Source organism: Trichosurus vulpecula, chromosome 1 (assembly GCF_011100635.1).
Source record: "Trichosurus vulpecula isolate mTriVul1 chromosome 1, mTriVul1.pri, whole genome shotgun sequence".
Taxonomy (NCBI): Eukaryota; Metazoa; Chordata; class Mammalia; order Diprotodontia; family Phalangeridae; genus Trichosurus; species Trichosurus vulpecula.
Genome location: NC_050573.1, coordinates 445,399,702 through 445,685,784, shown reverse-complemented (window position 1 = coordinate 445,685,784; position 286,083 = coordinate 445,399,702). Strand labels below are relative to the sequence as shown.

Sequence of the window (286,083 nt, the reverse complement as noted above, 5' to 3'; positions counted from 1 at the left end):
AAATCCCTTACTACTGGAGCAGCTAAGTGTCTCAGCCTATAGAACACTGGCCCTGGAGTCAGGAGGACCTAAGTTCAAATCCAGCCTCAGACCCTTATTAGCTGTGTGGCCCTGGGCAAGTCACTTAACCCCAGCTGCCTCTCCCCCCAAATACCTTACTACACTCAGCTACCTATTATCCTATATCTCTTCACCCTCTTTTTGCATAAAAGTTGTTTATACTCAGTGTCTCCAATTCCTCTCATCTCATTTCTCTGGTTTCTAATTTTGTCATTCCACCAACACTCCTCCCTCCTCAGTTATCAGTGATCAGTTAATTATTCAATCTAATAGTCTTTTCTCAGTCCTTATCCTTTTTTTTTTTTTGAGGGGGAAAAGGCAGGGCAATTGGGGTTAAGCAACTTGCCCAAGGTCATACAGCTAGTAAGTGTGTCAAGTATCTGAGGCCAGATTTGAACTTAGGTCCTCCTGACACCAGGGCCAGTGCTCTACTCACTGTGCCACCTAACTGCCTCAGTCCTTATCTTTCTCAATTTTTCTGAGCCATTAGATGCCTCTAATCACCTTCTCCTCCTCTATACTCTTCTCCTCTTCAGGTTTGGGAGATATTGCTCCCTTGTGATTTTCCTATGTCTCTGACTGCTTCTCCGGCTCCTTTGCTGGTTCTTCCATCTATGCCATACCCACCAACTGAAAGTGTCCCCTGAGGTTCTGTCCTTGACCCTCTTCCCTTTTCACTCTAAACATTCTCATTTGGGTGATCTCACCAGCTTTCATAAGTTTAGTTATCATCTCTGTGCAGATGATTCTCAGATTTTTCAGATTTTTATATTTACCTCAGATCTCTCTCCTGAGCACCATTCTGCCTTTCGGATATCTTGTACTCGATGTCCCATAACCATCTCAAATTCAGCATGACCAAAAGAGAACTCATTATCTTTCCTTCCACATCCTGTCCTCTTCTAAATTTCCCTATTACACTTGAAGGGCAGTGGGGTGGTGACGTGGTTAGACACTGGGTCTGGCATCAGGAAGACTCCCCATCCTGAGTCCAAATCCAGCCGTAGACACTTACTAGCTGTGTGACCCTGGATAAGTCACTTAATCCTGTTTGCCTCAGTTTCCTCATCTGTAAAACGAGCTGGAGGAGGAAATGGCAAACCACTCCAATATCTTTGCCAAGAAAACCCCAAGTGGCGTCACAGGCAGACATGACTGAAAATGACTGAACACCACTACTACCAACATTACAGTTGAGGATATCACTGTCATCTGAGATGGTAATGACTCCTCTCTCCCTTCCTCCCTATCTGTGTGTGTGTGTGTGTGTGTGTGTGTGTGTGTGTCTCTTTCTCCCCCATACCCAATCTGTTGTCAGGTTGATTCTATTTTAATAACCATTTTCTTTTATATGGCCCCTTTTTACCCACTCATATAGCCAGCACCCTAGTTCAGGCCCTCGTTACCTTTCAACTGAACTATTACAATAACCTAATTAATCTCCCTGCCTTTAGTCTTTCCTAACTCCATCCCTGCCAGTCAACTGCCAAAGTGATTTTTCTAAAGTATAGGTCTGACATTGTCATTACCTACTCATTAAACTCCAGAGGCCCCTTTAACTGCCAGGATCACATATAGAGTCCTCTGTTTGGCATTTAAGACTTTTCATAACTGACTCCTTCCTGCCTTTCCAATTTTGTATACTTTATTCCAGAAATGCTATGGTCCAGCTACCTTGGTTACTTCATCTCCCATCTCTGTGACCTTTCACAGTTGGGAACACCATACCTATGAATGAGAAGGATAATTTGTGAAGACTTTGCAGGGTAAGAATACAAGGGCTTCTCTCTTCTCATATTTCTGGAATAAGGAATGTCTGAGGGAGTAGGAGAGGCTTGGGATTTAACCTTGTAGTGACTTAGCTAACTTCTAAAACTGTAGGTGCCCCTCCCTTCCCCCTCTCTCAGTGCTAGCACAAGAATTTTACCAAACAGGGAATAGGGAGGTAATGGACTACCTGTGAGCTGTTTGTTCTCTGCTCTAAGAAGGTCCCCCTCTCCCTCCTCATTCCTTCTCTCTAGCCATATCATTGCCACATTAGTAGGCAAATAAAGGAAAGTATGTATGGATTGGCTCTGTATTTTCATGCTTAGATTGTAAGCCTGCCTCCCAGCCAATGGGGAGAAGAGATAGGCAGGTGGGCAGGAATCTTTGCATTAAGAGTATATCTAGTGCTGCATTTCCTTTGTACTTTGCCTCCCTCCACTAGTTTCCTAGTGGAGGCTACCGCCCAAATCTCAGGAGGTTTGTAAAATAAATTCGCTTTGTTTCTCCTAAAGATGTCTCTCCCATTATTTTAATTTTCTGTCCCATACATTTGGAATGCTCTCCCTCCTCTCCTCTGCCTCATCACTCCCACGACTTCCTTCAAGATAGCTCAGATCCCACTTTCTATAGGAGGGATTCCCTGGTGCTTCTCCCTTTCCTAAAACCACTGCTTTCCCCTCTGAGATTACCTTCCATTTACTCTGAAGATGGCTTGTACTACCTAGTTATTTACATGTTGTCTCCCTCATTACAATGTGAGCTTCTGGAGGGTAGTCAATATTTTGATCTCCAGCGGTTTCTATAGTTGTTAGCATACAATAAACACTTAATAAGTGCTAATCGACTGAGAGACTGATTGATGTAGTGGGTGCTTAATAAATGCTTCTTAATTTATTGATTGTTAAGAGAAGGGGCTGGATTGCCTTTGTAAAATTGCAGAGATCCATTAATAACTCTAAACTTTTCCCAGAACCAAAAGCCTATCTTTTTAATACCAATATGCTCTACTATTGTATGTCTGCAAGTCAAAGAACTGCAGTCTCCAAAAAAAATTACAATTGAGTATTCCTCAGAGCTTGGTGAAGAGGTACATGGTAGTTGTGATCAGAATCCAGCACATAACAAATATGGCCCTAGAAGAAGAATCCTATCCCTACAACTAGAAAAGACATCAAACTTGTGGCCCACTGACTCTTTTTGTGTTATGTACAAAGGAAAATATTGTTGAGGTTTAGAGTTGGGAGAGCTGGTTCAGGTGTGAAAGAATTCACTTTGACCTTCTCTTTTAGCCAATGGGAACTTTTTATTTTATGTGATAAAGCATCACCGGGCCTCCTTAGCAAGAAAGCTAAGTGAGACTCTGATATTTGGGGGAGCTATGCTTACAAAGAGGTTTCAGAACAGTGATGTAGTTTTAGAGGTTTTTATGGAGGTTAAAAATTAAAGACAGGGCAGGATGACATAGGATGAGGGGGACTAAGGGAATTCTTTATGGTTTAAGGATTTAAGGACAGGGCAGGAGGATACAGTTTAAAAATTAAAGAACCCAAGGAACATAGGATAAGGGAGACAAAAGCAATTCTTTTGGTACAGGTTCAAGATAAGGGAGAAAGGACTGTAGGGTGCCTTCAAGTTACAGAATAAACTACAGGGATTCACAAAGTATTGGAAAAGCAACCCTTAATATTATTTTAACCCTTAGGGTACTCTTTGTATATGCATCATTTCCCCACTCAACCACTAGGCAGGAGAAATCTTTCAGAAAGGGGGCAAAGGTCATTGTCTTCTTTGATCACTCTTCTGGCTGGTCACCTCCTGGTCTTGTCTCCTATCTCGCTTGCTCCAGCTGCCTCAAGCACTCTTTTCTACCTCATCAATATGATCTCAGAGACCCTATACTACAGTAGTTCCGAAGTTATTCGTAATAAATTTGTCTAGAGAGGAAATTTCAAAGAGATGCAGGATGAGAAGTAGTTGTTTATTCTAAATGGGTAGGATGGCATGAAGGAAAAGAATTAAGAAATGGTTTTGACTGGAATATGGTGACTCTGTTGACAAATGGGAAGCTAGAAAAGGAATGTCTGCTGCTCCAGAGGAGGAAAATGAGAGCATAAAAACTGGTCTCCTGGCAGTGAAGTGAGGGGAGAGGATGACAACTACCTCTGTCTCTCTGGAGATCCAGAGCCTGGGGGAAAGAAGTCACGAAGCTGGAAAACACCTGTTTGGGATTTAGCAATATGTTCCCACATTGATCAAGGAAAACAAATTCCTTCTAAGTAAAGCTGACAGATTGATTAGATGAAAATTAAATCTCTGTTGAAGCCTGAGACTACAAGAGTTGGGAAACCCAGGAAAGTGCCTTGAGTTTAAAAATAAAACAGTTCAGACTGTTGCCTAGGGAGGAAGATTGGGGGCTGATGATGATTGCCTCCAGCAGGAGATTGCCTGGGAAGGCTGCCTGTTAATGATGATGACTACATCTTCTAGCTCAATGTTAACAGGCATGTGCAGCAGGAGGAACATGACTTTCAAAGCAGCAGGTGCAGCTGGGATACTTGAGTCTCACCAAGTATAGAAATTGGTGTTTTTCTAGGTCCTTGTCAAAAGTTAACTTTCCCTGTGATACTATATTGGGGAGGCAGGGAAGGGGTAGGGAAGAACAATTTACCAGTCTGGTAAGGGTGCTTACAGTGTCTGGGGAATATTTTGCTCCCTAGAAATTTTAGAGGCATTTTCCTATTCCTCTATTCCATAGCACTGAGGGCAAGAAAGGAGAAGAAAATGTTTATCAAGAAAATGCTATCCCAAGTGGCAAGGGCAAGGAAGGGAGGAGGTGTAACCTGAGCTTCCCACAGGCATGTTTCACAACTCCTAGAGAACCTCTCCAGTATTAAAGGTCAGGCAATTTGAACTACAGGTAATAAAGTTAAGGAGAAGACTGCCTCCAGTATCACTATATGCTAAGCCCTTTCATGTGAAACAAGGTAGATTTAGTCTGGGAACTTTGATTCTGGACTCTGAATGCAAAAATTATTTTCAGTCATTTGGTTTTTGGTGGTGACATGTACCAGCTGCCTCTGATCCATTTATAATCTCACAACGGGTTTAGCTGAAGCTGCTCCTTTTTGAGGTACCTATTTTAGTTCCGCATGTAAGTCAGACAAACTACTTTTGTCCTTGGTGTTGTCACTGGCCCATGCCAAGATTTTGGCACATCTAGTATATGCATCAGGCATCCTCTCAATATCTGATTGACTTTAACAAAAGTATAGTGTATATTGGTTCGCATGAAGGCGCTCAATTATCGCTCCCCACCCCCCCCCCCTTTTCCATATTGGGTCTCTCTGTCTTGCCCAGGTTGGAAGTTTGTTGGCCACTCATGGCCCCAATCATACTACCGATCAACATGGGAGCTTTGACCAATTCTATTTCCTACTTGGGCTAGTTCACCCCGCCATGGGCAACTTGGTGGCATTTTTTTTATTGGGCTTTGAATGATGGGTAGGATTTTTATGGGTAGAAATAGGAGAAGGGCATTTCAGGGAGAAGAAATAAGGTGAACAAAGGCAAGAAGATTGGAACATAATGCAAATTTGGAGAAATAATAAAAATGAAGTTGGAAAAGCACGTGGGAGACAGAACAGGAAGAGCCTGGAATATTACACTAAGGAGTTAAGACTTTCTTCAATAAGCAATGGGCAGCCATTGAAGGTTTTTGAATAGTCCGTATTGTTGGAGAGTACACTTCAGAAAGACTACTGGTCATATTATATAGGATCAATGGGAGAAAGGACAGATTAAAAGAGGAAGCTATTGCAATAGTCTAGGTAGGAAGTAATGAGACAATAACCAAGGGTGATCAAGAAATTAGAGAATTTAGAAGTCATTTAGTGTGACCCCCTTATTTTATGAACAAGGAAATTACGATGCCGACAATTAGTCATACAATTAATAGCTGAAAAATCTGGGATTTGAACCCGAGTCTTCTGACTCCAAATCTAGTGTTCTTTCTACTATACAATGTAACAGGAATGGAAAAGAAAAGATACAACCAAGGAGAATTATTGAGATGATTGATATTACATTGGATTGGTGTCTCATATCATGTCATTTTCTTCTACTAATAATGAATGGAGAAAAAGGAAAGTACAGACCCAAGGTTGTCCATTTCATCTCTAGGATTTGAGTTTTGGCTGCCTGGGATACTTGGTCCTCCATTACTGTAAAAAACCTAGAGAAAGATACAGCTTAGGAACCAAATGAATGCTATGCATGCTCTACCTTTTAGTCTATGGGGGTTAGTAAAATGTGCCCTAAATAGGGCCCATTTAATGAGGCCGGCCAGCAGCACAACAATTCAAAAGATGAACTCTTGAGAAATTGCCTCATTTTTTCAGCCAAACAAAATTATCTTTGGTAGTGCATCCTTGTTTGCTTGAAGGCTCTTGCTTCTAAGCCCTGAACTGGGGAACCAAGCCCTGTGATTATGTCCAGCTTTCCTGTACCTGTCACTTAGCAGTTCCAAAATAAAACAATCCATTAACACGTTCAGGATTCAGATCGTAAGACAATATCCCATTAAGTAAATAAAAGCTCACAGGACACTGGAGAAAGGAAACTGAGGAAGTGGTTTGCTTATACTCATTTACACACAATTCAGGACAGAGGTAGGACTCTCAGTCCAGTGGCCTGGCGCTCTGGGCACAGCATCTCTGCTCCTCATGTCGGTGAAAAGCATAAACCCACCTTCAAGCTCCTCACCATCGGCCTCCAGCTGGACATTATTTCGCCATGTTTTGTAAGGGATGATTGAAAGAGGCCTTCATCTAAGGGGTCTGAAATGGTCTGGAACTTAGTTAAGGGTAGAGGTGAATGGAAGAATTTTCAGCTACTTGATTTTTATGGAGAAGCTAGGACTAGGAGCCCCTGATGCTTTTATTACCTTTCTGTCACAGTGAGATGAGTTTGCAACCTTCCAAGGGGAGAGAGGTATAAGGGATGTTCTTTGGTGTCATGCCTAAATTAGGCAGGCTAATGGGGGTCCTCGCCCCTAATCTTTGAAAAGCAGAACAGATGCTGTGGCTTGCTGTTCTTATGGGGACCAGCTTTCTTATCCCCATCACTAAGAAGTTTGAAAATAAAGTAATCTACTACACATTCATGGTTCAGACTGAAAGACAACAGCACATTAAGTAAATAAAAGCACATGGGACACAGGCCGGCACCCTTATTTCTAAAGCACAGGTTCCACCATGTCCCTCTTGTTCAAGATGCTTCAGTAAATCTCTTTTTTTCATAGGATAAAATATAGACTCCTCTGATATTTTAAGACCTTCACAGCCTGGATTCATCATGCAGGTGATATATACTACAGTTGAACTGGACTACTATATGTTACTGGTACATACTCATGTTCATGCCTTTGCATAGACACTTGCCTGCAATGATCCATCTACTTCTCTGCCCCTTGGAATCCCTCACTCCTTTCAAGGCTCAGATCAAACGCTACCATCTACAAGAGGCATTTCCAGATTTCCCCCTACTCGTTTGGGTTCCCTTCCCTGAAATCACTTTTAATTTGTAATTATTTATTTGCATACAATGTTGTTTCTCTCACCCCAATAAAATGGGAGCTCCTCGAAAACAGGTTATGTTTTTCATTGCAGTCTTTGTATCTGTATAGCATAGCTCAGTGCCATGCACATAGTAGGTGCTTCATGAGTGGTTGTTGAATTCACTTGGGAGTGGTTTAAGTGCTGCTAAGCTGATAAAGGTGAGAAGAGAAAGAAAAACTAGGATGTATTCATGGCAGTTCCTCGATTTTTATTAATAGTGTCCAGGCAAAGGTTTTCCTGGAACTGAAGTTCATCGTCCTGTTGACAGTGTTTTTTAATCCCCTAGTTTCAGTGTAAGTAGAAAAGACCCAGGGTTCCCAACCAATAGAACTTAAAGCCTTACCTGGTATCTCTCCAAGCTGGTTGCTGCTGTCACGTTGCCAACTCCCTCCCTCCCCCTACTTCCCCTCTTTGTGGCCATGGATTTCTGAAATTCCCAGCAGGAAGAGAACACAGCTGGCAATGGTACCCTCTTCCCTGTTCTATTCAGGGCTTATTCACTCTCCAGACTTCTTCTGACATGTCCCTCTTTGAAAAGCAGCATGGCAGGGTGGATAGAGTGCTAGAGTTGGAAGCAGGAAAATCTGGGTTCAAATCCATCCTCAGACACTTACCAGCCAGGTGACCCTGAGCAAATCACCGAAATTCTCTGAGTTTCTGCTTCATCATCTGTAAAGTGATAAGGTTGTTCTTGATCGCCTCTGATGTCCAGCTGTAAATCTATGATCCTATTATCTCTGATAATCTCAAAGCTTCCAAAATGAAAAGTTATCCCTCCTTACCCAAATCTGATCACCCCGGTTCAGGTAATAGTATTCTAGTGTTTTCTAGTGAAGAATAAGAAACAATTGCTTAATGAACAGCAGAATTCAGATCACTATGTAAGGAAAAATCATAGTTAATAATTAGGGCCGCCCCAAAATGGAATTGGCTCACACTCCCTGGAGGCTGGATCACCATTTGTTAGCAATGTGCTAAATTGAATTCTTAGGTGCAAGTTGGGCCAATTGTCCTCTGAGGTCCCTTCCAGTTCTCAGATTCTGTAATTTCTTCCCTCCCTAAGAATATTGATAATAGCATGGTGACATGTATGTGATAGCCACCAAAGGGTTAACATCTCTCTTTAGTGTCTGCAGTCTCTAGAGGAAATAGGTCTTTGAGGATTTTTTTTTTCCCATCTAGACTTCATAACTGAGGGAAACTACATCAAAGCAAGCAACAGGCTCTGAAACTTATAGTCTTAGAGAGTTAAGGGGTGGGGGGAGATGACAATGAAGTACTAAAAGGTTAAATGACTTTCCCAGGGTCATGCAGCTAATAAATGCTAGAGGTGAGACCTGAACTCAGGTTTTCTTGACTTGAAGCAAAGTTACTATCCACTATACCATACTCCTCTACGGCTATAAGCCAGCTAATATTCCAGCCAAATTAGTATCTCAAAGCTTGAGTTTCCCCAGGAGGGAACTCTGTAGATCAATCAACAGCTTAGTACTATAACCCATTCATTTTTAGTATGATCTGGTCATCACCAGAGCAGTTCTAGCTTCTTACTATTCATGAGAGGAGTACTTAGCACCATTTGTGTGTGTGGGGGGGTGATTATTGAATGACCACTTTGGGCAGATCACTCTAAGTAACTAAAGAAATAAAAGACATAGTCCTGAGGCTACCAGAGCAAATGTTTGTGAAAGGTAGACAAAGGATTACAGAAAATGTATGAAAATGTGCAAATTATGATAGTACAGATCTGCACAACTTGGCAGTAGGTTTGGGCCACAGATGGTTTAGACTAGTCACAGATTGATAATGACTGGTTGTCTCAGGTCACAGGACAAACAAGAGAGTGTGAAGTGGTAACCCTACATTTTGTGGGATGCCCAAAATCCTTTGGTGGCCATATGTTGTGCAGGCCTGTGATAGTATGACCTTCCTATATGAGTGGGGAATCCTGTGGAATACCTTGGACTAGGCAAAGCTACTTTGGGAAGACTTGTAACCTTCATGAGGCTAGGGACAATACCACATTTAAATTGCATGTCTTCCTCCATCTAGTCCCAGGGCTCTGCATATGGTAGGCATTTAGATGTTGTTTTTGTTGTTTGTCCTTCGTTCTTGAAGAGGACCGATGGCATCACTGGTGACATCTTGACTTGCTCTTGAATTGGATTTAAGTGAGGCAGAGTTCCGACAGGTTGTCAGCCTCACTCTCTCCTCCAGAGTCATCGAAGTCCAGTGGCAAAACCAAAGTCAAGATGACTGGCAGTGGGTGGGCCTTTCTAAATTGAGGCATTTAGTAAATGCTTATTAAATGAATAAATGATGAATGAATTGGGAATGCTTCGTAGAGGAAAGATAAGTCAGGTAATATTTAGAAATGACAGAAAAGAAAGTGAATTATAAAAGATGAGAGGAAAGGGTGTTTATAACAATGAGAATGGAATGAATAGAAGAATCAGGAACACTGAATATGTTCATAGATCAAGAATAACTAAGTTTTGAAGACATCCAGTCCAACCTCCTTCCAGTGAAATACTCCTTCTTCAATATCCCTGATAGAAGGTTATTCGACCTCTGCTTGAACACTTCCAGTGACAAAGTACACTGAATTGCAAGAGAGCCTATGCTTATTCATATTAGGCTAAGATGTGACTGCATGAGAGGCAATGCAATTAGTGGCAAATGTGTTGGACTTGGAGTCCAGAAGACCTTGGTTCAGATCCTAACTCTGACTCTTAGCAGCAGTGTGACTGGGTTAATTACTTAACTTCCTTGAGCCTTTTTCTTCATCTCTAAAATGAAGAAACTAAAACCTGTCATGCCTACCTCATGGGGCTGTTATGAGGCTCAAATTTGATCATGCGCGTATAACACTTTGCAAACTTTATTAAATGCCTTAATGAATAATAAGAAATTACATAGCAAGTTATTCTGCAATTTCCACTTATCAGTCTTCTCAAGTAACACAGAATAAGTTTAATGCCTCTATCATGTGATACCCCTTCAAATTTTTGAAGACAACTTGTGTATATGTATGTACCTATATATACAGACATACATACACACACATATACCCTTTAGGGTAGGGGTTAGCAAACTATGACCCAAGGATAAAATCTGGCCCTTGGCATAGGAGGTGGGCTGGATTTGGCCCTCAGGCTATAGTTCGAGGACCCTTACCCTAGGTCATTTTTCCTCTTGGCTTCATATTGCTAATTCCTTCCACCATTCTTTGATTGACATAGTTTCAAGATCCTCTGGCCACACTGGTTTGTCCATGTCCATGTCCATGTCTGTGTCCGTGTCCGTGTCAGTTGCATGTAATTTTCCTTGGTGGAAAAGCCACCAAGGAAGATGAAAACTCTTCATCCTGCTTTGTTTGTTAAAACATCTTTACTTAAGGCTAGCAAGGAGACCTTCTCTGTTAACGAAGTCAGACTTGAAATGTAGATTATATTGGACTTTTTTTCTTCCAGCCCTGACATTTAAATATGATAGACAAGTGGCAGAGTTATTCCAATAACCCAGGGAAGCCTCACCTCCCAAAAAGTCATCAAGCTACCATTCATTCAGCAAGAATGATCTCAAGCATGAGTTACTTCTTGTCTATCAATGGTCGCTCTATAAAAATACTTATCTTTTAGAAAGCTGTCACACATAGGAGAAGGTCAAATCTTTTTAGGGAAAACAAAGAAACAAAAAAAGCATTAAAACTCAGAAATTGTTGCTTCAATTACCCCAGAAATACTGTTTTAGAAAGTCTGTCCTTTCCATGGTTTAGCTCTTGTCTTAGAATTTCAGGAGCTATTTTTAACCCCTTGGGAATCTGAGGACAAGCCAAGAGATTCCTACCACAGCCACATAAGGAGGCGTGACTGATTTGGGTATGGCAACTCTCCTCTTCCCTCTTCCAGGTAAGGCCTTGGCTCATACATAACATTCAATGAATGCACTTCTTAAAAGCCAATGAGAATTCAATATGGAGAATGAAGTACTCACCCAAAGGATATGTGGCCAATGCCAAGTGCTATATGTAGGGTCAGTTAATCCAGCAAAGACCTTTGGCATATTCAGTGGAAAGGTTGGTGGTAACACTAAGAAGCAGCAGCTGCCAAGATGAATTTAGGGATATCTTCAGGATGTCAGAGGAGAAGTCCACTTTGACACTGTCCTTTCTGCCGGGGTAGACACTAATCAAGACACCAGAGCCTTACTCATTCTTATTTACGTTTTGTTGTAACCTAAAAACCTAAAGGTCCCCTTATATCACATAAAATGATAAGCTCAAAATGAGCGAGTGACCTGAATCTTAGAGGTTATACCACAAACAAATGAGGAGGAAAGCAGATCATATACCTTTCATAGCCATGGCCAGAGGAAACATGGTTAACTAAATAAGAGGAAGGAAATTACAGAAGAAATTACAAAAAGAAATAATTTTTATTACATGAAATTGAAACATTTTTACATGATCAAAATTATTACAAATGGTATAAAAAGAGAAGTGATGAACTGGGGGAAAAATCTTCTTATTAAATAGTTTTTGATAAACATCTGATATCTGAAATATATAGACAACTAACAAATAGATGACCAAAAGCTATTCAGTTGGTCAGTCAATAAACATTTATTAAATGCCTACTTTGTTATATATAGGCACTAAGCACTGAGCATGCAAAGAAAGTTAAAAGACAGTTCCTGCCCTCAAGGAGCTCACAATCTAATAGAGGAGACACAAATAAAAAGGAGCTGAAAGGTGGTTGAGGGGAGGGAAAGGCATGATGAAGTGCTGCAGCTGAGTGAGAAATTATGAGATGGCAGCCATGGATGCCCTCCTTACATGGAGGATCTGAGAGGAAATCTCCACATCTATGAGGCAGTTGGGGGTGCAGTGATGGAGTGCTGGGTCTAGAGTCAGGAAGAACTGAGTCCAAATCAGGCCCCAGACACTTACTGGCTATGTGCCCTTGGGCAAGTCACTTAACCCTGTCTGCTTCTGTTTCCTCCTCTGTAAAATGGAGGATAACAATAGAACCTACCTCCCAGGGCTGTTGTGAGGCTCAGATGAGATAATGATGGTAAAGCTCTTAGCATAGAGCCTAGCCCATGATAAGTGTGACATAAATGTGATAGACACAGCCGCTCACACCCACACATACGTAGAGACATATATGTGTTTGTGTATGTAAATGTATATTTGTATGTGTATGTATACATGTATATGTGTATAGGATATATATCTGTATCTGCATATATTATCTATACAATATACTATATATAGCATGTATAGTATATACTATCTATTAGTACATACATACATACATACAGCATACCATATATAGCATACATAGTCTCTGTATTGTATATATACATATATACATGTGTATATATGATATATACATATTATATGTATATATGCATATATATATATACATATATAGACACACACACACACATATATATATACAGATATATACATACATATGTACATGTTTACGTGTGTGTGTATGTATCTACCCTCTACCCTCAAAATCTGAGGGAGGGTGGGGCTCCTGGGGCAGGGGTACTAAGAAGTTTTCCCAGTAGATAAGTAGTCAAAGTATGCTCCGGGGTTTCCCTCATACCAAGGAAATTGGCAAAGATGAAAAAAGATAGGAATAGTCAATGTCAGGTGGAAAGACACTCATACACTGTTGGTGGAGCATTGAAAGACAAAAGCTTAGGGGGACTGACTAAAAGCAATGAGGTTATTTAACCTCACAAAGGAAAAGAAAGTAGAAAGGGTTAATGTATGGCTCCATATATACAGAGGAATACTATCTAGAGAAATGTAAGCACCTATTTAAATGTTCATGGAAAACTGAACAAAAGGAAAGTGCTTAAACCACCGCAGGCGAAGGGCTATTTAGTGCTAGAATCAAGTGGCCAGGGACAATATGGGAAACGGGGTCATGAAGTGTCAGACACCACTGGAAAATGTCTGGAAGGCTTCAAAAGCAGGATGGATATTACCCATTGCTGTTCAGAGGATGGATGTTGGTTGTCCTCCAACGGCTAGGCTCCAGGTTAGCCTGTATTCAGAATGTCCCGTCTATCCCCACACCTCCATTCGAAAGAGTAAATCAGCCCAGTCCAACACTTTTTTATACACATCTTGTGCTTGCTTATTCTTCTGCTGACTTTGAAATTGTCTGTGACCTAAATCTTTCAGGCCTATTACACTTGGCAAATCTAATGGAGCCTTAGCTGGGAATTCAGAGGAGGAGGGTGGGGACTTTGGGTTCATTGCATGGCCTCAGAGGTCTTTGGATCGATCGGTAGTCTCCATGAATGCAGATGTCAGATTTTCTCACGAATGGCTCTGTTTTCCTTCCTTTTGTCCTTTGTTCAGTCAATTGGTCTCACTTCTCTCCACCTGCAAGCCCCGGATAGCAGGCTTCGGAGCTCCATTTCTGAAAAAACTCCTAAAGTGAAGGAAAGCATTTTTTTTAGAATTGCAAACTCCTTTATGTTACTGCTTCTGTTAACCCCCTGCCTGTTTGGTGCCCACTTTCTTGGCCCTGGGTTCTGCTCCCTGCTGCCATCCTGTCCTAGTCTTCAAACTGGAAGACCTGCCAGGTCCTTTCATCTTTTCCTGCCTAGAGCTCGCCTATATGCCTGTGACCTCCAGTACTGATACATAATCCACTCTGTTTTCTATGCTCTCAGAACTTCAACTCCATTGTAACTGCTGGCCTGACCTATTCTTCTTAGTCATTCTCTGGGAAGTCTCTTGTCCCACCTGGAATCTTGTGCATGCAACCTTGGGCGAAAGTTCTAAGTAAGTGTCATGTTCTTTATTTTATTGGAAAATCCAACACCTTCTCTCTCTCGGCTCTACAATACTATGTATTATATAGGTCGTAGTTTATATGGACACTCACTTAAAGGAGTCTATAAATAGATTTCAGGGGGCCCATACATTCTTGGTTTTGTTTTCAGTATTTTGATAACTGTATTTCGATATAATTGAAATGGTTTCTTTTGTGATTCTATGCATTTTAAAACATTATTCTAAGAAGGGGACCATATGCTTCATCATACTGCCAGAGCAGTCCAGGAAACAACAAAGGGTAAGAGTCCTTGATCTAGGGGTATGTGACTTTGTGGATCTGCCAATCAAAATTAGCTCTCAGTCACTGTCCTCTGGCTAATCTGGCCTCCTTTTGAAAAATACTGTATTTCAGCCATCGATAACCACATGATCTCAGCATAATGAGTTGGTTCCTCCCAGGAGCATACACACACGCTAGAATGCTACACATATTGGTTTTCCTGAGTATAGAATCAATAAGTAGTAATGATAGCATTTATATAATGCTTTAAGAATTGTAAAACACTTTACATATATTATCTCATTTGATTCTCACAAGAACCCTGTAATATATCCAGGAGCTGCATAATAATAAACAATATAAACATTTACCAAAAGGGGTCTCAAGTCTGCCACACTCCTAGACCTCAAAAGACTCTGCCAGGAATAGAATCGATCTGCACCCAAGAGTTCTAGGAAATGCGCAGTCTGAGTCCTTGCCTGAGCAGATAAAGGACACAGCTTTACCGCACAGCTTCTTCAGGGGGATTCGGCTCACATTTCTCATAGGACTGGTCACCAGTAGAAAACATAGAACTTCTGGAGTGAGGATCTCCACTCGTTTGTGGTGCAGGAGAGTGAAACATGAGATCTGGTTGAAATTGGGATTAGGGAAAGTTGGTATTTCCCACATTCAGGCTGTCTAGTCACTCTGCCAGTGACAGTGAACTGGGTCTAGAACAGAACTGAAGGAAGGTGATGGGATCATTGATTTAGAGCTGTAAAGGACCTTAGAGGTTACTGAGTCCAACTCCCTCATTTTATAGATGAGGAAAGTAAAGCAAACTTAAAACACTTGCTCAAAGTCACAGAACTCAGGTTTTCCTGACCTAAACACCACACTGTGCCAACTGTCTGTCTCACTGGGCCTCAGGCAAAAACAGACTGTATTGCATTTAGGGAATCAAATGTTTTCAACCATCTTAAGCAGTTCCCTGACATGTAACCATATCTTTTTTAAGACCAATATTCTTTTTATAATCCCATCTGGCTAATAATCATGGAACAGCACATTCTCCAAAGAATCAAAATGGCAAGCAACCAAAAGAGAAACGTACCAGACTATGGTAGGCAAAAGCAGGCCAAAGCATATGACCATAAATGAATTTAGCACGGAAGTGGTATAAGAGATATCATTCAGAAGACATGAGATTTGAAAAGAATCCCATGATTGGTCATGTAGTGAGACCTTGGGTCTAGCAGATGGTGTAATGGCAAGTAAAGTGGGACTTTTTCGTTGTCTTTTATTTTGGAGTGCTTTTCAGCACTAAGGCAACCAGGTGCCTTTGAGTCTTGCCTTTGTTTCAATCAAGAGTCTTTGATTGAATCGGGAGTCTTTGATGACCTGCTTAAGTCATGGGAAGACCTAGGTCACGTGGGTTTGAGTCACATGGTTGTGATGCCCTCTGACCCTGAAGAAGTGTATATATTCTCTGAGGTTAGCATTTTTGCTTGGGGATCACTCACTGGAAGAGTGTCGTGTGATTTGACCAGACAAGACTCTGGGTAGCCATTGTTAAGGAGCCCCTTGGCTTTCAAAACCCAGACATTGGTGCTTCTCTCTCTGGTAACTGTATGTATTGCTACAGTCAGACAGTTTGAAGCCTGTCTGTTGATTTGTGTTATTTCTCTCTGCTTGTAATTTCCATTTGTATTTTCTCTGAAGTTCAGGGTGCTGGCTTTTCCCCCTGAACAAATGAATATATGTATGTTTAATTAAAGTGAGATTGTAAACCCCTTAAAGTTACCTTCCTTAGAAAAGCAGATCAAAGAACCTGTGCTAGCAGCCCTCCTGTGTGCTGGTGTTAATTGGCCTTACACAGCCATAGTAGCATTGTTGTTACAGATGGATGGCCTAGATATTGTACTGGTGCCTATAGCAGAGGCTTAGCTTACACTGACTTAATTAGCTGTAGAGGTTTTATGGGAGGAACTTGGACTTAAAGCTTAGAAGGGACCTTTGTGGTCATCTAGTCCAACAGTTGAGGAAACTGAGGCCCAGAGGTCAAGTGTCTTGCTTGGTGTCACACTAGTAAGTAGCGGAGTCTGGATTTGAACCTGAGTCCTTTTCTGCAAATCCAGCACACTTTCAATCGCATCAAATCACCTGCTGTAACAATGACATCACCAAGAACCAAAGAGTCTGAGAAGGTGTGGAAGGGTTGCCACCTGTATTTCTGGAAGGAGTACCTATGTTGATGATGAGATTGAAGTTCCTTTGAGATGTTAAGGGACAGAAGACAATTCTTGTACTTCAGTATGTAGTTTCCACATCATGACTTTCCCCATCATTGTTTTGATATACCACAGGTTGGCATAAGAAATTAAATGGGAATTTTGGGGGAGTTTTGTGTAAGCTGAAGATGATATGTGAAGGCCAGCAGATGATATAGAAGAAGTTTAGAAACTCAGAAATGCATAAAAATATGTATAAATTGTATAATATCAAGAAAAATGAGAGAGAAATTTGTGAAGTTAGAAGACTTCTTCTCTGGTATGAAGGGAGGGCCAAAAATGTTTATGCAGATTTTCCAGATCATGGGGATGCCACACCCCTCACCCCCACGATGTGGAAGGAATAATTGTACTTTGCTGCCTCCATTAGTCAGAGGCTAGGGACATTGCCCCCAAATAAGTCTCCTTCACTGTTACAGCCCAAAATACCAGTGGAGTAAGAAACAAGCTTGTATTCCTTGATCTCATCAATGGATGGGAAGCAGCCCTGTGATGTCTAAATGATTTCCTTTGACTTCTTGTAAAAAATTGAATACTTAGTGCAAAAGTAGAACTATCCTGATGTATGCCCAAGGTAACTGATTGGATGCCATTTCCACATTATTTCCATGTGACCTGGTAACTGGGAGTCCATTGGGTCTTCCCCGCAGTTATCTTTTTTTTTTTAATCCTCTGCCTGTGTATGTACATGTACGTATAGACTTTAGGATATAATTATACTTTCTGTTTAGAGTTTTGATATTTCCTAGAAAGCATCAAATAAGAGGGACTTTGAGAGAGAGACTAATGATGAAGCATTCTGCCTACCTTTTGACAGAGATGTAATGGATTAGAGATGGAGAATGAGACAGATATTGTCAGACAAGACCAATGTGTTGATTTGTTTTACTGGACCATTTGAAGGGTTTTTACTCCTGTGGGGATCTGGGTTGGTAGGTTAGTGAGCAGTGTTAAATTTTCTACCTCTATCTACCTATCTATCTATCTATCTATCTATCTGTCTGTCTGTCTGTCTGTCTGTCTGTCTGTCTGTCTATCTATCTATCTATCTATCTATCTGTCTGTCTATCTACCTATCTGTCTGTCTGTCTGTCTATCTATCTATCTACCTATCAAGAGATCCCAATTAGTATGAATAATGAATCCCCTGAAGTGATTGCATGCTTTTGAATGAGCACTATTCAAAGTTATAGTTATATAAAATATGATAATCCATCATAGCACAGTGCAAATAATTCAGTGTGAACTCAAATAACTCAGCCACATCAGGTTCAGGGGATTCATTATTTGCACTAATTGGGGCAACTGTATGTAACAATTTTCTGTAGGTAACAGAAGTTAATTGTTTCTTACACAATCCTCTTGCTTGTTCTTTGAATGTTGAAATATTAGCGCGTGTTGACAATTGTTAAATTCAGAATAAATGTTTTTAAAAACTAGAGAGCCTGAGCCTCTAAGACATTCTTTCTTTAACCTGGTTAGTCCAAGGTACTACTCTGAATATCCTGGAGGCATGCTAAATCTTCCTCAGACGTCGGACTAAATGTGCTATAATTTGGGGAAGCACAGGGAGCATCAGTAAGTGTCATTCTACCTGATTACACATCACAGTCAGAGAAGTACTTTTTCCTTCAGTTTCATTCAATGTAATTCACATGAGGCGGTTATCTCCAGTCATCCTGATCGACATTTTGCCACTGGACCCAGATGGCTCTGGAGGAGAAAGCGAGGCTGGTGACTTTGCACAGCCTTGCCTCACTTAAATCCATTTCATTTTCAAGTCATGACATCCCCTTCCTGATGTCATGGTCCTCTTCAAGACGGGAAGAACAAACAACAACAATTCACATGAAGGAAATGTAAATACTAATATGCAGAATAGGTGAGAATAGGTAGTTAGAGTCCTCTGCATTGCAGAGAGCATGCCTTTTAAGTGGTGAAGGCTGGGAAAGTGAGGTGGGAATGCAAAATAGAGAAAAAGCATCTAGAGAAGGGAGAAAATGTTCCTTTTCTTTTGCCCACTAGTCTAAAACCAACACCACATGATTTGCCTGGCATATTCAGTCAACTAGCATTTATTAAGTGCCTGCTGTATGCCAGGCACTGTGCTAAGCACTAGGGATACAAAAAAGGCAAAATCCAGTTCCTTGTCTCAAGGAGCTTACAGTCTAAGGGGGGAAATAATATGTGCACAATTGTGTGTGAACAAGGTGTCTGTAGGATAAATTAGGGATAGTCTCAGAAGGAAGAACTAAGATTAAGGAAGATGGGGAAAGGTTTCTTGTAGAAGGCAGGACTTCAGCTGAACTTTAAAAGAAATCAGGAGGTGGAGATGAAGAGGGAGAGTGTTCTAAGCATGGGGGACAGCCAGTGTCCTGAGTGGGGAGATGGAGTGCCATGTGTTAGAACAGCAAAGACACACTGTCACTGGCATCAGAGAATACGTGGAGGAGAACAGGGTTTAAGAAGAATGAAAAGATGTGAAGGAGCCAGGTTATGAAGTGCTTTAAATACAGAGGCTTTTATATTTCATCCTGCAGTTATACAGAGTCATTTGAATGTATTGAGTGGGTGGGGTGATGTGGCATATGTGTTTCGGACACTTTAGAAGGAAGGAGAAACTATTCGAGGAGTTATCATTAAAAAAAAAATAGATGTGGACCTTCCAAACATATAGAATTAAATATCAAAAGGGGGCAGGCTAGCTTAGTGGATAGGGCATTGGACTTGGAGTCAGGAAGATCTGGGTTCAAAGCCAGTCTCCCACAGTTGCTTTGTGACCTTAGACAAGTCAGTCTATCTCTGTTGTGCCCCTGCCTGCACTCTTGAAGGCAGATCCTACTTGGTCCTATCATTTCTGCAATGTGGATAAAATGCCTGAGGACAGGCTTTACCTTCTGCAGCAATTTCTGACTCCTTCCTCCATTTCCTAGTCCATATGGGTGCTAGCCTTGGTCCTGTCTCTGTCTTCTTCTGCTTAAGCAATCATAAACCAGGAGTTGGTTCCATCCCCTGCTGCGGTCCTGATGGGTCCCAGCTTGATACTGAAGATCACAATAGTATTAGGCCTCCTGGATTCCGGTTGATCCTCCCTCTTCCACAAAAGGCTAAGCTCTTCCTGTCTCCTGTGGCTTTCACCTACTGAGGATAACTCCATTCCCTGGTGCTACCAGGGCTGAGATCCCACCAGTTTGGGGGCCTGTTTATTGGGCTAGCCCCCCAATCCCTCAATTCCCATCAGAGCTCTCACAGGCTTTAGTCCCCCCTTTAATGTTATACGATCGTCATTTCTGAAACATTCCTGATCAAAGAAAATGCAAGGTTTTGGACATTTTCTTGTATAGTCCTAAGATGAATGAAGGAGTTTATTGGTATTTCCCTTTGCTTTTATTAATAATTATCTCCTCTGGTTCCCTTTTAAATTTTAAAGTTAAATTTTAAATTTCTTCTGAGATTTTTTTGGGAGGAGAACTAGGTTGGCTAGGACCACCTTAACTGGAGGCATATGTAGCTTCATGCACACAAGTCAATCTTGGTAACATCCTGAAGCTTACTTGTCTGAGTACAGTCAGATCTTGACTACTTATCACAGAGGTCAAAATAAATATCAAATTAGAAAAAAAGGGATAAACATGAAAAGACATGGCATTTGAATGCCCCAGCTTTAACATGATCTTTAAGTGAACTACCAATTCTGAAAAATGGGAAACAAACAGAATTAAAGACATTAGTTTTATCATGATTTCTTAGAGGGGTTTTCTTTTTTTTCTATCAGTTAAATATGGTGATGAAACCAAAAGAGCCCAGTAAATATTTAATCTCCTCACCAGTCAGAAGATATGAAAGCCAAGAGCACCACAAAACTGTAACAAATAGCTGAAAATACCATACGGCACAGTGCTTAGCACAAGATTCTCTCAACCAGATTATCCTGAGAGCATTTATGGATGAAATCAGAAAGAGAAAAACAAAGAGATTCTAAATGAGGCAGATCTGCCTGTGTTTTTACAATGTTGTTTTTTTTTTTTGCTAATTACTGTCAATGTTTAAATGACCACATTTGGACTCAATTGCCAATGTACTGTGCGAAGAAATAGCCGTGTCTTTTAAGAAGATTAAATTGAGAAGAACATACAGGGCTGACCAGTAACAAAAGCGAGAGACCTGTGCTGCAAGCAGTACATTTTCGTAGCTAACATTAAAAGAGAAAGGAAAAAAAAGTGATGTCAACAACTATTGATTCCCGTTTCTGATTTCTTATTTGTATAAAATCTTTATGAGAATGGCTCATGTATGCACAAAGGGGTCCTGAATGAAAATATGAAAAGGTAACAGGCTGGCTTCCAAGTATGACTTTCTATAGTGGAACCACATCTCTGTTGTCGCACAACTGAGAGGTATATAGTACATGATGTTCTGCTGTCCTGTTTGTTGATTTTTGGGGAGAAAGCATTTGATTTTCAAAAACTAAGAAAATTCATTTTATGAGACACATAAATTAACCTTTGGGGGAAGACAAAGCAAAGAAAAAGAACTACAAACCAATATTAACCAAGAATATTAATTTTAAATTTTAAATAAAAGACTAGAAAAAGACAATAGCAATCTGTTTTTAAATTATTCACTATGATCAAGTTAGATTTATTCTAGGAACTCAAAGATGCTTCAACATTAGGGAAACAATAGACATAATCATATTAAAACCAAAAACATCTTAAGCCGCATGATTATATCAATAGATGCAAAAAATTAAAAAACCTTTAACAAAGTATAATACTCATCTGCAAAGTACAGGCATGGGACAATCTTCATTTAATATGGCAAAATGTAGCTAAAACCCAAAGCTGCTATTATACACCATTAGATGTTTTTCTAGTCCATAGAGGAATAAAACAAGGATGTCTCCTTTCCCTACTGTTATTTGATGTAATATTTCCCTTTGGTTTTCTTAATAGTTATTTCATCTAATATGGATACCTAGAAACGCTATTCATAGCAATAAGACAAGACAAAAAAATCAAAGGCATAAAGATAGGCCAGGGATTTACAAAATTATCCCAGTTAGCTTATGACATGATGTAGTTTATTTATAAAATCCTAGAGAATCAGTAAAGAAACTAATTGATTTAATTACTAGTTTTAGTAAGATTGCAGACTTTAAGCCCATAAAAATCAACTGCATTTCTATATAGTAATAACAAACTATAAGAGGCAGTAATAGAAAGGCAAGTCCTTTTTAAAATAACTATAAAGTGCATAGAATATCTGGGAGTCAATCTACCAAAGCAACCCTAATACCTATATAGATAACATTTTAAAATATTCCTTTATTTACTTATTTTTAATATTCATTAAAATTTTTTTGAGTTCTGAATTCTCTCCCTCCCACCTTTCCCAAACTATTGAAAAGACAAGCAATAAGGTATCAATTATACATGTGAAGTAATGCAAAACATATTTCCATATTAGCCATATTGCAAAAAATAAAAGCAAGAAACATAAAGAAAGTGAAAAAAGCACGGTTTGCTCCGCACTCAGACTTTGTCAGTTCTCTCTCTAGAGGCGGATAGCATTTTCCATCATGAGTTCTTTGAAATTGTCTTGGATTGTTGTATTGATCAGAGCTGCTGTCTTTCACAGTTAAGAGATACATAAATTAACCCTGTTACAATATTGTCATTGCGTACAATGTTCTCCTAGTTCTATGCACTTTACTTTGCATTGCTCATGTAATACTTTCCAGGTTTTTCTGAAGTCATCCTGCTGGTCATTTCTTATAGTACAATGGTATTCCATCACAATCATATACCACAACTTGTTCAGCCATTCCCCACTTGATGGACATTCCCTCATGCTAACAGAAAAAGAGCTACTATAAATATTTTTGTACATATGGGTCATTTTCCCTTCTCTTTGCGTTACAGACCTGTACTGGTATTGTTGGGAAAAGGGTATGCACAGTTTTATAGCCCTTAAGGCAAAGTTACAGGTTTTTCTCCAAATTGGTTGGACCAGGTCACAACATCACCAACAATGTATTAGTGTCCCTATTTTTCTACACTCCCTCCAACATTTATCATTTTCCTTTTCTGTCATGTTAGCTGATCGGATAGATGTGAGGTGGTACCTCAGAGTTGTTTTAATTTGCATTTCTCTAATGAATAGTGATTTTGAGCATTTTTTCATGTGACAATAGCTTTGATTTCTTCTTCAGGAAACTGTTCATATACTCTGACCATTTATCATTTGGGATGGCTCTTATTTTTATAAATTTTATTCAGTTCTCTATATATTTGAGAAATTAGACCTTTATCAGAGAAATTTGCTGTAATTTTCCCCCCAGGTTCCTGCTTTCCTTCTAGTTTGGGCTACATTGGTTTTGTTTGTGCAAAATCTTTTTAATGTCATGTCACCAAAATTCTCTATTTTACTTCCCACAATTCTTCCGATCTCTCATTTGTTTATAAGCTCTTTCCTTATCCATATATCTGACAGGTAAACTTTTCTACACTCCTCTGATTTGCTTTCGATAATCACCTTTTGCATCTAAATCATTTACCCATTTTGACCTTATTTTGGCGTATGATATGAAATCAAAGAGATATTTTAAAGAACTGACATAACAAAACTCATTTAAGAGATCTGATATGGAAACTTTTAACCTGGGTCCATGAATTTTTTAAAAAATATTTTGATAACTATTTCATTATAATTAGCTTCCTTTGTAATCCTATGCATTTTATTCTATTTAAAAGAATTCTAAGAAAGGATATGTAGGTGTCACCAGATTGCCAAAGGGGTCCATGACACAAAAATGGTTAAGGACTCCTGATCCAGAATGTCAAGGGAAATAATCTTAATAGGTAGGACCAAAGGGGGAATAGTACTTTTATACTTCAGACTATATAATATAGCAATATTCAGCAAAACTATTTAGTACTGGTTGAAAAACAGAAAAATAGAAAAGATTATACAAGAAAGAATTGGAAACCAGAAAAAATAAGTGATCTAGGAAAGAACTTTCTTTTTGGCAAGAAATGATGGAAAACAGAAAAGTAGGTAGGAGTTAGGTTTAGATCTACATCTTATGCTTGTACTACAATCAGTTCAAAATAGATATGTGACCTGATATTAAAGATCATTCCATTAAAAAAAAGAGGACTAGATCTTTTACCTTTGTACAGGAGGTAAATACTTAACTAAATAAAGGATAGAGGCAATTACAAAGGACAAAAGAAATGATATTGACTATGAGAAATTGAGAAACCTCTATATAAACAAAATAAATGCAACTAGTATAAAAATGGAAGTAGTCAATTGGGAAAACAATCTTTGTATCAAATGTCTTTGATAAGTGTCTAATATCCAAAATATATAGACAATTAACAGAAATGTGTAAGATCAGAAGCCATTCTTTAATAGATAAGTGCTCAAGGAATATGAATAGTTCTCAAAACAAGAATTGCAAACTATTAATAATTGTGTGAAAGAATGCTTCAAATCACTAATACAAAGAAGTATGAATCAAAACAACTCTGAGATTTTACCTCACACCTAGAAAATTAGCAACCAATGTTAAAAGATGGAAATAGTCAATGTTGGAGGAGTATGGAGAGATGGGCACACCAATTAATGATTTATTGGTAGAGCTATGAATTGGTGTAATCATTCTGGAAAGCAAACTGGAATTATTCTAAGAGTGACTGAAATGTCCATAATTTTTGACCAATAGATTCCACTGGTAGGTATATATCCTAAGGGAGAATAATGACAAAAAGAAAGGCCTTACATACTGCATATCAAAATATGCATGGCAGTACTTTTGGTAGTAACAAAGAACCAGGAAAAAAAGTTGAAGCCCATTTACTGTGGAATGGCTAAACAGGTTGTACATTAGTTTAATGGAATATTATTCTGCTGTAAGACATGATGAATACGATGCAAAGTGAAATAAGTAGAATTGAGAAAACTATATACACAATGACTACAACAATGTACATGGAAAGGACCACAATAAAAATAAAAAAAATGGAAACTGAATATGAAATTATAAAGATCAAGCTTGATCTCCAAGAAGAGATATGAGAAGATTTGCTTCTTTATTTTTTTATTTGCTTCTTTATACATGTGTACGTATATGTGTGAGAAGTTTGTGGAATACTACACCTAATGTCAGATCTTTTTCTACATTTTTATTAATTTGACTTATCTTTTATCAATAGTCACCTAAAAATGCTCTGAATTACTATTCATTAGAGAAATGTAAATGCAAACAACTCTGGGATACTACCCACCTCACATCTATCAGACTGGCTAAAGGAAAGAAAAGGAAAATGAAAAGTGTTGGAGGGGATGTGGAAAAATAGGGACACTAATATACTGTTGGTAGAGTTAAGAACTGGTCTAACCATTCAGGAGAACAATTTGGAACTATACTCAAAATCCTATAAAGCTGTGCATACCCTTTGACCCAGTAACATCACTATTAGGTTTGTATCCCAAAGAGATCAAAGAAAGAGGAAAAGGACCTATATGTACAAAAATATTTATAGCAGTTCTTTTTGTGGTGGCAAAAAACTGGAAACTGAGGGGATAGCCTATCATTTAGGAAATGGCTGAACAAGTTGTGGTATATGATTGTGATGGAATACTATTGCGCTACAAGAAATGACAAGCAGGATGGTTTCAGAAAAAAAGAGGGGGAGAAAAGGGAAATCTTTTTTGAACTGATGCAAAGTGAAGTGAGCAGAACCAGGAGGATATTGTCCACAGTAACAGTAATATTGTAACAATTATCAACTTAGTTATTCTGATCAACACAATGATCTAAGATAATTCCAAAGAACTCATGAAGAAAAACGCTATCTACTCCCTGAGAGAGAACTGATGAACTGAGTGCAGATTAAATCACACTTTTTTCACTTTATTTTTTCTTGTTTGTGTGTGTTTTTTCTTTTGCAACATGGCTAAAATGAAAATCTATTTTGCATGACTTCACATGTATAATTGATATATTGCTTGCTTTCTCAAGGGATTGGGGAGAGGCAGGAGGAGGGAGAGAATTTGGAACTCAAAATTCTAAAAAAATGAATGCTAAAAATTTTTTAAATGTAATTGGGAAATATTTAATAAAATAAATAAAAATATATTTTAAACAATTTACTTAGCTTTATTTCTCCCTACATTTTTTTACATTCTTACATAAAGCCTAATCAAAAAAATTTCCTGTTGATGCTAAGGCTCTACAAATGTTAGCAGAAGTCTTTCAGTACCAGTCTTACTGAACATCAAAATACTGAAAAGCCTCTTCAGTGAAAGCACAACTTGGAGGAGATTGTTCTAACAATACATGTCTGGAAAATAAGGGAGATGAGGAACTTATATTGCCAAGTAGCCTATCAATATGTATATAGTGAGAAAGTGTTTTCTAAATGTCAGTTATTATTTCTCTATCTCTCACTTCCTCTCTCCCATTTCTTCTCTTTCTCCCTTTCTCTCCTCCCTCCCTTCCTGTCCCTCTAATTCTCTATTTCCCCCTCTTTCTCCTTCCTCTTCTCTCTCTCTCTCTCTCTCTCTCTCTCTCTCTGTCCCCTCTTTCCCTCCCCAGCCCCTTCAAAAACAATAAAGCCCCACAAGATGTTGGGTTGACCCAGTTGAAGTAACAATCATCTAGTTGTTTTTTTTTTTGGAGGCAATGAGAGTTAAGTGACTTGTCCAGGGTCACATAGCTAGTAAATGTCTGAGTCTGAATTTGAACTCAAGTCCTTCTGACTCTAGTGCTGGTGTTTTAACCACTACATCACCTAGCTACCCCAAAACCATCCATTTCAACTCCTTTTATAGGTAGGGACACTGCATTCAAGTTAGTGATTTTCCCAAAGGCTGCATTGCTACTTACTGGCAGACTGGATCCCAGACCAGGGCTCTTTCCTCATCGCCGTGTTTCCTCCCAGAATGAAGAATCTAAACAAGGTAAAAATCACATTACAGACATAGCATGCTATAGAAAAGCTTGATGAAAATGACAAGTCATTGGCATGCCTGGGGATTTCTAACAAGTCCATGTTGGAGCAGGAAACAGCTGATTCAGGGGGAAGGATCTATGATTGCCTTGATAAAATGAACTCCTGGTGAAGAAATTTTCTTTACCAATACAGGTCTTCTTCACAGTCACATCAATTTCTGGTCTTCTAGAGTTTCCTGGGGTCCTAAGAGGTTAACTGTATTTATTGTTTAGGGTCACAGAGCCAGGATGTATCAGAAGAGAATCTTGAACTGAGGTCTTCTTCCTGATTCTGAAAGGGACTTTCTGTACACTAGGAAATGCTGCCTCTCCAGCTGGTATTACCATAATCATTATTCTTATTGGTGTCTCATTCTAATACCAGGCCCCTTATTGTCACCGCCCCCCCACAGTGTGCCCCCCCAGGCTCCTTCCACAGGCTCTTGCTATACCCTGCCTCGCCTCCCCCACCCCCAGGCCACCCATACCACAGCACAGCAAAACTTGCTTGGCCTGGCTTCTAGTCTGGTACAAGATCAGAGATTTCTGTCATCATCTATTTAAGAGGGGAGCCAATAAAGATCTTTGATTCAAAGGATGTGACTCCATCACTTTCTCTGACATAGAAATGGTATTCATCCAACACTTCCTACAGCAAATCACATTGGGGCAACCTGACAAGGCTACAGATGGACAGACGCTTTCCCCGCATTGTTCTACAAACACAGCCAGGTCCCTGGGGGAAAGAAGAGAAATCTTTTTGCTTCCACTTCCCCTTTGTTTGTTTGAAGGATCAAGAGAACACAGTTCCATTTTCAACAAAATTTAAAAAGGAAAATCATGAAAAGAGCCAACCATCTCCTTATTTTTTTTCTTAATATATTGTTGCATTTAGCGAAGCGGAAGTGGTGAGAGCTACTGATACTGAAGCCGCCTGGGACTCGAGTAGGTCACTCCCCAGCTATCAAGCAGGCATGTCTTCCTCCATATGCACAACGCGTTTGTCATGTGTCTGGTAGTCGCTTTGGACTCTGCTCTGTTTCGTAAGATAAAACGCCAGAGCTTTGGCCTGGACTTTTCACCTGGGTGCCTCATGTGCATGGGGGCTTTGGAGAAGGCAAGAGGGGTCCTGTGTACTGAAATTAAAGCACCTCATTCCAATTCTGGCTTTCCTGTTTCCTAGCACATTGGATAAACCAATGAACTACTCTGAGCCTCAGTTTCCTCATCTGTAAATTGATCTCTGAGATGGCTAACAGCTTGCTAAAATGCAGAGACAGGAAGTTATTAACAATGTTCCTGGAGCCTTGGCCTACTTAAGGTGAACTTTGACCCACTCAAGGACAGAACCCTTTCCTTTAATATTGCTTTGGGAGCAGCTCAGCGGATAGAGTACTGGCCCCGATGTCAGCAAGACCTGAGTTCAAATCCAGCTCAGACCCTTCTCAATTATGTGACTCTGGGCAAGTCTCTCAACCCTTATTGCCTCTCTAAAACAAACAAAAAAACCCATTTCTTTGTTCTTTTCTTTTCTCTTACATTGTGCGACACACTGAGAACCCAGAAGCTTAGAATCGTGACAGACCTGAGGTCAAATCCTGCCTTAGTAGCCATGTGACCACAGACAAGTTATGTAAGAGCTTGGTAGTTTCTTTATCTGTAAAATGGGAATGATTAAAGTCATGAGGATGAGAAGAGATGATCTTTATAAACCTTAACTTAGTGTTACATGAATGTCAACTTTTACTGGTCAGTTTAGCAAACCCGCTCCATTTATTCATTAGGTATATCATTATTGTTATTTTCATCATCACCGTGTTCTCACTGACTGTAGGGAGCTCTGATGTTACCGCAGGGACGTCTCATTTATATCCTCCTCTTTGTACCCAGGGAGGTTGTCCCCTCTTCCTGGAATGTGTTCTCTCTCAGCCTCTGCCTGGTGAAATCCTTCCGTTTCTTCGAGGCTCAGCTCAGGCGCCCTGTGGCATCCTTCCTGAATCACCCGGCTAAAAATGATCCCTCTCTCTTCGACTGTTCCCAGAACCCTTCGTCTGGCCCTCTCCACTGTCTTTATCATATCCTACCTTCAGCCAGAGCTGATTGTTAAATTTTCAGTATGAGCAATTGCATCTAGGAAATAGACAAACTACAGATAAAGGATTGATTTGTCATTTTGTCGATTGTCTAGACTCCCAAAAGTCTCAGAGAAAATGTTAATAATGCAGATTAAAATTAAAAGTGTGTCATTCATATATTCCCCACTGCCTAGAGCCAGATGTTAAATATTTACCAGCCCACCCTTGCCTATCTTGTATCATAATTAATATTCGTTCATGGGAGTTAGCATGGCTTAGTGAAAAGTGCATTGGATTTGAGTCCAAGGACATAGGTTCTAATCCCACTTCTACCTATGTGACCTGGGCAAGTCTGAGTCTCCATTTCTTCATGTGTAAAATTAGAGATTGGACTAGAAGATTTCTGAATTCCAACTCTAAATACTATGATAATATGTTGTATCCCTACCTGTTAGACTAGGGAATCTTCAACTTTTTTTGGGGTCATGGGCACATGAACACATGGCAAACTGGTGAAACCCATGGATCTTTTCAAAGAATAATGTTTTTAAATTCATAAAATAGAATATGTAACTATATAATGTATTATAAATAATATACAGAGGAAACCAATTATATTGAAATACAGTTATAAAAATTCTTTTTGAAGTTTATGGGCCCCAGGTTAAGAATCCCTGACCAAGTTAGACCAAGCTATTTGGGGGAAACAAGTTTGGTATTTATACATTTTTTATCTCTAGGATTGGTTAACACAGTTCCTCATATATAGCAGGCAATTAAATGTTGAATTGAACTGAGTAATCTGATAACACTGGAAAATCTGAAAACACTGGAAAACACAGGCATTCTACGTAAGAAAAATTCCAAATAATTAAAGCTTCATCCTTTAAGTGATGAAACTTTTTTTTTAAATGAGGCAAGTGCTAGTGGGTGAATCTGATTCCTTTCCTTAGAGGCTATTTCTTTTCTTCATTGTCATTTTTTTTTTTGCTCTTTTTCACTTTTTCATTGTGAAATTAATCATAAATACAAGTTGCTTAACCTGTTTGCTTCAGTTTCCTCAACTGTAAAATGGGGATAATGATAGCCCCTACCTTGAGGATCAAGTGAGATATATGTAAAAAAAGCACTTAGCACAGTGTCTGGAATTAGAGAAATGCTTATTGCTTCCCTTCCCCCATTATGTTGCCTTCCCCCATTACAATATAAAAAAAGAATTAAAATAAGCTTAAATAAGAGGCAGTGAATGACTATATTGTTTATCTTTTAAGAAATAAGCATATATTACATGTAACAGGGCAGTAACAAAAGCGCTCCACGTATTTATATCTCCACCTCTACCTTTTGGTTTTCTTCTGTGAATTTAGAAAAAAAATAAGTTTTCTGAGTGCCTTTTTTTGGTTGCATATCTGTTACTACCCACCAACCTCCACCTCCCTTCTCCAGGGAGAAGCCTTCCTTCATAACAAATCCCAGTCAACATGTCGTCCCACTCTGAGGCTAGGCGTCTCACTTCAGCCTCTCTGGTGCATCGCCTCTCTGCCAAGAAGTGGGAGAAATGCTTCATCATCAGTCTTTTGATGCCATTATTATTTGCCGCTTTGATCAGAGTTCTAAGGTTTTTCAAAATTGCTTTTCTTCCTATGATTTTTGTTATTATTGCATAAATTGTTTTCCTGGTGCTGCTTGCTTTAACCTCCATCAGCTCATACAAGTCTTTTCATGTTTCTCTGAATCAGTTATATGCATCATTTCTTATGGCACAACACAATTCCATTACGTTCATATACTCCAACTTATTTGTTGTTTGTTGAGTTGTTTGTTGTTGAGTTGTTGTTGAGTAATTTTTCAGTCATGTCTGACTCTTCATCACCCCACTTGGAGTTTTCTTGGCAAAGTTACTGGAGTGGTTTGCCATTTCCTTCTCCAGCTCATTTACAGATGAGAAAACCGAGACAAACAGGGGTAAGTGACTTGCCCAGGGTCACACAGCTAGTAAATGTCTAAGGTCAGATTTGAACTCAAGAAGAAGATGAATCTTCCTGACTCCAGGTCTGGTGTTCTATCGACTGGCCCACCTCACTGCCCCCACGAAACTAAGCTCTGGAGGAGCCAGTGATTCTAAAAGGGAGTGGCATGGAGGGCATGAGAGAAAAACGAGGGGTGATAGAAAATGTGAGGTATATCAATAATCCAGTTTGGCTTAACTATAGAGTCAACACTGGAGAGCCCAGACAGGTAAGTCATGAAGGGCTTTAAATGCTAAATGGGGGCGTTTCTATTTGACTCTCCAAGTAATAAGAAGCCACTGGAATTTATTGAGTAGGAGTTGTGTTTTGTGAATATCACTTTGATAGCTTTGTAGAAGAATTGGAGAGGTGAGCTTCAGAAAGAGAGGTAATTAGAAGGCAATTCCAAGAGTCCAGGGAGAGGTTCTGAGGGCCAGAAGGAAAGTGGTGGCCATTGGAATAGACAGAAGAAGAGAGAAGGGAGAAACCATTCGGAATCACAGTGGAAACAGCATTGGAGTCAGAAGACCTCGGTTCTAGATCTGGCTTTTCTTTAATACTAAAAGACTAAAGATTTTTATTAAGCATTGTAAGTCACATTCAATACCCTTCAAACACACCACACCACAATCCAGCTGTAGTCAATCAAACCCAACAGCAGTTCATTCTTGCACAATCCATGAGTTAGGGCAGAACTCCCTTCTACTTACATTAAGATACCTACTTAGCTCTTGCAGGCAGGGAATGGGGAATTACATCTCATTTCTGATCACTAACATGTGATGAAGAGCATCAGGAGAATTATATGAAAATGAATATAAAGAAATGATTCTGATTTGAAGTACATTAAGTTTGGAAACACTAACAAAAACATTAAAATGATAATACAGGGATATTTGCTTGTACTAAATTTTTGATGGGAAAGTTCTCAAGAACAAGCAATTTGTTTCCTGCTATAGAAGGGGGCTAGTTTTTGAAGATCAAAGCTTTCTGTTTGTTTGTTTTTCACAGAATTTCATATTTTTTAATATGAAGGCAAAAAACAGCAACAGAGAACAATAACACCTGCAGTGACAAGTACATCAGGGTAACGTTGATATTCAAAATGGGTAGATAATTTTTTTAAGTTTTAGAATAAATACAACAGATAGACCTGGCTTTTCTATCAACAAGCTGTGCCGCCTCAGGCAAGTTGCATCCCCTCTCCAAACACATTTCTTCTTCCATATAACAAGGGGGCAGGAGAAGATGATCTCTAAAGTTCCTTTCTGCTCTAACACTTCTAACATTGTAACCCTGTGTGGTTAGGGAAAATCAGATTACTACTGTGTTCAAAATTAAGTGAAATATGCCCTGTATCTATAGGTAAAGTTGGATAAACTTTGTGACACTCATTTTTGTTGGACCAGAGGTAATTTTTATGTATGCCTGGGTTCCTACGTGTTGCAGTAGAATGAGCTTGCTAAAAATATAGTTTCAGATATTTAAGGTTTTATTATATGTGGAATGATAAGACTAAAAAGATTTTAAGAAAACATTTAGTTAACCTCTGCTGTCTTTGAGAGAGAACACCTACATGAAAGGTAGAGAAAGGGGGCAGCTAGATAGAGTACTGAGACGAGAGGACCTGAGCTCAAATCTAGCCTCAGATACTTACTAGCTGTGTGACCCTGGGCAAGTCACTTAACCTCAATTGCCTCAAAAAAAAAAGGTAGTAGAAAGAATGCTGAATCCTATTAAATTGTAAACTCCTTGAGGGCAGGGACTTTTTGCCTCTAGTGATGTCCCCAGGGCTTAGCATGATGCTTATAACTTTTCAGCGCCTCAATGACCAAATTTATAGAATGGAAGTGATAATACTTATCCCACTCACCTCACAGGGTTATTGTGAAGGAAAGTGATGGGCAAACCTTGGGATGTTAGGTAAATATGGGTTGTTAGTGCTTTAGGTTTTTCTTCTGTACATTCGGATAACAGGGACAATGAACCAAGGAAGGTAAAGACTAAAAGTGACTTCAAAGACTGCTTATTCCAACCCTTCCCATTTTCCACAAAAGAATGAGGCTCAGTGAGCTTGAGTGACCTGTCCAAGGTTGCATAGCTATCATATGGTAGAATCGGAATTAGCACCTAGATCTTTTAACTCAATCCGGTATGTTTCCCCTCCCCCCTAGCTGTATACTATCCTATCATTAGGGTCCAGGCTTGGAGTCAGAAACACCTGAGTTCAAATCCAGCTTTACACACTTATTAGTTGTGTGACCTTGGACAAATCACTTAACCCTCTTTGCCTCAACTGTACAATGAGCTGGAAAAGGAAAAGGCCAACCCTTCCAGTATCTTTGCCAAGGAAATCCCGAAAAGAAGTCACAAAGAGTCAGACATGACTGAAAAATTACTAAACAACAACAAAAATCCTATTATTAGCAATTTGCACCTGCTTAGGTGGAAGAAATGGCAATACAAGAAAAGAACACTCCACTGGATAGATGTTTGCATGCTACACTAAGACACATTTCCAGCATCCTTGGGACAGGTTTGCATAGCATGCATCCAGCACTGATGGGAGCCTCAACCTCTCCTCGATTTTGCTTCCTCATCTTCTTTCCAAGTCCTTAAGTGAAATCAATAAGCCATTATTAACTGTTTTCTGTATGCCAAGTATTGTGCAAAGCGATGGGGATTCAAAGAAAGGCAAAAATGGTCCCTGACCTGAAGAATGCCTTGTCTGATGGGGAAGACTGCATACAAACAACCATGGACATATGGGAAATACAGAGAATAGAGTAGAGATCATACCAGGGGAAAGGCACTAAGATCGAGGAGGCTTGGGAAAGGATTCCTGCAGAAGGAGATTTTAGCTGGGGCTTGAAGGAAGTCAGGTGAGCCGAGAGGTAGAGATGAGGAAGGAGAGACTTTCAGACATGGGAGATAGCCGGTGCAAATGCCCTAAGGTTACCCTCTGGGACCTTAGGCTGTCTTGAAATTCTGCCCAGTAGCTTCCCTTAACCCCAAGAGTCTTGACCTAGGCTTTGATTCCTGGGGTGATGAATAACGTTATCTATCTGTCCCCAAAAGTTTCTTCCCTAGGCTTCAGGAAGCCTGCACTGACCTCCTGGAAATCTTCATACCTCCAAGTGCTTGGATGTCTTTCTCTTGACCTTGGCCAGTTTTCCTCTGATGTGTTGCGTTTGCCTGAATATACTTTTTGTTCTACCTTTTGGGGAAACTGGGGCTCTTTACCTCTGGCTCTGAGCTGTGACCTCTACAACAAATACTTGGTGCTGGTAGAGTCCTTGTTTTGATCCCATGTACTCTTTTGGGATACCCACCTAGTAATGTTTCCACCCTGAAATATCCCTCCATCTCTCAGCTTGTGTACAAAGCACAAGTGACTGACCTATCCTAGGCTGAGGGAGTACTCATTTCTGCCCTAGCTCAAATTACAAGCTCTATCTACTTCCTTAGTATCAATTTGATAACTCAGTTACTATCAGAGGAAAAGTGAAATTCTTCCTGAGATTTCTAGGTGGCACCGTGTTGGACATAGAGTTAGGAAGAGCTGAGTTCAAATGTTGCCCCAGATGTGTACCAGCTGTGTGACCCTGGGTAAGTCACTTAACCTGTGAATGCTTCAGTTTCCTCAACTATAAAATAGGGATGATAAGAATAGCACCTGCCTCACAGGGTTGTTGTGAGGCTCAAATGAGACAACACATGTAAAATAGTTGGCAAAATGTAAAGCTCTCCATAAATGCTAGCTATTTTTTAAGGAATATTAAGGTACTTTTTTAAGGACATATGCCTGTAAGGAAAAAGGAGTAGTAGGAAAAGACTTACTTTTCCCATAACGTCATGAGAACAAGACGCTGATACAAAAAGACACATGTCCTCATAATGGCTAGGGCCCATAGCATGGGCTCTGAGAGGAGGAGAGCAGGGATTTCTGGGAGGAAGAAGGGAAGTTATGGGTAAGGACAGGAGGGCGTGCTGCAGAACCATGCACTGTAACATTAAAAATAAAAGCAGAGGCAACAGCTGCTGGGTATCATGGTCAAGCAGATCCTAGGCCAAGCAGACAGGCCAGTGCCGCCATTTAAAACCCAAGAAGCTGCTGGACTGGTTGCTGACAGAGACAGGAGGCAGACTGGCTGCTTGGATACCAGATGGAGTGAGGGAGCAAGTCTAGACCCCAAGTAAGCATACTATGAGGATGTGGATGCTGACTTCGCCGAAGCTCCCAGTTCTACTCCTGCTTTTGAGACTTCCCCTATCAGTATTGTGAGTTTGTTTAGGGAGGAAGGAGTATTGTTATTGTTGTTCAGTCATTCCTTTGTGATCCCATTTGGGGGTTTTCTTGGCAGAGATACAGGAGTGGCTTGCCATTTCCTTCTCCAGCTCATTTTACAGATGAGGAAACTGAGGCAAACAGGGTGAAGTGACTTGCCCAGGGTCACAGAGCTAGTAAGTGTCTGAGGCCATGAAGATGAATCTTGCTGACTCTTGTCTAACACTCCACCTAGCAGAGGATGGAGACTGACCCTCTAAGAAGGGAGAAGGAAAATTATTCTCATCATTTTAAAAAAATGTATGGAATGAAACAAACATTTCCATAACATGTTATCATAAAAAAGATGATTGCACACGAAACCACAAATCTACTATGCACAATTTGCTATTCTTTTCAAACATACAACAAAATTATCATGCAAATTTTTTTTAAAATTTTTCTTCCTTCCCCTTTCCCCCCTCACCTCACCCTAGAGATGGCGACCATTAGACACCAATAGGTACACACACGCGCACACACACACACACACACACACACACACACACACATGTAAAATTGCTCTCTTGCTATCTTAACTGCGACTTGGAGGTAAGAGCCACATCTGTTATTCCTGTGCTTTGTAATCAATGTGCTTTATGTTCCAATGTTTATTGGCAGCCTTGGCTGCTGACAGGTGAGCTGAGTATAGCAGAAATGGGACCAATGCAGATGTTCTTGCAGAGAGAACATCTGGGGAGGGGTGAATATGAGCCATGGGGATTCTCAATATTAACTCATCTCTCAAATTTAACCCAGTCCATATGTCCTTAATCTGCACATGGATTACATAAACATTAAAACTATGTAACACCTAATTACCAACAAGAAAAAGCAGGGTGTAATTTTGTCACTGTAGGATTGAATGTCTTCAGCCCAGAAAGCCAGGCCAATTCTGAGTGTTTTAGGTTGCTGAGCAGAGCTTCCAGAAGGTGTTACTGGAAAGGAGCAAGAGCAATTTTTTTTAAAAAAGCTTCCCACAAAAGAGAAGTATCTTTGTAGTGGATAAAGATCAGATCTTGAAGGCAGCAAGAACTGGGTTTGAGTCTTGCCTCTGACATATACTGGCTGTGTGACCCTGGCCAAGTCACTTTACAAGTTACAGAGAAGGTGCCAACCTATATTGAAGGAACTTTCTCCCCTGAGGCAGGGATATCCTGGAACCTGTTTAGACAGGTTCATGAGATAGTTAAATTTTCAGAGTGAGCACTTATACCTTGGAAATTGGCAAATGCTACAAATCAGGGTTAGATTTTTTTGTTTGATTGTCTAGACTTAAGAAGATGATGGAGAAAATGTTTTTAAAAATGTAGATTAAACTCAAAAGTGTGTCATATATAGGGCAGCTAGGTGGTGCAGTGGATAGAGTACCACCTCTGGAGTCCGAAGGAGCTGACTTCAAATCCTGGCCTCAAGCATTTACTAGCTGTGTGACCCTGGGTGAGTCACTTAACCCCAACTGACTTTAAAAAAAAAGTTTGTCATATGTACATTTTTCCCCCTCAAGAAGCCAGTTGCTAAAACATTTATCAGCATACTCTTGTCTGAGAGCTCCTTATATATCAATGAAATCATAGCTCTAATGAAATCCTTTCTTCTAAAAAGGGAGTCTCTAGTCTGGACTGGATTAGGAGACATCGAGAGACATACATTGCAGGGGAAATCACAAGAACTCCAGATATGAAAAATCCTTCATTTTCTCCCCCTGTGCTAAAATAGAATACTGGTATCTTTTTCCCTTGCCTTGCCTGAGGGGACTATGCCAAAAAGATGCTGTGCTCTGCTGCTGAGCTAGAGAACAGACAGGGGCGAGGGACCAGCTGAGAGCCCCCCTACCCTCCGGAGCAACTAGCAGAAAGCAGCAGGAGATGAGGAGATTCATGAGCTGTTTCAGCTACAGGAACTTTCATGTTCGAAAATGGAAAAGACTCAGTATCTGTTCTGTGTGATTGTTGGGGACAAATGGTTGCCTGCTCTAGAGTTTCCGTGGGCGTTTTCAAATCCTTTCAACAAAATTTTCACCTCCAGAATCGTGAATTGTGTGCTCATAAGTGGGGATATAGTATCAGTTGATGAAGGGCAGAGATACCACCAGTTCTTGTGGGTTGAGACATACACACAGAAAGCCAAGAGAAGGGAGAAAATCCCCCCAAAGGTACTTGGACCATTTTCCCCATTCATTTCTGATAAACTCTGTGTAAATGTCCCTTCTTTCACTGGAATGTGAGCAAGCACTTTGAGGACAAGGGATGTTCTATTTCTGTCTTTGTATCTCTAGCACCTAGCCCAGTACCGAAGGTCATTAGATAAGAGGTTACATGGCTGACTCTTCCTATATGACTTTTTTTTTGCTTATTATGGAAACTCTTATGAGTTTCAGGGTCCCTAATCTCACTTCTTTTCAAGACAATGTAACCCACCCGATTCAGGGCAACAGGCATAGAGCCCCATACTGAAAAACTGTTGAGAGAAAATAAGGTGTCCATCTAAAAATGGCTATCAATAAACTCATTTTACATAGACTGTGAGGTTCATAGAAACCTAATTACAAGGCTCACTTCAATGACAGCAAACAGGCTTTGTTGCATGTGTGGGTTTTTTTTTTTTAACAATGTTGAGACAAGTAGATCAAACATGTAGGAAAGTCATTCTTTAGGCATAATGATGATAGGTGACTAGGAAAACACTAAATATTTGTATTTTGTATCTATTTTCTTTTCCGATGAACATGATCTTTGGACTAGGAATAATAGAATAAAAAAGGGCAAGCAGGGAAGAAGAATGTGAAATAAATATCAGACTGCATCTAGCTGCCTTCAGTGAATTCTTGTCAGAAGGCCCGCACATGCATTCCAGGGTATTAACGGAATTGGCAAGTATTGATTGCTAAGCTGTTATTGATATTTTTGGAAGGCTGTAGAACCCCCTGATAGAGAACTGATAGATTTTGGTGCAGATTGAAGCATATTTTCTCTTTCTTTTATTTATCTATCTATTTATTTGTTTTCTTTTTTCCCTCTGTAGAACATAGTTAATATAGAAATATGTTTTGCATGACTTCATATGTTTAATAGGTTTCATATGTTTTGCCTTGGCAAGAGGTGGAGGAAGGGCTAAAAAAAAAGAGAGATGATTTGGCACTGAAAATAAAAATAAACTATATTTAAAAAAAGAAATATCGTGGCAAATGAAGGTACTGCAGGACTGAAGTAGGGCAAATGTCCTAATTTTTTTTTAAAAAAAAGGGAAGTGTGTAGAGCCTGCAAACTACAGACCAGTGAACTTGTCTTCTATACTTAGCAAAATGCTAGAACAAACATTTAAAGAAATTTAATGGCAAAATTAAAAGGATGGATTGTGAACAGTTAGAAAGTGAAGTCATAATCACCAAAAGTCAGTATAATTTCTTCAAGTCAGATTATGCCAGACTAACCTTATTTCCATTTTTTTTTGACAAAGTGATGAGACTGTCAGATAAGGTGAATGTTAGTTTACTCCTATTTCAGATAATCACTTTACAAAGTCTCTCATGTTATACTTGAGGATAAAGTGGAGAACTGTTTCTATTTTCCTTTATACTTCCTCCTTATACCTCTGCCTTGGGGGAGAAACAAATGCAGGATGCATTTGTTTGCCTATAGTTTTCTTGCCCGCTTGACCCAAGAAGAAAGCTCCGAAGAGTGGCCTTTCTGAGACTAAAATGTTAGGTCTCGTCCACTAAGGGTTATTCCATTCATTGTATTTGTAGCCCCATTGCCTAGCACAGTGTCTGGCATATATTATAGACTTAATAAATATTTGTTGGTTGACTGATTGGTCGACCAAAAATGGTAGCAGCCAGGGCAGTGTTGGAGCAGGTTGTATTACAGAGGAATACATGGAAGAAATTTCACCTTGCATCCATCATATTGACAAAGATGACAAAAGATGAAAATGCCAAATGATGGGGTCTGTGGGAAATTAGACACACTAATGCACCGTTGGTGGAGCTTTGGATTAGTGCAGCTATTATGGAAAACAATTTGTGTTACACTAGAAAAATCTCTAAACTATACATATCCTTTAACCAAGTGATAGCACTACTAAGCTTATAACCCAAGGAGGTCAAAGACAGTCAAAAAATAGAGGTCATATATAGGAAAATATTTATAGCAGCACTTTTCTGTCCTAGCAAAGAATTGTAAATAGTAAAGAGATGTCAAATATACAAAAATATTTATAGCAGTACTTTTGTGGTAGCAAAAAATTAGAAACATAGAGTATGTCCATCAGTTGGAAAATGACTGAAACAAATTGTGGTGCATGAAAGTAAGAAAACATGATTGGACCATAAGACATGATGACCGTGAAGAATTTGGGGAAATTTATTAGGATTTATATGATGTTATGCTGAGCAAGAATTAAGAAAACAATTTACATGATGATCACAATAAAGATAACAATATTGGAAGACATCAGAACTTGGATTAATTCAGTGATTAATTTATGATTTCCATAAACTAGCTTTCATGAAACATGGCTCCCTCTCCTAGTGGAGTGATGGTGGACTATAGAGCTGGAATGAGACAAATAATGTCAGACCTGGCCAATGTGTTCACTGATTTTCCTCAGCTGTACTTTATTGGGAGGGATGTATCTCTTGTAGGTGTCTCTTGTAGGTGTGTTGTGTGGTAGGGGGAAATATTGGGAATTGATAATCCTTTAAAGGACATCAATGAAGCATTTGAATTTGTGGTGATTTTTTTTTAACACATGCTACATGTGCTTTGTCCATGAGACCTAGGGTAGGGAGTGTCTATAAAGAATGTTTCTTAACTTTAGCCTCCTGTGTGGACAAAGTGCGATTTAAAATTTTATTTGTCAATGTGACCTCAAAACCTGACCTACTAGCCAGAGAAGGGAAATTTGGGGAGCAACATCAGCATTTGGCATTGTCTAAAAAGTTAACCCCGTATTAGGAAGTCCAGAGATCTGTTTTTCTAGAAGCAGCTAAGTGTCATGGCAGATAGAGTGCTGCGCCTGGATTCAGGAAGAGCTGAGTTCAAATCTGACCTCAGATACTTACCAGCTATGTGACTCTGGGCAAACCATTCAACCTCCATCTGTCTCAGCTTCCTCAACTGTGAAATGAGGATAATAATAGCACCTATCTCCCGGGGTTGTTTTGAGGATAAAATGAGGTAATAGTTGCACTTGTACAGTGCCTGGCACATAGTAGGTACTTAATAAATCCTTCTTTCCTTCTAGAGAGATAAGTAGAGAGTTCTTGAGCATATACCTCTTGGAGAGAGAAGAGCATTGCCTCTAGCAGTAGTGTCAAAATCAAGTAGGAGGAGCCTTGCAGGCTACAAATTGACTTGGACAACCACAAAATGACATTTTCTAGGTTGCATGGTATTTTTATTTGTTTGGTTAAATATTTCCCAATTAAGTTTGAAACCTCTGGCCTACAGGACCCATCAAGTTAGAGGAGAAACAACAGATTATGGCATGGACTAAGAATAGCTGTATTTTGCTCTATACTATTGCTTGGAGTTATTCAGACAATGCAGGTCCAATAGGAAGGATGTTTCTTGTCCAGAAACTTCTAGAGAAAGCTCAAACCATAAGGCATAGGGGATGTATACATAAAAGGGATTACACATCTGGGAGGGATGGTACAGGACCCACTAGGGATTGGTTGTACTGGCAGGGAGTTGCTCTCCTGGCAAACTTAATTTTAGTTCCCTTCAGAGGGGAGTCCAAAGGACTCTGAGATCTTAGTAGAAAACTGAGACCCAACAGAGGAGGTTCCTATTGATTGAATAGGGAAGAAATCTTATTGATTACTCATGAGCTGTTCTGAGTGTTCTATGTATCTATGGTCTCCTATGAGTCCTTTGCACCCTCTGAATTGTCTTTGTGGAAAAAGAATAGCTATAATGGTAAAGGTGTAAGGTAAATATAAATATTATATATGTGTATATATACATATACATACATACATATATGTGTGTATAAATGTGTAAACACTAAACGGAAGGCAAATGTAAGGATCTCATTACCCACATTTGCAGAAACCTATATATGAATCATATATAAGCTATATTTGAAGATTTCCCAAAGTAAACTCTTGAGTAGAAGCAAAATAAGCCAAGAAGACGTCAGTCTTTTGGAACCACCCTTGAGTTGAGACCCGGTTCATGTGAGACAAGAATTTTAGGGGATGGAGGGAATAACTGGGCCAACGTTTAAATATAGCAAGCATGCTTTTCAAATTTATAAATGATAAAAAGCTTAAAGGATAGCAAATATACTGGGTGACAAGTATGAATCCAAAAAAACCTTGACACATTAGAGTAAAGGACCAAATCTAATCATGTGAAATGTAATAAGCACAAATGTAAAGTTCTATGCTTGGGTTCAAAAAATCAACTTCACAAGTTCAAGATGGGCAGGGCTTGATGAGAAAATATTTACTTCCATGTGAGAAAGATCTAGAGGAGGAGGGGACAGGAAGGTTTAGTAGATGAAATTCTCAATAAGAGTCCGTACTCGGGGGCAGCTAGGTGGCAAAGTGAGTAGAGCACCAGCCCCAGAATCAGGAGGACCTGAGTTCAAATCTGACCCCAGACACTTGAAACACTAGCTGTGTGACCTCGGGCAAGTCACTTAACCCCAACTGCCCTGCCTTCCCCCCTCCAAAAATAAACCAAAACAAAAAAAAATAAGAGTCCATATTTGGTCATGCATCCCCAGAAGCTGGTGTTATCCTACTTTGCTTTAAGAGAACATAGTGCCACTCTACAGGTGGGTGGTGTTGTAGATAAGAGAAATGGACTCGGAGTTAGTAAGACCTGAGTTCAAACATGGCCTCAGACACTTTATTAGCTGTGTGACCCTGGGAAAACAAATTAATCCCTCTCAGTCTCATGTTTGCTCATCTGTAAAGTGGGGATAATAGTTGCACCTAACCTCCAGGATTGCTGTGAGAATCAGTAAGGTGACGCACCTACAATGCTTTGTAAACACTATGCAGATCCTGACTGGTGGTGTTACTCTCTCTGGACCAGTCTAGATGGCTTAAATCCGTGATCCTTTCTTTTACCAGGAAGAGCTGCCTCCGTGTCTTTACCTCCTCAAGTCTTTCTTTTCAGTCTTTCTTTCCTAGATAGTACTTTTTAGTGAAGAGAACAAAGAGACTTTCTTCTCTCCCCAGCTCAGCTGAAGCACTGTTGTCCATGAAGAGCTGAGGGTAAAAACGTGATACCCCAAAACATCTCATGAAACTTCAAAGCCATTGCCATACCTCCTTAATATTACTATTGTTGTTCATCCTTTGTTTTCAAAGAGGACCAGGGTCATCATGGTGTGGGGTCAGGGTACGGTGTCTTTGGCATGGCTGCTCAGTCTGATACTAGTTCAGGAGGCTCTACCACAGGTTGGGCACAAGTATTCCATTAGAACATTTGGAATGGAGATGTCTCTGTCTGCATCTCCTGTTTCCTTTGTGAGACTCCAATTCTGCTTTGCTCACCGGGCACAGTGCCTTCTTTGATGCAGCCAAGCCATGCTGGGCTGTCCTGTGGTAGCATCTCCCATGTCTCCCAATCAATACTAAAGTTCTTGACAGTGCTAGAATTGTAAGCTGAGTAGATACACAAAGGGATATGAACAGGATTCTTCTGAGAAACCTGTCCATACTGAGACTGCAGTTGATCAGCTGGATAGACAAATGCACCACAAGCTGGGCACTCCAACCTTCCTCTTTGCACAGAGAGTTGACAGTGAGTTCGGAGGAGTCAGATCCAAGATGGTGTAGTAGAGGCAGCAACCCTATCAAGCTCCCCAACATTCCCCTCTGAGCATCATCAAAATAATGCCTCAAATAAAATTCTAGAGGAGCAGAGTCAACAAAAGGTTGGGGCAAGACATTTTCCCAGCCTAAGAAAACTTAGGAGGTTGGCAGGAGAGGTCCTGTGGTGCTGGGTTGGGGGCTGGCATGGCTACAGCACCAGTAGCAGCACCAGCAGCTTTGGGAGCTCTCAGCCCAGAGACAGTAAAGAGATAAGACAACTGATCAGAAAGAGATTACAGGGGACCCTTTGCTGGCACTGTGTGCAGAGTCTGGCACTGTTTGGCAACTTTGTGGCCCATATGCAGTTTTTGGTCTCAGTTCTAGGTCTCAGTTCTGAGAGAGAAGAGTACTAATACTGCAGGAGCGCAAACCTTCCCTCCCACCTGTGCCCGCCCCTACAAGACCAGAGCACAGACTAGGAGAGCAGTAATCACACCTCTCCCCAGATCACATCACACCTTAGAAGCACCATAAACTTGCAGACCCTCACAACTAGTTCTGAAAACAGTTGCACAAAAAAGCCTGAAGCTTAGAACAGTACCTCCCCATCCCTGGGTGAGCAGATCCCAATTTAAACATAAAGTTCAAAGTCAAGAAATAGGCTGAAAAAACAGCAAATAATAACAAAAAAGAACTTGACCACAAAAAGCTACTAATATGGTAGGGAAGACTAAGACACAAACTCAGAAGAAGATAATAACATGAACACAGCTACAAACAAATCTCGAAGAAAAAAATGGTATTGAACCCAAGCCCAATAAAAACTCCTGGAAGTGTTAAAGAAAGAGATAGCAGTGGTAGGGGAAAAATTGAGAAAAGAAATGAGAGTGACACAAGAACATTATGAAAAAAGACTTAATAGCTTGGTAAAAGAGGCACAAAAATTCACTCCTTAAAAGACAGAATAGGCCAAATGGAAAAAGTAATTCCTTAAAAATTGAAATTGGGGAAGTAGAAGCTAATGACTCCATGAAACATCAAGAAACAATAAAACAAAGTCAAAAGGATGAAAAAATAGAAGAAAATGGGAAATACCTTATCAGAAAAACAAATAATCCATAAAATAGTTTAAAGAATTGGATTACCTGAAAGCTGTGACAAAAAAGAGCCCAGACGTCATATTTCAAAATATTATGAAGGAAAACTTCCCTGATATCTTAGATCTAGAGGGTAAAATAGAAATGGTAAGAATCTACTGATCACCTCCTGAAAGAGATCCCAAATGAAAACTCCCAGGAATATTATAGCCAAATTCCAGAGCTCCCAGGTCAAGGAGAAAATATTGCAAGCATCTAGAAAGAAACAATTCAAATATCATGGAGCCATGGTCAGGATAGCCCAAGGTTTGGCAGCTTCCACATTAAAGGAGTGGAGGATTTGGAATATGATATTCCAGAAGGCAAAGGAGCTAGGATTACAATCAAGAATAATCTACTCAATAAAATTGAGTGTAATCCTTTGGGACATGGGGCTGGAGGTGGGATGGGGATGGATATTTGATCAAATAAGGGACTTGCAAGCATTTCTGATGAAAAGACCAGAGCTAAATAGAAAACTTGACATTGACTCAAGAGAAGCATAAAAAGTAAACATGAAAGAGAAATCATAAGGGACTCAATAAAGTTAAACTGTTTACATTGCTATATTGGAAGATGATATATGTAACTCCTAAGGACTTTATCATTAGTCGGGCAGTTAAGAGTCTACATAGATAGAAAGCAGGATATGAATTGGCTATGATGAGATGATCTCAAACAAATAAAGTTAAGAGATGAGAAAAAGTGATGCACTGGGAAAAGGGGGAAGGGAGAAGCAGAAGGAGGAAAACTGTCTCACAAAAAAAGAGGTGCCCAAGGAAGAGAGGAAAATGAAGGGGGTGGACAATGCTTGAACCTCACTCTCATCAGAATTGCTTCAAAGAGAATACACACACACACACACACTCAGTTGGGTATAGAAATCTAGCTTACCCAACAGGGAAGTAGGAGGGGAAGGGGAAAACAGAAGGGGAAGGTGATGAAAGGAAGGGCAGATCAAAGGAGGCAGTGCTCTGAAGCAAAACAGACCTTTGAGGAAGGACAGAGTAAAAAGAGAGAAGGATAAAGAGAGGAAAACAGGATGGAGGGAAATTTACAGTTAGTAATCAAAAACTGTGAATGTGAATGGAATGAAGTCACTCATAAAATGGAAGCAGATAGCAGAATGGATCAGAAACCAGAATCCAATAAGATATTGTTCACAAGAGAACTACTTGAAACAGAAAGACATACAAAACATAGAGTTAAAGTAATGGTCTGGAGCAGAATCTATTATGCTTCGGTGGAAGTAAAAAAGGCAGAGGTAGCAATTATGATCTCAGATAAAGCAAAGGTTAAAATAGACTTAATTGTAAGAGATCGTAAGGGAAACTGTATTTTCATAAAAGGTACCATAGATAATGAAATAGTAGCAAAAATTCTACAGCAAGTTTCTCAGAAAAAGGCTTCATTTGTCAAATATATAGGGAACAGAGCCAAATTTTTAAAAATAAGAGCCATTGACCAAGTGATAAATAGTCTGGAGATATGAACAGGCACTTTTCTAAAGAAGAAATCAAAGCTATCAACAGTCACATGAAAAAATGCTCTAAATCACTGTTGATTAGAGAAATGCAAATTAAAACTACTCTTAGGTACCACCTCACATCTATCAGATGACATGACAGAACAGGAAAACAACAGACGCTGGAGAGGATATGGGAAAATAGGTAAACTAATGAACTGTCAGTGGAGTGATGAACCGGTCTAACCATTCAGGAAAACAATTTGGAACTATGCCCAAAGGGTTATAAAATTGTGCATACCTTTTGACTCAGCAATACTACTACTAGGTCTGTATTCCAAAGAAATGAAAGGGAAAAGTACCTACTTGTATAAATATATTTATAACAGCTCTTTTTTTGTGGTGGCAAAGAATTGGAAATTGAGGGGATGCCCACCAATTGGGAAATTGCTGAACAAGTTGTGGTATATGACTGTGATGGAATTATATTGTACTATGAGAAATGGTGAGGGGAGTGGTTTTAGAAAAAACATGGTAAGACTTATATGAACTGATGCAGAGTGAAGTGAGAAGAACCAGGAGATCTCTGTGTACAGTAACAGCAATGATGTAATGAAGATCAACTGTGAAAGACTTGGCTACTCCAATACAATGAATGATCCAAGACAATTCAAAAGGATTCCTGATGAAAAATGCTATTCACCTCCAGAGAGACGACAACTAATGTGCAAATTGAAGTATAATTTTTTCACTTTACTTTTCTTGCTTTTTTGTGACATGGCTAATATGGAAATGTTTTAGATTATTTCACATGTATAATGGGTATTATATTGTTTGCCTTCTCAGGGAGGGAGAGAATTTGGAACTCAAAAAAAATTTTAAATGATGAAAATAATACATTTTTAAAAGAACCCTAAACTAGGGGAAAATAACAGATCCTTAAATACAAAATATAAGCCAAAAAAAAGTAAGCTTGGAAATGGATGGCACCTGAGGGTAGGAGTGAGATACTTATACATGTTTTTTTATTGCAGAAGTTTACATATTTAAGACCAAACTGGGTTTTTGAACAAGTCTTTATTCGCTTAAATTAACAAAATACAGGCTGTGTGTTATTTTCAGGTAAAACTGCTTTAGCAGTGAAGCAGAAAGTTAAGTATCCACAACTTGGGTTACTATACACTTGGCCTCTTTCTTTTAAATAGCAAACTGGCATTCTGTACATCAATATTTGGTGCTGCATTTTCCAAATGTGTTATGAATGTTAGCTCTGTTATGTCCTATTCTCGCTTAGCAAAGGTTGTCATTCCAAACATCAGGTTAATATCATATTAAATACCTGCTTAGCTTAATACAGTATGTGCATAGTGCTTTCTCCCATCTGTAGATATACACACTTAGACCTCCTACACCTGAGGGTCAGTGCCACTGTAGAGGATGCAGTTGACGAAATATTGAGCTTCAGTTTCATGGCTGGGGGAGAGGAAGAGAGGAGTTGAAAGGGAGAAGTAGAAATAATAAAAGGGATGAATGACAGATATGTCATTCATTCAATTCATTGATTTGATTCATTCCAACTATGCAACAGGGATGGAAGGTTTATACTAATGATCTACCTTCAGAATGTTATTTGGGAATGTTAATATGTTGGCATGCTCCTTGAAGCCCAAACTGGAAATTCTAGAGCAGCAGCATCAAACTCAGGGGCTACTAGGAGGCATAGTAGATAGAGTGCTGGTCTTGGGGTCAGGAAGACCCGAGTTCAAATCCAGTCTCAGACTGGAAATATTTAACAAAACATTTACTTACTAGTTGTGTGACCCTGGGCAAGTCACTTAACTTTTGTTTGTCTCAGTTTCCTCATCTGTAAAATGGGGATGATAATAGCACCTATTTCCCAGGGTTGTTGTGAGGAGCAAATGAGATAATGTATGTAAAGCACTCAACACAATGCCTGGCATGTAGTTAGTGCCACATTATTATTATTAAATAGGAACAGAGCTACCAAACTGCACATAAACTGTACGTAAGGTGACATATTGATTTAGAAAACCACATATAAACGTTATCTATGTCCTACTGTGTTTTTATTCATTTTGTTAAGTGTTTCCCAATTGCATCTTAATCTGGTTCCTGCTGCCCAGGCTTCACGTTTGACATCTCTGCTCTAGAGCATTTATTATCTAAAATGATTTCTGAGGATTGATGTCAAATTCTCTAAATTGGGAACTCTGATTAGATTTCTTTGGTTCCTAAAAAATGGTTTTCTTGATGAACTCTCTTAAATTTTCATTCTGATGTTGGGTGGCCCATTGGAGGGAGATGACTAAAACAGACATATGGCATACTGAGTGTCAGGGGAGAAGCATTATATTCCAGGACACTCTGAGGCACCTATATCATGACATGACTTAATGGGCAGCCTGTGGTGGTCCAAAATCTAACCTTATTCTTATTCAAATTCAATTAATCCTTTTGTCACCACATTAAAGCCTTAGATCAGACACCAAATCATTGGCAAAAATGAACACAGCCCACAATTTACTTGATTTCCTGTTCCAAGTTTCAACAAGTACTTCTAGACCATTCTCTGTTCATATAAACATGAGTCTAACCATCAATGATCACTTCCAATAACCACCGTGTTGATTGGAAACATCTACTAGGCCCTTATTACTCACACTTCTGGCAAGGATTTTTCAAAGATAATATTTTTAAAAGTAACCACTAAGTTTGTTGTCCTACTTCTAAACCCTAAAGCATTTCAAATGAAAGCATGGGGAGGGGTAGGTATTCACATGGAAGTTGGATGTTCACTTAAGCTTATGACTGTTGTCAGTTTTTAGGTCCAACTTGATAATTAGTGCCATGGAGACCACGCTAGGGATATGCTTGTGGGTCAAGTTTACAACATCTTTCCACTGAAGCCATTTAGCCTATGCCCACTGCCCGTATATTCCAGATTTCTATAGCTGGTGTTCTCCAGCAGGATGGAAATCATGGAAAGGCATTTTTGTTCTGACACCAATACCAGTGAATTGGTTGATATCGTCAACAAACTGTGACCCAAAGGAAGGAGAGGGAAGAAAATATTACCTGGATTAGTAAGACCAATTAGAGCCAGGCTCTGCTTTGTAGCTAATGGGAAAATTTGCCTTTTTGGGGGCTGGGCTTTTGTTACAAAGTGGTTTATTATGCTCTGTATCTCTACCAGATTTCTATTTTCTACGACTGTGGGATTTGCCTCTGGAATTACAGAGGAGGAAGGTGTGGCCTACAGGGATGATCTTATGGCTGTATACTATGGCTGGCTCCCGGCATGGTGATGAGCAGAAGGTAGCCTGGTTCACTGAATTTGACAAATCTGCCACAGGAAATCCTACCCAAAGGTATGTTGCCATCAGGAGAAGAACACACCGCTAGTCAAATTGCTTTGATCCTTCCTTTTTGTGAGGAGTTCATAACAATGTGCCAACTCCATAAATTACCATTTATTCCTATGTTTTAGAAACATCCCCTCTCCACTTAGAAATAGTCAGTGGAATGAGCTATTGAGCAACAGGAATCCCAAAGACGATGATGAGGAAGACAGAAGGATGCTGGGTGGTAATTGACCCCTTACCTTAGTATCTGAATGTAGAAGGCACTTGTTTAGATGTGAAAAATGCCCTGGCATCACAGAACCCTGAGCCAATCTCTTGGGAGATCAGCAAAGAAGAAATAGATTTTTCAAGTATTTGGCATTAACTTACAAAGTTAACTGCAAGGAAGGTGACTTAAGACCATCATATTTACCTAGAGGCTTCTAGTAGAATTGCAGGCATGGCGTTCAGTTAGAAATCATCAGCCTTATTATGGTGGATCTTGCATTTTTTTCAAAACAATCAAATAAAACAGACACCACAAGCATCCTCTTATACGAAAGATGTGTATGTAATGCACACACCTCTACATGTATATCAGTATATAGATGTGTTATGTATATACATATTTTATCAAGGATTAAAGCAAAGTGGAGACATAAGTTGGAAATTTGTGACTTTCTTGATGAGTGTGACCCAAATCAGTCATACTGATGACTTGGCTCTTTGGAAGTCGGGGGTAAGTGTTTGTTATCCTACAAGGTGAGAGTTCCAAAGGTGGGGGATAATGCTACAATATTTCATTTATGTTAGGCTTCCAGTCATCACTGTAAAATCTCTTAAAAGCCACAGCTTGAATTTCAAGGGAGGACATCTTTCCCAGCCTGAGATGACTGAGGAGTGAATAAATCACTGGTCCTTTAGCAAAATGCAGCCCTGCCCCCCTCCAGCGCCCATGCCCCACCCCTTGCCACTGCTTTTGTTGACATAAAACTTAGGTGTGGTGGTTGGCAACTTCCTCAAGATCTTTGATCATAGGATTGAATGCTAGAAGGGGCCTTTCATCCAGTACACCAGCCTTAATTTTATAGATGAGAAAAGTAAGACCCAGAGAGAAAAATGGACTTTTCTAGGGTTACCCAGGTACCAAGTGACCAAGGCTGAGACTAGAACCTAGGATTGCTGGATTTCATAGCTGGTACTCTTTCCTGTTACTCATATTGCATGTTTGGCTGGAGATCTAGAACACATGGCCTATTATCCGATGACCATGAAGATTCTGTCTCCTGTCTTTCCCCAACAAAATGGAGCTGGGGCAGGACATTAGTATATATGGTTAGTGACTTAGTTTCTTTGTTTTTGTTTTTTCTGAATCCAATTTCTCAGACACTTGATAACATAGAAAGTCTTATCTTAGACTTCACCTCTCTTTTCCAGCTACATCTTGGGAACTTCCAGGTCCCATGACTAACTCTTGAGTCACTGGAGTCATTTCTGGTATGTATGGAAAGTTTCTTTTAAAAAAATCATCAAATGCTATTGTCATATATGTACCTAATGATATTTTAGTCTATTTGGAAAAAAATATTTTCTTGAGATCTACCGTGTCTATTTGTTACTAACTCATCATTAGTAAGTTAATACCTGAAGAACCTTTGCTATTTGGCAACTAGAAAGAAAAGGTATGGGTGTGATGCATATGGGCGGTATAGGAAAACAAAATCCCCGTAACCAGCTGAGAGTCCACTTTCACTTAAATATCCAAGGGAATATTACATACATTAGGGACTATAACAACACTGAAGAAAAGACTTCAAACTGTGCTATTGACATTAAAGGGCCAACAGAACACCTGCATGGCATTTACTTTGCCTTAAATCATTCCTACTGATTTGGTCCAATCATCTTTAAGATGCTGCCCAAATGGGTAGTTTCCAGCAAATTATAGCTTCTACTGAAAGCTGCATCTGAGCCACCGGGTTCTCATTTTCCAAAGGTAATTTCAAAGCTGTCCATTTAGATACCTAAAAGCATCGCTTGTTTTTCCATTTTCCTCTCCAGTAATTCTTTTAAACTCTCATTCCTGTGCTTAAAGTAAAGATAATCAGAAAAAGAAGGCTCCAGCCTGCCACTCTGAAAAGCCCGGAAGCCGCGGAGCTCATCTTTGCATGCCAAGTCTCTCTCATGGCCTCCTCTTGCACTGACGCCGTCTCTCCCTTTCTCCTCCAAGGCTTCATTCAGCGTGCCTTCCTTCTCCTCACCATAGGACTCCTGCAGAGTTTTCATCACTTGCTCAGTTTTTCTAGACAGGTCCTGGGGCGTGTACAGCGGCTTGTCCTGCTGGTACGGACCAGGGCTGTACTGCTCAGGCTCATAGCATGTGTCTTCCTCCTCCTCTTCAGGGCACGAGCTGCCCTTGGCACTCTCTCCATCAGAGTGAAAGGGGGTACCCTTCTCCCGAGGTTTCTGTGAAAGGTCAAAAGGTTCTTCTTGTTCCAAGCTCCTCAACACCCCTACTGTCTGGGAGAGGGCCATCCTTCCTCTTCCAAAACCTAGCGAAAACAAGAAAGAATTGAAGTGTAATATAATTCACCTGGCAGAAAGAGCAATTGAAAATAGGGCATTCTGAAGAGTAATTATAATGACTGAACTGGGTCTCATTTAGAAGTGAAGGGATAAATAAGCATGTCTTCCATTCTTTCAGAGGTGGGAGGTCTATGGGTGTGGAATATTGCATATACTGTCAGACTCTTGATTAATTTTCCTGAACTGAGCTTTATTTTTTCTTTCTTTATTACAAGGGATGTAGGGCAGGGAAGAAGGATATATTTGAAAATTTGAGGATTAAAAGACAAAAGATAGTAAATAAAAATTTAAAAAAGAAATTGGGGCGTTCTTTCTGATGCCAAGTTTGCTTGGGAATTATTTTGGCTTTTTGAAAATGTTAAAAAGAAAAAAAATCTGCTCTGACCTTCTGTCAGAGAGGCTGAACCAAGGCAGAGAATAATCAGCCTCTCCCAGGGTTGTAGATTGAGCGCTAGACAGGAATTCAAAGTTCATCCAATCCGAACCCTCTCTAAGAGGTGAAGGAAATGATGTCCACTTAAGAGACCAGCCCAAGGTCACATGGGTAAAGTAGCAAAGCCAGGACTCTACTCAGGCCTCAGAGTCACCTAAGGAGAAATGCATCACCTGACCAAATGATTTCCCTTACCAGTCTGCCCCAATGCCTCAAGGTAAGAGTCTTTCGGAGACCTGTGCTTTTTAATTAGGGGTAAGACATCAGCTAGCTAAAACGTTATAGCAAGGGTGCTATTTAGCCAAGAGCATAATGCAGAGAGAATGGAACACAGGGTCAAGTAGAGTCGCTGGGGAAGAGATAATACAGAATGTTGTTTAGACCCGATAGAATGCCACGAGAAGTGAAGGAGTTATTTACTGGAGTTTTAGGTGGAGCAAGTAGAGAGTGTTAAAGGGGAAGTGGAGAAATGTTGCCCATGTTTCAATTCTGTCAAAGTCCCATCAGACCTCCCTGGTCATACCCTGCTCTGTCAGAGCTACAATGAGGGGCATTTTCATCTGAATTTTAATTTAGGCTGCTTTGGAAAGAAGAGGGGGGACATGAATCACCTTTTACAGACCAGAGCACTGAAATTACTGAAATCCCTTTAGAATACATGGACAAAATCAGTGCAAAACTGACATTCCTTATTTCTCTAGGAGTAAGGGCAAGACAAGCTATTTCATGCCACTTTATGTTGGAACATAAACTTTGAGTGAATTTTTATTATTAGATTATATTTTCAGAGGGTGGGCAGTAAATCCACTCCCAGTTACAATAGTCGGCTCTATCATGGCCTGTCTCTATCTCTGGATGCCTTTTTGAAATCTTAGTGTCGTTTAGAAAATAGCTGCTGTGACTAGAAATATAAACTTTCTGAAAACACCAAAGTTATGGGGCAAAACAAGTTTTTGTTGTTTTTTTTAATTAAATACCTGTTTCAAAAGCCTCTCATGTTGAGGCTATAGGCTTATTATATCATATAATATTATTTTAGGCTCTTATTGTAATTTTAAGAGACAAATGGAATGTTTAGGATCTAGCAATTGAGGCCAGCAGTTTTTGAGAAGCTGAGAAGAAAAAAGTCAGTGTAGATGACTGAAAAGAAGCTATGGAGAAGACAAACAGAAAGAGGATGTGGAAAACTTCTTCCTTGGGAGAATCGTTAACTTATTTTATGAAGAAGCACTATAACAATGATATGAGAAGTGAATCTGGACAGAAATAAGAATGATAGCTTGAGAGAAGCTTAAGCTTTCTGTCAGGGCTGGAGATAAACTGGAGAAGACCGAAAGAAGATTGTTTATGAAACTGCTGTAACCTTTACCTTGTAAAGAGGATGAAGAAGAATTGTATGTAAAGACTATTTGTTATATTGGAGGAACTAAATGGTGTGGTACTGTGTTTTTAGAAGTGAAGCCGTCTGTAGTTATAGGGATGGTTTGAAGTGATGCTGGCTGTGATCTTTCTCAGAGTTAAACTATTATAAACAATAATTTATATTGTGATTGCTGAATTGATTGTAAATAAATTGAACACTGTATTCAGTAACTTTAATATGTATTTAATCCTAGGAAACTAGTAGTTTTATTATATAGAGAAATATAAGCAACTACATACAAAAAAGAAAGTATTTCTGGTTTATTAAATAAATATTACTTGATGGACTGAGGTGGGGGCTCAGAGCATAAATGATTGAGAGACATGCTGAAATTTTACTAATTAATAAAGAAATATCCAAATATGTACACAAGAGCTCAAGATGACGAAATTAAATATGAGACTAAGTCAAATAATAGACTAAAGGGTAACCTGCAGGTGAGGTTAGAGATTTATGTTAGATCAAATATTTAAAGTTGGAATGGATTTAGTGCTGTTAGCATGGAGAGGACCAGGGTCCTTCCTGGCACCTCTATTATCTTAAAAATTGAAATTTGGAGAATAATTAAAATGTTACACATTTTTCCCTCTTGAATTTTTCCAGTTGTTTTTCTATGGGCCTTTAGACTTATGCCAGAAGTTATTCCTTACATTTCTAAAAGCCTATTTAATGATGACAGAAATTCCCAGTCCTGACGATCTTTCTGTCAGGGAGTCAAGTTTGACATCAATTGATCCATAATGTGTTTGAACAACTATGACTTGACAAAATTATTTGGTGTGACTGTGAGGGTTATATAACAGGAAAAGAAAGCCCTAGGTGAAGTTTGCCTTTCACTAATAAAAAAGATTCCTGGAGCTTATCCAAAGAACAGATAGGTTTCTTGCAGTCCTGTGGATTTATTAGAATCATGAAAATAAGCACTTCTGAATCATAGCCATGAACCTAAGGATTTGTGAAGTAAGAGAGTCAAGAACTTTCCACTAGATGTGCTGTTAAGATTTAACCATGGGGAAGTGCTCATTCTATGAATGGGTAAGATTCATCTTGCCCAAGAATGGGGATAAATCTCCTCTTGGGTGTGTTTATTTACAAAAATGGGCCAAGGAGACCCATCCAAAAATGGGAATCACCTCTTTCCTGGCCCAGGTGGTAGAGGATGGAAGAAGTAAACTTTAAAGACTTTTTTCTTTTCATAAAATTTTATATTTCATTTTAGCATTGGTAGGGGAAAGGATGAGGGTAGAAGAGAATATTGGTATTGTATGTTCATTTTTTTTTCCTTTTGTAGGCATAGGGGTTTTTTTTTTGTTTGTTTATTTGGTTGCGTGGGGTTTCAGGAGAATGACAGAGGGGAATGAAGAGGAAGTCCAAGCCCTATGACCATAGGATTCCCACAAAATTAAGGTGGTCCAGTTGTTACTGTTCTGGTTGTTATCGATTCATTTGGTAAGGGAGGTTAGTTTGCGAGGATTATTTTTGAATCAATATTCATTAGTGATACTCATCTACAATGTTCTTTCTTTCCTTTACCCTTCTTCATTGGTTCAGGGATTAGGGCTATACTTGTCTTATAAAAGGAGTTTGGTAGAATGTTTTATTTTTCATGAGGGATAATTTGAATCTAATTTTAAAAAGGAGAGAGTTTATTTTTATTCCAATGGCCTGCAAGTGCCCTAACTCAAAACCACCCCCTCTCTACTCTCTGGCGCTCTTAAATTCCTAGCTGGAGATGTGACAGGAAAAAAAAAAGTTTCTGTGTTTTGTTCCCTCACTTTATATCAGGAAAGTAATAGAGAAGTGGTGATATAGTGGAGACCAAATGGAGATAAAATCTACCCAGAAATGTGGTTTAGTGCAGGATGTTTATATCAAAGGCCCTGGGCTCCAATCCCAACTTTGCTACTTACTATCTATATGACCTTGTGCAAGGTCTTTTAAACCTTTCTGGGCTTCATTTCTTCATTGTTAAATGAAGGAGTTGACTTAGATGATATCCAAAGTTTCTACAGTTTTAAATCCTATAAAACCAAGTCAGTATCTATCTCATTCTTCCTCCTTTTCCCTTCCACTCCTGTCCCCCTTTCCCCTGTCAAATATAGTTTAGCTGTAATTAGAATTGTACTGGTATTTGAGCAAACACTAAACCGTGGCACTTTGACAATCAGATTCAATAGGCAATTCTTGAGCAGGTTTAATAAACTTATTGAAGTGCCAGGGCCCTCCTTCAAGGGAGATTGCAGAAAACTCCAAAGTTTTACTGACAAAGCTCAGTAGAGTATCTTTTCAGCTCAGCCCTTAAACCATTGGCCCTTGTCTTTTCCCCTAGCTCTTAAAGCAATTAAAGCCCTGTTTTTTGTGTCCTGTGAGGCATATTCCTTATTTTCATTTCAGACCCCATTTTCATTTATCATTTTCTGATGCTGACATATAAGCTTCCTCACTTTGCTCTTTCTGCAAAATAAAACCCCATTCTTGACCTAGGGTCATAAGGTGATAGATCTCAAGAACCTTAAAGCTCACCTAGTTCAACCTCCTTATTTTATAAAGAAGGACATCAATTTAACCTGGACAGGGCAGGTTACGTGCCAAGGTTACAAGGCAGATCGGGAAATTTGAATTGAGATCCTGTGACTCCAGGTTCAATGTCCTTTTTACTACCTCCCCATGGAGAAAGTCTCTTAAAAGAAATCCTCAAGTGAAAAAAAATAACGAATAATGGCATGCATCTGTTATCTTTCCATGCTCTGGATTCCAGCTCAGCCATGGGAACCAGAAGAGCCTCCAAGCAGCAGTGATGGCTCACCTTGGGAGTGAAATCCTCTCTCCATGACTCCATGTTTGACCTTCATGTGGCGGGTCAGATTTCCTTTCAAGGTGAACTTGCTGGGGCAGTAGAGACACTTGAAGGGTTTGCTGTCTGAGTGCAGATGCATATGGCCCATGAGATTATGCATTCGGTTAAACTCCTTCCCACACAGCTGTCAGAAACAAGAAGAGATAGAGTGCGCCCAAGTTATTCACGAGGGCCCCAGACTAGGAAAAAATCACAAGCTGAATGTATGCAGTGTTTGGGGCCCCATAGAAGGATGTCTCTCAGCCCCTGTTGCTCCTCACTTGTTTTGAATCTTTCAACTCTGAACTGCTTCCAAGGAAAACGATGTTGTGGAAGTCCAGGGTGGGGTCAGATTCTGCCCACCTTCAGAGATGGAGCAGATGGGGGCACCGGGGTCATATGCTCTTGGATCATTAGGTTTTGTTTTGTTTTGTTTTGTTTGGAGGTGGGGAGGGGGAGTCAACCATATGGTAAAAATCAAAAGACAGTTAAATATCTTTCTGAATCAACAGCAATCTTTGGGAAAGAAGTAATTATGACTCAGGAAGCTCCAACTTGGGCTGTGTTTCACTTTCAAAACTTGCAGGTGTTACAGGCAAGCAGAGCCAGTCTTCTGGATTTTTCAGTCCACTACTTAATCAGGATCAGTACTAAATTTTTTTTAAAAATTAATTTTAAATTTAAATTTAAATAAAATTTTAAAAATTAAATTAAATTTAAATAAAACTTTTTAAAATTTAAAAGAAAGACCAAGGAATGCCTGAACAAATAGGTGAATCTTTTCTTTGATAATAGATTGGAAATGCAATGAATGTCACCTCAAAGTTGCCAAACATCCACACATACCACTATCAGGAGTTTTATCTTCCTTTCTCATCTTTTTCTTTTGCTCCAACTCATCAGTGGATTTGAACACAGAAGATATCGGTTCCAATCCTAGTAACCCTGAAACCTAGGACATATCATTTCATCTCTCTGGCCTTTGGTTTCCTCATTTGTAGGATGATGGGATTGGATTAGATCAGGGATGTCAAACTCAAATAGAAATGGGGGCCACTGTACATGAGGATCCCTGACACCTCATATTGACTTAGAAAACCACATAATAACATCATCTACATTCTATTGTACTTTTATTTATTTTGTTAACTGTTTAACAATTACATTTTAAATTGATTCAGGCATACCTAGGTGGTTAGGGGGCTGACTGTAAGTTTAACACTTCTGGACTAAATGACCTCCGAGGTCTATTTCAGGTGTAAATCCTAAGATAGTCTAATTGAGTATAAGTGGGCAATAATTTGGAAAGACTTCTTGAAGGCACTGTTTCCTAGCTATAGACCCCCATGTCCAACAAATTTGGCTACGTGGTGGCTGCCCAATAAAAACTTGCTGAATTGACTTCTACCAGACTCCATCAATGATATAACAAGATTTCTCTTAACTTAGAATTCAATTTTCATTTTTGCTTCTGGACCCACATATCCTGAAAGATAGAGAGGGGTTGTACAATATCATGGAGCTTTCCAGTGACCAATCCTAACTTGGAGAACAGACACATATGCCTCCTGGGGTTAAAAACAATGAAAACATTCATGAATTATCTTCAGTTTCTACTTCAAACAAAAAGCTTTGTTGTTTTTTCTTTAGTTAAAAGGCTGTCCCTTGACTTCAGACTACAATGGTAATTAGTAAATAAAAGTATAATCTTGTTTTTTGTACCAGGAAGTCAAGTTCTGTCAACACTTTCTTATGGGAATGCCTGGAACCAAGGGATAAAACTCCATTTAAGGAATGAATGACTTAGCTTTTGGAATTAAAGTAGAAACAAAAAGCTATCACAAATTTGCTCATTTTTATCTACACCTACAAAGTTTGATTCAGCCTGTCTTTGGATGCAACACCAGTACTGTAATTGCCTTTCCTGGATATTTACACACTAGTCGCCCTCATGTTAAAGGGGCCAATCAAACTGGCCAACTTGCCATCGTCCACACAGGACATTCCATCTCCCACTGCATCTCTGTACAAGCTGTCCATTATGCCTGCAGTGCACTCTCTTGTCACTTCTGCCTCCTCGGATCCCTATCTCCCTTCAAGATTACCGAGGCTCAAGAACCATTTTTAACATGAAACCTCTCCTGACTGCCCCAATTACTATGCATATATTTTGTATTCATTGATCAGTGTACGTGTTGTATTTCTCCTTCCTCTGACCCATGGAAGAGATTTTTGTTTCTGTCTTTGAATACCCGGTGCCTTGCACAAGGCCTGGCACAGAGTAGGCGATTAATGTTTATTGAATGAATGGATGTCGCAACCTAGATATGAAAGTTGGCCTGTTTGCAGACCAGCATGCCTATCTGTTTGCTGGCACTGTCAGTCCTGCCAAAATGAGGGAAAAGTATTAAAGCTATTCAAAACTTGGAGGATAATGGGATCATCAATTTACAACTAAAAAGGACCTCAAAAGCCAGATAGTCCAGCCCCCAAGGAAGGGATAGTTTTGGGGCCCAAAATGGTCGTGGCAGACTAGAATGATGGACTTAATTTGATAAAATGAAATTTAATGGGGACAAATATAAAATCTTACACTTGGTTTCAAAAACTCAAATGTATAAGGGCAGGATGAGAGAATGTGGGTAGGCAGAGTCCACATTACAAAGAAGTATGGGGTTAATTGGACTGCAACATTGAAATGAGCCCAAAGCGTGACAGATGCTATTTTTAAAAAGCTAATTTGATCTTAGGCTCCATTAATAGAAATGCAGCAAGAGAAAGGAAAACCCCCGCTCTACTTTGTCCTGGTCAGAACATAGCGGGAGTACTAAATTCAATTCCAGGTGCCACATTTTAGGTAAGACTTGGGGAGCAAGAACCCATGGAGAGAATGATGACTAGAATGACAAAGGGTCATAATCACATATTATACAAGGATCATCTAAGTCAGACCCTCTTCGCTTTTTTTGTATCATGGAGCCCTTGGACAGTCTGGGGAAGCTGATACCCTCCTTCACAGAATAATGTTTTTAAATATTTTAAGGAAATGTTCAGTTTTTAGTTAAAGGCTAATGAAAATAAAGATGTGATTTTTTTTTCCAAGTTCATGGTAAAGATCTAACCAGGGACTCAAGGTGAAAAATTTGTGACATTAAGGACAGGGAGATGGGGAGATTTGGCCTAGAGAAGATTTGTAACGGGGTGAGGAGGAAATTGTAGCTATCATGTGGAAAAGATTATATTTTTGTTGCTGTTTAGTCATCTTTGGTACCGTCTGACTCTTTGTGACCTCATTTGAGGTTTTCTTGGCAAAGATACTGGACGGGTTTGCCATTTCTTTCTCCAGCTCATTTTGCAGGTGAGGAAACTGAGGCAGACAGGGTTAAGTGACTTATCTAGCATCACACACCTAGTGTTTGAGGCCAGATCTGAACTCCTAAAGATTAGTGTTCCTGATTCCAAGCCCAGCACTCTACCCACTGTGCCATCTAGCTGCCCCTGATCGTGGTATGTTTGTCCTTTGTTCTCCAAGAGGACCGTGACATCAGGGAATGATGACGTGACTTGCGGTTGACTTGGATTTGAGTGAGGGAGGAGCTGTGCAAGGTCACCAACCTCACTTTCTCCTCCAGAGCCATCTGGATCCAGTGGCCAGACATTCATCAGGACAACTAGAGGTGGCCCAGAATGCAATGGGAGACCCTGGACCTTTGAGGTTAAAGTCTTTTCATGTATTCAGAGTGAGGTAACACCCGTTCAGTGAATAGGCTTCTTTAAGAAGTGAGTCAAGGGATGGCCCCATGAATCCAAAAAAATTACATTTTTGCTAGAGGCGGCTAGATGGTAGGACCAGGAGTCAGGAAGATTTGAGTTCAAACTCAGCAGAAGATGCTTTAAAAAAAAAAAATCACATTATCCACCTCAGTTTCCTCATCTGCAAAATGAGCGTGATAATCATAGCCCATACCTCCCAGGGTTGTTGTGAAGATAAAATGACATGTTTTAAAAGTGCTTTGCAAACATGAAAGCTCTATATAAATGCATATAAATGCTGCTCCTTCCTTAACATTCTCCCTTCCCAAAGAATCAGGAGTAATTAAAGAGTAGAGGGAAAGGATGGCAGAAAGGCCCATTTCAGTTCAATAAAAGGAAAAAGAAAAAGCCTTCCCTAACGAGGAAAATTACCAAAGAGCAGGCCAGGCTGCCTCAGAGGGGGCTGAGCTTCCCCAGCGGAGGGGCGGGATCCTTGTAGAGGGCCATGGAGGTGGGGGTTAGACTCAATGGCCTTTGAGACCCCTCCTAGATCCAAAATTCTCATTCGGATTCTGATTGATTTTTACTCCGACCAGGGGAAGTGTCAATTCACTTAGAAAAGGGTAAATTCGTGATCCAAACCTGAAGTTAACTGTGTGGGTGGGCACGGAAACAGGAAATACAATGAACAAAGGACTCTGGGAGATGGTCATTCTCTGAGAACATGATTTGGATGAGCTGGAGGAGCTGAGAGATTAGAAAACTAGTTTCTGTTTGGGGCAGGGGGCGGGAGGGGGAGGAGAGAGGGAAGGGGAGGGGGAGGGGGGGAGTAGGATATTCTGATGTTCTCTTATCTGAGTCAAAAATCTTAGTGGTTTTAAAATGGCTACAAGTTTTCCTACACATTGGCTCTATTGGCGTGTTTTCAAATAGGCATATATAATATTTGTAAGAAAATGACCAATTTCAGACATGCCAATGTAGAAAGAAGGGGAAAAAATACAATGTATTTTGCAAGTAGATACCCTTGCAACCAAATACAGAACATTTGGCTGCATTGCAGCTTAAGAAAGGAGTAAGTTAATAAACTATCATAGATAATCTATATCTTTCCACCTCAAACTTAGTATGTGACTAGTAAGTCAGGGGAATGGAAAAAAGCATTTTATTGATTAGGAGTATCATTCTAGACTTAAATTCCGAATATAGACTTCAGGATCAGGAAGACTCTTCTTCCTGAGTTCAAATCCAGCCTCAGACACTTACTAGCTGTGTGACCCTGGGCAAGTCACTTAACCTGTTTGTCTCAATTCCTCATTTGTAAAATGAGCTGAAGAAGGAAATGGCAAAGCACTCCTGGATCTCTGCCATGAAGAGTCAGAATCTACCGAAATATGACTGAACAACAACAAAGCCTGAAACTCTTAGCATACCCATTTTCTTCTTGATAAAGGAAAGGCATCAATACTCTTTGTGATGTCTCAGACCCTTCTAGCCCTGGTGTCCTATGCTTCTGCTAGTACACGAAATTTGGCTGCTTATCAGAACGCCATCATGCAGAAGTTTTCTGCTATTCCTTTAAAAAAGTCTAATGCACAAAACAAATAGCTATTAGTACAGAGACACCTTAACTTGGATACATAGTTCACAGCATAAATTATAATTGATTCCAGACAGATCAAAGAGGTAGACATTTTAAAAAGTACATATTTAAAAAAAAACAAACAAACCTCAAAGAATAGTATATCTGTGTTGGGAAGAGGAGATAGATTCATAGTGATGGAGAAATAGAGGATGATATCAAAGACAAGATAGATGAATTAATTTAAATTATTCAATTATATATGCATATGTATAAAATAATTTTTAAAAAAATCCTCTATACACAATGAAATGCAATAAAACTAATATTAAAAGGAAAGTAATGGAATGGGGAAAAATGTAGAAACATAACTGATAAAAGCTCAGTATCCAAAATACACAAAGATCTGATGCAAATGAGGTCAATACCCAGAGGACATTTGTAATATAGTAGAAGGAAATGAAGATTTTATATACAAGGAAATACAGTAATTTATCACATGGAAAAATACATGATCTCCCTAGCAATGAGAGGTAAATACCTTAAAACAAACTCATACAAACTTTTAATTTTTCCTGGCCTTGTGATTTCATTGGTGTAAGAAGAACTATTTCCAACACCAGATATTATGTGACTTGTGCAGGGTCCTATAGCCACTAAGTACCTGGAGTAGTAATTGAATTCAGATTTTCCTGACTGCAAGCCTGACTCTTTATTCACCATGAACATGCCGCCTCTCATCTCTATAAAATTAGCAAAAAGAAACAAAAAGTCATATCCCAATATTGCTAGGACATGGGGAGACATGTTCATTTCCACTAGCATTTTTGTGAGGAGATTATACAATATAAACCAATATAACTGCCCGTTCTTTAACCCAATAATTCTACTTTGAGGAATAAACTTGAAGGCAATAACCCCCAAGTTGAGAGGAGGGGGAGCAATTTACACAAAGGTGTTCAATGTGACACTATCTGTAATCATGAAAAAAATGAAACAACTCTAATGTCCACCCATAGGATTAGAACGAAGAAAACTCTGGGTTATTAACCATATTGGATTATAGGACGCTACTTAAAATAGTAAGAGATTGACACCTGAAAAGGCATGTGGTGAATAATGTTAAGTGAAAGAACAGAACAGAAAGATAGCATTTAAACAATAACTGTGACTGTATAAAAACATATGCACTGTACCATCGGTGATCACAAGGAAAATTGGAATGCTACAAATAGCTAGAATTGGGTGTTCAGTAGACCTCACAGTGGGATACTCACTCCTCAATCCCATGCAAACTAGGCTAGGCCTTTTTCCTTAAGGAATTACTGACAACATCATAATTGGACTAAAGGCTCTGGCTATTTACATTGCTTCCTGAGTAGTCTGAGTCAAAACAACCACTAGGAGCCTCAGTGTCTCTCTCTGATGCTTGGCTGGCAGACAACCACAGACAACTCAGAGGCAGGGGAGTTTCAGTCCACAGAAATGAACGCTGTTTCCTTGCTGCACATTAATATTGGATAGTCTTCCCTTGCTTACGGCTAAGTGTATCCTATTTTGTTGACCGTTGAATGATGTAACCAATTTCTCATTTTGTTCTAATATCAGATTTAAACTGTCAGGGAGCTGGTTTGAATTAAGCAACAGATCTTTTCTTTTCTTTCCTTTTTTAAAAAAAAAAAACATTATTTATTAGAAATATTACTTTAAACAAGTCATGGTTAAATTAGCTAAATGCTAATAGTGTATCTATCATTAACCAAAAATTCCCGTAGAACTTGCGAAATAAATACTGAAAAAAAAAATCCAACAAAAATATTATTCTATTGGTGCTGGCAGAAGGATAGACATTTTTAAAATTCATCTTGTATCTCATTTTTTTTTCCAGCAGGACTCTTCCCTCCCTCCCTTTTATGATAGGAGGTAAAATGCTCATGTTCACTCAATCGCTTAGGCTCCCCTGCTGGACCACCCTAAGTATTGTAATAGTGTGTTAACATCCAGTATATTCAGGCCCAATTTTGGGTCTGTTGATGGACAGATTTTATAACTCACTGGGCACTTCTAGTTTTCTCAGTGTACCTGAAATGAATGTGCAAATGACTTGGAATAAATGATAGCTGACCAAAGGGACTCAGAAACCTAGGGAAGGCTTTACTATTGCCATCAGTATTGTAGGGAGACGGTTGGTGCTTAGAACAGAGAGCCCAGTACAATTTGGGATCCTTTTCTAGCTGGATTGCTAAGGGAGACATCTAGACATCTAGACATCAAGTGCTTGGTTCTTTTGAGGCGAGAAACCTCAAATGGAGAGGGCCAAATAATATGGTGGAAAAGAATAAGGTACAGCTGAATTCCTAAGAGCTACAGTCCCCAAACCCACCCAAACACTTCCAAAATCTGCAGCAGAATTCCCCGAGTGACTGATTTATGCTGACCCCAGTCTTCGTGCTATCCACTAATCTCATTCTCCATCCCTCATCCCCAAGCGTGACTCTCAAAATTTTAAAAATTTTCTTCTTCATGGCATTGTGCTACTCTTTGCAGTGTGGAATCAATCAGTCACTTTGTTGGCGATTTGTGAGCCTGCAATTGCGAGCATAAATTTCATATATGATTCACGGAACACTTAATAAAACTCTGAATCTACCATTCTCATTAGACCATAGGCACCTTGAGCTCAGCAGCCATCTTACATTTTTCTCCTGTGCTTCTTCACAGTGAAAGACTGAGAAATGTTGAATGACAATAGGGTACTTTTTATTTAGGACTGAGAATTGTGTATAGAGGTATTAGGGCAGCTATTTTGGTGCACCGGATAGAGCACCAGCCTTGGAGTCAGGAGGACCTGAGTTCAAATCAGGTCCCAGACACTTACTAGCTATGTGACCCTGGGCAAGTCACTTCACCCTGTTTGCCTCAGTTTCCTCATCCGTAAAATGAGCTGGAGAAGGAAATGGCAAACCCCTCCAAAATCTTTTCCAAGAAAACCCCCAACGGGGTCACGAAGAATCTGAAAGGACGAAACAGCAACACTAGAGCTATTATGGTATCTCAGGCTTAAAGACCTAGGGCTGGAAGGAACTTCAGACTAGTCTAAACCTCTCATTTTACAGATGTGAGAACTGAGACAGACAGAAGTTGTTTGTCCTAGGGTGTTGCACAGGCAAGCCTCAGAGGCAGAATTCAAATTCAGGTTGAATTCCAACTCCAGAGTCAGGGCTCTTTTGCTATACCCTAGTATCAGGCAGGTGCTCTATATTTGCTGATTGAAACGTTTGCGGATTGATAGGCATTGTTTTTATTTATACTTTACAAAAGGTATCTCAGGAGGCATCTAGGCTCATCTCTATCTGAGAGTGAGAAAGTCCCGCATGAGATTTCTGGCCAGAGGGTCATCCAGACTCTGCTTGGCAAGGGCCAAATCTAGATACACTTCCCTTTGATGCCCTGTGGCCAGCCCACCTACCTATTGGACTGTCTCTTAGAGACGAGCTTTCCCCTATTTCTGGTGGGTGGCTTAAGCTAATACACAAATGTTGCCAAATCTAGACACACTTCCCTTTGATGCCCTGTGGCCAGCCCACCTACCTATTGGACTGTCTCTTAGAGACGAGCTTTCCCCTATTTCCGGTGGGTGGCTTAAGCTAATACAAAAATGTTGCCTTTGAAAGGCAATCCGGGCCTCCGTACCAAAGAGATCCCTGATATTTGCATCCCTATGTACCTGGAATTTCTTTTTTCTTAGTATTTCTCCCCAGCAGAGTTTAACACATCTAGTATCCACAACCACTATTCTAAATTCAGACCCTTCCTTACCTCTCCTCCGGACTAGTACATTAGCTTCCTCATTGGTCTTGCTACCCCTGGTCTCTCCCCTTTCCAACCCATCCTCCACCCAGCTGCCAGAGTGATTTTACTACAGTACAGATCTGATCATGCCTTTCCCCTACTCAGCTATCTCCAGGGGCTCCCTGTTGCCTACTGGATCAAAAAAAAACCCCAAACCTTCCCATTAGGTATTAAAAGCCCTTCGCAACTTGGCTCCAGCCTGCCTTTCAAGGCATATTATATATCACCCCACTCCCCAACATGCTCTTTGGTTCCACCAAACTGGTCTTCTTGCAATTCCTCTTACACAACATTCCATCCACACCTCTACTGTAGGCCTTTGCAAAGGCTGTCCTACCATGCCTGGAAGGCATAGAATCCCAAGCTTCCTTCAAAGATCACCTCCTACATGAGGCCTTTCCTCCTTCCCTCCTTCTCTCCCTCAGCTTCCAGTACCTTCCCATCAGAAATTATAATTTGCTTATTTTATATAAATTTATAGTTATATGTGTTATTTCCCTTGATAGAAGATAAATTCCTTAAGGCAAGGACTCTTTCATCTATGTTTTTGTAACCATGGTACCTAGCCATTGACTATTAATAAGTATGAAAATGCTTATCAAGTAATTGATTCTGATCCCCCCACTCAAAAAAGTTTCAGAAAATGTACCTCTGTACGATCTGTAAAGTAAATCTCTTCCGCGGAAATGTAAAACCTAACTAGCTGCATCCCTGGCTGTGCGTGAATAGCATCCCCCTATACCTATGGAGTCCCCTTAACACCTTTCTGTGCACCTCTGGCCCTCCCCGAAAAGCCCTTTGATCCTTCTCTCCACAGAAAGACTCTGCTCCTACTGCCCACAGTCATGATGTGCTTTAAGATGTTTGGTGTCTGCAGGGGAATGATGCCTGTCACAGTGAGGAACCAGAAGAGACTGACTCTTCTTAGTAACCATTAGTGAAGAGGAGGGGGAAGACGATGATGGTGCCGGTTACTGAGAAAGTGTGGGGGCTGAGAGGTGAGCGGAAGGGAGAATAATTGCACATGGGGAAGGGAGCATGAGCGTGGGAGGAGCAGCAAGGAAGATCTATTCAAGTGGGGAAAGCAGTCATGTGTGACAGACTTCTTTAGGATGAGTGAGGCTGAGAGGCGCACGGCCCATGAATCACGAAGTCATCTGTAGCCCAGGCCTGATGAGATATTAGAATCAGCACGCATGGGTGTCAGGATTGGGACCAGGCTGCCTGGAGGTTTGCTTCCCACCTAGTCAAGCTAACTGCTCACCGTCCTTGGCTTGGGCTCCCTGTCCCAAAAGGCAGGCTGCTTTGAGTCTCAGTTTCTCCATCCATACACTCCCTGCTGACTTCTTTGAAGGGGGGTGGATAATCAGGATATATTATAATAAACAGCTCTTCAGAGCTCTAAAGCAATCAGGTGAACCAAATGGAGGGAATGAGTCACTAGGGTTAGTGCTTTACAGGGAGGTTACAATGAAATCCCAAACATGTGCAGGAAAGGTGGAGTGGGGTGGTCTAGAGATCATAGACCTCAGTTGAATTCAATTCAAATGCTCAAGTCAGCAAACACTGACCTAGTGAGGCTCTGTGCTGGTGCTGGCGTTGGGAGAGGGGAGAACATAAAACCTTTCTGCAGTTGACAAAACATGGGATTCCTTATTCCTTGTAGATGACTGTCCTGGCTTTCCTATCAATAGATTAACAAGCATACTACGGTGGAAAGAATGTTGGGTTTGGCGTCCAAGGACTGGGGTTCAGGTGCTGGCTCTGACACTTAAATACCCAGGTGATACTGGGGTTCAATTCCTTATCTGGAAAATAATGGGTTGGATAAGATATCCTCTAAGGTCCCTTCCGGGCAGCTAGGTGGCACCATAGTGCACAGAGCGCTGGGCCCGAAGTCAATAAGACTTAACTTCATGAGTTCAAATGTGGCCTCAGACACTTACTAGCTGTGTGACCCTGGGCGAGTCACTTAACCCTGTTTGCCTCAGTTTCCTCATCTGTGAAATGAGCTGGAGAAAGAAATGGCAAACCACTCCAGTATCTCTGCCAAGAAAACCCCACATGGGGTCACAGAGAGTTAGACATGATTGAAACAACAACAACAAGGTCCCTTCCAGCTCAAAATCTGTGATCCTATGAAGGGAGAATTGCTGGAGCATTGATTAAGTGCTTACTATGTTCCAGGCACACAGTATCTGAGGACAAAAGCCCAACATTCCTTACCCTCACAGAGCTTCCATTTCAATTATAGTCTGCAAGGATCTTTGCCTCTTCTTCCAGATTAGGGAAAACATCCCTTGGATGACTGTCAGATTTGGTTTACCTACTAGTTACTCTGTGTAAGCATTCCTCGAAGTAAAAGCCTGCCAGGATATTGGTTAGGTGCAAACTAGAAAAGCATGTGAGTGTGCCTGGGGTTGGCCCAGGGAAGTGGTGGAAACTGGGGTTATCTCCCAGACTTCTAAGGGATCTGGTATGCTGCTCTCTCCGAAGGAGAATCTACATGCCCAGTAATGCATCCCAGTTCCAAGACAATAGTTGCATGACTGCGGGAAAGTCATTGAACTTCCTTGAGCTTCGGTCTCTTCATCTTTAAAATGGGTTTAAAATACTCGTGCTCGTTGGACCACAGGATTCTTACCAATAAGTATTTTGTAAACCACATCATTTTCTTATTATATGTTGTATATTATTTTGTTATCCTTACTCTTACTAATCTCTTAGAGTCCTCATCGTCAAGTTCTCCCTGTACATCTGACCCATCTATATCCCTCCTTCTCCCTCCACGTGCATAGAACACCACAATCCTGGCCGGGTCACCCTATGACTTCATCTCTACAGAAGACAGAGGCTCCTTGTGAGTCTTCTGAAGCTTCACTTCCCTTTCCCCTGCCTCATTCCTTTCTATTGTGCCTCTCTTTCTCCACCCCTTCCTCTTGAATGATAGAATATCTCACACGATCTCTAGTGGGATTTATCACCACTTACAGAACGCAGACTCTGAAGGAGAAGGCCATTTCCTTGAGGGACAGGCTGCAGAGGGGGTGCGTATCACTGTAGAAAATAGGTAGGCAGCTAGGTGACCCAGTGGATACAACACTGGACCTGGAGTTAGGAAGACCTGAGTTCAAATCCTGCCTCAGACACTGCCTAGCTGTGTGACCCTGGGCAAGTCACATCACCGAAGTTTCCTCATTGGTAAAATGGGGATTGTAAAACATTTCCCAGAATTGTTGTGAGAATCAAGTGAGATATTATTTGTAAAGCGCCTTGCAAACCTTAAAGAGCTATATAAATGTTAGCTATTAGAATATTATTATATTGCTGTTGTTATCATAATTATTATTATTAAAATGGGAAGTCTGGAATTTCAGGGGCAGAAGAAAATCTGAAGGCCTATGACGGACTGCCTGCCAGATAGTTAGTCCTTAACTTCCACTAGGATTGGATACACATGGAAGCCCCGTGTTTCCCTTCTCTGAGGGAAAAGGTCAAAGGGAGCTGCAGCGGCCTGCGGAGTTGGAGAAAGGCCCCTGCTGAGCTGACCTTCCCTTGCATTCTTCTCCTCCCCCCCCTCTCCTTTTTAATAAGAAGGGTGTTCCTTTCCTCAAAGGGAGAGGGAGGGAGGGAGGGAGAGAGAGACTGTAAACTGTCCAAAAGGACCGTGAGAAAACAGGAAGCTTTGAAAAGTACAGAGAAAGCAAGATGAAATCTATTTGCAGGCGGGTCCCTGGGGACATGCGAGCCATTGTTAGGCAGGCAGTTCATACAGCTATATCCTTCCTTCTGTTGAGGAGGAATTTGGTGCCAAAAGGCTGCTATCTGGTCATTGCCTTAACCCCCTGACTACCAGCCCGAATCTTTGTCTCAAATCTCCTTCAGGGACAGGGTCACCAACTGGAATTAGACCTTCAGAAAGTCCCCTGGCTATTTTCTCCTTGAAAAGTCCCCCGTCGGGGACATCAAAAGACTTAACCACTCAATATCACCCATGACAAGAAACTAACCCAAACCCTAAACCTCACTGATCAGCTGGGCCTGACCCCTGTGCCCCATGATCATATGCACTCATATACTCATGCATTCATCCTCTAGCCTGGGTCTCTGTAGAGGCTGCAGATGACCTGGTGATTCATGACTTAAGCAGCTCCCTTCTGGCTTCACCCATCTCAAAGGAGACTTTGTCCCGGAAATTCTGGATGGCTGCTTTTCCTGGACAGGTTTCCCAAAGACAGCAGCTGGTTCTTTGCTATTATGGAATGAAACAGCTCCGAAGATAGCATCCAAATCAACCCCAGCATGCTTACGCAGAATCTGGGAAGCATATTCCTGAAACATGGCTCAAGACGACAGGCTCATGTTCCTGGCTAAGCTCCAAGTGACTCCAGCTAATAAGGACCAGAGAAGTAGGACCAATGGCAAAAGAACCCAAAGGGGCAATAATCTTTTCTCAGAAATAGAAAACAACAGCTATCTCATCGAAACTATTCCCTTCAATAATTTTCCATCCTATTGTTAATGCTGGATCCCACAGCGAGGGAGCTCCACTGTGTGTCCTGAACAGCTGTTTCCACTGAGGACGGTACAAAATAGAAGAGTCTCAGAGGATCATAATTTAGAACTGAAAAGGACCTTAGAAGTCATTAACTCCTAACCCCTTATTTACAAGATGGAGAAACTGAGGCTCAGAGCTCGTAGGATCATAGCTTTGGAGCTAGAAGAGACCTAAGGAGTCACTGAATCTTACACCTTTCCATCAAAGATGAACCAACTGAGTCCCAAAGAGGTTAATTGACTTGCTAAAAATCATATGGTTACTACTGGATTCAAACCCAGGTCCTCTGACTCCAAATCCTGGGTTCCTCTATTGCAATATGCACTTAGAGACAGAAGGAGGGATTTAGGTCAGACACAAGGAAGCACTTGATGGTGAGGGACTTTAACAGTGACAATTCACATCTATCTAGTGCTTCATGGTTAACAAAGTGCTTCTCTCACAAGAATCCTGTGAGGTAGATGTATGTATAACTTGCTATTCCTTTAAAATATATAACAAAGTTATCATGTAAATTTCCCTCCCTTTTTTTCTTCCCTACCCTAGATGGCTACCATTAGACACAAATAAGGGTGTGTGTGTGTGTGTGTATGTGTGTGTGTGTGTGTGTGTGTGTGTATACATATATATGTAAAACCATTCTATACATCTATTTATCAGTTCTTTCTCTGAATGCAGGTAGCATCTTCTCTTCTTATCCCCTTTCTAGTTAATTTGGAGATTTATAATAGTCAAAACGACTTAGTCACACAAAGTCATTCTTAAAACAATACTGTTGTTACTGTATACAACTTTCTCTTGGTTCTGCTCATCTCTTTATTATCTTGTGCAAGTCTTCCCATGTTTTTCTAAGATCACTGAACTCATCATTTCTTATAGCACAGTAGTATTCCATCACAATCACATACCGCAACTTGTTCAGCCATTCCCCCACTGATGGGTGTCCCTTCAATTTCCAGTTCTTTGCCACCACAAAGAGAGCCACTACAAACATTTCAGAACATACAGGTTCTTTTCTTTTTTCCCTAATCATCTTTGGAAATAGACCTATGCTTAATTGTGACCATTTTAACGATGAAGAAACCAAGTCTCAAAAGAGATTAAATGACTTATCTACAGTCATACAGCTACTGTGTTCCAACCAAGGGTTGTTGCAGAGTCTCCTCCCTTGGGAGCTTTTAGGTAAAAGCAACATAGCTCACTCTCTGGGGATGCCTGGGGCACAGACCAGCTTATTTTCCACCTCTGATGAAATAACTCCTCCACAGTATCAGAGTGACTTGCCCTGGGTTACACCCTATCTCTAATACAGTGCTCTATCCACTGGGCCACCTAGCTGCCCTAAAGTACATTTATATGATATCAACTATTAATAATATTGTGATGTTGTTAAAATAAAATGATGGTGTAAAGACAGGTGTGCAGAGAAGAATGTAAGCAACTTGATAGCAGAAACTACTTTTTACCTGTGTATTCACAGTCCCCTCAACCTATGAAGCATATGGCCAGTACTTAACAGTTAGGTGGTATAGTGAATAGAGTGCTGGGCCAGGAGTCAGGAAGACTTATCTTCCTGAGTTCAAATCTGGCCTCAGATACTTACTAGCTGTGTGACCCTGGGCGAGTCATTTAACCCTGTTTACCTCAGTTTCCTCATATGTCAAATGATCTGGAGAAGGAAATGGCAAACCACTCCAGTATCTTTGTCAAGAAAACCCCGAATGGGGTGCAAAGAGTCAGCCACTACTGAAAAGCAACACAGCAGTACTTATAAATATTTGTTGAATATAGGTGTACTGAATAACGCCAAGAAATAAATTGGAAAGCACAACTTTTTTGTTAGCAGGTCTCCAGCACCACCCAAGAGAGAGGGCACTCTGATTCTAAATGTCTAGTCTTTCTTTTTTAGACTGATTATACTCAATTCAATCCATTTCCTAGAGCGAAGAAAAGAATTCCCCATAGCCTTAGTTCTCCTGGGTGAAACAGGAAAACTGAGTAACAGAATCTGCCAAAGCTAAGGTCCAGACTGTGGTGAGCCCACCAAGGTACCGAGATGTCTGGCTTTAAGCAGCCAACCGGCTTTCCTTATTATTCCTTCAGATCTATTTTGCTTTAAGACTTTTAAGTCCACTTCCCACTGACAAAACATCGATGTCCCACATTAATGCACATCCCAGGAGTTCCTTTTGGCTGCCACCATGGTCCTCTTGGATAACAGCACTGCTCCACACCCACCACCGCTCCCCTCTGCACTTTTCTTTGGGTTCCCCATGAACCATGAACCTGGAATTTCCTGCCAGCTCTAGAAGACCTTTCTGCCTGGCTTCACCTCATCCCTTGGTCTGGGAAGGAGTAAGGTGAGCCACCAACTAGGCAGACAGGTGCATTATTCTTAATGAATTGCAAGTTCTGGTCAGTGCTCCCCAGTGGGTCATTCAGTGTAGTCTGTTCACTTCATGGCTAGTTGTATCGGGTACCCATCATTTACATCAGAGCCCAAGTGCAAACCAGGTTTAGGCTTTGACATGAACCATCCAAAATGGAGAAGGAAGAGGAAGAACAGAGAAGCCAGGTGTTGTTCCATCACTGCCAGGCAGCTCAGCCCATGTGGGTGCATTTGGGTAGGAGGGGCCAGAGGGAAGGACCTGGCTATTTATGAGCGACCTAGCAGAAATGTTCAGTAGGGAAAGTATATCATCATGGTCATACTGTTTAAGTTTTACCCCCCCCCCCAAATAAGCTTTACACATATAGATTAAATTCTTACGACAGTATAAGGTAGGTAATGAAAAGTTGTTTTTACCTTTATATTCCCAGGGCCTGGCATTGCATTAGGGAACAGAGTAGATGCTTCATAAATATTTGTTGAATTGAATCCCTATTTTACTAATAAAAAAAACTGAAGCGTGTTTGGAGTTAAGAGTCTCGCCCAAAAGCTGGGATTTCTAACCCCCAATCTTACCGACCACCAGTTAATATGGATTACGCTCTCCAAAGGACTTTCCGACCATCATGCAGTAAATGCCCGTGAGAGAGCAGATTCAATGAACTACTGCTTCCCTCTGCTCCCAAACCCCACATACACACGGGACCCATTCTTCTTAATCCCATCTCACTTATGGCCACTTCTCAAGCATAAGTGTTCTTGAAAGCTGAGCTCTAGCTTCACTTGTTTTTTGTTGTTTCACCTCCTCCTCTTCCTTTTCCTGACAGTGATTATACCTGAGGACTCCTTGAATTCAGCCTCACCAGTCCTAGTCACTCTTCCCTCTAGTTTTGTCTTATTTTGAAGCAGAGAAGACAGCCACGCAGCTGAATCAGGAAGACCGGATGTCTGGATACGGGGTTTCACAGCATAAGGAAATACAACCTCTATCCAAGTTAATTGGCAACATTTAATCATTATAATCATTGGGCTGCTTGATAATGAGAAACAAGTAAAAGATTGTGACTTCTCTGATTTCCCCTCTATGCTCCAGGAAGCTCATTATTGGGAAATTCTTATCGTCCTGCAAGACCCCATTAGTCTTGGTATCCACCTCCTCACTACCCTCTGCCTCCTGACTGGCTGTGGGGTCATGAGTTACAAACCCTCCTTTTAAGGAAGGAGCTCAGCTCAATCATCTCCCCATTTCTCCTCTGGCTGCCCTACTTTGAGACTTATTTGACTTCTTCACATGCATCCTTGTTGGGGTCCTCAGCCCCTGTCCTTTCAGCTTCCTCTTGTGTACTGTCTTCTCCCGTTAAATTCTAAGCTCCTTGAGGGCAGGGGTGATTTTTCTTTTGTTCATATTTTTATCTCCAGTACTTAGGGCAGTGCCTGGCACATAGTAGGGGCTTAATTAGTTTATTGACTGACTAGATCCCTAAAACATTCTGCTTATACTGGGAATAATCAGGTCCCAATACTAAGTGTGAATGGTCTGTGAGTCTTCCCTCCAAAGAAAGAGGAAATAAAGCATAGTAGAAAGAGCACTTCAGATCCTGACCCTACATCTTATTACCTGCAAATCACTTCATCTCTCTGGGTCTCAATTTACTCATTTGTTAAATGATGGAGAAGGACTAGTGACCTCTTAAGTTCTCTCCATGAGAACCCTCATACTCACTAATGCACATATGGCTGATCTGAGGTATAAGACAAATCCTCCCTTTGACACTTGCCAGTAGTATAGATAGCTCATTTAATCTCCCTGAGTCTCATCTGCTAAGCTGGGATAATAATATAATTATACTCATACTTTATGGAGCAGTTAGGTGGCACAGTGAATAAGGAACCGACCTGGAGTCAGGAAGACTCATCTTCCTGAGTTCAAATCTGGCCTCAGATACTTACTAGCTGTGGGACCCTGGGCAAGTCACTTAACCCTGTTGGCTTCAGTTTCCTCATCTGTAAAATGAGCTGGAGAAGGAAATAGCAAAGCACTCCAGTACCTTTGCCAAGAAAATTCCAAATGGGGTCATGGAGAGTTGGACATGATTGAAAAATGACTGAACAACAACTTATGCTTCATAAGGTCGTTCTGAGGCTCAAATGGGGTAACCTATATAAAGTACTCTGTAAACTGTGGAGTGCTATAGTATTATTGCTATGTTCATTTTAACCTGGCTCTCTCCTGAATGGATCACACCAGTGTCCACCCTTTCCCCTGGAGTCTGCCCTTCTGCTCTTTTCACCTCAAAGGAGGACGGATAGATACTCTACTTGCTCCCAGTTGCCACTTCCAAGCCACTCCTCGGATACTACCCTTTGGTGATCTTTCATGCTTTGACATCCCCACGCTCCACACACATGCACACCAGTGGCACAGTGGAAAGACTGCTAGATGTGAAGACAGAGAACCTGGGTTCCAATCCCACCAATGCTGACTTTTAGCAAGTCACCTAACTTCTATGGAGATTGCTCATCTTTAAAAAGAGGGTCTCTGAAGGTCCCTTCTAGTTTGATATCCTATAATCCTACAAGCAGGCTGCCCACCTTATCCCCCACCCCCAACCTTCTTGCCAGTATCTACCAATTTCCAGCTCCCTGCTAGTCCATTTTCAACCATCACTCTCAGATGTTTCGATATTTGTGTTTGCATACTCTTTGACAGCTAACCTGACCACACAACTCCTTATCTTCACCTACTCAGAATTCCTTCACCACTGAACTTCAACTGCAGAGTGACTTGGCCATACTTTAGAAGTCCCTATCTTTTAGAATCCCACTATCTCTGCTACCCAGATCCCAAGACCTGGGACTTTTGTAATTCCACACTTTGAGCAAACTCTCTCCCCTGTTTCTACCTCTCCTGCTCTCTCACTACAGCTGCCCTTTGCCCTTCTCATGACTTCTGTTTCCCTTGATCCATTCCTGGCCACCCAGGTCATCTCTCTCACTCTGCCATACTCACTACCTTGAATCATATGGTCTACCATGTGACCCTCAATGGTCTCTATGATAGTCTACAAACCCTTCAGTTTGACATTTAAAGCTTTTCACAGTTTGACTCTGGCCTTTATTTCCCTTCGTGCTATTATGTTCTAGCCAAACTACCCTATTTACTACTCTCTAAACTTGGCCTTCCACTTCTTGCCTTTATGTCTTTGCATAGGCTGTCCTCCATGATGGAGAGGCATTCCCTCCTCATCCATGCCTCTTGGGACCCTTAGCTTCCTTCAATACTCAGCTTAGTTGTGTCTTCCTAAGGAATCAGACGTCTGGGCCAATGAGATTTCTAGGTGTGCTATTTTGTTGTAATATCAATGTGTGAAGGGCTCTGGGTCACTTAGGCACGGCAGTCCTGGATGATGCTGGGAAATTCCTTGCCTTTCAGCAGAATGATGAAAAATTTGTTCTATGTGCTCATGTAATTTTTGATAACCCCATTATCCATTAATGTTTTGCCTTTCACTGAATAGTCTGGAAACTTCCACAGAGTTTTCTAGGCCTTAGCAGTTCACCTTTAAAAACGTCCATTAATTTTGTAAATAGTTCTACAGATGCGCTGATCTGTACTGTCCTCTCTATCCTGCTCCTTCCATCCTTCCAGTAGTTTTTTCCCCAAGAGAATGATTAAGCATTTTATATGACCATGTTTGTCAATAAGAGAAATGTTCCTTGGGCTTGACTTAGTAGAGTGCTAATGGTCACTTCTTCCATGCTCCTCCATGAACCTTTTCCTCTTTCCCTTAGCTGCTAGAATTCCACCCCTCCTCAAATTTGCTTGTTATGTTGTATCCTCCAGGAGACTAGAGGCTCCTTGAAGACTGGAAATGTTTTTGTCCATGTATCCCCTGGCTAGCACATTTTATGTGCACAGTACATACTTAATAAATGTTGCTTCTTGTTATTGTATCACCTCAGAATCCCTTTCCTTCTACCGTTACCCGCCTTGAAATCCTCGGCCCTGGCTAACCCCAACCATGTGATTTCTCTGCTCCCCTACCAAGTCAGCAGAACTCTGATGGATGAAATTTTGAAACTGAGTTGAATTCGCTTACTTCAAATTTATGTTACCCAACCTTGGCTGGAAATCACAAGTCCTTAATAATACTTCTCTAACCTTATTGACTCAACTTTCCAATCTGTTCCAAAATTTTCCCTTCTCTCACTCCACCCACTCATTACTCCAGGCCTCGTACTTACAGAAATTTACTTAGGCTGCTGAGAACACTGAGGACACCCAATGTGAGCACCCACAACCCTTCCCTTCATTATTTCCTTAGAACTCAGCATTATCACCTAATTAGGAATCTCTACTCATTAATGCTAATCCCTCTATTTGTGCCATCGATCCTAATCCTTCCTACTTAAAAAAAAACTAATGAAAAAGCATTTATGAAGCATTTACTATGTGCCAAAACTAGCTAAATCGGGGGAAATGAATAGAAAAATTGAGAAGTTTTTGCTTTCCAGCGGCTCACACTCTAATTGGGGGAGATAGCTCATAGAAGAGTTCAGCTGTAGAGCAGATGGCAAGACCCAGAAGTCTTAAGGGTGCAGCTTCAGGGTAAATGGAAAAGAACGGCAGTGTTTGGGGTGCATTACGTCCTCCAAAACCCTGCTGCATAGAGTCATTCTCCCTTTTCTGACTACTTGCCATCTGCCTATAACATACTTAGATATCCCCAATCCATAAAAAACCTTCATTTGACCCATTTAGCTGTCATCCTATTTTCCCCTTCTCTGTCAGGGCCCCTGCTTCCTCACTCTTCACTCCTCAGGGGGCCATCTCCAGTCTTCCCAATATTGCCACTGGGCCCAGATGGCAGCGGAGGAGAAAGTGAGGCAGGTGACTTTGCACAGCACTCCCTCACTTAAATTCAATTCACTTGCAAAGTCATGGCATCACCTTCCTGGTGATGGTCCTCTTTGAGAATGAAGGACAAACAACAGCTCATTCCTCAACCCCATGCAGTCTGGCATCTGCCCTTATCCTTCTAGCAAAATGTGTTTTTTTTTCTCAAAAGTCACCAATAAGAACTCCTAATGACTAAATGAGGGCAGTTAGGTGGCACAGTGGATTAAGTGCAGGGCATGGAGTCAGGAAGACTCATCTTCCTGAGTTCAAATCTGGCCTCAGACACTTACTAGCTTTGTGACCCTGGGCAAGTCACTTTACCCTGCTTGTCTCAGTTTCCTCATCCGTAAAATGAGCTGGAGAAGGAAATGACAAACCACTCTTTGCCAAGAAAACCCCATATGGGGTCATGAAGAGTCAGAGATGACTTGAAAAATGACCGAATGACTAAATAAAACAGCCCCTTTCCCCCTTCATCATCCTCGACTTCGTTGCAGCTTTTGATGCAGGTAACCGCTCCTTCCTATTCAATACGCTGTCCTCTTTTTACTTCAAAAACATCATCTTCTCTAACATTTTCTGTCTTCTGTGCCAATTTGTCATCCTCATCCTGTGTCTTCAATGAAGGTTCTCTCCTTGAAATTCTCTTCCCTCTTTAGACTCTCTCCCTTGGCCATCTCATTCATTCTCATGGCCTCAGCTACCACGTCTAGGAAAAAGACTTCCAAATTTGTGCTCACAGGACTGGACTTCCCCCTCTAACCGCCAGAGCTACATCTCCACCTATTTAGACATTCCAACACAAACTAAACATGTCTAGAGGAAAGCTTACTACCCCGCCCCCAGGACTGTTCCTCCTGACTTCACTATTTGTTATCATCTCCCAGTCTACAATCTCAGGGCGATTTTGCCTCTTCCCCCTCCCTGCATCTAGCCCCACTCCATTCTACTCATAGTCACCACCCTATGGGCCTTCTATTACCACCTATCATAATAATTTCCCAAGAGGTTTTCTTGCCTCCAATCTCTGCAACTGGTCCTTAATGCTACTGCTAGAATATTTTTCTTATGCCTAGACTTGTAATATCTCTCTTATACTTAAAAGTCTTCAGTGGCTCCCTATTGCTTCTAAAATTAATTGAAGCTCCGCTGTGATCAGGCATCTTTCCAAACTCGTCAAATATTATTCCATTCTTCATAGTCTATACCAGAAGTATCAAACTTCTCACTCAAAACTCCTTAGTATGGTCAGAACCAGATTATATAAATGGATATTTATAAAATATATAAAAATGTAAATTTTAAAATGTAATTGGGAAATGTTTTAGAAAATAAATAAAAATATAATATCATGTTAATTTGAAGTTTTCTAAGTCAATATGTGGCCCACAAGGATCTCTTTCTATTTGAGTTTGACACCACTGGTCCACATTCTAGCCAAGGTTGATGTCTCTTCTGCCTCTGAACATACACTTTCCCTCCTCTGGACCCATGCTAATGCTGTTTCCCTAGGCCAAGAATTTCTTCCCTGCCTCTTGACACCTTTTGAATTTCTACCCACCCTTTAAAACCCAATCACCTCATGAAGCCTTCCCCAGACCCTCAGTAGGTCACAACCCTCCCCTTCAGACCTTACGTAGCACTCAGTTTTATAGCTTTCTATGAAACATGTTATATGACGTATTACAGTTACCTATGTGAGCCTTTGCCCTTCACTAGCCTGTAAATTCCAAGAGGGCAGGCACCGGGCCTCTTCTAACCTTTCAGCATACCACTTTCTCTGCCCATGGAAGGCTTCATAAATGTTTGTTCAATACATGAATACAAGTTATAGCACCCTGCCCCCATCTCCCTTGCATTTGGTGGACTAAAGTTCCACCAAATAGATGTTAATTTGTGGCAAACAAGCAAATGCCCCGAGATAGTTAGGATATTGTGGGGTGGTGGTGGTGGTGGTGGTGGGTCTCAGTCACATAACTAGTTTAGAAAAGCAAATTGAAGACACTAACCCATAATGAGGTATCCTCTGGGATGAATGTTAGTGCGGATGGCGGAGGGGAGGCGGGAGGTACGGTGGAAGGTAATTATGAGCAGGTGCTGCCATGCTGGAGGGCAGGGCTAAGTAGGGCACTGAGGTGCAATGCTCTGAACAATTAGAGGGTACTAAATTTGTCTGTGCTGGGGTTGATACAGCTGTCATTTAGGCACTCCCATTCAATGGAACGAGAGAGGGGCAACCCAGTTTTTCTGATCCCTAATAAGCGTTTTACCCCTCCTCCCTTCATCCTTCCTAGTCCCACATTTTGATAATAACCATCTCCTTTCTTCTCAGATCTAGGGCTTAATCCCACTTAAGAAGCTCAATGACCCCTTTTGCTAGCTCACATGTCACTGTGATCTGGTTCTGTGATGAAACAGGAATAAGTATTATCATCATTATTATAACTAATATTTTCAATGCTTTGTATTAATTTCCTCATATTATAAATGTGTGTATATAGCACACAATCGTATGCTATATCTAGATATGCTTATATATACGTATATACATGTTATATATGTTCATATGCAGCATCTGGTTACATGCTACATGTGTGTACATATATAAATTTAAGGAGTTTACATTCTATCATGAGAGGCAACTTATATATATGCAACCAGTTGAGAGAGAAAGAAACAGAGATAGAGACAGAATTCCTTAAGAGAAGGAATGCCTTCATTTTTCGCCTTTCTGTCTCCAGCACAATGCCTGAACACAGAGGTAGTAGGTACACAACACCTGCCGATTGATTAGTTGGTGGTTTACAGCACCCCTTCCTCACAAGAATCCTTTGAGTTGCTGTCCCCAATTACTGGAGGAGGAAATTGTGTCTCAGAGTGACTGAGTAACTTGTGCAAAATCACTCGAACCACAGGTCCGGGATTACCTTGTGCTCATCACCCAGGGAGGGTGGCAGGGGGGGCTGACACCTCATACTGACACCTCAAAGGGAATTGTGGTCCCAGCTCTGCTGCTGATTTTGCATGTGATTTTGAGTGACATATAAACAACCTCTGGTCTTTCATTTCCACATCTGTACCATGAGAAAATGGTTGGATGCAGAGACCTCTAAGCTCCCTTCCAGCTCTCCAAATGCTATACCAATTCCTCAATTCCTCTTCTTGCACCCTACACCTAATAAAGGTCTCTTTTGGCTTAGGGAGTTAGTTTCTGGACCCTTTTGCTTCTACCCACAGATGGAGTTGCTCTCAGCCTCCATTCCCTCTCTGCCTCCCACAGGAGCTGCTGACCTTGCATTTAAAAGGCTTGACATCCGAGTGCACGATCATATGGGCCTTGAGCGTCTGCTTCTGCACGAAACTCTTGAAGCACAGGTGACACTGGTAGGCTCTGATGTTGGTATGGATCAGCACATGCCTCTTCATGTTGGCCAGCAGAGTGAACTCCCTCCCGCAGATGCCACATTTGTGCTCCTTTACGCCCTGTGAGGAGGAGGCAAGGGACAGGAAAGAGAGTGGTCAATGGGCACCGCTTGCTCCTGGACTCAATAAATACATTAGATTTTCGATGATTAATGGTGGGTTCCAAATGCTATGGCATGGCATTCTCTCCCCGCCCCCCCTTTCCCTTAAAGGTCACCCTGCTAAAGGGTCAGCCGATTGTTGTCTATCTCCTTCTTCTGGGAAATCTCAGTGAGAAAGCCTATCAGAGGAAAAGAAAAGACATCGATTTTGTTGTTTTTCAGACTACACACAGTCTGACATCACTGGGATAAATAAAAATGTGGTTAATCAGCCTTTGGTAAGTCTGCTCTTCTCAGAAAAGTCTGCTGGATTGGGGTCTTTAAGAGTTCGCCAACATGAAAAAAATATAAAAACGGGACAATCTCATGCCACAGGGTGACCAGCATTCTCCTGAGCTCTCAGAAAGAATGTACAATGCCCAGAGTACTCAACACACACACACCTACCTTAAGTCTCTTCACAAGCATTTAGTTCAGTGCCCACTGTGTGCAAACATTGTGCTGGGCAGCTGGGAATACATAGGTGAGGACCTTTCAGAAGGGTGATTTGCAAGAATGGAGCAAAGCGGGAGGGTTTTGGTGTTATTCAGTCATATCTGACAGTTTGTTACCCTATTTAGGGTTTTCTTGGCAAAGATGCTGCAGTGGTTTGCCATTTCCTCCTCCAGCTTATTTGACAGATGAGGAAACTGAGGCAAATAGGGTTAAGTGTTTTGCCCAGAGTCACACAGCTAGCAAGTATCTGAGGCCAGATTTGAACTCACAAAGATGAATCTTCCTGACTTCAGCCTTTGGCACTCTATCTACTGTACCACCTAGCTGGTACTCAGGCAATCTCTAGGACAGGGTGGGGAACCTGCAACCTCGAGGCCACATATGGCTCTCTAGGTCCTCAAGTGCAGCCCTTTGACTGAATCCAAACTTCATTTCACAAAATCCCATTTGTTCTGTGAAGTTTGGATTCAGTCAAAGGACTTGAGGACCTAGAGGGCCATATGTAGCCTTGAGGTTGCAGGTTCCCCAACCCCGCCGTAGGATTTATTTATTAAGCAGCCCTAGACATGAGCTGCTAACTGTACTGGTGGAGGGAGTTCCCATCCAGGCAATTCCCCACATTAATGAAATCCCAGTTCCTTCGTGTACTGTTAGAGTACGTCAGATTGTAAACTCCTTGAGGGTGGCTTGTGGCACCTATTTCATCTCTATAGACTCCTGGGTGACCAGCCAAGTGCTTTGTAAACAATCTTCATTTAATAAATGTTTCTTCAATGAATGAATAAACCATCAACTTGACTTCTGAACTCACAACCCTCAGCCACCGTAGACAATGTGGGACATGACTCCTGAGCCCTCATAGAGACAGGCTGCCGATTTCCAAAAAAGAGTTGGCAAGGCAAGGGATCGCCCTCTGGTATTATAAAACAGTATGGAAGGAGTTGTTCATGTTTCATTGTTTTTTGAGAAGTGCTGGAATGCTTAAGTAATGATGCTCTCAACTGAGAACATTTCCTGGGATTCATAACTGGGGTTGGGCCATTAGCTAACCCCAGCTAGTCATCATTTTCAAGAAAAGGCCTTTTTAGAGAGACCTTGACCCATTATAAATCTTGGGAGCTAAAACTGGGAGGAAAGGAGCTTTAAAAAAAACAACTAAACAAACAAATTCCAGATATTTGTAAGCTCTATCAATGTAACCTCTTTGAGGGCAAAGATTTTTTTCATTTTTCTCTTTGTAGCACAGTGCCTGGCTCATAGTAGGTGCTTAATAAAAACTTATTGATTGGTTAATTGACTAGTAACTTGTAGGTTCAGTCTTGTAATAAAAGTTCATGAAAACCTACTGAAGTAGGACATGAATAATTTAACAGCTTTAAATTCCAATCTCATCTCTGCCATTTTCTTTCTATGGAGCCTGGTAGAAAGTATGTAACCAGACAGCTGGGTAGGGAATGGATAGAGCACAAGACAGAGTTCAAATCATGCCTTGGATGTTTCCTAGCTGTGTGACCCTAGGCAAACCACTTACTCTCTCTCTCCCTCAGTTTCCTCATCCATAAAATGGAGCTAGTGATAGCACCTGCCTCATGGGATTGATATGGGGGCCGAATGAGTTAACAATGCAGTTATTTGCAAATCTGAAAGTCTCATATCAATGCTTGCTGCTGCTATTACTATTATTACTACCTATGGTTGCATTTCCTCCTTACAATGGCTATGATAAGAAAATACCACTTTTCAGGATGACTAAGAGAAATAATCCACAAAAACAATTAGGGGATGGATAGATATATGTTAAAACCAAATACAGAAGCCAGCTCATCTGCAAAAAATAATGCTTACAGGACTTGGAGCTGCAAGAAAGAGAAGAAACTCAACCCTTTCCATTTTGTTAATAAAAATACATTTTTAGTAACAAATCTAATTTGGAATAAAAAAAAAGCCTCTTATTGAGTATTCAGATAATGAGTTTTAAAATTACAAAACAAATATAAGTACATTTCTGTTTTACCGGGGGGGGGGGGGGGGGGTGCTGGTGCCAGCTGGTACTGGGCTGATTATTAAATTTTCGATGTGAGCATTTAACACCTTAGAAATCATCAAACACTACAAATTAGGCTTAATTTAATGTTTTCTTGATTATCTAGGCTTAAGAAAGTGAAGAAGAAAATGCTAATAATGCAGATTAAACTTAAAAGTCTATCTAGGGTGTATAAAGATAGATATATCTATATACGTATTTTATTGTTCAGTCGTTTACAATCGTGTCTAACTCTTTGTAATCTCATTTGGGGTTTTCTTGGCAAACATACTAGAGTGGTTTGCCATTTCCTTCTCCAGCTCATTTGACACATGAGGAAACTGAGGCAAACAGGGTTAAGTGAGTTGCCCAGGGTCCCACAGCTAGTAAATGTTTGAGGCCAGATTTGAACTCAGGAAGATGAGTCTTCCTGACTCCAGGCTGGTGCTCTATTCACTGTGCTACCCATCTATCTATCTATCTATCTATCTATCTATCTATCTATCTATCTCTTCTCCATATACATTAATTTCTTTTCTCTCCATCTTTGTCTGTCTCTCTCAGAGAGTTAGTTGTTAAGCATTTACCAGGCACACTTCTGTTTTTAATTCACTCAAAGTGTTCTAAAATGTTTTGTTTTAAAATTTATTTTCATTTTTTAAACTACAATTTATAGGGAGGTAAAAGCTGAAAGGGAGCTTAAAAGATCATGTGGCCAATTCCCTTATTTTAGAGATGGAAAAAAAAAACCAACTTCTTTTCTCTGTAGTTACATCCTAAAATTACAAGAGCTCATGTTTATATAATATTTTAAGTTTGCAAAGCATTTCACGTCTGAGATTACATATGAACCCCACAACAACACTGTGGAGTAGGCACTATTATTATAATACTCATTTTGTAGATAAGAAAACTGAGGCTCACAGAAGTAGGTATAAGTGACTGGCCCAGGGTCACCCACCTGGGGTCTGAAGCAAGATTTAAACCCAGATCTTCCTGCATTTGCTGAGAATGGTGCAGTAGAAAGAGGATTGCAAGTTGGAGTCTGAAAACCTTGGTTTTTCAAGCCAGGCTTTGCTATTTTGGACTTCCCTGTGTGACCTTGGACAAATCACTTCCCCCTGCTGGGCTTGTCTTCTTGTCTGTAAAATGAGGAGGTTGGGCTAGATTTGTAGCCACCATCTCTTCTACCTCTAAATGCTACGACAATCTGAGCTTCTCCTTTTGTAAGTGGGCTCCTTTCTGCCTCTGGAACTTAACATGTGTTGAGTATTAAGACCTGATCAGAAAGTCAGGTTCAGGCCTCTTTCCAGCAAGGCAGTGTCATGGGCCCTGGGCATGCCACTGTGAGCCCTAGTGACCCACTAGATCATTCTGGCACCAGGAAGGACAGTAACCCTAAATGCCCATCTCAGAGGTATGTATCATTGCTTTTTTTTAGAATTAACAAAAAAAATTTGATTTTTGGTTCTGTGAAATGTGGTTCTGAAATGAAAATCACATGTGAACCTACCTACTCCAGTATACACAATTCTGAAAAAAGCCCTAGGGAATAAAGGAGATGTTTGTGTGCTCGCAGGCCCTGGATGATTGTTTGAGTGGAAGCCTTCAGAGACTGCCAGGGGCTAGAGAGAGAGATCTGGGGACACCTGATGCAGGTGCACAGAAAAGTAATTGTTATTCTATTCAAAAATTCTGTTCATTTAAATGCATTTTGATTCCTAAATCCAATAAGATTTTTACTATAGGTATATGGGACCATTTGTCCCATTTGGCCTTCTTTTGTTCCCTCCTTCCCCTGCTCCCAGAAACCTTGAACCCTTTTTAAAATGAATGTCAGAAACTCCCCATCAACTCCTTTTCAAGCTGTTTTAGATCTCCTGAAATGAGCTATTTACCTCCTCTGTCTCTTAGTCTTAATTTAGGTCCTTTGTCTCAGGTTCCTGCATTTGGCAAGGCCCTGTCTCCCTGGAGGATATCCACAGGTGCCTTTTGTTAATATAGGGCAGAAACCGCTTATACAAAACTCACAAAACTTCTGGGTCCTTGAGGACCCAGAAAAGAAGCTAGATTTTGTGCAGTCCTTTTAAATGCAACCCATTCTAACAGGGCAAAAATTTTATCTTGGTCAGGCTAGGGCTTCCCTTGATCTTTTAGCATTAAAGGATCTTTTTAAACTCAGGCTTACGAGACAAGCCTGCCATCAAAAAAGCCAGCTGAGGTCAAAGAGGTGGGAGGAGGTTGGACTCCCCTCCCCAGAGCTCAAAACACACCAAAGCCACCTCAATTCAGATTAGGTTTCAGGCCCACCACTTAGCTCAGTTCAACCCAAATCAATTTAGAATTTGGGGCCAAACTCAATTATGGTGGCAATCATTTCAGTGCCTGGGTTTAATGTAGTTTTGGACTGTGAGTCTGAGGGCAAGAAAGACAAAACCAAAACAACAGACTGAGAAAAAAGGTTCTCAAACATATTCTACACACTGAAACCTCCAAGTGACCTGGGTGAGTAGACATCTTGGGCAAGTCACTTCACCCTGTTTGCCTCAGTTTCCTCAAATGAGTTGGAGAAGGAAATGGCAAACCACTCCTGAATCTCTGCCAAGAAAACCCCAAATGGGATCACAGACAGTCAGAGAAGACTGAACAAGAACAAAGGGAGAAAGAGGGCTCAGTGGTCAGTTGCTCCTCTGCCCTTATCTCAAGCTCCCAAAATTTAAAATATAAAAAAAATCTGGACTTGGCTCCCAGGCCAAGGTTTGACTAGCCTTTGTACAATGTTGCAGTATGTCACCCACCTCTTGACAGGGACTAGGATCCAAGGCACAGAAAAAAAATCAAAAAACACCAGGTTTTTTTTGGACCTGGACTAAGCAGGAATTTGTCCTAACGACTATGAATATTTGTTTTACTTTTAAAAATAAGGTGAAATGGGAGAAGAAAACACATTTTTGTTCCTTGAAAAGACCATTTTGGGCAGGGAGGCCTTCTTTTGCCCAAGTCTTCCCCAGCTCCCTGCTCTGTCTTGCTTACCTTGTGGGTAAGGGAATGCTGCTTGAGGTGATGGGGCTGCACAAACTCCATGCCGCACTCGGAGCAGATGTAGGGCCGGATGTCCTGGTGCTTCATCATGTGGTTCTGGAGCTGGCTCGGGTACTGGAAGGTCTTGTCACACTCGGTGCAATTGTACTGGATGGGGCCCCGGTGGGTGGTGAGGTGCCTCTTCAGCTGGGCCAGGGTGGGGAAATCCAGGCCACACTCCACACAGATGTTCTCCCTCCCGCTCTCATGCTTAGACTCGTGGGCCTTGAGCTCGCTGGGGTAGGCGAAGCCACGGCCACAGATCCTACAGTTGTAAGGCTTCACGTCGCTGTGCTGCATCATGTGCCGCTTCAGGTGGCTGGTCTGTGTGAAGGCCTTGTGGCAGACCTGGCACTTGTGAGGCCGGGTGCCCTGGTGGGTCAGCATGTGGGTGTGCAGGTGGCTGAGCTGCTTGAAAAGCTTCCCGCAGCGGGTACACGCGTGGGGCTTGATGCCGCTGTGGCCCAGGATGTGAGTGACCAGGTTGTACTTGGAGGTATAGGACTTCTCACACATGGGGCACTGCCAGCGCTTCTGTTCTCCGCCCACGTCCACATAGTAGCTGTCGTCGATCTGGATGTTGACATCCACCCTCTCCACCTTCTGCTTGCTTTCCTCGCTGTCCTGCCTCTCTGCTTTCTGGGGCACTGGTGGTTGGGTTGGATGTTTGGGCTGGAAGGAATGCCGGCTGTAGGGGAAACCTGGGGAAGGCATGAAGAAAGGGAACACCAGGCCCGGGTGGACTTTGGGGTAGTAGGGGTAAGGTGTAGGTAGGAATGGTGGGGGAGGAGGGTGGGGCCACATGGTGCTGGGTTTGATGGGCTCTTGTTTGATGGGTTTGGCCCCCAAGTGTTCTAGGGTACGGTAGAACTGAAAACCGATGTTACAGAGGTCAATCATCTGGGCGTCATACTTGGGGGGTGGGGGCTGCTGGAAGAGCAAAGGTAGGCCAGGAGAGCTGTGGCTTTTGTCCTTGTCAGGTTGGTGGGAAGTTGTGGCATCAGCTGGAGGGTGGTTATAGGGCATTTTGGTGGGCATGCTCTTCCGTTTCCGAGACCCACCTCCTTCTAAGATTCCTGGGAATCCATCCAGCTCTCCTGAAGGAGGTTCGTACCGAAACTGGGCAAAGGGCCCCCTGAACTCTTCTGTGAAGGGTTGTCTCTGGTGAGATTTCATCCTTGGGGCTCCCAACTGTAGGCAATGGGGGAAAGGCGGAGCTCTCTTCACACCCATGTTGAAACACACATCTTCATCTTTGATCCTCCTTGACTCGTTCTGCATTGTTGGTGGCTTCCTTCAAAAGGAAAAAAAAGTTAGTTGAAAACTCTTCACCTTCAGGTCTCAGGTGGGTGAGCTCAGCGCTGATTTATAGAGAGTAATACTTGCTTAATATTGACCTTAATTTCTCTTTCCCAGGGCCATTTATGATACCACTTAACTTTCCCCATGCAAACAAGGTCAGCAGAGTTACAGAGCATTGGAATTATACCCTGGAACCAGAATTCTAAATCTCCTTCAAGTCCAGGGTGAAAACTGACATTCTCTAGAGTTCCTTAAATCAAATCTTCGAATATTTATTAAGCATCTACTATGCTAACTGTGCTAGGCATGTTTCTTTGGTGGATGCACCTACATCACTGCATTTTGGGGGTAAATCACATTAAATGCTCCGATTCTATAATAACCATTTGTGTAATTTATAAGTAACAAGCCCCAAGCCAAAGTCAGGTAAGGCTTGGCATAATAAGGATTAACTCGTTCCTATAGGACTTTAAGGTTTGCAAAGCATTCTTGTGACAGGTTTGCTCGGGAGGGCTACTGCTCAACCACCCCTGCCTTCCATCCAAAACACGCACTTCCATTTTCCTCAACCAAGAAAGGTGTGAGTCCCAGTAAATACATTGAATATGAATGGGAGGTAGGGGGATTCTCAGAGATCTCAGCCAAGAGCATGGAAATGTTTCCTCTTCCAAACACTGAGTCTCTTTCTCACTTTAACCTATTTATCGGCCAGTGAGGAACAACCTCTTCAAGTCACATGACTAATTCACCACATTCCCAATGTTAGTGAAGCTGCTGACTGTGTTCTCTATGCTGTTCCAGCTGCAGCTGGGTTTGGGTTGCGATGGGTCCATTCCTGGCAACTAAATTCTGCCACTGGTTCAGTATGGCAGTGTCAAATTCAAATGGAAACAGGGCCCACTCTTAAATCATACTTACGGATCCATGTGAGCTCATATTGACTTCAAAAACCACATATTAACATTGTCTATGTTCTACTGTATTTTTACTCATTTTTGTTAAATATTTCCCAGTTAGATTTTAATTTGGTTTGGGCCTTTTGTGTTTGGCACCTTATATTTAATACATGTTGCTGAATGAATAACAATAGCTAATATTTACATAGCATTTACTATGTGCCAGGCACTTTGCTGTTTGCTTTACAAATATTTATTTTATTTGATCCTCACAACAACCCTGGGAGGTAGGTGCAGTGATTATCCTTACTTTACAGTTGAAGAAACTGAGGTAAACAGAAATTAGGTGATTTGCCCAGCAGTCACACAGCCAGTTAGTATCTGAGGTTGGGTTTGAACTTAGGTCTTCCTGATTCCATGCCCAGCGCTCTATCCAACAGGCCACCTAGCTGCCCCTACTTGAACGATGTAATCGAGACATGAATGGAGTCAGTCTGGCCTTGTATTCCTCCTAGGCCTGAGATTTAATGGAGACAAAGGATCCTGTTTATTTGGTGGGACTAGGCTAGGTCCCTAAGGCCAGCTAGATGGCACAATGGATAGAGTACTGGCCCTGGAATCAGGATGACTCATCTTCCTGCGTTCAAATCTGGCCTCAGACACTTACTAGCTGTGTGACCCTGGGCAAGTCCCTTACCCCTGTTTGCCTCAGTTTCCTCATCTGTAAAATGAGCTGGAGAAGGAAATGGCAAACCACTCCAGTATCTTTGCCAAGAAAACCCCAAAGCTGGTCACAAAGAGTTGGACTGAAATGACTGAACAACAAAAGATAGATTCCTAGACGACCTTAGAGCCCAGAGCCAGGATCCCCTATACTGTGACTCAAATGTAGGTTTGCATAAAATGGGTGATTTGCAAGGATCAGGAAGGCTAACTTCGTGCTGTAGGCTTGCTATGGTTCTTGGTTAAATAAATAGTGTTTATCTCCGCTCTAGGCAGGCTTTGAAAGCACACTGATTATCCCTCATTAGTACATAAGTGTCCTAATGAGATGTTTGTGGGTTTTTGGTACAATGAAAGCTAATTTCCTTAACTATAAAGTGGGGGGCGTGCGAGTTGGAATGAAACACACACATACACACACTCGTACTCACACACAACAGCCCAACTGCTAACAATTCAAGTCTTTCAACATGTGAGAACAATTGGGAATTTCTTAAAGCCTCTGAAATAAAATCGGGAGAAGATTAAATTTAAAAAAAGGATAGATATTTTCCATTTACTGCCTGTGCTCTTTAGGCAAGTTCCTTCTGAGCCTTAGTTTCCTCGGCAATAAAAAAGAAATAATGATATTTTTGCAATTGACCTTGCCGGGTTGCAAGGATAAAATGAGACATTGCAGCTGAAAACTTTGCCCATACTACTCGAGGCTGAAGAGATTATATTATTGGTATGATTTGTCATTATGGCTATTATTAAGATGCAACCTGACTTAAGGAGAATCGGAAAGACCTGGACTTCATTCACCATACCTGGCTGTGGGACCTTGGGTAAGTCACTTAATTTTCCACTGTCCCAGGCCATGTATTGACTACAAGTTTCAAGACAGTTGTGGATCTGCTGAATAGGGAGAGAGAGATTCCTTAGGCTGCTCAAAATGCATGAAATCTTGGGTCTAGAATTTCCCCAAATTATGTAATGTTATTCCTGTATTTGACCTTTTAATTTTCCCTTTGGGAGTTGGGAAACCGCACTGGCTTGTCTTCCTGGGAAGTTGGAACTTAGAGATGGAAGAAGGGCATTGCAGAAATAGTCCTGCCAGGAATACTCAGGAATCCCATTTCCTGCCTTCCTTCCCTTTTCCAAAACATCTCTGGTTTATATAGTGCTTTATACATTTTACATGTACTATCACAATAGCCCTATGGAATACACAGGGCAGTTATTTTTATTACTCCTGTTTTGCAAATATGGAAACTGAGGCTCAAGGAGGTTAAAAACTTGCCTAAGGGAAGGAAAATTAGAACTTGGACCCATGCTTTTCTAGGTCTTCCGACTTCAAGTGCAGCATTCTTTCCACTACAGAGTGTTAATTTCCCAACATTCTTAGTAGAATATTTCATCTGCTCCCACTGTTAATGGTGAGATTAGCATGAACATTAAATAGATCGCAGGGAAGGTAGAACAGAGATGACTGGGGGGACTGGCCTTCCCCTCTTCTTCCTCCCTCATGCCTTTTTCTCTCTGCAACTGCCTAGCACCTGGTCCAGCTGACTTGGATGAGATGGGATTCATCAATGCTAGTCTTTCCAATGAGATGAAGAACTATGAGGCTTTGCCTTCTGCTCTGTGTGTCCTAGGTCCTCTCAGCCTTATCATCCGTCCTAAATTTATACCTCACAACATATCCTCCAACACTGACAACCGACCTACTGGTGTAGTCTAAGGACCCCTAGGGCTTAGCACCTGATGTTCCGCTGCACCTGCAGGTTTTCTGGGCTTTTCCATTAGTGCTGCCGCTGAATTTTCTTTCCTGTGTTGTCTCCTCTAATTAAAATGCAAGCTTCTCGAGAGCAGGGATTGTCGCCCTTTTTCTATTTGGCTGCCAAGTGATTAACACAGTGCCTGGCACATAGTAGTGACTGTCTAATTGGCTACTGATGACAGTGACACTCAACTTTCTTGAATGAATAAAAAAGCATTTGATACAAAGACAAAAATGAAACAATCTCGGCCCTCAAGCATCCTACATTTTTTAAAAATAATAAATGTTGATGTGGATTCTTGGGCTGATAGCCCCAAGCAAGACGCAAAATATCTTGTTTCAATTCCCCCCACTTTCTACCAATCTATGTAGTCCCCTAGAACTAAATGAAATGGGAAATGGGGTATTGCGTGAAGAACAGCAAGAACACCAGTTTGACTGGACTGAAGAGTGTAGGAAGGTTGGAAAGGTAGTTTTGAGCCAGTTGCAGAAGGCTAGTGACTGACATAATGACTGAGGCCCAGACTTTGTATATGGAGATTTTTCAAGGCAAAATTTTTTCAATTTTTCAATTTCTCTTGGTCATTTGACCAATTTTCAACCTTGCTTGGCGAGTTTTTATTTCTTCTAGGGCCAAGAAGGCAAGGATCTACTTTCAAGGTCTGAAAGCATCAGTAAAAACTATTAATCTTCAAATTGGACCAGATGCATTATACTGCGACGAGGGGAACAAAAGAACTTTTTATGCTGGAGCTTTATTCAGGTTGGTGAGAAAAGTCACCACCTTTCTGAGTCTCAAGTTTTCTTATATGTAACCCAGATAAATGCTATTCTCACAAGGCTGTTGTGTAGTATGTTAGAAATATGAGCTATAAATTATTTTCAGCTATCTATTGTAGATCATTTTTTTTTTCAGATAAGCCTATGTGCAATTGGGTAGAAGAGCCCTGCTAAATTTCAGAGAAAATCTCCTTTCTACACTAACCATGTCTTTTTTCGAATATTTGCACAGAGGACCTTTTCCTCTGTTACTTTATCAGCAGATTCATTTTAATTATGTTAAGGAATTCAGTGGAAAGTGTTAGGAAGGATCTCTTCTATCTGTTTGCAAATTGGTGTTTTTTCTCAAATGGGTCATAGGCAGTGAGGAGGTGAAATTGATAGCACTCTGGACCAAGAGTCCAAAAGCTGAGTTCAATTGTAGCCTCATATGCTTACTGACTGTGTGACTCTGGGCAAGTCACTTAACTGCTGCCTGACTCAGTTTCCTTATCTGTAAAATGGAGGTCACAATAATAGCACCTACTTTCCAGGGTTGTTGTGAGGATAAAATGAGATATTTGTAAAAATACTTTGTGAACCTTAAAGTGCTACATAAATGTGAGATATTATAATAAATCTGCTTCTTAGTCTGTTTTTTTAAAGAAATCATTAAAAGTGTATCAGTGCCTTAAAAAAGCAAAGGTGGCTGATATCTTTATCCCACATAATATATCTTACATGGGAACCACAGTTACAAAATTAGAAAGGAATGTCTGATACTCTATTTACACCGAAGGTATTTATAAAAAAAATTAAAAATTAGATTTTTTTTTTGTCTAGAAAACAATTTGCTAGCTTTAAGATAAACAAGTGATCTAGCAGCTCCCCAGTCTCAAAACCATTGAGATCCATCCACCAGGACCTGTAAGGTATGAAATCTCATTTTGCATAAAAGATTTGGCGTACTTTCCATCTATCTTTCAAGAGGTTAAAAGGAATAGGATCCTTTTGGCTCTTTGTACCCATGACAGGATAACTCAAGCATAGTTGCTGACAGTTATTAATATCCCTGTCCTCGAACACAGTTGGAAGGTGTGGATACATGGTGCTAAAGAAAGAAAAGGCCTGGCAGAGTTATGCAGACCCCATGTCCCACTCCCTGCCAAGCCAGCAGGAAGGCACTCTTTTTTTTTTCTTTTTTAAGAACTGCTTATTTTCTTATTTTGGATCCTTTGTGATTTTTTTTTTTGCTTGGGGTCCTAGAATTTTAATTGGATCCTAGGAAACCCAATGCAGAATTCTTCTGACTCCAAATTTGAGACTTGTTATTTGCCCTTTGGTCAAATTAGGACAGAGTGGAGCCAGTGAAGAATTCAGCTTCCTTGATCCAGTGAGAAACTGAGTAATGGAGATCCCTTCACAAAAAGTGCTCTTCAGAGATAGGCCTGGCTGCCATCAGAGAATACCAGTTTGTTCCAGCTGGGGCAGCCATGTGGCCTTTTTGTGTTGGGCAATAGTGAATTCCAGAGGAAGCTGAGCTGGTGGATCACTTGAGCTCAGTATCCAGACCAATATGGTGAATCACCCTGGGAGTGTGGACCTACCCGGCTGCCTAAGGAGGAATTAACTGGCCTAGAAATGAAACACACTAAAACTCAATCAGTTGTGGCACCAGACTCGTGAGTGTCCACTGTGGTTCCATCCTGGGCAAGAGAAAAGTCTAAATTTAAAAACATAACAAAACAAAACAAAGGCTTCATGCTTCCAACTAAGGGAAGCCTGTTGTGGACTTTCATATCAAAGGCATAGTTCCTAGCCCCCTCACCCACATACAATTCATAGTGATCTCTTAGCCTTTATAACCCTTGCCCCAACTCACTGCAGGTTCCTTGAGAACAAAGTGCCAATGTGAGATCCTTGCGAATGCCACCCAGCTCAGGCACTGACAGGCAAAACTGCTGGACAATTTTCATAAATTTCATAATAAATATAAATTCAGAATAAATTTCACAGAGATAAGTCTATCAAACAGATGATGCCCTGCTGACTCTGCTGGGGTTCCATCAAATCAAGAGGTATGGAATTTGCCAAGTGGCACCAAGAGGAGGAAGAAGAAGGAAGAAACACAAAACTTTAGAACAACTTTGGATCTTTGGGGTGTGTGAATGGCTGTAGAGGTCTGAGGATCATAGGACCATGGGTTTTGAGTTGGAAGGGAACCTAGGGGCCATCTAATTGAACCTCTTCATGAAGAAATTGGGGTCCAGAGAAATTAAATGATTTGCTCAAAGTCAGACAGGGAACTGCAATGTTCATTGAAACGTATCCTGTGCTTTTGGGAGCAGCGTGTGTGTGTGTGTGTGTGTGTGTGTGTGTGTGATCTGTCCCAACAGTCTTATCCCATTCCCAGTGGGTCTTCCATTTGCTACCTGACACACATTGGTTGTTAAGGACAATCTCCATCCTTGGTTCTCTCTTAACCCTTTGCTTTATATCTTTGTTCTACACTTTATATGTATTAATATGTGTGATGGTTACCTCAGTGTGGGGTATATGTATGTATGTATGTGTGTGTGTGTGTGTGTGTGTGTGTGTATTCCCCCTAATTATTGGTTAACTACAAGAAGGCAGGGACAGTATCTCACAATAATACAGTTCTTATGGTCTGCTCACCATTTTCCTTATAACAGTTTCACAAAGGGTTATAGTCATTTGACATATCGAGAAACTGAGGAACAGAAAGGAGACTTGCCCCATGGCATACATATAGGAAGTGGTAAAACCAGAAATCAGGCTCAAAATCTGCTGTTTTCTAACCATCACTACACAATTTCTCCCCATCTTGAGGTCATCTCCCCCCAGCACAGTGCTCTGAACACGATGGGCACTTAACAGATATCTGTTGCCTGGTGCCTATGGCACTTTGGATCACATATCCCCAAGGACCTGATCTCTCCTCTCTTCCATGTAACCTCTCCACTTGACCTGTGTAACTTGCCCAAAAAGCTGGGAGGAAACACAAAAGTGAGAGTGAAACTGCTTTCTCCTTAGGCTTTAGTAATTCCTTTTGTAGAATTGTGATGGGTAAAGCACAGGATGCTGGCTCAACAATGAAAGGGTCAGTACAGAAGGCAAGTTGACTATTGGGTCACACCCAGGTCAATAGTCTGGGCGAATGAATGCTGAATCAGAAGAGGAACTTAGAGTCACATGTGTGGGATTACATCTGGAAATGAGGTCATGTCCAGGGGTCACCAACCTTCCATGGCTTTGCTATGGAACGGGGAAGAAGGGAACAAGCATTTATTAAGCACCTACTATGTGCCAGGCACTGCATTAATCACTTTATAAAGACTATCTCCTCTGATCCTACCTCTTGAGAAATGTGCCATTATTATCCCTATTTTAGAGGTAAGGAAATTAAGACAGACTGAGGTAAAGGGACTTACCCAAAGTGACACAGTTAATAAGTATCTGAGGCTGGATTTGAACTTCTCAAATTCTAATGGGAGAGAAAGCATGCAAATAACTATATGCATACAAAATATGTACAGTATAAATGGAAGGCAAAATCAGAGAGAAAGAACATTGGACAGGGAATCCAAAGTCCTGAGTTCTAGTCCTGACTAAGCCACTAATTTGGTGTGTGATTAATTCTGGGCAAGTCACTTCACTTTTGGGGGCCTCAGTTTCATCCTTTGTCAAGTGAAAGGGTTGGGCCAGTTGATGTCTAAAGTAGAAATGACACAGTAGATAGAGCACAGGACAGAATCAGGAAGACCTGAGTTCAAATCCTATCTCAGACACTAATTGTGTGGCCCTGGGCAAATCACTTAACCTCTCCTAGTTTCAAATCCTTATCTGTAAAAAGAGATAACAGCAGTACCTACCTCACAGGGTTGTCCTCAGGACCAAATGAGTTAACATAGGTAAAGTGCCATATGAACACTAGCTTATTGTTATTTTCAGTTCTAAAGTCCTAAATACTCTATTTAGAAACCTTCTGCCTTCATCCAAGGACCATCTTTTATTGGGTGGAGCCTTTTCTCATCTCCCTCTCACTGTTTCGTGTTTAGACTAGATGGTCTGTGGGGTCCATCCAAGCACCAGGTCTATGATCCAACAGTCCATAGTGACATATGATTGAGTGACACATTTTCCAGAAAATAGAAGATTGGAAAGCCTTCAGGTTAGATAGAGAATGATGCGTGTAAACAAAGGGAGGGGAATCACACAGAGGGCCAGCCAACAGGAAGGAGAGAATTCTATTGCTTCTGAAAGAAAAATACTTCTAATGATGCCCTTTCATTGGGGATTCACCTACTGCACCAAAATGTAAATGCTCCCCAAATAAATTTGCTGGTATTTTGTGGTTATTATTTGAATCCAGGGTCATTCTGGGAAATGCTATTAGAAAAACCACAATGAGTCAGCAAGCTAGGAGCAGGTTTATTTGCCTCCACTAATGCTGCTGATTTCTGTTCTGCCTGAAATCCAAGAGAGAACATATTACTCATTCTTTGAGTCCTCTCCACAGGAGAATGTGGGCATTCCTTTAATGCCTCAATTCAATCTTAGGACAAAAAGGGGAAAAATAATTTTTTTTAAATTATTTCTTCTCAATTACATGTAAAAACATTTAAAAATTTTTGAGTTCTGAATTCCTTCTCTCCCTCCTTCCTTGAAAAGACAAGCAATTTGATATAGATTATACATGTGTAGTCATGCAAAATATATTTCCATATTTGCCATATTGCAAAAGAAACAGACCCCCCAAAAAAAACCCAAGAAGAAAAATTTTTTTAAAGTGTGCTTTGATCTGCATTCAGGCTCTACCAGTTCTTTCTCTGGAGTTGGACAGCACTGGAAAAATACATTTTCTAGAATTATACTAAATGAGTTTGTCACTGCTCTCTCCCTCCTCTCTCTCTCTTTCCTTCCTCCTTTCCTTCTGTCTTTCCTTTGTGAGCTAGGGAAGTGGTGGCGGCTTGGTTAGACCTGGCTCATCACTGCCCACAAGCAGGATGTCCCTCTCTTAAGGAAGAGATGCAAAGAGGTCTTAAAAGGTGGGCTAAGAGGTGAAACAAAAGCACTAGAAAAAAAAATACCCTAGGAGGGGCAGTTCCAGAGAGGAGGCTCAACTGGGGGAGTGAGGAAGAGAAAGAGACTGAAGGACCAAGAGGTCAGAACTCAGTTTGGGGAAAGCGCTCTAGCTGCAAGGTCCTATAGTGTGCTTGCTTGGTTTTTCCTGCATTTATGTAAACTGCTGCTCACCCTTTAGCCTCTGCATCAAGGGAACTTTCCCATGGGTCCAGGAAGTCATTCTCATTCTTATATAAAAACATTGCTGGGTCTCTTCCTACCTGAAAGCATCTGCCAAGTGATGCTTAGCCTCATCAGGCCCTAGGGCAAGGGACAGAGAAGGACCTTAGGCCTTGGCAGGGGAATATATAGAGACCTCAAGGAACTAAGCCATTTGTCCTGAATAATTGAATATTGCAGAGGCAAGAAGACAAGTAGAGATCCTGGGTTGTGAATAGGTAACTCCCTCTCAAGGCTCTTTTAATCCATCAGCCCACAGTCTTGGTTCTGATTTAATTCCCAGACTGGACTTCTTCCTTTCCATTACAAATGAGCTCCCTTTGTTAACTGTGCCTGGTTAGGTGCCCTGGATCACAGAGATCATTGTTCCCAACCTTTTCCAGTCTGTCCCCACCCACCCACCCCCTCCAAGTTTCCTCATCTGTAAAATGAGGGGATTAGATGAGACACTTCTAAGATCCTTTCTACCTCTAAATCCTTGCTCCTCTGATCCTGGAGGGAAGAGGAAGGTCACTGGAGTTTGTTGATTGAAAAAAAGGTTTCTGCAAACCTTCTTGTACACCCAATCAATATGAAAGAAAATGATTTCTAGGGTTTGATCAATCAGTCAACAAGCATTTATTAAGCCCTTACTACATACTAGGCATTTTGCAATGCATTGGACACACAAAGCAGCTAGGTGGTTCAGTGGATAGAACACTGGGCTTGGAATCAGGAAGATTCATCTTTATGAGCTCAAATCTAGCCTCAGACACTTACTAGCTGTGTGACCCTGAACAACTCACTTAACTTTATTTCCTCATCTGTAAAATGAGTTGGAGAAGGAAATGGCAAACTACTCTAGTATCTTTGCCAAGAAAAACCCAAATGGGGTCAAGAAGAGTCGGACATGGCTGAGCAACAACAAACTTGCCTGGCTCCTCTATGTTATGTTATATTAGACTTCATTTTACATTCACTAGCTACTGTTATCTCTTCAGGTGATTACGGTTTGCCTCACTAAATAGATTATAAACTCCTTGAAAGAAGGATCTCATACATCTTTGGTCTCCCTTCCCTCACCAACAACATGTAACACAGTGCTTTGTACATAATTCGTACCCAGGGAAAGTTGATTGATTGACAAGTACCATGTTCAGGGTAGATTTGGGCCACTGAACTCAACCAGTATTTGGATGTCCCCTGGAGGGCTCCTCTACTCATCTGGGGCCCATGCCAACCTGACTTTACACGATCTGCCTGCCAGTCTATTCCCAGGGTGCTAAGTAGGTTATTATGTCAAGCTATTGCTCTAAAAGCCTTGGCCTCAGATGCATGGCATTAGTATGGGGGTTTGGGGTCAGTATGACACACTCCTGTGGCCTGAATTGAGAGGACTGCTCACTTCCATGAAATGGTGGGGATGTGGAAATGAAGGCAGGTTAGATTCAAAGATACGAAGAGTCCTAAAAATGCCCGGGGTGGCATGGGATGTATGATGGGACAGATAACACAAAAGGGGCTGATCGTTTTACTGTGATTCCAGGGCATTCAGCAACATTTCAGGTGGGCTAAGATGGGTAAGAGAGCTAAGGATGGCAAGGAATAAAAGGAGGGTCAAAAAAGAGACTGGTTGAGGTGGATGGTACAATGATAACTGACACCAGATGATAACTGGAACAGCTGCTCTATTCTTCTGTGTCTGTTTCTCTACAAGGAAGAATGACCTTTATACTAGAAATAAAGAACAAAAAAGCCTGACAGGGAGATGACTCTTGAGATGACTAAGAAGATAGTAAGTCTGTAAATCAAATCAGCTGACTCAGGAGAAAGAACTACTCCATACACATAAATGTAAATGGGCTGCACAAATATTCTCTGCCTGCTTCCCGTCAACTCTGATGTGGGAGCTTTGGGGGAACAATTCCAGCTGTGCATGACCACAGCTTGCCATAAAACGATAAGAGTCCTTCATAACCCAGAATAACTGATGGCTTAGTACATGTACTAGAACCTCTGTCTCTCTTGACTTCTGGGTGTGAAGCTTGAGGATTATTTCTAGCTGTGTCCCTGCAGGCCCTCTTCTCCTATCCAACTTTCATGTGGCTGTGAACACATGTCCACCTCTACTTCTGCATTTATTTTTTTCCTGATCCTCCATAAAAGATCACAGAGGTGGGGAACCTGCAGCCTTGAGATCACATGTGGCCTTTTGGGTCCTTGGGTGCAGCCTTTTGACTGAGTTCAAGTTTTACAGAACAAATCTTTTTATTGAGAGGATTTGTACTGTCAAGTTTGGATTCAGTCAAAGGGCCACACTTGAGGACCTAGAGGACCACATGTGATCTTGAGGATGCAGGTTCCCCATCTAGGAGCTCAGAAGAATGGTTTCCCAAAACTAGATTATATCTGAAATCACCATTCTTTCTCTTTCTGATAAAAAGGATTTTTTTTTCCATTTGTTATTATTATCAATCCAACCGGGAGCTCTTATTTCCAAAGGTATAGTCTAGAGAGATTTCCCTCAGAAACTGCTATTAGTCTGTCATAGAATACATAGCTAGAACAAACTTTAGAATGCATAGTACAACCTCCTTATTTTATAGATAAGAAAACCAAGGCTCAGAGACAGATGGTATTACATAGTGGAAAGAACAGAGAGGACAGAGAGACCAGGGGGTTCAAATTTCTTTGTGCGTCAGTATCCTGATGTGTAAAGACTAAATGACCTTTAAGGTTATTTTCAAGTAAATCACAGCTATATTTTCTTGGGGAACATAACTTGAAAGGGCTCAAATCCTGCCTCCCCCCCAAAAAACACATCAATTCATGGTGAACTTCCTTCATTCCTGCTTCATTCCTATCCTTTTATGCTTCCAACTTTGATTATAACCAATTTAACAAAAAGATAGAATTCCGACAGTGTTATTGTCTCAAAATAGTTTGATTCCCTTTTTTTTTTAAAAATCTTGCTTCTCCTTTTGATTAAACTTTGCTGTATTCATTCCATAGAACATCACTGGAATCAGGAAGACTCAACTTCCTGAGTTAAAATCTGGCTTCAAACATTTACTAGCTGTGTGACCCTAGGCAAGTCATTTAACCCAGTTTGTCTGATCTGTAAAAATGAGCAGGAGAATAAAATGGCAAACCACTCTAGTATTTCTGCCAAGAAAACCCCAAATGGGGTCATGAAGAGTCAGACACGACTGAAAAACAACAGATGACCTCTGCTTAAGCCTTCTCCTTTCCTCAAAGACCAAGGCTGGCTCTCATCTGTCAGCCAAACTGTCAGTTGTTCCTGGGCCACATCTCTCTAGTTCCCTCCTCTCTCTTCAAGTTTTCACTGCCAGTACCAAGTCCAGACCCTGGTCACCACACCTGGAGCATTTCAACAGTCTCCTAGCTAATCTTCCTGACTCGGGTCCACTCTTTGTAGCTCTAACACACTAATTTTCCTAAAACACTACTGTGCCTTCTCAAGAACCTGCAAAGATTCCACATGTCCCATTGAACTCAAAGCTCCCTTGTCTTATAAGGCCTTCCACAGTGAGCCCCATATCTTCTATTCAACCTTACTTCCCATTACCTTTGACATAAACCCTACAACTTCCAGGTTAACTGAGCCAATCTCCTCACCAGTCCGCATATGTGAGATGCTACTTCTCATCTATGAGCCACCATAGGTATACCTCATTTTATTGCCTGTTGCAGATAATGGCATTTTTTATAAATTGAAGGTTTGTGGCAACCCCGTGTCAAGCAAGTCTATCTGAGCCATTTTTCCAACATCATGTGCTCATATCATGTCTCTGTGTCACATTTTGGTAATTCTAGCAATAATTCGATCTTTTTCATTATTAGTCTATCTGTTACAGTGGTCTGTGATCAGAGATCTTTGGTGATACTACTGCAATTGTTTTGGGGCACAAGTATAAGACCATAAACTTAACTGATAAATGGTATATGTGTTTTGACTGCTCTATCCACCCTCTCCCTCTCTTTCGGCCCCTCTATTCCCCCAGAAACAATAATATTTAAATTGGGCAAATTAATACCCCTACAATGGCCTCTAAGTGTTTAAGTGAAAGGAAGAGTCAATCAATTTGGTAAAACTTCATTGTTGTCTTATTTTAAGAAATTGCCAGTCATCCCAGCCTTTAGCAACCACCACCCTGCTCAGGCAGCAGCCATCAACATTGAGGCAAGACCCTCCACCAGCAAAAAGATCACAACTCAGGGGCAGTTAGATGGTCCAGTGGATGGAGCACTGGCCCTGGAGTCAGGAGAACCTGAGTTCAAATTCTGACATCAGACTCTTACTAGCTATGTGATCCTGGGCAAGTCACTGAACCAAGACCGCCTCCAAACAAACAAAAGATTACAACTTGCTGAAGGCTCGGATGAAGGTCAGCATTTTTTTTTTTTTTAGTAATGAAGTATTTTTTAATTAAGGTACTTACATTTTTTAAACATAATACAATTGAACACTTAATAGACTACAGTATAGTGTAAAAATGACTTTTATATGCACTAGAAAAACCAAAAAATTCATGTGACTGGCTTTATTGCGATATTCAACTTATTGAGGTGGTTTGGAACCGAGCCCATAATATCTCCACCGTATGCCTGTATTTAGTTGCTCTCCCAAATAGGGATATCTTTTTTCTTCTTTTCCATCAACCAAATTGTACCCGCCTTTCCAGAACCACCTTAAATTGGATTGAATTTATTGAATCAGCTTGAATTAATTTCTCCACAAAGCCTTTCAAACTACTCCAAGCCTAACTTTTACCTACCTACTCCTACTACCACTAATAATTAGCATCATCATTACTACCGACATTTATATGTAAGGTTTGCTAAGTTCTACTCACATTTTTCTCCTTTGATCCTTACAATAACACTCTGAGGTAGGTCCTACAGACATCACCTTTACTTTAGGGATGAGGAAAACTAAAATTCAGATAGGTAAGTCATTTAACCAACACTCACATAGTTAGTGTTGAAGATGCCAATCAAACCTAGATCTCTCCTGACTTTACTAAGTCCAGCAAATTTTCTCAATATCAATGAACTCTGAACTCTTAGAATACTTATGGTCTGCCCCACCACCACCACCACCAACACCACCACCACCACCATTTTATTTTCTATACCATTTTTTTTTCCTTCTCTATTTCACCAATTAATCCTGTCCTGTCTTCCCAAGTAGATTTTAAGATGCTTGAGGACAAGGCAAGGATCCTATTTCCCTTGTACTTCTTCCCCCACACCACACCCCCGGCTGACTCTCTGTAAGGGTGTGGACGATTTCTGATTGCTTGATTGAAATCACATGGATGGACTTTGTTGTGTTTGCTTTAAAAACCAGAAATATCCCTAGCTTCAAATACAATGTGAATTTTGGCAATCTCTCCATCTGGGGGAACCTTGCCTGCTTCTGCCAATTCAGAATCAGCTTGAATTAATTTGACACGGAGGCATTAGCAACCACTTAGAGGCTGTCTCAGCTATTCATTGCCATCATCATTATGCAGCCAGCATTTAGATCAGTGTTTTCCTTATAAGCCTTAGAATATACTGGCTAGTGGTGTGTATCAGCCCCCAACCCCCTAAGCCTGGGTCTACATCTGAAGCCGTAGTAAGTGGATGTGAATGAAATGGACCACGCATGATTTTTGCGCCCCTCTGCCTACCTCACCACACTCCTGCAGATCCCCCAGAGCTGAAGGGAGGCTGCAGGAGAAAGGACCAAGCAACATCTGGATGGGGGGAAGGGGAGGGGGCGGGCCCTGAGAGCTTCTCTAATCTCATTGGCTGAGCTCGACTGGGGAGGGCGGGCAGCTGCAGCGCTTCAAACCAATGAGAGCGAGCTTTCTTCCAGCAAAGAGATCATCCTCTGGGCCAATAGGTAAGAACCGGCGGAGAAAAATGCTTTCTCCGGTAATGAAGGTTTGCAATTTTAGTTACAATTCTGTGAAATTGAAATGATCCCTGCACTTATATCTTCCTGGTTTTTAAATTTCCTGGCTTTATTTTTTTACCTTTTTAGATGTGAATTTAAAAAAAAAAAAAGCAGAGAAGGGGCAGAAAGGGGGCTCCATCCAAAAAAAATTATAATAATAACAGCTTATTTCCACACCTCTAGTTTCCCTAATTTGAACTTCATTCTTGCAAAGGTCACTGAATTCATTCTATCTTTTGCGTTTCCTGGCTCCCAGAACTGGCCTTTTCCTCCCCGTCTCGGGTCACTTTTGTCTCCAGTCTAATACAAAGAAGGAGGACTGCTTTTCAGGGATGTCACTGGAGCTGCTTCCTTTCCAGCTCCCGCCCCCACCCCCACCTCCTCTTCCTTTTGGGGTCCTGGGTTGCAGGCTATCGGGGTCATGGCTTTATAGCTGGAAGAGACTTTACAGACCATCTCGTTCAGCTCCTTTTCACAACTGAGGAAACTGAGAAGTAATTCTGAGCTGCGTAGCTCACCTAAGGTCACTTGGGTAGTAAAGAGGAGAGGAAAGCTCTGATTTGAATGTAGTGGGGACTCTGATTCTAAATCCAGGACTTTTTCCTCTCGCATCAGGCTGCATCTTCCTTTGTGTGTAAGAATCCTTAAGAATCCTGTTATTCAGGGTTTTACTTCGTATTACCTCTTTTGTTGCTGTTCAGTCATTTTTCAGGCTTGTCTGATTTTTTGTGACCCTAATTGGGTTTTCTTGGCAGAGATAGTGGAGCGGTTTGCCATTTCCTTCTCCAGCTCATTTGACACATGAGGAAACTGGGGCAAACAGGGTTAAGTGACTTGCCCAGGATCACACAACTAGGAAGTGTCTAAGGCCAGATTTGAACTCAGGAAGTTGAGTCTTCCTGACTCTAGGTCCAGTGTCATATGTGCCATCTAGCTATCCCAGTATTACCTCTAAGGTTTGCTTAAATGAAAGAATGGAAGAAAGTTTTCTATCAGGGGACTTTTTTTTCTCCCTTGAGGTAAATGTGTAAATGCCAGTTGGTGCCATTTCTGCACATCTGGGGTGGTGGTGAGTATTCGGGGGGGTCACCCAAGATGAGGACCACGTTGCCACATCACTGCACTTCTCCAAGCCCAGGGTGTGATGGATGAGAAAATGGGTTACTTAGCTATTTTACAATCAGAATTCTGCCAGTCGAGAGTTCTGCTTGTGTGCAGATGGAAGATCTCTCCTTTCTACCTCCCTTCTCTATTTCCCTTTGTCATCCCTCAAGGCCCCTTCCTTTTCCCTCTTAAATTCAGATGGCCTTAACATAAGTAACTCAGCTTTGGAGGACAGTAGGCAATTGTAAGCCGGGGTTAAGACGTCCCCTTTCCTACCTAGTCATTCAAACACGTTAAAGAGAAATACCTCTATTTTCCACACTAGTCAAGTAGAGACGGCCCTGAATTTGGAGTTCCAGCTCCAAAATTTACTAGCAGTATGACTTCAGGAACAAGTCATATTACCTCTGCAAACCTATTTTCTCACCTGTAACATGAGCATAATACCTGTGCTACTTACCTCACAGGTCTTTAGGGGGCTCTGATGAGAAGACAGCATATGTAAGAGCAAGAACACTATTTTAAAATCAGCTGTTTTTATTATCACAATTGTACTTTGCTATAAATCTGAGACCCTATGTGAGATCTTTCTCCAACCCATCCATGCCCCCCTCATCCTTTGATGCAATTAATCCATGTCCTCTGGAAGTCTCCCATAGGAGCTCTACCCCGTATGCTGGAGGCAAATGGTTTGAAGTTTATGGAGATAACACTGGATCCTTGAAGACAATGCTGGGAGGTTCTGGCTAACACCACTGTGTTATAAAGACTTTAAATGAAATTCCAGCAAAGGAGCTTGTCTGCTTTCTGAGATTCTGCCTGCAAATTGGCTCATCAGTAGTAGGCAGGCCTCTTGGCTAGGTGGTAAATTTCTTCTCATTCTCTTCCTACCTCTCCATCAGTATTTCCAACCTTCAGCTGAAACTCCTCTCCAAAGCTACCAGTGATCTCTTCATTGTTAAATGCAACAACAGCCTTTTCTCGTCCTCATCCTTCTTGACCTCTCTGCTGCTTTTGGTACTATTAGATCACCCACTTCTCCTCCATACTCTTTTCTCTCTAGGTTTCCCTGACATTGCTCTCCTGGTTCTCCTCATACTTGTCTGTTTACTTGTCAGTCTCCTTTGCTGAATCTTCACCTTCAATCTTTGCTCAATCTTTAACCATGGGTAATGCCCCAAGGTTCCAACCTGGGCCTTCTGCTCATCTCCCTCTATACTGTTTTGCTTGGTGATCTTCCAATCTCTATGCAGAGGATTCTCATTCATTCAGCCTTAACCTCTCTTCTGACCTCTAGTCTCACATCTCCAACTTCCTATTTGAGATAAATATCTTGAAATGGATATCTCCTAGACATCTTAAACTCAAAATTAACAAAACTGAACTCATTATCTTTTCTCCAAAAATAGCTTCCTCCCAGTGTCCCAGTCTGGCAACTTAGGTGTCTGCCTTTCACCCTCTATATCTAATCATTGCTAAGTCTTGTCAATTCTATCTTCATAAAATCTCTTATATGCTTCCCTCTTTCCTTTTCCACCTTCTCTCCACACTGCCACCACCCTAGTACAAGCCCTAATCGCCTTATGCTTAGACTATTGCAATAAATAGCCTTCCGGCTGGTCTCCCTGCCTCACTCCAGGCCACCCTCCACTCGGCTGCCTTAATTGATGTTCCTAAAGCTGTTGTTGTTTGTCCTTTATTCTCAAAGAAGACCATGCCATCTTAAATCCAATTCACTTGCCTGTCATGGCATCACCTTCTAAAATGTCTCATTATGTCACCCTGCCCCTCCACCCCGCCCTTACTCGGTGAACTCCAGGGGCTCCCTCCAGGATCAAATATTTTAAAAATCCTCTGTCATTTAAAGCGCTTCATAAATTGATTCCTTCCTACCTTTCCTATTTTCTTAGACCCTACTCCTCTCCAGATACTCTGTGATCCACTGTCACTGACCTCTCACTGCTGTTCCTCCTACAAGATTCTCTCTCCCTCTGTCTCTCTCCCTCTGTCTCCGTCTGTCTCTGTCTCTGTCTTTCTCTCTCCCCCTGTCTCTCTGTCTCTCTCCAGGCATTTTCCCTCACTGTCCCCCATTCCTGGAACTCTCCCTCTTCCTCTCTCCTTCTTGGCTTCCTTCAAGTCCCAACCAAAATCCCACCTTCTACAAGAAGCTTTTTCCTGAGCCCCCTTAATGCATTTACCTTCCTCTGGTAATCTCCAATTTATCCTTTATCCATCATATTGGTCCATAGTGGTTTGCAAGTTGTCTCTGCTGCTAAACTGTAAGCAACTTGAGATCCTTTCTTTGTATCTTAGTACAATGCCTCGCACATAGTAGGTTCTTCATAAATACATGGCGGTTTAATTTGACTTGAATTCTTTGGCTTTGGCCATGCATAGAACTGTCACTCTTTTTAACTGTAAAAAGAAAATACTAATACTTGCGCTGCTTGCCTACTTCATAGGGTTGTAAGGAGAGAGCTTTGTAACCCATATACACATCCTAGGGTCAGAGCATACACAGTGTGCATTGCTTCCCCTATATTTTGATGCTAGTTCATATTTTCTGTTATAGGTTTTGAATGCAGGCCTGGCGAGAGAGGTGGCACAGTGGATAGAATGCCTGCCCTGGAGTCAGGAGGACCTGAGCTCAAATCCAGCCTCAGATACTACTAGCTGTACCACCCTGGGCAAGTCACTTCACCTGGTTTGCCTTAGTTTCCTCATCTGTCAAATGAGCTGGAAAAAGAAATGGCAAACCACTCTAGTATCTTTGCTAAGAAAACCCCAAAAGGGGTCACAAAGAGTTGGACACGACTGAAAACAACTACAACATCCAAGAGAGGGGCTGGTTACCAAAATGCTGAGCAGTGTGGTACAGTGGAAAGCGGATTAGCTCTTGAGTTAGAGGACGTTGGCCCAATTCCACCTCTAACGTTCATTGCCAGTGTCACCTCGAGCAGGTCGTTTTACCTCCATGGGCCTCAGTTTCCTTATCTGTAAAATAAGGAGGTTGGGCTAGATAGCCTCTCAAAGCTCCTGTGTTCTCATGGGATGACTTTTTTTTTGTCCATAGCAAGTCAGAAGTCTGTCTACTAAGGCACAAAGGGCTCAAAATCTGGTTCAGTGGAAGGACCACTAACACCCACAGAATCATAGGGTCTTTTGAAGAAGGCTTTTATATAAATACCCTTTGAAAAGTTAATTAGCTTTCCACCATCCCTGGTCCTTTTTTCAAACTAGGAAGTAACTTATCGGCTCATTTTCAAACTTCTTTCTTTTTGAACTTCAAAATTAAATCAAATTAACAAATATTTATTGATTGCTCCTATGACTGAGGCTCTCTGCCAAGTTCTTCCTTTTTGTTTTTGATCAAACATTTCATTTCCCATTGAATTCTGAAGTTTTGCATGTACTGCATGGAAAAGAATGACGAGTTTTAGAAATGTCCTTCAAACCATCAGCTGGTCAGTTTCCTAACCAAGTATGATTTAAATTGGCCATTTGGTGATATTATCTTTTTTTTGAGAAATTTAGGCAACTTTATTCTATATTGCCAGAAAGTTACCTTGAAAACAACTATTTAATTATTCGGCATCTTTTCCAAGTCAAATTCAGGTTTTTCTTTGTTTTTTGTTTTGTCTAATTGGGTCCTAATAGAGTAGAAATCTAATTTTAAAATTTAAAATTGAATTAAAATTTGCTAGTTCATATTTTCACATTAAATTTAAAATTAAAAATCTAATATTAAAAAAGCCAAGAGCAATCTACCTTTCTATAGTACTCTAAAGTTTTTTGACCTGCTTCCCTCACAACAACCCATGCATAGTTAAAGTAATAGTGTCCTAATTTTACAAATAAGGAAGCTGGGGCTGAGAGAGGTAAGCTCATTTGTCCATAGTTACACGGTGAGTAGATGTCAGAGTCAGGACTTATGATGGTTCCAGTCCCTTTCTCCTAAACCTATTCTCTTAAACATCCTTTAAAACACAAATTAGCTCGTTCAGATGTAGCTTTTTCTTCAGTTGCCTCATTAAACCCACAAGGGGCTTTGCTCATATTGGGATGCTGGAGGTGAGGTAGAGAATTATTCTGAGAATACGCAGGATCCCAGAGCGGAAGCGCTCTTAAGGGACTAGCTGGTCCAACCCTTATTCTCACCTTTCCTCACAGATAGAGATTCACAGAGGTGAAATGACTTAGTAAGTAGCAAAGCATGGCCTGAGGTCCGTCTCTTTAGTGCCCTTGCCATGCATCCATACTATGGAATATCTCTCTGCTCATTAGCTTGCTCCTCTCTCCACATGAGCTGCAATCTACAGAAACAAGGGATCCAAGGAATCCACCCTTCGCATCTGGCATATTTGTTGCCAGTGATACATTAAAGTTTCTCATTACCCGCATGGCCATTACTATCCTTCATGTTCTCAGCTACATTACTGGCCTAGCCTCCTGACTGGTCTCTCTCTCTCTCAGCTTTCAGTCTCTCCACTTTAAATCTGTCCTCCATACTGCTGCCCAAATACCCTTCCTAAGTCATAGGTCTTACCATATCGTTCCCTTGCTCAACAGTCTTCAAAGGCCCTTTCTTACCTCTATGATGAAGAACAAGCTGTTCAGCCTAGAATTTGAAGTCCTTCATAATCTGGCTCCAACATACTTTTGGAAGCCTTATTTCTTATTATTGCCCTTGCCTGTAGCACCCAGCCAACTTAGACTCGAAGCAATCTTCCATCTCACCTGCAGTCATGACTAGCCTATCTTCCCATATCCACCATACACTTCTTCGCAAAGTCATCTCTGCTGATCTCAGACTCCTTGGCTTCCTTCAGTGTTCAGCTCAGATGCCATCCCCTTCGTGAAGCCATCTTGCTCAATTCCAGTCATTTAGTGCCCTTTCCCCTCTCCACTCCATTTATGTGTTTAATTGAAGGTAAACTCCTTGAGAGTAGGAACTTTTTCCTTTGTCTTTGTATCAGCCTAGGAATGTGCCTTGTAACTAGGAAGCATCAAATACTTATTTACTCAAATGGATCTGTGATATCATAGATTTATGCAGGGGTGGCAAACCTGAACCCAAACTTCCCAGTATTTGAGGACCTAGAGGGCCACATGTGGCCTCAGGACCGCAGGTTTGCCACCCTCAGATTAAAGAGTTCCCTCAAGAAGGGCAATCCATCTATACGTATCCATCCTGCAAGAAATTCTTAGAAGCCTGAGTCTTTTCTCTGTGAAAATAGTACCAAACTTAATTTGTTTCTCACAATGAGTTGTCTTTATCCTATCCAGTTATAGATCCCTGCACCCAACCTTCAAAGTTTACGGTAGGGAAAAGAGCACTGGATCTACAGACCTCCTATGTAAATCACAGCTGTGGCCAGTTACCACCTGCTTAACCTTGGGCAGATTACTTCCTAACCTGTCATTGCTTCCCATTTGACTAACAATCTGAATTACAAGACAGGGGCTTGGAATGGCTTCACAGGATATTAGAACCCTAGATTTAGAGCTAGAAGGGAATTTTTAGGCCATCAAGACTGATGTTGCAAATGAGGAAACTGAGGTCCGCAGTGGTTAATAGGTAGTAAGTACCAAAGCAGAATCCAAACCTAAGTGCTCTGTCCCTTATATCCAGTGCTTTTTCCACTAGTAATGGCATAGAGTAGAATTAGAGCTCATGGAACAGAGCCAAGCTAACTGGGCTCAGACCTGTGACCTCAGGATCACTGGCTCCAACCAACTGAGTGAACCAAGAGTAGGGAATCACTGTGTTCCAAGAACAGAATATGATTGATTCGATGGCAAGTCGTGAAAATTGGGAACTCTGATTTATAGGAACATAGTTGACAAAAATGAATTGGAGGGAGGGAAATGAAGCCTTTTGTTCTCTTGCCTACATCCAGCCCTCTGTCTCTAGAAGCCACCTTTGGCTTGTTCCCCAACCAAGAGGGAAATCTGTACTAGGACTTTTTTTAATACCATTTTGTGATTAAGAGTTCAGGGCCAAAAGGGACTGGAAGTGCTTCACTCCCAGCCTCATCTAGAGGGTCCAGCTGAGGGGGATGGGGCTTAAGGTCGTCCTTTCAGGAAGTTCCAGTTTTGCTGTGGTAGCGGTGGTTGAAGGTTGTGACAAATCCTTTGTGTATATGCACTTAAGCCTCAGGTTTCTGTTTATTTTATTTTTAGCACCAGCTGCTTTATCTATCTCTTATTCCCTTTCTCTTTCTCTTTCCCCATTTACCCACCCTGTGGGGACAGAGAAAGAAAGGCCAAGAAGATCTACCAGACCTCGAAATATGTGTGTATGCATGTGTGTGTACATCTACATACATGTGCACTGTGAACGTAGAGGTATGTGCATTGTGTCCATCTAAGTATACATATGTGCATTATGTACATATAGGTATGTGCATGTGTGTACATGTAGGTATATACACATGTATACATGTATATATGTGTATAGAACACTAATCTGGAGAGATTGAAAATGGGGAAATGGTGGGGAGAAGACTTTTCTTCCTGCATGAAGTTAATACTGCTGAAAGGTTGGGCTCCTTTTTTTCACTTCTCTCTGGGAAATTACCTTTATGTACTGAGTAGACTGCACGAGAACACTTCTTCTTTCCAGTGAGAAGCATTTCCCATCAATATTTATGCTACAAAGTGGGACCAGTGTTTTGTCAGCTCCCTTAATGGTTTTCCATATCATTTATCACAAGGTTGGTTCTCCATTGTTTTGTGGTATGCTCTCTTTTTCTCCCCAGCAACAAACAATTAAAAAAATTCCCTTGTGCTTTGATTGACATTCATACCTTTGGAATATTTATTACTTACTTTTAGGAGGAAGCAGCTGGTATTCTTGACATTTAGTTCCAACAAAACTTAACTATTCTTTCCCCTCCCTAGGAGATAAAACATTTCTGGAGAATGTCCAATTACACTGATCTGAATTAAGTGGGATGGGGGAGGCATCTCGTGTTAATGCCTTTGAAGCTGGACTGATGTCACTGAAATTGTTGTTTTCCCAACTGAATACCTTATGGGGGGAGGGGGGCCTTGGATGGATGGGTATTTTAACTTCTATTCTTTTTATAGCTCTTGAGATGGAAACCATAAGAATGGGGTTGGACAAACTATAGAAGCAAACTACAGTAGTGTGGCAAGGTGAAGAAACACCTGGACTTGGAGTCAGGAAATCTGGGTTCCCTACAATTGACCACTCACCTAACCTCTCTGAGCCTTTTCCCTCTCTGTAAAATGAGAGTAAGAATTTCTGCATTAGCTCCTGAGGTAAGCCATTGTAAGGCTTAAGGTGCTATGTAAACACAGGTGGGGCAGCTAGGTAGCAGAATAGAGTGAGTGTCAGGAAGACTCATCTTCCTGAGTTCAAATCCAGCCTCAGACACTTCTAGCTGTGTGACCCTGGGTAAGTCACTTGCCTATTTGCCTCAATTCCTGAACTGTAAAATGGGGAGGCACTGGAGAAGGAAATGGCAAACTACTCTAGCAACCTTGCCAAGAAAACCCCAAATGAGCTCACAAAGAGTCAGACAAGACTGAACAACAACAGAACATGGGTGGTAGCAGTCCTCACTGGGAAAGATTTGGTTTTTGGCTTTTGGTCTTAGGCCCCAGAGCTTTGCTTGGAAAGGAAGGGGTGTAGGGGGAGGGTGGTTCCCCAGAAGCCTGCAGCTGGCACTCTCTTTCTTTCCTATGCTTCCACTTGTCTCCAATCTGCAAATGTGTCATTGCAAATCAGGCAGAAACTCCAACTGTGCCTGATTCTATAGTGGTCACGTCTGTTAGCTAAAGTGCTGATCCAGCACTCTGCCGGAGTACCTGGAGCCTGGCTCGTATCTTCTAGCTGTCTTAAATTCTGCTGCAGACTCATCTCCCTGCCCATGGAGTCCTGGGCCTGTTGCTCACCCCAGTTCTGCCACGAATTCATAAAAACCAAGGTATGCCTCCTGTTCTGTTACCAGTTAAGTTCTGAGGGGGAAACTGAGAGAAACTCCAGGGAATTCGAGGTCCGGAGCCACTGGCAATGCTTATAGACCTCCAGGGGTTAAGATTAGGTGGTCAATGGGGCTGAGGGACTGGTGTCTATTACAGAATGAAAACAGAAAACAAGAAAGAGAAATCATAATGGATTCAAAAAGGTTAAACTGTTTACATTCCTATATGAGATGGTGGTGCTTGCAACTCCTAACAACTTTATCATTATTAGGGCAATTAGGAGTGTACATAGACAGAGGGCACAGGTATGAGTTGACTATGATGGGATTATCTCTAAAAGTAAATAAAGGGGTTAGAAAGAGATGTACTGGGAGAAGGAGAAGGGAGTAGTATAAGAGGGGAAATTATCTCACATAACAGGAGCACAAAAAAGAAGAGTTTTTACAGTAGAGGGGAAGATGCGAAGGAGTGGCAGGCAACACTGGAAACCTACTCTTATCAGAATTGGCTCAAAGAGGGAATAATATATGCATTCAGTTGAGTGTAGAAATCTATCGTATTCAACAGGGAAGAAGAAGAGTAGGTAGGAGGGGAAGTGAATAAGAGAAGGGGGAGGGACAGATTAAAGGAGACAGTGGTCAGAAGCAAAACAGACTTTTGAGGATGAACTGGTAAAAAGAGAAAGGATAAACAGGAAAAAAAAATAAGAGAGTAGGAAACACATAACTGTGAATGTGAATGTGAATATGAATGGAATGAACTCACCCATAAAACAGAATTGAATAGCAGAGTGAACTAAAAACCAGAATCCTACAATATGTTGTTTACAAGGAACACACTTGAAGTGGAGACACAAGAGGAAAAAATAAGGGGCTGGAGCAGAATCTATTATGTTTCAGCTGAGGTTAAAACAAAATCAGGGGTAGCAATCATGATCTCAGACAAAACACAAGAAAAAATAGACCTAATTAAAAGATATAAGCAGGGAAACTACATTTTGCTAAAAGATACCATAGACAATGAAGTAATATCAATATTAAACATATATGCACCACATGGCATGGCACCCACATTCATAAAGGAATGACAGTAAAACTATCCTAGTAGGGGACCTCAACTTTTCTCTCTCAGAACTAGATAAATTTAATCATAAAGCAAACAAGAAAGAAGTTAAAGAAATAAATAAAATTTTAGAAAAGTGAGAAATGATGAACCTCTGGAGAAAATTGAATGGGAATAGAAAGGAGTATATCTTTTTTCTCAGCTGTACGTGGCACCTGCACAAAAATTGATCATGTATTAGGGCATAAAAACCTCCAAACCAAATGTAGAAAAATTAAATACATCCTTTTCAGATCATAATGCAATAAAATTACATTCAATAAAGGGCCATGAAAACATAGACTGAAAAGTAATTGGAAATGAAAATCTAATCCTAAAGAATGAGTGAGTCAAAGAACAAATCATAGAAATAAGCAATAATTTCATTAAAGAGAATGACGATAATAAGACAACATAACAAAATTTATGAGTTGAAGCCAAAGCAGTACTTAGGGGGAAATTTACATTTCTAAATGCTTACATCAATAAAAGAGAAAGAACAGATCAATGAATTAGGCATGCAATTAAAAAAAACTAGAAAAAGAACAAATTTAAAATCCCTAATTAAACACAAAATTGGAAATCCTGAAAATCAAAATTGAAAGTAAGAAAACCATTGAACTAATAAATAAATCTGGGAGCTGGTTTTATGAAAAAAAAATAACAAAATAGATTAAAAAATTGGGTAATTTGATCAAAAAAAATGACCAGGATCAAAAATGAAAAGGGTGAAGTTGCCAGCAATGAAGATGAAATTAAAGCAATTAGTAAGAGCTATTTTGCCTGATTATATGCCAATAAATCTAACAATCTAAGTGAAATAGATGAATATTTACAAAAATATAAATTGTCCAGATTAACAGAAGATCAAGTAACCTTATCTCAGAAACAGAAATTAAACGTGCCATCAATGAGCTCCCTAAGAAAAAATACCCAGGACCAGGTGGATTCACAAGTGAATTTTACCAAACATTTAAATAGCAATTAATTCCAGTACTATATAACTATTTGGAAAAACAGGCAAAGAAAGAGTCCTACCAAATTCCCTTTATGACACAAATATGGTTTTGTTATCTAAGCCAGAGAGAGCAAAATAGAGAAACTATAAACCAATTTCCCTAATGAATATTAATGAAAAAATTTAAATAAAATACTAGCAAGGAGATTACAGAAATATATGACAAAGATCAAACGCTATGACCAGATGGAATTTATACCAGGAATACAACGCTGGTGCAATATTAGGAAATCTATCAGCACAATTGACTATATTAATAATAAAAACAACAAAATTCATATAATTATCTTGTGATTAGGTTTTGATAAAATACAACATTCATTCATATTAAATACACTAGAAAGCAGAGGAATAGATTGAGCATTCCTTAAAATGATAAGTAGTATCATCAAGTAAAACCATCAGGAAGCATTATCTGTTACATGGCTAAGCTGGAAGCCTTCCCAGTAAGATCAGCAGTTCTTTTTGGGGAGGCAAAGAATTGGAAATTGAGGGGATGCTCATCAATTGGAGAAAGGCTGAACAAGTTGTAGTATTTGATTGTGATGGAATACTGTTGTGGTATAAGAAATGATGAACAAGATACTTTCAGAAAAAACTTGGGAAGACATATATGAACTGATACAAAGTGACATGAGCAGAACCAGGGGAACATTGTACACAGTAAGAGTAATATCATACTATGATCAACTGTGGATGACTTAGTTATTCTCATCAATACAGTGATCCAAGACAATTCTGAAGGATGTGATAAAAAATGCTATCCACTTCCAGAGAAAGAATTGATAGAGTCTGAGTGTAGATTGAAGCAACATTTTTAAACTTTATTTTTCTTGGGGTTTTTTTTTTGATCTCTGCTTTCTTTTGCAACATGGCCAATATGGAAATATGTTTTACATGACTACACATGTATAATCTATATAAAATTGCTTGCTTTCTCAAGGAGGGTGGAGACAGAAGGAGGGACAGAATTTGAAACTAAAATTATTTTTTAAAAACAAGTAGTAAAAAATTTTTTTATATATATAATTGAGAAAATAAAAGAAAAAAGAACACATAGGTTTAAAAAAAGAAAATTAAATTTTAAACTTTAAAGCATTGAATAAATATAAATGATCATTAAGTAAATTATTCAAGGTCTCGCAGCTAGTTCAGTGGCAGAGCTTTATCTCCAAGTGAGGTTTTTTTATTCCAAATCTCTTTGCAAGTATACATTACTGCATTTTGAAGAAGGTACTTTATACACACAAGGGCTCTATTTGTTGGAGGAGAGGCAATCTTAATATAGTGATACATGCTCTAGAGTCTGATTACCAAGGCTTTAGTGACACCTCTTCTGTAAGCCCCAAATACCACAAATCTTGACCACTGAATCATTTTGACTACCTAGAATAGTGAAGCATTGAACTAAAAATTTCCTGAAATCACCCCAAAGGACAGACATTTGGAAAACATTTCAAGATGGTCATCTACTTGGTGTTCACAAGCATGAGTTTTGAGTATGTGTGTCACACACATACACACACAATAAATATACAACATAACAGACACCACACACACACACACACACACACCTGATGTTCTAAATCATCACCTCCCCATGGATAGGCCTCCTCACAAGAAAACATTCTTTTCAATTTGAATCTACCTCTTACAAAATCAGCTCTTCTTTCTTGAGATAGAAATATCACTAGGGGAAAGATCAAGGAATTTGAAGTCAGAAGACCTTTGAGTCCCTTATTGTACCATGTGACCATGGACAAATTATTTTGCCTCTCCAGCCCTCATCTGCCTTCTCTGAAAATGAGCAGTTTGGAATAGATAAATTTTGAGGTACCCCTTCCCCAGCTCTAATGTTCTGTAATTCTGAGTCCTATCAAATCAATGCCACTCCAGACACCCTTCTGTCCTGGGAGGGAAGGAATGTTGTACTGGTTTAATCCAAAGTCCTTAGGGACAGACTACTGATGGAGATGATCCATATACAAAGTTTTCTTAGGACTTAACCATAAATCTATAATGTCATGGAAAATTTCTGGTTATTTTTTCATGTTCCAAAATATCAATTTCCATGGAATCATTAGTTCTGGAGATCTTTAAAAACTATAGTAGAACATAGTATGTTCTGGGATGCTTGGTTGACATAGACCCACCTGAGATGGGAATGGATGAGGTTCCTCTTTTCACAAGGCAGTGAAAACGTATTAAAACTGTTGTTTGTGCTCCTAACCATTCTGGAGAGCAATTTGAATTATGCCCAATGGCCTATGAAACTGTGCATGCCTTTTGACCCAGCAAAGGTCTGTATCACAAAGGATATTTAAAAAAAAAAAAGACCTATATGTAAGTTTGCGTGTGTATTTATAACAGCTTTTTTTGTGGTGGCAAAGAATTGGAAATTGAGAGGATGCCTATCATTTAGGGAATGGCTGAATAAGTTGTCAAAATTGGTTGTGATGGAATACTATTGTGCTATAAGAAATGATGAGCAGGATGCTTTCAGGAAAACCTGGAGAAAACCTATATGCAAATAGAAGGGAGCAGAACCAGGAGATCATTGTATACAGTAATAGCAATACTGATCAACTGTGAAAGACTTAGTTACTTATTTCAATGATCCAAGACAACTCCAAAGGACCCATGATGAAAAAAAATGCTGTCCACCTCCAGAGAGATATCTGATGAAGTCTGAGTGCTGATTGAAGCATAATATTTAAACATTCTTTATTTTTCTTGCTTTTTTGCAACATGGTTAATATGGAAATATATTTTGAATGATTTCATGTGTATAATTGACATCACATTGCTTGAATTCTCACTGGTTAGGGAAGGGCAAGAGGGAGGGAGGGAAAAAATTCAGAATGCAATTTTTTTTGAAAATGTTAAAAATCAATAATAAAATTATTTTAAATAAATACCAAGGGGCAGAGGCAGGTGCTATTATATGTCTGCAGTTGGAAAAAAGGGAAGAAATAGAGAATTGGGGCTGGGGGGAAAGAGAGAAAGAGTGATGAGTCCTACTAATACCTTATTTTTCAGTATTACTTGGAATGGCATACTCAAAGAATTTAAAAACATTAGAGCTGGAAAGGTCTTAGAAATAAGGTGGTCCAGCCCCATCATTTTATAGATGAGGAAATTAATAGATGAAACGATTTGTGCAATGTCACACTTATTGCTAAGCCTTGTGACTGCAAGTCCAATGCAGTATTGTGTAGTATGGCCTGGTACCGAAGCCTCTGAAGCCTGGGGCCCGAGTCAGACATAGATACTTCAGAGGGAAATCCAATTATAGTTAAGAAACTTCTTTCTGTAAAGACTAAAACCAAAGCATGAAGGACACATTCCTAATCAATGAAAAAGTGTGCAAAAATAGAGCTAAACTGAATCAGAATTTTGTGCCAAATTAGTGAGCTAGGGAGAGAAAGTCAATTGACATACCAAGTGTGTCTACTTCAGGAGTCAGAATGTAGCAAGGCTGAGATGGGTGATAGAAGAGTTGGAGAACAGAAAAGTTCCTTGGCAGACTTAGAGGCATTTAACAGTGGTGTAAATGAATAATTTCTTGCACCAGTCTTCTTCAAAGATCCATTAGCCTTTGGAGGGACATAGGATGATGATGATGATGATGTGTGTATGTGTGTGCGTATGGGTGTGTGTGTGTGTGTGTGTGTGTGTTAGTGTTACCAGCAACAGGCTAATTCTGGTATTCATGGTATCCAAGCTATTCACTTGCTTTCAAACTCCCTTTCCAAATGAAATAATGTGTGTAACCTTCTTAGCCAATATTAGAGCACCATTTAAGTGCCTGAATGTGTGTAGAACTGTGATTTCATTGGTGGAAGGAGAGCACCTATTCTGCAATGGTTGTCTTAGCTGCCTGGGCCTCTGAGAAGCTAAGTGGTCATATAGTCAATTTAGTATGTATCAGAAATGAGACTTGAACCCAAGCCTTCCTGACTCTGAGGTCCATTTTTCATTCAGTAGGCCATATCACTACTCAAGGGTAGTTATGTTACTATTTTTATTCTAGCCTTATCACATACTCCCCATATATTCCAAACAAAGCAGATTTACATGGACTTCTTAATCTTATCCAGTCATTTCCCACCCTTGTGACTTTGAGTATTCTCTTGCCCTGCCCCCTCCCCCCCATAACTGATGGTATGGTCCTCTTCATGATCTGCCCCAACTTGAAACTATTAAAAGCCCTCCCTTTCTTCCAGGCCTAGTTGTTAAAACCTCCACAGGAATAATAGCCATAATTAATTTCTATCCTCCAGTTTCTTCCAACATTCTACTAAGGCTTCTCCTGCGATTTGTGTTTTTGTCTGTATTAGAGTCATTTGTACATTTGCCTTGTATCCCCTACTAAACTGTGAAAAAGACTATACTTTTTCATCTTCATCTCCCAAGCATCAAATGAGGGGCAATGAATAAACTGAATGGAATTGAATCATTTCTCATTTTCTGTTTATGTAATAACCATCATTAATAGAGTGACAGCCTTTTATGGAACTGTTGGGCTATGAACTTTTCAAATTTACTTCCTCATTGACTTGGGTTGAGGGAATTGTGAGAATGGACTGGAAAGAGTAAGTTTCCACGGGTAGAAGAATGATTATGAAAATGGGCAACGAATTATCTCTGGACTTGAGGGATCGAGATGAGAGACTTGAGTGAATGAGAACTGGGCAGCTCCCTAAGGCATGTAATGTAAGCCCCTTGAGGGCAAAAGCTGTCTTTGATTTTTGCCAGTATTTGTATCCTCAGCCCTTAACACAATGCCTGATACTTAGAAAGTGTTTATTGAATGCTTGTTGCCTTGCCTTAAGGACCAGTCTAATGAAATGGAATAGAATATCGGAGGAATTGATTCCAATGTTAAAGAGTATCTTGGAATTTTACATTTTTAGTTTTAAAATTTAGTTATTTGGAGGAAGAAGCCATTCTGCAAAGGAAAATGGGAAATTCAAAGGAATCCAAAAAAGCTCCAGAATATATAACTTCTTGGGGTACTGAAATAAACAAAAGTTTGAGAATGTGGGTTTTCTAGAAGAAGTGAACACTGGGTCAATAAATGTCTTGGTTAAAGAACTTATGAAAAGAAACCGTGTGGGATATTCAAGAATGGAATGCATACCATATGTGGATACCCTGAGAGTGGTAAATGCCTTAGCACTCCGGGTGCTATGTGGGCTAGCTGGTAAAGTGAGAGATTTAAAATTAAGACCAACACATCATAACAGTTGGCAGGAAGAATATGGAAGGAAGTCACGAAACAGGCTGAGATGGTTGGTGATAGAAGACAAAGTAATTTACCATTGGGAGTAGAGACAAAGGAGAAGAATTTTGAATCATTCATCTTTTAACTCATCTTTTTAACTTCTAATTTGTCCCCATTTCTCCATTCTGTTATATGTAAACTCCTAAACTTGACCCAATATTGCAATAAGAATAAAACCAATTCCAGATACAAAGGGAGTAGGACATCAAGAGTCTATGATACTTTACAGAGATATGGTTTCCAACTTTTCCAAAGTATTCTTTTACACCTCTTCTCATTTGAGCATCAGAGAAATTCTTTGAGGCACACCTGTGTCCCCACCATAAAGAATCCCCTCAGATATATTCAAATTTATCCTATTTGAAGTTATATGAAATATGGTCACTGATTCCAGCCCAATGGAAATATGCAGTGAGAATTCGAATGATGCTACCATTTTGCTCGAGTCCTTATTCATACTAATCAGAACCTGGTTGTAGACAGAATATAGCGTTGTTAGAGCCAAGAAGTATCTTAGATATCAGCTAAATAAGGTATCATTTCCCTACTTGATAGATGAGAAAACAAGGCCAGCCTAGTGTCTTGCCCAAAGAGACTAGAGACTTGCCCAAAGTCAAACAATTTATTAGTGACATAGCTAGAAATAAAACTCCCAGTCCTCTAAATCTCAGCCTAAACTCTTTACTGGATCCCACCCCAACCCTCATGATGTCTTTACCAAGGCACTTCAATCTGTCCCCATCCCTCCTACTATCTTTTTCTATTAATGGGAATAAAGTGGTCCTAAGGTTACACCCCTGTTCCACAGGCCACACCTGTCTAAAGGGATAGACTAATCATCGGGCAACCTGAAGGCAAGTTTGGCCTATATCGAACATTCGTGGAACCAGTGTTATTTGGGGTTTCCATTTGTGATGTATGTGAAAGGATAGAGAACCCAACCTTTAAGTTTCTAGATGACATTAAGTCAGTGAAATTTGGTAGATAAAATCAGAAATCAAGTGGATTCCATAAGCTGGACAAATGATCTGAAGCCAAATGAAGGAAATGCAGTAAGATTGAGTCGAAGGTTCAAAGTGTACCCCAAGTTCACAGAATCTCAGATTTAGAAGGAATGCAAAAGGTCATTTGATCTAGCCTTATGTTCCCCCAAGGTAATTATTCACCCTCCACTTAAAGACCTAACTGCCCCAAAAATAGCATAGAAAGGGAATTATTATAAATTGGGGTATATGACCGCTTCTGTCCCTTCCAATTCAGTGATTCTGTGACTTATTGATTTGTGGGTCAGGTACATTTTGACAAAGAGTAAAAAGAATAAACCGGGTGTCCCAAAACAATTTTTAGGGCACCTTGTATTAGGTAACCTCTTAAGGTCCCTTTCACCTGGCAAATTCAAACATTCTATGTCTCTTGAATGTTGTTTTGTGGCTGTTCCACACCTCAGTACGATGTCAATGATATTTTAAAATATCTCCTTATTGCTGTTTTGCTTTTGGTCAGAGGTCTACTGTGATCTCCAGGATGGGAGGTTTTTCTTCAGGGGGTCAAATTTCTTTCATTTGGCATTTTCAAATTGACATTTCCATTTATTTTTCACATGTTTTTGAATTCCCAACCTTTCTTTCCTAAAAGGTCTGACATTTAAGTAAACCTGGCTCTAAATTCCTATCTTTATAGTTAAGCATCACACATGAAAAAAGTAACATGGTTTTTGTATATCATGAGCCAAGTTTTCCTCAAAATTTAAAAATTGTTCTCTATTTTTGTGCCAAATCTTCAATATGCTTTTCCCCAGTGAATATGGGGGTGGGAGCTAGAAGGAGGGTGTTTTAACAAGGAAAATATTGCCTGGACCAATCTTATTTATAGTTATTAACAAATAGTCTATACGTTGCAATTCTTCCCAAAAAGGTAAGGCTTTCCTCCCATATAGGTCATTAGGAAATATTACCTGGAAGGAAAAAGGTGCCCACAGAAAATGGTCTTATTTATATACGTATATGTTCTTCTCCATATGATCTTATGTGCCCTAACTCAGGGGTATATTCCCAATCTTACTCTTTTCCCGTGTTCCCATTACAAGGGAAGTCTTGACCTTGCTCGTGTGTCATGGTTAATGGGGTGCAGGCAGGGATATGCTGGTATCTGTTTAAGAACTGGCTCTCTAGAGGGACAAAACGTACGAAAGATGCACTTTTCAGTTTGGTCTGCATTATTAACATTTTCTCCATCATTTTCTTAAGTCATCAGAACAACAGATCAGATTCCTGATCTATTTAAAAAATTTAACAATCAGCTCTTGCAAGCCAGTAGGAGCTGGCTCCAGCACACCACTGGGTACAGGTCAGGGTGTTCCTTCTGGACGTTCAGAACAAAAACCCAGAAGTACACATGATGTGTACTTCTGTGTACATTATTTCCTTCCTTCCTTCATTAAATAAACATTTGTTGAGTGCCTACTATGTCCAAAGCACTCGGCAGTTTGGACAGCAGTGAGCATACACCGTCCACATTCTCCTTGTTGGCCTTCTATTACTCGTGCTGCTTCTTCCCTGCCTTTCTCCTCTAATATTTCTTGTAGGCTTCTTATCTTACTCCTTCGCAATATAGGTTTTGGGGAGATAGGATTTAGAGCTGGAAGGGACCTAAAAAGTCATCTAATCTCCCCCTTCTCTCACTTTACAGATGAGGAAATTGAGCCACAAAGAGGTTAATTGATATGCCAAATGTCACATAGGATTAAATGTCACTGACAGAATTTGAACTCTGGTCCTCTGACTCAGAGCCAAGACTCTTTGCATTGTGCTACTGCCTTTCGTTATGGCCACGGGTCTAAATTGACCCATCCTTTGAACAAAATGGGGACGTAAATAGAATTCCAAGTTTGTAGAATCCTTTGTCTCAAATGATGACTTAATAAAGTGCTTCTCATTCCACCAATCAGCTATGTGTGACACTGGGGACGCCTGCACTTGCATTTGGAGAGGGGCCCATTTTTCTCTGTCATGACTTTTTGAGTCAATCTCCAGTTATGCGAAAAAGGGAAGGGTGGAGGGAGGAAAGTGGTGTTACAACTTAGATCACCAGAGCAAATAAGACTATGATGAGAATCTGGGGCCCCACAGCCACGTTCCATGGTAGTATTAAAAAGGGATTTTGGTGTTTCACAATCTTCACCAAGACCCTTCCAGCTGTTCCATGGAGTACGTGTAGTATTGGAGAGAAGAGATTTATAAGAAATTTAAAAATCCTTGTATTCTTATTCACTTTCTACTCACATGTCTAACACACCACTAAAAAAACACCCAAACTATTCTAACACTTTGGGCAGTTTGCTACTAAATATGGTATTTTCTTTTCAGACATTGAATGGATTGAAATTATAATGAAATTTTTTTCAAGAATGATGTTAACAAAGAAAGGGAAAGCAGAACTCAAGTCTGTAAAGGCAATATATATTGTTTTTGGAGCAAAAAACCTGGTAAAATCTTTTCCTTGAGTTCCAAAAACCAACTATACAAGCACAAGATAGGGAAGGTATGACTAGACAACAGTTTATGTGATTAAAAATCAAGAGAGAGGTTAGCCTTGTCACATAGACCTGGGAATCATTCACATAGAAATGAAAATGAATCTATGGGAGCTGATGAAACTGATAGGAGGACAGAGAGAAAAGAGAAGAGGGTCCAGGACAGAGCATGGGGGGAACATCTATAGTTAGGGGGTGTGATATCGAACCAAGGAAGAGCAGTATCACAAAAACCCAGAGAGGAAAGACTATCCAGCAGGAAAGCGTGCTCAGTAATGTCGCTTCTCTCCCTTTGCATCCAACACACATCTTAATTATTTCCAACTTGAATCCAAAAGAATGACCATCATTAAAAATGGATCTTTGTGGCCATAGGAAGAGAAAGAGAGATCTATTTCTTTAAGCTAAGTCATCCTGGACAAGTCACTTAAGCACTATCCAAATGCTGGTTATTATTTCTTCAACAAAGACTATAGGTGCAGTTTCTTCATCCTGTTCTTTTGGGGTTACAGTAAATTATTCTTTGAATATCTCTCGGAAGCATCCTGAATCTTAATGGCACAGAATTTGTTTTTGGCTGGGCTCACTCCATTGGCTTCTCCCCCCGTCTTTGCTGTTGAAAGTTAGGCCTAACCTGCCGTGTTAGCTGTCTTTCTTCTGTAATGGTACTTTGACAACTAATACTACCAGCTCTTGACTCTAGCTAAGACAAATATAATGCGTGGTTAGGTTTCCCTCCACCCCCACTCCCCTGTAACAGGTGTTTTTACTTAACAATGCTTCATGCTTAAATTGTATTTTCTGCCTCTGAAGCATATTGCAAACTTCCTCCCTCTCCTAGTCCATTGAGTTGATTGGTACCAGACTTCACGCTGGAGAGCTATCTAACAAGACTAAATATTTAACCTAAAGCTACAGACATGTTCCACGTCGACATATTTTGTGAAGAAAGTTTGAAAAATGATGTAATGAATATAAGGTGATTGGTTAATGGTTATGTCTTAAAATCATGTTTATTAATTCAGGATTCTTATGAGCGGCATTCCAGAGTCAACAGCATGCTGGGCCTGAATTCAGGATCGTCTGGGCATGAATTGTGCTTCTGGCACATAGAAGCAGGATCATATACCATGGGCAAGTCACTTGGAGAGCCTCAGCTTCCTTACATGAAAAACAAGGCTAATAATACCTGTAACAATCTTTAGTGTTGCTGTTCCTGGCTTGAACAGTAAGAATGTTTTTCTAGATGATCTCTATGGCCCCTTACCACTCTAATTTAATTTGAGTAGACATTATAATTCCATCTTTTAACAGGGGCATTCTAAAACAATAATGGTTGAAGCTGAAGGAATGACTTAAACAGTACAAATGTCAGAGGATCTACCTCCCTCCAACAAAAAAGGAATTAGACCACTAAGAAGCATCTTCATCCAACTTAAGGGAGAGTGCGGCTTGGTTTCATTATTAGACACATGAAAGTAATGAGCTGGGAAATATGAAACATCAAAAATGTAATTAAATAGATAAAATGATGCAGTCAAAGACTATTAGCTCATAATAGCTTCTTACTATTACCAAGCATTTCCATGTGCCATCATCTCATCTAGCACCTATTAGAGATTTCATTTTCACAATGGTCAGCTTTAAGGAGAAAAGTACCACTTAAGAATCAATAAATTGTTTATATTAAGTGTTAGAGTGTTTATATGTACCTACCCCCTTCTTTCCCACCATGAATGCACAGGCAGGAACACACACACACACACACACACACACACACACACACACACGGCTTTAATTCGCCTTGGCTCAGGATAGGGCCAGTTTCAGAGTAACAACCTGGTTACTTACAGAATTATGCAACGATGCAACTGTAAGGGATTTTAAAGATCAAGCCCCTTCTGTCTGTCTGTCTGTTTACCTGTCTGTCTGTTTGGGTATGCATATGTCTATCTACATATTTCTATCAATTTATCTATGTATGCATCTATCAATCTACCTATCTATTGATCATCTATCTATAATCTATCAATCTGTCCATCTTCCATCTGTCTATCTGTCTGGGTATGCATGTGTCTATTTGCCTGTCTATCTACTTATCTATGCATCCATGCATCTATCTATTTACCTGTCTATTGATCATGTATCTGCCAATCTGTGTGTGTATACATTGGTCTATCTGTGTTACCTAAATGCATGCATTTATCTACCTATCTATTGATTCTCTCTCTCTCTCTCTCTCCCCATGCAGCTATCCATCTACCTACCTGTCTATCTATATACCTATCAATCATCTATCTAGCTATACCACATCTGGAGTTAAAGGAGCCTGGTTCAGATCCCAACTCTCCTGAGCACTGAGTACTTGTGTGATTTTAGTCAAGTCCCTGACTTTTGGGGGTCTCACTTCCTCATTATTAAAATGATTAGATGCCTCTAAGGTCCTTTCTAGCTCTAAATTTTTTATTCTTTGGTCTATTTTTGAATCAACACATATTTATTAAACATGTATAGGATAACAATTTGTGCTAAAGAGGGTGTGAAAAGGTCTAATGCACAGTCCTGGCCATCGAGGAACTTAGGATCTAATTGGGGTATGAGACAAATATACACTAAACAGGAAACAACAATGCAAGAGTTAAATAGCAATAAGGCATATCAGTGGGGTATAATGAAAAGAAGAGCTGAGGAGCCAGGTGGGGCCAGCAGGTCTAGGCTGAAGTCCCAGGTATGTCAGGTGGGTGATACAGTGGACAGGACACTGGACCTCGACTCAAGAAGATCTAAGTTCAAATCTTGCTCCAGCCTCTTAGGTGAGTGACCCTGGGCAAGTCATTTGGTCTCTCTAAGCCTCAGTTTCCACATCTGTAAAATGAGGATAATAGTAGCACCTATCTCCCAGAGTTGTTGGGAGGATCAGAAGTAATATATGGTAAGCACTTTGCAAACTTTAAAGAACTATATCCATTCTAACTATTATTACTGCCAGCTGTGATGAGCCATTCAACATCCCTAAGCCTCCCTTTCTTAGTTACACAATGGGAATAATGATGCCCACTTCACGGGTAACCCCCTCACTTTACTGATGAGAAGAGGGAGGCCCAAGAGGCACAGTGACTCACTCACATCTACGTAATAAGTGCCAAAGCCAGAATTTGAACCCAGGACAGCTGACTCCCAACATAGCATTCTTTTCACTATCATACTGGTTACTGATCTGGTTTTCCCAAACTAGGTATGTTACCAGGCATCATTCTGATCAATGGCTTTACCAAAATTCCTAGGGAAAAAAGAGAATCAGGGATCAAAAGACTGGGCACATCCAGAATCTAAATATTTTTCTGATCTCCCAAATCGCCTCTGCTTCTCCCCTGTTTTGGAAAGGAGCCATGATGAGTTAGGGAGAGGAAGCATGCCCATCTACTCCCTCTTCTTTGGTTACGAAGGTACAGGCTGTAGAGGCCATGGATTTGCAAACCTTTTCAAAGCTTTGGAATTCATTTAGGGGGATGGGGAAGGTTCCCACTGAAAATGAATATGGGAAGCCATCTTTTTAGGAGTATGAGTGCACAGAAATGGGTCCCAGATGGATTCTGATTGATTTATTGATTCATTTAAAAGAACATTCAAAAGCTCCCAGGGTTTTCTTTGCCTTTTAATCTTTAACTATGTACACATACCAGAGTATCCTTGTGTGGCCCCAGCAACTGATGTAAGATTAAATTTAACAACGTTTTATGATTTTTTTTGTTTTGGGAAAGGCTTGACTTGTGCTCTTGAAGGTTTTAGAAAATCCAAGTATAAAAACTTCCACTACCCATTAGAGTAACAACTTATCTGTCACATACAATTTTTGAAAAGTTGTCCAGGATACAAAGAGGTTAAATGATGAACCCAAATCACCTATCTATTATGTGACATAGACAAGACTTGAATCCAGGTCTTCATGTCTCCAAGGCAGGCTCTCTATACATTATACTAAACTAACTATATTATTGGTCAAAATACAGCAAGGCTATTATTGTTAAAGAGTGTGGAGTGGGACAACCTTGGATAGGATGTGCCTGTACAACTTGCTTCATGCCTAAATCCAGATAAATGTGAATCCTTAGCATAGAAACAATGATTCAGGATGCTCTCCTGGTATCTGATGTACGCTGCGTTCTTTCCTTACGTTTCCAGGTTGAGACTGGAGAAGAGGGGAAGAGAAATAGGGAGATTATGGCTGGAATTCTATGAAAATACTGATGGAGCCAAGTCAAACCACTTCCCCAGACTTTTCCCTGGAAACCTTCCTGCGTGGGCTCCAGAAAAAAATGCAAAACCCTCCCTTTGCTTGAGCTCTAACAAGAATTCCTGGTGGGCAGATTAGAGATCGAAAGGAGATAGGGTGCAGTCATCCTACCAACCATATTCTAAAGGGTTTCGTTACCTCTCTTTTGATTGGAATTACTTCTTGGAAGGAATTACAGAGAAGTCTTGTGTAAAGAATGATGTCAGCCAGTCAGGAAACTCAGGACAACAGTATTTGTCTACATTCCAACCCACTTCTATGCGATCCCCACCCTCCCTTCCCCTCCCTCTACACGTTCTCGTGTTTTGCATTGCTCCCCACACAGCATACTCAACATGGCTTATTAACTATCTCTCCTCTCTATAGCAGACAGACATTATTAGAAGCAGGCTTACCCAAACAATGGTTTTTACAGAGAAATCTGGAAATGAAAAAGTATGCAAAAAAATAAAAAGCCTGATAGAAGAGGTCATTCTAACCTCCCTGGATGCATTATATCTGTGATCAGCATTTTTGCTTGCGATGAGAAAGCTTTGTATTTTCCCTCCTACTTAAACATTTTAATGCTCATTTCCTCCTAAGAATTTTAATGAGGAATATAATTTTTTACACCTATAAGTGCCAGAGCTCAAACTCAAGCACCCTGGTCACTTTCATACATACCCTAGATCAAGAGTAAGCCTTAGTTGTACCCTGGAGCTATGGGCACACAGAGCCATGTTCATACATCCAAGGGGGATGGGGGATGGGGTTGCACAGTGAGACGGCTTCTGCAGTGGGATCTAGACCAGGGAACTTCCTTCACTTCAAAGCACAAGGCCAGAAAGTGCTGACGTTAAACAAGCCTTATATCTTCCAAGCTCAGACTGCAGGATCTTTTGATGTTTCTGTGAAAGGGCCTAGGAGGCCCTTGTTATATTTATTTCTTTGTATTTATTGTTATATTTTGTCCTGGGTATTCTAGCCCACACTGATCTTCTTTCACCTCCCCTCTTCTCCCCCTCATGTTTTTCTTTTCTTTTTCCGCCTGAAGGACAGATGTTTTCCCTCTGCTAACTTGGGGGAGGTCATTCCAACGCTGTATCTTGGGTCCATATATTTCAGAAAGCAGGAAAAGCTGGACCAAGGCTCTAAAATTATAATACTATGGAATTTGATAGAAAACCCTAAGGAATAATGAGAACCTAAAGCAATGACCATGAAGCAATAACAGCTTTTGATTATAACTGTCCAGTATGTTAAGAGTCCCAACACCAAAGAGCTACTTCCATTTCTGCCTTTTGTTTTCAGATAATGAAGATTTCCCCCCAATAAACTCAGAAACTCATATTTGCATTTATTTCACATGATTACATATTTATTTGCATAAATTTTCAAGAAATGCTTCAGAAAGCCCTAATTTCAAAAATGTAAAATAGTGACAGCTACATTATATGAATTCAAATCTGATCATTGAGTAAGTCCATGAGAGCCTCTAGGACACTGGACCAGATAAGGACCACTACTGGGGCCCAACTCAGCTCACACTGAGAGATCAGAAGGAGAGATGATCCTGGAAAGTGAAGCTGTTTGGTAGACTATAGCTGAACTTAGTTGAAACTAAAATTGATTTTGTGTTGATAAATTTAGATTTATCAGCCTAATCAAACCAACAAATACTTTGATACTTACTGATTTCAATGAAAATATAGGCAAAGGGGAGAATTGTAGAGATAATGTTGGAAATTATGGTTCAGGAATAAGAAATAAGAGAGGTCATAGACTTGGAGATATTCCATAGTCAACTTTATATCATTGATAAGGATGACCATCTTCTTAGAGCAAAGATCAAAATTAATACAAAACTTCTTGCTGGTCAGCCATGTCCAACTCTTCATGACCCCATTTGGGGTTTTCTTGGCGAAGATACTGGAGTGGTTTGCCATTTCCTTCTCCAGCTCATTTGACAGATGAGGAAACTGAGGCAAACAGGGTAAAGTGACTTGCCCAGGGTCTCATAGCTAGTAAGCATCAGAGGCCAGATTTGAACTTAGAAAGATGAGTCTTCCTGACTCTAGGCCCAGCACTTTATGTACTGTGCCACCTAGCTGCCCAAATAAAACTAGAAAAATAAAAATAAGAAAAAGATATGGCATACAGTTAAAGCAACTCCATCCTGATCTTTTAAAGTGAACTACTTAGTAGCAAAAAATGGTAATTAGGTGGATGGACATTGATATCCATTATAACAAATTCTTAAAGAAATTTAATTGATATCAATCAATTGCCATGATAAAGACGCCAAAAGATCCTAGAAAATAGTCTCATTCAACACATAGATTTCCTTGCCAAATGGAAAGATATGGCAGCCAAAGAAAGGCAATACTGATTTAGAATGTTAACTCATTTTTAAAACCTTATGGGGAAGGATAGTGAATATGTTGAGCTCTATCACTTCATAAAACAAGAAGCAGTGGAGGGAAAAACACTTTAAAGAAAGCCTCAGAAAAGACCCAGGTAAAGCAGTGATCCTAAGTACATCTGAATATGAAACTGGAAGGAGAACAACAAAGAAATGGAAAATGGAAAAGATCTGTAAAGGCCTTTATAACAAACTCTTTTCACAATTGAGGATGGTAAAGTCTCCATATTTGGACTCTGACATCACAGGTTTGATTGTATTTAATGAGAAAGGGAAAATGGTACAGAAAAAAAAATATATGGGAAAATCATCTGAGACTAGACAAAGGATAGACAGAAAGTCCTTGGTAGAGATGATATAATTTTTGAGAGTCAGCCACAGTTAGATTCTCAAGTTATCTGAAAAGGGGGAAGATACCAAAAGTGTAGAGAGAAATCTAGGACCTTTTTCCTGCCCCCAAAAGTAACCACCAAGAGAATATAAAAAACTACTGATCTATATCAGTCTTCTTTTACATTTATATAAAGGTAAGGGTAATCTCTAGAACCATCAAGGACATCATCCCTGATGAAGGGATGAATTTCTTCCAACAAGATGTCTCATACACATCAAGTTCATACAAGAGTCCTTTAAAGATATAATGACAGGGACTACTTAGATGGTACATCAAGCTAGGCATAGCATAGGGAGACATATGTTCACTAAGGCACTCGACATCATCACAGAAGGAAGGCATCTAACCCAGAGACTATATCAGAAAAGCATTCCCTACCAATCTGAGCTTCTTAATCTGGAGTCCGTGGGTTTTTTAAAAACATTAATCTGAGAAGGGGTCCATAGGCTTCCTCAGACTGCCCAAATAATCCATGACACAAAATAGGATGAAGAAACCACCCCCGCTGGAGACAGTGAAACCCTCCCAGGGCTCTTATTTACAAATGATGCTCTGACTGAATGAAGGCTTATCACAGGGTCTCCCAAATGAAGCTCAGATTTACTCAAAAGAATTCACTCAACTTTTCACTCATTACCCATGTAGGAAAAAATGAAATAGAGAAAAAAGATTGTCAATTGTCTCCAGGCTGTTTGCAGTTATAAAGATAATTCATAGAGCTCCTCAATCAGAACACGTGTCTTAGACATTGAAAACAGACATTGAACTGGACCTAGAATTGGGCAGCAAGATGGTAAGCTGGATGACCTTCGGGAAACTACAGGGTTTGTTGGGGTTTTTTTTAATGGTTTACTAAAGCTTCTTTTTTTTTTACATTACTGTCATTCCTAACTACCCTTCCCTTCCCACCCCCAATGCCCCAGAGCTAAGAACTCTTGTAACAAAGAAGTACAGCTAAGTAAAATGAACTTGACACATGCAAGGGGGAAAATGACAAGCTTAGGTTTAGATTCTTTGAAGTTAAGGGACGTCCGGTGGAGATGTCTGGCAAGCACAGAGCTGGTGATTCAGTGCTGGACTTCAGCAGAGAGATCAGGATTCGAAATATAAATTTTGGAATCATCTGTGTAGAGATAATAGTTGGATTCTTAGGAGCTGAAGACATGATCACAGGAGTAGAATGAAGAGAGAAAAGAGAAGATGGCCCAGACCAGAGCCTTGAGTGACATCCGTATCTAGCATGTGAAAAATGGATAATGGTACAGCCAAGGAGGGTGAGAAGGTCAAACAGTTAAGAGGACAACTAGAAAAGAACAATTGTCAGAAGTCTCCAGGTGAAGAGAGCTTCTGGGAGGATGGGGTGGTTTGATTGTCTCAAAAGTTGCAGAAATCATGGAAGAGGTGGAGACTGAGAAATGAACATCGGATTTATATTTACATTTATATTATATATTATATTATGTATATACATAATGTATAATTTATCTATTATATATAATTTATATTTAAACTATAATTTGTATTATATTTATATTATTATATATTATATTATCATATAATCTTGCAATAAATAGTCTAAGTAAATCTATGGTGTTCAAAGCCATATTGCTAGGGGTTGGGCTGTGGGTGGCAGGAAAATGGAAACAGTAAGAGGTTGAAGGCAGCTCTGTTTCACTCCAGGTTTGTTAGTAGCCACCAGATTTCCTGAATTTTACTCTAAGATTACTGTAATCCAGAGGGGTTTATTAAAGATTAGTTTTTCACATTTACCTTGCAAGAACTGTGGGTTAATTTGAACTGTTCCTGGAACTCAATTTTCATATTCACCATTGTGCTCTTCGTTGGAGAGAACGGACAAGGGTACAAACAAGGGTTTGGGGCTCTTGTCAGAAACCCCTTGGGTACCTGAGCTCGGTTACTTCCCAGAAGGAATGAGGGGCTCCACCTGGCAAAACTGCCTGGAGAAGTGTGCTTGGAGAGTCTGAAAACACACTGAGCTAAGAGAGAATTAGCAGGGCATGGCAGAGGAAGTTAAATGTAGGATGCACACATTTCCTTTCTTAGTATCATTCTGGAAGGCTTTAAAAAGTGATGTCAGAGAATTCGTAGCTCTGTGATTGGCTCAAATAGGGCACTTCCTTTACTTAGTACCTGTATGACCCTGGGCAATATCACTGGGCCTCAGTTTTCTGATCTAAGAAATAGAGGGGTTGGACTTGATGTCTAAGAGCCCTTCTAACTCTCTACATATGACTCTTTAATTCTGTACTCCCTTAATTTCTAGGATCTAAGACCTTCTTTAGAGCTGTGTAATAGGAAATGGCACTCAGCAGGGACTTTATGACTTCCCTCTAGAAAAAAAAATGCTTAAAAAGCCCCACAAAACCAACTCGCTATTCAGAAGAGGTGCAGTGGATAGAGCCCCGGGCCTGAAGTCAGGAAGACATCTCTCTGAGTTCAAATCTGGCCTCAGACACTTACTTGCTGTGTGACCCTGGGAAAGTCACTTCACCCTGCTTGCCTCAGTTTCCTCATCTGTCAAATGAGCTGGAGAAGGACATGAGAAATCACTCCAGTGTCTTTGCTGAGAAAACCCCAAATGGGGTCATGAAGACTCAGACACCAACACCACTGAAAACGACTGAACAACAACAAAAGGTTGAAAAGCAGACATTCTGTAGGAGCAAATAAGATGGATCCCAACCCTCTCCCCAAATCTGGACCAGTATTTCCAACTGGCAAAGGGGAGGGGCAGTGTATCTCTACCTCTAAGTATTTATTGAACTGGAACATGTACATAATGAAGTTTCTTTAACAACTCTTACAATAACCGTGTATTTATGTTCACTTATGATGACCAGACATTTTCTAATTTATATTCTTATATGATTTTAAAATTTTATATATTTATGTTTATACTATACAATTTTAAAAACTTGATAAAAATGTTAATTTCCATTTGCTCTTAGACTGGCAGGGGCGGAGCCAAGATGACAGCTGGAAAGCAGGGACTAGCGTGAGCTCCCCGTCGAGTCCCTCCAAAAACCTATAAAAAATGGCTCTGAACCAATTCTAGAACTGCAGAACCCACAAAACAGCAGAGGGAAGCAGGGCTTCAGCCCAGGACAGTCTGGATGATCTCTGGGTGAGGTCTATCCCATACACGGAGCTGGGAGCAGAGCGAAGCGGAGCAGAGCCCAGCATGACTGGCAGGGACCAACCAGACCAGGAGCCGGGCGGAGTGTGCCCTAGTGCCCTGAATCAGTGAGCTGCAGCAGTTACCAGACTTCTCAACCCACAAACACCAAAGACAACAGACAAGGTTAGTGGGAAAAGCTGCGGGAGTGGAAGGAGTTCATGGTTCCTACCGCCCCTGGGGAAGCGGAGGTGGGGCAGCTACAGAACTACAGCTGCAGTTGTTTTCCGCCCCAGGCCCACCTGGTGGGAGGAATTAAGTGGGGGATCAGAGCAGGAGTGAAGAGCCTGCTGAAGATCTAAGTCCAGTCTGGGTTGGGGGTTCTTGGGGAAGGAGGAGTGCTGGTGTGGCAGAGCTGGTGCATCCCCCCAGGCTTGGAACATAGTTCTCTAAACTCTACAAGTAGTCATACCCCACTGAAAAACTCAAGGGTCAAGTTAGTTGGCTGGGAATATGGCCAGGCAGTGAAAACGCACCCAGATTCAATCTCACACTTTGGATTCTTTCTTTGGTGACAAAGAAGACCAAAACTTACAGACAGAAGAAGTTAACAAAGTCAAAGAGCCTACAACAAAAGCCTCCAAGAAAAACATGAATGGTCCCAGGCCATGGAAGAGCTCAAAAAGGATTTGGAAAAGCAAGTTAGAGAAGTAGAGGAAAAATTGGGAAGAGAAATGAGAAGGATGCAAGAAAACCATGAAAAACAAGTCAATGACTTGCTAAAAGAGACCCAAAAAATACTGAAAAAATATACTGAAGAAAACAACACCTTAAAAAATAGACTAACTCAAATGGCAAAAGAGCTCCAAAAAGCCAATGAGGAGAAGAATGCCTTGAAAGGCAGAATTAACCAAATGGAAAAGGAGGTCCAAAAAACCACTGAAGAAAATACTACCTTAAAAATTAGATTGGAGCAAGTGGAAGCTAGTGACTTCATGAGAAATCAAGATATTATAAAACAGAACCAAAGGAATGAAAAAATGGAAGACAATGTGAAATATCTCATTGGAAAAACCACTGACCTGGAAAATAGATCCAGGAGAGATAATTTAAAAATCGTTGGACTACCTGAAAGCCATGATCAAAAAAAGAGCCTAGATATCATCTTTCAAGAAATTATCAAGGAGAACTGCCCTGATATTCTAGAGCCACAGGGCAAAATAGAAATTGAAAGAATCCATTGATCACCTCCTCAAATAGGTCCCATTTGCACTTAAACATTTGAAGCTTTTCACCACTTGACCCCTGCCTGCCTTTTTAGTCTTCTTACATTTCACTCCCTGTATACACTCTAGGATCTGGCCACACTGACCTACCTGCTGCCTCTCACAGGATGCTCTTATCTCCTGTGCCTCTCCCTGGCTGCTCCCAAGCCTTAAATGTTCCCCCTCCTCACCACCACCTCTGGGATTCTCAGGCTTTCTTCAAGACTGAGCTCAAATTGTACCTTCTGGAAGGACTTGCCCCTGCCCTGGCTTCTATCAGTCAAGATGTCCCTTTGTGAACAGCATTGTGCTAAGTTCGAGGAATACAAACACATGAAGAAAGGCAGTCTCTGCCCTCAAGAGCTTCCATTCTAATGTGGGAAGATGAATAAAAGGAAGCTGAAAAACTTCCCACTTCTGTTTTCACCTCCCTCACTTTCCTTTATCTGATATTATCTTCCATCGACTCTATATATCTTGTATATATTTGGTTATTTACATGTTGTTTCTGCCCCCACCCCCCTTTAGATTGTGATGAGCTCTTGAGGGCAGGAACCTTGGTTTTTGCCTTTCTTTGTAGCCTTAACACAGCATAGTACTTGGCCCATAGTAAGTACCTAATAAATCTTCACAGGCAGCTGGGTGGGGCAGTGGATAAAGCACTAGGCCTGGAGTCAGGAAGACCCATCTTCCCAAGTTCAAATCTGGCCTGAGTCACTTTCTAGCTGTGTGACCCTGGGCAAGTCATTTCACCCTGTTTGCCTCAGTTTCCTCATTTGTAAAATGGGCTGGAGAAAGGAATGGCAAACTATGCCAAATGGGGTTATAGAGTCAGATAGAACTGAACAACAGTAAATATTCATTGACTTTTGAAACAGTGCAAAAATGAGTGACTTGGTTAGGGCTTATACTAAAGGGGAAAATTTTAGAGTTAAGTGCATCATACTTAGTAGGCTTTCATTTTGATCAGTTAGATTGTAAGTTCCTTGAAATCTGTGTATTCCATACCCCCAGTACCTCATCAGGTCTCATAAACTTAGTTGGTACTTATAAGTATTTGCTGCTTAAGTGAATGTACCATAAGTCTCTCAAACAAACTAAAATCATAATTTCCCCCTACCCTCACCCTAAAACAAATTCTGGCTTTATACCTCAGGGTCATTTTTGATTGCTCCCAGCATCTAATTCCTCAAAAAGTCCTCTCCTTCCTTCCTCCAAAATAGTCCTCCACTCTCACTGTCACCAGCCTAGTGAATGCCCTCAAGTCCTCTTGCCATGATTAATTATCGCAGTTGCCTCCTAATTGATTTCCTGGCCACCAATCTTTTACCTCACTTCTCTCTCTCACATGTTGCTGCCAGATAGTTTCCCAAAGGATAGTTCTGATTATGGCCAATTGAACCCTGACTAGAAAATCTTCAACGACTCACTATTACCCACTAAATAAAGCCCAAAATCCTTAGCCTCGAATTCAAGGCATTCTACAATTTGGTGTCATCCAACGACTTATCTTACCTCCCACAAACTCCTTCACTCACCATGACAACCTTCAACCAATCTAGAAATCTCACAGTGCCCAGAACTTGCCTGATACATTCCTGCCTCCATCCCTCTGCTTATGCTGCTCTGGCTGCCATCTTCCTCCTCTATCTGTCCAGCTCCTACCCATCCTTTAAGGTACAGCTCAAATGCCAGCTCTTCCATGAAGCCTTCCTGGATCCTCACTGTCAGAAGTGATCTCCCTTCCCCTTCCATCCACACACAACCCTGCTTTGAAATGAGCACTTTGCATCCCTTAATGTCTTTTTGAATCCTACCTACACAAATAAGGCCATATTTGTAAAAAATACAAGCTTAGCATAGTGCCTGGCACATAGTAGGCTTATAAATAATATATTATAATCATGCTTATAATAAATACATATTAAACATATAATTATGCATATATACTCATGCTTACAGTAGCTATATAAAATATATAATTATGCTTATAATAAATACATGTTAAATATACTTATAATAAACATTAAATATATACCTATGCTTATAATATAAATCATAAATAAATATAAATGTATGATTAAGTTTATATATTAAACATATAATTATGCTTAAATACATGCTTATTCTCCCTTCCCTACCTCATATTATAATATAAGGATAATACCCTGTTACGGAAATTAATTTATTTTAAGCCGCGAAAATTATTATCTTGGTGTATAAGTATACTATATTTCCTTTCTTTGGCTTTAGGGAATTTGTTTTGATGAAAAATGAACTTAGTCACAGTCACTTTAAGTCCCCAGTTAAAATTCCTAGTATCTAAGCAGAGGTTGGGCTCTCTGCCTAACCTTGTACTAATATATACTTGTAATCCTACTTCACTCCCTTAATGTCTTTAATAGCTGAGGTATATTTCAGTTTACTGGAAACATTTGGTTAATAAAACAGTTGATTATTATTATAATAACTATGGATAGACAGATTTCTAAGAGAGGAGGTTGGGGAGAGTGCTGACCTTTTCTTGGAACTTCCGTAGCCTAGATCTTCCTTCCTTTTCATGATGCCAGCAGAGCCAATCTTTTCTTTGCTGCTATAGTGCAGGCAGTCCTTCCTTTGCTAGCTGCTCGCTGCCTCCTCCAACTTCTGGAATCTAGAGACTCTGACCACTCTTTTTTCCTGGGTTCTGAGACAGCTTCTCTCTTTTGCATAAAGTGATTAAGGTGTGACCCAGTCTCTCACACAATTGCTTTGATTGATTCAAAAAGGTGTACAGGCTCTATTCACTCTTGGTTCTTGTTCTGATTGTTTGATTCAATCAAGGAAACAATTTGCACCTATTAGAGCCAAATTGAGTGGTTTCAACCCGCACCCTGCCCCTTAAACACACATACATACATATACACATTGTATATTTACATATATGTACACAACACATATATACACATTATACATATACACACATGAATATACATATGCACACATATAAGTATATATACACACATAAAATATGTGCATATATATGTGCATGTGTGTGTGCGCACGCATACACGTGTGTGTGTGTGTGTGTGTGTGAGAGAGAGAGAGAGAGAGAGAGAGAGAGAGACTTTTTCCCCTCCATACAGATTGACAGTTCTCTACAACTTAGAATTAAAGAGTTAGAAGTTGGAGTTTCCTAAGGCGCTTGGAGGTTAAGTGATTTGACCAGAGCCACCCAGCTGGTCTGTGTCAGATGAAGGAGTTGAATCCAGGTTTTGCTGACACTGAGGCCAGCTCTCTAGTCACCATACTGTAGCTGATTCTTATATGCATTTGGTTATAATATTTAAATGATACTATTGTGAAAGGATATTAAGTGGTCTATCCTTGTACAACTATTAATTTCTTGACCTAACATCCTACTGGCAATAGCTCAAGATGCTTCCTAACTGTATGACCCTGGACCACTCACAATCTCTGTGTGCCTCAATTTCCTCATCTGTAAAATGGGGATAATATAAGCACCTACCTCCTAAAGCTGTTGTGAGGATAAAAAAAATGAAATGAAATAATATTTGCAATGTGCTTTGCAGACTTTAATTTGTTATTGTTGTTTCATCTTTTCAGTAGTGTCTGACTCTTCAAGACCTCATTTGGCAAAGATACCAGAGCAGTTTGCCATTTCCTTCTCCAGTTCATTTTACAGAGGAGGAAACTGAGGCAAACAGGTTTAGCTAGTGTCTGAAGCTTCATTTGAACCCAGCTTTTCCTGACCCCAGGGCTGGTGCTCTATCTACTATACAAACTAGCAAACCTTACAGCACTATATAAATTCTAGCTATTGTGATGATGATGATAGGAGGAGGAGGAAGAAGAAGAAGAAGGAGAAGGAGAAGGAGAAGGAGAAGGAGAAGGAGAAGGAGGAGAAGGAGAAGGAGAAGAAGAAGGAGGAGAAGAAGGAGGAGAAGAAGGAGAAGAAGGAGAAGAAGAAGAAGGAGAAGGAGAAGGAAAAGAAGAAGGAGAAGGAGAAGGAAAAGAAGAAGAAGGAGAAGGAGAAGGAGAAAGAGAAGGACAAGGAGAAGGAGAAGGAGAAGGAGAAGAAGAAGAAGAAGAAGAAGAAGAAGAAGAAGAAGAAGAAGAAGAAGAAGAAGAAGAAGAAGAAGAAGAAGAAGAAGAAGAAGAAGAAGAAGATCCAATTATAGGTGTGGACCAACAATAGAATGTAAGACACTTAAGTCAGGGATTCTTTAACTTCTTGTCTTTGTATTCCCAGTCTGGCATAAAGTAGTTTAATAAATACTTGTTGAATGAATGAATGAATGGATGGATGGATGGGTGGGTGGGTAGATGAGTAATGAATGAGAGAATGAATGGGTAAATAATAGATGAATGAATAAACAGAATTCAATTCAACAAACATTAAATGCCTAACAAGTTGAAGAAACTGATCAGCTCTGGAGATGCAAAAATGGAACAAAGGAAGCCTACCTTACCCTCAAGGAGTTAACATTCTACTATCTCCTAGGAGGAGATGGAGCCAACAAGGTGAGGCTTGAAGTTGTTCCACTAGAAAAGAGCGACTTTATTCCCAGTCTTAGAAACTCTGAGTCTAGAACTGCTTATAGAAACTTAATTACATTGAGTTGCTGTTTAGTCTAACTATGGAAAGCTCTGGATGATGGTGTAGTTAGTAATATGCAAAAGAAGAGAGAACTCTAATTATAATCCAACTTCTGATTCCTAGGGGACAATATGGGTTCAGGTAAAGGGATCTTTTAGGGGTATCAATTGATTTATAGATATCACTTGAACGTCTGCTTTGTGCTATAGGGCATAAAAATGGTATAGAAGATTCAGTAAACGACATGATGTGCATAAAGTACTTCGCAAACCTTCAAAAGCTATATTAGTATCAGTTATCATTCTCGCCGTCATTATAATGACAAGTCCCTGCTCACAAGGATCTCACCGTCTTGCTTGGGGAGGACAAAAATATGCACACAGGGAGTAATTCTTTAATCAGACAGTTTAAATTAATATGCTAAATTACAACATACCACAGACAGTGAGAGAAAGAGTCTTCATGGCCGTAGGAGTTAAAACCATTTCTTCATCTCCTTTCCAGACTGCATTCCTGACTCTCTTGACCCTCTCTAACGTGCCCCGAAGCTCACTCACCCTAAACCACTTCTCACATTTGAAATACCCTCCACCCCTGGAGCCCCTCCCTCCGGTTGGGTTTTTCCTAAGTGTCCTACTTACAGGAGGATTACCAAGCCTTCCATGACTTTATTCCTCTCCAGTTTTCGCTCTTGATTGTAGACTTTCTCTACCATGTCCCTAGACTGACTACTTTCATCTCTCTCTCCACCTTCCCCAACCCCCCCCCTCCTTTTTTTACCATTAGTAAAGACTAATCAAAAAGATATTGAGAGATACAAAGTGCTCATTTCAAAGCACGGGTGTGTGTGGAGGGAACTCGAAAGGAGGTCATGTCTGACTTCTAATTAGTCTTTTAGAATCCTACTTACTCAAATGAGGCTGCATTTGTAAAAAACAAAAAAAAAAAAACAAAAAAAAAACAAGCTTAGCATAGTGCCTGACACATAGTAGGCTTATAAATAATATATTTATTATACTCATGCTTATAAAATATATATTAAATATATAATTATGCTTATATACTTATGCTTACAGTGGATTACTCTATCTTTCTGCTTATATTGTATTCCCTGTACTTAGCATAATGCCTGGCAAATAGCTGGTTGGTTGTTGGCCTTTGTTCTAGAAGAGGACCAAAATGACATCACTATGCTTGAGTCAAGATTCAATGTGTCCGAGGCTGTGGCTGATCAGGCCAAGACAAGCCTGGAATGCTCTACCACAGGCACAATACAAATAGTAAGTGCTTAATAAATGCTTGTTGACTTGACTTGGCTTGACTAGTTAGTTACTGCATTCAGTGTAGCCACTTACAGAAGAACCTAGCTAACAGCTGTGGCTCTATTGTGAATGAGTCCTCAGCACCTTATCCCTGGACAATTATAGTAGCCTGATGATTGGTCTCCCTGCCTCAAATATCTCCCCATTCCAGCCATCCTTCGCTCAACTGTCAAATTACTCTTCTTAAAGTGCAGATCTGATCATGTCACTGTTCCCCAACCCTCCCCCGCCACCCTACCCCATTCAATAAATTCCAGTTGTTCCCTATTCTCTACAGGATCATATATAAAACCTTTTTGGTATTCAAAGCCCTTCTTAACCTTAACCCTCCCTTCTAACCTGCTTAGTCTTCTTATACCTTACTCCTCTCCACATACACTGGCTTCCTTGCTGTTCCCCAATACAACACTGCATCTCCATTGGTTGTTCCCCAAGCCTGGAATTCTGTCTATCCTTATTTCTGCCTCCTGGCTTAAGTCAAGTCCTCTTAAGTCTTTCTTAAGATCCCACCTTCTACAGAAAGCTTTTCCTGATCCCTTCCCTCTGTTAATCACCTCTAATTTATCCTGTTTATATCTTCCTTGTACCTAATTATTTGCCTATTGTCTCCCCCATTAGACTTGAGCTCCTTGAGAACTGGGACTGCCCTTTGCTTTTCTTTGTATCCCCAGCACTTTACACGATGCCTGACATATAGTAGGCATTTAATAAGTAAATGCTTATTGACTTACTGAGCCGGGTGATTTGTAGCCAAATGATTTGAAGTGACAGAGGCTTAGAGAAAGTTTCCAGCTTGAAGACCCCCTCCACTGCACTGTCCTGTCCTGCTGGGCATTACCACACAGGGATTCTGTGTGCTACTGGCATAGAACTTTAGATTTCAGACCTGTAGCAAAGGCTTACAAAGTCATCCCCTCACTGGGTTCTCCACTCACCGAGGAAAACATTCTCTACCTTGCATTTGGGGGTGGGGGAGAACCTTTTTTTGTGACTTCCCTGCTTTTATAGAGTAGGGGAGCAGAATCATCTCTTGAAAGGAAGGCAGCTATTTAGAATTCCAAACTTTAAAAAGAAAACAAATGTTAAATTGCTTTAATATGTAATTGGGGGGAAAATAAACTATTATATATTGAAAAAAAAGGAAAAAGAAAAGACAGCAGCTTATTCTCATTTAGGTCTCTGGAAGCCAGGGTGAGAATTATTCTTCTCCATGCATGGGCATGAAGCTTTTAAATCAGTAGTAGTATGCACATAGCCTTAATATTAATATTTAATGATATTTTGACCCAGGTATAATTTAAAGCCCGTGCATCACACAAATGGAACCTCTCTTGTTTAACTTAAGTGGCTCCATCCCTCTGCATAGCAGTATTATTTCACAATTCTACAGTCTACATTGATCATGGTTTCTGCATAAAATTGACTCATGGGGATAGGGCCTTGGGAAAAAAGAATTATCTTCAATGACCCAGGGCACTCAGGCTGTAAAATTTATTCTAGCCTGTTTCTTCCCTTTGGAGAGGGGACAAGTCTGTTCTCACTCCCAGGCCTCCGAATTCTTAGTGCCCTCTCAGAAGGCAGCCCAGTGATTTAGTGAGCCATCTTCCTGCCCAACCCACCAGAGGGAGGAGTCTAGGATTGCTCAGGAATTGGGGATGAGCAGGCTCAGTGATCACTATTTTTTTTTAATGTCTTACCTTTCTGTTGCTAATACTGGCAAATGAGCTCAGTGGATGAATCACTGGACTCAAGAGCTCAATTTGAAATTTATATAGCACATCCAGGTCAGCAAAGCAATTTATGCATGTTATCTCATTCGATCCTTACAACAGTCCTGTGAGCTAAATGATCTTGGGAGAGTCACTTAACTTGTTTGCCTCAGTTTCCTCATCTGTAAAATAGAGGTAAATAATGGCATACACCTCAGGCTTATCGGGAGCATTCAAATTACATATTGTATGTTAAGTTCTTTTTAAACCTTAAAATGATATGTAACTGTTTATTAGCTATTATTATAAATATGTTGAAAATACTGCCCCTGGGGAATAGTTGTCTCAATGAGAAATGGCACCCTGGTGCCTTGGCCTTTAAGTATAGGATTGGGTGACTTCAAGTCAGGAGCAGACTATGAGAAATGGAGAAAATCAAAGAGATGAGATTTTCTGGTCTGGTCTTTAACAAGGTACCATCTAGAACTAGCTTTTTCTGCTCTTGATTTTTATTCTCAAAATGGTTTACAGGCAGCTCTCAATCATCTGTAGGCAGATTATCCACTTTGTTAGCGGTCTGCAGTCTGGATTTCCACAGAGCTATCTTCTCAGATGTTTGCCCCTGCCATAGCTTTATGGGAGAGTTATATGTTACTATTTAATCAATAATTAGTTAGTAGTAATACATACTTAAAGTACTGTCCCTTTATTTCCATAAAACCTTTCTCTCCTTATCTCTCCAATTCTTCTTCCTCTGAATTATCTATGCTATAGGAGAGAAGACTAACTAATCCTGCAATGCTTCTGTTTAGCTTCAGACATCAATATCTATACTGAGGAGATTTATCTTCCTAACTACAATTTTTTTAAGCTGATGGGAAAATAGCCTTATATTTTATATATATTATATAAAAATATATTTGTATTTTATATATGATATAAAAATGTACTTGTTTTATGTATGAATATGTTTGTATTTTACATATTGTATACAAATATGCTATCTATATCTATGTATCAAACATAGTTTCCCATTAGCTAAAAAAATTATAGTTAGGATATATATGTATATGTATATAACAATTAAATATTACACATATAAAATGCAAACATATTTTCCTAACTAGTTTTTCTGTTATATATTTTTGACTTTATATATGAGACATATATATGATACAAGCATATTTTCCCATCAGCTTAAATACATGTAAAATACAAACACTTTCCTATCTACTTAAAAACATGTATTTAGGATATACACATGTATACATATATGTAATAACTATACACATATAATATAAGCATATTTCCCATTGACTTAAAATGTATTTAACATATGTGTGTGTGTATATATATATTACAAGCATATTTTCCCATCAGCTTAAAAAATTATGGTTAGGAAGATAAATCTCCTCAGTAAAGATATTGCTATACAAAGCCAAATAGAAGCAAGGCAGGGATTAGCTAGTCTTCTCTTCTATAGCATAGGTAATTCAGAGGAAGGACAGGTGGAGAGACTGGGAAGAAAGGTTTTACAGAAATAAAGGGCCAGTACTTCATTAGGTTAAAACAGGGAATTGAATTTCTCTGATTTGGAGGGCAAAGAAATTCACTGCTTTTTGGTTGGTGCTCAGTCCTCCTAATTCTTCTGGGAAAGGATTTGTCCACAATTAAATGCCCTTTCAATCAGTACATTTTAAATGGAAGTGAGGTACAAACTCTTCCCCCCTTGCTGGCTGCAAGGTCCAGGGGGAGTCCAAAGGAGCTGACAGCAAGAAATTTTAAATGGTTGGATGAGCCTGGGCATGTGTAGGCTGGGAACACATACCAAGTGGGATTTCACACTTCAGAGTGAAGTATTGTTAAAACTGAGCCTTTTTCTCTCTTAAAAAAAAAATCTATTTTTTTCCCTCCTCCTAAATCCCACGTCTGACCTCAAGTCAAGACTGCAACAACGAGATAAGAGTTCCCCATCAACAACCCAGGTCTTCCTTCTGTCCTCTGGAAGGTGTTGGTGAGGGGGGACAGGAGATGTACTTGGTGTTCAAGGGAGTCGGCATCTTGAGTGTTGTGCCACAGACGCTGCAGATGGCCAGCAGTTTGTGAGGCAGCCTTGGAAGAAAGCTAAGAGAAAATCTCAGCTTCTTACTGTTTATGTCCCTGGAGGCCTTTCTCCCTCCCCAAATCCCACCTCTGATGTTTATTACCTGTGTGGCTTGGGCAAGTCACTTAACCATCTCAGGCCTGTTTCCTGCATCTATAGAACAGCTGAGTTGTGAGGTCCCTTTCAGACACACCAGACAAGTAAACCTCATCAGGAAGATTCTTTCTTTGTCCATCTCATAAAAAGGCTTTTATGGACCAGGAATCATAGAACTATTTCCTCATTCATTTGAGAAGCTAGTATTAAATTATACCGACCACGTATGTGCCGGGCCCTGGAGATGCAGAGACAGAAACAACGCGACAGCACAACAACAATAAACCTTATTCCCAAGGATCTCTCATTTTATAGGGGGAAACAACACACACATAAGTAAAGAAACAGAAAGTACCTGTAAATAAATGAAAAGTGATTTTTTCTCTATTATCGCATTTATTTTGTTAAATATTTCCAAATTACATGTAAATTTTTTAACATTCATTAAAATTTTTTTGAGTTCTAAATTCTCTTCCTTTTATCCTCTCCCCGCTCCTTGAGAAGACAAACAATGTGATATTGACTTTACATGTACAGTCACGCAAAACACATTTCCATAATAGCCGTGTTGCAAAAGAAAATGCAGACAAAAAACTCCTAGAAAAATGAAGAGAGTAAAAAACGGTATGCTTGGATCTGCATTCAGATTCCATCAGTTTTTCTCTGGAGGTGGATAGCAGTTTTCATCACAGGTCTTTTGGAATTGTCTCAGATCATTGTCTTCATCAGAGTAGCTAAGTCTTTCAGAGCTGATCATTGTACTATATTGCTGCTACTATGTAGTACAATGTTCCTCTGGTTCTGCTCCCTTCACTTTGCATGAGTTCATATAAATTGAAAAGTGATTTTTAGGGGAGCCCAAGCAACTGGAGAAATCTAGAGAGGCCTCTAGAACTGGGTTTTGGAAGAGTCTAGAGATTCTGTGAGGCCAAGGTGAGGAGGGAGAGGATTCCAGGCACGGAACACAGCCTATGCAAAGACGCTGAGGCAGGAGATGAGGAAATTAATGGTCCTAGGAGGGAAATATCAAGGCCAGGTTGACTGGAATATAGAATATGTGAAAGGGGAAGCTAGATGGTGAAGGGCCTTATGGTGCAGTCCAGCTATCTTTGGAATTCAAGAGCTTGGAGGCCAGGGACCACACCTTGCTATGTCTGCACAAATCCTAGTACAACTGAGATTATTCAGGGCTCTCTGATGATCAGAATCATGGAATCACAGAATTATAATCATAGACTCAGAATCGGAATGGATCTCAAAGGACATCCCTCTATGTTACTTCGCTTGGTGATCTCGTAGGCTCCCATGTTTTTAATTACCACTGCTAGGCTGATGATGTTCAAATCTACCTTGTTGCTGTTCAGTCATGTCCTTTTCATAGCTCCACTTGGGATTTTCTTGGAAAAGATACTGGAGTAGTTTGCCATTTCCCTTGTCTACCTCATTTTACGAATGAGAAAACTGAGGTAGAGTTAAGTGACTTGCCCAGGGTCACACGGGTACTTAGTAAGTACTAAGAATGCTTAGTAAGTGTTCAAGGCCAGATTTGAACTCAAGAAGATGAGTCTTCCTGACTATAGGCCCTGTACACTATCCACTATGCCACATAGCTGCCCCCAAATTTACCTATCCTGTCCCAAATTCTCTGCTGACCTCCAGTCTCACACCACTGCCTTTCAGACATCTTGAACTGGATTTCCAGTAGATATCTTGAATTCATTATTCCAAAATGGAGCTCATTAACTTTCCCCCTCAATGCTCACCACCCCTTCCTACCTTCCCTATTACTGTAGTAGGCAGCACCAACCTCTCAGTCCCTCAGGTTAGCAACCTGAGGTGTTATCCTGGACTCCTCACTATCTCTCAGCCTCCATCCCAAAACCAATTTGTTTCCAGGCCTGTCAATTTCATTTTTGCAGCATCTCTCCCATACATCCCCTTCTCTCTTTTAATACTGGCACCATCCTGGTGCAGGCCCTCATCACCTCATACCTGTACAATTTGCATTAGCCTGCATCAAATCCCTCCCCACCCCAATATATCCTCCTATTCAGCCACCAAAGAGATTTTTCTAAAGCACAGGTCCCTACCCACCACTCAATAAACTCCAGCGGCTTTCTATTACCTCTAGGATCAAAAAAAATCCTCCATTTGGCTCTCATGAATCTCTCATAACCTATCTCCTTCCTGCCTTTCCAGTCTTCTTACATCTTACTCCCTGCCAGGTGTTCTTCAGTCCACACCCTGGCCTCCTGGCTGTTGCACAAACAAGACACTCCATCTTCTCAGCTCCAAGCATTTTCTCTGGCTGTCCCCCATGCCTGGAATGCTCTCCCTCCTCATCTCTGCCTTCTGACTTCCCTGGCTTCCTTTGGGTTCTGACTAAAATCCTCCCTTTTACAGGAAGCCTTTCATAATCCCTCTTAATTCTAGTGCCTCCCTTCTGTTAGTTATTTCCATTTTATCCTGTGTATAGCTTGCTTTAGATATATTTGTTTGCATGTCGTCTCCTTCATTAGAGGACACGGACTGTCTTTTGCCTCTTTTTGTATTCCCAGGGCTTATTGACTGGCACAGAGTAGGCACTTAATAAATGCTGTTGGATTGATCTAATCCAACTTGTCCCTGAACGAGTCCACTTTATAACATACTCAAATTCTACCCTCACCTACCTTTTTTCTTCTCCAAGATGATTATCCCCAGTTCCTCCAACCAATTCGACGTGGCAGCATCTTGAAGCGTTCCACTATCATGGTTGCTATCTCTAGGCACTCACAGTTCTATCAATATTCTTCCTAAAGAACTCCTTCCTCCAGGGAACAGTGATCAAATCAATGCTACCTTCCTAGAAAGATCAAATTAACCTATTTTTCTGTGGCTTCCCTTAACCTTACTGTGACCTCGAATCACCCCTCCCTGGTCCATACTCCCTTACATTGTCTTCTCTTAATAGAATGAAAACTCCTTAAAGTGCAGCTTAATGAAAAAGTAAACTTAAATATACACTCTCTTCTTTTTCTGTCTGTTTCCCTAGAACCTAGTACAGTGCTTTGCACATAGTAAGCACTTAATAAATGTGTACCCATTCATTTCTGAGCTGTGGCACCAAAAACTGAGCACATACTTTAGGTGTGATCTGAGGGAGGGCAGGGTGGAATAGGGAGATAACCTCCCTAGTCCTCTGCCCTATGGCTCCCTTCATTTTGTCTAAAATTTCATTAACTTCTTGTCTGCCATTCCCCTCTATCAACTCATATTGAGCTCAGAGTCCATTGAAACCATGGGGTCTTTTTCAGATAAACTACCATTTAACCGTGCCTCTCCCATCCTATATTGGTGATATTTTTTTTATTCCAAATTTAATCCCAAAACTAAATTCCAGTCCCTTGTATGCATATTAAATTTCATTTCATTAGATTTGACTATTTCTCTTCCTAATTTCCTAGCAAGCTACAATCCAGGCTTCTCCATCAGAAAAAAGTTCTTCATCCAGGAAGATCACTTCAGTCCTGGAATTCCTACCTGGGAAGGCCCCTCTGCCCCTTCCTCTGGATTAATGGCTCCTCTGAACCTCCATTTAAGCAGAGCACCCAGGCCAGACATCTCTTGTTTTTAATCAGGCTGCTACACTATGCACTTCTCAGGTAACTTGTCCTTCCTTTTCCGCTTTTCAGCCTCCTTTTATATGTTATATTCCCACATGAGAATGTGTTATATTCCCTTAAGAACTGGGAGGGTCTTTCTTTTTGTTTGCATTTATAGTCCCGGCATTCAAGCATGATGCCTGGCATATATTTGTAGTTCAGTCTGTCTGACTCTTTGTGACCCTGTGGATCAGACTGTCCATGGGGTTTTCTTGGCAAAAATACTGGAGTAGTTGGCCATTTCCTTCTCCAGTGGATTAAGGCAAACAGAGGTTAAATGATTTGGTTAGGGTCACACATAGGGTCACACTGTGTGGTCAGGGACACATTTGAACTCAGGTCTTCCTGAATCTAGGCCCAGAGCTCTATCCACTGAACTGCCTAACTGCCTTAGCATATAGTAGTAAGCGCTTAATACATGCTTATTGTCTGATATGCTGACCAAACATTTGAGCCTATCGACATCATTTTGGATCATGACTCTTTCATGTAGGTTGTCAACTCTTCCTTCTTCCCAGCTTTCTGTCATTTGCAAATTGAACAAGCATGTTTTCTGTGCCTTCATCCAAGTCAGTTATGGTATTAAACAGCACAGACCTTTGGGGCTTTCCATCACAGACCTCTGTCCACGATTGCATCAAACTATTCAAGATTACCCCAGCTCTTCAAGCTTTTCCAAATCCATCTGACTGTACTATTGTCTAAGGTACAGCTCCCCATCTCGTCTGTAAAGCATTCTTGTTGTTCAGTTGTTTCAGTAGTGACCGTCTCTTGCCATTTCCTTCTTCAGCTAATTTTACAGATGAAAAAACTGAGGCAAACAGGGTTAAGGGACTTGCCCAGGGTCACACAGCTAGTAAATGTCTGAGGCTAGATTTAAACTCAGGAAGATGAATCTCCCTGACTTCAGGACTGGTACTCCATCCACTGCACCACCTAGCTGCCTTCCTCAAAGACATTATCAAATGCTTCGTTAAAAACTAGGAGTGTGTGTGTGTGTGTGTGTGGTGGTGGCGGGGAGGGGGAGGAAATGTAGCAAATTCTTCCTTTTTGTAAACTACATAAAAAGCCGCTGTAATCCTGTCAATAAAGGGAATGAGCTTAGTTTGTCATGACTTGTTAATTTGGACAAAGGCATTGTGGACCTTTATGATCATTGCTTCCTTTTCTAGATGGTTACTCTCCATCCTTTTAATAATACATTTGAGAAGTTTGCCAGGAATCAAAGTCAAGCTCACTGGCCTATAGTGTAATGACTACTAGTATTTCTTTTTTTAAAAAATGGGGTGGGTGGAGGGGAGAGAGGGGGAAAAAATTTGGAAAACAAGAGCTTGTGGAACTGAATGTTATAAACTAAAAATAAATAAATAGCCATTTTTAAAATGGGGTCAACATTTGCCCTTCTCTGGTCCCACAACCTGTCTCTAGTTCCCCAGGATCTTTCAAGGAGCACACTGATGTTTTAGGAATTTCACGTGCCAGCTCTTTCAGTAAACTGGGGTTCCATTAATCTGGGCTTGGAGACTTGAACTCATCAAAGGCAGTTAATTTTTTTTTTTTACTCTCTTACAACTGTTTGGTCCTTCCCTTCGTAAAGCCTATTTACCTCTGCAGAGAAAATAGAAGCAAAATAAGGTTTGGGCAGTTCTGCTTTCTCCCTACCATCCATTATCATCATCCTTCCTGCCCTAAACAGGGATCCCAATGCTTATTGATCCCCTTCTTTCCTCTAATAAAGCTAAAAACGCAAACATTTTTATTTCCTTTAACTTTCCTCACTAGCCTCAACTCATCCTGAGCTTCAACGCTCCTGACTGTTTTGAAAGGATCACACCACTCTTTTTTAGTTGCCTTCCATCATACTCCCTTGCTTCCATCTTCTGTACATCTTTGTAAAATCTAAGTTGGTACGTGAAATCCCTAGTCATCTATGTTCATCTTTTTGAGACAGTTCCCATTTTTCCTCCTCATCAGAATTATTTTCCATCATAGGATTGGAGGATTTGAGGATTTCATTCTCATCATGGTCTTGCTTCCTCTACACAACCTTAATCCATGGGACTCTACCTTTACTTTCTCTGAATCCTTAGAAATCTGAACTTCTAAAATCTAGGGACCGTGTCAGTCTAGACAGGTGGAAATGACTGAACAACAATTAACAATGGTAAGTCTTGTGCTTTAGGAAAATTATTTTGGACCAGGGACTGGAAAGAACAGACACTAGAAACTGAGAGACCATTTAGGAATCTACTCCAGGTGAGACTCAATGAGGGCTTGAATAATGACGGTGGCCCTGTGGGTGGGGAGAATTGTACAGATGCAAGAGATGTGGTACATGTACAATCGACAAGACTTAATTGATTTAATACAGGCATGAAAGAGAGGGAGGGGGCAGCTAGGTGGTGCAGTGAGTAGAGCACCAGCCCTGGAGTCAGGAGGACCTGAGTTCAAATCCAAACTCAGACACTTGAACACTTAACTAGCTGTATGACCTTGGGTGAGTCACTTAACCCCAATTACCCTGCCTTCCCCCCTCCAAAAACAAAAACAAAACAAAAAAGGAAGAAAGAGAGGGAAGAGTTGAGGATGAGTCTGGATGCCTGGAAGGATGATGATGGCCTGAATGGAAATAGGGAAGTTTGGAGGTGGGTCAGGTTTAGGGACAAAGATAATGAGTTTCTTTTTGGGACATATTGAGGCTGAAATTCTTATGGGACGTTCAGGAAGACACATCTCATAGATGATATAGGACTGAAACTCAGGCCAGATTTAGGGGTTGGATATCTGGATGCTCAACCTATCCCCATCTTTCCCTTGCTTTTGTCCTATCCCCCCTTACTTTCTCCTCATCTTTGGCCGTAGTGTCTTCATGAATTTTGTTGTATAGATTGAGTGATAAGCTCATGATCCAAAGAGTACCATAGGGAAGAGAGCACTTAATCCAATTCACCTCACAAAGTTTTTGGTCCTTTTTAAGAATAAAGGACCAACAACAACAAGGACTATTCCTATGATTTCATTTGTATCCAAATGGGGTCACAAAGAGTCAGACACCACTGAAGATTTGTCACAGAACATGAGATATTTGACCAAAAAAGGATTAAGGACAAAAAGCTTCTAGCTTAAAGAACAGTCAGCTGAAGTAAGTCCAGTAGAAGCCAAAGCATGAGGCTCTGGGCTTGTAGAGGGGCTATGAGACTCAGATCTTTTGGGGTTTCTGAGATGATGGAATTATCTTTGGATATGTATGGTAACTGACCTGAGGGAAAGGAGCTTTCCTGATGTATGAACCAGTAAGAGAAAGAGCTAAGGGAATCTACTTCCCCCCTTCCCCCCTGCCCCACCCTGTCACACACCCTTGATAATTAGCTCCTTCTTGCTGTCCTTCAGTTATTTCTGACTCTTCACAACCCCATATGGAGTTTTCTTGGCAAAGATACAGGAGTGATTTGTCATTTCTTTCTCTAGCTCATTTTACAGATGAGGGAACTGAGGCAAACAGGGTCAAGTGACTTGACCAAGATCACACAGCTAGTCAGTGTCTGAAGCCAGATTTGAACTCAAGAAGATGAGTCTTCCTGACTCCAGGCCTGGTACTCCATCCTACTGCCCCAATGTTGTTTTACCAAATACTGTAGCAATTATCTTGTATTCATTGTTTGTAATTGAATTTAACTCGGCCTTATTACTTAGCATTGACATTTAGCACTTTGAATTTTCCAGTGCCCTGGGAGGCCACCACAGCAGCCTGTCACTTGCTCATTCAGGATTCTTTCTAGGTGTCTCATTTGGCCTAATATTGAATAAAGGAAAGCAGATTGCACATAGCAAGCATGTCATTATGTTTCCCTCACTGAACTGACCTGGCAGCTTTTATGTAAATTCAGCTCATCAAGGACAAGGTGTATATTTTCATTTTGTTTTTTTATCTTATCATGGTCTAGTGTAGTGCCTGGCACATAGTAGGCACTTAATAAATGCTCGGTAATTGACTTAGTGATTAATCCCTTTAACTTGAAGGCACTTCCCCATTGGTTAAAAAAAAAAAGAGGAATTCTGGGTATTTGCTACAAGGTTCCCAGGCTAACAATGAACACCTTCACCTTCCAAATCCTGTTCTCCCTCCACCCTCCCCACCACTGGACAAAACAAAACAACAGATTTTCTACTTCTTCCTCTCCCCAGGACAGTGTGACACCAGAGAATTAACACAACCAGGCAATCAAAGATTTGGGTTACCCTTCTGGCTCAGGCACTTCCTAGTTGTGTGACCCTGGGAGCATCACTACTCTGAGCCTCAGTTTCCTCACCCACAAAATGGGAATAAGGAAGTCATGATTCTAAGGTAAATTGTTACTTGTCAAGTGGGTGCTTTCCAAGGATGCACTTTAACGGACAGGGACAGGTAGTAGCAAAGTAATCCCTGTCATTAAAATCCATTCGCTGGAAAGAAATCTATCACACTGTTTATCAGGGGTTATGTGGACCAAAAAATACTCCTCCAACATCTGACCAGTATTTTCAGTTTTCAGTTGCTTGTTTTGGTACCATGTATGCCCAGCCTCAACCCTGGAATAATAGTAACTATGATACTTACCCCCTGAGTTGTGAGGGTCAAAGCCTTTAATAGCCTGGCGCCCTGCTTTTTCAGTCTTTTTGCAGCTTACATCCTTCCCTCCCCTTGCACTGTATTCTGCAGTTCAGTGACACTGGTCTCCTGGCTGTTCCTGGAACAAGACCTTCCATTCACCATTAGACTGTGAGCTCACTGAGAGCAGGGACAGCTGCTTGCCTTTCAGCGCCTGGCATATACATAGCGGATGTTTAATAAATGTTTCTGGACCCATTATTATTGACTGAGCAAATGAGGTGATAATGTATAGACAGCACCTTATAAATGTGAAAGCACTATTCTGTACAAATGCCATGTATCATTATAGTTAATACAACTATTCCCCTGAGAGGCAGCATGGTGCAGGACAGGGCTGGGGAACCTGCCTCCTCGAGGCCGCATGTGGCCCTTCAGGTCCCCAAGTGCAGCCCTTTGACTGAATCCAAACTTCACAAAACAAATCCCCTTAGTAAAAGGATTTTTTCTGTAAAACTTGGACTCAGTCAAAAGGCCACACCCAAGGACCTAGAAGGCCACATGTGGCCTCGAGGCTGCAGGTTCTCCTCCCCTGGAGAGAGTGGAATCAGGAAGATCTGGGTTTGAATTGTGCATCAGTTACATATTGGCTGTGACTCGGTGACATTGGCCAAGTTGTGTAATATCATCTGGATATGATGGACTCTAAGGTCCCTTCCAGCACTGGATCTGTGATCTCATCACTTATGTAACTTCTGATAGGGGCTTTCTCCTTGAACCTGTTCTTTCTTTTTTCTTTCATACAGACGTGTATTTTAACCTAGATAATTGTGAACCATATTGCAAGATCTCTTCAGCATGATGCTCTGGCTTCTTCTAGGCAAGTGTTAAAGTACAGATTTAACCCATTTTTTTCTAGCAGGGTTAGGGGAAGCAGGCAGTCCTGGGTCTTCCTTTTAGCCTCATGGTTGTGGTCCACAAAGCACCAGTCCATGTGACTTCCTTTAAGTCTCTCCACCTGTAGGTGGCATAGTGAAGTAGATGGTGGGCTGGCCTTGGAATCAGGAAGCATTGAGTTCAAGTCCTGCTTCTGACAGATGGCTATGTGACCCTGGGCGAATAATTTAACCTGTCAGGGAACTCTTTAGGACTAAGTTACAGATGATGATCAGCTGTGAAAGGCCTAGCTGCTCTGGATACAATGTTCCAAGATCATTCCAAAGGACCCATGATGAAAAATGCTGTCCACTTCCACAGAGAGAACTGATGAACTCTGAGTGCAGACTGAAGCATGCTATTTTTCACCTTCTTTATTTTTCTCGCTTTTTTTTGCAACATGGCTAACATGAACTATGGTATGCACGACTTCACATTTATAATTGATATATTGCTTACCTTCTCAATGGGTGGGGGAGAGGCTGCAGGAGGGAGAGAATATGGAACTCAGAATTTTTAATATATATTAAAACTTTAAAATTAATATATAATTAGTATATACATATAAGTAAATGTATGAATGAATAAATAGATAAATAATGGGGGGGTTACAGAGAAATTGTTCATCTGAATCTGTGGAAAGATTTCCTATCTAGGTAGGCAGGAGGTAGGTGGGAGGGTTTTCTACAGCAATTAAGTCATAGGTCCAGACCCTCTTCCCCCTTAAAAGATATACACACACACACACACACACACACGTATACATATATACACACACATGTATACATATATACACACATTATACATGCACACATATATGTAGTTATATACAACATTTACTAGACATGCTTATAAAATTCATAGTATGAAGGGCATGGTGGCATGTGCCTGTAATCCCTCCTTCAAGGAAGGTTGAGGCTGGTGGATTGCTTGAGTTCAGGGGTTCCAAGCTGTAGAGGGGCTAAAGCCTATCTAGTGTCTGTGAGCCCCTGCACACCCTTGGGAATGAGAAACCACTAGGCTCCCTAAGGAGGGGTGAACTGGCCCAGGATATAAATGGAGCAGATTAAAGTTCCCATGACAAAAAAGAACATTACTGGGCTGTTAGTGACAGCTGCATTTCCAGGTTGAGTGAGATAGGGAGACATAGTGGGGAGAGAGAGGGAGAGAGAGAGAGAGAGAGAGACACAGACAGAGACAGAGAGAGACAAAGACAGAGACAGACAGAGAGAAGGGGGAGGGAGGGAGGAAGGAAGGAGAGAAAAAAGGAAGGAAGAGGAAAAGGAAGGGAAAAGGAAGGAAGCAGATAAGTGAATAAATAAATAACAAATAGATAAGTTAATAAATAAATAAATTCATAATAGACAAGACAAAAGGCCATAAAATGTACATAAGAGGCAACCAGAAGAAATTTGGCTAACAAAGTTTTTAAATCCCACTGATGGGGCAATGAGCTCCACACGGTTCCAATAAAAACAGTTTCAGATTTCCCAGGGAAGCTGACTTCCCCAAAGCCATTAGAAGAGGTTGCTGTACCTCAGCCCCACCCCCCTACCCCCAATCTTTGGGCCAAAATTTAAATCAGTAGCATCAGCACCGATCGTTTCATGCAACATGCAGAAGCAAAAAAGAAATAAAAACCTTTCTCACTTGAAACTTTGAATGGCTTAAAAAACAAAAAGAAAAGTTTACCCCTGTGGATTTACAAACTTTGTTTTATGGATCTAAGTAATCCATCTCTCTATATACCACATTCCAAGACAGTTTTGAGGGTTCACATTAATCAGATTTCATTTTGAAAGTCTCTGTAATAACTATTCACCTTCTCCTCATTCCTTCCTAAGAAAACATCCCAAGCTTAATTTGGATTCCATTTCAAAGTATGTTTCCCTAGAAAGATATTTATATTTAAGGTTTCTTTACATTATAAAAGAGCTAGAATTCTATGTGTAGTGATTGCTAATGTAATACCAAAGAAACAGGAGCAAAAAGAACCCTTCAAAATCAGTCTCACAGAATCATAGAAAATTGGAAAGAGAAGGGACCTTAGATGCAGCGCCATTACTAGGATGAGATCAAAGAATTTTTGGCCAAGGATGCCAAAAGGTATGGGGTTGTAAGAGCACTTAAACTCCTCCAAAAAGGAGAAACAACTGAACCCAACACCTTAGTCAGAAAAAGCTGTGGAAATGGGAAGCTAGCTGAATGTCTGCTTCTACCCAGGACCACCTTGGAATAGCAATCGGAGCCCTCTCTGCTTCCCTTGGGGTCTCTGTCTGTCCATCATGGGGTTGTATCTCAGTATCTCTCCATTCCACGTTGTATCAGTTAGCAGTCCATACCCATTTGTTAAGCATTTACCCTGTGCCAAGAACTGCATTAAGCCCCGGGTATACAAAGAAATGTAAAAAACAGAAAACTCTATCCTTACTCTTAAGGGATCCATATTTTAATGAGAGAGGTAACACACATATAAGAATGTGCATACAAGACATATACATACAAATATATAGAAAGGCACTTGGAGGGGGACAGGGAGGGGACCAACCCAACAAGGAGGATTTGAGCTGAGTCTTGAAGGAAGCCAGGGAAACTGGGAGGCAGAGTTGGGGCTGAGCATTTCAGGCATGGAGTTAGGAGATGGTGCATGAAATGGTGTTATGGAGTATCATGTGTGAAAGTAGCAAGTAGACCAGTGGGGATGGGTTGCAGAGTTCGTGGAGGGGAGTATGGTGTAAAAATACTGGAAGGGCAGGAAGGAGCTGCTTTAAAAGTTACATAGAAGATTTTATATTTGATCCTGGAGGTAACAGGGAGCTGCTGGAGTTTACTGAGTAGGGAAGTTACATGGCCTGATCCCAACTAAACTTGTTTTTTTTAAAGACTTTTAAGTTTTTAATGAACTTTGAAGTTGATTTGAGGACACCTTTCATGCTTACCCCAGGCAGGTTTTGTGTTGCTTGCTCCAGGAGTCAGAATTGCTAGTTACTGATCTACTTTGAGAGCCTCTAGTCCAAACCCATCATTTTATAACCACAGTCTCTGAGGATCAGAGAAATTAAGTGACTTCGTAGCCTCAGGAAATCTCAGAGGTGGGAGGACCTGAGCTGCCATCTATCAGAACTCATATCTGAATGAGAAACCTCCTCTAAAGCACCCTTGATATTGTCCAGCCTCTGCTTATTCAAGGTCATACGGTCAGTTAACTATTGATTTGGGATAGGCACTCAGGCCCTGACCTAAAGTCTGCTGCTCTTTCTACTGGACTGGGCTGCCTTGGAAGGCACCTCTTGCCCCTTTGTATATCATAATGCAGCATTGTTTCATCCTAGCAGAGATGTGTTCAGACAAGCCACCCGATGGATCCAGTCCCTTCTGTTCTAACAGGTTTTCTGGAAAATGAAGTCAGAAATGGACAAAATCTAACCTAAATTGGAATAGCAATTAGACCAGGCAAATAAATCAACATATGTGTTTCAACAGTTCAAAGTGTAGGGGGGAAAATGTTGGACATATTCTGCTGACCCTCCCCCAAAAGTGGTAGCAAGAGGGGCATGATTTTCAATCCTAAACGGAATTTCTCCTTGCTAAGTTGCTCAGGAGAGCATTGTTTTGATCTATGCTTGGTCGGGGGGTGTGGGGAGGTGGTAACAGTGGAAGAGGGAGGGGGAGAGGGAGAGAGAAGGGGAGGGGGAGAACTCTCAGATTATTGACAAATCGTCTTCTCCGGCTGAGTTATGGAAGAGCTGGTGGGCTCTACAGAAAAATACAACCAGCTTTCTGTGGCCAGGGGAAAGGTCGCCATAGACACAGGACTGGGGAGGATGGGGAAGTGGGGGAAGGGGACAATAGGGCTCTAAAAATAGACCTGAGCAGCTTCTTTTCACATTCATCTAACTTGAAAGATTTCATCTCCAAGCTACGGTTTCTCCGCCATTGATCTCTGCTGGGTACCAGTGGTACAAATTATTCTGGAGCGGAAAGATTTGGCTTTTCTGCAATGCTGAGAGCTAACCATCAATATTTGAAAACCCATCTGTGATTATTTCACAGGAGTTCCGAGTACAGAAAATCTATGCTCAAATGTGTATTCAGCCGCAAAGCTATAAGAAATAATTTAGGCTCAGACAGAGGTAGAGTGTCGTATTGATCAGGAATTAGGCACCCGAGGGATAGGAAAACTATTAAAGGTATAAGTCTTTGCATATCAGTTCATAATCTGTGATTTCTTTGGTGTAGGGATTTCTTCCACCAATGGAGCATGGTCCATCTATTACTTAGCAGACAAATCTTAGAGATTTATTTAGCTATGAATTAGAGAGCTTAAATGATTCACTCATGATCACAAGGCTAGTAAGCATCAGATGTGAGATTTGAAGCCAGGGCTGCCTGATTCCAAGTCCAACACCCTTATCACTTCACCACTTGGCCTCTCTGCTTTGCACACAAGAGGGACTTAATAAATGATTGTTAAAATATTGTAAAGACAAACAACTTCGAAAGACTTAGGAACTCTGATCAACACAACGACCAATTCCAACACAATTCCACAGGACTCATGATGAAACAGACTAGCCACCTCTAGATAGAGACATGTTGGCCTCAGAGTGCAGACTAAGGCATACGTTTTTTGGACATAGCCATTATAGAGACTTATTTTGCTTGACTCTGCATGTTTATAACAGGCATTTTTTTTTGCTTTCTCAGTGGGGTACAGTGGAGGTGGGAATGAGAAAAAACAGATCACAAAAGTAAAATTGATTTTAAAATTTGTTAAATTTAATTATTGTGTATTATAAGAAAGGAAAGAACTAGGCAAGTATTAACTTGATATAATAATATTTAAGAACTCCTGAGTAATTTTGTAATCCAGATGAATATACTTTCGAAGCACGCAAGGCTACCAACTGGACCTCCTGACCTAGTTGTCAATTTGTAACAGAACCACCCACGGCAAAGATGAATTAAAGCTATATTTTTTATGTATTCAGAGATTCCAAGTGAGAATTCTCCACCTTGGCACTATGAAAGAGCTGGTGTACACCACAGAATCACATCCATACCTCCTTGGTTGCATGCGCTCATTGGGCAGTACAGTGTCTCTAGACTATAGGTTAGAAGGCAACAGAACTAACTAAATGAAATGGTGTCCACAGTTTCTCTTTAGGTTATTGAAGAATTGTTTATTCCAGTAACCAACAGATATTTTCATGTGACTCTCCTGCCCCTTTGAATGGAAATACTGAACACGTGACCTTTTTAAAGAGAAGAAAAGAACACCAGAGTACATTAATCTAGGGTCACAAATGGAAACAAACAGGCAGATTATAAATTGGGTTCATCTTGCTTTGGGATCTCTGCCTCTACATGTTCTGTAGGCAGCTTCTGAATCATTAAGCTCTTGCTTTTACATTTCATTCTATCAGAAAACACAGTCATATTTTTTATTTTTCAACATTTGTACTTCACATTTTCATATTTTGATAACCAAAAGTCGAGGGGGTTGTTGTTTTCAATCCAGTGTACAGAATCAAACAAAAATGAAACCAAAAGGCCCAAGTAATGGAGATCGCAGGTCAGAATTCACTCCTGGAGGTCACGATTGCTGACAAATTCACAGTTGCCTAGATTATCAATCTATGGTCCCTTTTCAACTTAAGATCAATTGAGGGAGTGAAGGGGGGTGGGGATGGGGGGGAAGGTGTGTGGAGCTTTATACCACGGCTGATGGTCATTAAGCTAATTGCCATACCAACCTCATAGTTTTAAAAGACAGAAAAGGATATATTGGAGCACATTAATGAGTGGCCGCAAAATAAACTTGCATTCCAGTATTTTACAAATTACTCTGTTTTCTAGAATTACCAAAGAAAATCTACAGAGAAAAGAGAAAGAAAAGAAAAAGCACAGGTCTTTTCACATAGGAGACTCCCAACAGCCCACTATGACTGTATTTTACCACCATTTATTTAGGGGATAGCCAGATTTCTGATGCAGGTTGCATTTCTGCAGTGAAATCTTAGGACTAGATTCTTATTCTTGTCAATGAAAAACTGGCTGTCTGAGTCTCATCATTACCCACAAAGCAACTTCAGTCAGCAAATTTCACCAAAAACGAATATAGAAAAGAAATACATAATACCCCTTGCCTAGTGCCCCTTTCCCTGTATTGTGTTGTTTCTACAAATATATATGGTCTTTTCATGTGATCTAAATGAGCTATTTTTGCTGATGTGGTCTTGGATCCCCTCTCAGCCTGTCCTGATGGACTCTCAGTAACAGCATTCTTGCTCACGAATTTCAGGTTTGACTCCTTATGAATCGTCGGTCCAAACGTCTCCTAGCTGGTTGTCCTTGACTAGCGGATTACATTACTGCTTGGTGCTTAGAAAACAATTGTCTATTTGGGCTGAGTGAAAGTATTAACATAAGCCTGAAGTATAGTATAGTCTTGAATCAAGTTATTATTACGTAAGATCAGTCCTTGTCTTCTAAACCAGTCCCAGGAAGATGTTCTCAGCTGAAAGCTGAGTACCTTTGAGGTTATGCCCTTTGTTGGATCCACACATACATATGGGCCACAGGTTCACAGTCAGCTTACACCTCCGCCCCAAACACACAGTCCTCGTAACACCATGCAACCCTCTTATCTTTCTCTTAGATTACTGCCCCAGAGCGGAGCTCATATATGGCCATGCCTAATTTGGAGGATATCTGCTGGGGAGTAGAGAGAAGGGGGAAAGAGAAAAGGAGGAAAGTATTGCCATTTCTATTGTGGTGTATCCCACAAAACCCTATGGCAAATGGCAGAACTTGGCAGATACACCCCAACAACCAAGCTGCCTGAAGCCAGAATAAAGACAACAAAGCTTCCAGCAGGAGAGTGTCACAGAGTCTAGTAACTCGTGTCTTATTATCTATGCCCAGATCCAGATTGACCACAGTGCACCTCCTCATCCCCAGTGCAGTAATACTCTTCATTGTTGCCAGATCTTGGACTCTAAACATCAGTATTCCCTTAAAAAAAAGTCTCACTTTAAATTCTGGGTCAACCATCCTTCATACCCTCTGAGTCAGGGATGTGGCCAGTGAGACATCTTCATCTAAAGATGCCTAGCAGAGAATCTGTGTTAGTTACACTGAAAAAGAAGCAACAGTGATTCGATGGGTAACTTACCAGCTCCTGAGATCTGAAGAGCTGCAGCACCAAGCTCTTTCTTTCTTTACCTGCTTTCTGCTCTCATGCACTCTCTCTTTTTTTCTCTCTCTCTCCCTCTCCCTCTCTCTCTTGTGTACAGATTGCAGTGAACTTACAGAAGGAGCTGGGACAGTGTTTCAAATGACTTAAGAAAGAGAACAGGAACAATTACTTCGTTCTCTTTTTCTCAGATGAGTACCTTCGGGAAGAAGGAAGGAAGGGAGGGGAGAGGGAGGAAGTCAACAACCCTTTGCTTTCCTGAAAAAAAATAAGGAAACAGAAGATAGACATCTCGTTTTCTCTTAAACAAAATGTTGGGGTGGGGGGGGAGCTTGGAGAAAAAAGAAAAGAAAATCCAAAAAAGGAATACCTCCAGAGGGCTGGGAGCACCAGGCTCCTGCCTGGAGAGGCTGATTGTCCAGAGTGTTATCCCGTCCAAACAAATGAAGCTCCAGAAGGGCCCGACTCCTGAGCTCACTCGACTGGCTGCTATCTGGTTTGCAGAACCAACGCAGCCAGAGGGGAACAAATCACTTCATCCCGACTCTAAGCAAGGGAAAGTTTTGTCTGTCCGCCACTGGAGAGACGGTGGCCATTGAGATATGGAAGCGGCCAGTCAGGGCAATTCAGGAACTTTAGATTTGATTGAGCTTAAAAAAAAATCTTTGAAAGACCAGCTAAGCACTTTGGTGGAGTTTTGTAGCCAGACTCAGGTTCTTAGAGTTCTTTTGGTAGGAGATGTGGGACTGACGCTGTGAACATTTGGGTTTATCTATTATGCCAATCTTGATTTTGACTTGGCAATACATTGTCAAAGTAATTTTTCCCACACCTCTAAATGCACCCAGAACCCAGTAATTGGATACCACCAAGCCTGAGTGATTGTTTCACATATATCATTCCTCATATCCTTAAGGCTTCTTAGCTTTAGCTATGTCTTAGGAAATTATGAGATACTATGCTGGGCACTGAGTGAGACACAAAGTTTAGATGAGATACTGATCTTGTCCTCACAGAGCTTCCTAGTGAAAAGTGTTCTAAACTGAATAAAATCAAATGAGCTTCCCAAGAATTGATAAGGATACAAAATTTTAAAACCCAGTAGTTTCACTTGATGACCTACAAATTGGCAGAGATAGCCAAGAGAAAAAAAGGGGAGACAGAGGGGAGCAGTTAATGTTTGGGGAGTTATGGAAAGAATGGTATACTATTATACTGCTGGTAAAGCTGTGATTAGCCCAACAATTCTGGAAACCATTTGGAATTATGATAAGAAAGTGATAAAAACGTCCATCCTTTGGACCCAGAAGTTCCTCCCAAGGAGATCCCACTGCTAGACATGTACAAGAAAGAAAAATCTCACGTACACCAAAATATTTACATCAGCATGTTTTGTCCTGGAGGCAAAGATCTGGAAGCAAAAGACAAGCCCATTGATTGGTGAATGACTCAAAATTGTGGTACATAAATGTAATAGAATATTATTGTGCCATAAAAAATGAGTATGAAGAATATGGAGGAGCATGAGGAGCCATATTATCATATGAAGTGATGTAAAACAAAGCAGAATCTAGGGAAAGCATATATGCAATGACCACAACAATGGAAGTGGAGAGAGCAACAGCAAAACTGACCCCAGTGTAATAATGATGACTAAGCAGGACCTTGAAGAAGAGATGAGAAAATGCTCCTTTCTCCCTTCTTTGAAGAGGTGGAGGCAGGGCGTGGAACAGTGCATATACTGGCAGATTCAGTTGATGTGTTACTCAGTTTTGCTAATCTTTTTTTTTTAATCTCTATTTTTGTCTTTGTTACGAAGGATGGTGGCTCTGACTAGGTGCAGGGGTAGAAGTTTGGATGCGGTCAAAGGGCCAAACTTGAGGACCTAAACGGCCACAAGTGGCCTCAAGGCCGCAAGTTCCCCACCCCAGCACTAGGGGACATATTCGGAAATAAAAGTTATAGGAAATCAAAGGTATCTTTAAAAAGAATCAATGACAGCATAGTTAAGGATGGAAGGGAAGGAGAAAACAGCGGGGAAAATCCATGCCTTCTGCTTTATCTATCATGTGACATTTAGGCGGGGCTAACAGAAAGCCAGGCATGGAAGCTGAGCTCTGCTCAAGATCAGATTCACACAGAGCAGGAGCTTGGCTGAAGATTTCTCCATTTGCTTTCCCCTGTGTTCTGCTCTGTCCCACCCCTGAATCTTTCTGTCTCTTCAATCAACTGCCTCAGGGTAAATGCATCAGGTCATTTTCACCACTTAGAGGAACAAGCAGTTACAGAGACCTTTGTGGTAGCAGGAGGAAAACCAGCCCTTGGGGCGACTTCCTTTATTTAGCAAAATGGGGAAAAAATTGGATAGGGAAGTTACACCTGAAAGCAAGAATCTGAAGTGAGCTTAGGAGAAGGGGACATTTGAGGAGGCAGCAGAGCATGGAGTAGGGAGCTGGGAAGACTTGGCTTTGAATCGTTCCTCTCACAGTACTGTTACTGAGATGAGTAGTCTGAGCAGGTCCACCAAGGGGACAAATCTTGAATTAGTGATGATAATAAGAATGATACCTGGGATTTATATAGATCTCTCCTTAAGCTTTTTTTTTTTCCATGGAGGGGGGAAGGCAGGGCAATTGGGGTTAAGTGACTTGCCCAAGGTCACACAGCTAGTAAGTGTGTCAAGTGTCTGAGGCCGCATTTGAACTCAGGTCCTCCTGACTCCAGGGCCAGCGCTCTACACTGTGCCACCTAGTTGCCCTTCTCCTTAAGTTTTGCAAAACATTTTGCCATGTACAAAGGATGGATTGGAGGGGAGCAGAGAATGCAAACAAGGCCTGTCAAAAGGCTATTTCAATAGCTCAGTGGAAAGGTCACATGGGCATATACTAGTATGGTGGCAGAGAGAGGAGGGGGAGAAGAGGGTTGCCATAATATTGAAAAGGTAGGGTGATAGGACTAACTGATTATGAAAAGTTAGGGTGCAGGGAGAGTCAGTGATAACACCGAGATGGCAAGCAGGGTGAACAGTGGTGCCCCTGATAGAAATAAGCTCCCATTAATTGTATTTTTCCAAAGAAGAGAAAAGGTAGAGGGAAAAAGGGGATATACTCACCTCCATTTTCTAAGTGGAAAAAACAACAACTGAGGCCCCAAGAGATTCAACATTTTATTTAAGATTATAAAGCAGCTCAAGAATGAATTCAGAATTTTAAATTTGGTCTCCAGATACCTGCTTCGTTGGGTATGACAGGGCACTGCTGAGCTCAGAGTCAGGAAGACTCATCTTCTTGAGTTAAAATCTGGCCTCAGACACTTCCTAGCTGTGTGACCCTGGGCAAGTCACTTAACCCTGTTTGCCTCAGTTTCCTCACCTGTAAAATGAGCTAGAGAAGGAAATGGCAGACCGCTCCAGTATCTTTGCCGAGAAAACCCCAAATGGGGTCACGAAGAGTCAGACATGACTGAAAATGATGGAACTAGTGACAACTAAGCCACCTATGATAAAAGTTAAAATAAGAAAAAAGCTTTTACTACTGGCAAAAGCCCTAGATTTGGAGTTACAGGATATGAGTTCAAATCCCCACTTTGCCACTTGCTGTGTGACTTCGACGAAGTCTATCTTGACTACAATTTCCTCATCTGTAAAACAAGGGAGAGGGACTATGTGTCCAGCTCTGAATCTAGAACCCCATGATCATACATGAGCCTCCTTAACCTTTTAAAATGAGAAATAGCAGCAAGGAAACTACATTCTGAGAAGGAAAAGCAAGAGGTTTAAAGACTAGGGGGAGACGGAAGGGGGAAGAATGTTGGGGGAATGGAACAAGACCCAGGGTTCACTTTTGAAATGGGATGGTTGATAGTCAGGAACCAGAGAGCGGGAGGTTGAATTTAAGATTCTGTCGATGCTAATGAGGAAGAAACGGAGGTGGCTGGGATCCACATGAAATGCAGCCAGGGGTGTCTGACAGAGGACTTCAAAGTCAGTCAGTGATCAGTAAACAAGAAATCAGGGTAGGAACTTGGGGGATGAGAAGGAACAAAATGAACTTGGCCTGCAGAGTCCTCGTGATGACAAAGCAGCTCTGAAAAGTCCCGGCCACCCCAAGAAGGATTGTCAGAGCAGCAGCATAGGGCTGTTTGTGTATCTTTACTCCTTTTTGTGACATTCCAGACTGGACTGACTTGAGTCATTCAACATGAAGAGCCGCAGGAGTCCGGGTGGAATCCAAAGGATTTCCCTCTAAGGAGCCCAGAATGTGGGGATTGTCACGTTTAGACCCTGCTGTTGTTTCCAAGCCAAATGACCACTGCAGCCTTTAAGAACCAGTATTCAAGGTTACGCAAAGTGCCAGAATACCCTCCCTCACCGATGTCTCTTAGAATCCTGATCTACCTCCTCCCTAAAGCCTTTCTTGGCCTATGCCCTTCCCCTCCATCCCTTTGGTAGGCCTCTCCTCCATAACTGTTTACATAAACTGCTTTTGCCTATCAGTCTACATGATGTTTCCCCTAGTAGAATGTATGCTCCCTAAGGGCAGTAACTATTTCATTTCTGTCTTTGTGTCCCCTCAAGATCTGACAAATAATTAATGCTTGTTGAACAGAATGGAAATGAGTTGCATTACAATATATGTCACATCTAGGTGATGCAGTGGATAAAGTGCTTGACCTAGAGTCAGGAAGCCTCATCTTCCTGAGTTCAAATCTGGCCTCAGACACTTCCTAGCTCTGTGACCCTGGACAAGTCACTTAGCCCTGTTTGCCTCACTTTCCTCATCCGTCAAATGAACTGGAGAAGAAAATAGCAAACCACTCCAGTCTCTTTGTAAGAAAGCCCCAAATGAGACCACGAAGAGTTGGGCAGGACTGAAATCACCAAACAACTACTACAGTATGTCCTACCCACACTTACTGAAGGTTGGCTTTTATCACATCAACCAGGGTTGGATAACCTCCACAGAGCATGCCAGGACAATTCCCAAACCTGCCCTGTGCCAAACTATTTTATCCAATGAGTTTACTGTGCTCCTGAAGGAGAGGTTCAGTGAAAAGGTCTTCCCATTTCACCTCATTCTTCCAGGCCTCATTCAATATTCAAAAATTATTATCTAGCATGCATAAAATCCCTCCCAATAAATTCTGAAGGTAGGATGCCCAAGGCCCTGCTTTTAGGGTCACAGGAGAGATTCCTAATCAGACCGTTGAATTTTACAAGGCATAAACTTCAGCAGTCTCACATTTTATGATGATACTGATCAGAAGTGAAGGAAATGAAGATTTACAGTCTAGACAATTAGAGGGACTGGCTTGTTTAGAAATAGACTCTCCTTTGCCACTCTCTCACTTAGATTTGTGTGAAATCCCAGGGAAATTCCCTAAGGAGAAGCAGGTATCTAAGGCCTTCCCTTGTAAAAGTGGTTATAAAGGCAGGGCCAGGCACAAGGAGAGTCAGAGCCCCCACTGCAAAGCGGGAACTGGCCCAGAGGGTCCTTCCCTCTTGTGGGAAGTGCCATTTGTGGCAGCTGGAGACTGGTCCAGGCCAGCCATGCCATCTGCTGCCCGGAAGCATTTCAAGAACAGTACACCTAAAAAAAAAAGAAAAAAATAAGTTTAATTGATGTATTTACATTACAAACTTTTACAGATTACCGCTCCCCACCCCCACTCCCTGAGAGGTCTCTCCTAATAAAGTAAAACAATTAAGAGAAACTAACAATGCAATGACCTCATCTGAAAGTGCATGCAACATTCCAATTCTGGAGCACCTCTTTCCACAGCCTCTCTATTTTTAATTTTTAAAAATTAACAGAAATAAAAAAATGAACAGAAATGCGTTTTTTTCTCGCTACCACCCCCACCCATTGAAAAAAAGAAAAGGAGACAAAAACAAATTTCTAGTAACACATAGACATAGTAAAGCAAAACAAATTTCCTTATTTGGGAATTGGCTATTTACAAAAACATTTATGTCCCATTCTGCACCCTTAGCCATCACCTCTCTATCAGGAGATGGGACTTGCCTTCCATCATCAGTCGTTTGAAGTTAAGGATGGCCTTTGTATTGATCTAGGTTCTCACAGTTCTCAAAGTTGCTTGTCTTTACAATGTTATTGCTAGCCCATATAGTTTTATTTTGGTTCTTACAGCAACTTTTTGAGTTGGTTACAGGCGTGCCCAGGCCTCGCCTTCACCTTAGACCCTCCTTCCACAAAAACGACCTATGTCTCATGCTTCTTCTTCACTTTTTGGGAGTTGGAGCATTTAAGCTGTTTGTTGGATTTCATAATGTCCACCTTTCTTAAAAAGTGTTACACGACATTTTTAAAAAGTTCAAATGAAATTTGCTTGGATTTTTTTTGGAGAATATGTCAGTGTCCCTTGAGATAATCGGATGTAGCAGTAATGCTCAGAATTATTTCATGCTTGTGATATTATTGACAATAAGAGAATAGCAAGATTAGGTATCTTCACACCTAGTGATGACATAGAACATGTATAAATGACAAAAAAAATGACAAGTGACCAAATGACATTCCACCCATTTGGGTGGAAACAGTTATGGATTTGGAGGCAGATTCCAGCTTTATGGATAAAGTGTTGGGCCTGGAGTCTGGAAGACCTGAATTCAAATCTGGTCTCAGATACTTACTAGCTGGGTGACCCTGAGCAAGTCACCTAACCCTGTTTGCCTCAGTTTCCTCATCTGTAAAATGATCTGGAGAAGATAACGGCAAACCACTGCAGTATCTTTGCCAAGAAAACCCCAAATGGGGGTCACAAAGAGTCAGCCATGACTGAATAACAACATTATTTCTGATCCCTTCCTCGCTCCGTGGGCTCAAATCCTGCCTGTACCGTTGAGTCACTTCCTGGGCCTCGGTGGTCTCATCTGTAAAGTGAAAGAGGGTTGGATAAGATGAGGGCTGAAGTTCTTTCTTGCTCTAAATCCCATGACTTGGGTTGCTGTACAAGCCTGGGCTCAGAATGCTATCTCTTTTGTTTTGCTTTGACTCATCTAGCCTCGAGATCTTCTTTCCCCATGTTTAAAATTGCCACTTAAATAATTCTTCATCCCTTTGACAAACCTGAGTATACAGTACGTCTCTCCTCTGTCATCTGTAGTTGTGTCCCGCAGACATTCCACGATGCCTTACTCTCATGGAAGGGGCAGTGAACAGAGTGCTGGAGATGCTGCTGATACTCTGGGGAAGGGGCTGGGTGTCACAGTTTCTGAGTGCTGGATCTGAAATCGCCTCTTGTTTTCCTGCCCCGTCTCTAATCTGACCAGGGTTCAGTTTCCTCAGGAGTCAAAGGATAGGAGAAGAATCATCTGATAGATAAAGCTATGATTTTTCTTTTCTTCTCAGGGAGAAAAGGATAATGTAGAACAATTATTTCAACTCAATAAGCCTTTATTGAGCACCTAACTGCCCCCTTAAGTACTGTGCAAGGCAAGGGAATAGAAGAAGTAATCCCTGCTTCCTAGCCCCAATGTGCTGATATCCTAGCTGGGAGACAAAACTAATGAGATGAAGTGTTTCAGAAAGAATTTTTGTCGTGTATCACGTCTGACTCTTTGGGGCTTTCTTGGCAAAGAAAGATATTTCTCTGGCTCATTTTACACATGAGGAAATTGAGGCAAAGAGGGCTAAGCAACTTGCCCAGGGTCACACAGCTAGTAAGTGTCTAAAGCCAGATTTGAATTCAGGAAGATGAGTCTTCCTGACTCCAGGACCGGGTGTTCTATCCGCTGTGCCACCTAGCTACCCCATCATCCCCACAGAAATCCCCTATGCTAAGATTCTCCAGTCATTTCCACTCAAAGAGCGAGAACAACTGCCCCGCCCCAAGATCCCAATAGCTAGAGCCTGTGCGGTAGTGAAAGCCGTTTGGCAAATGAATCACAGAGGCCCTGCTCCAGACACCAGTGTGGAAAATGAATTCCTTGGGTCTCAGGTTGGAGCTTGGAATGCAAGGTCATGCATAGGCTGGGTTTCTAGATCACTGTTGGGTTCTGTGGTATTACTGTAAGAGGCATCACAGAGTAGTGGCCCTGGACCTACTTTCCCATCTCTCTCTTTACCTTTCATTGCCAAACTTCTTGAATGAGTCATTTAAGCCCAATTCCTGTGCTTACTCACTACCAACTCCCCCCTCAAAGCCTTGCAATCTGCTTTATGCCCACACTACTCTTTCTCAAAATGGTCTCTCAAGGCTCAGTAATAACCTCTTTACTGTCACACATGGTGGAATTTTTCAGTTTTCATCCCCCTCACATTTTTGTAATATTTATCATTCTTAATTGTCCAGTTTTTCTTGACCTTCCTCCCCCCCAATTGCAATGACTGTAATTTCATGGTCCTCTGATTGCTATTCAATCGTTTCAGTCTTTGTGATCCCATTTGGGGTTTTCTTGGCAAAGATACTAGAATGGTTTCCATTTCCTTCTCCAGCTCATTTTACAGATAACAAAACCAAGGTAAAGAGGGTTAAGTGACTTACCCAAGGTCACACAGCTAGTAAGGGTCTGAGGCCGGATTTGAACTCAGGTCTTCCTGACTCCCAGCCCCCTATCCACTGAGCCACCTCACTGCCCAGTCATCTGATTACCTTCATGATATCTTCTCTTTTTTCGCTGACTTGATTTTCTCTACCTAACTCCATAATATTAGTATTCACCAAGGTTGGTCCACCCCACCCCCTTTTCTGTCTATTTTCTCTTGGGAATCTCATCCATTCCCTTGATTTAACAATCACATCTATATGGCTAAACCCCAATCTTATTTCTCCAGCTTTAAGCTTTCTCTTGTACTCTAAACTTGCAATTTTCAATTGCCAACTAGAGATCTCCACCCAGGTGTCCCATTAATATCTCAAAGTCAGCAGGTTCAAAGCTGGAGTTACGGGGTTTGTCCCTAAACCTGTTCCTCATTCTGAAATCACTATTTCTGTTTGTAAAATAGAAACAGAAACATTCATTATATCCTGGGTCACCCATGTTCAGACCCTTTTGGATATTTTTAAATATTCCTTCTTCGTCCCCACGTGTTCACTATTACTAGTTCCTGTTGACTCGATTCTACAGTATTTCTTGTATCCTTCTCCTCTCTGTCCCCACTGTTGCTGTCCTAATTCAGGCCCTCATTACCACTGCCATGGTGGTATTATTATTATATTATACAATTTTTATATATTAAATCATAATAACCTCCTTCTAGTTCTTTCCATTCTTCTCTCTCCCCCACCTCCAACCCTTCCTACCATTGCCAAAATGTCTTTCTTATACTTAGATCACCTGACAGATCACTCTTCTGCTCAGAAATATTCCAGGGGCTTTCTATCACTCCCTGGGTGAAGTTTGCCTGGCATTCAAGGCTTCCCATAATCTGGCAGCACCCTGTCAGCTTTGTATATCCCCCACAGTCTAGCTTTGTGCTCTGCACGAATTTGGTGCATGACAAAATTTTAAAATTCCCCCCTCCCTTGACTTCCTGTTCTTCCTTCTGACTCTCCAATTTTTGCTGACCATCTACCACCATCTCTTCTCTTCATAAAGCCCTCTTGGAGGGTCTGCTAGAGCTTATAAAGTGCTGTTGAGATGACAAATGGGAAGCTCGTTTCCCCCCTGCTTCAGAGGGATGTGACTAACAGTTGCTCAGCTTGGCAAATGAACCCATAAAACTGATGTCGGTGCTTCAAAGCAGTTATCAGTACATAGAAGTAAGTGGTCTTTAAAAGGTCTCTGCCAAGAATAATGAATGAGGAGAAAAGAACAGAAGGGCTCCAAGGTCGGCTGGGTTTCCTCCTCTCTGCCCTCCCTCTTCACTCTACTCCCTCCCCTGAAGGGGGGGGGGGAGCCACAACTTTTTTTTAAGTTGAAAGGTTTCTTTTTGGGAAAGAGAAGTTTGCTTGTGCCACTGTTGTTTATATTTGGTAAGATGACCATTGGTGGTGAATTAAAGCACAGGAAAAAGCATTCTCTCACAGGAAGAGCCATAGACTTGCCTGGAAGCCTTGCCATTAGGAGGGCTTCAGCGGCCTATTTCCCCTCTGTGAGTCCTTGACCATAACCTCTCCTCTCAGCTGAACCCTCAGACTTTCGGGCATTCCATAACCAAGCCAAGAGATCCTCTTCTTTACTGAGAGTGGTCTCACTGGCAGAAAAATGGCAAAAGAAGGGGGTCTCACTGATGATAAAACAAAACTCCCTACAATCTGTTAGTGGTTTATTTAAAGAGAAGTGCTGTGAATGTTAGGGGAGCAGTTTATTTTTAGCAATAGATTTGGAGGGGGATTCATCTTTGTTTTTTGATGGATTGCTTTTTATTCGTGTAGTGGCAGTGATTAGGGAAAGCTCTAACTAAACTGAAGAAATCTCATCACGTGGATGTGGGTGACTCTTTCCTATTGGTTAAGCCTTCTCCTGATCATGGCTGTTAACATTCAGAAACGATGCCCTTCTGGAAGGGAGACTTGACAGGGGTGCTGAATTGTGTCTAGAGGTCACATTTGCAAAAGTAGCGAAACAAATCTGCCTGGTAAAAAGAGACCTCTGGCTTTATAGCTACCTCCAACACTTACACAGGGATTTATCAACAAAGAAACAGTCAAACCGCTTCCTTTTCAGTTTCTTTCCAAGGGAAGACTCTGTCTTTGGGAAGTTCACTCCTAAACTGTGATTGATTGGGGAGAAGGGGAAATGGGTAAGTTGGGGGAAAGGGAGGTGTTCAGGAAAGACCCAGAAATCCAGTCATTTAGCCATATGTTTCCTCGGTATGATTTCCCTCCTTTCTAATTCTTTTCTTCTGATCCCATCAAAAATCTCCCGGTTTTGGGAAGCCATAGAATTTTCACTACGAGGCCAGGGGTTCTTAACTGAGAGTCCATGAACTTGGTTAGATAGATAGATAGATAGATAGGTAGATAGATAGATAGATGGATGGATAGAGAGGTATATACACACATATTAGATATAGATAACCATTTCAATGTGTTGGTTTCCTTAGTAATTGTATGTATTTTATTTTATGTCTTTAAAACCATTATTCTGAGAAAGTATCCATAGGCTTCACCAGACTGCCCGAGGGATCTATAACACAAAAGAGGTTAAGAAGCCCTGCCCTAGACTTTACTGGTCAAGCTGTTCTTCAGCTTTCTGGGAAAATTCTCTCATTCTCTCTCCCCTCCCCTCCTCTTCCCACCCCTCCCTTCTCCTCTCCTTCTCCTTTCCTTTCTTCTCTTCTCCTTTCCTTTCTTCTCTTCTCCTTTCCTTTCTTCTCTTCTCTTCTCTTCTCTTCTCATCTCCTTTCCTCTCCTCACTTCTCCTCTCCTCATTTCTTTTACTCTCTTCCCTTCCCTTCCCCTCCCCTCCCCCTCCTCTCCTCTTCTCTTCTCTCTGCCTTCCTCCCTTTCCCTCCCTCCCCTTCCCTCCTCCTCCCTCCCTTCCTCTTCCATCCCCCTCTCTCCCTTCCCCTCCCTCCCTTTTCCCTCCCTTTCCTTTCCCTCCTTTTCTCTCCTTTTCCTCCTCCTCCCCCCTCCTCTCCTCCCCTTCTCTTTTCCCTCTCCCTCCTCCCCACTCCTCCTTCCCCTCCTCCCTACTCCTCCCCTCCCCTCCCCTCTCCTCGCCTCTCTCTTCTTCTCACACCTCTCTTTAGTCTTAAAATGTTGTCATACATTCTTTGGCCTTTTGCTGAGTGTTCTGTTTTCTTTTGTCTCAGAGTTCCTTAAACTGTCTCTAGTAAAAGTCTTCCCTGATTTAAAGTGGCAGTGACTGTACGCATCCAAGCCCACCATAACCCCATCCTAGTTTCCCTGAGCTGCTTCATTCTAACACAAATGAAAAAGTGTTTCTTTTTCCTAAACAAAAACAAGAACAACAAACCCCCCACTCTTCCAAAACCTCACAGCAATAGTGCACCGAAGCCTTGGTGTGACACCAGGTAGGTAATTTATTTGCAAGATGATTTTATATTAAAACATATTGGAAAATCAATCAATGGTCCCTCTTGAATCTGGCAGATCAGGGGATTCTGCAGATGTGGTTTGCCTAGATTTGAACAATACATTTGATAAGGTCTCTCGTGCCCTTTCTGTCAAAAAGATGGAGGGATAAAGGCTATATCATAGAATGACTGGGGAGATTTGTAACTGGGAGAAGGAATGGACACAGGAAGTAATTATGAATAGCTCAAGGTCAGCTTAGAAGGCAGTGTCAAGGGGAACGTTCCAGGGGAGCACAGTCACAGCTGTGATTGACTGTGTGTTACTTAACAACAACAAAAATGGGCCGCATGGCCTCTGAGGACTCTTCCAGCTATAGACCCAGGATTCCAGGAGCTTCAAGAACAACCAAATTGTTAAATTTTTATCCACAACTTAGGTAAATTCACTGGTTGTCCTGTGTATCAACTTTTCAGTTGACCCAATGTTGGCAGTGAAAACTAAACTAACACTGGATGGCGTTCAGGATTCAAAAAGACCTTGGCAGGCTAGAAAGTGGAGTCAAATCAAAGAAGGTAAAATTTAACAGCAGTAGAATCAACTTCACAAGTATAATACTAGGGAGGCATCACTAAGGCAGCCTTTCTCTGAAGACGAGCTGGAGGTCTTTGTGGACTTCAGGATCATTCATTATGGGACTGTTGTTGTTTTGGTTGGTCTTTCATTCTTGAAGAGGACCAATGATATCAGGACTTGCAAGTGAATTGCTCTGCCTCATTACAAATCAACAGTTTGATGGAGTAGCCAGGAAAGAGAATATAGTCATAGGCCATATTAAGATAGGCATGGTGAACGGGCCAAAAGATCCTGGTTAGGCTGCACCTGTGTATCAACAATCCGGTTAGCAGCTGCTGTGAGGGTATAAAGCCAACAACCAGCTCACAGAACGCTGCAAGCCCATGTCCTTTTCATCTGCTTTATTAAGGAAAGCAACGTTAAGGGGTTAACAATCTTACTTTAATCCAGCATACAAATAACATCCACCTAGTTCAGGGGAAAAAGCCAGCACTCTGAATAACAGACCAAATACAATTTGTAGTTTTCAACATCTGGGTATACAGCCAGGGAGCTCATTAGAATGGCTGGTCCAGAGTTACACGCTGCTCCTGCTGTGGCTCAGAGCTCCAAGAGAGAATGCTAACCTCTGCGCTTATATATCCTGTTCAGGGCCTCGACCTTACCCAGGCTGGGCGTGGAGAAGTTCCCCACCCCCAATATCACATCAGATACAAATCAATGGCTCCCAATTGTCTCAGTGCTGAGAAATACAAAAACATCCCCCATTCAAACAAAGGCCAGAATCATTAAAGGTCAACAGCAAAAAGTCCCACCTTAATTACTACTACAACCTGTCCTCTTCTGTTCTGTTCTAGAAAGTGGTAAACCAGAAAGTGCCCAGAGACACTGGATAGCAACCAGGATAAGGAAGGGCCTCATGTCCATGCCATTTGAGGTCTGATCCAAGGAACTTGGAACAAACTCAGGGTAGACATGATTACTGTTTTCAAATATTTAAAGTATTCTAGAAAAGAAATATTTGATTTGTTCTATTTGGTTCTAAAATGCATAACCAGAAATAATGAGTCAAAGCTCTAAAGAAACAAATTTGGGCTTGATGTAAGGAAAAACTTGTTCATAATTGGAGTTCTCCAGGAGAACATTGTGCACAGCAACAGCCACCGTGTGGGATGACTGACTTTGATAGACTTAGTGACCTAAGACAAGCCCAAAAGACTCACGATGGAAAATGCCATCCACACCCCAAGAAAGAAATATGGATCTGAATGCAGATTGAAGCAGATTATTTGCTCTCTTTTCTTGTTTTGTTTTGTTTTTTCTTTCTCATGGTTCCTCCCATTCATTCTAATTCTTCTATTCAACAGGACTGATGTGAAAATATGTTTAATAAATGTATATGTAGAGCCTGTATCTAATGGCACACCATCTTGGGGAGAGGGAGGCAGAGAAAATTTAAAACTTATAGAAGTGAATGTTGAAAACTAAAAATTAGTTAATTAGTTAATTAAAAATTAGAGTTCTCCCAAAGTAGAATGGGCAGCCTCCAGAGAGGGTGGGCTCCTCAGAGCTTGGGGTCTTCCAGAAAAGGCTGGCTGACCACTCATGCCTCATTGTGGGGGCTCTTATTCAGGTATGGTTTGAATTAGAGGGACTGAGAAGTCTCTTCAGCTCTGAGAGTCAAGAATCCTGGGATTCTGGGGTCCTAGACAACTCATCTTATACCAAATTCTGCTGTGTCACAAAGCCGTGATGGTAAAGTCCCAGTGCAGTAAGTGATAATGGCAACAGCATTTAGATAGCACTCTAAGGTTTGTAAGGCAACTTTATAAATGTTATTACCTTTTATCCTTATAACAACTCTATGAGGTAGGTGCTGTTATTACTCCAATTTTACTGACGAGGAAACTGAGGCAGCCGGGAGCAAAATGATGACTAGAATCATACAGCTAATATGTGTCTTATACTGGATTTGAACTCAGGGCTTCCTGATTCCAGGGCCAGCATGCTGTTCATTGTGTCTACTAGTTGCCTATAGTAGTAGTAGTAGTCATAGTAGTCATGGTCATAATTGTAGTTGTAGTAGGAGTAGTAGTAATAGTAGCAGTAGTAGTGGTAGTAGTAATAGAAGAAGGAGGAGGAGGAAGAGAAGAAGAAGAAGAAGAAGAAGAAGAAGAAGAAGAAGAAGAAGAAGAAGAAGAAGAAGAAGAAGAAGAAGAAGAAGAAGAAGAAGAAGAAGAAGAAGAAGAAGGAGAAGAAGAAGAAGAAGAAGAAGGAGAAGAAGGAGAAGGAAAAAGAGGATGAGGAGGAGGAGGAGGAGGAGAAGGAGAATGAGGAGGAGAAGGAGAAGGAGAAGGAGAAGGAGGAGAAGGAGAAGGAGGAGAAGGAGAAGGAGGAGAAGGAGAAGGAGGAGAAGGAGAAGGAGGAGAAGGAGAAGGAGGAGAAGGAGAAGGAGAAACAGAAGGAGGAGAAGGAGAAGAAGAAATATATTGGCTACTATACCAATTATAATGATATCTTAGATGCTATAATGATTACAATAATAATATTCTGAATTCTATAACATAGTAATAATAATACTTGGGTTTCTATAGTTTCCCTCTTCCTAAGAAGTAAAAGATTTTCCTCTAGAGCATAGTTCCACAGAGAGGAGTCAGAAGAGACCAAGGTTCAAATACTGGCCCTCCCACTTACTAGCTATGTGACCTTGAATAAATTACTTAACCACTCTGAGCCTCAGTTTCCTCATCTGTAAGATGAGGTTAATAATACATGTAATACCCACTTTAAAGTATTGTTGTGAGGAAAGCCCACTGCTAATTTTGAAACATTGTGCAAATATGAGTTCTTATTTTTCATGACCATTTTTATCTGTATAGCACCTCTCATTTAAAGAGGAACTACTATGTTGCTGCCATTTTGCATGAGGAAGCTGAGGTACAGGAAAATTAGAGTTAAAATTAAAAAACTAAATTAAGAACAAAGAGTCGGTGATAGCATTAGAGCAAAGGTCTCCCAATTTCCAGCTAAGTGCTAAATTACACAGCCTCCATCAGGAGTTTGTCCATAATATAGTGTAAAAATTGCATTTATCCGGAGGTCAATGGAGCTAGGATTAAAACCTAGAATCACCTACCCAGCAAAACTGAGTATCATGCTCCAAGGCAAAATATGGACTTTCAATAAAATAGAGGACTTTCCAGCTTTCTCAGTGAAAAGACCAGAACTGAATAGAAAATTTGACTTTCAAACACAAGAATTAAGAGAAACATGAAAAGGTAATCAAGAAAAAGAACAAGAAAAAGAAATTTCAAGGGACTTACTAAAGTTGAACTGTTTTGTTTACATTCCTACATGGAAAGATGACATGTATGATTCATGAGACCTCAGTATTAGGGTAGCTGAAGGGAATATGCATATATATATGTTTATGTTTATGTATATATATATATATATAAGTGAATGTGTATGTATGTATGTATATATGTATGTATGTGTATGTGTGTGTGTGTATATATATGTATATATATATATATATATATATATATAGAGAGAGAGAGAGAGAGAGAGAGAGAGAGAGAGAGAGCAGACGGGGTGAGTTGAAGATGAAGGGAAGATATCTAAAAGAAATAAAATCAAATTAAGGGATGAGAGAGGAATATATTGAGAGAGGGAGATAGGGAGAGATAGAATGGGGTGGATTATCTTGCATAAAGGTGGCAAGAGGAAGCAGTTCTGTGGGAGGGGGGAGAGGGCAGGTGAGGGGGGAATGAGTGAATCTTGCTCTCATCAAATTTGACCTGAGGAGGGAATACCATACGTACTCAATTGGGTATCTTACCCCACAGGAAAGAAGAGGGAAGAAGATCAAAAAAGGGGGGGATGATGGAGGGGAGGGCAGATGGGGGTGGAGGTAATCAAAAACAAACACTTTGGAAAGGGGACAGGGTCAAGGGAGAAAATTCAATAAAGGGAGATGGGTTGGGAAGGAGCAAAATATAGTTAGTCTTTCACAACATGAGTATTGTGGAAGGGTTATACATAATGATACACATGTGGCCTATGTTGAATTACTTGACTTCTTAGGGAGGGTGGGTGGGAAGGGAAGAGGGGAGAGAATTTGGAACTCAAAGTTTTAAAAACAGATGTTCAAAAACAAAAAAAAAAGTTTTTGCATGCAACTAGAAAATAAGATACACAGGCAATGGGGCGTAGAAATTTATCTTGCCCTACAAGAAAGGAAGGGAAAAGGGGATGGGAGGGGAGTGGGGTGACAGAAGGAAGGGCTGACTAGGGAACAGGGCAACCAGAATATACACCATCTTGGAGTGGGGGGGGAGGGTAGAAATGGGGAGAAAATTTGTAATTCAAACTCTTGTGAAAATCAATGCTGAAAACTAAATATGTTAAATAAATAAATTTAAAATTAAAAAATTGCATTTATTCCTTGTCTGATATTTGCCAGGCACTTGTCATCTCTCCACAAGTTGTGGCATAGTTGTGATGTGTATGAACCAGAATACCCTTTGAAATATCAAAAAAGGAAATAGGATGAAGTCTGCAAACCATAAGGTAGTGAGTTTGCCTTTGATTCCTGGCAAAATTCTAGAAATTATTATTTGAGGGATGGTTTGTACTTACTTAGAAAAGGAAGTGGTGCTTGCTAAGAACCAGCATGACTTCATCAAAAATAAGTCATTACAGCTAAACTCATTTCCTTTTTTGATAGGGTTACTAGAGTGGGGGTAGCAGAGGAGATTAGGAGAATGCTATAAAGAATTTTACCCCAAGATAAGTAGGAAATTAAGAAGATGGCACTTAGCTCTCCTGGATGAGTCCAAATCACCAGGCTCAGAGAAGCTACACTCTGGGGGTACTGAAAGAATCAGCAGATGTGAATACGATCTTTGAAAGATAGTAGAGAATGAAAGAAGAGCTGAAGGTTTGGAAAAGAATTAATGTCTCAGTTTTCAAAAGAGAGAGAGAGAGAGACAGGGAGAGAGGAGAGAGAGAGAGAGAGAGAGAGAGAGAGAGAGAGAGAGAGAGAGAGAGAGAGAGAGAGAGAGAGAGAGAGAGAGAGAGAAAGAGAGAGGAATCTTCAAATTCTAAATCACTGAGTTTTCCTTGAATTCCTGGCAAAATTCCAAGATATAAGACTAAAGGGATGGCTAGTAAATATCTAGAAAAGAACACAGTGATCATCAAATGCCAGTATGTTTTCAAAAACAGGTCATGTCAGACCACCCTTCCTTCCTTCCTTCATTCTTTTCATTTAATAAGGTTGACTAGGCCAAGAAATCAAGACCCTACTTATATTGAGATATACTAATTATACTGGGTCTGTGATTTCATTGGTACAGGAAATTCTCAGTTGAGGAAACGCCCTCTACCAATCGAAGTTGTCAAAGTTGATACTTTCTCTGCAACTTTTAGTCTTAGGGAGTTTCCTAAAGATCTGAAAGATTAAGTTACTTGCCCAGGGTCACACATCCATCATGTGTCAGAAGCTGGACTTCAATTCAAGCCTTCCTGGTTTCAACTCTGACTTTTTTTTTTCTATTATGCCATTATCTATAATGACTCTCTCTCTCTCTCTCTCTTTCTCTTATACCATGTATGTATACATATAGATGACATAGATACAGTTAACCTACATTTGACAAAATCTCTTGCCTTTTTGACAAGATGTCAGGATATGGGCTAGACAAAAGTACAAATAGTTGATTTCAGAAGAAAGCAGTGGCCAATGGTTTTATGTCAACTTGGAAGGCTGTTTCAAGCCACATGCTATTTAACAGTTTCATCAGTAACTTGGATAACAAATATCCTTGACATATTTACAAATGATGCAAAGCAATGGAATAGGTAACATGTTGGATGCTAAAGTCTGGTATCCAAAAATACCTTGACAGGCTAGAACATTGAGCTAAACAAAAAAAAAGAGATGAAATTTGATAAAGATAAATATCAATGTCTAAACTTAGGTTTAAAAAAATCAACTTTACAAGTGTAGTATATGAGAGGCATAGCTAAACAACAACTCATTTTGAAAAAAAATCTGGAAAGTTTTAGTGGATTGTAGGCTCAAAATGAGTCAACAGTATGATATGGCAGCCAAAAAATATAATGTGATGTGTATTAATAGAGGCATAGTATCCAATGTGAAGGAGCTAGACAATATGGAGCTATCCAAAAGTGGAATGGACTGCCTAGAGAAGTGATGAGTTTCCCATCACTGGAATTCTGCAAGGAGCTGAATGACCACTTGCAAGAGACTACCTATTTATTAGAGATATTTCTTTTGCTGTAGGTTGCTGTTACTTCATAAATAAAAAGAGATCATTAAAAGATAGACAATTCTTAGTGGAGGGAGATTATAAAAAAGTCCTTTTGTTAATAATACAAAGATAGAGAGACAGATAGATGCATGCATGCACACACAAACAGAAAGATAGTGAGAGAGAAGGTAGAAAGGAGAAAGAGACTGACAGAGAAAGAGAGGCAGACAGACAGATAGAAAAACAGAAAGAGAGAGACAGGCAGAGAAAGAAAGAGACAGACAGACAGAGAAAGAAAGACAGACAGACAGAGAGAAAGAGACAGAGGCAAAGATATATATATATATATATATATATATATATATATATATATATATATATAGAGAGAGAGAGAGAGAGAGAGAGAGAGAGAGAGAGAGAGAGAGAGAGAGGGAGAGAGAGATGGACCAACAGACAGAAAGATCGATAGATATTTGGTCCAAACCTGTTTTTTCATCAGTGTGAGGAACTCCCTCCACTGATGTAAATCTAACAACTCATTTACAACTTAGTCTTAGAAAACTGCCTACATAGAGAACTAAGAAGTTAAGTTGTTTGCCCATGAGTATACATGGGAGCAGGCAGCTAGGTGGCACAGTGGAGAGAGTACCAGGTCTGGAGTCAGGAAGACTCATCTTCCTAAGTTCAACCTACCCTCAGACAACTGCTAGCTATGTGACCCTGGCAAGACACTTAACCCTATTTACCTCAGTTTTTTCATCTGTCAAATGAGCTGGAGAAGGAAATGGCAAAACAGTCCAGTATCTTTGCCAAGGAAATCCCAAAGAGGGTCACAAAGAGTCAGACACAACTGAAATGACTGAACAACTATGCATCAGAGTATGTGTCAGAGATGAGATTTAATCTCAGGTCTTCCTAACTCCAAGGCCAGCTCCCTAGCTACTACTCCATGATGCTTCTATATATTTATTCAACACTCTTCAGTTTTCAAAGGACTGCCACGTACTCTGTCTAATCCTTATAGCCTTTGAGGTAGGTAGGGCAAATTCTGTGACTCTTGTTTTAGAGCTGAAGAATCTGTTAACTGTCTTGCCCAGGGAAGCTTAGAATATTCATAGATGAACTCACATTTGAATCCAAGGATCCTGATCCTCCAAATCAGTATTTTGGGTTTTCCCCCCTTCATACCACTGTGCATAGTGGAGCTTTTGATCTATTAGATCGCCATAGAACATGAGGATTACCAAGAAAGGTATCCTTGACTTGACTACGGTCACAGACCTAGTGTCAGAGGCTGAATTTAAACCCAGATCCTCCAATGCCCCTTCTCTGATACCATCCTGCCTACAACATAAAACACACTGAGGATACAAGAACCGAAAATCCAGACTGTGCCTGAAAACAGGCTAAAATTAATTTTCTCTATTTTTTGCCTCATCCTTTCATTCATCTGGTTTGTGGTGTCAGTTTCCTTATTTGTAAAACAAGGATAATTATCCCTGTCTAGTCTAGCTCACTGGGCTATTTTGGGAATGAGATGAGATAGTGGATGCGTCCTGGCTTTGGAATTAGGGGAAGGCGAAAGAGAATTTTTTCCAGTGTATTTTATGTAATAATGAGCTTTCCTAGATTAGTGATATGCTAAGCAGAGGAAGCTAGTGGACAGTGGTTAAAAGAAATGAACCCACAGTCTTGTTGAATGTGGAGGGGCCAATGTAAATGTGATTTTAAAAAATAATTTAAGTAAACTATATATAAGATGGAATATTCAAGCATTAGAAATCTGGCATAAATAGCGCTTCTAGGGCTGTATCCCAGAGAGATCATACGAGGGGGAAAAGGACCCATGTGTACAAAAATATTTATAGCAGCTCTTTTTGTGGTGGCAAAGAATTGGAAATCAAGGGGATGCCCATCAATTGGGGAATGGCTGAACAAGTTGTGGTATATGAATGTAATGGAATACTATTATGTTATAAGAAATGATGAGCAGATGGACTTCATAAGAACCTGGAGATATATATGATCTGAGGGAGCAGAACCAGGAAAACATTGTACACAACCACAGACTCATTGGTTCTGTGATGACTAGCTTTGATAGGCTTGGCTCTTCTCAACAATGCAAGGTTCTAAGACAGCTCCAAAAGACTCATAAGGGAAAAGGCTATCCACATCCAGAGAAAGAATTACGGAATCCAAATGCAGATTGAAGCAAACCATTTGCGCTCTCTCTTTTTTCTTTTTTTCTTTTCTTTTCTTTTTTCTTTTCTTTTCTTTTTGGTTTTGTTACATCTTTCTCATAGTTCATTTCATTGTTTATAATTCTTTACAACTTGATTATTGGGAAAATAAGTTTAATGTGAAGGTATATGTAGAACCTATGTTGGATTACACGCCATCTTGGGGGGCAAGGGGGGAGGAGAGGAAAGGGGAGAAAATTTGGAACTCAAAAACTTGTAGAACTGAGTGTTGTAAACTAAAAAATAATTAAGCAATGAAAAAAATTTTAAATGATTTTCAAAAAAAAAAAAGAAATCTGGCATAGAAGAGCCAGGCATGGTGATGTCTTGACCTGCAAGTGAATTGGATTTAAGGGAGGCAGAGCTGTGCAGTCATCAGCCTCATTCTCTCCTCTAGTTTGATTAAGGAGAGGTGAACTGGCCCAGGTTGGAAATGGAGGTTAAAGTTCCTGTGCCCATACAGAAGGGAAATGGGTTATGAGTAGCTGCAGCACCTCTTGTCTGGGCAGGGAAAGGAGACCTAGTCCTTTAAAAAAATTGGCACCGGAGTCAGGGAGGCCTGGGTTCAAGTTACTTCTCCAATATGGAAAAACTGTGTGGCCACGATCTCTTAGTACCTTAAACAGCTCTCTCAGCCTATAAGCTTCAGAGCAGGTGCTGATCCGCAGTGAGAAAGGAAGTGTTTTCACCGAGATTTAATTATCAATGAAATCACAATTAACAACAAATGAGAAATAAATGATTCTCTCTCTCTCTCTCTCTCTCTCTCTCTCTCTCTCTCTCTCTCTCTCTCTCTGTCTCTCTCTCTCTCTGTAGCTCTGTCTCAGTCTCTGTGTCTCTGTCTCTCTCTCTCTGTCTCTGTCTCTATCTGTCTCTCCCTCTCTGTGTATGTCTCTGTCTCTCTTCTCTCTCTGTCTCTAAATATGTGTGTGTGTGTGTGTGTGTGTGTGTGTGTGTGATAATGTTTGGCATGACTGAACTAAGGAATTTAATAGGATGAGTCCAAATTAGGTAAGTGTCTGGTTGGACTCTTCAGCAACCGTATTTCTCCATTATTCCCTTCTCCCAGTACCCAGCTAGCTGGTAGCTCCCTCTCCTTGGGCAAGATAGATTCTTTGAGATATTTCCAACCTGAAGGTGTGTATCAGTAATTAAGGTGGGACTTTCTTTTACCATTTTCTCTTTTAGCAGTTATTTAATCAAGTGCCCTTGAAGAGTCTGGCCTTTGTTTCTTTGATTGAATGAGGCATCTTTGATGACTTGCTTGCCTCAAGGGAAAGCCTAGTTTACATGGGTTTGAGTCACATGTTTCTGACGCCAGAAGCTTTTAGGTCACATGGGTTTGAGTCCCACATTGTGATGCCCTTTGTCCCTGAACAAGATATAAAAACCCACCCAGAGGTTAGCATTTTGTCTGGGGCTCTCACTCACTGGAAGAGCGGTGCGTAACTCTGGGCAAGCCTTTGTAACTACCCCTCTGCTTTGCTAACCCAGATGTTGGTTTGTATTTGGTCTGTTTATAATGTATGTTTGTAATTTGTTTGTATTTGCTCTGAAGTTCAGGTTGCTGGCTTTTCCTCCTGAACTAAGAGAATGATATTTGTATGTTTAATTAAACTGATATTGTTAACCCCTTAAAGTTACTTTCCTTAGTAAAGCAGATCAAAGGACCTGTGCTAGTAGCCCTTCTGTATGCTGGTTGTTACTAGTTTTACATAGCCACAGTAGCTGCTAGCAAAATTGTTGCTCCGAGGTGTGAGCATGTGAGTATTGATAACCAAACAGCTGGAATGCCTCTGGAGGTAATGGTAACTCACAAGCTTCACAACCTCAAGAAAAGCCAGCCGAACACATTGATGAGGCAGTTTCCTGTACAGTTGCTTCCTAGAGGCCAGACTTTTAAAGGGAACTCCATTGGATTAGGCTGCTTTGTTTCTCCCGTGCCAAGCAGGCTGAAGATCCTAAGGGGCAGGTATCCAACTGAGACCCCAGCCAGGAGCAGCAGTAAAAGACCTCCGAGAAGTAGCACATTTATTGAAGTGGAAGCACCATCTTAAAAAGAAAAAAGGAAAACAGGGAGATCCTCTTGAGAGAAACACTTGTGAGTGTAGGAGGGAGGAAATGAGACATTTACAGAGAAATAGGAGAGCTGCAAATTTCTATCTTCTTGAATCCTATCCGGAGGATTACAGAAATTCTGAAATGTGGTGTCATGGAAGGTATACTGGACTTGGCGTTAGAAAACTTGGGTTTGAAATCCGGCTTAGGCAAACTTTAAGATTCAGGACTTGATTTTCCTCACCCGTGACATGAGGGATGTGTGACAGATGATCTCCAAGGCTCCCTCCAGTGCTAGCATTTTCTAACTTTGATTCTATAATGATCAATCCTAGTCAGTACCCACCAAGGAAAGCAACCTGCTTTAGGTCTGGCAATGTACCAGAACTAAACTCAGGTTAGATACAGATTTGGAGAACTTTTTTTTAAAATAGTATTTTATTTTTTCCAATTACATGTAAAGACAATTTTTAATATTTGATTTTCTTTATAAAATTTTGAGTTCTAAACTTTCTCTCTCCCTCCCTACCCTCTCACCTCCCTAAGATGCTAAGCAATTTGATATAGGTTATATATGTGTAATCTACATCAAACCTATTTCCATATTATGAAAGAAGAAACAGTTTGCAAAACAATTACAGTTTGCAAAAGGAAAAAACCATGACAAAAATAAAGTGAAAATAGTATGCTTTGATCTGCATTCAGACTCCATCAGTTCTTTCTCTGGATATGGATAGCATTTTTCATCATGAATTTTTGAAATTGTCTTGGATCATTGTATTGCTGAGGAGAGCTAAGTCACTAATAGTCAGCCATCGCACGATGTTGATGTTACTGTGTACAATGTTCTCCTGGTTCTGCTCATTTCACTTTGCATTAGTTCATGTAAGTCTTTCCACATTTTTCTGAAATCATCCTGCTTGTCATTTCACAGAGCACGATAGTATTTCATTACAAGCATATACCACAGCTTGTTCAGCCATTCCCCAACTGATGAGCATCATCTCAATTTCCAATTCTTTGTCACCACAAAAAGACCTGCTACAAATATTTTTGTACATAAGGGCCTTTCCCCTTTCTTATGATCTTTTTGGCAAACAGACCTAGTAGTGGTATTGCTTGATAAAAGGGTATGCACAGTTTGTTTGCCCTTTGTGCATAGTTATATTTAGAAAGCTTTTGAAAATGTCTTAAGGTGCCTACTGTACAAAGACAAAAGGAAATTTCATAATTCCTCAAGACACTTTTTTTTCCTCTTTCACCTAACATAACAAATTCTATCCTAATATAAATCAAGTGCCACACATTTGGTGGAAAAGCTGGGTGGTGCATTGTGCTTGGAAATCAAGAAGACTCATCTTTGTGAATTCCAATCTGGCCTCAGACACTTACTAACTGTGTGACCCTGGGCAAGTCACTTAACCCTGTTTGCCTCAGTTTCCTCCTCTGTAAAATGAGCTAGAGAAGGAAATGGCAAACTGCTCCAGAATCTTTGCCAAGAAATGGGGTAACAAAGAGTCAGACATGACTGAAATGAATCAACAACAACCTATATATTCATAGATTAATAATTGAAAGGGACCTTAGAGTCCAACTACTTAGTACATTTGCTGGCATTTATAGAGAGCTTCAAGATTTGCAAACTGCTTTGCAAATATCTCATTTCATCCTCACAACAATCCTGGGAGGTAGGTGTTATTTTTATCCCCATTTTACAGATGAGTTGATCCCCATCAACTCAAGCAAAGAGAGGTTAATGCCTTGCCCAAGGTCACACAGCTAGTAAGTGTCTTAGGCTGGATTTGAATTCGGGTCTTCCTGGTACCTGGCCAAATGTCTTATCTACAGCACCATCTAACTACTTCTACATTTTAAAAGTGAGGAAATGAGGTCCAGTGAGGTAAAGGACCTTGTGCAAGGTCATCTGAGTAGGAGGTGGTAGATCCAGGATCCAAAGCCAGGTCCTCAGACTCCAAGTTCCAAACTCAGCTTCCTTCCTCTGGACCCGCTCCTTCTTCTCTCTGTGAATGGGTCCAGTTCTCCATCTACCTCTTGTGTTCCTGCCCTAGTTTTCCCTTTGAAGGGGAAACAGCTGCTAGTAAGACAGGGCTCCTTCTTCTCTGAAGTACACTGAAAATAACGCCAGAATCTGGCCGATGTGATTTGGAAGAATCCCAAAAACCCTCTTCTAGCATTAACCATGGATGGAACTCATCATCGAGTTTGTGATGGCCTCCATTCTGTCTAGCCATTCTGAACTCCATGTCTTGCCACAGAACAAACTTAGACAGATGCCAGGGAAGGATTCCATCCTTTTGACCAGGTATATCTAACATTCCCCCCTTTGCCTCCACCAGCCAAATACTATACTTGGAGTAAATTTTGGAGTTATCTAGGGAAGGAATTATAGGAATCGTAAGATTTTACAGCTGGAAGACATCAGACTTGGAGTCTTGGACTCAGGAAAAGCAAAGTAGACACATGAAAAAGACTGCATCGCCTCCTTCCTCCTCTTTTTCATCAAGCTTTGGCTGGGTCCCCAGGGATTGCCTGGCACTGTACTCCTTATGCCTTTGAGCAGTTTGCAATACCTATACGATACTCAGTATGCAAAACTAAAATAAGTCTAATGAGTAAGGGACCATATTCTTCTCCCTTTACTCTCATAGTAGTAAGGAAGCGAAACATTCAAGGAACTGGAGGGGGGAGAGAGAGGGGAGGGATTTAGAGCAATCCGAAGTTACATGGTTACTCCAATGAGCTACTACCTAGACTATAAGTTCCATAAGCCCATCTGATCTAAACCCCATATAGTTATCTCAGCCCCTTCCCCCATACCCAAGACGTCATGCAGTAAATAGGCTGTTGATGAATGTACATGGATTGTTGAATTTAATTGTGATATGCCAACCCTAGCAGCCTGGCATCTGAATATGCCCTGGGTAAAGCAGGGAAATCAAAAGATGTGGACGGCTCCCCTGCAGCTGAAATTGTAGGCATCTTGCCAGAGCTTGGGCAACTTTGTCCAGATTGGCTCATTATGCCACTGCTGGAGGTAAGGAACTCTGTGAAGCAAGTAAGAGGACACTCTAGGGGAGGTGGAAAACAGCCTATGGGAAGTGTGGCAGAAAATGATCAGGACCTCAGTGCTCTGGGGCAGGGGATAGGGGGAGAGGCTGGTCTAACATTTGTGTGTTTTGAGGAGAGAGACAGACAGACAGAGAAGGGGAAGAAGAGAAAGGAAAGAAAGGGGAGGAAGAGGAGGAAGAAGAAGAAGGTGAGGATGATGAAGAAATCCCCATTATTATTGACAATAAAGGAGAGAATTAGTGTATTTTGACAAAGTAGAGGGGGTGAGGGAGGGAGAGGAAGAGGAATGAAGGAAAGAAGTAGGAGAAAGAGGAAGAAGGAGAAGAAGGAAGGAATGAAGGAAGATGAAAGAAGGAAGGGAAGGAAGAAAGAAAAGAAAGAAGAAAAGAAAGGAAGGAAGGAGAAAGAAAGGAGAGAGAAAAGAGAGTGATGGAGAGACAGGGAGAGAAAAGTTTTAGTTTTGTTTTGTTTTAGTGCTTACTATGTGCCAATCACTGTGCTAAGTACAATGTACAAACAAGCTAGACAGTCCCTACCCTCAAGGAACTTATGTTCTAAGGAAGACAACATGTAAAGGGGAACTAAGTTGGAGGGAGGAGAAGGGTACCCTCAGGAGAGAAATGTAGTAGGCAATGAAGAGGAGGAAGATTCTGGAGACAGTTGCAGGGCATGGCTGGGGTCTCTTCTAAAATGATGTTCCCAAGGAGGAAGACCCTAATGAGAAGAGCAGGGCCCTGGATCAAGGCCTCTTGAGATGGCAATATGGCAGGTGAGGACAAGGAGGAGGACTCCAGAGAGAGTCCAGGTCTGAGTGAGGAGAGGCATGACTGGGGTCCTTCTTAAAATGGTTCTGATTAAAACACTGATATGAAATGTCATGAAAGAGCCCAGCTCTTTCACTTCCATAGGATCACCAATTTAGAGCTGGAAAAAAGCCATTTTCTATTTTTCAGTTAATTTGGATAAAATCAATCTGATTAAGCTAATTCACATTAAAGCGTGAAAGATTCTTTCTGTCCTTTCTCCTTTACTCCCCCCCCCGCCCCCACCAGGACCATTTATATTAGGATACTTATATTAGTTCCAATAAATCTCTAATTGTATGGTGAAAAATAAAGTAAAAAATTTCAGCTAATATGTATGGGGAAGGGGAGCAGTGTGAGGGAGAATTTGAGGGGTTTGAAAGAATTAAATCTTCCTGGTGTCTCTTAAACAGAGAGGCAGCCTAAGACAGTGGAAAGAACACTGGCTCTAAAATCAGAGGCCTTGGATTCAGTTATGCCTCTGATGCTTATTACCTATGTGACCTTGAGCAAATGACTTGACTTCTTTGTCCCTCAGTTTCCCCATTTTTAAGTGAGGGAATTGGACTATAAATGAATTATGATCCTGATCTAGAGTGCTAGGCAAACAGTAAGTACTTAATAAATGCTTCTTTATTTGACTTTCAGGTAAAAAAGCCGTGGTCATAGGACCCTTTCCATACACAGAGTGTCAGAATATAAATCTGCCTTAGGGGCATCTATTCAAGCTTCCTGCTCATGTACTGTCTTCCCAGCCCAAATGGTTTAGGGATCATTCCTGAGGGATCATGATTAGCATACAGCATAGGGCTCCAAATGTCTTCCATCTCTCTGGCTAGGTGGATGGGATTCATTAAAATGAAAGACAGGGCAGGGGACTTTTCACTTTGGAGTACCAAATTGAGCATTTTAATTCTCAACCACAAATACAACCCTGCTGTCTGAGAGTTGAAGCCTCCGTGGTTATCTAGGCACAAATGGATTGAGTTTTGATTCCTGTCACTTCTGCCAACAACACAAAAAGATCACCACTCCCCTGGAGCCCTGAAGGAGACTACTCAATGACCTGTCACTTCGGCCCCTGGATTGCAATCCTTTTAATGGTCTCCAGAGTCTGGCGGCCTGGTTGAGTCTCATCACTTTGATAAGTTTAATTAAATGCTTAGCTTCCAAAACTATTAGATTCCTTAAAAGCAAGTTGAACAAACTAGAATTTCAAAAGCAGGTGCCTCTGGGAGGTGCCCTGGGGTGCACTGATCCTTCTGTGTTCCCCAAACCCCATTAGGGTTCTCCCACCCAGGAAGCCAGGTCTCCAGGCTCACTCTTGCCTCTTTCATGTTTAGTGCTGCCACCTCCTCTCCTGGTTCACTGGAGAGGGAAGGATGCAGAAGTTTGCATTGCTTCCCAGTCCTCTCACACTCCCTCATGATAGCATCCTAACCTCCTACTGTAGGTGGTTTACTACAAAGCAGTACTGGGGAGCTATACTCTGGGGATAGGGATTGGGGGTGGAGTGGAGACACACATCAAGTTATAGAACTGTCATGATTCTATTTTTGAACACTGAACTACCTGGGTTTTCCTTTCAGATCTGATTATACAGTATTAACTTTCTTAAAGGCGTCTAGATAGCTCAGTAGATACAGCTCCGGACCTGGAGTCAGGGAGACCTGGATTCAAACCTAGCCTCAGGTATATAAGTAGCTGTGTGACCCTGGGAAAGTCATTTAACCTTGATCTGCCTCAATTTCCTTAACTGTAAAACAGGGATAATAATAGCACCTACCTCCAAGAGATGTTGTGAGCTCATATTTGTAAAGCCCTTAGCACAGTGCCTAGCACATAGTAGGCCATTAACAAATGCTTGTTTGCTTCCTTCCTTATATGATATATATATATATATATGTATATATATATATATATATATATATATATATATATATACATTTGTAAATCAACCAATAAATAGAGCCAGTCCTCTACCACCTGGCTTCCATCTCTGCCCAGACATCCCACCTGGTACAGGTCCTCATCACCTCCCCTTGGCCATCACAGTAGCCCTGCTTCAAGTGTCCCCCTTCCCCAGCCCCTTTACTCAGCTAGCAAAGTGATTTTCCTAAAGCCTTGGTCTGACCAGGTCTCCCCCCACCTCAACTACGTCAAGAAACTCCAGTGGTTCCCTGTTACCTACAAAGATCATCGTCCTCCATTTGGCACTTAGAAGTCCTTCACAGGCTATCTTTCCAGTCTTCTTCCACTTTAATCCTCGCTCTGCTCTCTACCGTCCAGTTACATTGGCCTATTTGTTGTTCCTTATACAAGATGCTCCATCTCCTGTCTCCCTGTCTTTGTATTGCTTGTCTCCTAGGCCTGGAATACTCTCCCTGTTGTTGGTGTCGGTGTTATTCCATCACTTTTCAGTCATGTCTGACTCTTCATGACCCCATGGGGGGTTTTCTTGGCAAATATCCTGGAGTGGTTGGCCATTTCCCTTCTCCAGCTCACTTTACAGATGAGGAAACTGAGGCAAACAGGATTAAGTGGTTTGCCCAGGGTCACACAGCTAGTAAGTGTCTGAGGCCAGATTTGAACTCAGAAAGATGAGTCTTCCTGACTCCCAGCCTCTATCCACCGCACTACCTAACTGCCCCAAACGCTCTCCCTACTCATCTCCATCTCAATTTTCTCGACCTCCTTCAAGACTCAGCTCAATTTCCACCCTCTGCAGGAAGCCTTTCCTGGTCTTCCCTTCTGATAGTACCTTCCTTCTAAGGTTGCCTTCCATTCACTATTTACACATTATCTCTCCCTGATTCCAACACTAGCTCGGGGATGACAGGGACTGGTTTGCCTTTCTTTATATCCCCAGGGCTTAGCACAGTGTTTGGTATGCAGTAAGCACTTGAGAAATACTGCTTAAGTGAATGACTGACTAAGCTTAATGTTTCAGTACAAATAAACATTTATGTCATTGTGTTAAGCATCGGGCATACAGAGAAAGGCTTGCGTTCTAATGAGATGCAGCCTGGGAGACAACGTGCAGGTATATAGATACGTACGAGAAATTTCCAGAATAGATGGAGGAAAGAAAGCTTAGAGAGGAAGGGAGGAGGGGAAAGGGAACAAGCATTGACTGTATGCCAAGCACTATGTGAAGTGTTTTACAAATACTATCTTGTTGGATCCTCACAACAACCCTGGGTAGGAGGTGCTATTATTATCACCCCCATTTTACAGTTGAGTTGATCCTCATCAACTGAGGCAGAAAAAGGTTAAGTGCCTCCTCTAAGGTCAAATGGCTAGTAAGTGTCTGAGGTTGGATTTGAACTCAGGTCTTCCTGGAACCCAACTCAATGCTCTTATCTACAATACCACCTACCTATCTCTACATTTTCAAAGTGAAGAAACTGAAGTCCAGTGAGGTAAAGGGTTGTGTGACCCTGAACAAGTCACTTAACCTCTATCTTCCTCAGTTTCCCTCATCTGACTCCTTTTCCACCATATGCCAATTCTACAATGAACACACGAAGCAAATGGCAAATAAACCCATCCAAGACAATAGCAAAGCAAAAATCAGAGAAAATATTCATAGAAGAATATATACCAGACAATACAGAGTGAATGAGCTCTCCCGGTGGGAATGAGATGAGAGAGAGAGAGAGAGAGAGAGAGAGAGAGAGAGAGAGGAGAGAGAAGAGAGAGAGGAGAGAGAGAAGAGAGAGGAGAGAGAGAGGAGAGAGAGAGAGACAGAGAGAGAGGAGAGAGACAGAGACAGAGACAGAGACAGAGAGGCAGAGACAGAGAGACAGAGACAGAGAGAGGGAGAGGGAGGGAGGGAGAGAGAGAGGGAGAGAAAGAGAGCGAAAGAGAGAAAAAGAGAAAGAGAGAGAGGAGAGACAGAGACAGAGAGAGACACATACACACACACACACACACACGCACACACACACACGCACGCACACACAGAATCCCAGATTCACCCCAGGGAAATTCCCCAAAGTCCCTAGTGTAGTGAGTTGGGAATAAGGACATGACCCAAAATTTCTAATGGGAAAGGGGTGGTGAGGAAGGCCAGAGCGAAGGTAGAGGGGTTTGAATGTTGCAGGGAAGTGGGGTTGGTGTTAGTCCTCACTTCCTTTATCTCCTAAATGTGGTGAATGATGTCTCGCCTCTCTGAAGTGAGAAGGCTGAACCAGACAGTTTGCCTTCAGGCCTCTTGCAGCTTTAAGATCAATGACCATCTCCTTTACATCCTGCTCCATGCAAGCTGAAAGGGACCTCAGAGGCCAACTAATCCAACTCCCTCATTTTACATAGGAGGCAACTGAGGCCCAGGGAAGGTAAGTGATGTCCCTCAGGTAGCAGTGTCAGAGACAGGAGCTGAACACTGTTTTCTGACTCTGGTTTCGAAGCCAGTTCTCTTTCTGATGGAGCAGGTAGGTGGCACAGTAGATAGAGCACTGGGCTGGGAATCACGAAGGCTCCTCTTCCTGAGTTCCAATCTGGCCTTGGTCACTTACTAGCTGTGTGACCCTGGACAAGTCACTTAACCTTGTTTACCTCAGTTTCCTCATCTGTAAAATGAGCTGGAGAAGGTAATGGCAAACCACTCCAATATCTTTTTCAAAAAAAAAAAAAACCCAAATGGGGTTATGAAGAGTCAGGCACAACTGAAAAAATGACTGAACAACTCTCTTTCTGATGTGCCATGCATGGTTTCCAGGAAATGTACCCTCTTGTGCAATAACATATCTGCTCAGAGGGGGGTTTTCCCGGTGCACGACTTTAGTTCGTGCTAATCAGCATGCTGGATGAGCCAGGAGGCAGCTCCCTTCCTTGGATATCAAAATTCAAAGCATGAGCTCTCCTTCTTGAGGTGCAGGCCTGAGCAAAGCCCTGCTCTGCTTTCTTTTGCAGTTTGTCAGCTTTTCTCAGATGAGAAGCACTCTATTAAAATGAGAGGCAAAGTAAATCAGGATAGGGAAGAGTAAGAAAATCAAAGGCAGGAAGAAAGCAAAAGCTTTCTCATTGTATCAAGTTCAAACAGTACTTTTATTTTTTAAATTTTTTTAAATTTTACACAAATACTAAAACTGAAATACATAAAAAAAGAAAAAGAAACATTGTAAACTGTAACGTTGAAACATTGTAAAAGAGGGTTCCTTTGCTTCAGTATCTCTATTCTTCTCTATTCCCATAGTAGCTCTCTATGGTTGGGTTCTTTCTCCTTTGCCTGTGTGTGTGTGTGTTTGTGTGTGTGTGTTTGTGTGTGTGTGTGTGTGTGTGTGTGTGCGTCTGTGTGTGTGTCTGCGTCTGTGTGTGTGTCTGTGTAGTCCTGGTGTGTGGGAGAAATAGTGCTTCTGGCCTCTCATCTTCAGTTCTCCCCTCTGACCTTGAACTCAAACCAAGACCTCCAACCTCCTGTAAGTGCCCACAGCCAGCAGTGTTCCTGCCCCACTGCTTCTGCACTCACCAGGCAGGTGCTGGTTCCTAACCTGCCCCCCCATCCCCGCCCCCACCACTCTGCAGCACAGCTGGGTCTGGCGATCCTTGTCAGTAGAGGTCCTCAATCTTCCCCAGCTCAGATGCTCAACTCCCCTCACTGTCCCAAGGGTAAAAGTTCCTGTGGCTGGGGGCCGAGTTCAGCCTCCCAACCCAGCTAACACCAAGGTTTGCTGCTTATTGTTTAAGCAGACCCTAGCCTGGAGGTGTTTACTCTTCACTGGGAGGAAATCTAGTCGTGGGATTTTTCTTCTGGTCTTCTATGACTGTCCCAAGAAAACCTCTGTTCTGCCTCTACTTATTTATTTTCACAGCTCTATGTTTGCCCAGAGGCGCTATTTTATCTCTTTTGTGGAGGAAAATCTTGAGAGGTTGAAATTTTCTGACCCACTCGGCCGTCTTCCCAGAATCCTCTCCCCCAAATATTACTTTTTAAAAAATAATTTTATTTTATTTTCCCCCAATTACATGTAAAAACAATTTTTATCATTCATTTAAAAAATTTTTGAGTTCCAAATTCTCTGCCTCCCTCCCCTTCCTGAGACAGTACATAATCTGATATAGATTAGACATGTGTAGTCGTGTAAAACATATTTCCATATTAGTCATTTTGTGGAAGAAAACTCGAACACCGCCCCTACCCCGCCCCCCAAGAAAGAAAGTGAAATAGATATATGCTTCAGTTTGTATTCAGACTCTACTAATTCTTTCTCTGGAGGTGGATAGAATTTTTTCATCATGAATTCTTTGGAATTGTCTTGGATCATTGTATTGCAGAGAATAACTAAGTCATTCACAGTTCAGACAACATTGCTGTTGCTGTGTACAGTCTTCTCCTGGTGCTGCTCACTTCCCTCTGCATCAGTTAATGCAAGTCTTTCCAGGATTTTCTGAAAACATTCTGCTCATCATTTCTTATAGCACAATAATATTCCATTACAATCATATACCACAACTTGTTCAGCCATTCCTCAGTTGATGAGCATCTTCTCAATTTCCAATTCTTTGCCACCACAAAAAGAGCTGCTATAAATATTTTTGTACAAATAAGTCCTTTGCCACCTTTTTAAAAATCTCTTTGGGATACAGACATGGTAGTTGTATTGCTGGATCAAAGAGTATGCACAGTTCTATAGCCCTTTGTACATAGTTCCAAATTGCTCTTCAGAGTGGTTGGATCAGTTCACAACTCCACCAACAGTGCATTAGTGACCCAATTTTCCCACATACCCTCCAACATTTATCATTTTCCTTTTCTGTCATATTAGCCAATCTGATAGCTATGAGGTAGTACCTCAGAGTTGTTTTAACTTGCATTTCTCTAATTAATAGTGATTTGGAGCATTTTTACCTGTGACTATAGATAGCTTTGATTTCTTCATCTGAGAATTGTCTATTCATATCCTTTGACTCATCAATTGGGGGGTAACTTGTATTCCTATGAATTTGGCTCAGTTCTCCATATATTTTAGAAATGAGACCTTTAGCAGAGATACTTGCTGTAAAGAATTTTTCCCAGCTTTTTGCTTTCCTTCTAATCTTGGTTTCATTGTTTTTGGCTGTGCAAAAATTTTTAAATTTTATATGACCAAAAATTATCCATTTTACATCTTATAATGCTATCTCTTGTTTAATCCTAAATTCTCCCCTTATCCATAGATCTGTCAGGTAAACTATTCCATACTCCTCTAATTTGCTTATGGTATCACCCTTTTTGTCTAAATCATGTACCCATTTTGACCTTATTTTGGTATACAATGTGGGATGTTGGTCTATACTTAGTTTCTGCCATACTATTTTCCAGTTTTACCAGCAGTTTTTGTCAAATGGTGAAAGGAGAAAGGAGGGAAGGAAGGAAGGAAGGAAGGAAGGAAGGAAGAAAGAAAGAAAGAAAGAAAGAAAGAAAGAAAGAAAGAAAGAAAGAAAGAAAGGAAGAAAGAAAGAAAAAAAGAAAGAAGGGAATGAAGGAAGGAAGGAAGGGGAGAGAGAGAGAAGAAAGAAGAAAAAAGAAAGCGAGAGAGAAAGAAAGAGAGAAAGAAAGAAAAAGAAAGAAGAGAAACGAAAGAGAAAAATGAAAAGAAAAGTTTTATTGGTTTCCTATTGGCCCAGCCCTCAAATACTGCACAAACTTTTTTGCTTGGTATCCAAGATCCCCCACAATCTGGTACCACCTAACCTTCCTCTCCTATTGCCACTATGCACTCTATTGTCTGTCTAATCCAGACTGCCCCTTGAATGTACTATGGACCTTCCCACCTCTACCCTTTTGCCCAGGCTGTTTCCTATGCTTGAAATATCCTCTCTCCCCATTTTTGCCCATTGAATTCTTCCCATCTTTTAAAGCCCTATTGAAATGCTACATCCTCTATGTAACCTCCCCTGATCTGGCTAATCAGTAATGACCTCCATCCATTGCACCCCATATAGCACTTTATGTAGTACTAGCATACTTATCAGGTAAGGTTTCATCTTACAGTTATCAGTGTTCTTTGTTATTTTATTTATATTACAGCTCTCCCACTCTTTCAAGACTGCAAGCTTATTGGGGGAGACAGAGAATGCTCTGGTTAAACTTCCTGTCTCCTTCAATGACTCTCATAATGTTCTACACAGAGTAGGAATTTAGTAATTCCTTGTTGACTGTTATCCAATGAATTCTCTACCAGACTTTCTGAGAACTCTAACTTATTAGTTCCCTTTGCTTTTATCTAAAACCCAAATTGAAGTTCTCTTTCCTAAACTCCCCTAATCATTGAAAATTAGGATTTTCCTGTCTTGTGTTCCAGCTGCTGCCCTCATGTTCACACCAAAATCAGCCTCCAAGAAACCTCCCCTCCCCATGGCCCAGTAGATCAACATTTAACAGGCAGCACTCTGCAGATCTCAGCCAATAGGTCTGGTGCTAGCTAATGTGAAATGCTATAGTGAGAACAGTTCTTTCCTTCCTTCTTTCCTTCTTTCTCTCTCTCTTCCTTCCTTTTTCTTTCTTTTTTCTTCCTTCCTTCCTTTCTTTCTCTTTCTTCATTCCTTTCCTTCCTTCCCTTCTTTCCTTCCCTTCTTTCCTCCCTCCCTTCCTTCTTTCCTTCCCTTCTTTCCTTCCTTCCTTCCTTCTTTTCTTTTTTCTCTCTTTTTCTCTCTCTCTCTTTCTCTTTCTTTCCCTCCCTCTCTTTCTCTTTCTTTCTCTTTTTCTTTCTTTCTTCCTTCACCATAACTAGAAGACATCTAGTTCAACCTCCCTTCCAATGCAGGTATCTTTTCTATGACATTCCTGATAAACAGTCATTCACACTCCACTTGAATATTTCTTAGGACAGATAGCTGACTGCTTTGTGAGGTAGCCTGTTCCCTTGTTGGACAGCTGTGTTAGAAAATTCTTTCTTCAATTGAATTCTTATTCTCTGCCATCCATTGGTCCATGTGGCCTGTTGGACACACACACACACACACACACACACACACACACACACACACCTGTTTTTTCCTATACACACTTATCTATTTTTTTCCTGACAGCCGTTCTAGAATTTGAAGACAGCTATCACATCTTCTCTAAGTCTTTTCTTGTTCAGTATTTGAAAACACCTATCATGGCCTCTCTGGGTCTTCTCTTTTTTGGATGAAAAGTGAGAGATCTGCCCAACTCTAGCTTCTTATTCCTTTCCTGTTCTTCATGATTTCTCAGAGTGATTTTATGAGCATCTTCACAAAAACTTTGGGCATCCTGGATTGTAATTAACCTACATCTAAAAGAGCACTGGATTGGAACTCTGAAGACCTGCATCCTCTGACTCTGAGTTCAAATCCTTGCTCTTCTACCAACCATCTGTGTGATCTTGGGCAAATCACTTTATTACTCTGGATTCCCGTTCACTTATTTGCAAACTGAGGAGGTTGCACTAGATTATCTGTTAAGTCCTAAAACTATGACATGATTTAAGGTCGTTAGGCACTATCATTTCCTTTCTTATCACCCATGACTTAATAACATATAAAGACACCATTTTATTTTCACAGAGGCTGACATGGTATGAACATAATATCTAAGAACATGATATACATAGATAGATATACAGGTATATTATATATCACATATATATTTGTTTTATTTTTTGGAGAGGGGAAGGCAGAGCAATTGGGATTAAGTGACTTGCCCAAGGTCACACAGCTAGTAAGTGTGCCAAGTGTCTGCAGCCGGATTTGAACTCAGGTCCTCCTGACTGGAGGGCTGGTGCTCTACTCACTGCACCACCTAGCTGCCCATTTATCACATATATATTGATCTCTCTATATCTATCTATCTATATCTATACCTACATATCTATATGTATATGTCTCTCTATATATGTCTATATGTGTGCATATGTGTGTATGTATAATAAGGGCTTTTCTTATCATCATTCATGGAAAGCATCTTGGTATGAAAACATTTTGAAAATAGACCATGGAATAACCAGTAAATGTGTGTTTATTGAACAGCCTAAGTAAAGTCATGAGAATGAGCACAGGTGTAAAGGGGACAATGAGGAGACCAGTATGGCTAAAATGAAGACATCATGATAAGGATAAGTGATTGACAGGGATGATTAGGAACTCACTTAACAGAGGTCCTTGAATTCCAGGGTAAGGAGTTTGTGTTTGACAGTGAGCCACAGGCAGGTATTAAAGGTTTTTGAATGGGGAAAGAGTGTTGGGTTTGTTTGTTTTTCAATTTTGGAAGGTTAATTTAGATTAGGCAAGAAGCTATTGTAATAAGCTAAATTGAGGTAATAAAGACCTAGACTTGGGGTTGTGGCAGCAAGAATGAAACGGAAATGACAACTTTGAAAAATTAACATAATTTACCATGTCTTATATTGTTCTACCTTACAGCCTGCAGCCTTGGCTTTCCAAAGTCAACATCTTTCATTTTACTGTTTTTATGACTTACTAAGACATAAAACAATGCATTATAAAGTAGGACATAGGTTGCCATGGTCAAATAATTCACCACCAAGTGGCCAGTCTACTAACAATGAACAAGTCTATGCTTAGCTTGGCTGGTCATCAAAAAAAAGACATGGTCCATGATTGAAACTGTGTTTGAAATCTTTCTATTGTGGTTAGTTGTTGTCCTTTGTTTTCAAATGATGATAACAGGAAGTTCCTAAGACTCACCAACTACAGGATTATCTCTCTACCGAATTCTCAAGATCAACTGTTTGAGCATCCAACTTTCTAACGAAAGAAGCGAGAGTTTGCATCCATCCATTCATGTGACTGCCCCCCCCCCCCCCGATCAAGGACTTGTTATTTCTGTCCTGGACCATATCCTCCACATAGCTGCCAGATTGATCTTCCTAAAGTATATGTCTAATTATGTCACTTCCTTGCTCAATAAACTCTAGTTTCTCCCTATTACCTTTGGAGTCAAATTTAAACTCTTTCGTTTGGCAAATAAAACCCTAGGTGGGGTTCATCCCAGTTTTCTAGTCTTATTGTATATTATTCCCCTTCATGTAGTCTATAATCCAGTCAAATGGACTTTCTTGCTCTTCCTCAAACACAACACTCCATCTCCCATCCTCAGGGCCTTTTCTCTTATTGCCCCCCATGTCTGAAATGCTCTCCCTGCTCAGTTGTGTCTCTTAGATTCCTTTGACTCAACTCACATGCCACTTCCTATATGAGGTCTTTCCTGATACCCCCACCTCCTAGGGTCTCCCTTCCCACTTGCCTTTTGTTTATTTTGCACATATTTTGCACATTCTTATAGATGTAAATATTATCTGATAGAATGAATGTGTCTTGGCCTTTGAAACCTCTGGCACCTTCCTAGTAAAGTGCCTAATCATTTGGTAGACATTTAATATATGCTTGCTATGATGTATGGACTTACTTCATTTGACTACTTCCCATGGAGGAGTAGATTTGGTGGGGAGAACGGAGCTAGCAATAGCATTGCCCAAAAAAAGAAGGAAAGAAAATATTTTGTTGTCATTCGGTCATTTTTAGTCATGACTGAAACTTTGTGACCCCGTTTGGGGTTTTCTTGACAAAGATACTGGAGTAGTTTTACATTTCCTTCTCTACAGGTGAGGAAACTGAGACAAGCAGGGTTAAGTGACTTACTCAGGGTCACACAGCTAGTAAGTGTCTGAGGCAAGATTTGAACTCAGGAAGATGAGTCTTCCTGACTCCAGGCCTGGCGCTCCATTCACTTTGGTACCTATCTGCCCCTCTGAAGCATTTAAGGAAATACATAGAAGAAAGTTTAGGAAGAAACACAGAGAAGCAGGATAGTTTTGAAAGTAATACATTGAAGAAAAAAAAGAAATATGTTGAATTTACCATAAATTTTATAAAAAAAAATAACAATCCATTCGTAATAGAGATTCACATGTAATCATTTTCTCTTCTACTTTGCATATGGAAAGTTCTCTTTTTGTGGGGTTCCTTATGTTCAGCATTTTTAAAAAATGCTTTCTGTTTCTTTGATTGTTTCTTGGTCAGTACCAGTCTCTTGGGAAGAAGAGGATCCCAGACTCTAGCATTCTTTTGAGTGAACGAGTAGTTCCTGAGTGGCTCCAGCCTCTTGGGGCTCTTAACCATGTGGCCCTGGTAGGTAGAAGAGCGACCACAGACTAAGTGACAACCTAAAGGATCAAAAGTCCTGGACTTTGCTCCTTGCTGTCACTATAAGTGACAGGTGGTCAGGTGGTTCAGACACAATGAGAAGAAAATCACCTCTCTAAGGAACCTCAACTTGCTTTTCCTTCCGAGGTTAGAGTATACATCTTAAGGGGAGTACCAGAAAGTGAGTTGTCTGTCTGCAAACTGGGGTGAAAGTGAGACTCACCCCAACATCAAGGGGCTGCCGACAGAGGAAATTTAAGTTTGTTTCTCTTTCCAAGGGGAGTCTAAAACATGTCTCCAGTACTATCTAAGGCCTTTGAGAGGATTCACTGAACAGGGAGAAAGGTATTTATTGTTTATGGGCTACTTTGAGTCCTTCATGCATTTTCTGCTGAGAGAAAAGCTGTCCTCTACTCAATAAGCATTAGTGCCTTGAGTGCTTGAATGTGATATGCTGACCCTTTGAGTCCTATCTGTGGAGACCTAAAAGAGGCATGCTGGGGCCAGCTCTAACTAGCTCCATTGTTCAACGTTCAGTGTGAACATTTACACCTTGGTGAGCATTAGTTAGACTCATATTTCTTTTCTCACTACGCTCAGAAATCACCAAAAGCTACAAATCAAGGCTTGATTTTTTTTTTTTTGTTGATTGTCTAGACTCAAGAAAGTGATGAAGAAAATGTTAATTATGCACATTAAACTTAAAAGTATGTCACAGCTACATTTTTATTCCCAGAGAATCAGTTATTAAACATTTACCAGCATAACAACTTGTCTAAATATGAGTTATAGTCAAGCTATAGTCTAATATTTCCCAGTGGGCACTGAGGGTAAGGGCAAAACAAACCAGCATGATCTAATTTTAGTAGCCACCCCCAAGAATCAACCAAGTCATGTAAGCCCGAACTTTGGGACGTTGAGCAGTATATTGAGAGATTATAGTAGCAGTATATTGCAGCATAACCCTACAATGAACTAACCCTCCCAGAATGTATCTCCAACTACCTAATTATAAAGTTATGGTCTTTTCATAGCACCCACACCTCCTACTCATTACATTCATATTAGTTATTCTCAAAATGAACTTCTGGCTATTGGGTTTGGATGGCCTGGCCAATTCTCTGGGTGTGAGGATTATTGTACGGTCTTACTCACTTATTTTTCCTTATAAGCAAACAAACAAATAAATAAACCAAAGAAACAAAAAAACCCAACTCCTTGTCCACTTTCAAAAATTTTGAAATTTTTCACAATTGTAAATCGTAAAACCTTTTCACAGTTGTACCAAATTTTCAAAGTGAAATATAGATGCTAGTGCCCTATTAAAATATTAACAATAGGTGCTTCTCAGGTACAAAGTTATTGCTTTAGCAAATGGTCTCACAGCAACTAACCAGTCAAGTTAGGAATTGATAAGTACACGCACAGTCTCAGGGATTCTGGAATAAATTAGTCCAGCCTCTTTGTGTTCTTTTTCAGGGCAGCCTCGCTTTAGCTGAGGTGGGACTAGAGGTTGTGGTTTCCTCAGGTCTTCCCAATGACTCTGACTTATTCCTCTTTGAACTTCCAGAGGAGAACAATTCAATTGTGCCACCTGGGAAGGGCCCCTAGAGGCACAAAAAATATGTGTATGTTTATATGTTGGGGATGGGAGTGAAATCTCAGGCCAATATGAAGCTTTAAGACAGGATTTCTAAACCTGGGGTTCATGAACTTTTTTTGTTTTAATTTTTTTAAATATTATGATAGCTGAGTTTAATATAACTCATTTCCTTTGTAAGCCCATGTCTTTTACTTTATGAGTATAAAAATGTTATTCTGAAAGGGGGTATGTAGGCTTCTTCAGACTTCCAAAGAGGCCCCTGACACAAAGACCCTTCTCGTAAGAGGAGCTCTTTCCTTTCTCCTTGGTGACAGAGGCAGTGGTAAGGTAAGACTTGCCTTCTGGCTTCTCTAATATTTGCTTTCTGTTTCCTGTTTGTGTTGTTCCCATCCTTTTGAAAATACTGTTCCTGGATTTTATATGTTGTTCTTGTCCACTTTACATCATGGCTACTGTGTATAAATAAACTGAAGGAGGGTTGAATGCCTCATTAAAAAAATTTTTTTTAGCTATTCGGCCACGTGAATAGTAAGCTAGTGGTATTTAGTTGTTCTCAAATTCAATATCTAATGCACCTGGGAGCTAGATAGGCCTGGTTTTAGCTGCCAAATCTGGGTAATAGAAAAGGGCTGGATTCAGCTCAGGTAGCATCAGTGATGCAGAAGCTGAAACCTGGGCTGCCCTACGCTAATGCAGTCACTTCAAAATCAGTGCAGCAGAGATTGGGGGGAGGGAAGGAACCCAGCCAAGTCATAAATACAGATCTCAAGGCTGGAGTTCCTACCAGGAGTTCCCTCCCCTGTTGACTTGGAAAAGTCGGAGAGGTCCTTATTCTATTTCCTCATGGCTTAAGCAGGAGGAGGAGAAGGAAATGGGTGGAGGGGACCCTTTGAACCAACAACAACAAAGATTAAGTACCAGGAGGGGGGGGGGGAGTGAGGAGCTTCTCAGCCCACAGGGAAGGAGTTGGGAGTCAGATGGGAGGCAGCAACAAGGAGGCTGGTCTGTGCTCCCTGGGACATTTGCTACCTGGTTTGGAATTATAACTCTAACTCGACTCTGAACAGGAGAGCTAGAAGCGGAAGAGGTCTCAGAGGGCATCTAAGCTAATCTCCACATTCATCAAATGAGGAGACCCAGACCAAGGGAAGACAAGTAATCTGTCCAAGGTTATAGAGAATGCTTAGGTCACAGATCTAGAGCTGCAAAGGACTTCATCCATAATTCAGTCCAATCTTCTCACTTTACAGTAAGGAACCTGAGACCCAGGCAAATTAAGTGAATTAAAATTCAAAATATAGATTGTAGCGGACAAAGGTGGGATTCGAACCCAGCTCTTTTGATTGCAGCTTCTATTTCCATTCTACTATACTATAATATGAATAGCTATGATGGAGCACCAGAGCCTGGAGTACAGAAGACTTCATCTTCCTGAGTTCAAATCTGGCTTCAGACACATATCGTATGACCTGGGCAAGTCACTTAACCCTGTTTGCCTCAGTTTCCTCCTCTGCAAAATGAGCTGGAGAAGGAAGGGGAAAGCCACTTCAGTATCTTTGCCAAGAAAACCCCAAATGGGGTCATGAAGAGTTGAACAAGACTGAACAACAACAAAATACTATAATACTCATGGAATATTTTTCACACTTATTATTAGGGTGACCTATTTTCCTTGTCCAGAGCATCGAATGCTAGGACCCAGGACCCAGGACTAGGACCTCTGACTTCAGAATCAGTACTCTTTTCCCTATACCTCTGTTTGGCATTTTGAAAATAAAGATCTCTCTGGAGTGGTTTTTAAGTCTCCTTGGCCATATCCTATACCTGGTTACCATAAATATGAGCCAGAAGCAGGGGAAGCAGAGGGAGGGAGTTTTCTTGCTGGCGCTGATAATGTACTCTGTACCAGAAGAAGCAAACAGCCAGACCTACACATGATTCACATGATGAGCGTGTGATTTGTGGCAGAGTCGTGACCAGAATAAAATTCGTCATCGATGTGAAAATGTTCTGCTCTTATTCTTGGTATAAAATAACCAGGAGGAGACAAATCATGAGATGGAGTGCCTTGCACATAGGCACTTGATAAATGTTTGTGATATGAATCAATGAATGAATGAGGGACTTTAACCTACTGTGGACTTTTTGGCAGCTAAGATCCATTGGTTAGGGACTCTCTCAAATTCATTAGTTTATACCCAAGATAACACGTATAGGGGGTGACTTTTTTAATTTTGTCTTCATTTTTTTCTGATAAATTCACTAAACAGAAGTTCCCACTGAATGCACTGAGGATGGGTGTAGAGTCATTTTCTGAAGGTTGATTTTCCTGTCCATATCTATCAGGCTTCACCTCAAGGAAGAAATCTCAGCCTTTTAATAAACAGTCTGTGCTTGCTAGATGGCATGCATAACTTCCCAGAGAAGACTTCAGGATTGAGGAAGCTCAGAAGTAGATTGGAGAAGCCTTTGTTCTTTGAGGTGTTAACTCCAGGAAGGAGGGAATTGGTGGAAGTCTTCAGGTGAGAGATGGGGATGCTGACAGAAAGGAAATGCCAAATAAAAAAAAAATTGTCTTGGGGTAGAGACACGCTCTTAGTAAAGAGGTGGGAACAGGATGGATGCCCATCTATGAAAGGTGCAAGTTGCCAAGACAAAAGACAATCAGCTGAGGTGAGAAATTGAATCCATAGAGATGCAAAACCAGGGCTCAACTAATTTCCAGGAGTGATATTAACCAGGAGGTCAACCTGGAGAGGAAGTCAGAATTCCAATAGGAAGGACTAGTGTGAGCCATAGTTGGAGGCTTTAAAAAAAAAGACCGGAAAAAGCTCTATATAAATTTAGAAAAGCTGATCAACTTTAGGGTATGGGGAACAACAGAAAACTCATTATGTAAGATGGGCAGAAGTTCTCATCCTAGAAAAATTAAGAATATCCAGCTGAGGGAAAGAGAAATGAGAGACTGTCAATTAAGTATTCATATATTGTAATATTTCCTTGGCAAGAGGAAATTTTTATGTCTCCAAAATTGTCTATGAGGTTTAAGTCTTATCTCTGCCACATACTGATTATGTGACCCTGGCAAGGTGCCTGCCCCACCCCCCTACAATTCTCTGATTATAAGTTGTATAATAATTGCTTATCTGCATTGGTAGCTATGTCCCAAAATGGTTGTGATATAAGAACAAAAGCCATTAATAAAACTCATTAAATTTTTCATTTAGCGACTGTTTCAATTAAGATGAAACAGGAAATAATAACAGCTGACATTTACTGAAGTTTTCAGGTTTGTGAAACACTCTCAGTGGATAACCTCAGTTCAACTTCAGGCTCAGAGACAGTAAACTTGCCCAAGTACACACAGCTAGTAAGTATCAGAAGCAGGATTTGATACACTTTCCTCCTGACTCCTAGGTGAACACTCCACTGTACCACCATCAGTGCCCTTCATGCACACACACAAACACACACACACACACACACACACAACAACAACAACAACAACAACCTTACTTTTTTTATGTCTTCCATAGGCAGATAGTAATTAGTTAGCATTCTTCCCTGAAAACCCTTTTTTAAAAAATATAAATGATTTTTAATTTTAAAAAAAATATCATTTATTTATTTATTTAATATTTTTAGTTTTCAGTATTGATTTCCACAGGAGTTTGAATTACAAATTTTCTCCCCATTTCTACCCTCCCCGCACTCCAAGATGGCATATATTCTGATTACACCATTCCCCAGTCAGCCTTCTCTTCTGTCACCCCACTCCCCCCATCCCCTTTTCCCTTACTTTCTTGTAGGGCAAGATAGAGTTCTATGGTCCATTGCCTGTATATCTTATTTCCTAGTTGCATGCAAAAACTTTTTTTTAAACATCGGCTTTTAAAACTTTGAATTCCAAATTCTCTCCCCTCTTACCTCCCTACCCATCATCCTTAAGAAGGCAAGCAATTCAACATAGGCCACATGTGTATCATTATGTATAACCCTTCCACGATACTCATGTTGTGAAAGACTAACTATATTTTGCTCCTTCCTATCCTATCCCCCTTTATCCAATTTTTTCCCTTGACCCTGTTCTTTTTCAAAAGTGTTTGCTTTTGATTACCTCCTCCCCCTATCTGCCCTCCCTTCTATCATCCCCCCTTTTTTATCCCCTTCCTCCTTCTTTCCTGTGGGGTAAGATACCCAATTGAGTGTGTGTGTTATTCCCTCCTCGGGCCAAATCTGATGAGAGCAAGATTCACTCATTCCCCCTTACCTGCCCCCCATTTCCCTTCCAACAGAACTGCTTTTTCTTGCCATTTTTTTATGAGAGATAATTTACCCCATTCTATCTTTCCCTTTCTCCCTCTCTCAATATATTCCTCCCTCATCCCTTAATTTGATTTTTTTAGATATCATCCCTTCATATTCAACTCACCCGGTGTCCTCTGTCTATATACATACATATATACATATGTATGTGTGTATATTCCCTTCAGCTACCCTAATACTGAGGTCTCATGAATTATATACATTGTCTTTCCATGTAGGAATATAAACAAAACAGTTCAACTTTAGTAAGTCCCTTATGATTTCTCTTTCTTGTTTACCTTTTCATGCTTCTCTTGATTGTTGTGTTTGAAAGTCAAATTTTCTGTTTAGCTCTGGTCTTTTCACTGAGAAAGCTTGAAAGTCCTCTATTTTATTGAAAATCCATATTTTGCCTTGGAGCATGATACTCAGTTTTGCTGGGTAGGTGATTCTTGGTTTTAATCCTAGCTCCATTGACCTCTGGAATATCATATTCCAAGTCCTTCAATCCCTTAATGTAGAAGCTGCTAGATCTTGTGTTATCTTGATTGTGTTTCCACAATACTTAATTTGTTTCTTTCTGGCTGTTTGAAGTATTTTCTCCTTGATCTGGGAGCTCTGGAATTTGGGGACAATATTCCTAGGAGTTTTCTTTTTGAGATCTTTTTAAAGAGGCGATCAGTGGATTCTTTCAATTTCTATTTTTCCCTCTGGCTCTAGAATATCAGGGAAGTTTTCCTTGATAATTTCTTGAAAGATGATATCTAGGCTCTTTTTTTTATTGTGGCTTTCAGGTAGTCCAATAATTTTTAAATTATCTCTCCTGGATCTATTTTCCAGGTCAGTGAGTTTTCCAATGAGATATTTCACATTGTCTTCTATTTTTTCATTCCTTTGGTTCTGTTTTATAATATCTTGATTTCTCATAAAGTCACTAGCTTCCACTTGCTCCAATCCTATTTTTAAGGTGGTATTTTCTTCAGTGGTCTTTTGGACCTCCTTTTCCATTTGGCTAATTCTGCCTTTCAAGGCATTCTTCTCCTCATTGGCTTTTTGGATCTCTTTTGCCATTTGAGTTAGTCTATTTTTTAAGGTGTTATTTTCTTCTGTATTTTTGGGGGGTCTCCTTTAGCAAGTCATTGACTTGTTTTTCATGGTTTTCTCACATCACTCTTATTTCTCTTCCCAATTTTTCCGCTACTTCTCTAACTTGCTTTTCCAAATCCTTTTTGAGCTCTTCCATGGCCTGAGACTAGTTCATGTTTCTGAAAACCCTTTTTAAAAATGATCTTTAAACTTTATTGTCTGGGTAGCTATCTTAATGGGCAAATTCAGTTCAATTTAACAAATATGTGATAGGACCTATTGTATCCAAGAGTTTCCATGGTATTAAGGTGGTTCTGGGCTCTAGAAACCCATGCCAATCCAGCAGAATCCCTGGGAGTATGGATCAGCTGAGGTGCCATGTCTGATGACCAGTGGAGCCAAATTTAAGAAGCCTTGCATCACATTGGAAACAGGGTGAAGAATTTCTGGCCTCAGCACTTCTCAAAATCCATCTACTAAGCCAGAGGTGGCTCTTAATTTTCATTAGTGGAAAAGGAAAACCCACATGGACAATGTCATAGATCATTGAAGTGCTGATGTCCAAGGCATGTGCTAGGTGCTGGGAATGCAAAGATAGACACAGGCTGGCCCTCAAGGAGCTTAAAATCTCTTAGAAATGGGAAGAGGGAAGGGTGTATACAAATGACATGAAGGCAGAATATGTTACATGTGAGGGAAAAGTCCGGGCAAAGTGCTGTGAGAGGTGTGAGGAGAAAGGAAAGACAGACACAGAGATAGAGCAAGGGAAACACAGAGAGACAAATCAAGACAGATAAAGAGAGAGACACAGAGAGACAGAAAGGGACAGAGATAGAAAGACAGACACAACTATAGAGCAAGGGAAACACAGAGACAGAAAGACAACTGGAGACAGATAAAGAGAGAGAGACAGCTACAGAGAGACACACAGAGAGACAGAAAGATACAGAGATGGAAAGACAGAGAAAGCACCTGGGTCAGAGAAGGCTTCATAAAGAGGATGATAACTGTTGTTTTGTCCTTCATTCTCAAAGATCATGACATCAGGAAGGTGATGCCCTGACTTGTAATTGAACTAGATTTAAGTGAGGGAGGGCTGTGCAAAGTCACCAGCATTACTTTCTCCTCTGGACCCATCTGAGTCCATTGGCGAGATACAGATCAGGATGACCGGAGATACCCCCTTGCTGATAACCAAATTGCTTTAAAAGAAGAGAGAGTCTGTAAGAGATGGATATGGCAGGAGCCTCTTTGGGGCATAAAAGACAGTGAGCCAAGGCACAGAAACAAGAGAGGGCAGGATGGGAACAAAAGACATAGTAATTCAGTTTGGTGGAAGGATAGTGAGTGAGAGGGATATAGTTTGTGAAGACTTCACAGGGTAAGAATATAGGGGCTACTCTCTTCTCATATTTCTGGAACGGGGAATGTCTGAGGGAGTAGGAGAGGCTTGGAATTTAACCTTGTGGTGACTTACCTAACTTCTGGAAAGTAAGGGCCTGAAGCTGTAGGTACCCTTCCCTTCCCTATCTGTGCTAGCAAAAGAATTTTACCAAATAGGGAGATAATGGACTACCTGTGAGTTGTTTGTTCTCTGCTCCTGGAAGGTCCCCCTCTCCTTCCTCATTCCTTCTCTTTAGCCACATTAGTAGCCAAATAAGGAAAGTATGTATGGATTGGCTCTGTATTTTCGTGCCTAGATTGTAAGCCCGCCTCCCAGCCAATGGTAAGAAGGGATAGAGGTGGGCAGGAATCTTTGCATTAAGGGTATATCTGTTGCTGCATTTCCTTTGTACCTTGCTTCCCTTCACTAGTTCATCCTAGTGGAGGCAACACCCAAATCTCGCAAGGTTTGTAAAATAAATTCACTTTGCTTCTGCCTAAAGATGTCTCTCCAATTATTTGATTTTTCTGTCGCATACAATAGGGTGCACCAATCAAACAATCATGTGACTGAATATATGATAAGGATGGAAAGGTAGGTTGGACTTAGACTGGAGAAGGCTTTGATTGCTAGGATCACTAGGCAATGGGGAGCTTCTGAAGATTTTACACAGTAGAGGCACAGAGTGTATTGAAGTGGTCAGACTAATGTATTAAGAAGATTATTTTGGCAATAGGGTAAAGATGGATGAACTGCAGAGGCTAAACTGGAAGCAAAAGAGACCACAACAGAGGCCTTGTTCCCTTTCCCAGATATGTTGTGAGGATAAAAGAAGCTAGTACATGTAAAGCACTTTGCAAGCCTCAAAGTGCTATAAACTGTAGGTTGTTTTTATTTTTGTTTTATTTTTATTTATTTATTTTATTTATATTTATTTTATTTTTGTTATTATTGTCTACGCGAGAAAAGATGAGGGTCTACACTAGGATGGTAGAAAGGGATTCAGGAGATTCTGCTAAGGTATAACGAGGAGGACTTGGTAACCAAATGATGGATGTGGGGAGGGGGAGTGTAGAGATGAGCAGGCAGAGCCAAAGATCACCCCGAGATTATGAAAATGGATGACTCGGGTGTACGATGATGCCATCAAAAGAAATGGAGAAGGTTGGGACGGGGTGGCAAAAGGGAGGGGAGCAGAAATGAGTTCTGCTTTGGACATATTGACCATAAGGTGATAGTGAAATAGCCCAGTAGAGATCTATAGGGAATAACTGAAGCTATTGGGCAGGGCTCTGCTGGAACCAACTCTAACTAGTTTGCAAAAATATACTTTTTTTTTTCCCAGAGAGCTGCTTGTTAAACATTTACCAGCACAGCCCTGAGTTGTGGTAGGTTTGAGGAGAAGGAATCATATGCATAGAAATAACTGAAGATATGCATTCAATTGGCAAAAGTTAACAAAAGATGAAAAGGACAGTTTTTGGAGGAAGTGTAGTCTCCCAGGAGAACACTAATGCACTGTCAGCCGAACTAGAATCCAGCTATTCTGGAAAACACGCAACTATCAAGGATGGAGTGGTCAGTGGGATCAAATGCTGTAGAGAGGACAAGGAAGATTAGAACAGGGGTGGGGAAGCTAATTGAATTTGGCAGTAAAATGGTCATTAGTGATGTTGGAGAGACATCGTTAGCATAGTGCCTGGCATATAGTAGGTGTTTAATATATATTGACTGATGTTTCAGTAGAATGGTGGGAATGGGAGCAAGATTGAAGTTGGCAATTAAGGGGGAAGGGAGCAGGGAGAGAGACAGAGACAGAGAGAGACACACACAGAGAGAAAGACAGAGAGAGAGAGACAGAGACAGAGACAGAGACACAGAGACACACACATACAGAGAGAAAGAGAAAGAGAGAGAGAGAGAGAGAGAGAGAGAGAGACAGAGAGAGACAGAGAGAGACAGAGACAGAGAGAAACAGAGAGAACTGAATCACAAAAATGGTCTTTGTGCCTGGCCATGTTTATAGTCTGAGATTAAACCAGTCTGAGTAACTAGGAAAGAAAGAAAATGAACATTCATAAGACGGAGGGGATGACTGATGAGCAAGGTCAGGAGGGGATGGGAATGACAAATGGAAAGAGAAGCTCCCTGAGGGCAGGGACTGTGTCTTTCAATTGCATACATACACACAAAAGAGAGTTGCACAGGGCTTTGTGCCTAATTATAACAGTAATAATAGTAAATCACGTGTAAAGAGTGCTTTAAGATGGGCTAAGCATTTCATATCTACTTTCTTATTTGATCCTCGCTACAGCCTCAGAGGCAGGGGCTATGATCCTTATTTTATACATAAAGAGACTGAATCCAGAAAGATGAAGCAGTTTGCACGGGTCAGGTAGCTAATAAATGCTAGAGATTAAGGAAGACTAAATTTGAACCTAGGTGTGTATCATTTTGTGCCCCACTGCTCGAGGCAGCTGTTTGTTTGCAAAGCATATAGAACATTGGGTCCGGAGTCAGGAAGATTTGAGTGCAAATTTGACCTCAGACATTTACTAGCTGTGTGACACTGGGTAAGTCCCTTACCTCTGTTTGTCTCCGTATCATCAACTACATAATAGGGGAAATAATCGACCACCAATTTAGCAAGTGCCTATCATGAACACAGGGCAGTAATGCAGTCACTGGTAAGTCTATCATTAAGTGTCTCTCAGAATCTCTTAATGTAGCCTGGTTTGACATCTGTTATTCTCAATTTTCAGGAGCTTTCCCTAGATGTCTACAACTCTCCTTTAGAGTTTCTAATCCCATTTCTTTTAGTTCTGAACTGTGGGGAGAACATCCTAGTCATTGTCAAGTTCAGAGTCAGCAAATTATGGCGTAGGGGATCAATTAAAAACATAAAAATGGTTCTTAGTTTGTGAGCCATATAAAAACAGGCAGTGGCTAGATTTGAACCATGGGCCATAGTTTGCCAACCCCTGTCCAAAGAAAAATTCTATCTATGATATTCTTGATATGTGGTCATCCCGGCTCTCTGCTTGAAGACTTCTATGATCCTTCCAAGCTCTAACATTCTGTGTTCTGTGTTCCTAGCTAGAAGCTGGAAGAGGCGGTTGAACAAGGAACATCTAGAAGAAGAGGAATTCCCAAAGAGAAGACTCCCCCAGCCCAATTCCCACTGTTGCTTATCTTAAGGAGTTTTCCACTGTCACCCATCTGGCTATTGAAAAGAGAGTTCTCATCCAAAGATGATCTCTCTGGGATCATGACCTTTCCCCAATTCCAACTCTCCCTTACTGTGCCTGTCTCTCTCTGGGCTCCACTCCTGATCCTCCAGATTTTCTCTGACATATTATAGCAGGCTTCTCACGCTTAAAGTTCACTCTGTCCCTGTGACCTCTTCACTCTCCTTCTCACAATGGAAATTTACTCTGCCCCCATGGCCCTTTCCTCTGATTGGTTGTTTACTTCCAGAACCTCTATTTTAAGGAGAGTGTTCAAGTCAGCTTCCTCTTCTTTTCACTAGGGCCTGCAAGTCCTGACTCTGGATTTTCTCTATCCTACCCCTAAAGTAGATGTCTTCTCCCTCCCTTTGCCCTGTTTTTAGGTTTCTTATATGTTGTCTTCCTCTGAGACTGTAAGCCTCTTGAGGGCAGGGACTGTCTTCTTTCTGTTTGTATTTGTATTCCCAGCACTTACACAGTACCTGGCACATAGTAAGCACTTAATAAATGCCTGTTGGCCTACTGAAATACAAAACAGAGAATCTGCTCAAATCCATAGCAGTTTTTTTACTGCCGCTCAAGAACATCTCAGGTGGCCAAGGTGAGTTACAAGCACATAGTTTCCTTCCTCAATTAACTTGGCAGAAGTTTAGTGCATTTAAACAATTTCTATCCCACACTGCCAATTTTCTCACCCATTCCTGCTGACCAGCTTCTCCTCCAGCTTGAACTTTTAAGGTTCCTCCTTTCCTGTTTGTCTCCTCTACTTCCACTCTCAAGTCCAGTCAGAAGATATGGGTTCAAATTCAGACTTTGTCACTTATTACCTGTGTGACTTTAAGCTAATCACTTAACCTCTCTAGACCTTACTTTGAACTAGATGTCCCTTGTAACTGTAAATCCTATGAACTGGGCAGCTGCTCCATGAATGTCCTTGACTGACCTTTGCATTAGCTATATGTTTACAGAGTAAAGCAGATGGGGCTTTGTAGTGACTGAATGCGCAGGTGACTGTCAGTGGAGCTATGGATGTTCACTACAGGCTAGTCTCTGCAAAGACATCTCATGGGTCTGTAGAATACTCAGCTTTTTAAAAATGTTAAAAATTAAACTGCTAAAATCCAAGATCTATAGGAGCTCCAAGTCAATTCTTTATCATCACCATCATCATCACTGCCACCATCACCTCCCCCACCATGGTCAGCCAAAGCCTAGTGCTGCCCCAAAGATATAGTTCATTTGGTGCTTTGATGGGAATGTTCTTAAAGGGGTGATTAGAATAACTAAGCTCGATTCAATAATTAAGGGCCTTCTGTGTGCTAAGCACATAAGAGGCAGCTGGTGGCTCTGTAAATAAAGCAAAGGGCCTGGAGTCAGGGAGACCTGAGTCCAAATTCAGTCTCAGACACTTACTAGCTACGTCACCCTGGGCAAGTCACTTCACTCTGTTTGCCTCAGTTTCCTCATCTATAAAATGAGGTGGAGAAGGAAATGGCAACCACTCCAGGACCTCTGCCAAGGGAACCCCCAATGGCGTCACAAAGGGTCAGACAGAATTGAACTGACTGAACAACAGACAACACATACTATGCACTTTACTAGTCTCTGGAGACACAACAATGACAAATTGAAAACTCCCCCACCCCAAGGGGCAGAATACATTGAAAATAAGAAATTAAACTAAAGAGGTAGAGGCCAAGGGCAGTGGAACACTAATAACCTGGCAGTGAAGAAGGGCCTCTTTTAGGAGGTGGTAGCTGAGCTGAGGCTTAGAGGGAGCTAGGGATTCCAAGAGGTGGATCCAGGAGGAAGAGTATTCCAGGCAACAGCGAGCAGCTTGTGCATGAGGAAATGTCATGTGCTATGTTTTGTACGATTGCCCGTGTATAACCTATACCAAACTGCTCGCTGTCTCAGGGACGGGGGAGGAAAGGGAGAGAGGGAGAAAATTTGGAACTTACAATTTTAAGAAAGGAGTGTTAAAAAAAATTTTACATGTAATTGGGAAAAAATAAAATATTATTTGAAATGTCATGTACTAGGAAGAGCAAGCATGAAATATGGCAGGAACATAAAACTTAGGAGGTGAGGTGATACATAATCAGTCTAGAAAGATAGTTGGAGACAGATTGTGAAAGACTTTAAATGCCAAAAGAGGAGTTTCCTTTTTTCTCTAGGAGTAATAGTGAGCCACCGAAGTTTCTCGAACAGGGGAGTGACACGGTCAGACCTCTTCCTGAAAAAAGTCAATTCTGCAGCTGTGTGGAGGATAGATTTGAGAGGGAGGGAGGCTAGATAGACTAGAATTTTAAAACTAAACTTTTATTAAGTACCTACCCACTAGGTGCCATGTGGAGGCAGCTAGGTAGCTCAGTGAAGAAAGCGCTGGGCCTAGAGTCAGGAAGACCTGAGTTCAAATCCAGTCTTAGACACTTATAGCTGTGCGACCCTGGGTAAGTCAACCTCTGTTTAACCTCTGTTTGCCTTAATCTAATGGAGAAGGAAATGGCAAACCACTACAGTATCTTTGCCGATAAAGTTCCACGGGGTCACAAAGTTGGATGTGACTGAACAACGACAATGTGCTGGGGATTTAATTAATAAAGTTTTAAAAATTTCTATTCCCCCCTTTCTATTTAAAAAAATAATAACAGAAATCTAATTTTCCTCTTCCCTATCACTCCGTTGGGGGATAAAAAAGAAAAATAAATTTCTTTTAACAAATATACATAGTCACACAAAACCAATTTCCTCAATGGTTGTATGCAAAAATACACGTGTCTTCTTCTATACTTTAAATCCATGACCTCTCTGTAATGGATAGCATGTTTCATCACCAGGAATCACTGATAGTCATTATACTGATCATAGTTCTTATAGCTTCCAAAGTCTTCTGTTTTTTAGTTTTGTTTTTTTTTACAGGGTTGTTTGTTATTGTATAAATCGTTCTGGTTCTACTCATTTCATTCTTTTTCAGTTTATTAAAGTCCTAAAAACTTCATTTTTATAATATTGATACTGTACTGTAAATCGTTTTTTTTTCTGATTCTGCTCACTTCAGTCTGCGTCAGTTCATATAAGTCTTTCCAAAATCATGTATTTCCTCATCTCCTACAACACCCTAATACTCTGTCACATGTACAGCCCATAATGCATTCTGTCGTTCCCCAAGTGTGGGTCATTTTTTTAGTCTCCAGTTTTTGCCTCCATAATGGATACAACCCTTAATAAAAATGTTAAACAAAACAGGCGTGAGGACAGAGCTTAGCCCTCCCGGTGGGGTGTGCTGAAAACGATGGATATCGAGAGCTTTCTGAATGCCCACATCCCTACTTGAAAGGCTACAAATGCAGTGAGGGAAAGAAACAGCAATGTTGGCATCTTTACATAAGTCCTTAGGATCTTCTCTAATTGTGGAAATCTTTTGCACCTGCTCTCTATCTTGAAGAGGAGGCTTAGGGGAGCCTTAGTCACGGAAGAAGGCAGATTATTCTAGTCTTCAAATTAGCAAGTATGTGGGGAAAATATGTTTGACTCTCAAGGTTACTGCACCACAAACTGTTCCCATGCCTGCTAACGAGCGCAGGGCTTTTTCTCTGGGCAGTGTTTCATGGCATTCTAGTAAATGATCTGTGGAATAGCTTGTAAAAATAACCAAGATTTGGTACAATAATGGGTGTTATCTTTGGCATCTTCTTCCTTATCCCCTCCAGTTACCACCTCCTACATCCAGGCTGTCTCCTAATCCTGCCAGTATTTCCTTTCAACATGTCTTTAAATTCCACCCTTTCCTTTCTCTTCTCCTTAAGAAAAATCCGTTGGATTGCGGTGGACAGTAGAATGTACGACCACATAAAGTAAGGTATGACTTCTCCTCGCTGGAACTCTAAGAAGTGACCAAGAAGACGAAGTAGTGTTCTGTATTCAGGCAGAGGAAGGACTCAGTGCCTGAAGGAGGGGAATTCCAGCTGAGGGATTCAATACTCCATCCTTTGTCACCCTGTTTGCCATAAGCAAGTGCCTGGGCATTCATGAAGCATTCTTCTTACGCTACTTTCTAAATGACTTTTCTCTCTCACCATAACTCCATTCTGGCTCCTACGAATCTGACCTAAGCTTTTTGTCTTTTCTTGTACAATCATATCATTCTTTCAACTTGCCATCACTCCTCTGCCTCCCTCCATCATCGCCCTTTTCCTTCTTTCTTCCTTTCACCCAAAGTCTGTCTTCAGATGACTCCCCAGGATCCTTTCTGCCATCCGTGTTTTGGGTGTTTTTCTTGGCCTTCTCTCTCCAGCTTTCTCTTTCTCTCTCTCCATAGCTCTCCTGGCTTTCCTATTTCAGGTTCCTCTTTACAACCTAGAACTTTGCTGAGGCTTTTAGAAAAGCTTTTGGGTAAAGATCAAAAGTTGGAATGATGAAAAGGAATAGAAGCACAAAGCCAGGAATTTTGGAATTCATTAAGTTTCTTTCTAGTGCCTTATGTAACTTGCTTCTGGTTAATGAAAGTGTGGGAATCTAGCATCAATAGGTATGTGTGTGTGTGTGTGTGTTTGTGTGTGTGTGTGTATGTGTGTGTGTGTGTGTGTGTGCTACCTCTGTGTTTTTAGGGAAATTTAGACTATGCCTAATCAGTCCATCAACAAGCAATTATTAAATACTATATGCCAGACACTGTGCTAAGTAGTTGGCAAACAAAGAAAGGCAAAAATGAGTTCCTGCCCTCACACAGTCTTGAAGGAAGTATCGGGACCAAACTCAGGTGTTAGACCTGATCAGAGGGGACCCTGTGCTCTTTTCTCACTGTCACCTGGGGATCCTAAATCTCAAGCTGGAAGAAACTTCAGAGGTCATATAAATCTAATCCCCTCATTTTATAATCAAGGAAGCTGAGGCCCAGAGAGGTTAAGTGACTTGGCCATGGTCACAGGATGTCATGTTAATGATCAAGTCAAAGTCATGGACTTGAGTGCATGTGGACCGGTCAGCTCCTCTCTGTTCTGCAGGTACAGACTGTGCTCCCAACCCCAACTAACCTTCTCCAAAATGCATGCCACTGATCAGAAGTGAAATTGGGGTGAGAGACTGGATGACCATACAAATCCATCACCATAAGTGGAAAAAGATCTCCGGCTCCCTGTCACATTGATGGTAGGTCAGTAATACTAGCCTCCCACATAAGGGACAGCATTACTATTATGTATTGTTAGAGCTTGATGATTTATCTGTATGATGGGATCTCAACAGCACCAACACCTGTTAAGATTTGCATGAAACACGGAATGATACCATCAGAAGTTTTTCATAGTTTAATAGAACCCCAACTAAAGAGAGTCTACCAAGGCTTTAAACTAGCATGCCAGGGGCACTTACTACCCTACCCCTATAGAGAGGGGGTAGATTCTTCATCAAGGAAGTGTCTGGAGACCACTGGCCACAATTGTTCTCTCACCCAGCCCTGTGCCTTCTATCAGCCCCACTTCCAGGGTCTAGTCAGCATGCCACACCTCTCCCAATGTACTCCTCCCAATCCTCAAAGAATATAGGGAGGTATTTCTCAGGGACTGATGGTTGGCCTCTTCTGCCAGCATAGCAGTCCCCATAAGAGCTTCTACATATCTGCTCCCCTGCTCTGTCATCTATATGAGGACTGCCTAGGCGCCAATCACCAACTACCCTCTGTACTATCACTGCCCCCCTACCTCTGGCTCGCTCCACACCTCTTGGGGAAGGAATTCTGAATTATGGTTCTGTATTCCAAGTTTTGTTGCTGGAGCCCTCAGTCTAGTGGTATACTAGAGCTGGCTCTTACAGTTTCATGAAAACAGATTATTTCATTTTCAATATGAGCATTTACCCCTTAGAAATCAACAAGTCATTTATCCCCAATTGTCCACACATACACAAAGCATATCATGCATACCTTTTTGCGGAGAGAACTGCTTATTAAACATTTATCAGCACAGCGCTTTCTAGATCCTGAGGTAGTCTTTGTCATACATGACTTAACTATGTGACCTTGAGCAAGACCTTGAGCAAGAGGTAAATCTGAGGCTGAGTTTTCTTATCTATAAAATAAGGGACTAGATGGTGTCTTAAGAACCTTTCTATCTTAAAAATTGCAGGCGTTTCTACCCCTGGTATATCCACAGTAGATTATCCAACCAATCTGGATTTCCTTTCTGAATTTAATTTCACAACTGCCAAGCACCTTGGTATACCATCACACACGAGCAGCAGGGGCTTAGAGAAGAAACCTAGTTTTGAGAAATGCAACTGATGTTTTCTCTTCCGCTTCATCCACCTGAACACTGAGGGCAATTCTACTGGGAGGATGCAAACCAGTGCATGGTAAAATTTCCCTTTCAATCTGAGCAGCAGAGTGAACTGAAACTAGGGTATTGGGGAGTTCATGGGACTGAATGGAAGCATCAGAATCTATAACAGCACCTTTTGGAGACTTTCTGGAAAATAAAGAGCCCAGCTGGAAGGGTACAATAAAGAAGGAAACCCCAGGGCTGGTTAATCAGATCAAATCTAGTTCAATGAGGCCATCTTTGTGTGAGCACATGCACACACATACACATAGATACATACATATATATACATACACCTATGAACATATGTATGTATATATATGTTCTTCACATACGCACATATAATGAAACTCAAGCATTCAAAATTGACTTCAACTAGGATTTTAGTTTTAAGGCATTAAAATCACCAAAAATCTACAAATGCAGAATTGCTAACATGCTGGATTGGAGGGGAATTCGTAAGACCATGGAATTTAGAGCTAGAAAAAAACTTGGATATCATCTAATCTAACCCCTTCATTTTACAGTTCTGGAAACTGAGGCCCCAGGAAGTTAGACAATTTGCCAAGTGCTTCAGTAAAAGCTTTCCTAAGTACCATCCAGGCCCTATATTAGGTTCTTCTATAAATATAAAGACAGCCATGATATATGGTTGGTGGTGACTATATTTATTATATATGTGAGGAATGTAGCTTTCAAATACCCTGCTTTCAAAAATATCACAACCTAATGAAATATTGAAAAAAATCATACTAGAAAAGCATGATTGGAATTTCTATGTTCCTGGGACTCTATGAGGCCATAGAGAGAGTTTTTGTGCCCCTGAATCTATCTGAGCCACTTCCTAATTTTTCACTTTGTATAAACTTTGTAAGAGGAAAACCTGTTAATGACCTTTTCATGAAATCCTCATTTCTGGAATGCCACTGTTGGGGATCAAAGCCTTTTAAGAGAAACCTCTCAAAACTATAGTTGTTATCAGAGCATTTTCTTGTCTACAACCTAAGGAAATGCTACATAACCTTGGCAATAATGCACACCAGCTGGCTCATGCTGGTTATTAGCCCTGTCCAAGACAGTCCCAAAGCTTCCTGAGTCCTTGTTAGTGTTGCGGCAAGCAATTCCTTCTCAGTGCATTTCCAGGATCATATGGTGGATAGGGTTCCTTACTCCTCTTGGTCCCTCTAGGTATCGTTTAATCTCCAGGAAAATGCTTGAGCTGAGTCAGGGTCACTGCTCTAGAGGGTTCTGACCTTTCCCAAACTCTAGATTGCAGACTGTACACACTCACTGCTGAAGAGTGTCCAGACCATGCTGGTTGAGAAAAGTTTCCAAAAGGGTTTCCTAATTTTAAAACTCCTAGATCATTTGCATCTGTTCTTGTAGAACCTGTCACCAGGATGGTCCATGAACCAAAAGGTCTCTTTGATTTGGTCTATAGACAGAGATAGAGATAAAGATAGATCTATCTATATATAGATAGAGATAGACAGAGATATATCTTTCTCTAGATATAGATGTATCTATATCTATCCATATCTATATCCATACACTGAATCAGAGACCTTTCCATTCATAAACCAATCAGGTGACAGGTTCTACGATAATATAGATATCTATATATAGATATCTCTATTTCTCTCTCTCTGTGTGTGTGTGTGTGTGTGTGTATGTGGGGGGTGGGGGAGGGTTGTGCGGGTATTATAGCTATTGCAAAGTGGAAATAGCCCTGGATCTGGAGTCCAAAATCCTGGGTTGGAAATCCAGCTTTGCCACTACCTAGCTGTGTGACCCCAGGCAAGTCATTTAACCTCTCTGTGGTTCAGCTTTCTTATTTATAAAATGAGGATACTATTACCCACTGTATTAATCTTGGGGCTATCGTGAAGATAAAATGAAATGACGTAAGTCGCTTTGCGAAAGAGCCTATAGAGCAGCATTTTGCTCTACCAAACTAAAAGCAAGTTCTCGAATGGGATCTTATGTTTTCTATGGCTTTTAGGTAATTGTGGGATGGTGAAGATGTGATCCATTGTTGGATATTGCTTGTGAAAGCCTGCTTGCTCCTGCTAATGTCTTCATCAAGGATGCCGTCTATTCACGTATAGAGACCTTTCATAAAGATTTGGAATGGACAGGAGAATAGGTATATAGGTCAGTAGCTGTGGATGTTATCTTTTTTCTGTATTAGTAATGTCTAAGGGTTTTTTCCCTCCACACTTTTGATATTTTCCCTTCTTTCTTACATATAAGAAGGACCCTCAATGCTTATGCAATTTGTCACCTCCAGCATGGATTTCCTCCATATATACTTGGTCCAATCTGCCTCCTTTTCCCCGTCTCTATTTTCTGTAATGTCATTTCTATCTCATCTAAAAGCACACCCAGTACTGTGTTGTTAGGATCCAAGGGTTGTGGTTTCATCATCCTTGATGGAGAAAACAGTTTGCAAATCTTTTCCATTTTTTCCTCCATTTGTAGCCCTCCTAAAAAATGAAAGGCAAGCAGAGTGCCATTTTACTCAAACTTAGTTTAGATGCCCCTAGGAAATCTAAATAAAAATATTCAGTAGACAATTGGCTGTATGGAAACAGTGATTGGGAGAGGTATTGGGAATGCGTATATGATTTTGGGAGTCATCAGCATAGAGATAATCATTTAACCCAGGGCTGTCCAAACTTAGGTTATCTTAGGGCCGCATTAAAATAAAATAATTATTCGAGGGCCGCGCCCAGAATAAAAAATACAGTACACTTATAGAAAGTGGGGGAATGCGCATCATCAGTACGACAGGGGGAGGCATGAATCACAAAAGCAAACACCAAACAACAAAGCAACAGCACAACAGTATAAAGGTAGGTGCATACTGACTAGTCTGCATCCCATAGATTGATTGAAAATTCCGTGTGATATATTCTGTCCGTAATACTGCTTAAAAACACCAAAGAAAATTAACATCAACAAGATTATTTATTAGTGATGGAATTAAAAAATGTAATATACATTCCATGCAAATTATTATTTTATTTTTTTTTGCTGGTGAAAATTAAAACCCACAGGCGGGCCTCATAAAATCACACTGCAGGTGGCATGCGGCCCTCAGGTCGTATTTTGGACAGCCCTGCTCTAACCCATGAGGGCAGATGAGGTCATTTGAGGGAGAGACGAGAGAGAGAAAAGGGCCCAGGATAGAAACTTGGAGGACACACACATTGTGGGTAGAAGATGGAAGACCATCCAGAAACACAGGCTGGGAAGTTGAAAAACCAGCAAAGAGTAGTATCATAGAAACCAAAAGAAGAGATTATGCAGAAGGAGGAGGAAGCTGACCATGTCAAAATCAGCAACAAGGTCAAAGAAGATGGAATCCGAGAAAAGGCCATTGGATTTGGTAATTAAAAAGTTTCACTAGTAACTTTGCTTTTGGGGGGCAATCAAGGTGAAGTGACTTGCCCTGGGTCACACAGCTGGTAAGTATCTGAGGCTGGATTTTAACTCTAATCCTCCTGACTCCAGTGCTGGTATTCTATCCTCTGCACCACCTAGCTGCCCCTCGCTAATAACTTTGCAGAGAACAGTTTCAAGAATGTGGGATCAAAAGCCAGAGTACAAGGAGTTGAAGAATGGTGCGTAGGGAAGGGATAGAGGCAGACTACGTAGGGGACTCTAGGGGCTTCTTGTTAAAAGAGAAGAAGAATACTGGGCAGTAGCTTGAGAGAATGTCAGGGTCAAGTGAAGAATCATTTAATAGAATGGTGGGATCCTGATCAGATTTGCAGGTGGCAGGGAAGGAACCTGTGAATACAGATTGAAAATGAAAAGGGAAAAAGGAACAATTAGTGAGGTGAGCTCTGCCATTTTCATAGGATCTCATGGGTCCAGAGCTCTGTCTCAGAGGACCTCAGAGACCATCTAGTCCAGCCACCTCATTTTACAGATGGGGAAGCTGAGGCCTGGACAGATTGAAGGACTTGCTCAAGACTCATCTTCCTGAGTTCAAATCTGGCTAGCTTGTGTGACCCTGGGCAAGTCACTTAACCCTGTTTGCCTCAGTTTCCTCCTCTATAAAATGAACTGGAGAAGGAAATGGCAAAGCACTCCAGTATCCTTGCCAAGAAAACCCCAAATGGGGTCACAAAGACTTGGACCTGACTGAAACAACCCATCAAATAAGTTTACTAAACCCCAGTCAAGACATTCTGCTTCCACCTCATGGACCACGTAATCATAGGATTCTGTGTTGGAAGGGGCGTCTATTACTCCAAAGAACCTTAGCACAGCCCACCAGGTATAATTGCTCGTCATTCCCCTTGACTTCTCGGAAAATCTGAAGCTCAAGGTACCTATTTTGAGTTTCAGTTTGAGGATTAATCTTAGTCACATTAAGCAGAACCAGAAACCAGAGCTCTTTGCTCTGGTGCAAAAACATTTCTGCCACAACAGCCGGCAGTATATGAGGAGTACTGTCCAACCAGTCTTCTCCTAGACTCAGTGAGCCTGACCTTCCCCTTCCCTTCTCCTTGTAAAAAACATCAAAAGGGTGATTTTGGGAAGAGAGGCTTCTGCCTCCCTGTGCACGTTGCTAACCCCACCCATCACAAAAGGAAAGATTCTGAGTTCAGCCAAGGAGGGAACTTTCAATTGTGGGAGTTCCAGGAACATATCTTCCATCAGGCTTTCAGTTTACAGTAATCCTCCAAGTTGTGTTAATGTGTCAAGGTATTTAATTTCATTTATCTCATGGAAATGAAATGGAATTAAAAAAAAAGTCAAACATCTAAGGTTCTTCTGAATTAATGCGAGACGAGGAAGAAGGAGAGAAATCGACACCTTGTACTATATTTCTCTTCTGGCATCCTATTGGGGCAATGAAAAGTTTGTTTAATATCAACAAGACAGTTGCTGGTCTATTGAAATGAATTATTGACTCTCTTCAGGCTGGAGACAAAAGACTATGAAATATGCAGAAGCTACTTTTCTAAGCAAAAATAACTCAGTTTGCAAGTTTTCTTAAAATGTAGACTACCTTTTCAGAACAAATGCTTTCCAGATTCAAAAGTATCTGGACACCGGCTGAGGAGACGAACCTTTCAACTTCAACTCTACTTGGTAAACAAGTAGAAATGGTGATCATCTGTGGAATTAATAGATTCTCGTTATACTGATCTCATGTAATATGTTGAAAGAAACCCAACCAAAGTCTCAAGAGTTAAAAAGAGGGCCATTGTACTTGGACAGATACCTCAACTCTCTCTATCTCTGTCTCTCTCTCTGTTTCTATCTCTCTCTGTCTCTTCACCCCGCCCCCCACCTTATGCCTTCTTTCCTTTCCTCCTCCCATTTCCCTGCCTCCCACCTCTTTTTTTGCCTGATTTGTCTTATGACCACTGTCACTCACTGATGAGATGGCTGAGCCCAGAGTTAAAGGTAGAGTTCACCAAAAGAGGAAGAGGAAGAAGAAGAAGAAGAAGAAGAAGAAGAAGAAGAAGAAGAAGAAGAAGAAGAAGAGGAGGAGGAGGAGGAGGAGGAGGAGGAGGAGGAGGAGGAGGAGGAGGAGGAGGAGGAGGAGGAGGAGAAGGAGGAGGAGGAGGAAGAGGAGAAGGAAGGAAGGAAGAAGGAAAGAAAGAAAGTAAGAAAGAAAGAAAGAAAGAAAGAAAGAAAGAAAGAAAGAAAGAAAGAAATCTAGAATTAAGAGGAAAACATTAAAGAAATAAACAAAAGAAAACCAAAGAATGACTTCATAAGTCAACTTCCAAATATCAAAAAGAATGTTACAATAACAGGAATGTTGGCCAGCAATTAATTCTCTTTGACCTCCAACCTAGCACTTCAGTTCCCATTTTGGGCTCCTGATTGGTGAGAATTCTCCATATCCAGCTCAATCTATACTAAGCATACAATTCTTTTGCCATTTTCATGTCATATGTTTCCATCATACCCATCTACTCCTACCCCCTACCCCCACTTTCCACCTTTAACTCTGGGAACAATAATCAAATTAATACTAAAATTCTGGGAAAGAAATCAATTACCTTATGACTCCACTCACCATTCTTGTGAATTCTCAGAATAAAATAGCCCTCTTTGGCCACCTCTCCCTATGTGTGTTGTCTTCCCTCATTAGAATTGACAAGACTTGGCAAGAGATTGCATGTAGGAGGTATGTTAGAGGGAAGAATCCAGATTGACCCTGTGCTTATGCTCCTTAAGGGTAGGAACTACCTTGATGTCTCCTCTGGGTTCCTAAAGACATTGACCATGAAGCAAAGGCTTTGGCCAGTCGTACCAAGCTGGGCCTTGTGACAGCCTGAATGTCTGTCTGTGGTCTGAAGACAAACTAGCTAAAGTTTTGACACATTCATCACCAGCTGAGCATCAGAGCACAAAGTTTTCAGCCACAGTAACTGTATCTAAGGTTGCCTACTGCATCATTGATGGGCTTGTAGCACCTGAGTCAGTGGAGACAAAATGCACACCAATGAAATCTGTGATCCGTGAAGTATTGAACTGTGTGAGAGGACTGAGAGCTGGCCAATCCCGAAAGTAGACAGAGGGACTGGTTCAGTCATGAAAATAAAATATTAACTTCCATGTCTGACTCTTTAAAGAAACTAGGAAGGGAAGATGGCTAATGTGCAGACAAAACAGGTGAAAACGACATCAGGTGGGGAACAACCCTTGGGACTTTGTCAAGATATAGACTTTCAATTTCCAAGGGAGCATAGCCTAAGAGAACTAAGGACCTAGGCCAAGTGTTACCCAATAAAGATGAAATTGAGGATTAAATGTTAAGGAAAGAAAGAAAATAGCAATCATCCCCCAGGGCTCCCTCTGACTCACACAAACTACGCTCCCTACTTTCCTTCAAAATCTTCAATGCAGCCAGAAAAGGGTAATAACATGGTCCTATTTTAAGTACATGATGCTTAGAAACTAGCCAATCAGCATCGAGCAGCTGGACATAAATAAGGCAGTGAGAGTCCATGAGGATTCATGGGAATCCATGGCCCCCTGCTGAGGGAATGTGTGTTTACCAAGGGCAGACAGATGTGCTTGGGAGGATGTTACCCTTTATCTAAATGTGACCCCTAGTGTTCAACTTCAGTGGTAGTGGCTCAGTGTGTTAGGATAAAGAGTTCCCCAGTGATCCCATACGGGATAGCTCGGGCATAGCCATAAAAAACTAGAACTTGGAGGAACCTTAGAGATTGATTGGTCTGCTTATGTCATTTTACAAATGAGGAAACTGAGGCTCAGAGAGGAGAAAGTCAGACCACCTTCTTCTGCTGTGGTCTACTCGACCATGATCTTTCCACCTACTTCCAACAGACAAATGAGCTGACCTTGACTTAGAAAAGAAAATCTTTGTCCTCTCTCTACCTGTTAGAATTCCTTAGACCAGTGGTTTCACACTTAGACTTTATGTTTGTGTCAAATGTATAGTATTCATCTTTGGGCCTTATCACTAGAAAGCTATTTTCATTCTTCCATTCATTTACATAATCCTCAGAACAAAGGCACAAAAGCATGTATCACATGCCTTGGGAAGGAGAACAAAAACTCCCTATCAAATGTTAGCTTCTTGAGGGCAAGAAATATCTTACTTTCATATTTGTGTTATCTACATCTTGCACGGCACCTGATACATTTTTAACCTGGTGCTTACTTAATATATTTTTGCGTGATTGACTGATTCCTCTTGCAGCCTACCTCATATTCAGTGCCATGGAGTTGTTCCATTCAGCTCTTCCACTAAGTGAATTTTCAGATAATTAAAGATGAGCTTTTTTTCTCTTTCTTTTTTTAATTTAAATTTTATTTTTATTTTCAGTTCTATATTCTCTCCCTCCATTCTCTCTTCTACCCACTGATAAGCCAAAAAATATGATAGCATGTATATGTACATATACAGTCATGCAAAACATTTCTGTGTTAGCCATGTTCCAGGAAAAAGAAAAGGAAAAAAATATGCTTCAATCTGCACTCTGATTCTATCAGTTTTCTATTAGCCTATCCCTTTGAGCAATTAATCTCTCAATTTAAAAAATAAAAATGCTTTAATGAGCATTTACTATGGACCAGGCACTGTGCTAAAGGCTGGGGTTTTAGAGAAAGGCAAAAACAGTCCCTGCCCTCAAGGAATTCTCATTCTAATGGAGGAGACAACACGCAAACATGTATGTACATACAAAAGATATAGAGAGTAGACAGGAGGTAAGCTCAGGCAGAAGGCTCTAACACAGGGCGTTTTGATGTGGGGTCCATGAACTTAGAAAAAAAATTAAGAGCCATTGTTGCCATTCAGTCCTTTCTGACTTTTCTTAACTCTATTCGGGGTTGTCTTGGCAAAGATAGTGGAGTGGTTTTGCCATTTCTTTCTCCAGCTCATTGTACAGATGAGGAACTGAGGCAAACAGGGTTAAGTGACTTGCCCAGGTCACACAGCTGGTAAGTGTCTGAGATCAGATTTGAACTCAGGTCTTTTTTACTCCAAGCCAGGCTTTCTATCCTAGATGCTCCTTGAGAATCATATTTAAATATAATTGCTTTCCTTTGTCATCTTATGTATTTTAAAACATGTGTTTAAAAACATGATTCTGATGAGTCCATAGATGTCACCAGACTCCCAGAGGGGCCCAGGACAAAAACAGCCGGCATAGCAGCTGGGAGGAGAAAGAGAGGCCTGCTACAGAAGAAGGAATTTGGTCTGAGATGTAAAGTCTGGGGTGCTTAGAGGCAGAGGTGAGATGGGAAAGTATTCCAGGAATGGGGGACAGCCAGTGCAGACATGGGAGATGGAGTGTTCTGATGAGCCTGTACTAGGGTGAAGGTAACTCAAGCCTCTGTGGCTCATTGTTTAGGTTTTGATGTCTTAGAATGAGTGTAAACAGCAATACTTTTCTCTTCTGGCCAGAAACTCCAGAGGTCTTTCGCTCCCAGACTGATATCTTTGTGATGATAAATTGGACCATTTTTTGTCTCAATTCTTACTTAGCCCTCAGTCATGAAATATGTGACTTCAGACAAACTGAGATCTAGGAAAGACCTTAATTTTGAAAGGCCAAGGTCACTCACTGCATTGTTGGCCAGTCATCTTGACCTTTGTCTTGCCACTGGACTTGGATGACTCTGGAGGAGTGAGGCTGATGACTTTACACAGCTCTGCCTCACTTAAATCCAATCCAGGGACCAGTCAAGACTTCACCATCATGATGTCACTGGTCCTCTCAAGAACAAAGGACAAAGAACAACAACAACAGGGAAGGGCATAGAGAAGATTTGCTGGAAAGGATTGGACATATGAGGTAAGTGAGCATGAAGAATTAAGAACAGTACTATGGTTGATTTTCACCATTTGAAAATGTTGATCTTCCTAAAAAAATTATGATGCATATATTTGCTTTCTTCAGCATGATATATTGAATGTTATTTAATCTTTCCTCGCTGATTTAGGGTCAACCCTGTATAAAACTGTTTGGGACCAAAACATAGGGCCAAACAACTGTGCTCTTAGAGATCTTGTGTCTGCTTTTTGTAATTTTGCTATCAGCTATCATTTCTTGTTTCTGTCTGCTCTCATTCTTTCTTATCCTCCTTTACTCTTTTAAAATGTACTCCTATCTATTGATATCCAAGACGGCTGAAGAGACCTGTGGATGGATGTTGGCTCATGGAGAAAGCACAAGACTGGAAGATCACATGGGACTACCATAAGAAGCTCCCATATGAGTACACCTGCCATCAGAGGGCAGTGAGAAGATGCCAGATCATGAAAGAGCATCCTTGCCAATAGAGGACAGGTCAGTGGAAGTTAGGGCGCTTCCACTTGGAATCATAAACAATTTGAGGGACCTTCAAAGGGTGACAAGGGACAGAAGAAACTGGGCTATCATTACTGCCAATATCCAGTAGCACTGTCTGTCTGCTATTTTTTAAAAAAAGCTTAGTGTTGTAGAAAGACCAGGATTTCCATCAGGAAAAGTAAATAGGGTGTGGCAACTGGATTCAGTTCAACAAATACTTATTAAGTGCCTGCTATGCATAAGGCACTAGAGATAACTAAGAAAAAAATTAAACATGCCCTATCCTCAAGAAGGTTACATTCTACTGAAGAGAGACATGTTCACAAATAATGACATCATAGGATGCTAGATTCAGTGCTTCAAGGGATCTCAGTGGTCATCAAGTCCAACTCCCTCATTTTACAGATAAGGAAACTGAGGCACAGAGAGTAACTTGACCAGGGTCACACAGCTAGTTAGTGTCTAAGGCAGAAATTGAACTCAGATCTTCCTGGTTCCAAATCCACAGCTTTTATCCACTGTACCACATAGTTTCCTGGTGGAATATTTTAGGGAGGAAGGCAATTTTGAAATGAAAGAGAGAAAACACTAAAATCTGGGCAAATCAGGAAAGGTTCCATGGAGGACATGGCATCTGAGGTGAGCCTGGAAGGGAGATAAGAATTCTAAGAGGCAGAATGTAGGCATGACCTTTTTGGATACACAACAGTGAGATAGAATGGAGAGGAGTTCAGTTTGTCTGAAACATAGAGCATATCACGTAAATAAGTCTGAATAGGTAGGGCCAAGGAGTTCGCATTTTTTCCAAAGGAAATGAGTATTTATGGAAGGGTTGTGAGAAGTCACACGGCCAGCCCTGTACCTTAGGGAGATTGTTCTGGTAGGAGCCCAGTGGGTTATGGCTTAATGTCCTATAAATAGAGCTCTATCACCTAGCCAAGGACTTACTCCAAAAAAAAGAGCATGAATTTTCTCTTCACCAAAGCAGATTGCAACCCCTCTATGACTTAGTCATAGTCTTGCGGGGGGGGTGGTGGGGAGAATCATTACTTTCTGGTAAATCTGATGCTGTCTTCTCAGACTTCGCTGGGCCTGTTCTCCCACAGCAGCCCAGCAGACTATCACTCGACCCAGACTGGAAGCCTTTGCTGCCCAATAGGACCTGCCAAATCTTGTGGTCCACTGGCAGAGTCTTCAAGAAGCCAGGGTCACCTCCATGCCACTATGAGTCATTAAAGGAGGACTTTAGGAATCTTTTTTCATCAGCAGATTGCTTCTGCTTGAGAGACAAGAATGAGCTAATGTCTGTGTAGCTGGCCAAGGGAGAGGGGCATGATCCTTAGGGAAATTAGCTTAGCTCCCCTGAGGGCATGATACTATTGAGGGCCTGGCAGAAGTTGGCACTCTGCGTTATCTGCATTGGACCATAACTAAGCCAATATGCAGTATGAGAAAGCAATTAGTGTTGCTAAAAGCTGACCATCCATCTGGACCAGGAGAAAACCATAGTTCTGGTGCAGAACACATTCTAATGCCCCTGAAATGTTGAGGGATCTATAAAAACAGACTGTGCTTAGGGTGTCCACTGCAAACTGCTGTTTCCTTGAGCTACTGGCCTAGAGACTAGCATTAGCAACAACAAGACTTTGGAACTGGTGCGTGTAGACAACTCGTCTTTGGAAAAAGATGGGAGAAGCATAAAATTTAAGTCACTTACCATTTATTAAGTTAGTGTGCTAGGTGTTGGGGATACAGAGACAAAAATTAATCGGTCCTTACCTTCAAGAAGCTTACATTCTACTAAGGACACTACACATAAGTGAGTGCAAGGTAATATGAGGAGGGAGAGAGTGTTAACAAGAGAGGGGAGGAGAGATCAGGACTTCCTCTAGGAGGTGTCTCTTGAAGAAAACCTTGAAAGAAGCTAAAAGATTCTGAGAGCAGGAGGCAGAAAGGGACCGCATTCCAGGTATGGAAGACAACCCATAAGAATGTACAAGATGGGAGATGGCATGTCACGTTCGACTTCTGGCTAAAATGGTGGTTTGAATGAAGAAAACAGCCCAGCTTCTACCAGTTATCTCTCAAAAAAACCCCAAATTCAAAATATCTAAGAATGTCATACTCAAAATCCCAAAACTTACACACACACACACACACACACACACACACACACGCACACACATGCACACACACGCACGCGCACACACACCCCTGTAAGCAGCCAGAAAGAATTCATGTACCAAGGAACCATTTTTTGTAATATATAAGCCTCGGTAGCTTTAACTATTAAAAAGGGAAGGTCTTGAAATGCAGTTTTCCCAAAGGCAAGAGATATAAATTTAGATTCAAGAATAACTCACCCTGAGAAGCTGAGTATAATCCTAAAGGGGAAAAATGGATATTGAATAGAAGAGCAGCTCACAAGCACTCCTGATAAAAAGACTAGGACTGAGGAAGAAACCATATCAAAGCCTGCCTTCTCAGCAAACACAAGAGTCAAGAGAAACCTAGAAAGGTAAATTTATTTGAATGATAGGAAGGGACTTTAAGGTGATCAAGAGCTAACATTCAAATAGAGGGAGAAGAATCAACTATCCTTTCAGGACTTAAGTGTCTCTAAAGGTCAGTGAGGGAGTTAAATAAAACAAACACTTACCTGGGAATGGAATAGTTCTGTTCTAAGGGTCGAAAGAGGGGAAAGAGACAAGAGGTAAAAAGAGGAAAACACTAATGGAGAGAGGAAGACTATGCAAACATTGAAGAAGAGGAGGTTTTTGTTGTTGTCTGGTCATTTCAGTCGTGTCCAACTCTGGACTGGAGTGCTTTGCCATTTCCTTCTCCAGCTCATTTGGCAGATGAGGAAACTGAGGCAGAGTAAAGTGACTTACCCAGTCTCACAGCTAGTTGTATGTCTGAGGCCAGATTTTAACTCAGGAAGGTGAATCTTCCTGATTCCAGGCCAGGCACTCTATCCACTGCACAACCTGGTAGGAGTAGGCATTAGATGAATCTTTGGCTCAACTGGGCAGAGGGGAGTTGAATACATACACAAACTTACACGTATATACACACGCACAGAGCATAGAAATACATCAAAGTTACTAGGAAAACAGCCAGGGACAGGGAGAGAGGCAAGACTGAGAGGGAGGACAATACTGCTTCAGCAGAAGATACAATTAAAAGGAAAAAGAAAATGCAAAACAAAGAACTGAAAGTTCAGAGCACGGCCATCAGTTGGGGAATGACTGAACAAATGGTGGCATATGTATGCTATGGAATATTACTGCACTATAAGAAATGTCAAAAGAGACAATCTCAGAGAAACTGATACTGTGAGTGAAATGAGCAGAGCCAGGAGAACAATTTATAAAAGGCCAGGCACATTCTAAAGAAAAACAATTTCAAGATACTTAAGAACTCTGAACAAATTTATCAGCAACTACAACTTCAGAGGACCTATAACAAAGCATGTAACCCATCTCCTAACAGAGATGGACTCCAGGTAGAGAATCAGACATCTGGGGACATGGCCACTAAGGGGGTTTGTTTTGCTTCACTTTGCTTATTTATTGCAAGGATTTTCTTTTTAATATGGAAAGGATGGAACATGAGGGCAGAGGGAAAAGAGGGCTAGCAATAGAGAAGCCAAAAGTGAAATTTTTTTAAAAAGAGGACTACTGAAAAAAAAAATTTCTTTTGAGAAGCAATCGGGGTTAAATGACTTGCCCAGAGTCACACAGCTAGTAAATATATAAGGCCGGATTTGAACTCAGGTTGTCCTGACTCCAGGGTCAGAGCTCCATCTACTGCACCATCTCCTGAAAAATTTTTAAAGATATAGAATAGAACAAAACAAAAGGAAACTCAGGAAGAAGCAGAGAAGCAGGATATTGTTGAAAGAAATCTGTTAAATTTATCATATGCTTTTAAAAAGGCAAACTGCATGGAATTAATGATTGCATATACAGTCATCGTTTTACATCCTACTTCGTAAGTGAAAATGTTCATTGTTTTTGGTGTTTGTTAAATTCAAGATAATGATTTTTTTAGAAAGAGTATCAAGGTCAGAAAATAGGTAGATTTCTTAGTCTGGAACATATAGTTCATAAAAAGAAGTAATGATGAAATCCATCTGGAAAAGTAAATTGGACCCAGGCTATGGAAGGTTTCAAATGCTGGCCTGGAGAGTTTGAATTTTGTCCTAGAGAGAATTGGGGACCATTGCTGTTTTGATGGGGGCAGTGACACAGTCAGACTTGTGGTTTAGGAAGATGTTTTTGGTACCTGTGTGGAGGATAGCCTGTCCCCCTGGGGTTCTTCCTATTTTGCCTATCTGAGTGTGACCCGTCCATCCTCTGACTTTGCATAGAATTATATACTGTCTTATGCCACTCATCGCTTTCCTGGGCTCCTTCAGGTCCCAGCCAATATCCCACCTTCTACTGGAAGCCTTTCCCAGTGCCTCTTCATTCTAGTGCCTCCTCTTCTGTTAATTATTACCTATTTATCCAAGATGTAGCTTATTTATCCATATTTATTTGCTCGGTGTCCCCCACACTAGAAGATCAGCTCCTCACAGGCAAAACCTGTCCTTTTTGCCTTTCTCTGTATTTCCTCCACTTAGCACAGTGTCTGGCACATAGAAGGCGGTTAACAAATGTTTATTGATTGACTGACGTTCTGGTTTGTGTTACAGTTATTTCTGTTCTTGTATTATTCTTTGCTCCTTGAAGGCAGAGGCCATATTATTTTCATTATTTTTTATTATTATTATTATTTTTATTATTCATCTTTGTAAGACTTGTAACTCCCAACACGATACCTGGGACATCAGAGGGGCTCAATAAATTTGTACTGTGGGTTTGTAATGTAGTAGAAAAAACGCTAGGCTTGGGACTCAGAAGACCAGAGGGATATCATGATTTAGCTGGCAGAGTTCTGGACTTGGAGTACAAAAGTCCTGGGTTTGACTCCCCTGACATTTACTAGTCGTATGACTGTGAGCAAGTGACTTAACCTCTTTGGGTCTCAGTTTCCTTATCTGTAAAATGAGGCAGCTAAACTAGATGACCCCTAAGGTCCCTTCCAGCGATTTTACGGTTTAAGATCCTATGACCTGGATTAAAATCCCACTTCTATTTATAGGTGTTTGTCCTTCCTTTCCAAAGAGGACCGATGATGTCACCAGATCATGTCTTGACCTGCCTGTGAATTGGACTGAAGTGAGATAGAGTTGCACAATCATCAGCCAGAGTCATTGAAGTCCAATGGCAAGTCAGAAGTCAGCATGACCAGCGGTAGCCCAGGATGCAGTGGATGACCCTGGTATGGTCAGTGTCTCATCAAGCTCTAAGTGCTCCACAGTGCCTGCTTCAGTTGCCTTCATGGCCATTGGAACAAATTGCTCTCATCTGCCCATTCTGCCAGGGGGCACGTCTTCATGTGTTTGGGGTAGACATCCCCCTAGCTCACTGATGAGTTTGAAGCCCCTCAGTTACCCTCAACCTGGATTAGCCCATCTGCTGAGACAGTTTACTTGGGTGTAGCTCCTGCCCAAGCTACCGCTTCTTGGAGTCACGGGTGAGAACTGGGTGAAGGTGGACACCAAAGGTGGAGGAGCAGCAACCCTCCCGCCAGAGGTGCTGGTCCTCCTGGAATGCCCCCATACACCCTCCACTTCTACTGTATCCTATCTGTACAACTATGGCCAACTCACCTCCTTTCATCATCAGCTTTTCTGTCTTAGGATAAGAATTCCTCTGCCAACTCCACCTCAGTGGGGTCATTGTGAGAAAGCTGCAGTAGGCAAGCTAGGTGGAAAAGTAGATAGCGTGCTGGCCCTGGAGCCAGAAAGACCCAAGTTTAAATCTGGCTTCAGACCCTTACTAGCTGTGTGACCCTGGGCAAGTCACTTAACATCTGCCTGCTCAGTTTCCTCATCTGTAAAGCGGGGATAATAATAGCACTAACTTCCCATAGTTTTGTGACAATCAAATGCTATATAAGTATGAGATATCATCATCGGTAATTTTAAAGAGTTATGAAAACATGCTTTATTGTTATTTCTATTGGGTCCATGGTGACCAGTGTGTCATCAATTTTGGAAAATGCCAGCTACAAAGAAGAGCAGATTTCCCAGGCCTCTGGATGGAGACTTAAGGCATTAAAAGAGGGACATCTTTTAAAAAAAAAAAACGAAATGACAAAACAGGAAAATGATAAATGCTGGAGAGGAAGTGGGAAAATTGGAACACTGTTACATTGCTGGTGGAGTTGCGAGCTGATTCAGCCATTCTGGAGAGCAATATGGAACTATGCCCAAAGGGCTACAAAATGTTGATACCCTTTGACCCAACAATAATACTTCTAGGGTTGTATCCCAAAGAGATCACACAAGTGGGAAAAGGACCCCTATGTACAAAAATATTTATAGTGGCTCTTCTTGTAGTAGCAAAGAATTGAAAATCAAGGGGATGCCCATCAATTGGGGAATGGCTGACCAAGTCATGGTATATGAATGTAACAAAATACAGATGATACAGATTTCATAGTAACCTGGAAATACCTACACGATATAATGCTGAGTGAGTGGAGCACAATGAGGAGAACATTGTACACAACCACAGATATATGGATTCTGTGATGACTAACCCTGATAGACTTCACTCTTCTCAGCAATACAAGGTGCAAGGACAACTCCAGGGGACTCACGATGGAGAGAGCTATCTACATTCAGAGAAAGAACTATGGAGTCTGAATGCAGATTGAGGCACACCATTTGCTCTCCTATTTTTTTCTTTTGTTTTTATTTTATTTTTTGGTTTTGTTTCTTCTTTCTCATGATTCATTCCATTGGTCATAATTCTTCTTCACAACTTGACTAGCGTGTAAATTAGTTTAATGCGAAGTTATATGTAGAAGATATATCAAATTCCATGCCATCTTGGGGAGGGAGGGGGGGGGAAGAAAATCTGGAACTCAAAATTATGTGGAACCGAGTGTTGTAAACTAAAAATAAAAAAATCTCAAAAAAAAAAAAAACGACCCAGATCCTGTGTGCCATAGGGCTCCTCTGACATTTGTAAGCTTGACACAACTCATAAGTGGGAATTACGCAGTGTTCCAAAATGTTCATTTATTATTCTAGTGATAACATTTAAAAATTGATTTTCCCTAAACAAATAAGGGCCTGGTGAGTCCTCTCTAATCTATGTCTCCCTGGATATCAGAGAATGAAAGAACCCGGTGGTAATAAGAAGAATCCTTTTCGGGGACCCTTCATCCTACAGAAGAGAGTTAGTGAAGACAATCCCATGGTTTCACTGGAAGGAGACACAGCTCAGAGTGAGGATGCCAATCTTAACTCATCCTGAGCCTTCAAAAAGCTGGCAGAGAACCTAGCAGTTGGAAGGGACCTCACAGGGAATCTTCATGCAACTGATACTGGAACAACAATGTCCCAAGCAAATAAATGATCATCAAAAGCCTGTTTGAGATCTCTAGTTTAGGGGAACCATTTGACCCCTGAGACATGTCATTAAACTCTTGGACAGCTCTAATTATTAGAGAGTAGTCCCTTCCAAAACAGCTAAATCAGCCTCTGCCATTTCTGCTCACTGTTTTTTTTTTTAGGCAATTGAGGTTAAGTGACTTGCCCAGGGTCAAACAGCTAGTGTCTGAAGCCACATTTGAACTCAGGTCCTCCTTACTCCAAGGCCAGTTCTTTCTCCATTGTGCCACCTACCTGCCCCACTTCTGCTCACTCTTGCTAATTCTGTTTTTTGGGTTCAATCAGAATCATTTGAATCCCTCTTCTATAAGAGAGGCCTTCCTATATTTGTACACAGCTATCATATTCCTCACTCCTTTCCCCCCCATCCTCCCTACGCCAAAAGTCTCTTCTTCTCCAGGCCCCACTGGCTTCACCCAATTCTCACGTGGCATCATAATAAAATCCTTCACCACCCTAGCTGTTCTTTCTATGCGCTCTCTATAGTTTATCAATGTCAGTCTTAATATATAAGGTTACAATACTGCAGATGCGCTCTGGCTAGGAAAATCACAGAAGATTATCACCTCATTCACCTGTCAAACTGATTTTCCTAAAGGGCAAGTTTGGCCTCCATTCAGTAAACTTCACTGATTCCCTGTTACTCCAGGATCAAATCCTCTGCTGGCTTTTAGAGCCCTTCGTAACCCAGCCCCTTCCTACATTTCCAGTCTTCTTAGACATTTACAACCTATCATATACTCTTCTTTGCACCCCACCAAGTAATCTGCAATCCAATGACATTGGCTTCCTTATAGTCCCTCACATATAACCTTCCATCTATGGACTTTAGGTATTTTTGCTAGCTGTCTCCCTCCTCATATGTACTTCCTGGATCTCCTGGCTTAGGGAAGAAAAAAAAAAGGAAAAAAAATTTACATGATAACTTTATTACATATTTAAAAGGAATAGCAAGTTATACATAATAGATTGGCAATTTCATGTGCAATCATCTTTTTTTATTCTACTATGTTATAGAAATGCTTATTTTATTCCACAAATTAAAAAAATTAAATTAAATTAAGAAGAAAAGCCCAGAATCTGCCAAGAAGCATTTCCCAGTCCCCCTTAATGTCTTCATGCTAGTGCCTTCCCTCTGAGATTATCCTCAATTTATCCCATAGATGACTTGCTTGTACATGTTGTTTGCATGCTGTCTCCTCCATTTGACTGTGAGCTACTTGAGAGCAAGGACTGTTATTTGGCCTTTCTTTGCATCCCCAATGTTTAGTGCATTCCTGGTGTTTAGTGTTCAGTATATAGTAAGCACTTAATAAATGCTTCTTGCCTTGACCTCACTCATTCAATTCACTGTTCCTCTCAAAGCACCCCAATTTCATCAACCATTCTGACTGCTATAGCGCGCACACACACACATACACACTTTTTTCAGATGACCTGCCACCTAACCATGCCTTATTATCTTGTGAAGTTGATTTTCTGAACCAAACAAATGACTATACATTTCTCTCAAGTATACATCTTATTAGATTTGGCCCAATATTCTACCCTTTGGGGATCTTGACTTGTTGTCCAGAATGTTAACTCTCCCTCTCAGCATTGTATCATCTGTAGAGTTGAAAGGCAGGGCATTTATATCTTTTTCCAAGTTATCAATAAAAGTGTTAAACATCAAAGAGCCAAAGATAGGTCACTGGAATACTCCATAAAAATTTCTCTCCATATCAACATTGGCCTATTAATGACTACTCTTGGGTCTGGCTATTCAATCAGTTTAAAATCCACTTGTCTACCTCGCATCTCTCTATCCCCATAAGAATATCATGACAGATGTTGACAAATGCTTAAAGAAATCTAGATGAAGTAGAGAGATTGGCCAATGAAGGCCCAATCCTTTAAGTATACATAAACATTCTCTACCCACTATGGGCCCATGTGAAATTTTGGGCAACTCTGATTTCCAGCCATGACTACTTAAAGTTGGTATTGTAGAGTAATAAAAGGTCTGCTAATTGGCTTCAGAAATGAAAGAACTTAAGAGTCTGGAGTGACTGAGCCAGAACTAAGCACACATACAAAAAGGATGATTTCTTCAGTACTTTGGGATACAGCTCATCTGGACTGATGACTTGAACTCATCACAGACAGCTGTGTGCTCTTACTTTCTCTTTTTTAGGGACATCAACTCGCTTTTAGCCACTTTTTTTCTTTCTTTTTTAGTTAAAAATCCATTCTCTTTGGCATGAAAAATAGAGATAGCACAAGTACTGGGTAGATGAACCTTCACTCTGTTACCTGTGATCATCGTTTCATCGCCTTCAAGCAGGGGCTGTCCCTTCTTTGATCCTTTGCTTTTTTCTCATAAAGCTAAAAACAACACAAAACAAAAACCAGGAACAAACCCCAAAGTCCTCAAGCTGTCACTAACTTTCCTCCACAGTTTCAACGTATTCTGTCACTGTTGTCAAAAGACAATGCGACACTTCCAGCCGAATATAAATATTTTAGAAATCCACATTGGCTGATGAGTTCCCTATGCATCCCCCTCACTCTCTTTTAATGCCCCCACCCCTTTCTTTTTCCTTCCTGTTGGAATTGTCTTTATTGGTATTTTCAGAATTTCATCCATGAGAGCGTCCCGTCCCTCCTGGACTTACATCTCCACTAGAATTTTAGTCCACAGGCTCAAAACTATCCTTCCTCTCAGCCCTTTGAAATCTGCTCTCCCAAAATCTAAGGTCTGTCTTTTTTTCCATCTGGCTAAATTGTAAGATGAACGCTCACTTACCCCCAAGGTTCCCACAGCTTCCACATCAGGTCCTTCCTGTTGGTTAGAGTCGGGTCCAAGAGAGCAGTTCTACTTATTTCACCTTTTGAAAGATAAAATCACTTAGGTGAGTCAGAAATCATTAGCTGCTCAACTTTTATCCGGTCTGGAGTTAGGAAGACCTGAGTTCGAATGCAACCTCAGATACATACTAGCTGTGTGACCCTGGGCAAGTCACTTAACCCTATTTGCCTCAGTTTCCTCATCTGTAAAATGAGCTGGAGAAGGAAATGGCAAACTCCCAGTATCTTTGCCAAGAAAACCCCAAATAGGGTCATGAAAAGTGGTACACAACTGAAACAACTCAACAGCAACTTTTGTCAGAGAACTCTAGTAGATTGAAATATCCTTCGATTACCTATAACTCATGACTGAAAGTAGCTCTGGACATACATAGGCTGGAGGGTGTGTTTACACATATATGTATGTATATACATGAAATTAATATGTCTATGTGCACACATATACACATGTATATACACGCATGCATGTATGTGTGTGTATGTATTTCAAGTTTCTTAATAGTTATAGAGAGAGGCAGTATAGTATAGCATAGTAGATAGAAGGCCAGCCAGGAAGATGTGAGTTCAAGTCTTTCTGACACACACTGGCTGTGTTATCCTGGGCAAGTCATTTGATGCCTCTAGGCAACTACAAGACCAAGAAGCTTAGAGAAAAGAGGCCAACCTGCATTGATAGAGGGAGTTTCCTCACCAGGAATCCTCTATTCAGATAAAATTACAGGTTCAATCTCTTTCCTCAATAATCTTTGGTTCATGCCCTCACCCAAGGTTTCCCCTGGCAATAGTTGAGTTTAACTCATTTTAAGGTTATTATTCATTTTTCCTGTTACCAACTAAAGCTACCAAGGCTTTTGAATTTAAGATAACTTTATTATAAAGTATGAAAGGGATAGAAAAAAGGAGCCCCCTAAGCCCTCTGGCCCTCTAATCTTCAGGCCTCATTCCTGGTTCCACATTGCTCTTCATCACAGCTGCCGGCCCTTGCCGCCGCCCCTGTCCTGTACTATGGCTTGCTGCTATTTGCGTGATCCCTCTGAAGATCACAAACCTAGAACTCTGGTGCTGCCACTATCATCACCTGTGTAATGTTTTTTTGTTTTATTTTAAATTTAATTTTTTAAAAATTTTATTTTAAAATTTTAAATTAAAAATTAATTTAAATTTTAAATGTATTAATTTTAAAAATTATTTTAAATTTAATTATTTTAAATTAATTTTTAAAGTTTTTTAAATTTTAATTTAATTTTTTAAATTAACAAACATTTGCTTTTTTTCTCTCTCCCATCCCAGTTTGAAAAGAGAAAAGCAAAACCTTTGTAACAAATATGCATAGTAAAGCAAAAGAAATTCCTATACTGGGCATGTAAAAATATATGTCACTTTCTGCATCTTGAATCCTATCACCTCTTAAAGGAAGTAGGTAACCTTCTTCATCACCCATCCAATCATCTTCTAGAATTATGGTCAGTGATTTGTCTTCAAAATGCTGTTGTTATTGTATATATTGTTTTATTCACTTTATTCTGTATTGGTGTATACTAATCATTCCAAGTTTCTCTGAAACCATTTTGTTCATGATTTTTTACAGCACAATGATTTTTCCATTACGATTACATACCGTAATTTGTTCAGCCATTCCCCAATTGATGGACACCCCCTTAGTTTCCATTTCTTTGCCACAACAAAATGAGATATTATAAACATTTTTGTACATATAGGTCCTTTTTATCTTTCTTTACTCTTCTTGAGGTATAGGCCTACTGTTAGGTATTACTGTTTCAAAGATATATATGACTTCGCATGTATAATTGCTGTCATGTGCTTGCTTTCTCAATGGTTGGGGAGGGGCAGGAAGGAGGGAGAGAATTTGGAACTCCAGATTTTAAAAAATGAATGTTGAAAAAAAATTTTTACATGTAATTGGGAAATACACACACACATACACACACACACATATGTTTAAATAAGATATGCATAGTTTAGTAACTTTGGGGACAGCATTCCAAATTGCTTTCCAAAATGACTAGACCAATTGGTCTAATATCAATAGTGCATTAATGCTGTTTTGTGTAGCCCCGCAACATTTCTCATTTTCCTTTTTTTGTCAGGTATGCAAATCTAGGGCCATAAGGTAGAACCTCAGAGTTCTTTTCACTTATATTTCTCTAATTATTAGTGACTTAGAGCTTTTTTTTTTTCACATGCCAATTGATAGCTTGAATTTCTTCCTTTGAAAACTGCCAGTTCATATCCTTTGACCATTTTATTATTTGGGGAATGGCTCTTATGCTTAGAAGTTTGAATCAGTTCCTAATTTATCTTAAAAATGAGACCTTTAACAGAGACTTGCTGCAAATATATATATATATATATATATATATATATATATATATATATATATATATATTTCCCCCATTAATGATTTCCCTTTTAATATTAGCTGCATCCCACTATACACACTTTTCTTTAAAAACATTTTTTTCTAATTAAGACGATTCTACCTTCTCTCCTTCCTACCTCCCAGTCCTCCATCCCACGATGCACTGAAACAGAAAGAGAAACAAAAGCCTTATAACAAATATGTAAACTCAAGCAAAACCAGTTCCTACATTGGCACATCTGAAACAATACTTCGGTCTGCACATTGAGTCCATTACTTCTCTGTCAAGAGGTGAATAGCAGATCTCATCACGAATGCCATAGAATGTGGCTGATCACTGGGCTGATCAGAATTTCCCACCCCCTCTTCATAAAGACAAGGGTAATGAATGAAGAGTGTACTCAGCACCAGTGCTGAAGGTTGAATATAAGCTCACCACCCCTCTTTTTTCCCCCTGCTAAATACCTAATTGAGGGTTTTTTATACTTTCTTTCCTTTTAAATCCCTCTCAGTGATCCACCCTCCTTAGTTTAAATTTGTCAACAATCCCTCCCTAAATCTACCCACCTTGTTATTCTCCCCTCTTCCTACTCCCTTTGCCCTCCCATTTCCCTGTTGGACAAAATGTATTTCTGCACCCAACTGTGTGTATATATGAATGTATTGTGTATTCTTCCCTCCTTTGACCAATTCACATGAAATTGGGATTCAAAAGTGGCCCACTCCCCCTCCCCACCCTGCTTTCTTCCTTGTTGGTATATACTTTTACTTGTATAACACAATTACATGCCATGATTCCGCCCTACCTCAATCCTTTCCCCTTTTTTCTTTTCCTTTTTTCTTTTAAGATCATTGAAACAAAAACAAAAAACAAGCCCTCTCCTACATCCTCTGTCTTACTAGACTCCCTCTATGACCCTGGATGACAAATAGAGTTCAAAGGGGGACACATATAGCATCTCCCCATATTAGAATGTAGAGCTGATGCTTGTTCAGTCCCTTGTAATTGATAGCTTACTCACATTTATCTTTTTGTTTCTCTTGACTCTTGTATTTGTATTTCAAAGTTTCTACACAGCTTTATTATTTTCACTAGCAATGTTTGTAAGTCTTCTATTTCATTAAAAATCCATTTTTTTTTCTTTGTAGGATTATACTCAGTTTTGAAGTTTTTCTTGCTTGTAAACCCCTCTATCCTTTGTCTTCTGGAACATCATATTCCAAAGTCTCTGGTCCTTTGCAGTGGTGGCAGCTAACCTTTGCATCATCCTGATTCTGACTCCTTGGTACTTGAAATTCTTTCTTTCTGACTGCTTGCAGTAGTTTTTCCTATGACCTAGAAGCTCTGAATTTTGGCTATACTATTCTTGGAAGGTTTTCTTTTCTGTAGGGTTGCGTGGTTCTTTCAGGAAATGACTGGTGAATTTTTATTTTCACTTTGCCCTTTAGTTCTAAGAGATCTGGGAAGTTTTCTCTTATGATTCCTAGAAATATGATGTCTAGGCTCATTTTTTGCTCATTGCATCCGGGTAGTCCAATGATTTTTAAATGATCTCTTCTTAATCTGTTTTCCAGATCAGTTGTTTTGGCTATGAGATATCTTAGAGTCTTTCTACATTTAATAACCAACAAGTACTTATTAGGCCTTTGCCATGTGCCAGACACTGTGCTAAGCACAGGGGACACAAAGAAAGACAAAAACCCAGGCTCTGCCCTCAAGGAGCTCACATTCTAATGAGCAAAATATCATTCAGAAAATTATGTACATTTTTATATAATATATCAAATATATATCAATATATTATGTATAATATTATATTATATGGTGTATATATAGTCTACATACATTATATATGTCATATAATATTAGATATTATATATCAAATATATAATATAATTTTGATGTGATGTGATGTGATGCGGTGCCGTGCCGTGCCGTATGATATGATATGATATGATAAATATAATATAACATAATGTAATATAATAAATATGATATGATATGATATAATATGATATGATGTGATACAATACGATATGACACAACACGACACGACCCGAACGTGCTAACTTCTCATGGTATTTATCACATTGCACTTTGTATTAAATCAGATGAGGCAATCTTTGTAAAGCGCTTGGCACAGTGCCTGGCACATAGTAGGTGGTTAAATGCTTGTTCCCTTCCTTTCCCTTGCTCCCCTCGTATTGTCCTTGTACACACAGCGCATCTTCATTTTTTGAATTCCCAAGTAGGGACTGCCTTGCTCCTCATCCAGTAGCAGTCCGTGGTACTTTACATGCAGTACTAGTCTGTAGTTACGCGGCGCTTTAACATCAATTTTTAGTCAAAGGACTTGAATTTTAATCCACTTGTGTGACCTTGGGCAAATCACTTAACCTTCCTGGGCCTCAGTTTCCTCATCCATGAGATGAACAGGCAGAGATTGAGGTCCCTTTCGGGGCCATTGGATCCATGATTCAGTGATTACCATAATAATTCTGGGAGGTCGGTAGTTCAAGTATCATCATTCCATTTTAGAAATGAGAAAAGGGAGGCCCAGAAGTTAAAGGGACTATTCCCACATGGAAATGTGAAGTGAGTGATACCCAAGGAAGTCAACGCGCTGAACAGCTTCCCCTCCCCCAAGCCCCCTGCGACCAGCGGTTAGGCAAAATGTGTCTTGGAACTTGTGACCCTGTGACATTTCTCCTGGAGAAGATGCTGTCTCTACAAATAACCAAAATGTCGTCCCTTTGTAGATGCCAGCTTTAAAGCAACAGAAACCTGCGGTATTAAAACAACACCCTTAATCAATTGCACGGTGTATCGTCATTATCATTTATATCGGAGGTTTTTTAACCCAGGGTCCACAGGCTCCCAAAATTTCAGCTGGCGAAAATAATTACATCTTTACTTTTACTAACATCTAAGTGGAATTAAGTATTTCCTTCAGCTATTTAAAAGCATTCTCCCAAGAAGGAGTCCATAGGTTCCACCAGATTGTTAAACAGGTCTGTGACATAAAGAAGGGGAAGAACCCCTGCCCTAGACGTAACATGCAGTGTCCTCGTTCTTTGGGATGTCTTATTTATGCTGTAGCAGGGGTATCTAGGGGGTGCAGTGGATAGAGCACAGGACCTGAGCCAGGAAGGCTTTAGTTTGAATCTTGCCTCAGACACTTACTAGTTGTGTGACCCTGGCCGAGTCACTTAACCACTGCCTGCCTCAGTTTCCTCACCTGTAAAATGGGGATAATCATAGCACCTCCCTCCAAGCATTGTTATAAGGATGAAATGAAGTAACATTTGTAAGGCACTTTACAAACATTAAATCACTGTTATAAATTCTAGCTATTACTATTCTATTTTTGTTGTTCAGTTGTTTACTTCTGTCAGACTCTTTGTGACCCCGTGGACTATATCACACCAATATATCTGTGGGGTTTTCATGCCAAAGATACTGAAATGATTTGCCATTTTCCTCTCTGGTGGATTAAGGCAAACAGAGCTTAAGTGACTTACCCAGGGTCACACAGCTAGTAAGTGTCTGAGGCTGGATTCGAACTCAGGTCTTCCTGACTCCAGACCCAGCACTCTACTCACTGAGCCACGTAGCTGCCTCCAATTATTATTCAATAGTGTCAAGATTAGTCTCTGTCTCTCTGTCTCTCTCTCTGTCTGTCTCTGTCTCTCTCTCCCCCCCTTCTCTCCCCCTTTCTCTCTTCCTTTTCCCCTCTCTTTCCCTTTCTTTTCCCCCTCTTTCTCTTCTGCTCCAGTTGGCTTGATATTTCTTTTTGTTGTTGTTGAGAAAAACTAGAAAATTTCAATTTCTTTTCATAGAAAATGAATGAGGAGCTGGCAATTGGACTTGAGGTAGTCGTGAATCCCTACTTTACTTCTGTCCAATTGGAAAAGACTTCCTGAAATACATGGAGCCCGACATGAGCGCTGGGACAACTGACCTCTTCCCAAAGAGTTGCCAAGGAAGGTCATTCTCTCTGCTTCTGAATTAAACATTGGGATCAAAGAAAAGCTGCCTGCATAAAAAGCCTTGATGGGGCAGGTCAGTTCACCTTGGAATGAGCAGCTAGGTGACACAGTGGATAGAGCACTTAGCCTGGGATCAGGAAGACCTGAGTTCAAATCCGACCTCAGACTCGGCAAGTCATTTCACCCTGTTTGCCTCAGTTTCCTTATCTGTAAAATGAGACGGAAAAGAAAATGGCGAACCACTCCAGTATCTCTGCCAAGAAAACCCCAAATGGGGTCACAAAGAGTCTGAAACAACTGAATGACAACAACCAAATTTGCCCTGGAATGATCTCAATTGAAACAGCGCTTATATTCTTGAACCAGGCCAGAGCTATGTTCTCTGCCCTTTGGCCCTGCAGAGAACTGTATAAGTACTAAGCAAAACATTTTTTCATTGTCAAAAGTGGTCGGGTCAAGAGGGCAACAAGATGGCGGACTAAATATTTTTTCTGATCTTTATTATAAAAAGTAGGCCAGAGGCCTGTTGTGCTGTTTCATAATTCCAACAATGCCCAACCAACCGGTTTCCTGTAGAATTGCCCTTGGAGTACAGAATACCAGAAACAGAATAGGCCCTGGAGGGGTCTTCCATTCCATCCTCTTGCCTCTGGCAGAATGGCCTCTAAAATGTCACTACAGTAACACTGGGCACCACGTGCCTCAGAGCATGGAATGGAACGTACCCTCCAGCTCAAAACGGGTCGCCTTTTGGAGCAGATGCCTTGGGAACGCCTTTACAGCCTGCCTGTTTTCTCCTCAGTAGCAAAGGTGATTATTTTTCTTAATTACCGTCGCTTCGCATCTTGTTACGTGAGCTGTCAGCGTCTTAATTTAGTTGATGGCCTTTCCACAATCATTTCAGATTTATTTGGTACCTAATTTACCTAGTACAACTTTTGCTGTGAAATGTTAATCAGAGGCCCAAAAACCCTTAATAAGCTCAATATTTCCTGTGAACACCACCGTCAGGAATGCTCTTGCAAAATGACACTAGAACTGAAGCTGGAGCTTCCAGAATCAATAACGTAATGGCAAATGAATTAGGAAGGTCTGAAATTTACACTCCAAACACACCGCTGCAGAGGCAAGGATGCATTCCCATTAATCTGACCTCTCTGCACAGGGAGCATTCTATGCTCTTACGAAGAATGAAAATCAAACCTACAGGGCTCAGTAATTGAATGATCTTTTCCTCCCTTAAACATGGTGGAAAGAGCTGAGATTTCATCAGCATGGGAACTCTTGGTGTGGAGATTCCATTTGCTAGCACACAGCCACCCATCATACTGCTTAGCAATTAAATCCTAGAAGTTGCCTGTGGCACACAGAGCTTTTAAATGACTAATCCAGGGTCTGTCGGTTGGTAGATGGCCAGAAGGGAAATTTGAACCCAGATCTTCCTGACTCTAAACCCAACACTACATTCCTTGTGCCACATTGCCTCCCCTTTGTTCATAATTAAATAAATATTTTCTAAACTGAACTCCTTCAACCTAGAAATTTTCATGTGGAGAACAAACTGTTTTCATGTTTCTATTATCCCATGATTGTTATATCGGTAGAGACAACATTTATATCAAAAGAGATAATATTTGTAAAGTGTTCAGCACAGCGCCCAGCCCATAGTAGGTACTTACTAAATGTTTGTTCCCTCCCCCCTCCACTAACTAATTGATTAATCAGTTAGCATTTATTAAACTCCTACTATATTCCAGACAATCTGCTTGGAACCAGGGATATAAGAATAAACATGAAATAGTCCCTGCCTTCAAAGAACTTATGTTCTAGCCATTAAAAGAAGTCTTTTGTGTGTTTATACATATACATACATATATATTTATATATGCAGATATACATTTATACATGTACATACATATATGTGTGTATATAGACATACTGTATAAACATGTGTGTATGTGCGTACATACACACACACACACACACACACACACACACACACTCACACAGAGCTGGGTGGTATAGTAGAGTGCTAGGCCTGGAATCAGGAAGACTCATCTTCATGAGCTCAAATCCAGCCTCAGATACTTACTAGCTGCAAGATGCTGGGCAAGTCACTTGGCCCTGTTTGCTTCAGTTTCCTCATCTGTAAAATGGGCTGGGGAAAGAAACAGTAAGCCATTCTACTATCTTTTCCAAGAAGGGGTCATGAAGAGTCAGATATGACTGAACAACAACAAAAATAAATACATTTGTGTGTATATCTCATATACGTGTTAATTCTCTGTGCTGTATAGGCAGGTTGAACAGACACAGTTCTTATCTTTGAGAGTCTCACAATAGAAGAAATGCTAAGATGAAGCACCAGTTGAATGGAAAGGACACTTGTTTTCGAGTCAGAGTACCAGAGTTCAAATTCTAGCTCTGTTCCTTATGACCTGGATAACCTCAGGCAAACCATGGTCCTTCTCTGGGCCTCAGTTTTCTCATCTATATGATGGATGATCTCTAGCATCCCTTCTAGCTCTAAATCTGTGACCTTAGGAGCATCATTAATATTTATGAAGAAGCAAAGAGAGAAAAGCACTTTTACATTAGCAGGGAGAAGCTGGGTAGAAAGGAGGAATCATGCCTTTTTAGACAGGGTGAGGAGAAAGGATGTTTGCTGCCTCTCCAACACTTAGCACAGAGGAAGTGTGCTCAGTAAATTCTTGTTGATTCAATGATTCTCCACCTGATGAAGGACGTGGGACTTTGGGAACTGTCTGAAAGAAGGAAAAGGGAGCTTGACTAGGCTGAGAAAAGGTCATTCACAGTCAAGGCCCAAGTCTAGAGGAAGGTTCAGAGGTGGGGGAATGGTGATGGGCCCAATGGGGTGATGGGAAAGAGAAGCAGAGACAGAGAGAATAAGAGACAGAGGAAGGAAGGCTGTCCACAAGAGTCTGATAGAGGAAGAAGGGATGGGGAGGAGGGGCATCTTAAGGTAAAGGAAAACTACTGTAGGGTCCTGACCAAAGTGATGGGGTCTGAGCTGAGCTATGGGTGTAAAAGACACAGCAGAATCAGAGAGAGAATAAAGATGGTGGAAGGGTGTAATGAGGGATGATTCTGGAAGTTAGAGCCCGGCTCTGTAAGAGATGCATTTAATCCTAGAGGGAGAGAGGCTAGTTGTTGCTTTTCTTTAGTTATTTCGGTCATGTCTGACTCTTCGTGACTCCATGTGGGGCTTTCTTGGCAAAGATGCTGGAGTGGCTTCTCCAGCTCATTTTACAGATGAAGAAACTGAGGCAAACAGGGTCGAGTGACTTGCCCAGGATCACACAGCTAATGTCTAAGACCAGATTTGACTCCAGGCCTGGCACTCCATCCACTGCACAACCTAGAGTCCTAGGCTAAAAACATAGTGACAGGAATTGAGAGGAAAGGACAAATTCAGATTCTCTAAATGAATCAGCAATAATATTTGGCAATGGCCTGGGTGAGCAGAGCAAAAGACAGTGGTGAGCCAGAAACAGGCTTAATTTTTTTTCACTTGGAAGAGAAATGACGTAGTAGTTTAGTTCTCTGTGATGTAAGCTAGGTAAGAAAAAATACCTTGGGAGCGTTATAGCCCTTGAATGTAAAATAAATTGCCCTGGTCTAATTTAAGAGATTTTTCAAAAGTTCTGTGTAAGAGCCCAGTAATCTCTTACATTTGTATAAGGCTTGTATTTTGCAAATCATTTTCATCCACATAATCCACCCCCCCCTCAAAAAAACAAAAAAGAAAAGGGTCAGGGTCTTCCAGTGCATCTGAGGCTACCACCAGTCTTGCCACTGAACTCCAATGACCCTAGAGGAGAGAATGAGACTGATGACTGCACAGCTCTGCCTCACATCTAATTCACTTGCAAGTCAAGACATCACCCTCCTGATGTCATTGGTCCTCTTAGAGAATAAAGGACGAACGACAATAACATTATCCCACTTTATACCCATCACGACCCTGTGTGGAAACTGAGTCAAAGAAAAGTTGTGATCTGCCCATGGTTATCAGCAGAGTCAGGAATAGAATCCAAGTCTCTTAATTCCTAATCTAGCATTTCTAGATTGCATCAGTGGCTGCTTGTGAAAAAATCAAGTACTAAGATTTAAATAGATAAGGCCTATGTCCTTTGATTGAAGCCTACTAAAGGTGAACAGGAGATCTGAGCAAACATTTGGCAGGATTCCAGTCTTCCCTGGATGTCCTACCTAAGTGTAATTCACACAAGAAATATAATGGGAATTATATTTTCTCTAAATTGTCTGCTTTTCTGAAGGATAGTGCTGCTCCAATTTTTCTCTTTCTTTCTCTCTCCTTTCCTTTTTCTTTCTTTTTCCTTCCTTTCCTGCTATATTTTTTCTTCTCTTCCTTTTTTCCTTCCTTCCTTCCTCTCTTTTTGTCTTTCTTAGTTTCTTCCTTTCTTATAATCAAAATAATCCATTTTACTTCCTGTGATCCTGTCTCTTATTTAATCATAAATTCTTCCCTTATCCAAAGATCCGACAGGTAAATTTTTCCATGCTCCCCTAATTTATTTTTGATATCACCCTTTATGTCTAAATCCTTTACCTATTTTCATCTTATTTTAGTATATGGTGTGAGATGTTGGTCTATGTAGCCTATTGCTTCTTAGTGAACTGGGTATTCTAAGGAATAGAATAATTAGCCTTGTGCAGGACTGAAGCTTGTGGTCCCTTCACTTTAAAATGTTATCAGTTTTGAATAGATATTTATCACTAAGCAGCAGAAATCAATTGACTTGAGTTAATGTGTTAAGGAGATATGAATTTGTTTTGTTTTTTCCCAGCTCCTGCTGTTTGATCTGTTTTTGATTGGGCCTGGTATATGTTCCTTTGGCCTATTTTTGGTTCCAAAGGGCTAATATAATTATAGTCTTTCTCCATGACATTTTCCTTCCTCCTGAAGAACAGGTACAATGATTACACAATAAACTCAGAAGTTGTGTGAAGCAAGCACTCCAGCTAATGAAGTCTTGTTCTCTAACAGAGGTGACCTCATCCCTCCTCTAACACTGTAAGCGGTTAGTATAATGGCCTTGACAACTTTTTAGTATAAACTTTTTATCAGAGCCAGACACACAGCAAATACATATTTTATATAGTCCCATCACATCCATATGTCTGTACACTCATTTTTATAAGCTGTACTGTACATACCATTTGATATATGAACCACACACTTTGCTCATTAATTATGTGCCATCTGGCATTATTCCAAGTATTTTCATCTAAATGTTGTCTTAGCTCCCCAGTTGGATTGTAAACTCCCAGAGCTCAAGGATCATGGGAGGCAGAGCAGTACAGTGAAAAGATCATTGCTTCTGGAGTCACAGTACCTGGGTTGGTTCAAATCCTGCCTCTGATCCCTCACTAACTGTTTTACCTTGGGCAAGTCATGTAGACTCTCCAGGCCTCAGTTTCTTCATCTGTAAAATAGGGGGGCTAGGGTTAGATGGCCTCTGAGGTTCCTTTTAGCTCTAGATTTGTCTTTTTGTTTTCTGAATCTCTCTCTCTCTCTCTCTCTCTCTCTCTCTCTCTCTCTCTTTGTCTCTCTCTCTCTCTCTTCTCTCTCTCTCTCTCTCTCTCTCTCTCTCTCTCTCTCTCTCTCTCTCTGTCTCTCCCTCTCTCTCTCTGTCTCTCTCTCTCTCCCTCTGTCTCTCTCTCCCTCTCTCTCTTTCTCTCTCTCTCTCTCTCTCTCTCTCTCTCTCTCTCTCTCTCTCTCTTTCACTTTGTCTCTCTCTCTCTCTGTCTCTCTCTCTGTCTCTGTCTCTCTCTGTCTCTGTCTCTCTCTCCCTCTCTCTCTCTCTCTCTCTCTCTCTCTCTCTCTCTCTCTCCCTCACTCTCCTTCCTCTCCCCCAATCTTCCTCCCTCCATGAATCATATAAACTATTTGGTTTATCCATAAGTAACCTGGTATGGTAGAAAGAAGTCAGAACATGTCAGGAGGTCTGAGCTCCAGTTATATGACCTCAGGCAAATCACTTAGCCCTTTCATTCCTCAGTTTCCTTGTATAGTAACTTAGCCAGTTGTTGTCATTATTATTCAGTCATTTCAGTCTTGTACGCATCTCTTCGTGACCCTATTTGGGGTTTTCTTGGCAAAGATACTGGAGTGGTTTGTCATTTCCTTCTCCAGCTCATTTTACTGATGAGGAAACTAAGTCAAACAGGGTTTAGTGACTTGCCCAGGGTCACACAGCTAGTAAGTGTGAGGCTGGATTAGAACTCACATATTCCTAACTCCAGGCTCTATACACTACAACACTTAACTACTCTAACTTAACTACTGTAGTAATATATGTAAAATGGAGTTAACGTAGTATCAGTTTGCATCATCCATCAGGGGATGGCTACCCCAGGTTCAAGGTAGTCTTTCTGCATCCCTAAAACTATAACTCACAAGCACCTACTGATTTGTTCGCCAGCTCTCTCCACTTTTATTGAGAAAACTTAGACCCAGAGATACTTAAGGATATATTACTAGTGAATGGCAGAGATGGGACCACAACCCAGGTCTTCTGAGAACTGATCAGTGCTCCTCTCCTACACCATGCGGTCAAAATGCCATAGTTCATCTGTGAGTTGTTTTCTGTTGTTAGCATTAAATTGTATTTATTTATTACTTATACACTTTACATATAAATAAATTATCATTATTATATATTATATATTTATCATATATTATATAATAATTATAATATATAAATATATACTTTATTATTTATATGCAGCTTAATGACAATAAAGCTATATTTATCAAGGATATATTATTAAATTGTATTTATTTATTACTTATACACTTTACGTATAAATATATCATCATTATTATATATAATAATTATAATACATATACTTTATTAGTTATATGCAGCTTAATGACAATAAAGCTATATTTATTAAGGATATATTATTAAATTGTATTAGGCAGGTGGTGACTCCATGGATAGAGTGCTGGGCCTAAAGTCAGGAAGACCGAATTTTAAATCTGGCCTTAGACATTTAGTAGTAGGGTGCCTTGGCTGGTCACTTAATTTTGGTTTGCCTCAGTTCTGTCATCTGTAAAATCGGCATAACAATAAGACCTACCTCACGGGTTGTTGTGATGATCAAATAAGGTAATCATTGCAAAAGGTTTAGCATGTTGGGGACATAGTAAGTGACGTGTACATGTTGTAATTAGCATCATCATTATTATTATTTACACATTTTCCTAATGCTCCATTGATAAGGAATTCGTTGCCTCCTGAAGCAGCCCATTACATTTTTGGACAGCTTTAATTTTTTAGCAAGTTTTTTTTTTCTTATATAAAATAGGTGGATCAGAGAAGCCCTTGATCGAAGGGAAGATTTTCCTAAACAAATTGATTAGATTGTAGAGGGTAAGATTTGGAACAGGGCATTAGCCTTAGGATTTGTTATTCAGGCCTGTCTAATCCTTCATGACCCCATTTGGGGTCTCCTTGGCAACGATTCTAGAGGAGTTTGCCATTTCCTTCTCCAGCTCATTTAACATATGAGGAAACTGAGGCTAACAGGGTAAAGTGACTTGCCCCGGGTCACACAGCTAGGAAGTGTCTGAGGCCAGATCTGAACTGAGGAAGATGAGTCTTTCTGACTCCAGGCCCGGCACTCTATCCACTGTACTACCCAGCTGCCCTTGGGAAGGACTGCTGGTCTGTTATTCCAGCCCATTCGATTCTTTCCATGTGACTGAGAGCAAAGAATAGAGAGAGATGGAAAGCTGACAGTGCAGCTGGTGGCCCCCATTTGCCACTGTGATGTGACCAGGGTTCCCCATTTCCTCACAAGGAACAGTTTTCCCTAAGGGCAATAAAACTGTCCCTGGGACTTGATTGGCCCCTTCCTCTCTGGAGGTAGCTTCCCAGGTGGTCACGTCAGGCCACCCCCATGGAGTCAAGACCCCTCCGACTTGGTGGTTATCCAAAGGCCGCCTTGAGTCACTGCACTAGGGACTATATGTGTTTCCATACGGAGACAAGGGGTTTAAAATGGCCCTGTTTCCTTGTCACACATCCTTGCTGCACTGGGGCAAAGTAACCTTCCTTTTTTTAACTGTACAATGCCTTGCAGGTGCCTCATTCTGTCCAACATCAAACCTTTACTAACAGGGCGCTTGGCATTCGGCCTGCCTTCTAATGGCTGCTTGCTGCTACCACTCCCAGGCTGCTGCTGCTGCATCCCAAGAAGGGAATGCAAAGGCTGAGGAGCTGCCATGGGTTCTAAGGTAGAGACCCTGTGGCAGGCACAAGATCAAGGCTTGCCTGAGGCAAGAGAGATGCCCAAGAAAAGACAATCCATTGGATCAAGACTGGAGGCACCTGCTGTGAAAATTCAGAAGCTGCTGAGCTCAGGCTGAGAGACTGATCTCCACCCCTAGCACTTATCCTGAGTCCCTGTTGTTTATAGAACTAATTCAAGGAGCTTCCAAACCTATAATCCATTTGCCCTTCCTCTTTCCCCAGATCCTTCCCAGCCTGGAAAGAGATCTGGGTGGATGAGTGAATGAAGCATTCTACCAAAGGGAAGCACTTGGCAAGCAGCCAGGCAATTTGACTTTATTATTTTAAACACCTATATGGCTCCAGAAGAGTCAAATGCCTAGATCTGATACATGAAGTTGGTGGACAAAGACAAGAGGTTTCCCAGAAATGGCATGGGGGTGAGTCAATCAAGATTTCCATAATTTTAATGTATTGGAACGACATGCCATTTTTCTTAGATCAATATTGAATCAAGGCCGATGCTCTAAGTTCCACAAGCCCTAGGAGTTTCAGGAAGTGGGAAGCAGCCCAAAAATAGGTGGATGGGTAGTGGTGAAATCACAACCTTTGAGGTGGTTTGCACAGGTGCACTAATGTACACCCTAATGGAACCACTACACGCCTTGGTTGTAGAAGCTAAATTCTAGTGTAGTAGCTAAATTCTATACAACTCTAGACTTCAATTAATTAAAGAAATCAGCTACTTCTTTGTAGACTTGCAGGAAGCAGTCCTGTAAGTTACTAATGCCACTATTTGAGTGACTGAATGAATGAACAAGCAGTTAATAAGCAGTTATTTGCTAAGCTTTGGAGAGACAAATAGAGAAATCTAGATAATCTTGGTTCTCAAGGAACTCACACTCTGAGAAAGAAAACACATACAAGATTTCTACTATAGGGGGAACGGAGAGGTTCAAGAATCCTAAGAGCACAGCAGTGGTACAGATGGCAGGGTCCAGGATTCTTAGAGTCATTGGCAGGTCAGATGATGGTGTGGGGGAATCGGGAAGATGGTAAATCCTGGATACCTCATTTTATTAGAGGATTTTAGCTGAAGACTCATTGATCACCCCAGCAGTCTCTATCCCGAAGCTTCTCTCAGGGTTCCTTTTAACCTGAGGGTAGCCATGCCAAACTGGGCAAGAGCAGCAGTGTGAAGGCTGGCCAATGCTTCTCTTACCTGGGGTTATAGCAGATGCTTATTCTTCCAACCCACCACCACTGGGAAAAGGGGAGAAGGTCTGAGGGTCCAAGGAGAATGAGGATTCTGGGTTTCTGGCATTGGGAGCAAGGGAGAAGCTCAGTGTCCATCTAAGAGGGGAGAAGGAAGAAGGAAACGTTAATGGGAAGATCGGAAGGAAAGAGTATCCCAGGGCACGTACTCTGCTGGGTTCTCCAATGCCCAGGTGCAGTCTGGGAGGCCTGGGGAGAGGAAGGAGCACGGCTTGGGGTTTTCTCCAGGTCATCTGTCCCGGATGGGCAAAGGACAGCCTAAATCAAGGAAGGCAGGGAAGACCAAGAGGCCCACACTCCAGGGCAGTCCCCCCTCCCTACAGCACCTGCCTGAGACACATTGCTGCCTAACTGTGTTGTGTGTTCCCCACTAGCCTATTTGCATCGGTCTCTGGAGAACAAGGAGCTTGTATAAAATCGGCTAGTAAGGACCATGTCTTCCTCCTGGTACTGTCTAGCACAGTGGTCCCTGCATAATTCCAGTCTATGGCACTGAATTGAACTCAACTAGCTCTGAAAGAGGGTTGTCTTACTCCCTTCTACTCTCACCGCACCCCCCCCCCAAACTGTAGTGTCCATTGAGGCAGGTACTGTTTTATCATTATCTCTGTCTCCCTAGCCTAGCAAGGTATTTTACGTATAGTAAACATTCAGGGGTCCAGGTTTTGCTGGAGACAGCTTGAATCTGCTTGGCATCTGAACTCAGTATGAGCATTTCTTCCTCAGAAATCAGCAAACTACAAGTCGGGGCTTGATGCACCAGCCTGTTGATTGTCTAGACTCAAGAAAATGATAGAGAAAATGCTATAATGCAAATTAAACTGAAAATGTGTCATGCATACAGTTGTTGTTTTTTTCCTGGAGAGCCAGTTGTTAAACATTTACCACACACCCATGCACATAAAATGGAAGAGGTTGCTAATTGACTGAGAAAACACCACTTGCCCTCATCCCCCGAGCCTAGTGACAGCTTGGGGATTTCTTGGCCGTCGGCTCTCCAAACCTCTCCCCACCCTCCCTCCGACCTCTCTCCTTTTCCGTGGATGGATGGCACCACGGGACTTGTACATTTTCAAAGCAGTCTCTCAGAGCAGATGTTCCCTTCCCTCCTCCCCTGTGCCCTTTCTGCACAAACAGCAGATTGCCTCACTTCTGTCATTTCAATCTAGGAAGGAGGGGAAACATGCTAATCATGTTATTTTTCTTTTCCTTCTGCCTGGCAATTAGTGTGAGTGGAAAGCCTTCCTTCCTCCTCCGTGCTCTCCCCAGCACCAGCAGTCCCTGGAAGTGTTTTCTTTGGGCCTTTCTTACACAGTCCTGTTTTTCTCTCTGTAAAGTTTCTTCCATAAACTTAAATTTTGCTTTCTACAGAAACTCTGCTTTTCTTAACCTTCCAGGAACCCACAGAAAATCCCCAAGTTTTCTCCTTCATTAAGAAAGGACTGAAAGGTCCTGCTTTCCAAACCACTAAATAGACAAACCCTTGCTCATCAGAATTCTAGGAAATGGGACGTTTACCTAAAGTTAGAACAGTGGGTCTCCACCACACTCACATGGCACCAAGCAATGACTGATTTAAGTATGTAAATTCACTGGAGGAGTGTGGTGGGGATGGCAAGGAGAGAAATGTCTTAAGACATCTTTAGGGAGAATAAGGGCATATCATGAAGACATTGAAAGCCAAGCTAGAATACTTGGAAACTGAAATTTAAGCAAATTAAATATAATGGAGAACTTCCTGACGTTGGAGGTTGCTAAATATTGGTGTAATTTGTACAGCTGGGAGTTCTTTGTCTCCTACTGAATTAGTACATAACTGGGTGTAACTCTCATTAACCTCACTCTCATTATATTTAATTGTTTTGGGCAGAGGCAATCAGGGTTAAATGACTTGCCCAGGGTCACAGAGCTAGTAAGTGTCTGAGGCTGGGTTTGAACTCAGATCCTCCTGAATCCAGGACCCGTGTTCTATCCGCTGCCCCCTAAATAGTACATGAAGAGAATTCTTTGGCTATAGCTAACTTGGACTTGAGCAAAGTTTTTGAGAAAGTGTCTCATTCTCTTCTTATAGAGAAGATGAAGAGATATAGATTAGACAATAATAGAGTCAGAAATATTCAGAATTGGTGGGATGGCTGAACTCAGAGAGTAGTTGTTCATAGCTTAATGTCAATGTGGTGGAAGATCTCCAGTAGGGATTTATCAAGGCATTTATGCTTGGCCCTCCGCTTCTTAACATTTTTATCCATGAATAAAGTCATAGATGGTTGACTCATTGAATTTGCAAATGATGCAAAGTTGAGAAAGGTAGTGAACCTACCAGATGAAAGTCAGGATGCAAAAAGATTCTTGTCAGGCTAGAACATTGGGCTAAAACTAAGGTGATGGAATTCAGTAGAGAGAAATGTCGGGTCTTACACTTCAGCAAAAAAAAAAAGTCAACTTCACAAGTATAAGATAAGGAAGAGGGGTGGGGGATGGTCTGCCAGCAGCTATTCTGAAAAAGATCTGGGGTTTTAGTGGACTAAAAGCTCAATTTGAACAAGCAATATGATGTGGAAACCCAAAAAGCTAATACTATCTTGTATTGCACCAAGAGGGTCATGGCTTCCATGAATAAGGAAATGATAATTCCAATATACTTTGCCCTTTTAGACCTTATCAGGTATTGTGTTCAGTTCTAGGCACCATTAAGAAGGATATGGGTAATGTCAAGAGGAGGGCAACCAGGATGTTGAGTCCATGACATGAGAACCAGTTGAAGTAACTGGGCTTGGGAGGAATATGATTTCTTCAAGTGGGAAAAATTCACTTTGATGAACTGTTATGTGATGGATGGATTAGACTTGTTCTATTTGGTCCCAGAGGGTAGACCAATAGGTGGAAGTTGAAAGAAGCAAATTTAGGTATGATATAAAGAAAAACTTCCTAACATTTAGAGCTATCCAAGCCCCTATAGAATGAGCTGCCTTAAATGCCAGAAATTGAGGGGATACCCATCAATTGGGGAATGGCTGAACAAGCTATGACATATGAATGTAATGGAATACTGTTATGCAATAAGAAATGATGAACAGGCAGATTTCAGAAAAACCTGGAAAGACTTGAATAAACAGATGCAAAGTGAAATGAACAGAACCAGGAAAACATTATAAATAGTATCAGCAACATTGTGCAATGATTAACTCAGCTCTTCTCAGAGACCCAATGATCCAAGACAAGTACAAAGGATCAATGAAGGAAAATGCTATCCATATCCAGATAAAAAACTGGTGGACTCTGAATGCAGATTGAAGCATTTTTTATTCACTTACTTTATTCTTTCTCATTTTTTTTCCTTTTGATCTGTTTCTTCTTTTACAACTGTGGAAGTATATGGAAGTAGTTTTACATGATTGCACATGTATAAACTACATCAAACTGCCTACCATCTTCAGAAGAGCGGAAAGGAGGGAGGGAGGGAAAAAAATTGGAACTCAAAATCTTGTAAAAATGAATGCTAAAAATTTTCTTGACATGTAACTAGGGAAAAAATAAAATACTATTAAACTTTTTTTTAATGGGCTGCTTTGAGGGAGGTGGTTTCCCTCTCCTTAGGGCTCTTCAAACAGAGGCTGGACAAACACTTATTGTGCATGTGATAGTGGGATTTCTTTTGTGTGTGATTTGGACTGGATCTCTGCTGAAATTTTTCCAGTTCTCAAATTCTGTGATTCTGTGCATGCAAGTTTGGATTTAGATTTAAGCTTTTTAACTTAAAGTTTTGTTAATGTTTTTAAACTTTTCTGTAATTTCCCAAAAGCCCCCATCTCTGACCTTATAAGAATCCATCCTTGCAAGAAAGTACAGTTAAACAAAACCAAACCACATATTAACCATAGCTAAGAGCATATGCTTCATTCTATACATATATAGTCCACCACATCTCTTCCAAAAGGAGTGCATTAAATTTTATCATCAATCTTCTGTAGTTAAAAATAGACATTGCATTAATCTGAGCTCTAGTGTATTTTAATATTGTTTTCCTTTCCATCTCTGTGATCATTGGTGTATACTGTTCTCTTGCTCCTGCTTACTTCACTCCAAATCAATTCATATAAGTTTTCCCAAGTTTCTTTGAATTCCTCAAATTTGTTTCTTATGCAAATGTTTTTAATTTCATCCATAAACCTCAATTTGTTCAGCCATTTCCCAGTCACTGGGTGTCTATTTCCAGTTTTTCACCATCAAGAAAAGTGCTGCCATAAATATTTTTGCATGTATAGAGCTTTTCCTTCTATCTTTGACCTTCTTGGGCTATCTGCCTGGTCATATCACCAGGTCAAAGGATGTGAAAAGTGTGATCTTTTTTCTAGCATAGTTTTAAACTCTTTTGCAAAATGGTAGAACTCATTCACAATTCTACCAACAATGTCCCCCCAACACTTACTATTTCTATCTCTAATCGCCTTTGAAAATTTGATAAATGTTATATAAATTCTCACAGTTGCTATAATTTCCAGTTCTCTTATTATTAGTGATATGAAGCACTCTTTGTTGATCATTTTGCATTTTTTCTTCTAAAAACTGTTCATATTTTTGACAACTTTACTAGAAAATAGCTATAAGTTTTATATGTTTGTGTCAATTCCTTATGCAACTTCAATATCAGATCCTTATCAGAGGTATTTGATTCAAAGCTTTTTCCCTAGCAAACTCTTTCTCTTGTTCTAGTTACTTTGGTTTTCTTATGTGGAAAAAGCTTTTTAATTTTATAACATCAAAATTACATATTTGGTCTTTCATGATTTCTTTTATCTTTTATTTATGAATTTTTCCCAAAAACTGTAGATCTGAAAAGTATATCTATTTGGTCTCCCCTAGTTTTGTTCTTGTTGACATGGCTTTATGACATATCCTCTCATATCAAGATCCTTTGTCTATTTGGAGTTTATTTTAGTGTGTTGTATAAGATGCTGGTCTAAATTTAACTTCTGCCAAACTGCTTTCTAATTTTTCCAGAAGTTAGTATGCAGGTCAAAGCCCTTGCCTCAGTAGATTGCATTCTTGGGTTTAAGGGATACTGGGTTTGCTCTTGATTTTTGTTGATATGATCTGTTCCACTGATTTACTTTCCTATACGTTTAACTAACACCAAATTATTTTGATGATTACTGTTGGGAACATAATACTGGTTCTCTTTCATTCCTACTTTCTTCCTGGTTTCCCTTGAGATTCTTGACCTTTTATTCCTCCAAATGAGTTTTGCTGTTGTTTTTCTGGCACTATGAAACGTATAAATTTTCTGCTTTTATAAAGCAACCTCTATACAGTTTTATATCACTAAATATTTAAATTTGATTACTATTGTGATTTAATTCTATTTACCCCGCTTAACAATGAATAATGTATGTCACTCTAATAGCTTAAACCTTCCTTTACTTTTGTATAGAGTGCCTGGAAATTGTATCTATATGAATCCCGAATGTGTCTTAGTAGATTAACTCCCAGATATTTTATTCATTTTGTAATTATTTCAAATGAAATTTATCTTTTTCTCTGGGTTTGTTAGTAGTATTTGCATTCAAAATGTGTCCCAGTTCTGTCCTTCCACTGTCCCTTTATTGACTCTCTGACTCATTCCCCAAAAGTTCTATTCCAAACCTTTCCCTCTCTCCTCAAGACTCCTGTGCCATCACCTCCCTACTCCTCTCAGCAGAGGACCTAACCTCCTACATTGCTGAGAAAACGAAGGCTGTTTTCCGTAAGCATCCTCTTCTCCCCTAATTCTCACCTCCAAACTATTCCATCCCATCCCTCCTTCTTTCTTCCTTTGTTCCTCAGTCTCTGAGGCAGAGGTGGCCTTTCTCCATGACAAGACCAAACCTCCTATTTGCACCCTTTATTCTATCTCCTTCTGTCTATTCTTTCAAAGTTCTCTATTTGTTCTTTCCTTATGGACTACAAACATATCCAAGTCTCTGCCATCTTTTAAAAAAAGCCCCTTTATTCGACCATGACATTCTCTCAAACCATCCTGCTATATTTTCTCTCCTTTTCAGAGCCAAAGTCCTAGAAAGTCAGCTTTTCTCGGTGCTTCTACTTTCTTATCATTTACTCATTTCTCACCCCTTGCAATCTGACCTGCCACTCAATTAAAAGTGCTCTGTCAAGCATTAGCAATAACTTTGGCTGATTTTTTGTAATCCTCTTTAACCTCTCTGCAGATTCTAATACTACTGACCACCCTGTCTGCCTCTTTTTCTTCCCTTGTCTTTGATGACATTGGATCATCACCCATCTCTTTCCTCCTTCTCCTTTCTTTTCTTTCTATACTCCTTCCTCCACGTGACTTCTTCCACTCCCGTGGTTTCAATGATCACTTCTGTGTGCATGACTCACATATCTATATAATTAGCCCGAATCTCTCTTGTGAACTCCAGTTCCATATATTTGTTTGCTTGCCAGATATTGATTTTTATCAGCATCTTAAACTCAATATATCCAAAAGGAAACTCATTATCTTTCCCATAAACTTTCTCTTCTTCCAACTTTCCTGTTCCTATTAAGAATACCATCCTCCTTCCATTCATTTAGATTTATGTGATATATAAAAAGTTTAAGAGTCATAGTTTCTGGGTAATTAATCATTTTGTTAATTATGGCTGGAGGATAATTAATAAAAGGGTCATTTGGCTGTCTCTCTTAAACCAAAGACCCCTCATGGAACCCATTTGGTACTTATATGACCTTGGAAGAGTAGGTGTTTGAGGGTAGAAATTAACTCTGACTGGTTAACAAGTAATGAGAGAATGAATATTATAATGAGAGGTGGGATTATTCTAATGAGTATCTGGGGGATATGACTCTGATCACCCGGTCTTGGACAAAGAGACCTAGGATAACCTAGGATAACCTAGACAAAATGGGGAATCAGCTTCCACCCAGACCTGTCTGACTACAACACAATGGGCTGGAATCCACTGGTTTGACCAAAGTAGAATTTCTTTACCTTTTGATCAGATCTAAGTTTTCCAGTTGGGTGTATCTCACCCAGTATTTCATCTTATCATCAGCCCTGCCCTTCAAAGCTATCTGGACAACCTACAAGGGCTGATTTCTGAATGCGGAAATAGGAAGGGGAAAATCCTTGGGCCTAATTCAATAATTTGTTATTAAAATAAAAGAGAAATAATTGTTTCTCTCATTTATAACCTTGTAGTCATCCTGGACTCATCTTGGAGCATCCTTTCCCTCAGCCCCTGTCATATGCAATAATTTGCCAAATCTCCTCAACTCTCCTTCCATGACGTCTCTTGTACCTCTCCTCTACTTACCGTTTCCATAGCCACCACACTAGTTTACACTCTCATCAGTTCTTGGCTGGACAATTGCATAACTTCCTATTTAGTCTCCCTGCTTCCAATGCTTCCTCCCCTCCCCTCTGGTCCATCTTCCATGCAAGCTGCCAAAGTAACCTTCCTAAGATAAAGTTTTGGCCATGTTACCTCCTTTCTCAAATGCATTCAGTAACTCCCTATGATAAAATACAAACTCCTCACCCTGGCACTTAAAGCCCTTCACAATCTGGTTCAAATCTACCTTTCCAGGCTTATTTCATATTACTCCATTCCTCAAACATCTGGAACAAAAAGGCTAAACAAAAAATCCAATCCACCAAGAAACCCTATTTCTATATAAGCATCCCTGTTAACCTGGGATATGGTATCTTAGAGGAACCTTGCTAAAGCCCATCTGCCATCCTGTATTGTAGAATAAGGCTTGATCGATTTCAGGAGCCAGGTCTCCATGATACCTAGCAACTTCATTGAAATGACTAATATTCTGCTATAATCTTACCTGAAAACAACTGAAGTGCACTTCAGCACCCCACCACCACCATCATCATAATAGCTGACATGTATATTGTTCTTTCAGGTTTGCAATTCACAACCCTGTATGTAAGGGCTTATTAATATCTCCACTTTAGAGATCCAACCCAAACTAAGAAACATTTATTAAGCACCAACTACATACATGGCACTAGGGATACAGGCACAAAAGGAAATAACAGATAAGGAGACTGAGAGTCAGGGAGGTTAAGTGACCTGCCTAAAGTCACACAGCAAGTAAGCGTTGGAAGCAGGCTTCAGTCTTAGGTCTCTCCTGACTCCAAATTCAGTGCCCTCTCCACTATACTTCACAGTTACACACATTCATGCTATGTTATTTTTACTTAAAAACTTAGAGAACAATGCACTAGGCAGAGTCTCTTGTGGCCCATAAGAAGCACTCCTCAGTTATCACAGCAACTGCCCTCCTCCTCCCAGGCCACTAGGCTGTCTGAAGGGAGGAGAGAAGCAGAGAAATGGGCTAAAGAAAGGCCACATGTTTGCCTACTCTTGTGTGGTCTTAGGAAGTACTTTGGCCAGGTTTGATCACTTTCCTCTGTAATGTTAAAGGAATAGGAAGATCTTTCCCATAGGCTAATGTGACCACATGTGTTCATCTCACAGCCATGAAACATCCTGAGTCACACAGAGCCCATTGCGGTAGGAACATGCATAAAGGGGAAACTTGATTATGGGGAGGCTTGCTTTCAGGAAGGCTTTCACACCTTTTGGTAATTAGCCACTGAAGCACATAGGTCGTGATGCCTTCTGGCTCTGAGAAAGTGCATATATGCTGAGAGCTTGGCATTTTGCTTTGGGGGCTCACTCATGGGAAAAATGTTCATGTGATTTGGCCAGACAGGACTCTCAGAAGCAGTTTGTTAAGAGCCCTCCAGCTACTGGTATGTTGATAGTGCTCCCTTGATCTGGTGGCACATAGGTGATTGTATTACTTTGTTCAGACAGATTGGAGCCCTCTCTGTTGGTCTTTGTGCTCATTTATCTGCTTGTATTTTCTCCACATTCAGGGTACTGACTTTTCCCTTGAACTAGTGATTTTAATTAAAGTAAGATTGTTGACCCCTTTAAGAGCTCTCTTTCCTTTAAAAGCAGATCAAAGAACCTGTGCCAGCCATCATCCTGGGTATGCCAGGGTGCTTGCTGTTACACCCTCCTTGAGCCTTTTTGGAGAATCCTTGAGGCCTTTGTATAGAACTTGGGTGACCCTGATTTGGATCTGAACATGAACCTGGAAACCATGGCAATCAATATATTGTAATCTTTGTTATTGTTCTTTTTTCCTTTTGTTTTTCTCTTCTTGAGAGTTAAAACATTGCGTGGTTCCTAAATCTGGGAGTTGAAGTCAAAACTCAAAGGAAATATATTAGCACCTTGTTATAGAACCCAGAATAGATCAGAGTTAGAACATATTTTAGTATGCACTGAGAGAAGAGGAACCAGTCTGGATCCTCTCATTCAAAGGATACCGACAGAGAGAACACACAAACCCAACATAACATCCTGTGACCCTCCTCCTACTGATGCCCCAAGGTCAAAGCATGACATTTCACTATTTCCTGCCATTTTTAGAAGTAATAAGATCATGAGATCATAGATTTATAGCTAGAAAGAGCTTACAGATGATCCAATCCAACTTCCTAATTTTACAGATAAGGAAACCAAGTCAGGGAGAGTTTAAGTGACTTGCCCAGTGTGATATAACTTGTATGTGTTGAGGCAATAGTTGAACTCAGATTGTCTTGACATGGAGCCCTCAGTTCTATTTACTGTGCCACCTGGCTACCTACCTAGTTGCTTAGATTTTAAGAAAAGCGTGAGCAGAACTGGAAAGGAGGGCGGAGGAGGAACGGGTAGCATTATGGCTGAAAAATCTATTATGCCAGGCTAAGTCAGCTTCATTGAAATGCACACTACTGTAGTTTCAGGATAGCAAACAAGTCCAGGTCCTGTTGATTTACACAGGGTAATAGATGGAAGAATCAATCAGCCCTATAATAAATTAATGAGTGTCCTTGGTAGTCATATTGCCTCCAGAATAATAATGGATGGGACCTTTTACACATCATTTTGGCTTTGGCTGACACGTTGTTCATTATTGTGGAGATGACTCATCTGAGCCTTATAGAACAAGTTGTTCTAAGCTTAATTCTATTTCCCTTCCCCTTTTATGCTTTTTTAAAGCCTGCACCTATAGAATTTATAGGCATTCAATCAGTGCCAGAAAAGGAAAGAAGAAATGAAATGCGTAGGCCATCACAATCAAATCTCCACAATAGATCAATACACAGAAGACTCCTCCCTGGGCTCTTGGCTCATAGGCTGACTTTTGTAGGAAGATTTTATCACCCTGCCCAGATGAGTCCTTGGTATTTATTGACCTATACTGCACTCTCCCACTTTGCTCAAATGATGACATCAGTATCTGGCTCAAAATCTTCCCTTTCACCGCACCCCCTGCTATTATCTTAATGGAAGCAATTGTACATCATGTCCCTTCCAACACCCCCAGTTGTTCAGCCTCCCTAGCCTGTACCTTCACTCTGCCTCAACTACCCAAAGGGTGGCTACGTTTCTACCCAAACCTCGCCCACCAGCTCCCTTCCAAGACCTTGTCATTAGAAATCTTATTTTCTGATCACCATCTCATCTTGTCCCAAAACTCTCAGGCTTACTCCTCTATATCACGTTTTTTTTTAACCTTCATGAGAACATTAATGCCTCAATCTCTTCCTAGTCTCCCAGTCCAGTACTCCTTCCTGGCTTTACTTTCTTGCCTTCATAGCCTTGACCCAATAGTGCTGCTTTCTATATCCTTGAATTCTTTGCCTTCCTGTTCCTCCACAATTCCTGCTCTGCTACTCCCTGACCTTAGATCACCTCTGTAGAGTAAGCCATCTCCTCTCCTGCTCCTGAGCCTTCTAGAGAAAGCTACCCAAATACGCTGACTGATTTCACAACAAATCCGTATTTTTTCTTTTGTAAATTTATTTTTTATTTTTAGTTTACAACATTCAGTTCCACAGGTTTTTGGGTTCCAAATTTTCTCTCCCTCCCTCTCCTCCCCACCCCCAAGACAGCATGTAATCCAATGTAGGTTCTAAATATACCTTTACATTGAACTTATTTACATAATAGTCCAGTTGTAAAGAAAAATTATAACCAATGGAATGAATCATGAGAAAGAAGAAATGAAACCAAAAAAGAAGGAAAAAAAAAGAGAGAGCAAATAGTTTGCCTCAATTTGCATTCAGACTCCATAATTCTTTCTCTGGAAGAGCATAGCTTTTTCCATCATGAGTCTTTTGGAACTGTCTTTTAATCTTGTATTGATAGGAAGAGTCAAGTCTATCAAAGTTAGTTCTTACAGATACCATGTATCTATAATCGTGTATAATGATCTCCTGGTTCTGCTCCCCTCACTCAGCATCAGTTCATATATGTCTTTCCAGGTTACAATGAAGTCTGTCTGCTGTTCATTTCTTATAGCACAATAGTATTCCATTACATTCATATACCGCAGTTTATTTAGCCATTCCCCAATTCATGGGTATCCCTTTGATTTCCAATTCTTTGCCACCATAAAAAGAGCTGCTATAAATATTTTTGTTCCTATGGGTCCATTTCCCACTTGTATGATCTCTTTGGGATATAGCCCTAGAAGTGGTATTGCTAAGTCAAAGGTATGAACATTTTTATAGCCCTTTGGCTATAAATTGTTCCAAATTGTTCTCCAAAATGGCTGGATCAGCTCACAACTCCATCAACAATGTAACAATGTTCCAATTTTCCCACATCCCCTCCAGCATTTATCATTTTCCTGCTTTGTCATGTTAGCTAATCTGACAGGAGAGAAGTGGTACCTGAGAGTTGTTTTGATTTGCCTTTCTCCAATCAATAGTAATTTAAAGCATTTTTTCATATAACTATAGATATCTTTAATTTCTTCCTCTGAAAACTGCTTGTTCATATCCTTTGACCATTTCTCAATTGGAGAATGACTTGTATTCCTATAAATTTGGTTCAGTTCCCTGCATATTTTAGATATGAGGCCTTTATCAGAGACACTGGTTGTTAAGATTTTTTCCCAATTTTCTGCTTCCCTCCTAATCTTTGTTGCATTGGCTTTGTTTATACAAAAACTTTTCAATTTAACATAGTCGAAATTATCCATTTTGCATTTTGTAATGCTCTCTATCTCTTGTTGGGTCATGAATTCTTCCCTTTCCCATAAATCTGACAGGTAAACTATTCCTTGCTCTCCCAAATTGCTTATAGTATCACCCTTTATTCTTAAACCAAGAACCCATTTTGACTTTATTTTGGTATACAGGGTAAGATATTGGTCTATGCCCAGTTTCTGCCATATCATTTTTTAATTTTCCCAGTAGTTTTTGTGAAATAGTGAATTCTTATCCCAGAAGCTGGATTCTTTGGGTTTATCAAAGAGTAGATTGCTATAGTCATTGACAATTGTGTCTTGTTTACCTAACCTATTCCATTGATCCACCACTGTTTCTTAGCCAGTACCAAGTAGTTTTGATGACTGCTGCTTTATAATACAGTTTAATATCTGGTATGGCTAAGCCACCTTCCCCAGCATTTCTTTTCATTAATTCCCTTGATATTATGGAACTTTTGTTCTTCCAGATGAATTTTGTTATTATTTTATCCAGCTCTGTAAAATAATTTTTGGTAGTTTGATTGGTATGGAACAACAAATTCATATTTTCAGACCTCAAATGGACCCTCACTGATGCACAACAATACTTTTTATTAATCTTTGAATGACTCCCTCTCATATTCTTCAGTCTCATTCTTTTCATTTCTTCTCCATTCCCCATCTTCACCTCCATAACCTCTCCCAGTTAATGACCTCAGCCTTCAAGTGTCTGAGATTAAGGCCACCCTTTGTGTATTCACTCAACATCCCTTCTCCACAATGAAAAACCTCCCAAGGTCTTTACCTTCCTCTTCTCCTTTGTTCCAGTATCAAGAGATGAGACTGCTGTCTTTCTTCCTACCAAAGAAAATTCCCCTTCCTTCCTCTTTCCCTTGTTCTTATTTCCTTAGTTATCTTCCCAAAGCATTCTCTCTTCCCTTCCCTTCCCTTCCCTTCCCTTCCCTTCCCTTCCCTTCCCTTCCCTTCCCTTCCCTTCCCTTCCCTTCCCTTCCCTTCCCTTCCATTCCCTTCCCTTCCCTTTTCTTCTCCCCCTCTCCTTCTCTCTCTCTCTTTCTCTCCCTCTCTTTGTTTCTGTCTCTCTGTCTGTCTGTCTCTCCCCCCGGCTCCTTCCCCTCTAGTTATAAATATTCTCAGCTTTCCTCAATTGTAATTTTTTTTATTTTTATTTTATCATCCCCTCAAGTTGCTGTCCCATATCTCTTCATCTCTTTACTGTTAAACTCTTCAAAAAATAGCCTATACTTATTGCTTCCTTTGCTTGGGCTGCTCCCCAAACACAAAATAACTTCCCTCTCTTTGCCTGTTGAACTCTATTCAAGCCCAACTGAAACGTCACGCCAGGATATCTTCCCCTTTTGCTCCCAGTGAGAAACAACTTTCCCTATGAATGATGCAATGGATGTAAAGGCATTTATTAAGTGCTTCCTACATGCAGGGCTAAGGCTAATACATGCTAAGTACAAGGAATACAGAGATACAAAAATCAAGACAGTCCCTAACATAGAAGACTTTATGTTATAATAGGGGAAGAAAACATACATAAGGTAAGAGTGGCCAGGGAATGTAACGTCTGGAAAGTTACAGGGTTGATGTATTGGGGGATCAAAGGGATCATAGGTGTGTCAATTGACAAACCCCCTCCAAAAGCAATAGAGTAATATTAATTTGATTATTCTGCCCAAAAAGAAAGTATAAAGAGTTGGAGGAATGGGGAGGGGCATAAAGGGAAGAAGGGAAGGGGGCAGAAGCAAGGCGTACAATGCACAAAGTGGCAGGATGGAAAGATGGCCTGGGTGAGTGGCTGGATGAGATGGGAAGGTAAAGCATTGTATGGACTAGAGTCTTAATTAAATGTAGTGCAGTAGACAGGTTTTCCCTCAGTCATTCTAAGTCCCAAGTTGTGGTTCGAAAGATTAGTAGATTCCTTATAAGGCCTTATATGCTTTTCCAACTTTCTAATAATTTATATAATATTATATATAATGATATAATATCACATATTTCTATGATATGGGCTATATCTTATCTAAACTTTATATTACTCCCCCCAGTACCTAGCACAGTGCTCTGAACATAGTATATAACATATATGAATATGCATATATGAAATCATATATATTATTTTGAACTACTTGTACTGTAAGAACTATAAGATGTGATTAACCAACCATCATCAGTAATCTTTAAAAGACCACTGAGACAGCAAAACTATATGACCAAAAGCCAGTCTCCAATGGGCAGTCAAAGAATACGAACAAACAATTCTCCAAAGAAGAATTGCAAACTGTTGAAGACCATTGAAAGTATTGCTCCAAATCTCTAAAAATAAGAAAAATTCAAATCAAAAGAACTTCGAGTTTTTAACCTCACCCTCAGGAAACTGGCAAAGATGAAAAAGATGAGAGCAATCCATGTGAGAGAGGCTATGCAAAGAGGTCCAATAATGAACTCTTTGTAGAATTGCTAATTGGTCCAGCCACTCTAGAAAGCAATGTATGCAAAAAAGGTAACTAAAATGTCCATATCCTTGTATCTGTGATCCTACTGCTAGGATATAGCCCTAATGAGGTCAAAGAGAAAGAAAGATTGCAGATACAGTAATATATGTATGTAAGCATGGATGGTAGCAAAAAACTGGAAACAAAGTAGATGCTCATTAATTAGGGAATGGCTAAACAAATTGAGGTAAATGAAACGTGATGGAATACATTATTGTGCTATAAGAAACAATGAGCATAATGAATGCAGAGAAGCATATCTGAATCAATGGAACCAGGAAAGCGATATACACAGTAACTACAATAATGGAGTTGGAAATGACAGCAATAAGAAAAATCCAAGCGACACTATGTAATTATAATGACCAAGCTTGGCTCTGAAGAAAGCTATGGAAATAGACCTCCCTCTCATTTATAAAAGGAGACTCTAGACAGACTTGATTCATGGATTGATTCGTTTTGCTGAATAGTTTTTTCCCTCTTTCTTTTTTATTATTTATTAATAAAGAATGGCTGTCTGAATAGGGTTATATTTGGAAATGAAAGAGATGTAATAAAAAAGATATTGATAAAAGTTCTTATTAAAAAAGATCATGGAGGAGAGGTTGAAAAGAAGAAATTGTCCATTTTTTTAAAGATAGCGGGTGGAGTTTTCTAATAATAGGTCAATAGACTTGACAAATTTCTGGCTAAAATATAGATTTTTTTTTAAAAAAGTGATGACTTATAAATCCCTAGAAAACAAAGTCATGAGCAAAACAATCCTGAATGGCTTCATTAAGATCAAGTTATGCCAGACTAAGGCCATTTCTTTTTTTGAGAAGGTAGTTGTAGTTACCCTAGACTTCATCAAAGCAGTTGAAAAAAGTCTCTTATGCCATACTCACGAGCAAGACGAAGAGATATAGACTATAAGATAATAAATGAATTCAAAATTGTCTGAATGGCCAGTTATTAATTGATTAATGTCAACTTGGATGGAGATCTCTACTGAAAGACCTCAGAGATCCATTTTTAGCTCTGCACTTTTAAAAGTTTTATAAGTCACTCCCAGGAAAGTATAGGTGTAATGCTTAGCACATTTGCCAATGAAATAAGACTGGAAGAGATAGCTAGTGATGTGCTGTTGTTTTTTTAGTCATTTTTCAGTTGTGTCTAACTCTTCGTGACCCCATTTGGGGTTTTCTTGACAAAGATACTAGAATGGTTTTCCATTTCCTTCTCCAGTTCATTTTACAGATGAGGAAACTAAGGCAAACAGAATTAAATGACTTGCCCAGGGTCACACATCTAGTAAGTATCTGAGGCCAGATTTGAACTCAGGAAGATGAGCCTTCTAGACTCGAGGCCTGGCACCCTATCCACTGTGCCACCTAGCTGCCCCAGTGATACTCTCCTGGATAACAAAGTTAGGAACCAAAAAGATCTTCCCGGGCTACAATCTCAGGCCATAACTAGCACTGCTACTGAACCCTACTTGGCTTCTCAAAATTACAGCACAAGATAGAGAAAGTGTGTTTATACAGCAGTGTGTATGAAAATGGTGGAAGAATCTTAGAAGAGGAAGGGTCAGCAAACAGGACCAAGGGCTCAATGTCCCAAGTATGGCCTGAGAGCCCTGCCCCACCCCCTTTGGTGTGGGACTAAAAGCTAAGAATGGTTTTTATATTTTAAAATAAAGATTTATTAAATTTTTAAAATGTGAAAACTATTCTTAGCTAACAGCCTACAAAAGCAGGAAGCCCACTGGATTTGACCCTCAGGCTATAGTTTGCCAACCCCTGCTTGTGAATCAATATGAATCAACAGTGGGGCTTGGCAGCCACAGATACTCATGTGATCAGTGTTAGGCTGTATCAAGAGAAGGATAGAGCCTAGAACACCAGAAATGGCCAGCTGATGTACCTTGATCAAACCACATCTGATTGTTCAGCCCTAGGAACCATATTCTAAGAAGGACGTTGACAAGCTGGGAGAGGATGGTGAGAGGCCTTACGGCCACACCACATGAGGCCTGCCAGTGAAAGGAACCAGTGATGTTTAACCTGGAAAAGGCTTAATGAGGACATGATAGCTGGCATGAGAGTATTGGGTGGGTGTCATGTGAAAGGGGAATTAGATTTGTTCTGCTCAGCCCAGAGAACAGAACTAGGAATGATAGGCGAGATTTGCTCAGAGACAAATTTAAGTGTGATATAAGGAAAAATAGCCATTAGAGCTATCTCAAAGTAGAATGAGTTCCTTAGGGACACAATTGCCCCCTCCCCTGATACTAGAGATATCCGAGAGAAAGCTGATTGATCACCTACTGGAGATATTGTGAAGGGCATTCTTAACACTGTAAGGCACGCCCATGCCTCGGCCTCCTACAATAATAACAGTTAACATCTATATAGCTCTTACTACATGCCAGGCACTGCACTGAGAGCTTCACAACTATTATCTCATCTGATCCTCACAACAACAAGCCTGGGAGGTGGGAGCTGTTATTATCTGCATTTTACAGATAAGTAAACTGAGGCAAGCGGAGGTTAAATGACTTAGGGTCACACAGGGTAGGAATTCTTCTTCTCTGGGCCCAACATGATGATGATTTGGGAAGAGGGAGATTGGTGAAGAGGTTTATGATGATCATGGTGTGCACGAGAGGGCAACTGCTCGTTCCTACTCAGCAGGATTCGCAGGGAACATGGGCAGGTGAACGGAAGAAATTCACGCAATAGCTTTAAGGAACATAAGATCTGTAGGTTGACATATAGCCTGCCTCTTATTCCACAGGCCGCCCACATGATCCAGACTTCCTGACAGCCATAATGGCTTCTGAAGGGAAATAGCTGCTTCTATTGGTGATGGACTTGCTGATCACCATGTATGGATCTGTCATTGAACCCAACTAGAATGAAACAGCTAGAGATGGGCTCCAGTGGCTGCAGCATTGGCTGCTGCTGTTGCTACCTCCAGACACTCAGGCAGATAGTGAACGACTTTAAGACTAGCCTGTAGAAATGACCCAGATCCTGGAGCAGAGATGTGTGAAAGGGGTGCCTGGTTGCTATTGAGAACCCCCTGCCTGCTGAACAGGGACAGAGTAAATGATTGCCCCCATCACTCTTCTCCTGCTTTCCGATATTCTCTGTGGTTGGGGTCCTGGACACACCTCTCCTCTTATTTGGTATCTGTGAATAGCAGGTCTATGTGGCTCATGAATCCCCTACCACTACATCCAAAGATCTGGGGTAGGGTGATGGAGAAGTTTGAGAGAAGGCTGGAAGTAGATGTTCCCCCAATCCAGTTCCTCCTTAGGAGCACTCATTTCCTTTCATTTTTCATTATGTTCAATAAACGATGCAATCCCATTATTTTGACTATCCGACCCTTGACAGCATCATGGGGTCATGAGTAGAGAAAGGAGAAATCAGGTAGGAGACCTAGAAATGCTAAAGATTATTGGCTTTATAATTTATGTGGTGGGGGGGGGGGTGAGTAATACTCTATTTCTTTCTCTATAACCCTCTAGAGAAGCCACTAGGGTTTGAAATGCTTAGCAATGCTGCTGAATTACAGACTTGGTAGTAGGGGGAGGAGTCTAAGTATCTGTATTCTGAGCACTCTCTAATGGCTAGAAAGGACACTGCAACCTTTTGGAAGGCTTTCCTACTCATGAGCCAAAGTAAGATGATTACTATACTCATGGCTTAAGTAGTACTCCACCTGGTGAACAACTCAGATATTGCACCCCTTCACTGGATAGTTAATAACAGTGTCATGCTGTCTTTCTGTAGGCTTAAGGGAGGTATGACATGAGCTGAGTTTGACTACTTTCAGTGCCCCAAATATCATAGTTGTTATGCTAAGGTATGAGTTGGACTAGATAGTCCCCAAAGTCCCTTCAAAATCTGCTTTTGTTATTCTGGCTACTCTTTACTCCCTCTGACTATGTTATTTTGCTCTCCTAATTATCTCTTTCTTCTCTGACTGTTCCTTCCTGGTCTCTTGACCTTAGAGCTTTAAGCATTCTGATACTCTGTCTTAGGACTTCTCTCCCTTGAGATCGCCTCCATGTCCATGGTTTCAATTACCACCCTCTATGCAGATGTCTTCTAAATCTAAATATCCAGCACCAGTATCTCTCTCCTGATCTCTGCTCCCGTATCTCCAACATCCTACTGGACATCTTCACCAAGCTGTCCATTAATACCCGTAAGTCTTCCAATCCTTCAATATTCTCTCTTTGTTGATGGCACCTCTGTTCTCTCAACCACCCAGGCTCAAAAGATCGAACATATCTGTGGTCTTTCTCTTTCCCTGAGGCCTCATATCCACATGCTAAGTCCTGTCAATTCTATCTCAATGATGTCCATCAAATTTCTCTCTTTCTCTTCCCTCATGTTGCCACCAACCCAGTTCAGATCCTCATTATCCTCATCACCTCTGCCTGAACTATTATAATCACCTCCTCATGAGTCTCTACGTCTATACTATTTTTTCTCCAATCAACCCTTCACTCAGCTGCCATCCAGCTTGAGTGGAGGGGGAGGAAGGGGAAGAGGAAGAGAAGAAAATGGAAAAAAAAATTTACATGATAACTTTATTATATATTTAAAAGGAATAGCAAGTTGTACAAAATAGATTTGCAGTTCCATGTGCAATCATCTTTTTTTTGAATTCTACTATGTTATGGAAATACTTGTTTTATTTCATAAATTAAGAACAAAATAAATAAAAATTTAAAAACCTTCTGTAGCTCTATATTGTTGAAAAGACAAAATACAAATTCCCTTGCTTATTAAAGACATTCAACAGTCAAGCATTAACCACCTTCAAGCACTTAACACAGTGTCTGGTATATAGTAGGTGCTTAATATATGCTGGTTGACTGCCTTCCAGACTTACTCTACTCTACCCTTTCACACATCTAAGCTCCAGCCCAACTGAAACTATAGCTATCCCCTGTTTTTATTTTGATTTCTTCCACCAACAAGAATTCCATTCCCCAAGCCTGGAATGTGTTTTCTTCTCATCTAGTACCGAAATTCTTTTCTTCCTTCACAAATCACCTCAGATGCCACCTCTGAGTCATCCCCTGTCCTGCTCTCAACTGAAAATCACTCTTCCACCTCCAATTTTCCTAACATACTTTGTCTGGATCTCTCTTTTGTTCCAAATATAGTCTATCTACCACATATATCTGTGTACATATCTTTTCCACACCCACCCTCCACCACTAGACTCTTTGAGAGCAAGACCCTCATCTTCCACCTTTGTACTTCCAGTTCCTATCATGTTACCTTACACATAATAGGTATTAAATAGATTTTAAATATTGAAATATTAATTAAGAATATTGGATGGAATTATAAAATAATTATGAAGTTGAATTGAACAATTGCTGACCAAGATTTCAAGAGCAGGGATGAATTGAAGAGGAAACGTGCAATCTAAATATTACAGGTCATTTGTAAGATTTCAACCTTAGGGGTTTAAATTGTATCACTATACATTTTTGCTGACCTTTCCTCTGTGAACTAATCTAGTCTTTGCCCCAACCTGGTAAAATCCACTTCCTGATAACCTTTTGCTTCCATGTGTTTCTAATTGTGTGTTTTGAATCAGGTCTATACAATAGCCAGGTTTGTACCCAGTCTTCAGTGCTCTAACTTTAACGCAATAGACTTAATGCAGCAGTAATAGCTCTGTATGTCCTTTCACTGTTCTGCTCCTCCCCCAAGTTTGGAAATATCCCAGATCCATTTTCATCATCCCAGTTCTTCATTTAGGTGAAAAATTTCTGCTTGTTAAAAAAATGAAATAAATCTAAAATTATTCTGCTGTATAAACCTCCGTAGAGGTTACATGAGTCATTTAACCTTTCCAGGCTACGGTTTCCTCATCTGTAAAATGAGGAGGTTGGAAAAGGAATGGGCTGCCTGGAGAGGTAGCAAGTTCTCCAAAGAAGAGTCTGGAAGGCCATTTGTAAGGAAAATTTGAGAGGAGATTCATGCATCAGGTAGGGACTAAAATGGCATTTTGGTCTCTTCTAGCTCTGAACTTCTAAGATTCTGCTAGCTACTAAAACTCTTGATGAGGGGGAAAGAAAATAATTTTCAGCCAATATAAAGCCCCTTTCCTTATAACAACCTTCCTGAAATCTGGGAAACCGAGACAGGGCCTACCAACGTGCCAAGTATGCTGTGATAAACATCAGCTCTGTGAAGGAAAACATTGCCTTTTCTCCTTTCCTTTTCTCCTCTAAACATTATTATTCCCCACCCACAGAGGAATGTTTAACTGCAACGAAATAATGACATGATCCAGGGGTTTTTAACCTGGGGTCTGTGAACTTGTTTGTTGCTTTTTAAAAAAATTTTAATAACTGTATTTTAATGTAATTGATTTTTTTTGTAATCTCATGCACTTTATTGCATGCATTTAAAAGTAGTATTTTGAGAAGGGGCCCATAAGCTTCACCAGATTGCCTGGGAAGTGGGGGAGGGGGAGCCCTGACATAAAAAAGATGGAGGACCCCTTATCTAAACCAGGTTGAATCCTGGCATTAAGCCATCCCCCTTTCTTGAGAATGACAGGAGGCCAAGTCAATTTTTTTGAGCCAGTCAGTGGGTTCGAATCTGATGGGTCCATTTGAGAGCCAATCAAGCAGACTCAAATCTCCCCCAGGCTCAGCCCAGGGTAACTGGGCATTTAACAGGGATCCTTACTCCTCGGCACATGAGACTGAAGCCCTAGCCAGCCTTGGAAACAATCCAGCTTCCTGGGAATCCTTGGAATCAGTGACTGATTGGAAGTAGGCCAGGAGGGCAAGGGTGACTCCAAAATAAAGCAATCTCCCATGTCCTATCCTAGTAGGGGGCCCTGTCCCTGAGGCTTAAGTCAACTGAATTGGCCCATGTGGATGGGGGGACAGGGAGACATACTTCTGGCCATTTTCCCTAATTTGTTCAACCCCCAGTGATTTCTGTGCAATAGCAAGATGGAGTTGTAGAGTAGGAGAAAAGGAGTGAGAATTAAGGCCTTTTCTCTCCACACTTCTCCCCTCTCCCCTTCTCTTGTGCATGCTGCCTGCCGTTTAAATTTAGTCGAGCTGGAAAATCCTTTTACTTACACTCCATGGTGTTTATTTGGAAGGGATCACTGTCTGCACAGCATTCCTCTGTCTTCTGACTGATCCAAGTGCAACTGAAGCTAATAGGTCAGATTTTCATACTCAGCTCCTTTCCCTTCATTCCTACTTCCAGAATCTCTTTCAAACACAGAATGCCTTTTGGGGGCTCTACAGAAAAGACATGGGTATAGGAGAGAATAAGACTCTGCCTGGGTAAAGACTCAAAGATATGCAGGCCTGGTTATATTGTTCTCTGGTCTCCCCTATTCTCACAGCCAGGCTAAAGAAGACACTAATTCTACTCCTGGGTAAAGACTCAAAGATATTCAGGCCTGGTTATATTGTTCTCTGGTCTCCTCTAGTCTCACAGTCAGGCTAAAGAAGACACTAATTCTAGTGTTTTCTGCATTAGCCAAAGAGACAAAAGTTTTGCAAATATAATGTTCATACTCATTTTCATCCTCTTTGGTCAAACCAGCCAACAGGACCTAACCTGTTTGATATAATTCCACCATTATGTATGTCCTCTCCTCCGTCCATGCAAACATACTTCTCTCTTCTCTCCAATCGTCCTGCTTGTGCTTCCATGCCTACCCCCTGGCTACCCTTCAAACTTAGATAACCCCTCATATCTTTCATCTTCCTAAATGTTGGAAGTTCTTCTAATTTCCAATATTTCTGTAATACTTACACAAAAGACGTATATCTAATCAGAAGAAAACCACATTTTTCATGAGGCCTTGGCTCCCAAGACTTTGACCTAATTAGACAAAGGTAGAACTGTACTTCCTATGGTGTTATGTAGCCAACGTGTGAACAAGGAGGAAAACAGATAGTGATGGCAGTGTCCAGTGTAGGAATGGGAGCAATACCATTGTAGAGAGCATAGTGAAGAGAACTGAAAAAGAATAGAAAATCTTAACTGTACCTGAAACTATAGAGACTGAAGTCATTCCAATAGGAGGAGGCCCAGAGCCTGCATGGAGGAAGATCCCAAGCTTTAGTCCAACCACACCAGGTACTTCACCATACTTTTTCCATTTCAAAGCTGCTTGCTTTAGATGTGATGTTTTCCTAGGCTACCTGGGTGGGAAAGAGAGATGAGGTTGAACTTATTTGAGAATAGGTGATGAGACTGGTTTTCCATTGCTTTACTTTCACTCTGTCTCAATCAAATGTTATGTTATTCCAATGAATGTTCTTTGCCTAGTCTATCAGCAACGTCAAAACTGAATTTAGTTTTGTTTTAGTTTAAACTAACCTAAATTTAGTTGAATTTTAACCTCGGAAGTTCCCAGTGAAATTGTATAGTAGAAAGCATTAGCCAAGACAAGACATTTACTAGCTTAATCAATCAGTGGGTATTTATTCAGTGTCTTATGTGTCAGGAACTACAGTAGACACTGGGGATACAAAGATAGAAATGAAGTAATCCTTGACTTCAAGGAACTTAGATTCTGATCAACGCATACATGTATGGTATTGTTGTATTGTTTCTGTTGTTCAATTTTTTCCAACTCTTTGTGATCCTGTTGGCTATAGCACACCAATACTGTCCACAGCATTTTCTTGGAAAAGATAGAGGAGTGGTTTGCCATTTCCTTCTCTAGTGGATTAAAGCAAACAGAGGTTCAGTGACTTGCCCATGGTCACACTGCTAGTGTTTGAGGCTGGATTTGGACTCGGGTCTTCCCAACTCCAGGCTCAGTGCTCTCAAGCTAACTATCTGCCTCCTATATACACATATAATTTCATTTTAAAATATGCTAAATAAATACAAGGCAATTTTGGGGAAAGGTACGAATGCTGGGGAGCTGGGGGAGGATCAAAAAAGGCCTGATGTCAAAGATAATGCTTAAGCTGAGCTTTGAAAGAAATTAAGAAGCTAAAGTAAGAAGAGAACAGGTTTGAGGGATGGTCTGTGTAAAGGAATACCAGAAGAAAATGGAATTTCCTGTATACGGAACAAAAAAATGACCAGATTAGCTGGACTGTATAGTGTGTAAAGAGGAGTAACATGTAAGGCTGGAAAGGTAGATTTGAACCAGGTTATGAATGATTTGAAATGCCAATAGTTGAGCCAAATCCCTGAAAAATATTTCTTCTAATCCATGTGAATTCAAACATGGGCGGCACACAAGTCCCACTGAAATCCTACCTCTTACTTGAAATTTTTCCCGGGCTGTACATGAGTTGACAAATCTCTGTGCACCCTTCTCCCCACCTCCCGCTCCCCCCAGCCTCCATCATCTACATAAATATCATACACACTTCGGTCTTCACTGCACAAGTTAACAAGTAGCTTAAACAAATACGTATCCATAATGTAAGTGATTTTATTTTATTTTAAAATCAGCGTGTGGGACTGTATATGCTTTTGGCTACATCAAAGTTGCCTTCTTTAGATGGAAAACTTTTGAAGGTTAGAGTCAGTGGCTTTGGTCACTGGAACAGTACAAAGTTGTCTAGATTCTGTCCCATTGAGAGAAGGAGGTCACAATTCTTTATCAAGATGGCTGGCTGCCTGAACAGAATCAGACCACCCAGGTCCCACATACCTATTCTAACAAAAACCTGAACTTTACACCAGAATAAACAACAATCAAGAACTTCAATAAGACCCCTTACCCCCTAGAAGTATACAAAAGTCCCAGTGAAGTCAACAAGCATTTATTAAACACATACTATGTTCCAGGAACTGTGCTAAGTACTAGGAATACAAAGAAAGGCAAAAAAAGCAAAAGCAAACAAGCAAAAATGCCCTGCGCTCAAAGAGCTGATAATCTAATTGGAGAGACCATATGCAAACAACAGTGTACAAACCAGATAGATACAGGATAAACTGGAGATAATCTAAGAGGGAAGGTGCTAAGATTAAAGAAGATTGATAAAGCCTTCTTGCAGAAGGTGTGAATTTAGCTGGGACTTAAAGGAAGCCAATAAGGCCAGGAGATAAATATGAGGAGAAGGAGAATTCTAGGCATGAGAAAATTCTCTGAGTTAGGAGATAAAGTGTGTTTTTTGATGAACAGCAGAGAGATCAGTATCACTGCACCTTAAAGTACGTGGAGGGGAATAAGGTATAAGGAGACTAGAAAGGTAGGAAGGGAAGGGACCAATTTATGAAGGGCTTTAAAAACCAAATAGAGGATTTGATATTGGATCCTGAAGGCAATAGGGAACCAGAAGATGGAGGTTATCAACTGTAGTCCAAAGGACGCAGAGCAAAACCAAGCAGGACAAACCACCCTACCCAAAAGTATGTCATGAAGCAAAGTCTAGACCTGACACAAAGCCCCAGATCAGAACCTAAAGCTGGAGAGATAAGTACATCAAAGAAGACTCAGTATAAAACATTATTATATATCTAGAGATCCCCCAAAAGATGGAGAAAGTAACTCTGTAAAAACAACAAAGGAAAAAGTGGATTTTCCACAAATACTACACTAGAAAAAAGCTAGTGAGTAAAGAATTGGAAGGAGAATAGTTTAGAAGAGAGTGATAAATCTTAACCAAGTGATTGATTCCCTGAAATCTAGAAGAGACAAAACAGAAACCAATAACTTAAAAGAAAGCAAAAAATTCTAGAAGAAACTCAAATGATAGGGGATGGAGGAGGAAAAGGAGAAAATGTAAGATATCTGATATCAAAGGCAACTGACCTGGGCAACAAGTCAAGGAGAGATAATTTAATAATCAGTGGACTCACTGAACACCATTATTTAACACAACAAAACCAAAAGCTTGGACACTCTACATCACCATATAAGACCTAGCAGCTTGTACTAAAAATGAGAGATGTTAGAATACAATGTTACAAAAGGCAAAAGATATGGGTTTGCAACCAAGCTTGCCCTGAAAAGCTTAACATAATCGTACGGGGGGGGGGGGGGGGGGGGGGGGAGGAGCAGGGAATAGACTTTTAGTGGAATAGAGCACTTTCAAAATTTCTAATGAAAGGAGTAGAATTGAATGGGAATTTTAAAATAAAAAAAAAAGGTAGGAGTCCAGAGAAACCTAGAAAGGTAACTGTATTTGAGCAATTAGAATGAGTTGTATGATGATATAATATGATGATGGAGTGCTAACATTCTAAAGGGGGCGGGGAAACAAGTGTCCCTTCAGAACCTTAATGTCTTCAAAGTGTATTGAGACAGCTGAACAATAAAAACAGAGAACTTAGGGTATGGACTGGATCTGTTCTGAAGGTTTGAAGAGATGGAAAGAGAAAGGCAGGTAAAAGGAATAAATTAGCATAGAAACAAAACTGAAGGAAGGAGGTGGAACTAGTTATTTCTCTTAATTGGGGTATGTGAGAATAAGAACATACAAACATGGGGGAAGAAATGGCGGTGCATCTCACCTTCTCTGAAATGGACAAAGGAAGTTGGAGCATCCACACATACAGCTAAGTGGCTCAGTGGATAGAGCACTGGGCCTAAGTTCAAATTCAGCCTCAGACACTCACTCACTGTGTGGCTCTGGGCAAGTCATTTAACCTCTGTTTGCCTTAATCCACTGGTGAAAGAAACAGCAAACTATTCCAGTATTTTTGCCAAGAAAACCTTAAATGGGGTCATGAGGAGTCAAACATGATGGAACAACAACACATATGTAGACACAACCATATACACACATACGTAGAGTCTGGTGTAGAAATATATCAGATTCAAACTGTGCATAACCTTTGATCCAGCAATACCACTAATAAGTCTTTATCTCAAAGAGATTACCAAAAAAAAGAAGGGGGGGGAGAATCTATTTATAAAAAAAATATTTATGGCAGCTCTTTTTTTGTGGTGGCTAAGAATTGGAAATTGAGGGGATGTCTATCAATTAGGGAATAGCTGAACAAGTTGTGGCATACAATTGTAATGGAATATTACTGTACCATAAGAAATAGCAAGCAGGATGATTTCAGAAAAACCTGGAAAGACTTACATGAACTGATACAAAGTGAAGTGAGCAAAACCAGAATATTGTACATAGTAACAGCAATATTATATGATAAACAACTATGTATGACTTAGCTATTCTCAGCAAGCCAATCCCAAAAGAGAAAGAACTGATGGCATCTGAATACAGAATACATGCTATTTTTCACTTTCTTTTTGTTGGTGGTGTTTTTCTAGTTTTCTTGCAAAAAATGACAAATATGCAAACACTTTACATGATTGCACATGTATAACCTACATCAGATTTCTTACCATCTCAGGGAGGGAAGATAAGAGGAAGGAAGGGATAGAATTTGAAACTCAAAACTTAAAAAAAGAATATTAAAACTTGTTTTTCCATGTAATTGGGGAAAAATAAAATATTATTTTAAAAAAAGGACTCAATATGGAAAGAAGAGGGAACAGGGAGATTAGGGTTAAGAGCAAGAGTGTTTGAAGCCAAGGCTCCACAGATTTTAAAGTTTTCAATGTGAGCGTTTATACCTGGGTAATCAGCAAAATTTCATTCATTGTTCAGACTTAAGAAAATATTAATAATGTAGATTTGACTTAAAAATGTGTTTAGGAGAGTTAATTGTTAAACATTTACTAGCACAGTCCTGGATAGGAGGGAGGATAATATTAAGGAGGCACAGACATAAACAAAATAAACTTCCTTATCCTGAAGGGGGATAAAAAGAGGAAATAAGAGAACTAGAATCTAAGGAGGTACCCTAGATTGCCTCTTAGACCATTAGTGAATATTTGAACAAATTGTGGTGTAAAATGAGAAAAGATACAATTTCAGAGAATCCTAGGTACTACAAATTGATTGGTGCAGAGTGAAATAAGCAGGACTGGAAGGCCAGTTTCTACAAAGACAGCAAAAACAAAAAGAGAGGAAAAACAACTTTGAAAGACTTAAGAACTCTGTTCAACGCAATGACCACCCATGTCTTCCCTCCAGACAACCCATGATAAAGCATGTTATCCACCTCTGAAGAGAGAAGTGATAGACTCAGGGTACAGAAATGTGTGCGTGTGTGTGTGCGTGTGTGTGTGTGTGTGTGTGTGTGTGTTCTTCTACATGGCCACTGTATGGATTGTTTTGTTTAACTATGGTTTTTCACTGCAAGAGTTTATTTTTTCTTCTACCTGGCTTTTAGTTGGGGGAGGTAAGCTGGTACAAAAAACAAGATAGTAATACTGATCCCTACCCTCCAAAAGAGGGACATTGAAACATTCTTTAAAATGCACAGAAGAAAACAATAGTTCAGAGGAAGCACAGACTAGAAGGACACTTTTGAAATGTGTGGAATTTATTGTGTATACACACACACATATTGGCATGTGTGTGTGTGTGTGTATTTTTTAAGCGAGTGGTGTGAAATGGAGATTCATGGTTTCATAGACAGTCTTCTTTTTCTGGAGGAACTGGATATGAAAATACTCTTTTTGGTGTTTAAGTTCAGAATTTAAAAAAAAAATTTTAAGAGTTCCCCTTGTTGCAGTTGGGGAAAATGCCCTCTACTATATGGGAGGGGAGGGCAAGGAGGGGAAGTGATCTTGTGTTATTAGCATACTCTATGTTATCACTCTGTTGAATTCAACTCAACAAGTATTTATTAAGTACCTACTATGTGCCAGGTATAGAGGCTGCTAGATGGTTCAGTGGATAGATCACTGGGCCTGGAGTCAGGAAGATCCGAGTTCAAATCCAGCCTCACACACTTACTAGCTCTGTGACCATGGACATGTCACTTAACCTCTCTTTTCCTTAATCCATGGAGAAGGAAATAGCAAAACACTTCAGTATCTTTGCCAAGAAAATCCCGTGGACAGGATAGTCCATGGGGTCATAAAGATTTGGACAGGGCTAAACAACAAATGTGCCAGGAATGATTCTGGGATAAAAGTGCTTTCTCACAGACAACCTGCCATCCGCAGGAGGCAGATGGTTCTAAGAACCTAACTATACTTTGGAGTAGAAGAGTAGAACAGAGTGACCAACCGATTGTCCTAACTAGAAGGTTTCTTCCGAGGGATGGGGCTGACAGGGTCATCCTGAGCTGTCCAGGATGAGAAGCTTGGTTCAGCAAGGGAAGTCTTTGGAAGCTCTCTTGGGGTTTGCAGCTGTGACTGGCCCCTCCTGAGCCCTCGCTGGCCTGCTTGAAAGCTTGCTGACTCTGGATTACCTCTAATCTCTCTTAACCCGACTCTGCTACCATGACCCATGCTGATCTGATTATAACCATGGCAACCAGCACCTACCTGATTCAGAATCCTGTCTCATCCTGTCCTGCTTCAATTGTTCCCTATGTTGACATTCCTCCCTCCTACCTGGGTCGCTGTGTTCCCATCCTTGTGACCATTCCAGATGGCTGACTCTGAATTCTGCCAAGGTTTGTGTTCCTATCAGGAACCATCCTGATGGGCTCATTCCTACCAGAGCCATAGCAATATTCTCATCTAAGCCTACTTTATCCAGGTAGGAGCAGGTGCTCACCACCCACTCAGGACAGAGAAGAAGCAACGGCAGAATGTCCGAGTGGGGATATCCTGTGGCACAGTCAGACACACTGTAACTCGACTCTAACATGGTGATGTCATTTTGGTCCTCCTCGAGAACAAAGGACAGCAACCACCATCCTGTGGCAGGTGGGGAATTAAAAAGGACACTAAATATGCACATCAGAGGTGGGGGCTCAAATGCAAAATGCTGAAAAACTGCAACCCACGAAGAAAATTGTCAAGCCTTGTTACACCTGCTGCCCAAAGAGGAAATCTGATGGGCTGCCAAATCTGAGTCTGTAATGCAGCTGATCTGAAACTTTCTTCTGGTTTGACCTGGTCCTGGTAGTACAATGGTCTCTGTGGTCATTGTGCCTTTCATTAGTTTTCTGTGTTAAATGGAGCCCTTGTTGATATAATTCCCAATGAGACCTGGCTTGGGATTTTCATTATCTGTGTAATAGCAAAGGCAATGTGAGTGCAAAGAGCAGTAACTTTGAAGTCAGAGGACTTGAGTTCAAATTCTAAGGGAGCTGGACTAGATGACCTCTCAAATCTCTTCCAGGACCTGTTGTTATTGTTTGTCTTTCCTTCTTGAAGAGGACCATGACATCAGGGAGGTGATGCCACGGATCTAGAAAGAAGATTCTGTCCCCTCTTCCCCTATTCCCAGGTCCCCTGCAGCTCTACCAGCTCATTGGTAAAATCCCAGCCTCGTCTACACAGCTGTTTGGGGAAGAACTGACCAAATGATTATGGAATACTTTAAAAACAAAGTCCTATAGAAATTCTCAATGGGAGCGCGCCATGTTGTGGGAGTTTGTCCATGTTTGGTTTGTCAATGAGCTGCCCATGGCTGCCCCAGCTCTGATTGGGCATAGCTCCTCCTAATTAACAGACACTCATTCTGTGCCGATGGAAAGCCCTCTCTTTCTTGGCCCATTGTGTGTCCTGTGATACATAATCCTGCCTTTGTGACTCCAAATGAGGGGTTGCCATGGAAAGGATTCATCACAATGGGCCAAATTCAAGCATTTTCTTGTTGGCGTCAAGGCAGGTAGATATTAAAACCCTGTGCTTGCCCTTTATATTGCCACAGCCACCGAGGGCACCCAAACAGGCACAATGATGATGCGGTGATGGTTCTTGATTTAGGAACAAACATTACTTGGGTGAAATAAACGATCACATTTTTAAATACATTGGGGCATCCATTTGATCTGATATGGAGCCGCTTCTCTTCCTCTTCTGTTTCTCTTCATTCAGGTCTCCTTTCAAAGGGTCCAATATTTGAAAATATTTGAAAGAACTGAAGAATAAAGTTTTAAAGGCAGAAATGGTCTTCCCTGCTTTCTTCCTCTTAATGGTAAGAAATCTGGACTGGCTATCTGAGGTCAGGACTAAAAAGCAGACCTGGAGTCAAGAAAACCTGAATTCACATGCTTTCTCTGGCACTTACTAGCTGTGTGTCAGGTTAAGTCATTTAACCTCTGAGTCTCCATTTTCTTATCTATAAAATGAGGAGGATAATGCCTTCAATAGCTACCTCACAGGGTGCTTGTGAATCAGCTCAGATGTGCTACGAATGTAAAGCACTTTGCAAACATTAAAATGTTATATAAAGGCCGATCATTAGGATTCCTGCAGATGGATGCAGGCAGAACCCTGGAAGACTGAATGGAATAGGCTGGAAAGAGGAAGCCCTCGTTTCTCCCATGCAAACTCAACATCAGTAACGAACCACACATCCATAAGAGGCCATGTGATGAGGGAACAGATTTACAGAAAAGGGCAATATGTTTTTAAAACAATCTCATCAGTAAGAGAGGGTGTCCAGTAATCAGGTCCATGACTCATTTGTGACCTTCGTAGTCACTAAATTGCTCAGGGCTCACATAACTCTTTTTCTCAGTCTGAATTTGAGAAGGAACATGGCTGGAGGAAATACTCCAAATAAGCAGCTACTGCACCTCCTTAGGCTCACATGTCACCAGTTTCTATATCTTCACATATCAAAATATGCATTTCCATAAAAATATAGTTTAGATGAAGTGTATCCTGCCTTTAAAAATATCAAAAATAGCAGATAGGAGAAAATAAGAGTGATTTTAAAATAGATGTGTATATATACGTATATTAAATATACATACAAATATTAAAATCACAGATCTAGTAAATATATACATATGTATGTAGATATATATGTATGTATATATGTATGTGAGTATATGTGTGTATGTATGTGTATATGCATGTGTGTGTATATATGTATATGTATATGTATATATATATATACATATATATATATATATATAGAATAGCTAGGTGGCACAGTGGATAGAGGGCTGGACCTTGGGTCAGGAAGACCTGAATTCAAATCCAGCCTCAGATACTTATTAGCTGTGTGTATGTAAGGAGGATTTTGTTATCCTTTTTAGAGTTCAGTTTCGCAGGATCCGTGGCCATGGCAATGTCTAGTTTCCAGGTGTTAGATAATAACTCCCAGAACAGCCCCAAAGATCCTAGATAGTAATTCCTAGAATCATAGTGACAGACAGTCCTACTGAGGCTGCGCCGTGAGATAAGGAGAGACATAATGTGATATTTACTATGCTTGTGCAGAAAGATGATATTGCTAAAACTAACCTGTGAGCTTAATGTTGGCAAGATGCATTCTTGGTCTGTTGCCCTATAAAGCAAGTAGGCATTGGTCAGTGAGTAGGGAAACCATGGGGAACCCAGAAGGGAATCTGCCTTGGCTGGCCCCCACTGAGGCTTGGGGAGATTTAGATCAGCGTACAAGCTGTGCCTGTCTTGATTGGCCCCATTGAGACTTAGGGATAGTTGCCCCCCCTTCTCACCAGCCCCTGAGAGAAGGGTGATTAAGGAATGCTGTAGGAGCTGGTACTCAGTAACACTTTGAGACTAGAATAAAGTAAGATTATTAACCCTGTCTTCCTGTCCTTCCTGTCTGACCAGATCAAGAGTGAACCTGTTAGAGGCTGAAGTCCAAAAACTCCAGTGCCTCCTGTGTGTT

General features: G+C 40.7%; 1 protein-coding gene across 1 annotated transcript; it reads right to left on the bottom strand.

The window, feature by feature from the left end:
• Window positions 1-46,656: 46,656 nt before the first annotated feature.
• ZNF366 (zinc finger protein 366) lies at window positions 46,657-160,957 on the bottom strand. Its single transcript, XM_036741370.1, has 5 exons — window positions 160,771-160,957; window positions 86,348-87,689; window positions 80,564-80,755; window positions 56,209-56,383; window positions 46,657-51,512 (listed from the first exon to the last, which is right to left on the bottom strand). Exons 2-5 carry the CDS (start codon window positions 87,674-87,676, stop codon window positions 50,977-50,979), a joined length of 2,232 nt encoding a protein of 743 aa, XP_036597265.1. The 5' UTR covers window positions 87,677-87,689; window positions 160,771-160,957; the 3' UTR covers window positions 46,657-50,976.
• Between the last annotated feature and the right edge of the window lie 125,126 nt (window positions 160,958-286,083).

What these genes read in the sequence shown, in the direction of transcription:
- ZNF366 (XM_036741370.1), bottom strand. Translation starts at nt 87,676, where the DNA reads ATGCAGAACGAGTCAAGGAGGATCAAAGATGAAGATGTGTGTTTCAAC. An exon ending in AGCATTCCCTTACCCACAAG is followed by an intron (nt 80,756 to 86,347) that starts GTAAGCAAGACA and finishes TCCTCCTCACAG; the next exon opens with GGCGTAAAGGAGCACAAATG. An exon ending in GAGAGGATTTCACTCCCAAG is followed by an intron (nt 51,513 to 56,208) that starts GTGAGCCATCAC and finishes TGTTTTCGCTAG; the next exon opens with GTTTTGGAAGAGGAAGGATG.